This window comes from Harpegnathos saltator, unplaced genomic scaffold (genome assembly GCF_003227715.2).
Source record: "Harpegnathos saltator strain DR-91 unplaced genomic scaffold, Hsal_v8.6 scaffold209, whole genome shotgun sequence".
NCBI lineage: Eukaryota > Metazoa > Arthropoda > Insecta > Hymenoptera > Formicidae > Harpegnathos > Harpegnathos saltator.
In genome coordinates, this window is record NW_020229994.1 from 1 (window position 1) to 222,329 (window position 222,329).

Below are 222,329 nucleotides of genomic sequence, written 5' to 3' on the forward strand. Positions count from 1 at the left end.
CCTCTCTCCCTCTCTCCCTCTCTCCCCCTCTCTCCCTCTCTCCCTCTCTCCCTCTCTCCCTCTCTCCCCCTCTCTCCCTGCTCTCCTCTCTCTCCCTCTCTCCTCTCTCCTCTCTCTCTCTCCTCTCTCTCTCTCTCTCTCTCTCTCTCTCTCTCTCTCTCTCTCTTCTCTCTCTCTCTCTCTCTCTCTCTCTCTCTCTCTCTCTCTCTCTCTCTCTCTTCTCTCTCTCTCTCTCTCTCTCTCTCTCTCTCTCTCTCTCTCTCTCTCTCTCTCTCTCTCTCTCTCGCGCGCGCGCGCGCGCGAGACCCTCGAGAGCGGGACCGGCGCGTTTCACCGACCGAGTCCGTCACGTTCCATTACAGTATCAACAAGTTAGCGTCTCGGTCGAATCGCCGGTCTGTGGACAGACCTGCTTACGCCACCGCGTTGTTCGTCGCCACGTCACATCCACTCACCTCCGGACCATATTTCGTAACAATTATTTGCCTTTCGGCTAAAGCGATCCGTCGCGCGACCGGCGGGGATTCCGAGCTTGTAAACCGAGCATTCTCTAACCGTCCCTTAACAATCCGCATTCACATCACTCCCGCCCTTCCACCTGCGCGCCTCGTCTCGCCCGAGTCTCGCCAGAGACTGCGACTCTGTCTCCCCTTTCTCTCCCTCTCTCTTCCCCTTAGAGTTTCCCGCTCAAATTGGAATCGATTTAGCAGCCGCTGGGTAAGCGCGCACTCGGCCGATCCCGAGCTCCCAATTTCCCCGGCGAAAGTCTAATCGGAAGTCGCCGTTTATTCCTCCTCTTTGACCTTTAATAAACCAGCCGGTGTGTCTCCCCGACCTCACGGATGGAGACCAACCAGCCTCCGCAGCGAGGCGGGAAAGGAGAAGGAGAAGGTGGGAGTGTAACGAGAGAAGAAAAGGTAGGGAAAAGAAACGCGAGATTCCATCATTAATTCACATCTGAAACTTATCTCACCGTGTGACGCGAAACGTTGAGTAACTCCTGAAATATCGATGAAACGTCGTCGGCGAAACTACCGTCATTTCTCTTCGCCGAGTCTAGTCGTGTAGTCCGAGGCGCGCATCCTATATATATCTAGCCCTTAATACGCCATATTCCACACAGCTGTCATCGTTCGTGTCCGCAGCTAGTCGTAGACACACCCACCCACAACGAGAACATCTCCCCCTGCTTCTCATCCTCCCCCACACCCTCGTCCTCATCCTCCAACCCCTGCGTTGCCGCCAGCTCCCCTCGGCCTCCACCCGCGGAAGCAGTACAAACTTGGCAGGCGTTTAATCAACCGAGTAGTAAAGACAAATGTTTGATCAGACAGGTAGCTACCAGGAGTAGGCCGTGTTTGCTTAGGATTAGGTAAGTCCATCCAAAGCCCCTGCCACGTCGTTCCCTCGCCGCCGTCGTCGCGCCGTCGCGTCGTCGTCGTCCTCGCCGCGGTTCAGCAGCGCAGTTCTCTTCACTGCGGTGCTTCTTCGCGCTATGCATTCCGCGCGGGATAGTAGACGATAACGGTTACGGTAATCGCAGGCGGCGGTTAACGAGCTGGCTAAATATGTCGCCAGCGATTCCAATCTGCGCGCTCCTCTGGCGACGAGCACGTCGGGAACGTATGAACGACGCAAACGATCTCGCGTTTCGGACGTCCCGGACGACGCGAGGCGGCTCGTGCAAACAGCGAATCTTCGCTAATTCGCCGCTAACTCGCGAGCGCAGCGAGAGAACGGCGCGAGCCGTTAACTCGCGAGTTACGTTTCACGCGCGAAGGCAGGACCGTGCTGAAGCTTACAAGTAAACCTCGGGAAACGTCAGACGCCGATTTGTTTCCAATTTTTTATAGTTATTTTTTATGTCAAAATATGAAGAAATCTGCTGTCATTTTTAGCTTAAATTAATTTTTTCAAAATTCTTTTCGAAATTTTCGAACTTTTGCACGAGTACACTATTTTATACGTATTTAAAACAATATTTCTTAAAAATATATATATCTGATTTGTTGAAACTTGCACACACACGTCGCCGATTATGAACCAGAACCATTTTGTAAAATTCAGAATGGCGGATCTAATATGGCTGACGTTATTGTTAAAAAAGTGTTCAGTTTTATGCTATATATTGGACGTTGGGTAATATTTCGGTTCACTATCCAGCAAACAAGCTCATTTTAACATCAAGATCTGATAAAAAATGAATAAGAAATGAACAAGAAAAGGAGAAAAAAATTTGCAGAAGAGTAAACTGTCGTTACCCGTCGAATGTAGCGTATAACTGAACACTTTTTCAATAATAACGTCAGCCATATTAGATCCGCCATTTTGAATTTTACAAAATGGCTCTGATTCATAATCGGCGACATGTGTGTGCAAGTTTCAACAAATCAGATATATATATTTTTAAAAAATATTGTTTTAAATATGTTGTGTAAATATGTATGAAATAGTGTACTTGTACCAAATTTCAAAAATTTCGAGAAAATTAAAAAAATTAATTTAAGTTAAAAATGATAACAGATTTCTTTATATTTTGACATAAAAAATAACTATAAAGAATTGGAAACAGATCGGCGTTTGACGTTTCCCGAGGTTTATTTGTTAGCCGCTAGACGAGCTCGAAGCGTGATCTCCCGCTGGAAACGAATGAAAATCCAAAATTCGGAGGCGATGAAGAAAATGTCGGCGCTCAAACGTTTCAGTTGATCGGAGTGATTTCGTTCCCGTGACGGATAATCGGCCCTTAATTCCGAGGGAAAATATTCACAGGGCGAGAGTAAATGAATTCGCTCTGTATTAACAAAAAGTCACTCGAATTTGAGCAAAATGTTTGGCCACACTCTGTTTTACAAATGAATTTCACTGGAGGAAATTTTGAGAGCACCGTTCAAACTTGTCTCTAAATTTCTTGGAATGAAAGCTCACTCGAAACCAGTGAAGATTCACTCTTGAGCGATCGTAAGAATATCATCACTTGGAATCACGAGAGTGAATATTGGATGAGAATGGATTCTATTGATCGACACGAGTGAACGTTTCAGTGGGTTTGAGCAAACTTGTTCCGATGAGACAGCAGATCCGTTTTTCAATTTCGTGTAGGAGCATTCGCTCGATGATCCAGAGTGCAAAAAGTCACTACGGATTAGTAATCCGCACAAATCACGCGAATTTGAGCGATTATCCTTCATTTCGCTCGGGGAAATTTGGAGAACATTTCGCTCGGAAGATTCAGGATGAGCAAAGAGTTTTACTCAAGTTTGATCAACCCGGCCGTCACTTTGCCTCCCGAGTGAAGTTCCACTGGGAGAAATTTGGAGAATATAAATTACAGTAAATCTGAATCCAGCGTTCATTTGCAAAATGAACTCGATTCTTCGCGCGCGCGATCGATCGGTGTAATTCAAGATTGGCGACTTCCTTCCGAACGCATCCGAATAAAAAACAGGATCCGAAACAGGATTCGAAAACGACACACATTGAGTATTTCGGTTGATTTCGAGGGTTGACGATGAATGGATTGCTTCTACAGATACGTCCTTTGCCTGGTGGGAGAAGGTTGCAGCAGGCGGTGGAAAATATTTTGACTGAAATAATTGAAGTAATAAACAATAAATAATAAACAATTCATTCCTCTCGTCAACCTTCCAAATTAACCGAATAATTGCGCCGTAGACGTCACCGACGACCCCCGCCGACTATCACGCGGGCGGGGGTTGAAGCCACGATTTTCTCGCGTAAAACTCACGAATACGGCCGAGTTTTAGGAGAATCCACACCCGTAAAAAAGCCCCGTGATATCACGGCGGTAACGTTAAGGGATAACACAGCTGAAGCGTAGATATTTCATCCAAAGACACACACGCCGTAGCGACGACATCAGCACCCCAGCGGCGCGATGGCGGCGACAGCAACCCACCCAGCGTGACCCACCGCGAGCGTGTAAAGGCGATATTCGGAAATAATAATCCCGCCAGGTAAATCCGCGACGTCTTCGCCGCACGACTCGACACGATCTATCTTCTCGGGGCTTAATAACGGCCAACGATATACACGATGGCAAAGGGAAGTGTAATGGAGATGTAGAGGACGGTAGAGGGGGGCGGTGGCGCAGCGGCGAAGTCGAACGACGAAAGGACGGGCGGACGGTCGCCGGAAGTTTACAAAGACGAACGTCTTCCCTTTTCGTTCCACTGTTTCTACCGTCGTATTATATCAGGAACAATGAAACGCAATATCCGGTTGGGAATGATCGTAGAGAATAACGAGAGAGCACAGAGAACGCCGGACTGGCGGACGTCGACGGCAGCCGAGGGGTGCAGAGGGCTCTCCGCGGAGCTTCCCGGACGTCGGGATCGCGTCGGCCAGAGAATCCGGCACAACAATGGGCCCTTTTATCAATCGGCGCTAGTTGCGATCCTTTTAGACGCCGGAATCGATAATAAATTCTCGCGCAAAGTGCCGCGTCACTGGCATCGTCACGCGAATCATTTTTGCCCGGTTCTCGTCTTGTGAGAGAGAGAGAGAGAGAGAGAGAGGGGGGGAAGGACAAGGCAAAAAGGTAACTCGGGGCATGAATCTGAAGTGATAAATCAAATTAACTCGAAAGTTCAAGATTCCTCGGCCCCCCGTCCCTCTCTCTCTCTCTCTCTCTCTCTTCCTCTCTTTCTCTGTCCGCCAGGTCGACTGCTATTTTGCAATCGTGATTGGATGAAAATGAAACGGGGTGAAAGAGTAGCCGCCTACTCGCGCTTCGAGACCCGCGGGAAAATGAGAGCCCAGTTCCGGGGCACGCGGCTGTGCGAGGTCGTGGGCGGTATGTCGTTATCGAGCCCGTCGTAATTATCGATTTCTCGATAAATATACTCAGCACCGTAAGTTACCTTTATCTCAGCATCGTAAATACAATGGCGAAAAATATATAGCGTTAAGGAACGTTTATTTCTCGAAAATAACGACCGGCTACAAGAGGCAGGAGGGCAGGACGGGGAGCGATATTAATATTTCAGGAAGGAAGAAGTCGTGTCTGCGTGTCGGAGCGAGCGAGCGAGCGAGCGCGATAAACGAGCGACCCGTTCATTTTTATGTAAATGAGATTTAAATCGAGTTACTCTTAATCTCTGGCGCAGTTTGTGTCAATTGCTCGTTTATCACCGCCGCCGCCACTGCCGTCGCAGCCGCCGTCGCCGCCGCCGCCGCCGCCGGAAATTATCGACAAATTTCAATGCCACTCCGTGTGTTATACCAGCGTAGCTGCTAATGACAATTCATTGATCAAATTCCCGGCCCGGGAAATATTTTGCCAACTCATTTGTCGCGGCAGCCGCGAGTTCCCTCTCAAAGGAGAGAGAGAAACTGCTGGAGAGAGAGGGGGAGAGGGGGGAGGAGAGGGGGAGAGAGAGAGAGAGAGAGAGAGAGAGAGAGAGAGAGAGAGAGTTAACGGGAGAGCGAGGGCGGAAAAGACGCGCGTCCATCATTGCCATCGAGCTCGTTCGTTCGCTCGCTCGTTACGCTCATCCTCCGTTCCGTTTCTCCGCAAGTCGGCGGCCGTCACGCATCCCCAAAGCCCGGGAAGAAAAGGGAGGCCGTGAGCGCGCTATTTTCTTCACGCTCGAGCGTGCCGAAATAAGGGTCGAGCGGGGTAGAGCAAGGTAGAGGCGGCCATGAAGGAACGCCGGATCCCCGAGACGCGGCACCTCGGAAATGGATTCAACTAAATTCTCACACTCGCCTTAGCTGGGCTGAGCCGAACCGAGCCGAGCCGAGCGGAGGCGTTACGTCCTTATACACGGCTGGGAAGCCGAAAGAGGGACGATAAAAGTATGCACGCGCGCGCGTAATGGAGACAAAGCACGGCAAGCAAATGTGTTTATCCACGGAGCCTTTTGCAAACGGCGCTCGACGAGCTGGAAATTTCAGCGATGTCGGCTCGCCGAGACGATTTCCGCCTTCGCGGCGCGGGCGGGCCGGATGCGCGGCCCGCGACGACCACGAGAAAAAGGAAGAGCGAGACCGGCTCCTCTTCCCTCCCTCCTCACTGTCCGCAGCCGAAGAAGCTATTTCGCGCCGAAGACGCGGTAGTTGGCGAGAAACGAGCGGATATATGTGACGGTGCAATCGGTTATCGACGACCGTGCAAGTGTCGACAGCGAGATTGCGGCCGGTTTAGGGCGACAGGGACGAATGTTGTCCTCGTTAAAAAGTAGCGGAGACAAATACTTCGCCAGCGCTCGACAAAGTGTACACCTCTCTCCCTCTCTCTCTCTCTCTCTCTCTCTTTCTCTGTGTGTGTGTGTAAAGTGCTTCGGTCGGAACGGAAGAGGAAATGAGTATCGGTCTCATTATTCAGACGCATCAACGCGGTCCTGGTCGGCGCGCTTGACCGCACGGAAGTGTCAGCTCCATAAACTAGAACTATCAATCGTGCGATCGCATCGCCGGCTATGAGGTTGCGGGATCGCGGCACCAACGGCGGCCGGAAATTGCAATTGCGAGCGCAACCGTTGTCGCGTGCAAGGCCGTTAAGAATACAAAGGCTTGCAATTTCTGCCGCGGGGCGCTGAAGCGCCCGACAATCGCGCGTCGATCGCGACACCGCGGGCCGCTGATCGGAAAAAGGAGAGGCGAGCGCGGGAAATATCGAGGACCAATGGGGTCAGCCGGTTGACACGTGTCAAACGCCCAACGGTCAAGGACGGACACGCCATTTTAGGTCGCGGGGATTAGCGTTATCACGCTCGACAGCGTTGCCGGCGTCAGCACGTCGTCGTCGTCGTCGTCGTCGTCGTCCAGACCGTGTAAACGTAACAGCGCCTCGTAGAGGCGTCACAAGCCAGCCGCACTTTCCGCCTGACGCGCTCGTAAAAAACTTATCTTTACGCATCCAGGCGGCAATTTGTCCGGCTTGCTCGCCCGGTCGAACCGCGCCCGAAATTTTACGCCGTCCGCAACCCCGTAAATTGCGTCCCGCGCTCCCGGCATGACACTCGGCTGCTCTTACGCGTTTCATGTTTACGCGTCCCGGGGCCTAAGTGCCACGGGGAGAGAGAACGAGGACGAGAGAAAGAAGGGGCCAAGGGGGAGAGAGAGAGAGAGAGAGAGAGAGAGAGAGAGAGAGAGATACAGAGCGTGACAGACAGAGAGAAAGAGGAAGGCTCGCGAAGGGAGACTCACGAGAAGATTCGCGCGAGGCTTTCGGGCGCGAGAGCCCTTAGAGACGAAGGACGAACTCGCATCGAAGGAGAGGAGATGGGGGCGCGCGCGCAGGAGCATGCATCAAGCCGGAAGCATCGCGGAGGCGCTGTTAACATAAACCCCGTCATTGCTCCCTAGACATAATACCCTTACGCCGTGTGCGCCCGCCTAATGTCGCGCCGCGTCTCGTCTCGTCTCACCCTGCGCGCTTTCCAAGCGAGCGAGCCGCGTGGAAAGCAGAGAAGAGAGGAGAGGAGAGAAGAAGAGAAGAGTAGTGCGTCAGGACCGTTTCGCGGTATAAGTAAAGAGACAGGCGGCTTCTCTCGATGAGAGAGAGAGAGAGAGAAAGAGAGAGAGAGGCCTCGGTCTGCCACGACCTTATTAGACGAGTGTCGCTGCTCGCGCGGACGTGCCGTCGACTGAGCGTATCTCGTTCCGCAGGATCTCCATATCCCGCCGCAGCTACCTGGAAATATATATTTCTCCGCGAACGTCTACCTGCGAATGGCGCGAACGTCGCTGGAGACACGCGAATCTCGCGGGCTTCCGAGTGCCGCCTCGCGGTTATACAGACCTCAGAATCTCGGCGGTTGCGCTTCTCCGTCGGATGAACAATGAGACCCTTTCTTCGCGGAGGAGAGCTAAGTCCGGAGCGAGCGAATTTATCGGCCGGTTTATCGAGGATTTCAGCCGTTTCATTGTTCGTTTTATTGAGCGATGAAAGACGGACGATCTCGATCTGACTCGCGATCTGCGACTGGCAATTCTACAACGAAGACTTTCCGTGCCACGCGCAGTTCTGAGATGCTCGTCCTCGTAGAATGAGGCGGAAGTATGAGGGGGGGGAGGAATGGAGGGGGAGAGAGGCGACTAAAACAGTCGATATTCGCACTTACTGCGCCGGGAGTGAGTAACCTGCAGATCGCTCACTTCCCTGACGTGCACAAGTCAGCTGATTTTACGAGCGCGTGTCTGCATCCTGACCGAGGATCGTCCTCGGAAATCGCCCGGATCAACCTGGAAGGTCGTCAAGAATTCTCCAAATGAAAGGCCGAGAGTTCATAGAGAAATATAAGCAGCGAGGTTTAAGCTGTCAAAAAAATTGACCGACCCAGGTCGATCGGAGAGGAAGGATCGCAAGGAGAATAGTCGACTGTGCTTTTGGTCGATTCCTCTACCGCTCAAATTTTTCCCTATGTTTTTCTACGTGCTCCTAGACTGAGGAGTGTCCAAATTACTAACTCTCCTTCAGCGCAACTATAATACAACTTTGATCGCAGTGATCAATCTAATACCAAATGGATCAACTTCGACCAATTTAGACCAACGTGGTTAACCTAGTATCAACTCAACTGACCAACTTAGGGCGATATTCATGGCTGAATTTAAGCTCGTCTTAGGTTCACCGTCGCGGATACCGCGCGAGTTGTTTCATTGGCTGCGAAGCGTCTGCAGATATAAACTTGGGTCGATCATAAATATAAAATTCGGCCATTAATACCGGCTTCAGTATCGAGTTGATCAACGACCGACCGACTCTGTGCCAAGTTGGCCAATTTAAGAGGCAAGATGATTCCCCCCGAAGCTCCGCTCGGCGAGCGCTCGGCGAGCGCTCGGCGGCACCTTATCGGAATAACCATCGACGAACGAGGTCGGTATTCTCCGTTATTCGTATTCGCCCTCTGTTAAATGAAATGGTTATTCGCGAATAGTACGAGGAGTGTACCGACGCGACGGGCTCATCAGTCACTCACTCACGTCGCGATACATCGCATCGCGACGCCGTCTTTGCAACACGTTCCACGGGAGATTCCCGATCGAACGGCGGCCCGCCGTCCATACTGAAAAGGTCTTCCAGCGCGGCTTTCACGTCGTGCCCGACGATAATACAAAGAAATCCGCATCAGGGTAATGTCGCGTGAAGTTAACGCGCCGGCGTAGCCACCCCCGCGCGCTTCGTCGACGGGTCGGCGGGTCGAATCGTGGCCGGTATTTCGATGAAGGCTGCAAGGCGGGCGGCGAAAGAAGCGGGGTGAGAAATCCCATTAAGGGAGATCTTGAAAGGGCTCGATGGCATCGCTCTATCTCGCCCGGTGCAAACGGCGGTACAAGAATTCCTCCTCTCCTTTCCTTGCTCTCGCGCGATCGCGCGCTGAAAATTATCAAGCGGCCAAAAGCGACTGACTCAACGCGTCATCGATAAACGCAGAATGAAAAAACGAACGTCGCGAGAGAGCACGTATAAAGAATACGATTTTAATCGCCGCACGACCTATCGGAAACCTCCGGGAAAATCGGGACGGGCACTTCTCCGACAAGTGTGCCTCCTCGACAAAAAAATCTCCGTCGGCGAAGATGACGGCGCACGCGATGCGCCGACGCGCCCGTTAGCGTCTCTTTTCGAAATGCGACTGATCGAGAGGATAATTTACCTCTTGCCTCTCGCCATCGTGTTTTATCACCAATGCGCCCAGCAATTACTGTACCGTCGTGCGACCGAGCGGTGTGCGCGTGTCTCGATAATTACGCTTTAATGCCAGTCGCGAGAGAGAGAGAGAGAGAGAGAGAGAGAGAGAGAGAGAGAGAGAGACCCGCGTTTGCCGCAACCGCGAGATGACGACGTCTCCCGTTTCGTAACGGCCGACACGACGAGATACTTTTCAAGATCGATTAGCGTTAGGCTCAAACTAGCTACCGGCGTAAGGAGAGGAGGAGGAGGAGGAGGAGGAGGACCGCGGAAGGGGTCGGGTTGCGGAAGGCTCGAGTTTAGTCGCTCCACTGGACTGTAACTTGAGCTAACCCCGAGAAACACCACCGCTGGAAGAGAACTTGCCTCGTCAGCCGGCGGTATAAGGTCGAAACCTAGCTACCGCCTGCAGACAGGAAACGGAATCCAACTTCCTTCCTCGGTCGAGGGCGAAGATTAATCTCGGCGCAGCCGTGTAGCTGCATCCACCTGGGCTGGCCATCCTAGCATCGCCGCTCGCGCGCAACCCGTTTATATTTACGCAGATTTCTAAGAGGCACTTGTGGCGAAGCCACGCGAACTCGTTCCGTCGCGGCAAGCGGCGGGAGTATGTAGACCGCGGACGATGCCGAAGAGGGCAGGGGGGAGTCGTAAAAACGGTTATTCGAATTCGATCCCGGGAGGTTTGGCCGAGATCAAAAATATTTCCTTCAATGGCGAGGAAAAACGATCGAACGGAAAAAAAGAACAGCTATCCTTTTTTCTCTCATATTGTATTCAGGAAGTCGAAGAGGAGTTTTCTCCTCGCGGCAGACAGGATGTCCCGGTTCTCGCGACTTAAGCTCACCGAGGAATTCTCGGAGCAATTTGGAGTGAATTTTTTTCTCAGCGAAAATGCTGGAACATCAACAGTTCCTGAGATAGAAGCGATCGAGAGAGAGAAGAGTGAGAGAGAGAGAGAGAGAGAGAGAGAGAGAGAGAGAGAGAGAGAGAGAGAGAAAGAGAGGGGAAGGGGTTCCGCAAACTAATTTTGGAGCAATCAAATAGGACAATAAAACGATTCTCCTCGATAAATTTCGAGTGGACTTTACTTTAACGGAATTTTACTTCGGACATTAGTTACTAAGATACATGATGGTGAACAATCACCGTGATTAATGACCTTCCTCAACATTTTTGCTGAGAACAATTTAACTCTAAATTACTCGGGGAATCCGTCGGTAAGATTAAAGTCCGAGGACTGGAATATCCTGCACACTCAAACTTGATTTTATAATTATCAAAGCTCATCTGTGCGATATTCGTACTTTTATAGATCGGATTTAAGGGCTTTTGAATTATACATGTTACTCGCTGAAATTTGTCGCTGAAATTCAGTCGGGACTCGACTGAAAAACTCTCACCTAATTCTGAACTCAAATCTGAATATCTCACTTGGGACGATTCACAAATAACAATTGTTACCAGGCCCTAAGTCATATTTATCGAATTCACGTAACTCGGGCCTAACGTCGACTCGCGAATCGATTTTGCAGATCCTTGCAGCAGCGTGGAGTGCGTAGAGCCGGAGATCTGCCAGTTGGACGGTTCGCGGCAACCTGCTTGTCGCTGCGGGGAACAATGTGGCCTGGAATTCGCACCGGTTTGCAGCAGCGACGGCAAGACGTACTCGAACGAGTGCAGCCTCCGACAGGAAGCCTGTCGGTCGAGATTGCCCCTCAGAAAGGTCTACAATGGCGCCTGCAATTCCGGTAATGCGAAAACTATTCATGACGCATTGGGTTGATCGAAGGAAGGGCTCGGCTCGATTTTTCAGTCAAATTTCACCTTATCTCGTTAACGCGAGGAAAACGAATTATTCATCATCGGCCAACCGCCGTCGTTATCCATAATACTTCGGCTATTGTGTCTAGCGATAGATATGAATATATTGAACTTTGAACCCTAGATCTTGAACCTGTCGCTAGATACAATAGCATACAATTGTAGATTAGGTCATTCTGAATAAGAGTCCTTTATCATTTTGCAAATAAGTATGCAAATTTTCAATTTATCAATTTAAAGAAGCTTCTAGATGGTTATTTTCAATCATTAATAACTTAATAACTATTGCTATTTTTGCAAAATAATACGTGACTTTTCTTCTCAGTTTGGTCTGATTAATCTTCATAATTTTTCGTTTTCAAAAGATCCCAGATACCCTGCATATATCAGAAAGAAAATGAACGAAAATAATGTTACTTGCCTCAAAATAGAAATAAGAGCTTTCAGCTATCTGTCTCTATTCGAAGAACACATATCATCCGCAAGCAAAATGTTACTTGCCCAAAAATAGAAATAAGAGCTTTCAGCTATCTATCTCTATTCGAAGAACAAATATCATCCACAAGCTGAACGCAAAATATGCGAGGCAAAAATATTCATGATCTATTTTAAATTTTCTTTCTTCGCGCGAGAAACGTTCTTAGAATGTTGTTCTTAGAATGGAAATAAAAACGCCTATTATTTTGTATATCCGGAAGTCAAAGATTGTCCGAGCCAAAAGCGCAAAATGTGCACGATGAAAAAAGCGAAAAACCGCCCCGCGATGTCGCGCGATCGTTTTCGAATTTCCTTTCTTTCATTTCTATGAAAACATTCCTGATGAACCAACTTTAGATCGGAAATATACAGGGTGTTTAAAGATAAAATCAACCAATCAGGAGGTAAAAGAGGAGTTGGATAGAAATAGAATATATAATGTATATAAAATTTTATTCATATTTACTATGGTTTAACAAATACAGCGCTTTATACGGAAATTTCAGTTGAAACCTCTTAATATTAAAAAAGATACGCGTTTTCGAAAAAAATGCTCCATACAAAAGTTGCAGGATTTTAAGTGACACATTACACAATAAAATTAATATGAGCTTGAATAGCGTTGTCAAAGTTACGTAAGGATTACTTTGAAATTTAAATATTTGAAATTTTTACATAATCTTGAAAACGTTATTCCAGGTTATGCTGCTTTCATTGTTTAAAACGTTACTTCAAATCCTACGACTTTTGCATGGAACATTTCTGTCGAAAATATTTTCCAAGATGTTAATAGGTTTCAACATTTTCTACATCCATATAAAGCGTTGCGTTTATTAAACCATAAGGAATACAAAAAAGTTTATATATATTCTTGCGCTTCCTACTCCGACCTTACCTTTCGACACACCCTGTATAAAAGCAACCATCAACCCCCGTGTATCGCCTATCTCCCGGTAAATCGAAAATTATCCGACCCAAGCGCAGGGGACGCGAGACGACAAATCGCCCGGCGCGAGATCGCTCTCGAAAATCCTGTTCCTTCTTCCGCAGGAACGAACCCTTGCGACGAGGCCAAGTGCAGCTCCTACGAGCAGTGCGTCATCAACCGTTACGGCATCGCCAACTGTGAATGCGGCCCCGAGTGCGAACCGGTGATGCGGCCAGTGTGCGTCCGCGGTGGCACCACCTACACGTCCATGTGCGAGCTGAAGAGACAGGCGTGTCTGACGAGGAGCAACATCGAGGTCGCCTATGCCGGCACGTGCGGCTCCAGGGGGCCCTGCTCAGAGAAGGTCAGTCGTCAGCGCGGCCTCCCCGCGCGCGCGCGCGGGGAACGCGCGGAACGCCGTTCGTACGCTTCGTAACATGCTGCCGCGGTTAGCGAGCTTCCGCTCGCCGCGAGATTACGGCCAGGGGAGGAGGCGGCCTCGCGACGTCACGAATTATTGCTCTTCGGGGAATGTCTCGTTCTTGGGAACGTTAACCGCGTCTCGCGCGTCTTGCGCGGCATATTTCATTAAACCGTACGGATTGACGACCATCGGGTGCGAAGGGGTGCACCGGGAGGAGACGGGACGGCAGCGGTTATTGCTAGGACCGTAAATTACACGTGGAGCTCCGCTTCTTCGAAGCTTCGAATTTCCCACGCCTGGGGAGGGTTATTTTCGAATAATGAAAGTTTCCAAGGCGGTTCTTCGGATATATTCGAGGGTCTGATTATTCGGTGTCTTGGCAACTCGAAGAGAAGCGTGCGATTGAACGAGTACAGAATCTCTATTGAATTTCTACTGAGCGCCGTTAAGGGCTAGCGAGAGTTAACGAGACATTTGAAGTTTTCGAACAGCGTTCGGAGCTTCAACGTCTAATTACTCAAAGCTTCGACTTTTAATTTCAAGCGTCGAACTATAACGAAGCTTCGAAGCTTTGGATGTATCAGACATTACTGTATCCAGTTATTTTTTACGCGCCGCTATGACAAAGGGGAACTATGGAGGTCGAAATTTAATTTGATTTTGAAATAAAAAAGATTTGATTCGACGATAAACTAGTTATTGCGCGCAGTTGTTCTATTAAATAGCTGTACATTTATCACAACGACGATATGTATCTATTTTCTAGATTTTCTCTGTATTTTTACCCTTTCTCTTTTCACCTCTCTCTCTCTCTCTCTCTCTCTCTCTTCCTCTCTCTTTCTCTCTCTCCCTCCCTCTCCCTCTCGTTGATATCGTTTCTACCGTTGTTTTCACGAGAAACATTCGTCGCTATTCCGAACGGTGCGATTCAGTTAGATTTAAGTTAGGAATACTATCGGTCTACAAAACAAGGTTTGTAATCGACATCGAGCGAGCTCGCGAAATGGAAATTGCTAGATGTATTCACCGCAGAAATTGGAAGGGATCAGGAGTTCGACGGCACGGCACGGAATTCTCTTCTCCTCCCCCTCCCCCTCTCTCTTCCTTTCTCTATTTCTCCTTTCCGATACTTTCTCGATTTCCCGGCAAAATTCGAAAGCCCGAGGTGAGATCCTCGCTGTTTCGACGAGTTCCTTCGCCGAAAGCAATTGTCGCTAATTGGATGACACCGAGCCGCGGTATCTTCGTGGGAAAGCCAGTGGCGGTGGATACCGACAGAGAGGAAAAGGGAAAAGAATCGTGCCCAATGAATTTCACAAAGACACTCGCGGTATCGGGCTGTCTCGCGGCTCACACTCGCGCCCGCTTACCTGCGCATTTCTTTGCTCATGGACTTCCTGATGAACTTCGATATTCTCGATGTAGTCGAGAAAGTTTCCGCCAACTAATTAATTCCTTGTCTACATTTTTAATTCGGCCGTGCCGTGCCGTCTTTTACTCTCCCGCTCACGGAAAATCTACGGAAAAAAGTTTCTCCCGATACAGGAAGCAAGATCCTGTAATTATCAGCCGGCTCTAAATTACTATTACAACGTTGATTTTGTTGAAAGGGGCAAGAAGAGCATGCCACCCCTAAATTCAACCTTCGACGGTGAAAGTTCGCAGGTTTCACCGTTCCTTTTCTCTCTCCTCAACTATACCTTCCTCACGTGTTATATCACGAGGTATCGCACATTGCAACGTTTATTTCAAAATAGTTCACTCTAAAATTGTACGTATGAAGAGACAGACTGTAGAGTGCTTTAAAAAAAAAAAAAATTGTACATACGTTCCTAGAGGGCTTGCTTTATGAATCGCTTCATCGATCGAATCACAGAGAAAAGCGAGCAAAGTGCGACCGCGTTTCCCGCGCGTGTCGACACGGACACGCACACGCAGCGACGCTTTCGCCGTTTAATAACACCGCGTGTGCGGTTATTCGGTTCGCAGGTATGTCAATGGGGTGCAATCTGCGCGGAGAACGGCGGCAACGCCGTGTGCGAGTGCCCGACTTGTCCGGCGGAATTTCAGCCGGTCTGCGGCGATGACGGCATCAGCTACGGCAACGAGTGCAAGCTTCGCCTGGAGGCGTGTCAGCATCGACGGGAGATACGCGTTCTGTACGAAGGACTGTGCAGTGAGTACCGTGAACGGAATTATATTCTCCATCGAGGCCCCTCCGTTTCGAGCATTTTTTCGATAACGCGACCAGAGAGCCGAACGAACGGACGGATGGATGGAGCGGACTTCGATTGTGTGCGACGCCGCTCGTCGAGAAGCTCTAAAACCGATAATATGAACTCTCTCTCTCTCTCTCTCTCTCTCTTTCTCTCTCTCTCTCTCTCTCTCTCTCTCTCTCTCTCTCTCTCTCTCTTTCACCCTGCCGGCGGAACGATCATCTCTGCGTCCTTTCAGCTTCTAAGCGTATTTAAATTCGTATTATCATCTTCGAATTGCGCTCCCTCTCTCGCTCTCTCTCTCTCTCTCTCTCTCTTTCTCTCTCTCTCTCTCTCGCTTTTTATCTTTCGTGTATCGCTACGTACCTTCGTCGCGCGGAAATAATCGCTAGCGAGTTAATCTCTTAAACGGCTCACCTCCTCCCTTCCCTCCGCCGCGAGATCTTTGGAAAAAGGGAATATTCTCCGATTAATCACATAAAATTTTGAATTCCCAATCCAAACTAGCGGATCGCTTCGTACCGAGCGTATCCTTATCGGCATCCTGATATTAAGCGTGGAAAGTAATTTCCGACTCGCCGGCAGGGCCGGGGTGGCTAGGGAGATGGAGCGGCAGGGGAATGGGGGCGGGGGCGTTAAGAGAACAAATCTGCGATTTTAATATGCCGGAGTGGTCGGACAGCAGCGGCAGCGGCGGGTTAATATACGATCGCGTAACCGCCCCGCGTGGCGGTAGGTTAAAACTTGCTGCGACTAATTTGAATATCCGGCCGGGGTAAATTGAATTTATAACGGATTTCTGAACGATCTTAAGTAGCGTAGGCGGCATGAAACTTGATTAACGTCGATGGCTTCGCGTGTTTCCCTCGGAATTAAATGCCGATCGATCGGCCGGGCCGCGCTTCTGCCTTCTGCATTCGCATTCGACGCGATACACGACCGACTCCTCGCATTCTCGCGAGGCGAGGGAGAGAGAGAGAAAGAGAGAGAGAGAGAGAGAGAGAGAGAGAGAGAGAGAGGAAATGATTCGTCGATCGATCGCAGGATCCTCTCCTATCGCATCCTTATTTTGCAGGAATATTGGAATATCGTCCGTCGAGTAATCTAGAATTTTTTGCAAGTAAAAAATGGGTCGATCGTATTTTTTCATGTCGTTATAATCTCATGAAATATGTAATTCACGCGTCGTTTCGACCTGGAATCTCCCGCCATCCTTCTGCGCATATTTTTTCATAAGATCATAACGACACAAAAATATCACCAAGTGACAAGTCAGCATCTGAGCGTCCATCGCTGTTACTAAACACTTTATCGTGAAGCTTCACCTGAAAATGTTTCACAAAACGCTTCCGTTTATCCGCAGGCAGGAACAAATTAAAGAGTCATTGGAGTTAAGAATCAAATTCCATCGACAGCGTACTTTCCACACACACACACACACACACACACACATACGGCACGCTAATGTAAAATACAATCGCCTCGTTTCAGCCGGAAGGCCCGAAATTACTCCTCACACAAGCCGACACTTCCGCAACGTTCGACGCGAGTAAAAAGAAAAAAGTCCGCTCCGCTCTCCCTTAAACACACAATGAATACAAAAGCTAGCACTTTCGTTCTGTTAATTTTTCACGCAGAGCTCGGATACTTGCGCTTTATTAAAACGTCCCATTGTCTCCGCTCTATTGCTCCCGCATTGATGACAGTTTTTCCTTCTCCCCGGGGACATTGTACGGCGAGTTTTGTTCCGCACTCGATAAAGTCATGCACGTCCGCCGCCCGTCAGAGATGTGTTTCCAGCGATACCGTTCAACGGCGCGGCTGCGAGAGAGAAGAAGGGCCAGAGGGGGAGAGAAAGAGAGAGCATTTCTTTTCTTCCAGCGCCGGCAATAGGAATTCCGGCGATATCGTAAACAACTTCATGCACACTGTGTACACGACGATACATCATCGCGGCTGCACGCGAGGCCGCGCTATTAATCTTCATTTTATTATTTTCCACGATGCCTTTAATAACGACGCCGGTGCCTTCCCGATCCTGACCAGGGTGGATTTGTCGGCCAACGAGGGCGGCGGGGCAGGAGCGAGGGGAAAAGGAGAACCGGGGAGATTTCATCGACCGTGTACTTTACGACGTTGGCCCCTACCCCGCAATTTCATTCTTATTAATCTACCCCCTCCGCCCTTCTCCCCGCTGCTGCTTACATCTCGATATTCCGGAACGAGCCGTTATCAGGACTCGTGAAAAGGACTTGCGAATTCCTCGGTGATTTTCCCGTCCTGCGCGTCCTTTCTTAGCCACACGATGAATGTTGCGCTCTCTTCTCTTACCTCCCCTTCCCCCCTCTCTCTTTCTCACTCTCTCTCTCTCTCTCTCTCTCTCTCTCTCTCTCTCTCTCTCTCTCTCGATTGCCTTTCCGTCTGCGCTCTCGTTCGGCAAATTTTCCGACGTAGCGCGTAATCCCGCTGGTAATGTCGGTTGATACGAGAATAATGACGATGAGGGCAGGAGGAGGGAGCATGGTGCATGTACAGCAACGCATTTTCTCGACTCTGCGAAAGAATGGAAAAAGACGATTGCAGCTTTCTCTCTCTCTCTCTCTCTCTCTTTCTCTCTTGAGAAAAAGAGAGAAAGAACACCTATCACGCGGCAAAGTTTTCTAATCTCGTTTATTATTATGTAAATCTGTAATAAGTAGAACGAGTGCGGAGACGAGGCGAACAGAATCGTGTTTGCTCATAAGCGGGAAGTTAGAGTCGCGAGTACACACGAGAGTTTGAGAATAAATATAAAAATAAAGAGGCTCGGTTAATAGTCCCAATGTCGCTCGTGAGGTTACGATTCGTATAACCGCGTCTCCGCGACGCACGTTGCGAGTTCGCGATCTCAATTCGATTTTCAGAGAGTCGGCTTTTTAAATCGATTCCTTTCTGCTCGATTTTTGAATCGCTTCTTTTCAATAGAGAACGTTTCGTTTAATAAAGAATTCACGCTGGAATCAACAGCTGAGAGAATCGATTGAAAGATCGGTTTTTGGAAGAGAAAGATCGGTCTTTTGCAAAAAGTGGTAACGCGCTATTACGTAATCACGAGGCCCCTATTAATAAGCAGTCTTTGCTTCGAGCTTGCTCCACGTTAGAGGCACTCAGGTTAGAATTTAAAGTGATTTCGGAACTTTCCAGCCGAATCGCGCGACACGCGTGATATTACATCTGCAATCGCGATTCAATTGAAAGACTCGCGTCCTATTCTAAATTCTAACGTAAGTACTCACCTGAGACGAGAGGTGCGCCGATTTAAATTTCAAGTCGGATCTCAGCTTCTCAGTTGAATCGTATGATGTACGCGCAATGATATTTACAGTCGTGATACAAATACTGAAAAACTCACGCCCAATTTTCAATTCAAATGCGAGTTACTCGCTCGAGACGAGCCTCGAGTCGTGACTATTAATACGGCTGGGTAAAAAGGTACGCATTAGTCGAACGATGAATATATCGCGCACTAATAAATATTACCACGGCGCCCTCTTTTCGCTTTCGAGTCTCTCGGAGCTGGCGAGTTTTTCTCCGTCTCGCGGCGACGGGAGCGTATCGCGTGGATGAAACGAGGCAGAAAATCCTTCAGCCCACTTTCAGCCGCCCGCCCGCCGGCTTCATCTTTGCGCTCGTCTTTATGGAAATCACTGGCGAATGAGGCGCTTTTCAGCGCGAAACAAACGCACAACTCGACGTTAGCCTGGAGGAACGATTGCGGGCTGACACCTGGCGCTGTTCATTCCCAACGCAAATCCTCCCGCTCGCGGAAGCGTTGCGCAATGCTCGTGCGTGCTCTTCCCTCGGATGACCCTCGGATATGAGTAACCTGGGGGGGGTGGCTCGAAATCACCGGCGGACGCGAAGTTAAACGGATCTCGCGAAATTCACGAGTACGCAGACGGTAACAACGCGTCGGCTGCCATAGCGGCCGACCACACGGAGGAAAAGATTGGTCCAACTCTGATGATGACGAATGAGCCAAGCGCATTTTAGTCGAAAGAGACAGAATCCCCGGTTCTCAGAATAGCGGATTTCGCTTGTGAAGAATTTCTCTTCTCTTCGGCCAAAACGAGTTTGGCTCGTTCGCGTTGATTCGAGCAGTCTCTCTTTCATCTGCATCTTTCAATCTGCATTTCCAAATTTTTTTGGTTGTCCCGAGCGGTTTTTGTCGTTAACATAGAAATCACCACTCTTGAATCGTCTAAGCCAATATTCACATGTCTCAATTGATGAAACATCACCATAAGTTTCTATCAGAATTCTATAACCTTCAGCCGCCGTTTTCTTCTAAGTGAAAAACAAGAAGCAAAAGCAACGCATATCGAAAATGCTCTTTAGGAAGCTCCATTTTTAAGATGGTATTAATACGATCTTTACTGCGTTTGTTGTTAGTAAATCGATGAAATCATGAATTAATATTATCATGAATTAATATTAAGGCGTTAAGAAACAATAGCTGTGATATTGGGATGTCTTCGACAAAACTGACATTATTTCTCCTGCAATCTCTTACAAAATTCTCAAAACTAAATCACACTCTTAATACAATATTATATATATTTGAAACGTGAACAAAACTGCTTACAATTTCAATATATATAGCCGATAAGGAGCCAATAAGACGAGCTAATGAGATTCTTCATCGCGAATTGCGTTTATCTTCATCGCATTTTTGGCGATTCGAACGCTTGAATTGGGGGGAGTTGAAATAACCAGCGGAAATCAGCGTGGCAGTCAACGTGTCGACACGTGAAGTAACATACCAAGACGAAGTAACATCGATGAGAGAAGCGTTTCTACGCTTTCGCCTCGAGGAATGTTAGAAGACATCCAATAGGAAATTTTGTCTCTTAGGGATTACTAAGAAATTAGTTCTCTTGTCTCGGGAATGACGGATGTATTCCGAAGTTCATCGGGATGAAAGTGTTGCAATCTTTGTTCCGCTGACTGTGTGGGACAATATAACTTGCGGAATACATTATATCTTACGGAATAATGTAATATAAAGTTCTGAAGTAATATAACTTCATGTGTTAAGGATATGTCGATCTGCGTACATCCCTTCGGCGCGGAAATATGAGACGCGTCCTTGTCAATTTTTGAATAAAATTAAAACTGCCAGAGAACTGCCCTTTTGATGAATTTTCTAAGTTTCAAAGTTCCTCTTAAAAAGGTAAATAACGGAGAAAAGAGCGCCCTTTTGAGCGGCACGGGAACACTGAGATGCCTCCTTGAGATATCCTCCGTTGATTCTCAACGATGTATTTTTTATTCTGTAAGTCCCGAGCAGGACGAGAGGTAATAGTTGGAACGAGCCACACTCGGGATACTTTTTCCGCTCGAGTCGCACGTCAGGCTCGCACCGGTCGCTTCATGAACTTTTCCGACGCATCTCGTTCTCGTGTACTCCTGCGCCCGGCGGCGGCGGCGGCGCAGAAATAAATCGTAACATTTCCGATTTGCATCTTTATTAAAAAGTTCCACTTGTCAACACGGCGCGGACAAGCGAGTCCGCTCTCCGAAGGAGGATTTATCAAGCGGCCGCCGGCATGGGAATACGTTTAAACAGCGATTCCATCAAACTACCTTCCCCCTCCCGCCGTCATCACTACCATCAACCCTCTGCTGCCAGTCAACGTGCGACACTCTGAGGCACCGAATATAAAATCGCGTACTCGCCGAAGTTAGTCTAAACACAAACAGTAATTTCCATCACAAAAATCTGATGAAATGGGATGCGGCACGCTGAGGTGGGTGATCCGCCGCGCCGGAGTACCTACGAGACGCGTACCCGTGCCGAGGTTTACCGAACTTTCCTCATAACACACGTACCGGCGGGGCGCGCCGGAGAAAGATTGGATTGCTTTTAATATCGAGCGCGCGCGCACACACACACACACACACACACACACACACACACACACACGTGGCAAACGGCGAATCTAAAATCATAGTTTCGGCCAAGGGAGAAGGAGGAGGCGAGAAACAGGCCGAGGTATCGCGAGAGCGCAAATTCGCCCGCTTCCGCAAAGAAGAAGCGTTTTTCGCGTCGTCTCGACGCATCGCCGACGCATCGCTCGGGGAATACTCATGTTTCTCTGGTCGAACATTGTCGGCTGCTCCATGAGTTACTGTAGTCGAAACAAGATTGGAAACGAAGACTCGGCGGTGCTGCAAGCGCTGTTGCGCTCGCGCGTTTGTGCCGCACGCGTTGCGCTGAAACGCAACTCCGCAAGGGAGTTGAGGACCGAAACGCTCGAGGTTTGTTCCTCGCCGGGCTGTTTCTCCGCATTGCGACAAGGCAGGCTAACTCGCTGCGGAGATTCTGTGAATGTTACCGCGATATTACACTTTTACAGGAATCAAGGTAACTGTGTGCTTCTCAGCTCGCGCTCGAGAAGCCTCGCGCCTTAGAGAGCGCTGGATAAATGACGCTTCGGTAATAATAATCAGCGTAACAATAACAGCCACGCAATAATACTTCTCAATGCAGTGACTGGCGCCTTGCACCATTGTGCGGCTGTATTGTTACTCTGATTGTTACATTCTCTGATTATTAAATATTGTTGCTCGCTGATTATTATTACTATTATATGTGTGTGTGTACATGTACATATGCGTCTAGATTCTGCATTCTCGCAGGCCTCCGGCGAATCTCCATGGCGGATTATAAATCTGCGAGCCCTCGTTTCCACTGAATGTGATAAAAACAGCCGGTCAATGACGCGTTAAGATAACGGAACGAATGCTCCGTGCAATTACACGCTTATCGCGCAATCTTTCGCATTCATAGCCGGCGTCCGGGATACGACCACCTTCCACCGCCGCCGCCGCCGCCACCCCCACCCCTATGAAACGGTCCGTTCGAGACTTCACACCGGAGCGCGCAATATTTTCCCGTAATAAGCTCGCGGTAATAATAGAATTAACCGGCGCCGCCGCGATTCCGCGACGCACGCGATCCGCCGCTATCGCAATCGCCTATAAATCGCGCGGCGCGCGATGATTTTCATTACCCCTCGACCGGCCGGACCTCTTTTCCTCTTTCTCTCTCTCTCTCTCTCTCTCCCTCTCTCCCTCTTTCCTCCCAACTGAAAATTGAGCGGAACGCGCGCCGGTTAGAATTCAGTTCCGTGCGCCGTGCATCGTGTCGCTCCGCTCTGAAATCATATGAGTTGTTACCCCACGGCATGCACGCTGCATATGCATGCGCTTCCTTGTGCTCGTCGCTATCCTTCCCACCCTTCCTTTCCCCTCCCCTCTCTCTCTCTCTCTCTCCCGCTCTCACTCTGTCTTTCTCTATCCGCAGTCACGCTCCTCGCGCGACGATCTCGTGACCTCGTCGTTTTCAAGCCCGGAGGAGGAAGGGAAGTTAGCGCGCGCCACGAGCATCATCGACACGTCGACGACCGGATGAATCTGTACTCGCGTACCCTCCCTTCTCTCTCTCTCTCTCTCTCTCTCTCTCTCTCTCTCTCTGTCTCTCTCTCACTTCCTCTGGTCCTTCGTCCCCGTCCGAGCGCTCCTCGCACCTGCCGCGGATTTCAATGAATTCTAAAGATAACTTCTCGACTGGCAAGCCTGGTCTCCGCCTGCGCCGCCACCGCCGCCGTCGTCGTCGCCATCGCTCTTTCCACTCTTTCCAGCGGCCGCCCCTCGGCTTCTGTTACTCGCGCTTCGGTAGCACCCTTTGTCTCGAGCGTTTCCTACCCCTGCAGATAGCGCATTCGGCCGCTAGGGGGGAGAGAGAGAGAGAGAGAGAGAGAGAGAGAGAGAGAGAGAGAGAGAGAAAATTCCATTCGAAACGAACGCCGTTATGCAAATACCCGCGGGAATCTTTAATGTTATCCTGAGGCGGTGAGAGGGTGGCTCAGCTAGCCGCTCGGGCGGTCAAGGGGTGGCACGGCGCGCGAGCGTGATTAGTGAGGTCGAGCGATGTCACGGAACAAAAGGAACGTGTCGGCGGAATCTGCACGCCGCCGGCACGTAGGAGCAGCCCGGACGCAGCCGGCCGGCTGCGTCACGCGAGATGCGTTTCTAATCTCGTGTCATTGATCTGTTCGCAGATGGCTGCGAGAACAAGAAGTGCGAATTCTACGGCGAGTGCGAGAGCGACAGCGCCGGGGAAGCCAAGTGCGTCTGCCCCAGCAAGTGCGAGACCACCGTAAGTCTGTGAAAAATATTGTTTGCATTGTGCATTACTGTGCACCCGAGAAGGATGGAGAATCTGCGCTTTTAATTGCCGAGTCGCTGGTTGCTCTTTTCTATCACTTTCAATATTCAGCCGCAGGGTTTAACTTCAACGATGAACGAACGTTCATCACACGCGTCAATTCTTGTGTTTTCTCTTTTTTCTTCTTCTTCTTTATTCCAGCATGTTTATCGTTTCCTCGAGTTTGTCACGTGTCCATCACACGTCGAAAGCACAGAGAAAGACATCTGTAAAAAATATTATTCGCACGGAAAATTCATACCTTCAAGCGATGTCGCGCATAATGTAACGAAGTTACCGGCGACTTTTCTGTCGCTCGCGAATATTTAATCGTAATATTTAATTTCAGCTTGAATGCATATTCATTACACGCGCCAATTTTGGCTTCGCTTTGACATGTATTTTGTCTTCTCGTGTATTTACGGGTTCTCTCGGTTATTCCGGATCTATCGTGGTTTTGCGTCGCGCGGCCAAAGGCAAAAACGCCGGCGTCGCCAATTTTCCGTGTTTCCATTTTCGCGACATTTCGAGAAGATATTAACATCAACGAACGTTGCAAACGCACTCGTTCCGCATCTAATGAATAGCGCGACCATAAATATGTCGGGAGAGCACGTGACGCGCATTATGGAATATTAAATGGAATGTTCAGGGTTTGAGTTATTCAGAATTGTCATTTGCATTCGCGCCCCACTTCGATCATCTAAATTTTATAAATATCTCGCCTGTCTTGTTTGCATTTCGCGAAAATATAACGCCGATGAACAATCGCGCGTGCTTACACGAGAGAAAGAGAAAGAGAAAGAGTGATATGGCTCTCGTTCCAAGGTTGACAGTCGCGGCCGTGCAAAATTTTGAATTCAATAAATCGCGCGTGCCTGTTTTTACACAATTCTTTCGAATGAACGTTCAGATTAATTCCCGCCGTCAGCGGAGTCAGCGCGTCGAAGGAATCCCTCGGTGAATTAATTATTCTCGTCGTGTGTTTCATGCTGAAACGCGGATTCCGGCATTTTGATACATTTTTGTAAATGCTGTGCGCGTCACACAGAACGCACACACACGCGCGTACACGGGCGTACAATTCAATATTGTTTTATTTAGGCAAAATCTGAGCATCAGCTTTAAAAAAAACTGCCGTTACCGCCTTTCGCCGCGCCATTGATGCCATTTCCCGTGTATATGTCGCTAAATATTTTTTACCTTGCAGCAATATGGTAAATATTATTATTATTGTGTTATATATGATGATGATTATTATTATTATTGTCGTTGTTGTTGTTGTTGTTATTATTATTATTATTATTATTATTATTATTATTATTATTATTGTCGTTATTGTTATTATTATTATTATTATTATTATTATTATCGTTATTATTACACACACACGAGCGCGATTATACCTCGAGCGACACGGCGGAATTAACCTCGAAATTACGCGATTCTCCCCTCACGCTCAACGACCCGCGGAAAGAATAAAGGGGCCGCCGATAATACCGCGAGCGCACCCCTGCCGCACCTTCCAACCCTCCCCCCCCCCGGCCGTCTCGCGAATGCCCCGGGCGATTCGTCGCCCGCTTAAGGCCCGCTCGTTAGCGTAACCGCCGTGAAATATTCACACGATGATGAATGGTCCCGCTGGATGCACGCGCATACAGCCGCGCCGTGTGTATGCATCTCTCCGCGAGACCCGGCGATATTTCGCGTTTCCCCAAGACCGTTCGATGCTGCCGAGGCAGGAAGCCGCTTCGTTAGGAACGCGCCGAGGGGGGGTGTGAGGCAGCGCGGCTGCGGGCGAGGGCGCGGGGGCGGAAGGTTTGCGCGAAAGGGGATGCTGACGCATTTGCATGCGCTGTTTTCAGGACTTTCCATCAACGTGCCCGCCGCACGTTTCGGCCGCCTCTGGCGGCACTCTTTATTCTATCCTTCTTCCACGAATGAGTGGCCTTTTCATGTTTCATTAGACAGCCGACAATAATCAATGGCCTCCGCGTGTCTTGCGCGCGCGCGAAATGTCGAAAATTCCGAGAGGCCAAAGCGCGCGCGTGCGCGTCCGGCGCGACACTCGCCGCCCGTGTTTCGCGGAGAAGAGATACCTGTGCATCCGCATACCTGTGCGCTGCACTCGCGTGCGTGGGAAAAAGTTTTAATTAACATTTTGCTCTCTCGCGCGCCCGCGGTTTCGTCGGCCGCGGTTCAATGCGCTCTATCTGTCGGTGGTCGCTCGTTCTCTCCTGCGCTCCCTCCCCTTCTCCTTCCTTTCCCTCTTTTCCTCTCCCTCTCTCTCTCTAACCCTCTCTCTCTCTCTCTCTCTCTCCCCCTCTCTCTCGCGCTTTCTCGCACGCCACGAGCAAATGCGCGGAGCATAAATAGCCGCGGCATTCAGCAGCTCGGCTCCTCAGTTAATTAGTCCTAAGTTAATTAGTTAAATCAACGAGTCACCATGCGCCTTGCTGCCACGCCACGCACGGGACGCGGGCTGATTGTCATGGTGTAAAAATGAGAGAAAAAAGGAGGAGAAAAGAGGGCAAATAGAGAAAGAAACGAGGGCGAAGGGGAAAATCGCGCGCGGTCGCGATTCAAGCAAGCAAGGAAAGGAAGAAGAAAAATAATAAATCTCGAGGCCACACGCGGACCCGTCGGCGAATCGGCGTTGGTTCGATCTCCCGGCCGGCTCCTTATTCTCGCGTTACTCCCGCTAATAACTGTTTAATGGTAACGATTTTTGATACGCCCGCCAGTACACGCCGAAATACGACCGCGGGTGCCGCAATCTCCGTGGATTTATTTGCCTATTTCAGATCGATTTCCGATAGATGATTTTTAGTAACCACTCGAGCGAGAGGGAGAGAGAGAGAGAGAGAGAGAGAGAGAGAGAGAGCAAGCTCGAGCGCGAGTGCGCGTGCCGATATTACAATATCTCCCTTTCTCTGCCTTCCAGTTTCTCTCTCTCTCTCTTTCTCTCTCTCTCTCTCTCTCTCTCTCTCTCTCTCTCTCGTTTTTCCTCGGCCGATCGCGTCGGCCAGAATGCAATGCATGCTCGGTTCATCAAGATAGCGTTCCGCAGAAAATTCAGCCGTGATAGGAGCGAGGGGCGAGGAGGGGCGCGGGATGAGAAGAGGGCGGACAGATAGCGCGGCTCGGATTTCACGGATTCGCGGAACGTCCTGCTGACGGCGAACGGCGAACAATTCCGAATTTCCTCTACGCGTTCTACCCCTTCATGGTCGTCCGTGACGCGGCGATGGCGGCAGCGGCGGCGAAGCGAGAGGAATAAGGGATGCGCTCGGGAAGGAAGGGTTGAGAAAAGGACTAGGTTGGCAGGTTTCGCTACGACCGAGGAACCAGATCCATGCCGACGCCGACTCTTGTACTATTTTTCCGGAACAGAAAGGGGGAGAGAGAGAGAGAGAGAGAGAGAGAGAGAGAGAGAGAGAGAGAGAGAGAGAGAAAGAGAGAGAGAGAGAGAGAGAAAGAGGGAGGGAGAGAAGCACAAACGCTTATCGGCCGGTTGAACGAGCCGACGACATCGCGGGTCTCCTCGTCCATCCGACTCATCCGTCCATCAGTCCGCGTCCGGCCGTCCGTTCCCTGAAAACGACGCACCGTGTGGGAATTCCGGAACGTATTTCCGCCGGATAACGCAGGATCAATTACGCGGAACGAGCGGAAGCCGCCGAAATTAGTCGGACCGATCGCAGCCTCACTGACGGATTACTCGGTTTTCAGCGCGTCGGAAAATCACACCGGGCATAATTTCAAGTTCCGGCCTCATTCATTGCTCCCGTTACTCGCGCATGCTCTCGTCCGCCCCGTCGCGATGCTCGTAATCCGCCGGACTGGCGAACCCGGACTGGAACAGATTAAATCGATATGTCCGCGGCATCAACGCGGACGTACAAACGCGCGTCGCTACAAAAATCAGCCGCTTCGACGGCGGAGATCGCGCCCGGTGTGTGGATTAAGCGCGGGTGGCTTTCGCCGCTCGCGTCATGGCTCTAAGCCGGTGCTTTTATTCCTAATTCAGGACAGAAGGTCGCGCTCGCCACGCGCGGAAGCGCCGCCGCGGCAGGGGGGGTGGGCGCATTCGCATACGATAATCCTCTTAATGAAACACGAGCCACGGGCTCGCGCGTGCGCGCGGATTAACCTCGGGAAATGAGCTGACTGACGTCAATTAAACTTCACGCGGGAGATTGCGGCTAAATCGCGCGGGTCCCCGCGCGGAAACTTCACCGCAGAGCGCTGCCGGATGCGGCCTCTCGAACGGCCGTAATAATAATCGTTCTCCTGCTCTCCTCCTCCTCCTCCTCCTCCTCCTCCTCCTCTTCCGGCTCTTTGAAGCGATCCAAGTCGCATGTGCATGCGTTCGTGTCTATTCGCGTCGTCGGCGGCGGCGGACGAAAGTCGCGTGAATTATAAACGACACCGCTAATAATTAGCTCCGAATTATTTATCGCCGATTAATCGTACATTCGAAACGCATTTTGATATTGGCGCGGCTCGTTGTCGGCTAATTCGATCATCCACCGCCGATTATACTCTGCGCTTAGTAATTAAGCGGAACTGCTCGGCGGTTAATCGCCGCGCTGTGCTGCAGCCGGCGTGAGAGCAAGGGAAATAGAAAAATGAGAAAATTATGATGAAATTCGTCTCGGGGAACACGCCACCGTTGATGAGCGGTCCCCCTTCTCCCTTTCTCTCTCACGCTCTCTCTCTCTCTCTCTCTCTCTCTCTCTCTCTCTCTCTCTCTCTCTCCTTTTCCGCCGTGCCGGAACACCCGGTAAGCGCGCAACTGCGCGACGTAACCATGGCGGCCGACGAAGGGTGGCAAGAGAGCTCATGAAACGCGCTTGTAATAAGCAAACAAGAGCAGCCGCGAATATGACGGCCGGGCTAATTAAGTTTTGCTCTTTCCTGTGTTATTGCACCCGCGCCCCCGTCCCGCCCCCGCCCCGCCTCGCCTCGCGCAACCCCCGACCTTGCATCACTGTCCGTCAAATGCAACGTGCGTTCCCTGGCAGCCCCCCGTAACGCGCAACAAGTGAGACACGCAGGGTCCGTGTCTTTCTCTCTCTCTCTCTCTCTCTTTCTCTCTCTCTCTCTCTCTCTTTCTCTCTCTCTCTCTCTCTCTTTCTCTCTCTCTCTCTCTCTTTCTCTCTTTCTCCGTATATAAGTCCCACCTTTTTCTCCGCTTTTAACTTTTACTTTTAAACCTGCCTTGCTTTTTTTACTTTTCGCACCCCCTCGGCTGCAGCTGCGCGCGAACGCGCACGGTGGTCCCGTTTCATCCGTGCTTTCGCGGCGAAGCCCTCGTTACACGCGAAAAAATACGCAGGGACGAGAGGCGGTGCGAATAATGAATCTCCTGAGTGGAGGAAATGACGTATTTCTGTTTAACGCGCAGTCTTGCCGCCGAGCGAATATCTCAGCTAATCTTCCGTCGATTGTCTCGACGTGAAGCAACGCATGCAATCATTTGGAGAATTTTAATAAATCAAAGTATCGATCCGCTTGCGCCAGTGCATCCTTGTCTCTCTCACGCTTTTCCACTCCGCTATTATGTACAATTGTAATGTTTTAAAAGCACAAATGATCGTGCGAGAAATGATCACCGACCGGCGCGGCCGCGGCGACGCGACGGCGCCGAATGCGTTGAGAAATAGCGCGTTCGCGCGTTTGCGCGTTATTTGTGTCGCGGCCGACGGTGAGAATTGAGAACGAAATGAACACGAGAAACTAACTGGAGTGAGTAACGACGCGGCTGATTGAAGGCACGCGCACTATCTCAGGCGGACGGTCCTTGAATGAATTTGCGCTTGCGTGTGTACAGGTGAAAGAAGCCGGCGGATTAAACGAGCCAACCGAGAAGGTTTGCGGATCCGACGGAGTGACCTACGACAACGAGTGCGCCTTGAAAAAGGCGTCGTGCACGAGTCAGACCCTCATCACCATTACCTACGTGGGTGACTGCGGTAAGCAAGCGTGTACTTAATGCGCCTTGTAAGCGCGAGCTAACGCGATGAGATCGCACAGCCTGATACCGCCGCGCGGGCAAAAGCGGAGTTATCTCCTGCCGTTCTCTCTGCCCCGAGCAATTTCCCCGATGCTTCAGATCTTATATCTTTCGAGTCTACGATTAAACAAGCGGAACCCCCCAACCTAGAAACGAGTAAGAAAATAGCTCTTCTCAATTCTTGTCTTTTTCTCTTGTCTTTGTTATTATTTCTTTTCCGTTCTTTTTTTTTGCTGTTTCTTTTTTTGCGATACTTTGCACGTGTTGCTTTTGAAACTTCAATTGGACCAACTCGAGCCCACGACTAAGCGAGTGGAATTCTTCAGTTGGAAACGAGAAAGAAAATAACTCTTGAACTCGTTTCTTTTTTTTTTTACTATGTTTCTTCATTTTTCGCGATACTTTACATAGCGTTTTTGAAACTTCAATTTGGCAAACGACTCGAGTCTACGACTAAACGAATGGAGAGCTTTCCACTTAGGAAGGGAAAAGAAAATACCAACTCTTCGAACCGCTCCTTTTTGTTATTTTTCTGCATTTTTGCGACACTTTACGTACGGTTTTTCTTCTTTGAAGCTAGATAGTACAAATCGAACTCCCCACTTTCAAACAAATAATAAAATCTTTAAACTCGTCTTTTTAATCATTTTTCGTAATTTTCTTGCGATTCTTTGCATACTTCTTAGACTTCGAACGAACGAATTAAACCTTTCAATTGATACTGAGTGCCCAAAGTCAATTCCGCAGCTTGCTTTTTTCTTTACTGTTTTTCCCCATTTCCTCAAAATTACCGGAAATGATCGTCTTACTCCACTTGACTCCGAAAACGACTGACACTCGAGGGGAAGTCGCTCGTCAATATTTGGTAGCTCTTCGGAACTCGGTGAGGCTGATTTAACCCTTTAACGCCTACTGGTAACTATAGTTAGCAGAAACGCACTTAAGAATCCATAACTTAGTGAAAAAAGATATTTTCGTTTTCTTTGCACCACTGTAAAGGTGAATTCTTCTTTTAAAAAATGATACATAGATTGTATGTAGATTCGGTTTAGTCTGTTTTTTAGCTCAGTTTTAATGATAACATGTTTTGTCAAATTCCAAGTAGGCATAGTTAGCATTGTTACTGACATCTAGAAGTGCACTATAAATGAATAGATTGGTATCTGTTATAATTTTATACATTTCTCAGATACAAAATGTGAAATTAAAAGAATACAGAAATTCAAAATGGCGAATCCAACATGGTGGACACGAAAATCAAGAAATCAACTTATTTTCGTGAAACCTGGTGACCTACAGTTTTTTATGCAGCGAAAAATGAAGGGACGATTGACTATCTAAGTGGTGATCTACAAGATATTATTAAAACTAAGAAGAAAAATTTAACCGATCACGCGTATTTTTCGCTTCTGGGAGTAGTTTCTGCTCGAGAAGGTAGTTTTTCGTAGATATAAAATTTTGATATTTTTTTTGGTTACCACTACTTATAGTCTCGGTTAAAAAAAAAAAAACTCAAATTTTATTCTTAAAACACTTATAAAAAGATGTCGGGCGTTAATTAGGGTTAAAGACTCAAAGACGCCGCGCGCGTAAGCCGCGTAAGCAGAGGAGACCGAATATTTTGCAGAGCTATGCACGAGGGTGGAGTGCGAGCACGGGGCGCACTGCGTGGCGGGCGTGTGCGTGTGCCCGAAGGTCTGCCCGGAGAGCAGCGGGGAGCTGGTTTGCGGTAGCGATGCGAAAACTTACCAGTCCGAGTGCGAGCTGCAGCGCGCGGCCTGCGGTAGAGACCCCAAGTTGCCGGCGTTGCACGTCACGTTTTACGGGGACTGCGGCGACAGATTCGCCGTGGCGGCATTGAGTATGTTCCCGGAATTACGTACCTAGCTATACCTGTCTCTCTTTCTCCACCCCTGTCGCGCATCCCGCGTGACATTCTCGCCCCGCGAGGAACGCTCCGCGGTGAACGAACGCTCGACGCGCGGCGATAAAACACCCCCCCTTCGTTCGCGTGGCCGGAAGCCCGGCCATGGTAGTCTCGCGCTATCACGCGCGGTAGGGGAGGGGGGGCGAGGAACTCGCGATGAAGGGCCGTCGAATGCGAGCCGACGTACGCGCAGCGTCTGACGAGGCGAAACGACCCTTTGAGCGCGACGCTCGGAACTTCCAGACGCTGCTTAGACGTCTCGAACACACCCTTAGCGCGGCTATAGTCTTCGGAAGTTGATGAACCCGCGACAAGAACAAGGCGACGTTGTTGTCGCCGTCGCAAGGCGGTAACGGTGACGCGTAATTGAAAATAGTTGGCGTGAATGAGCGGCGGTGGCGCGGCGGTTCGTTAGAGCCCTCCCTTAACGCTAATCGCGCGCATTAACCGCACGTCATTAATGACCTGGCAGTCTAACGCTCTAACGACGACGGACCGCGCTGTCTCCCTCCTCCCTCCCTCCCTCGCTCTAACCGCCCTTAATCGCTTCTAACACGCAGCGACCAAGTCGACGCCCGCGGTGACTCGCGTGGCCACCACCGTGGCCGAGGTGACCAGCACGCAGGAGCGCGAGGCCTGCAAGGACATCCACTGCGACTTCGAGGCGACCTGCGAGCTCGGGCCGGATAAGTTCCCCAGGTGCAGCTGTAGGTTCGACTGCGCCTCCATCTCGCCGGAGAACATGCGACCAGTTTGCGGCAGCGACCTCAGGACCTACTCCTCCCTCTGCGCCATGAAGATGGAGGCCTGCCAGCGGCAGCAGGAGCTGCGGCTGAGACCTCTCGAACTCTGCCAAGGTTGGGAAGCGCCGGCGAAAGAGTCGCCGTGAGATCGGCCCGCGAGATCGACGCGCGACACACGCACTGCCTCGCTCTCCGAGCCAACTTCGGTCTAACCACCCTGCTTGTTGAAATTGCTTTTCCCACGGCTTCACCGCACCGCTGTCGCTTCGGTCTCACGAGGGGAATTTTTGTGGCAAAAATCACGATAGGCATTTTGCAGCCGGCGAACACAGCGATCGATTATCCTTCAGTTTCAAGTTTGATATTAGGTGTGATTCGGTTAATTTTCAAGCTTGACGAGGAATAAATTGCTTATAAGGATGTCTTCTTCTCTACCGTGGAGGCCACTTATTGCCAGAAGGATTGTAGCAAGCGGTGGGAAATATTCCGATTGAAATAACTGAAACAATAAACAATCCATTTTTCCGTCCTCGTCGGAACACTCGGAATGAAACGAAATACTTACTTACTTTGGAAGCTGTGGCGTCAAAGAACCCACGTTTGATTTGAATTCAATATTTTAGAAAGTGTGACATAAAAAATTGACCGCGTCCCTTAAAAAAAGAGAACTTATTACTAGTTTATATTTCAAGGACGTTAGGAAAATGTTCTACGCGTTCTTTAGCAAAAGCCTTACTGGGCGCCTCAGCGAAGCAAAGTCGACTGACAGTGCTACGCTGGAGGACGTGATAAGGTCGACGGGAATTTATACGGCAGAAAAGCACGATATTCTCTCCGTGTAGATCGAATCACTCGCACTCACAAATGGCCGCTTGCTTTCCCTACTGAGTCCCGGAGGAAATTTCATCCATTCGCGGCATAATACACGATTCCGTCGCGGTATATTCCGACGAGCGGTTCGCGCGTCGAGGCTGAAACGAACGAGCGAATCAGACCGCGATAAATAGCCGTCACATCGCGCGTCAATCAGCGAGCCGACGAAGAAACGTCGTCCTCGCGAGTGATACACGACTCGTCGCGATATATTCCGACGAGTGGCGATTCGCGCTCGAAGGCTGAAACGGGCGAATCAGCTCGCTATAATATCCGCGATTGCGCGTTGATCGTCGTCGCGCTTTACGACGAACGAGTCGATGAGTATCCTCCTCACACCACGGCATCTGTGCAGGCATGGAAGTGAAGCCTTGCAACGGCGACCCTCCGATAGTAGACGCCGAGGGCAAAGAATACGACTGCGGTAGTGGACCGGAACGCAAAGACTGCCCTAGCAATAGTTACTGCCATCAGACCACGCGATTCGCTCGTTGCTGTAAGAAAGGTTAGCGAGCTGACACTCTTATGCCCAATTTCTTCACCTCTAGATAAGTTGTCGATAACTTTATTCATGAGATATCTGCCAGAATCGGTTTCCTTCACCTCTGCGAAGTTTGTATCCGACGGACAAACTTATCCAGTACCTGAAGTAGCGGATATCTGGCAGATATTAATTCCAGTGCCCTGACATAATTAAAAAATTACAATAATACGTAATCTACCGTTGCTGTTGCTGTTTTTATGAAGACACACACAACATGGATTTGTTACTCATGAATATTAATATTTTTGAATCTGACGAATAATGATGATGATGATGATGAGGGATTTGTGATGAGAAAAGAAGACCCTATACAATAAGAAATGAACCGAACAGTTTTCAAGTGTGGAATGATACGGAATTTTTCGAACGATTTCATTTGAAAAAGAATATAGCGCTCGAATTGTTACATGCAATTGAAGACCGATGACGTTAATACTGTGGAAATTACCGTAATTAGTTAATACTAGCCCGGGAAAGAATATGTCGCTGGCAGAATATGGTGACTTATAGCAAGTTTCTAACACATTTTGTGTCAAAAGCTAGTAACATGAAGAATGGCTATCTGTTAGATACCAGTAACCAGAGGTTTTAGTGAAGAAAACGAATTTTTAGTTATCTGACGGATATCTTTACCTGAAAGATAGCTATTGGGAGGTGTGAAGAAACCGGGCATTAGTCGTAATGCCGGACCGGCTAGCAACGTCCACACGCGCGCTCGAATTGAGTCTAACAATTAAGCCTGGATTCCCGCTATCCGCTTATGCGGCGACAGAAACAATTCCGTCAGTCCGTCGTTCCTTCTCTTTTCCCTTCGAGCATTCCAATGGGAAAGTGTCGAGGAACATTTCGGCGGATAGTGAGAATCAGCCTTAACACGGGATCCTCCCCGCGAGGGAGATGTGCCGATTCTCCGCGAGAGAATCGATATCGAAAGCGCGTCTATTCGCGAGACGTCAGCCCCGCGTTTCGATCCCGAGGACCCTCGAGGATCAACGTATCGCCGTGTATTAAGTCGCACGAGCTTCCGCGACGCACGCGACGCGGCGCGAGATTCGCGCTGACAGTGACCGCTTGCTGCTTTTCCAGTCCAGGGGATCCAGGTGGTAAAGTGCGCGGATTCATGGCACGGCTGCTGCCCGGACGGCAAGACCGCCGCCCTCGGCCCGGACAACGCCGGCTGTCCGAGCTTGTGCAACTGCAATAGGCTTGGCAGCGTGTCCGACACCTGCAACCCGGAAACCGGTCAATGCGAATGTAGGCCGGGTGTGGGCGGTCTCAAGTGTGATAGGTGTATGCCGGGTTACTGGGGGCTGCCGAAGATTAGCGAGGGTCATCAGGGATGCATACGTAAGATTGAAATCAGAATTAGCGCTCTGCGACTTGTGTGGAGCACGTCTTAGCGAGAATATCCGTTATAACGTTGCGTGCTCTCGTGCACGCAACGTTGTTATACAAGCTGAGGCACCGCCTCTAAAACAGACCGTCTGAACAACTTTGAAGATATGCAATAGATAGAAAAAATGTTAATAAATACAGAAGTTGCAGGGTTTCTAATGACGCGTCACACAGCAACACTATGTATGATCTTGAATAGCGTCATCAGGGTTTGAAAGTTACAGAAGGACCACCTTAAATTTTTTAAATGGAAACCCTCATTTTTATTGTATTATTTTTCTTTTCTATCAATTAATTTGGACTTTTGTTCGAAACATTTTTTTATTTGCCTCAATTTATTCTTTTAGATATTTCAGGAAAACTTGATAACTTTTTCAATCTCAAGATTGACTTTTGAAATTTCCCAGGATAATGAAGTTAACAAAAGTTAGGGCGCTGTTGTAATAGCATTTCTTAAAACCGAATAGAGTATAGAGTCTAGTATTACTTTTTCTTTCGACAAATAATTATCAAGCTAAAAGTTACCAAGTTTTCCTTAAATATCTCAAAAAGTATTAGACAAATAAAAAAATATTCCGGACAAAAATTGTCCAAATTAATTGGTAGAAAAGGATGATATGATAAGAAAATGGAGATTTCTATTTAAAAAATTCAAAGTCACCTTCCTGTAATCTTGATGATGCTATTCAAAATTATTGCTATTGCTACGCGTCACTAACAACCGTATAATTTTAATACTTTTGCCGTCTTGCATATTCTCAAAGTTATTCAGATGACCTGTTTTAAATGCCTCACCCGGTATAACGCGGTCTTCGGCCGTAAAATATAATCTCAATAAGAATCTGATGAAAAGTAGTAGCCCCCTGTCCTAAAATGAATATATTTTTCCGATCGTGTGATCGACTTCTCCATCTTTTGTCGTGTACGAAGATATTACTCGTCAAGATAATCGTGTCCGCGATTTAACTTTGTTACACGAGAAACCACCCCAGTCGAAATTTTCACCCATTTTCGATCTAAATTGTCTGAAGGAACAATGGAGATTTAATTTATATGGAGACTCGATTTAGCAGAAAAAGCGCAATATCCCGTAAGAAGATCTCTCGGCAACGATTAGACACAAACAAAAGAGACTGATTATATAGTACTAAAAATTAGCGTTAAATGAAATACCGTGTGAAAGGTCGAAGGCAGGATTTCATCTCTTTCGACTCGGCATAGACTTGTACTAACAAACTTACGAGTGGATATAAATCGTCTTTTCTTCCTCTGATCCGTAGCATGCGGCTGCTCGCTATTTGGCTCAGTCAGGGAAGATTGCGAGCAGATGACGGGACGTTGCGTCTGCAAGCCCGACATTCAAGGGCAAAAGTGCACGATCTGCAACGACCACAACAAAATACTCACGCCTACCGGATGCTACTCAGGTATCATGCGTAAGAATAATCGACTGTCGATGTAATCGCGACTAGCCGAACGCAAAGAGGAGAGAAATAAAATAATCGCAACGTCTGATTACATACAACCGCAAGGACACGCGCGACTCGCTCGCGCGCACGTGACGAACGACAAAGTTCCTTCGTCGCGCGACTGGTCTTCGAATCGCATCCTGAATCTGAATTTTGCTTCGCGACAGCTCCCGTGTTTCTAGCATTCCCCGGGCATTGCGACGTTACGCTTTAAGACCACCCCCTACGACCTAGGTAAAATTACCTAGGTCGTCACCTGCTAGGCTAAATTATTCCACACTTTCATGCACATAAATATCTAGGGAGTAAAACAATATTTATTCGCGGTACTGAGCACCGACAGTATATTCGCTTGAAGCCCAATTTCTAAATTTTCTTTGAAATAAAACAATTTCTCTCTTATAAAAATGTATATTTTTCTCACTTGAACAGAAGTGTCTTTTCATTGTCAAAAATGTGTACGTTAACGTAAGAGAATACGTCACCAGTACCCGCAGAATGAATATTCGTTTTCCAGATATTTCTGTTCTCAACGTAGAATTACGTTCGATCGATGGTACAAAAAAGAACCATTCCTTCATCGCCATTCATAAACAATTCGTAATCGTATCTCTCGCGTAGCAACGCGTCCATCGGAATTTTTAATTTCCATAATCATCTTCTGCTTCACGTCGTCGTGTCTTTAATTCGATGAGCTCTAAGGGGGTGAGCGCGCCGGTCGAGCGTCAACATCCCGACGGGGGCTACATACCAATGACAGGCAATTTCGATTCGATTTTCAGAAAATCGATCTTTTGCTCCAAAGACCGGTTCTTCAATTCTCGATTCTTCTCTGCCCGACTTTTGTCGATTTGTCTCCCGAACATTCACCCCAGCTGAATCCTGCGTTAAACGAAACAACATTGACGAACGAATCGAAAGTCGGTTCCGCACTGAGAGAACAGATCCGTAGAGACATCGAGCAGGGGAGAATCGAAGAGTGAATTTTCCAGGAAAAGTTCCATTTTCCGAAAAGCGAATCGAGAGGTCATCCGCCCCACTGACACACGCTCGTCCGTGGATGGCTCCTCCCCTGCACGACGACGACGACGACGACGACGGTCGCAGTGAGCGAGCGTGATTTTATTAAAGCGACGCTAACCCGTTCTGCTCGCAGCCGATACGATACCGCCCATTCCGACGTCCTGCAACGAGCTGGAATGCTATTCGGGTGGCCACTGCTCCGAGATCGGCAACGCGCATTGCGTCTGCCCGTCCTCCTGCCCCGCGGACATACCGGCCGTGCCGGTCTGCGGCAGCGACGGGCAGACCTACGACAACGAATGCGAGCTACGACTGTACGCGTGTCGCCACCAGGCCGACGTGGTGACGCAGGCCTTCGGCCACTGCAGAGGTGGGTTCACTGAGCGTACGCCGAACAGGTCGCTTTTCGTGCTGCGCTACTGAGAGAGTCCTGCCGTCTCGTTGTGCGCCTATACAGCGTACCGTTCGCGCACCCTTGTGTGCCGGGAGTTAACGCGGCGAGTTAACGAATTAATCACGCGCGCGGCGCGACGAGAGCGCGCACGAGCCCTCGTAGAGTTCTCGTAGAGACGCAGGCCCGCGCCGGCCGTCGAGGACAAATCCCCGGGAGTAGACGCTGTCTGTTAACGAACCCCGCATCTCTCTACCTTAGAAGAGGTAACGAACGCTCGCATCGGCCGGAGCCAGCCCTGTAGTTAGATACGCGATAATCGCTGTTCGATACTCGTAGTACTGAAGAGTATGCGCCTTACCATAGAAAATAAGAACCGTGTCGACAGGAGTGATCGCGTCGGTTACGGCGAAGGTGGTAGCGCGCAGGGAGAGGGTCTCTATCTCGGCTCGATTCACGAAGGATCGCGCTCGTTGGGGCTGATCGACGTTGACGAAGTCACGTTTCTTTTCTCTTGCCCTTGCTTCCCATCTTCTTCCTTATTTCTCTTTATTTTTTGCTTTATTTTTTCCTTCATTCCCTTCCTTTCCCTTCTTTGTCCCTTCTTCTCTCTTCCGTCTCTCTTCCGTCTTCTTACCCTTTCCGAGACGAGTCCCCTGTCCCGACGAGGTCAACTTCGAAGTAGAAACGCGACACCGGGAGAAACCGTGGGATTGAACCACGGGAGGGAAGAACTGGAGAATGACACGACGATAAGTGGGGATGAATCGAGGACCGAGATCCTTCTCGGAGACGACTCGCGGAAGAACGACGGCCTAGGAAGCCGGGCAGCAGGATGACCGCGCGCGCGCACTCTCTGTGACACGTGATCGGTGCGTAGACTCTTTCGAGATAGGACGTTATTAATTAGAGCAGGATCCACGGGCGGACGTAGACGAGGCGAGAAGTAGTCAGTGTCAAGTGAGTTGTCTCTCTCTCTCTCTCTCTCTCTCTCTCTCTGTCTTTTCCCGCGCGCGACGAGCCTAATTACGAGGGAGTAACAAAACGCCCAGAGCCTGAGTCCTATAGAAGAACCGACTAACCAGTAGCCTACTTTGTATATCCAAACGTGATAATAAAAAGCTCATCAAGTTTCTACTGACATGTATATGTATATATGTTTGTAACCCCGCACCCGCAACAAACGGAGCACAGGCAACGCCCACACGCATTCACACACTCACTCACTCACCCCCTCACACACCCCTGCAGCCATACTTTGCTTGCTTTCTTAATCAAGGACAGCGCGCGTTGCCGTCGCGCCCGTCGTGAATAACAACTCTGTGATTAATAACAAACAAGTCCAGCGAGTCGCGAACGGAGGAAGGAAGGAAGGAAGGAAGGAAGGAAGGAGGGAAGGAAGAAAGAAAGGAAGCAAAGTGAGAGCGAACGGGACTCAGCTGCATCGAAGTCGACAGGGGAAGCCTCGCGATATAAGACGCGACCGCGAATCGGATTGAATGAGAGCGCCGTGTTCGGCCATGTTACGATCGCGAACGCCTTGGCTGTTTCTCGGTCCCCTCGTATTTATGGAGCTGTGAAGAACGCGCTAAGAGCGCGGGATGGACAGGACGACGTTAAACGCGTACGCATGAATACGCGCACGGTTGCCTCTCTCGTGAAAGCCATCCGGAGGCGGAATTGCGTCTAAATGTATTACGTACTCGACTCTCTCTCTCTCTCTCTCTCTCTCTCTCTCCTCTCTCAAGATTTGTCGCTCGCGCTGGCCTTTCGCCCCGCGGCGCACACTCGATGATTTACCGGTGCGTTTTATTTCCCGCGCGCAGGAGAAGAAATACGGCGAGAAGCCGCACGTTGCCGCATGGCTCTCTGGGTTCGCTTTGCGCTGCAGGCTCGTCCCCGGGGCGAGTCCCCGGGGGAGGAGAACGTGGTCGGCGGCATGAGGGAATGACGGCGAAGGGGATGAAGCGACGTGTCTCTCCCTCTCTCTCTCTCTCTCTCTCTCGCATGCACGTGCGCGCGCGCGTAAAGAAAGTTGGCGTAAAGAACGTTAACTCGCGAAACTGCGCTGGCCGCGCGAAGGCGGTTTTAACTGAATCACCGCGGACTTTCAACGGCGATCTCGACTTAAGTGGCGCCCGTGGGACGTGTCCGGAAGAACCGACATCGAGAGAGCGGTAATTGGCGAGAAGAGGTGTACCGGTCAAAGTGGCCGGCGACCATGTTAAACCCGCGTGTGACGTCTCCTGCGCGGCAGGGCGATGTACGTAGCGAGAGACTTTTGCGACACGCGAGTTCCCGAATTATCGGTCGCGACAGTTTTATACCGCGAGTCGCGGGCGAAGTTCCTCGACGCGACGGAGAGGCGACGTGTCCCGCCCCCCCCCCGCCCCCTCGCGGGGAGGGCTGGGGTGATGAGGTTGCTCGTTGGGAGATCCTGTTCCTGGGATATGCAGGAGTCTCGTTCGGTTATCGGAGAACACATCGGTGAGCCTGCGATATAATATTGTCGCGATGGACGTGAGTCGTCTCGGCAGAGAAGGAAATGTATTGAAATTTACCGAACGGGACAGTTACCCGGAAAGTCACCATGCCGAAACGCCGAATGGCTAGTTGACCTCTCAGAATGCAATTTTGCCGATCTGTCGGAGGTTTATTTTGTGTCGTGTACGGAGATGTGTCACTCGCGGAGGTAATCGTGTCTGATAGCGTGTGACCAGCGATCGTTACACGTTTAACTTCGTTGCACGAGAAGCGTTAGCCGAGTCGGAATTTTGGTCATATTTTCAGCCTGAAGTATGCCAACATTGTTCTAATTCTGGAGAAAGGAAGAGAGGGCCCCAATGTAGATTCAATTCATATAAAAATTGCAATTTTATTCTAAATATTATGAAATCTACAATTTGCCATTTACAAAAACTTCAAACGCGAGAAAACTCTGCAAATCGCGATGCTTGGAAAATGGTTGATACAAGCTTCAAAGTATGAAATTAGCGTTAGGTATTGAGATCGAAAGCTGGATCAGAATTTCGCCTCGGGTGCTTCAAGAGAATTGAGATATATCGTCTTGGAGTCCGTTCGGGTTCCGGCATTGCGATTTTTCCAGCCGATTTATCGCTTTCCGAAAGTCCAAGTTTTCGATTCCTCGGCAGAATGCACATGTCCGCCATGTTGTCGCTCAGGATTGTCGCGCCGGGGAAGTTCGTCATTACTACTGGGAGCTGTGACGAACGACGTCACATTCTACGACTTCTGCAGACGGAGAAAGAGAAGAAGAAGAAGAAGAGCGAGGAAGATACGAGACGCCACATCTTCGAGCACACTCTCGTCGAGCTTTTGCGCGCGGTCGTCGCGACGCCGATGACGAGAGGGCGTCAGTCTCTCAGCCGGGAGCAACCAGGCGCACGCATTTTCTTTCTCGTTAGCGCGAATCTTCTTAATTCAAACAACTCTCCGGGACTGCCTCGTCGCGATCTAATTTCGCGAGCCGTTGATTATCCCGGCGCGGAATTCGGCTCGACTCAATCAGACCGGCGAGTCTAGCGATGCGGTACGATAAACCGCTGCAGAAAGAAGACCGGGAGACCCTCCGCGCTCACCTTCCTCTTACCTTGCCAGCGACCCTCAGCCTCTCTCCCCCTTTCTCTCTCTCTCGCTCTCCAGTTCTCTCACCCCCTCATGCTCTTCAAGATATTCCGAACCTCTGACGAAGTTCGTGGAACGAAACGTCGGAATCTATTAAAGTCTCCTGCTCACCCCGCGAGCCCCAACCCCTTATTTTCGATTGCTCAGCCCTCCCGCTCGTCCCACCGCCGCCACCTCCTCCCCCTCTCCCCTCACTTTCAACCGGTCCCACGTCTGCTTCTCTCTCGTTGGAAGTCAATCTCTTAAAAAGTTCTTCGGAGCTCGTCCTCCAGAGTCAAACATAAATCAGATTACGCCGTCCTCGCGGACTCCTCCTCCCGCTTCGCCCCCTCTTTACGTTGTTGCCTCCCCCTTCCTCATCCCTCACCTATTCCTGCTGCTCTTCCTTCTTCCCCGTCGACTCTAGCAGTTCCACCGAGTGCACACCGACTTCGCTAGAGGATCAACAGCGCCCTTCTCTCTTTCTCCCCCTATTCACTCTTTCGATGTACTTTTTTATCCCTCTGGCCCAACGTCGACATACGATATCGACGTGAAGGCGACAACGGCGGAGCCGTTGAGGTGGAAGTGGAGACGGTGTCGGCGCGGCAACGAGAGGCAAAGGGGAGCCCAGGACGATATAGGTGCCGGCACTTTGGATCCTGTAAATAATGCATGCCGTAATTTCTCGCGACGGCCGCCGCACCGACTTCCTGCGCGGCCTCTCGTGCCGGAGGATGTAGACAGGCGGCGGGCGATTGGTCGCCGGCGATGGCTCGGATGTCCTGCGAGCGTGTGACGCCTTTGACGCAAGCGCGAGGTATAATGATTGGATTATCGGACGAGAGGCGAGAGGATATACGCACACACACACATACACACACCGACGCGCACGTACACACGTCAGCAGGGGGGAAGGGAGGATGCGTCGCATCGGGGCCACGAGGGCCGAAAGGATGAGAGCCGAGCTGATCATCGGATACGATCGACGTTTACTTTTTCATACGATCACGGCGAAAATGCGGCCGCGCCAGAGGGACGCGCGACCTCCTCGAATCAACTCGCAACGACGACGGCGATAAATCAATATCCTTGTAATGTACGCTTGACGTTAAATTCAGCAACGCGGACGGACGTCGCTGATCGACAAGATGAGGTGCAAGCCGCGTGCGCTGCGATCTCGAGCGATATATACTTAGTCTCAAAATAGTTGACGGTCAATAAAAACTTCATCAGGCAGAAAGCTCCACGAGATATCGATCGGCACGCGGCGACTTCGCCGAAATTCCGCTTGCGTGCAGAGGATTTTCGACCGCCTGATCGAACCGGCTGACTTGAGACTCTTGATATACACGCGATTGCCGAGGGCACGTATTTCGAATTTCCCGAGATTCTGAGATTTCATATTTTCATTTCTGTGTGAAAAACTAACTCGCTTCCTTCGGCGAGTAAAACGCAACGTTCGTTTTGCACAACGATGTCAGTTTGTCGATCCTTAAGGACTAGGATGGGTGAAAATTCACCGGATGATATCTTTTTCTAGATAAAAGTAAATTTAATTACATGAGTTAATGTATATTTTTCAAGAGAAGGTTTTATAATTTTCATAAATATCTCAGGCTATTTATGCTCAAGTAAAAAGTTCTCTTTTACAGTAAAAGGTTGTCGTTTTTCCTTCAAAAAATTGTACATGGTTTAAAACAGTTTTACACAAACTTTTACCAAATGTTTATATACAGTTCGTGCACATTCAAAAAAATAATAAAGAAATTATGAGTCAAAATTCACTCGTCCTGGTAAGGAAAAACATCCTGATATTCAAGGATTAATTTCCAATCTTTCGTAGAATTTCACTCGAATTACACGCCCTCGATTCGTTTCGCGGCTCGCTGAGACTCGAGTCCCTGGCGGATGCAAGTCGCCAGCGAGTCGAGAATGAAGAAATTTCGCGTCCGGAAATGTCGCGTTGCGTTACAAAGTGCCGCGTGTCACTCGCTTAATCGAGAAATGCATCAGTCGACGCGCAGTCTGCCGTCCGATCTCGACTTCTTGGCCGCGACGGCACCCAGCGGAGCCGTCGGAGCCGACACGTCGCCTCTCTGGCGAAACGACATCGATAAACCTGCTTCACGAGCCGTGTAAATGTACTCCGAGTTTGCTAAAAATAGCCATCAACAGGAAACAGGAAGCGGTAGAGATTCACCGGTCGTAAAACGTCGGCTCGTATCCTGCGCGTCGCGTCCGCTAGCCCTTGCGGCGACACCGTCGAGATCTTCATCCCTTAAATGGACCGGAGCTGTTACCCGGCAGCGAGAGAGCGTTGTATAATGTGAGAGAAAGAGCGAAAGAGAGAGAGAGAGAGAGAGAGAGAGAGAGAGAGAGAGAGAGTGAGGGAGGGAGGGGAGCAGGAAGCCGACGATATTTGCAGCAGCGACAACGGGAGCGGATGGGCTCGTCGACGCGTTCTCGCGACGGAAGTAAATAAACGAATCGATTATACGGAGACAAATAAGCGGGTGGTTGTCGGTAAACGCGGGAGGGTGGAGGACGACAATGCGGGGGTGTTGGTGGTGTTGCCGCCAGAGGCGGACAGAGACAGAGAGAGAGAAGCGGGCACGGGCTTGGCCCGGCCTGACCTGGCCTGGCTCCGGGGATGATTGTCGAGGGCAAAAAAAGTAGCGATAGTCCTCGACGGGCAATAATAGGAAGCAACGCGACAATTGGAAAGTAATTAAAATCCCATCAAGACCCGCTCCGACTCCTGTTAACAGTTCCGCGTTACTCCGAGCCGATAGAATTAGCTTTTCGATTTTCATTATTTAGAGAAACTCCGACACGCCACGCTCAGCTGAATCCTGTCGCGCCGCGCCGCGCCGCGCCCTCTTCCTCCTCCTCCTCCTCCTCCTCCTCCTCCTCCTCCTCCTCCTCCTCCTCCTTCCCTTCCGTCCTCTCCTGTTCTTCTCCGCTTCTTTCTCCTCCTCCTTCTTCTTCGGCCGTTCGAGCGAGACAAGGCGAGTCCGTTCCGCACGAATAGAAATGAAATAACGGATAGCCGGAACGAGAGGGAGATAATTTATTTAATGCACCCGCATATCGAATTCCCCGCGGACGTTGACGTAGTAACGCAGTTAACAATCCGCCGATATTAGATGAACGATCGGAGAGGCAGGAGGACGGGGAAAGGTTGATGAGAGAGAGAGAGAGAGAGAGAGTGAAGATGAAAGAGAAGCTCGTTGAAAACGCGAACGGTGTATCTTGCGTTTTTCCGCGAGTCAGGCGAGATATCAGTCTTATCAACATTACGCTGATTGATTTCAATCCTGAACGAAACTAGATTAAGGCTCTCGTGATATCCGATCGACTACAAATTAATACTGCAAGGCCCGTGAGACTTCAATCTCACGAGAAGATAGCTTCATCTATTCACGTCCTTCTCTCTCTCGAAGAGGAGCAAACATTTCTTCGGTTAAATTCCGAAGATAAAGGACTGCGCGTATGTGTCACGACACGAGGAACAACATCTTGCGAAGTAAATCATTCGCAGAAGTATAAGGAGAAAGGAGAGAAAGAGGAAAGGAGGGAGAGAGCGTGAGAGGGAAAAGAGGAAGGACACAGAGAGGCGGGGATATGGAGAGATTAGGGGAGAGCTGGCGGAATGGCTTTCAATAGTTCAAGTTTTTGTCGAAAACCTCGGATGTAGCTTTCAGGATCGCAACTTAAATCACTGCGATAGCTCGCCGGGCGATTCCAATGACTTTTACTCGTTCCACCGAAATTTTTCGGCAGACAGCGAGCAGGGGGGACGAAATCGTGAATCGAAACGATAATTCTTACCCTCTCCGCTGAAAGTTACTTTCCGACGATGTTCCGACCCTCCGAAGAATACCCACATGACTGTGTCGTGTGTCGGCTATACCCGCTATACGTCATATTCGAGGCCGCCTCGAATGTTGCAGCGAGCGTGATAACAACACAGCCGTAACGATGCGATATTTGACACGTAAAAGATACGGAAGCGCGCACACGCGTCGCGTGTGTAAATTAATTAATGTTCCCCAAGAGAGTAGCACGTTTGAGCGCGAGAATTGATAAATTAATTTCGAGCGAACTCCGCACTCGGCTTCCACTCGCTTTTTGTATTCGGATATTATTATATTAAAGACGTGTAATTTTATAACGCCAAAATGCCCGCCTCGGGCATACTTTCGTTAATCCCGGCAAGAGAGAGATGGATGAACCAATTATATCTCTACGAACCTCTCTCCCCCTACTTTCCCTCTCTCATTCTCTCTCTCTCTCTCTCTCTCTCTCTCTCTCTCTCTCTCTCTCTCTCTCCCTCCAGAAAACTTTATTTCGAAATTAATTAACAGAAATCCAAACAGAGAGAAAGTGTATGAGAGAGAAAATCAGAGAGAGAGATAGAGAGAGAGAGAGAGAGAGAGAGAGAGAGAGAGAGAGAGAAAGAGAGAGAGAGAATAAATGAGAGAAGGGGAGGAGGAGCTAGGAAGAAGAGACCTACCTTTGTCACAACGATCACGTGCATATGTGTCGCCATCGTTATAACTTTTAATGAGAAGAAATTAATAATATTATAATGAAACTTCAGTGACACAATCACGAGAAAATGCGAATCCTGTCCGGCTAATAACGTTACTTACCGTACGTGTATTACGTACGTGCATGATCGAAAGCGATTTCTGCGGCGACGTAGTAGCGTTAGTTACAGTAGCGGTGGTAGTAGTAGTAGTAGCTGATTAAAATCGGCTTCGGATAAAATTAAAATCGGGGGCTCGTGACCGACTTTTTCGACGGTTATACGCGCTGCACTCCACCTTGTTATTATCAATATAACAATGCCTCGTAATATCAATATGTGGCGACCCACTTCCGCAGCGTAGAAATTTCTTACTTTAATGTCCCGTTCGATGCAATTTTCCGCAGATGAAAATCGCGCCTGACGGCATATGATATTCCGTCCGCGTCGCCGGTCGCGCTGTTGACGGCGACGGGAGCGTTTTGTTTGTCAGCGGGAAATTACTTATTCACGGCGTTCACGCTCGCCGGGTATCGATCACGTGTACTTTCCCCTAACCGTGAAAAGTGAAAAGTTCCAAATATGACAAATATTGAGAATTCGTCAGTGAAACTTTCCACATTACGCGTTCAGACGAAAAGATACGTGATCGATATCCTGAGACGGATAACGGGTCCTACTTCGCTCTACTTCCGCGGTCGCGAGACACGCGCGAACGGTGCATAATCCGAAACTGGAATTCACGCACATTTTCAGACGACCCTATGGTCAACACGGACTTCCCCGTTAAGAGATACACGGCTGTACAGTACACGCAACCAGCGGCCGCCATCTCGCCGCTGTCCAAGTCCACGCGTCATCTCTTGGTGCCGGAGCCGGACCCACGTTATTATTACACCCACCGAGCTCATCAAGAGACCATCACCATCGACCGAGATAACTTGAAACACGGTAAAAAGAAAAATACGAGCCTCCCCTTTCCTGAATCCTTCGCCCAGCTTAGCGGCTGCTCCGTCCGCTGACGGAAAGAGACTCGAATGTTTTTGCTCGACTTTTGAGAAGAAAAGGCGCCACTCGGATTGCCTCGGATTGTTTCTTAACCCATTAACAGCCAGTGTAACATTTATGTGGCGCTTGTTTTTGTGTTAGATAACATCACACGATTAATATATCATTTCGATTTCACGTTTCGGCTGATAATCTAACCGTCGTACATCCATCCGGCTTCCGTTAAAAATTTAAGTTGATTTGGTTGTTTGAATCCCGACTATATGTAGTCTATGATTGGCCACATTCGAATTTAGTTGACAGTCGATAGAAATTTGGAAATTAATTCCGATGCCAGTCGGAACTTTCGGAAAACAAACAGACTGATTTGATATATAATCCAATATACAGAGTGTCCGGGATCTTTTGGAAACGAAAAATTGTGAAGATTAGTCAGATCAAACTGAAAAGAAGAGTCATGTGCCATTTTGCAAAAATCACAATAGTTATTAATTTATTAATGATTGAAAATGACTACATCTGGAAGCTTTTTAATTAAAAATTTACGTATTTATTTGCAAAATAGTAAAGGACCTTTCTGCTCATAATGAACTAATTTATAATTACATGGCGGCTATTGTATCTAGCGATAGACAGCGAAATACATCGAACTTTGAACCCTCAATCTTGAACCTATCACTGTAATACTGTCATAGATCAGGTCATTCTAAATAAAAAAGTTCTTTATCATCTTGCAAACAAATATGCAAATTTTCAAGTTATCAATTAAAAGAGGTCTTAGATGTGGTCATTTTCAATCATTAATAACTATTGCGATTTTTGCAAAATATAGTACTTGACTTTTCTTCTCACTTTGATCTGATTAATCTTCACAATTTTTCGTTTCCAGAAGATCCCGGACACTCTGTATAACTTCCATTTCACATTTTCGGCGTCTAACTGCCAGTTGTACGTCCAGCTTGGCTTTCGGTGCCGATTTAATTAATAGCCGATAAAGATTTAGGAAAAAATGATTCCGATGACAAAATCTAAATCTCTGTGGAAACGGATTTGGATCATTTAATTATAAAATTTCACAATCAATAATAAGAGTTCGCAATAGGCTAACTTCCGCAAGGAGCGGTAGAGGCCGCGAAACGCGCTTTGGTACACGCCGCCTGGGGCGAAATTTCAAAGCGCGCCCCCTCGACTCACGCCACGCTCGCTAATGTATCGCGGGACAATTGTTAATTAACTGTAAATTTGTAACGCAATTGACATGTACTCTGCATTAACGGTATTATCGACTCGCCGTTAATTCGGATTAACACGATCGGAACATTAATGCCTCGCGGAGTCGCTTGTAACGCTTGAAATGTGGCGTAATAATAACAATAACAATAACAACAGCAATAATCCGGCGAGGCACACACAAGCACGCGTGAGTAGCAGAAAATCTATTTTGTCCAGCTTTAAAGAGCAAATCGCCGCGAGAATACGCGAACGACTCCTCAATCGGTCGCGCGCAAACGTCCGGCACGCGCTCGGCGATTCCGTTTGACAACTCGCTAAATGTAAACGATAGTTTTTCCGACAGGTTCCCGTCAAAACAACGTCTGTTTTTTCAGGATACTCCGGCAAATGCGGCGGCCGCTTTCTCGTCGCGGCCGTCGCGCTCCTCCGCTTTGCAACGAAAACACCACGGCGGCGAGGCGGTGCTCACGATCTCAACTTTTTAAATATCTCAGAACTTGTAAATGAAATTTACGTCGAAATAGAATTCCGGGGAAACGGCAGGGTGTTTTATCGCTCGCTCGCGCTCTTAATATCTCGCGGGGGACTCTCCGATTGCTCTCGGCGTCGCGAGCAAATCGCGCGCAGCGACCGCGCGTTCCGTTGCATCGAATCGCGATCAATCTTTCACGACGTTGGCTCGCAGAAAACGTGAGTGATTCCCGGAACATGTTCTGTGTACCACACGTACACAACAGGCATAACAATCTTGACATGTCACACGTGCTCAGCTAGAGGCTGAAATTTTCTTAAGAATATATTTCCACACTTGAAGCGCCGTTTTGTAAGTGATTTTTTAGAAGTTTTCTCTCTTTTTTTTAAAGAAACTATGAAACATACAATACTGAAGGCGTGCACAAATATTTATCCATTACTTCAACTGTTACATACATTATTTTTTACACATTATTATCTCCAAGGTTGTTATCTTCACTAAGGTTATAAATAATTTTGTGCAACGCTGAACGCGTAACTTCAAAGAGAAAAATCAATGTCTGGCCAACTTTCTTCGGCTTCGAGAGTCCTTAAAATGTACCGCAATATTTAAGATACCGACTTCATCGTGGTAGGAACGATAGCCGCAAGTTTATAGTTTAATAATTTCTCTGCCGGTTTGGTTTCAGAAACTTACAGCCTCTGGGATCGTGACAAAACCAATAAAACTTTCGTGGCACATGCGAACAAAACTTTTCGCACGAAATTACTTATAACTTTGCTAATAAGCTTGAAGATAAAAATCTATAGAAATTACTGTACATAATTAAAATACAGATAAATATTTGTGCAAAATTTCAAAATTGTATGTCTCATTGCTGTTTTAAAAACAAATCTCCCGCAAAATGACTTTTCAAATAACGTCGGAGGCAACACGTGTACGATTAGAAAATATCATTATCAAGTAATTTAATTATGCTACACATTAAGGTTATTAATTCAGCCTCTAAACGTATCACGTCTCGTTTCCTTTTTTCTTTTTTTTTCATCGCCCATCGCGGCAGTCGTTGACGGACACATTGACTTTTCGCAGGAGTGGCCGCGGCGTATCGACCGACCCCGGCGACGATTCGAGTGGTCACCGCTCTGCTGGGTGACCTTTGCACCGACGACAAAGACTGCACGATACCTAACAGCGAGTGCGCCAACGGCGGCTGCATCTGTTCCGAGGGCTACGCGGAAACCAGCGATCGGCAGGAGTGCTTCGGTGAGATGAGACCCGAGCCGAAATTTTCGCTCTGCGTTAATCCTGTGAGTCCCGTCGAACTCGAAGAATCAATGGAGAGTCTCCAGATACAACGTTATACCCGGCTATTGTCTCACCTTGCGACGCTACAAGTGGTTACTTGTACCGCCGTGCTGAGGCTTGAAAAGAGCAGCACTTATCCAAAACTTACTTAATATATCGGTTGTCTTAATGTTCTAAATCCTGCACTTAACCTTCATTCAATTCAATTGGCGAATAACCTTCCGAAAACCACCCCTGTTGCTGTGACTTTTAGTGAAAATACTTCGAATGAATGCCCTTAAATGGATTTTCACATAGAAGTTTAATGCACAAAAAGCTTAAATGACATTACATATCGCTGATAATATTATATTGTTTTTTCAAATAAGTAAACTACAAGTATTGTGATCGTATATTTATTTACCTCAGTCATCTAATTTTTTTTACGTAAATATTTTGAATTACAAGATAAGGTAATTGCAGGTTGTGAGTTAGCTTATGTTAGAACAAATATTCATTTGCTATCATAAACATATAATCATAACAGTAAACATATAATCTCTCTTTTCATAATGTATAGATAAATCTGTGAAAGTAATGTAATACACTGATAGCGATACATAATATTATTTGAATACTTTTGGCATCAAATTCATAGCAATTGTTAGACACGAGTGGTTTTCCGAAGTTTACGCCAACAGGCAATGTATTAATTACGTGGCTCCAACCGCAAGTAGAACATGCGAGACAAGCGAATGTTACATAATTAAGCTTCCTTGACTCGTGTGATTTTCCAATACACAAAGACTGTTGCGTAGCTTGTGAGATCAATTTTTGAATAATAGAAACGGAATATACCGCAAGTTTGTTTCTGACGTCAACTGTAGTTCCTAGTTGAGGTGCTCGCACACGGGGGAGATGACGTTTGTGATTTCGGAAAAGCATCGATTTTGTGTCTCGTCGGTCAGAGAAGCTGATACGCAAGTCAAGGAAAGTCGATGTGATTAAATAATGGGTTTAATGGGTAGTAAAACAACACGCTTTCTTTATTCATAATTCTATCGTTATTATTTTCTTCATGGAGGTAGAAATTTTAATGGAATTTGGAGATTCGATGAAGGCAAGAAATAAGAACGTGAGGCCGACAGTGACAATTGAGTAACCACCGATAAGGATTTAAATCAGGATTCGAGACAATAACAAGTCTGAATATGCAAAAGGGGGGAAATAGCTGAAAGCGTTGTAAAAAAAAACAAGTCACGGCTCTTGTGAAATTTAGGTCGGTATTCATAGTTGTAAATTATAGTGAAACTGCCGTTTAGGGGAGGCATCCCTCCGATAAGTTTATCCTTCACATATATCATAGGGATCATCCTGAGTATCCTCCAACAGGTTTCAGCCATTGCTCATTGTTTATTAAAGAGTGACTAACAAGAGAAGTTTTACAAGCGAAACGTAATTTTTCGGCACAGCGTAATGCTAAATACGCTGTAAAATGTTACTGTTAAATATGTACCGTCAAACCGCGCGCGTACATGGGGGAAGAAACTGCGCCCTTTTCCCGCACCCTCACCCTGAAATAAACTAACTTAAACCAACCTATACATTTTTGTACATGGTGTTAGATTGGATTACCATGTATAAAAATGTATAGGTTGAGTACGACGTAACTTTGTATATGGTAACTCAATCTACCACCATGTACAAAAAGATTGAGTTAGAGTAGTTTATACTCTGGGGAAATGGGGATTGGCTTCGCCCTGCGCATACGCGCGTACTGTTCATCATATTAAATGTATACTGTGTCCAAAAATTACGTTCCACCTATAAAAATTCTCCTGTCAATCATATCTGTAATAAACGATGAACGACAGCTGGGATCTTTTGGTTGTTATTCAGGAGGTTGATCTCTGAATAATATATGTAAAGTCGAGGAGGTGCCTGAACGAGAATGTTACCTAAATTATTTACTATCTTCGATCGCGAGCATGATCAATAACATGATTTGTATTTATAGGCTATTATTCGGCTATTTGGATCGACATTGTATGGAATAAACATCGTAGGTCAACGAACAATCGGAAATTCATGAGGTTATAATTATTAATCAAGCAATGACGGCTGTGAACTCCGACCTTAGAGTAGACCCTAAATTTCGACTCGGGATTCTTCCCTTATTTTCAATGAGTTCGTCAAACGTTCGTCGAAATCGAAGCACCCTGTGCAACAAAAAATCACACGCACCTGGGAATATATCGCTGATGAGACGTCCTGGTATCCTGCGTCCTGACTTCCCTGTCAAATCATCACTAACGCTCGCACAAACATCCAAGAAGTACGAATTAACTTACGCCGACGACTCGCTCGATCGAATATCGAGGGAACCGGTCAGATATTTTAATCAGCCAACGAAAATAATTGTAAATAATGCGCCGATACTTAAAAAATAAGTCGGTCATACGATAAATTACTCGGTCACGGGCAAAATACATGACATTTAAGAAGAATATCAAAGCAATTGGTAGCTTGAAAAAAAGCAGGATAATCTTTCGCCATTTACTGAGCGCCATTTTCTCTCTTCAACCGAACAGTGACGCTCAATAAACAAAAAATCATGACACAATCAATACCGTTTAAATGTTCTATTAGGTGAGTGCAAAAGTTTCCATGGATTTTGCAATATAAAAATGCAAAGAGAGAGAGAGAGAGAGAGAGAGAGAAATAATTTTATTAAAAACGATTTATTATATTTTACCCGATGAAAGTTGACGGAAGATAATAGAGAACAATGGCTATTACCTGATAAAATGAATAAGTCATTTTTCATAAAAATACTTTGTCCATTTTTCCATCATGAAATCCATCAAAACTTTTGTATTTGTCCAAAAGATATTTCTTTCTTACTTGAAATAGTCAAATTATTAAATTATGAAATGTTTAAATGACGATTACACACGCGATACGTATCGAAAGTGTCGATTGTTAATTAACTACAGGTTTCTGATCGACTTGTGGTCTCATATTTTTATCTCTATTGAAAATTTGTCGCAATGACGATTAATAGCTGATTGTAATGCCCAACATCAATTAAACTTTAACCTTTAAACTCTTTGCACAGAAATTAAGTAATCAAGTTAGAATTTAATCTACTCTGGTGGAAACGTATATGAGACGAATTACAGAACTCAGGATGCAGCGATAACGAACGACAAGCACAACTCCTTTCCTTTCACCCCTGTTTTCAACCTCCAAATTCTATTGAAATTTCTAACTCCAATGAAAAGCAATAATGAGGAGATTATGAAAAAAAGAAGCGTGTTCCTTTATTAGCCCACATTTATTTCTATTAATCTTTATTAGATTATGCAGTATTTTCGGTCAGTCCTTTGAGTCGAGTGGAGAAATTTGCAATATTAACATAGAACCAAAATTTCAGCCAGAAAAGTTGCCGCAAGAATATACGCGGTAGAAAAATGCACGCAGGATCATTCTCTGTCACAAATTCTGAATGTTCCGCATGAATGCGCGCGATAACTCCCACATCGATGTTCCACCCTCATTGTTTGCGTACAACCGCCCAAGTCGACCGCGAAGTCTTCAAGTAATTAGACGCAAGTTCTTAATCATTGTCAAAGTATCTTATTCTCAATAACGACCGAGACAATTAGTCCGCTTTAATTGCAAGTTCTAACATCGCCATCTAAAACGGCTTCTCAGAACGACGAGCGGGCGAGCGAGCGTCCGTCTTGATGTCGCGTTTCGAAAGGGTTAAAGCGATCTACGCAAAACAGATCTACGCAAAATTGATTAGGCCGTTATTAACGAGTACAACGTTGTGGTATTAATAAGACACCGAACGAAGGACCGCTCAAAGAGACTTTGCACTCCCACGATTCGCCAACGTTCGTTGTGGCCGCCACAATTCGCCAACGTTCGCGTGGCCGCCGCGTGCAGCCCGCGTCGGGTCGGGTAATTGAAAGAAAATGAACTTTCTGTCGAAGCCAATTACGTGCCGGTGACGCCGACCGAGGAATTTCGCGCGTGCCTCTCGTACCCGTGTCACATGACCTCCACGTGCATCGACCTGCCCAGCGCGACTTTCGTCTGCGTGTGCCGGCCAAATTACACCGGGCTGCTGTGCGACGAGGAGATCAACAAAAGGGATTACGAGGTGCCCTCCTTTGACGGCAAAAGCTACGTACGGATGAACCGGCTGAAAGCGTATCACAAATTCAGCATCGAGGTCGAGTTCAAAACGTACGCGGACAACGGCATCATACTGTACAATCAGCAGAAGAACGACGGCACCGGCGACTTTGTTTCGCTGGCTATTGTCGACGGGTTAGTATCTCCTGTGAAAGCGCTAGCTAGCACGCTGATCTTTCGCCCTCGCGCGAAATGCGCCCTTTGAGCGAGAGGCCGAGAGAGAGAGAGAGAGAGAGAGAGAGAGAGAGAGACTGACAATCGCGCTGCGATTCAAGACGAGCGGTAACTCGATTCGCCTGATTATTTCCGTTGTTGACTACGCGATCTAATTTCTCCGTCGCTTTGTGTAAATTGCTCCGGTGCCGGCCTACTGGCTGATTAACGACGGACCAATCGACATTTCGCATTAGCACGGAGATTCTCTCAGCACGAGCATCTCGAGATCGTTCCTCGGTCGCTTGAGCGAGAGCCTCGTGGAGATCTCGAGTTAGCGGTCTGTGCCTTGATGATATAGAAATTCAGTAGCACTGTGCGTGACTACTCGCGCTAATGTCCTCTCGCTATTAATCGTTCGTTTCTTTAACTTATCGTTAATGTCGACTCTCGGACAAAAATTATTATTACGGTATATGATTATATCGTGGATTTTCTCTCTATATGGCCGTACTGTATGAAATTATTGTATAAGGTGTTCGAGATCTTTTGGAAATGAAAAATTGCGAAGATTAATCAGATCAAACTGAGAAGAACATTCATGTAACATTCTGCAAAAATCGCAATAGTTATTAAATTATTAATGACTGAAAATGACCACATCTATATTTTTTAATTGATAACTTGGAAATTTGCGTACTTATCTGCAGAATCTGGTATTTGACTTTTCTTCTCAGTTTGGTCTGATTAATCTTCGCAATTTTTGGTTTCCAAAAGATCCTCTGTATATACACAAGGAAAACTACTACAATTCAAATAATTGCTTGTTACGTGCATTCCGCAATATAGATATATAATCGAAGGAAACCAATTTTCTCTTTTGAAAGAAAAAAAGAAAAGAAAAATGTTTGGTTTAATGAAACAATTTTCTGGTGAAATGCGAGCGATAAAGAAATTCCGTTTGAAATTATCGGAATTCAGTGTAAATTATAAAAATTTCTGGTTAACTTGAAGATTTCTATTTTGTATTTGAAGTATTTTGAATTGAAAGTTCTAAATCGTCCACATTTCCCACCAGAAAATAAGTTCATCCGATCATATATTTTTTTCCTGTTTATTTAATAACGTTTCTTTAGATTTGTGGATATATATAATTTTATATAATTATATACCCGATTATATAAAATTCATATATGAGTCATATATAATTATATATAATTTATGTATATATTTAGTTATATACATAGGAACTTTTATATAATTATTATTATTAACAATCCTTTTTAATCGGATCGTTATTAAGCATTTTAATTAACCTTTTTATTATAGCGCAGCTCTTCTTAATATTTCTTAATATTTCTTTGTACAATAATTATTATTTCCTATTGTTTTATTTATTGCATCGGAAAGGTAACATCGCGTATGAATGAATAAATAAATACGTACCTAAATAATAAATAGAGAACGTAATTGTACTTCTCGTTACCGATCGAATTCGGCGAATAGATGTATTCGCGCGAGAAAACTGATCGTTGATCTCGTGCTTCAGATACGTTCAGTTCAGATACAACTTGGGAAACGGACCCGTAATACTCGCGTCGCCGGAGAAGGTAACCATGAAGACCTTCCATCGTGTGGCCGCCAAGAGATACCACAAAGACGGAGTGCTGATCTTCAACGACGGCGAGGACGTGGCCGGACAGAGTCAGGGGATGCTGAAATCACTGGATCTGAATCAAGACACCTTCGTCGGGAACATGCCGAGCAATTATACCAAGTAATATTTTCGCAAACGTTATATTATTCAAAGCTCATCATCGTTCTATTCGACGTTTAATTAAATCAAATAATTATAATTTAATCGTGATTAAATTAAACATATTGATTAACCTTTTATCCCCTATACTCGAGAAATGTAAAATTAATCTTCATCACTCGCTGAAAGTGTCATCACAATCGTTAATTAATTATTTAGACGGTTTCTAGATGTTGGGTGTTTCTCCGTAGTAACAATGAATTTTCTGAATTTTTTTTTAACCCTCTGTACATCCAACGTATTTTAAATACAATAAACGCCAACGCGAAGCGGAGAAAGTAAATTCCTCAAGCATCGAAAGTCAAAATTAACGACTCCAAGCTGGAGACACCAACGAGATGACGAATTTCTCAACAGAGTGTACGACAACATCGGCACCAACCACGGGCTGCTCGGCTGCATACGCAAGCTGAAGATCAACCGGATCCACGTGGACCTCCACATGGGTCGCGACAAGGACGTGCTCGAGAGTTACCGCGTGAAGGAATGCGGCGACAACGCGTGTGCCAACCTGCCCTGTCAGAACGGCGCGACGTGCCAGCCGATTTTCGAGGAGGACCTCTGCAACGGTCGAGAGTGCAGGAGGTTGCAGAAGAGGGGCAGGGGCAGGAATAAGGGCGGTAACGGTATCGGCGGCAAAGGCGGGGTGAACATCGTCAGGTGCAGGGGCAATCATTGCACCTCGGTCGACCCAGGGAAAGGACCCAAGAGGAGCGCGAGGAAGCGCTGCACCACTAACAAGTGCGACTACGATTACGAGTTCATGTACGAGAACAATTATGAGCACGGCAACTATGCGGTGGAGAAGTACGAGCCGCCGGATTACAGGTGCATTTGCCCGCCGCAGTTCACCGGCCGCAACTGCGAGGAGTCGCTGGACCCGTGCATCGACGAGCCCTGTCAGCACGGTGCCACCTGCGACATCTTGCCGCAGGGAGGCTACGTGTGCAAGTGCCCGCCCGGTAGGACCGGCGAGCACTGTGAGATCCGTAAGTACGAAGGACGGCGCCTTTGTCGTGGCACCCAAGTGCCACGTTTGAAACTCTCTCCACCGAGTAGCCTTCAGGCGGCTAATCTTGGAAACTGGATATCGCCGGCTTGAATGAATTGTTCTTGAGTTTGAGACATACACAGTCTGTCCCAGATCCAATGAGACTGGTCTAAAAAAAATACAAAGCGTTTATTATTTTGATTTTTTATTCTTGTTTATTCAAAATAGTCTCCTTCTGAGTCAATACAGCGCTGGAAACGTTCAACAAATTTTTCGAAACATTTTTTATACTCATCGGCTGGAATGGCGGTTTAGTATGGCGGTCGAAGTCTTTTGAATGACCGGGATGGAATCGAAACGATTTCCTTGACATCGGCAATTTCAGTTTGGGAAATAGCCAGAAGTCGCACGAAGCCAAATCAGGTGAATACGGTGGATGATCGATAACAATGATGCCTTTTTTGGTCAAGAATTCACGTACCATGATGGCTTTGTGCGATGGTGCATTATCGTGCAACCTTCCGTTTGCCCAAATCTTCGGTCAAAATTCGATAGACTGTGCTTTTCGGTATCCCAGTTTCCTCTTCGATAAGTCTCGCAGACATACAGCGGTCGCTTCGAAGAATTTCTTTGACTTTCTCGATGTTTTCTTCATTGCGAGTGGTTTTTGGCGGCGGTGCTCGGTCATCGTCTGCAAGGTCCTCACGACCGTCACGGAATCGGCCAAACCAACGGAAAACCTGCGCACGGGACATGCATTCATCCCCGTACACATTTTTTAGCGTTTCGTATGTTTCTGCACCACTTTTACCCAATTTAAAACATGTTCCATGTTGGTTTTTCGACCGACGTACACAAAGTGACTTTACATAAAATGTCAAACCACAGTGAAATATCAACCGAATTCGCTCAAATTTTGAGTTGTTAAGTAGATGAAGGGTAGAACATTCACCTACCATCATTCACTCATAGATATCGCTGCGCTAAGAACTTTGATGGAACCAGTCTCATCGTATCTGGGACAGGCTGTGTATATGTATATCGATCGTGAAACGGGGGTTTCTCTTTTTCCTATTCTTGTATCTTGAAAATTAGACGAAACTTATATTATTAAAGGTCGTCTCTGTGTGATTTTTAATTATAATTAAGTCAGGTAATTATTCGGAAGATCCAGATAAATTTTTCTTTATTGAAAAAAATGTTCCTCTCTTTTCTTTTCTTGTTCTATCTCTGTGTTCTTGCTCTTATATCTTAGAATTTAAACGCATTCGGAGGATTCCGTTAAATTGTTCCACCGCAAAAGTCGAACATAAAACGTTCCTTTTTTTTCTTATTTTTATTCCTATATCTTAAGCGGAGTCTGCAATAAAAGTCGTAAAATCCTAAGTCGTAAAAGAAAATTGTCCAATGACAATTATTCTCCGACAGCAAGGAGAATAATTGACTGGTCAATTTTCTTACGACTTCTATTGTAGACCCCGCTTTAGACGAACTAAATATTTTCGGTGTGCTTAAGTAAATTTCTCCATCCTAAAGAGTTGATATAAAAAGTCCTCGCTGGAAAATAGAAATTTTTGCGAAACAATCGAGTATTTGGCTTTGAAACTTGGTCAACTCGTTGAAGAATACCGAACGCGCACATCTTAAATAGCATTAAATCGTCATTTCTGCAGTGGACGCCGAGTTGACGGAGCTGCTGATCCCCGAGATGTCGGGCAACGGATTTCTGGAGCTGCCCTGCTTGGAAGGCGTCGCTAAAGCGTTCTCCATCGAACTCTGGTTCCTCACCCACGCGAGCGACGGGCTCTTGCTCTACAACGGCCAGCTGAACAACGCCAAGGGCGACTTCATCAGTCTGAACTTGGTCCACGGCAGGCTGGAGTTTAGATTCAATCTCGGCAGCGGCATCGCGAACATTACATCGCCCGACCCGGTCAGCCTGGACACCTGGCACTGCGTGAGAATCAGCAGACTTGGCAGAGAAGGTGTCCTCCAACTTGACGACGGCACCGTCGCCAGAGGACTGTCCGGAAGTCCTCTCACTGAACTGAATCTGGAAATGCCGCTTTATGTCGGTGGTGTCAAGTAAGTTGCTCCCGTTAAATTATCATGTATTTTTATTATTTGAATCATCTCGTTTCTTCCCTCGTGTCATCTTTCTCTTATTCATGTTTGACGTTTTTTTATCTATCATAAATATATATATATATATATATAAAATATAAAAAAAATATATAATATTATTATAAATATTATATAAATCAATACGTACATAATTACAGAAATATATCTTAATCGGATAAAACGTTGTTAATTAGACATCTTATATCATTCTTCTCTTATAAATATTTTTTTACTTATTGTAAATATATATAATATAAGAAAAAAATATATATATAATATTATTATAAATATTATATAAGTCAGTACACATATAATTACAGAAATATATATTAATCGACAAAACGTTATTAATTAGACATCAACAAAGGTTTTCTCACTCTTTTCTCAAAGATATATCATAATAAATATAACAATGTAATATAAAACATGAATCTGTTCAATAGCCTAAAAAGTAAACTCACACTAATCCAGCGTGCGAGGGCGGTAAATAATAATCACGATGGTTCGATTTCTTAGACACTGGCGAGAAGTACACCGGCTGGCCGGGGCGTGGACCGGATTGGTAGGCGCCGTGCAGAGACTAATGGTAAACGGCAAAACATATCAGAATCTCGCGGTGAATGTTACTCAACACAACACGGAGATTTACGACGGTCTACCGTGCCCCAGCAACGAGAACCCTTGCCACAACGGCGGGGTCTGCCTTCCACTTCTGAACAGTTACCTCTGCAAGTGCGCCAGCGGTTACAACGGCTTGCACTGTGAATTCTGTAAGTTTTCTTCTCGGTTTCGCGATCTTTCTTCACGATACGAACTTTATTCGCGCGTCTCCTTGCGCGCGCCATCGAGTCCACTTACGATAACGGCGAATTTGTTTGAAACACTCGCGCGCAGCAAGTAAGCAGCTAAATTTTCAAGAAAAGAAGACAAAAATTTGACGAAAAATTATAATTATTTGTCGAATATTTTACGGAAGAAAAGAAATACATTTCTGCGCTCGTTAATAATATAACCCGACATTATTGCGTACGACGTAATTGCGTAAAAAATTATCAAATAATGCACGTATGCCGACGAGAGAGCTAAATAATATACCGAGAGAGTTAAAAAATTGTCCAAATTTCCTCGAGCGTAATTCCACTCGAAAAGTAAAGTGACAGTCAGCTCGCTCGAAAATTCGAGTGATTTCTTCTATTCACGTGGAATAGATTTTCCACTTTGGAAACTGAATTTCAGGCTTTATTTCTGTATTCATATTTTGGTATTGTGAATTTTCGAGGGAAATTTTCCTAGTATTGAAATTGCGATCTTTTGGGACAATCTGTGTCCAGCGATTTAAAAAGCGACAAAAACAATAAGCCGACTGGAACCTAACTTTTCTTGCAGTCATGGGCTACGACGTTTCCGGCACCGAGATCTCCGAGCGACCGGTACGATTCGACGGCGACCACTTCCTGCAGTTCAAGCACCGCTACGGAAGAAGGTGAGTAAAGCGGGCGTAGGACGCACGTGCGCGGCATCGACGGTCTTTAGCAACTTTAGCAACGCAACGGCACATCCTCTAGGATGATGTTCGATTAGGTGCACTTGCAATTAGTACGTCGGCCGACGCCAGCGCGAGAAACCGAGAGTAGACTATTACTACTACTACTACTACTACTACTACTACTACTAATTAGCGCCCCTGACTAACGACTAATATCACTAACCTTCTGATTGTGTAACACCAACTAGTACTAACTCGACTAACACTACCATCACTACCACCACTACTACCCTCGGCGAGTACTTTGAGGAGTCCTACTCCGACTACGACTTGGAGGAGGACGTCGACTACGAGTACGACAGTTACGATTACATGGAGTAAGTTTCCCTTCACGGCGAATGCCTGTGGCTGTGTACTCGTTTGAGGGAACGTAGACTTTCCTTTCCTTCGCGTATCTGGTGTAACGTGTGTCGTCGAGCCCGATAATCGCGTCCCCGTGGCAACACCCACACCCGCCGACGAAGGAGGAGCCAGGGAGCTTTCGTTTGAGCGTAATAAGGAACGTAGATTGACGTAGATCGCGTAGCGTCGCGGGGCTAAAGACACAATTAGACGGGCGGATTCTTGTAACTCGACAGGGTGAGAACCGCTGGGAGGACTGCTGGAGTAATGGAGGGAAGCGGCAAGGAGGGAATAAAGGTGATACGTTGGCGAAAAGGACGCGTGAAAAAGTATCTCTCGCGCGTCGACAGCACTTTCTTCTATTGGGAGCCGCTCTTACCGCGATTTCACCGTTCTTTGCTTTCGCACGACTTGAAAGATTTGATTATTTAGAAGATTATCAATTAGAAGGAGCTATAAAAAAATTAATAATTAAAAAATATATATTTATATCGGCTCTCTCTCTCTCTCTCTCTCTCTATGTGTAACAACGGAGCTATGTAGCGAGCGATATAAATCGAGAGCGTGAGATTAAATTGCGCGCGAATGAACGTAAAAAGGTAAACTACAATGGAGCAATGAAACAATCGAACGGGAAAAAGAAATTACGAGGATTTATCTCAAAGCGCAACGTGTCTTTCTCATCCACTTGCCGTTTCGACTCGTATCAACGATATGGTAGCCGATTGTTGCTAGCAGCCGTTGGTTAATATTAATCATGACAATTAGATTAGTGCATGGGAATTGGAGACACTGCTTTGATAGCGTCACGATCGAATATGTTCTTCGCTCCGATGCACAAAGATTGCTGATTCAGATAGCCGACTATATGTAAATAAATAGAATAGCGAGTCCACCGAGAAGTTTGCCAGCTCATCAGAAATGCTTTTGTCACAACGAATTCGTCCGAGCCTCCTTCTTTCACCTCTTTCTTTGACCTTCTTTTATTTTTTTTACATAGTTTCAATTGTTAATTTCCCGCCGTCTAAGTGCAGCTCGACGTAGAGGACTGCTCGATCTGTAGTGCATATTGTTGGCATGAGTTTGGCGTTTGAGCCTTTCTGACGACCAACGTCGTTATTACGAACACGCTTTTCTTCAGACGCAGGGGACAACAGTCGAACAAGTTCGAGCTAAGACTGAGGACTATACATTCTGAGGGGCTGATCGCCTGGGTGGGCCGAGGGAAGATCGAGCACCTCATCTTGTCTCTGCACAGAGGCCACGTGGTGCTCACTTACAAGAGCAAGACTGAGGAGCAAATATTGGTGACGAGCAGGGTAAGTTGAGAGTTTCTATAGAACGGCAGAGACGGACGAAACGTGTCGTTTCTCATCAGCGCTCATATACAGGATGTATAAAAAGTATCGGAACGACCTCGAAATACCTCGAAAACTAAGCATCTTAGAAAGGAATGTTTCAGACCAAAGTTGTATGGTTTCAAGAGGGACATAAAACAACTGTATCATTATGTACTTTTCTTAAATGGAAAGCCCAATTTTTTATTGCATCATCTTTTTCTACCAATTAATTTGGACAACTTTTGCCCTGAAATATTTTTTTATTTGCCTAATATTTTCAGAGATATTTCGCTGTCCCGGTACTTTTTATATACCCTGTATAGTCGGCACGATATCTTCATATTTCGAATTCATCTTGTGCACCGAGAGAAAAGATATCTGAGAAATAAAAAATATCTCTTCTCGGGCGCTCATAACATATTTACTTGAACCTACATTCTTTTCTCGCTGTAAAACGAATGTTTCTATGAAAAGCAATCAAGGTTGCTGTTACGCTAATTAAGCTGTGAATGTTAAAAATGCACATTTTCCACGAACACAATTTCCCTCCCTGTAAAAAAATGTATATTATTATAGTGCAAGTACATACATTATTAGTACTCACTAAATAAACAATTTTTTTGCTTTTTTAATATCTTTTTCATCAATGTACACTTACGCAGCGATATATGGAGCTGCTGTTTCCTAAAATATGCAATAGTTTTTAAATGATGAAAGCTCATGGAGTTTGCAATCCGAAAACAAAACGATGAAATCTCTACGAGGTAACCGGCGATTCTTCTCACCACCGTGATGAACGTCTTTGCAGGAAAGAGTGGACGACGGGGTCTTCCACCACATTCGCGCGTCCCGACGACGGAAGGCGTTGACGGTGCAGATCGACGAGTACGCGCCGGTGAAGGTCGCGACGGAGACGACGTTGCTGACGACCAACGGCAAGCTGTTCGTCGGCGGCAAGCCGGGCCACCGTGGCATCAAAGGCTGCGTCACCGACTTCATCGTCGACAAGCGACGACTGCAGCTGGCCAGACGGAAGATCGAGTTCTGCCACGACAACGACGTATGATAACGAACCCCGAGCCCGACGATGGTCGCCAACGCGACGTCGACGTCAGAAGACCCCGTCGGCCTGACGACGACCAGTTCGTCGTCGGCGACGAGTTAACGCGCGAACTTCCACGCTCGCTCGCGTCGGACCAAGGTCGACGATCGTCGTCGAACGGTGCGCCGAGCGCAACAACGAAACGCACGAACCCGGTGACCGTCGTCGTCGCCATCGCCGCCGACCTGGTGAACGCCTCTACTGCGTGTCGAGACGGACTGTCAACGCGACGTGACGCGCACCGTCGAGACCAAGTGCCGAAGAATCGCGTGTTCGAAGAGTCGATCGAGCAACGCACTGACGATCCCTGGATCAAGGTGAGATGCGAGGAGAAGTGACCAATCCCGGTCGCTGCACTCCTGGGGAGGCGGGAACGCCTGATCGGAGATGGTTCAGGCAATGCTGAGCAGTCTCACACCTCGAAAGTCTCATATCGCGTCCGTCGTGAGCCGGACGAGACGAGAAGAGGACTTCCTGCGAATATCTTCGACTGAGGCACGCAGAACCAGGCCCGCAAATCCGGACGGAACTTCTCCATTCTCTCTTTCTCTCTTTCTCTATCTATCTATCTATCTATCTATCCCTCTCTCCCTCTCACTCGCTCTTCGCCAGGGCTCACCGAATGAACAGGACCAAGAGCAGGATTCTCCGCGGCCGAGATGCAGCGTTCCACGACGAAGCTCCGAGTACGACAGGCTCTGACACTACGAGGACACAAATGAACCCAGCCGCGCGAGCATAGCCGCGTTTACCGCGGCGGAAGTCCGCGAATGGGAACGGGGAGGGTAGGATGAGAGGTGGAAGGAATGTCCCACGTTTGGAATATCGCACATCTCGACGTTCACACACACCGGAATCCAGAATCGCAAAACCCGCGAAAACTCTCTGTCGCCGTCGTCGTCGTCGTCGTCATGCGGAAGACGCACAGACGCCGCAACCGGCACGCGCATTTACGTCGAGTGCGCCTCACGCGCACCAGCGTTCTCACAGGGCCATCCAATAATCCCAGGCAGGATAAGGAACAAGGAGTAGCAGTGCTCGATCGCGATGTCACGCCAGCTCGGCTCAAGATTCGAACGCGGGAGGAAGGATCGCACGATGATCGATCGAGGCTCGAGCTCGCTCGCTTCGCGTCATCGTCTGCGTGCAATCGACGAGAGGAGGCTGAAGGAGGGAGGGATGAAGAAGGAAACACCAAGAGAGATCGATCGTCCCGGAGCGAAGGGATGGCGATGGACGGAGAGGAGGAGCGGCGAGTCACAAGTGCTACACTATGTTTCATCGAAAGACAATAATATATTTTTAAGGCGGTGAGGTTTAAGGTATACATATGGATATGTATGTGTGAACTTATCTGTATACGTGTGCGTGCGTGCGTGCGTGCGTGTGTGTGTGTGCGCGCGCGTGTGGCGAACACGCGCGAACAGCGCGTACTTAGTACGAGGGAGATAAAGACACGTGTCACGGGGTCCTCTTCTCTCCCCTTCGCAGGAGAGCCCTCGTTATTAGAGAGTCTACTCTGTAAGTTGTAACCCGAAGCACCTAATAAGCGTTTACGATGCCAAGACTGACTTATAAGAGACGCGGACGGGCGGGCCGGCAGGCGGGCGGGCGGGCGGGCGGGCGGAATAAAAGCACCATACGGCGACGAGAGAGGCGAGAGCAGGAAAGGAGCAGAAAAGAGAGAAAAGAACAAAAAAAATGAACAAAAAAGATAAATCGGTGTTATGTTTGAGTGTTCGGTAGAGAGATTTAATGACCGTGGATTTTTCCAAAATAGAGGAATGTATTTTAAAGGACTTGTTGATTTATCGCCAGTATAGTAGAGACGAACTCACCCACGCGACGCGTTGTTTTTAGGTAGGGAGGCTTTTTACGAAGGAAAAAAATAATAAAGATAAAAACGAGCAAGAGAATAAGTAAATATAAATAAATAAATAAATAAATAAATGAATGAATAAATAAATGAATAAATAAATAAATATATATATATATATATATTATATATACACTTGTATTCACACGACACGCAAACATTCCATTCGATGGACGCGGCAACCGGGGTTTAAATTTCACGTATAGGTAGACGCATTATATAAGAACAGCCGGCGCGAGCGCGGTCCGTGAGCGTTCAAATCTCGCGAGTTATGGAGACCCATAGGAAAGTTACGTCATCACGGCCGTCGCGGTAAATCGTCTCGTTCTCCTCGAGCGAACTCGAGCGATCGTTCCTGGATCTGCCGGAGGACCGGACGTTCGTCCGTGTAATTCACCGAGCGATCAAGCATTTTCTACCCGATCGACATTTCACTCAACGCTTTCTCCGAGCTTGTAGGCGGGCAATGAAGCGCCGTGCGGTCGGTATTAATTTCGTCCGTTCACTGTCTCAGATCGACAGGTCGAAATTCAGCGATTATATAATTAATATGATTGAATCTGCGATGTAATTTATAGATAAGAAGCCTCAATTATACACGACTGTAATTAATTGGATACACGAGTCGGCCGACAGATCGTCTCCGACTTTGAGAATCCAACGGGTGTCTTTCAGCTGAGGAACCGCGGAGAGAGACGTCATTCGGAAACGGAATCCACTGATCTTTTTTACAGACCCCGACGGCCGGGTTTGAACGCGAGTGGGCTGCCTTCGAGAGTTAACGCCTGTGCACGCTTGTGTTACAGCAGGATCCACTATAACCGCAATGCCGAGGGGCTCGCACGGGAACCGACGTCTAAAAGCGCCGAGGTCGCGGAAGCGGCTGGAGTCAGCCGGGAGAGATCGTCATTTTCGAGCGTATCGTTAGCTGATGATGATGCGCGAGGAACTCTCCGTGGGCTTTCACAGTGGACTTTCCTAGTCGCGTAGACTCGAGTCGTTGTTGCTCTCTTAATATCGGACATTATTTCCGGATGATGAGCCCTCTCGTAGCCGAAGGATCTCGAGTACATAACCGAACACGAAGTCGAACGGTAATCGCGGATTAATTCGTCGTCCGAGCAGCCAGCCATGAACGTGCGTGCGAGTACCTTAGACTCGTCACCTTAGACTCGGTTCTCGCGTGACTCGGTTCTTCGGGAACAGTGCGACCGGGGTCGGTCGGTGCAACCGGCCGACCCCGAGAAGTTAGACGTACCGCTTGCATCCGCGTAATTGGACGCGCAACGACGAGACGTGTGCATGAGCGACGTGAGAAAGAGTGAGAGCAAATATGCATGTTCATGTGTGTGTATGTGTACGCGCGCGTGTGCATGTGTGTGTGTACGTATGTGTGCGGGAGATGTGCCGCGCGAATGATCTGTAAATAGTGTCACGGCACTGCTAAATGACGAATTAAATTGCCGTTTTAGAGTGTAACACCGGACCTAAGGATCATCGTAACGACCTAATTATCGTAAAACACTTCACGGATTAGCCTTCGAACGATGCTCGCGTGCGCATCGATTTATTTTTCGCGCGACTCGAGAGAGCGCATTATATGCACACGTATAAATATAAATATGAATATAAATATAAATATATATATATATATATAGACATATACACACACACACACACACATACACACACATACACACACATACACACACACACACACACGCACACGTACACACACATACCATACACACACTCGTCGAGAAAATATGAACGTGTTCTTCCCCTCGGACGGAGAAATAGTTAAACGCCTAAGTTACGTGAATTCATTGTTACCTTGTACGCAACTATTGTTGATCATTTCGAGAACGTCGAGCATTCCCATCCTCTCGCTCTGCGGACAGATATTATGAAAGTGCTCCCGGAAAGCTTTTCCCTCTTGCTTGGAATCATTCCGTTTCACGTAGAAAGCGCGATAGAAATCTAAGAAATGACGGAACGATTCCGACAGGAAAGCTTTTCCGTATAGTTCCGTAACACCTGCCGCGGCCCAGCGAAGGGAAGACACGGCAAGGCAAACGAGAGAGAGAGAGAGAGAGAGAGAGAGAGAGAGAGAGAGAGAGAGAGAGAGAGAGAGAAAGAAAAGGGAACACGCGCTTGCACTCGCGCCGAGAATTCACGGTAAAAACAATGCACGTTCGGGACTCCGACACACTCCCTTTTCTCCTCTCTCACTTCGTTTGTCGCCCGCGCAAACTCTCGAAGACGCGATTGCATTCCGCGGCGCGAGAAGCGATTTCCAAATGGCGGAGGTTGGAAGCGCTCTCGGCGCTCGCGGATGTTTACGTGATTACCGGCGGCGGAAACACGCTCCCTTCCGGTCACGTAAATATCGGAAATAAGATCGCACCGCGCGAGCCGCGCGCGCGAAGGGCCTCCATCGAGAGCGCGGAAGAGGGAGAGGAAGAGAGAAACACGCGTGACGGCAGCCGGCACGTCCGAGCGCGACGCGCATTTCCACCGCGCCCGGAAAATGCCCTCGACAACGCGTTACGTTGAGAGACGCCGTCGAATTTCGCTGTTTTCTACGTTTCACGAGATACACCGTAATCCACTTTGCTTGCCAGTTGCAGTCGCGTGACCGCTGCGAGCATCATGTAACGTTATTACTCGCGGTTGCCAACGTGCCGCGCCAGTCCGAGGAGAGGAGCGTGCCGTGAACGAGCAAGAACACGCGCGGCGAATTTCACGAGGGATGATTGGCGCGCGTTTGTCGCGAGAATCGATCGTTCGTCGGTTCGACGTTGAAGTCGCCTGAGAGAGAGAGAGAGAGAGAGAGAGAGAGAGAGAGAGAGAGAGAGAGAGAGAGAGAGAGAGAGAGAGAGAGAGATAACGGAAGCGGGAGGAAACGGAAGCGCGATGGAATCTCCAGCAGACGCGGAGCGAATCGGAGTCGGTCGTGCATGCGTTAAAATCGCGTTATTAGAAAGAGACGAAAGAATTGCATGATATTCTCCCTCTCTCTCTCTCTCTCTCTCTCTCTCTCTCTCTCTCTCTTTCTCTTTAGTCTCTCGCTCTTCCGCGACACCGGGAATCCTCAGGAACGACAAAGTCGCGTCGTTGGCAACCGGTCTTACCGCAAGTCGGTCTAAGACACGCATGTTAAGCCCACACCAATTTTTCCACGTGGCGATGCACCTCGCGATTATTGACAAATGTTTACAATAGTTACGCAGGATATAACGGAAACAACGACGAAGCTCGCTCCCGCAAGGAGGAGCATAAGACGGCGAACGAACGATCGACCGACCGATCGGATCGGTCGCCGTTTGTAAATTGTTCGTTAACAATATCTCCGGGGACAATGTATGGGAAAGGCTTGATTCAACTACGGGCTCATTGACGCTTCAGGAAATTTCAGGCAGCATGCGACGCATGCCTCGTTCCGATCTCTCCCGACTCGAGCCGTTCGCTGGAACGTCCGACTCGTCGGAACGACGACTCGTTTGGATCGCAAATTCATCAGTTGTCGGCTCCTTGTTTGTGTCACTTACTTCACACGTTTCGGACTTTCGGTTCCAATTGAGCTCCCGTACGCGTTGTTTGAATACCGCACGACAGTTTTGGATCACCCTGTACAGCTAGCTCACGACGGGACTCGTGCTAGCAACGACGTCTCGTGTGACAAACGAAAGAAGGGTATAAATTGTTCACTATGTTGCGTGCCGAGCAACACACACGCGCGAAGTAACTGGCCGATGCGTTGATGCTTGATCCGAAAGTAGAGAGTTAGTTATAATTGAAGGTAATAGATTAATAGCATAGGCAAGTAATAGCGTAGGATTATCAAATTGCAACGCGGCGGAGAGAGATAGGCGGAATTGACGCGACGATGAACGAACCGTACGCGTTTCGGTCGGAGGAGACAGGATTCGCCCGAGCCTCAACCGGGCCAAATTCGGAGAACCAAAATCTCCCGATGTGAATCAGAAGCAAAATTTCCAGCTTCGATTTCACGCTGCAGGAGCCGGAAGTTCCGTCTGCCTCAACGAATACGCCTCGAGCGCGGCGTCGCGTGAATTCGATCGACCCTCTTCGTCTTCTCCGCGAGTGAAATCGTTTTCTCTGTGTGATTACGTTGCGCACGAAAGCAGCCTGGCCAAAGTATCTCTCTCAACACCTCGATCCAATCTACTAATCCGTCCCTGATAGTGTGAATCAAGCCTCGTTGATTTGTGCACGTATCGACACCCCCCGCGACATTTACCGCCGGTTGCGGCTGAAGCCACCGCGCGACATATCGGATCGACCACGGTCGCAAGTCCAAGAAAGCCATATCCGCGAACAGACGCGAATGCCAATCGCGCGCAATCTTCGCATACATATCCTCCCCCTTTTTCGACACGCGACTTTTTGTCTTTTGGAAGGTCTTTTATCCTCCCCGTGTTTTATCTTGTGGTTGACATATCGACGAATGCACTTTGCGACAAGAATGCAATACGTAACGTTGCCCCCCCCCTCCCCGCGAGCGAGGGCAAGAGAGACCGACACAGAAAAATGAATGAAAGAGAGAGAGAGAGAGAGAGTGTATGAGAATGAGAGTGAGAGTGAGAATGAGAATGAAAGAGAGAAGGAAAGAAGAAGAAGCGGTTTTACGTAGAACGCACTTTTGTTCTATCGCGATTGTCGCTCATTAACCCGAAAATGGAAGTGACAGAAGTGAAGAGACGACGAGGAAGTATATTTGCGCTCCTCGAGACTCGATCGTGCGAATTGTTTCGCGAATTGAAAACATCCAAAATCGATTGATATTTGTAGATTATTATTACTTTTCAGTGTATTATTTTTATTTCTCTCTTATTTTATTTCTTTCGTTTTATCTTCGATATTTGGCAATATTTTCGAGACACTTGAAAGCATTTCTTGACTATTCTTAACTCCTTAAATTTCTCCGAGTGAAATTCCACTGTAAAAGTAGAGTCATTTAAATTGGTGTAGCTCTGCACTCGAATTCACTATAAAGTAAATTCTTCAGTCGTCGAATAAACATTTTCATTCGAAATTGAGGAACGAATTTTATCTTTGCAGAATGGAATTTACTCTCTAACCGTTTATTTAATTAATATATTACTTAACTTGTTGAAAGTATGAATTAAAAGTCCTAAGTTCAAGTTAAACCTTCATTCTCACGATTTCGGTAATTTCCGCCTCTGCTTCGAGTGGAATTTCTCCTCGAGAAATTCTGAGAATATTTTTATCTTCTATTAAGCTTCTATTGCACTTTTCTCAAAGCCTTTCGGTTTTCCTTTAGTTTAAGTATGTGCAGTCAGCTGATGAAAGCTTGCAACACTTCAAGCTCGATGAGTTTCGCAACGTATTCCAACAGGAGAACATATCTTCTGCAAGTCGACTGAAAAGCAAAAAAATTTTCCTGTTGGATACATCCTGTACCGAGGTGGAGAAATCGCAAGCTCCGATCATCTGACTGTGCAGCAGCACGATAAGTTTGCGCACAACAAGAAACATTCGCGACCACATCGGCGTTCGTTCCTATATATTGTGGCTCGTTAACCTTTTGACTGGCAAACTGAATTCCGTAAAACTGATTAAACTGGCAAAAAATGGATTTGTGAAAGTTAAGCAATATCATTAAAGATTTTTATTGGGGGTTTGTGAATACAAAATCAAAATTTCAAATGTGAGTCGCCCATTGTGGCGACTAAAGTTATAATTTTATTTCATCAAAATGTATCCGGACATCTGTCATGAAAAAAAAGTTAAATACTGAAAATACAAAAAAGTTCTTACCTAAAATCTATAAAGTAACAAAATACCGGAATAAAACAAATAAATATAATTTATAAAGATAAGTTATATATAATATATAGATAATATATTATGCTTTAATTATCTATATTAGTTTGTAGGCTCACCATTTTGAATTTATAGTTTTAAAATTCACCATTGAAAAGAACGACCTGAAAGCCAATTTGAAATAAAATTTTCTCCAATTTTAGATCGCGACATCCGTCAACTTGAACTTTAAATCAATTCGGAAGCTCATCACCGGACATCAATAAAGCGACCCAAAAAGCTTTAAATATCCAATTTTAGAAATATTCAATAATCTTACAGAAATATCAAATGCAATTTTGCCAGATTTAGCCGTTTTTTGTGAACGCAATATTACATTTCCGCCACTCAGAAGGTTAAACGAGCACGAAACTACTCCGAGCGAGTCGCAGGAGCCACGCGAATAAGGGTGGAAGGGAGACGTTGGCTTCCGTCGCAATATATGACTAACGCTACTGCCAATAATAGAGATCCTACGGTCGATGTTTCTTCTCGGAAAGAGCGCCTTGACGAGCGAGATACTCGCGCGTCATCGATTGCTGTATGGACCTTGCTGCCTTTTGAAACCGCGTTTCAAAGTTGCGGCCCGCCGCCGTCTTCTCGCCGCTTGTCACGCGTCGTTCAAAGCAGCAGCCGGGCTCGAATTTGCCCGGGCCCCCCCCCTCCCCCCAGTAATGTATACGTCACTGCGATTCCCGGCGTGTTACTTTCATAACATGTAAACGCATCCTGGTCGATCGAGATTTGGAATTTGCCGTCGTTGCGATCGTATCGAACGCGTAAAAAACGCGCGAATCTCTTCATCGTAACAAGAAGATGCACGTTGAAAATCCTTGCAAAATGCGACGAAGTAAGAAGATTCGTCCATCAAATGCGACACTTGCGACCGACCGAGCGGATTCAAGCTCTGTAACACAGAGTGAAACGTGTTAAACGCGTTCAAATCCTGGCGAGGACGAGGAAGGTACGGAAAGAGCCTCGGTCACAAAGTAATACGCTTGGACTCGCGGTGTACTTACCGATCGCACTTGATCGACTCGAACTCCCCGAGAGTATCTTATCGGGCACCGATGACACCCGACGCACTCGGGATGAAAAACTCGGGAGGAAATCGCGAAGCTCGCGAGTGCGGCCGAGCTCGTTTATCAAGCGAACGCGCGGCGACGAGAGACACGCGCGGCGGGCCTCGGTCTGTCTGTCTGTCCGTCTGTCTGTCTGTCTGTCTGTCCCGTAAGACGCTGCGAAGAGGCTTTTTGTCGAAGCTTCCGCTTGGTGGACGGACATTAAAATAATTCCCTTCAGCGTCGTCGTCGCCGTCGTTGTCGTCGTCGTCGTCGTCGTCGTCGTCGTCGCCCATCTTCTTCGCGCGAGAGATACACGCGGCACGCACAGGGCGCGCCCCCTCTTTGATTAGTCTTTTTTTTTTACTTTGATATCGTCTTTACCGAGATCACTTGGCGTTCGCTGACCTAAAGTAACCGAGCTACACTGTGTAACAAAGTGCGCGTTGTAAAGTGACTGTATATACAAATATAAATTATGCGATTACCCGCCGGTGTGCGAGTTTCTCCCGACTCCCCCACCTGCTCCCTCCTCCTGAGTCTTTGTTCGAAGTTCGGGCTCGCGCCCGAAAAGTTGTCTATTTGGCAATGAGACAAGCGGCATCGGAACGCGCAGAGCGAGACACGCGATTTTGCTCGGGATAGCAAATCGCCGCAATAGGTTTCGCCCTTTGAATTTATTGGGAATGTGATTTAGTTTTAGAAGGTTTTGCAAGAAATGACACTAATGTCAGTTTTGTCGAAGGTATTTCAATCATGGCTATTGTTTGTCAATTTAATATTAATCCATGATATTTAGTCATTTACTAACAATCGAAGCAGTAAAATTCATACTAATGCCATCTTAAAGATGGAGTTTCCTAAAGAACATTTTTTACATACTCGTATGTTGCTTTTGATTTTTAATCGGAAGAAAACGGCGATCGAAAGTCATAGAACTCTGATAGAAATTTACGATGATGTTGCTCCATCAATTGAGATGTGTGAATATTCATTTAGATTTATTATTATTTTATTCAATAGTGATGATTTCAATATTAACGAGAAAGACCGCTCGGGATAACCAAAAAGCTTAAAAATGCTTTGGATTTCCTATCAGGTTGTCTCTCTGAGAGACTGAAACAAGTAAAAGATCGACTACGGTGGATACATCAATCGTTTATTACGTGTTGGATATTTACAAAGTTGACAACGTTCCGACAAGATGCAGCGTAAAAATTGCATCGTTCCCTAAAGCTCTGACATTCATGTCACATCAACGGATCTCATTCGTGTCAACAGCGAACTATTTACATCGAAAACCGCGCTCATTCATTCAACATACAAAAGCCGACGCGAGTCGAGTACAAAGTACGCACTATACAATGGACATATTTATTACAAGATTTGCGCTCTTATAAAGTACAGACGAATAAATACAGACCGACCGGCAGCTCCCAGTGACAGCAATCGCGAATGTCGTCTCTTCGAACGTAGGCAAATTCGCGGAGGCAAACATCATCAGTCGCATTAGCTCTCCAGTCTCTCCGTCCTGATCTCTTCTAGCCGCTGATTATATTCCTTACGGATTTCTTCTATGGGTTTCACCAGGAATATCGGCACGTTGTCGTCTCTCCTCTGCAGCAGGAGAAAAGAGTTTATTTAAGCCTATCGATAATGTTGACTATCGACTGTTGCTCTTTACGGTGAATATTAGATACTAATAATTTTGTGTGTGTATTTTATGTGTACAATCGAATATTTAGAGCGGATTAAACAAGGAAGCAGCGTAAAAAGAAAGAGAGAGAGAGAGAGAGAGAGAGAGAGAGAGAGAAGTGAATTATCAGCGAGTGTAATATCAACGCAAGCTAACTCACCTGGAAGAGACACTCGCCCTCGAACTCCAAATACTTCATTTTCCTCGCCCTCAGAAGCAGCCCCACGCACTTGTTACTGATATTAGTGTAAATATTGAAGATGTCGCCGAATGTGATGCCGATTACGTCAGGTTGGTCCTGGCAAGCTGTGCCCTCCTGAATGATTATCTCGCAAAGCTCCAGAATCTCCTTCAGCACGTGAGCGTTCGCTTTGCGACCGCGGAGATCAGACTTGGAACCTGCTTCTGGCCTGAAGCGAGTCGCCAGAGGCACAAGTTCATTAACTTACACAAACTTTTTACCAATCCCGCGAACGAGTAATTTTCTCAAGTTTATCAACGTACACTCTTTCAACAACAGTAATTTTTCAACGTTTCAAGTTTCAAAATTTTATCTGCGAATTTATTTTCATTGACTCCAAGTTGTGTTTGCCGTTAAAGAGTACGAGTAGAGTTTGACGAGATTCTCCAAGTGAAAGCTCGCGTACCTGCCGTATTCCTCCTTGGAGAATTTCGGCTTCTCGATGTTCAAGCCGGACGTGAACGGATTCTTACTCTGCTTGTCCTTGTGCTTGCTGGCGTACTGATTGAACATGGCAACTTTGGCGCCCAAGGATTCCTGTGAGAGAGAGAGAGAGAGAGAGACACGATGGGAGATACGTAAATCTTCGTTATTCCGTTATTTGTAGACGCCAGATGTCATTGAATGTCATATCTAATTTACTACGTAAATCGTCCGTGCAAACTGAGCGTCTGGTTTAATCGAAAATCCGAGGAATCGGAGAAGGGCACGATATCCGATCGACGTCGAGGCGATTGGTACTTCGAATCGCAAGCGTGTAATTTCGCGACACTTCGCTTAAATAAAGCATAAATTTATGAAAATTTCATATTTGAGGAGCTTAAAGACGAAGCTCGCACATCCGACTACGCAGACATCACCGAGTTAAATTGTTTGACGTCTTTAATAAGCCAGGAATTTCTGGGATCCCGCCAAATTGAATCTATGGCCCGACCCTGGCCACAAGAAGACATCACGCCGTCATCCTCGTGGATTTTCACGGTAACACCCGTTAATTGCATTCATTCATCCGTTTTCGTTATGTTCGTACGTTCTCACTCGGACGGCGCGCCGAGTCTTGCGCGAAGTTTAAAAAGTTTCGATCGTCGCGACCTTTTTAAAGGAAAATTGCAAGTCTATTCTCTCCCTCTTTTTTTTTAGCGTATCAAGCATCAAAGTAATGAATTCCGCTTGGAAATCTGCCTGAGAGGAAAGAATCTATTCTCCGAATCGTTATGAAACGCCAACTTGACCTGAATGTTAATTATTTGATGATACGCAAATAGTTTCATTCAATTATGAAAAAATAACAAGTTCGGGTTGGAAATGGATTGAATAATAAATTTGACTTGTAAGATTTCTCCCGGGAAGAGGAATCTACCCTCCGAATCTCAGGCGCTGACCTGACCTCAACATTGGCTCTTTGACGATGAAGAAATATATGAAACTGAAGACTAAAAAGAAACATAGTTTCACTCAACTCCCTGAAGAAATAATGAATTCAATTTGGGGGGAGGAGTAGATTCAATAATTCAACATTCAGCGTGAAAGTTTTTCTCAGACAGACAGGAAAGAATCCACTTTCCGGATGATTTCAAGACGCTAAGTTCAGGACGCTATCTTCAACTATCTCACGGCTAAAGGAAATACAGCGGACCGAAACCCAAAGAAATATGTCGTCTCTCTTCTTTATTATGAAAAGAAGTATACTCACATACATAACCGACGACATGATGAGCGGCGCGATTAATCCACGCGACGTTGGAGACAAAAGCACGATGCTCGACGGCGCTTCGCGACTCTTACGACGGTAAAGGAGAGGAAGATTTGAGCGGAGAGAGTGGAATGAAAAAGCCGCGAGCCGACAGAGTACAAGATATACTTCCACTTCCGAATTATCGAGTGGCGTCGTACGCTCGCTTCCGCCGGCGCGAATAACGGCGTCGCGACGCCGCGCGTCCCTTTTTATAAGGAACCGTCGACGTCGAAGTCGTTCCTCCCCCACCGAGGTGTGTATTTCGGCGCGGGGTCGCGCGAGATATTCCACCGTATTATATCTTCGCCGCCGGCGATTCCCGGACTCTCTTGATCGGCCGCCAGACGGCCCCGTTAATATCCTCGCTAATAATCCAGCAAGGAATTCCCAGTCGGGAATGTCAAGTTCCGCACGCGCGCGCGCGCGCGCGTGGAACTTTGATACACACCAGAGAAAGAAAACATGACGTGCGCCCTCCTCGAGAAGCTCGGCTCCAGCCGCGCGCGTTCTTGCCTAATTTTAAGTGTAAGCACTCCAGTTCACGGAACAAGTGTTCGCGTCGGCGCGGCGAGGTTTGTTTACGATCGAAATTACGTTTCATTCGTGAGCGATTTTATCAGGTCTGGTAGGTAGTTAATTCGTTCTCCGATGAAATTTGCATAGTTCAGAGTAAAATTTGAAATTGGAATATTCTCCCTTTTGCTCTTTTGCTGTTTTAAACTGTTGACATTTAACTGTTCGATGGCTATCAACAAAGAGCGAACATTCGATACGCGCGATGCATCTCGCGTTTCATTTAAACAAAAACGTTTCTGAAGCAACTAAAATGCTTTGTGCTGCTCATGGTGAAAATGTTGTGACCGATCGCATGTGCCGAAACTGGTTTGACGTTTTCGAAGTGATGATCTTGATCTTTACGACCAATCACGCCTCACGGTCAGCTAAGAAATTTGAAAAGGAGGAGTTGTAAAATCTACTAAATGAAAATACGGCACAAACAAGAACTTTCGGAAAAACTGAGAGTAAGCTAGAAAGCTTGAGATCGTTTATATCGTATGGAAAAGATACCGAAAGAAGGGCAGTGGATTTCACACGAGCTACCATTGACAGTCAAACAAAAATCGCCGATTGACATTATTTTGCTCGTCAGACAACAAAAAAAGATCTTTTGCACAAAATCGTAACTGGTGACAAAAAATGGATTATGTGTGAAAATCCTAAACACGAAAAATCATGAGTAGACTTTGGTCAACCGACAACCCGTCGATAGCAAACCCAAACATTTTGGAGAAAAAGTTCTTCTCTGTATATAATGGGACCAGAAGGCTGTACTGTACTATGAGTTTTTGGTAAAACCGAGATTAAAACAGAGATTTATCAAGAGTAATTGGTTTTGTTTGAACGATGCAATTGAGAAAAAAGCCATTTACTGGACAAGACAGCCGTAAAGTCATCCTATTACATAACAATGCTGAACCGCATACAGCAGAAGACAAAGAAAGCCATCTTACATTTGGGCTGGGAAATTTTCCCACACACGACGTATTCTTCAGGCTTGGCTCCATCAGATTTCCGCTTGTTTCGATCGATGCAACGCGCACTGTCTGATATACATTTTTCGACAGTTGACGACGTACGAAATTTCATCGATGACTTAACAGCCTTGAAAGCCACCAAGTTTCTATCATGATGAGATTCGGCAACTGTCCAATAAATAGCGCAAGGTCATCGATCAACAACGGAGAATATTTCATTGAATAATCTTGTTCTATCGATTTTTAAATAAAGATTGGAGATTATCGAAAATAGAATAGAATTACTAAGCCTGATATCAACGGTTGATTGATTTCACTTAAGTGATTTTATTTCCGATTGGAATAATTCTACTCGTGACTTTATTGTGAAATTATTTTTTCACTCAGCTGACATTTTATTATAATTTTATTTATGACTGAATTTATTATTGATTGATTGAGACTTATTTATGACTTTATTCTCACGATTGATTTCATTATTGTGACTGATTGATTTTATTTCTAATTTGGAGATATTCGAGACCGTTCGAGATGGAAGAATTCATACTGCATGAATGAAAAGTCACTCGATTTCGACTAACTCGCCGGCTGCTATTCCATTCTGCGAACAAAATCTCAAAGAATTACATTTATAGCTGCGTGTCGTCAAAAATATCCTGCTCCAAGCATCCCTCACCCCCGTGGCTCGTTGTTGCAATCCCAAAAACAGCAGATATCTTGAGATTGTCCTACCAGAAATGGGGGACGTCAAGTATATATCCTCTCGCGAATATTGAAATAAACCGCAGGAAATTTCAAATTCACTCGGGACGCAATCCTCGGGTGCGTAAATAATCTAGCGGACGAGAACACGTCACGCTGACCGAAGGGCGATAAATCGATCGTCTCTCTTCCTTCCTCTCCCGCGGATATAACGCGATTATATCGAATCGCGTGCACGTGCCTCTCTCGAAAATGAGCGGCCTTCACGCGGCGATCGCGTGGCCATTCAGGAAATCTCGTGACTGGCGGAGTAACGCGCCAGGTAAGTGCGAAAAGTACGTCGACGCTACTCTGACGGGGAGCGCGCCGGCGGGAGGAAAAACTCTCGCTCGGATCTCATCCCAAAATTAACTTTCGGCCGGCGAAGATTTGTCAATGACAGACTGCGGCGATATACGAGCTGAAGCACGCTTGGGACCTCGCGTAAATCACAGCGCGAGACGAGAGACAGCTCGTGAGACAGTTCCGCTCGGTTCTCTCTCGAGATGCCTTGGAATGGAATCTCGCTGAGGACGAGCGAGAAATGCCGGTTTCGTTGGCGAAGCGACAGCAGGTCGCGAGATTGGGAAATAGCGGCAGCAAGTTCGAACTCCGTGAGCCGCCGATCGCGGGCGGGTTTTCCATTCTTCCCGATTTCGGGCCGACACGAATGGGCCCGAAAGACGAAAGAGCTCTCGGCTTTGCACCCGACTAGAAATTTATCCCATGCTCCTGATCAGGTTAACCTCATTTGGTATCAGGTCCCAATAAGGTAATACTATCGGGTCCTAGTAACACAAGTCATGTAACACAGCGTGGATATCAGGACCTTAGTAAGGATTCGTAGTCAGGTCCTTATTGAGTTACCTTATGGAATCCTTATTACGTTTTTTTTTTCAAATTATGACTCCTGATTACTCGCCACGGCTATATTGGATGATGAAATTAGGAATAAAACATGACACGCTGAAAATTCTTTCATGTCATTTTCAAATAAGAAGATATTTGCATGAAATAATATTTTAGATCGCTTGATCGCATACTTGTAAAAAGTTTCGAAAAAGAAACATAAAATGAATATAGAGATCATAAGATCATAAAGTATCACAAGGTGACAAGACATAAAGTAGTGTTAAAGAGAAAAGTTGCATGTCACGTTAATTTTGCAACTATTTATTGACTGCTAAAAAAAGGATAGTTTCTATAGCATTTTACAAATATATTCAAGTGATCTGAAGTGTTTTTTTTTTTCAATACAAACATCTTTATATTTGGAAATGACATCCAAAAATTGTTTTGTTAAAACTTGACGATGTAAATCATATTAAGTACAATGAATGAGATCCCGACAAGGACCTGATTAACTAAACCATATTATATCATACACTAGGGTTGGTACATTAAGATCCTAATGTGAACCCAATCACTATAACCTTATAAAGGTCTTTCTTACTCATTTGTCGTTAGGACATTATAAGGACTGACTTACTTAGGATTACCTTTCATTCACCCTATTAGATCCTTATCAATGTTAGGTAAACCTGAACAAAATTTCTAGTCGGGCAGTCGCCTGCCCAGTTTGGAATCTACGAGCCGCGAATTATAATTGGGGCGATGATGTACCGCGACGCACTCAACTGTGCGGCCGCACGCAACTGTCGCGGAAATATACTTCTAACTCGCGGATAAATCTTTCACGGAAGAGAGAGGAAGAGAGAGAGAGAGAGAGAGAGAGAGAGAGAGCACTCGGCGGGTTCGCAAGAAAATACACTCAATCGGAGCTTCCGCTCGCACACGCGGACAAACGTCGGCGGGTAAGCTGGCCGCGCCGTAAAAGGAGCTGCAACGCAGCTGCCGTTTGTGACGCCGCCGATTCTCGGCAATACGCAAGAGAGCCAGAAATGCGGAATTAGGTCTGCTTCTGCGCGTCGTAATGCACCGTCTGCTCCCTCGACAAACCCGAGGAACCGCGGAAGTGTGGAGACGCGACGCGCAGATCGATCCCTTCGAGATGAGCAAACCCGCAAACGGCTGCTCTCAGCGAATCTCTAAGCACGAAATTTGCGAAATGAAGTATATTATAGTCTGAGATTTCACACTGAGAGAAAAAGATTCAAGAAGGAGAACTAGTAACGTATTTTAATCTCAATTTTTTCATTCAGGTGGAACAAACAATTGCTTTCATGGAAAAGTGCGGGTCCAACGTAGAGGCCGATCGTCAATCCAAATGTCCGATTCAAATCACCCCGATACGCTACCCTTTTCGTAGCTTACTAAAGTTGAACCCTACAAGAAATGTAGGGTTCAACTTTAGTAAGAACTGGCTATAATATTCGCAACATTGTTATTTCGAATAGTGTATGCGCATAAATTATTGTAAATATCAATTATCTTTGAGAGTGATGCACTGTTTAATTATTGGAAAAATTACAACCTATGGCCATCTTGCCTGAGTTATCTTCAGATAGATTTCATATAAATGTGTGTAGCGGAGAACTCGTCACTACACGTGCATGGAAATCTTTCTACAAACTTTACGTGTATTCGTGTAGGCTCCTAAATACAGTTGTAAAGGTACAGCGACCTTCTTCGAAATGAGCGAAGCAAATACACATTCAGTACGTACAAACTGCAGAACTTTTGCAGCGGGCAAATATTTACTCCAACTGACAGCTCGAGATGTCGATTTTGAGATTTTTCATTCTTTTCGTCGTTCGTATATGAACAACGCTCCGATTCATTTTTGCGCGTACTCTCTTTCATTGTGCAAAATCACTTGCCAAGTGATCCTGCCAAGACCAAGACGATGTAAACTTTACAAAAAAAGAAAAAATCAGTTTCTTGTCAATTAAGCTTTCAAAAGTATGGCTGCTCCTTAAAAAAGAAAAAAATATGTTGCTAATACCCACCGAATAAATATTTTTTATTTCTTAGACTTTTTTTTCTCTCAGTGTAATTAAGGTCGTCTCAAGTTCTTTCCCGAATGTCATGAAGCCGTTTCAACGGCTGCATATCGTATCTCGAGATGAATTCAAAAGAATTTTTAACTACCTTTAGTTCTTTAACTACCTTCAGTCTCATCTTTGAGTTGACTATACTTTGAATACTCGCACAGAAGTTCCTCAGCATTTCCCCAGATACAGCATGAATTGATTAGAATTCCGACATTTGTCCCAAACTTGCTTATCTGTTTACAATATCAATCTCATGCTTATCTCAAACTCTCCGGGTTCTCTGTGTGAAATCAAAACAGGCAGGCTATCGAAATTTTGTTTTCTGCACTACGTTGATATACCTTTGCACGGGGAAAAGTGAAATGGTTAAATCGCCAAGTGGACCAAATTCAGCGCATATCTAAGCAGATTTGCTCACTTCGCCGTCACACTTCACACGATATCGCGATACAAGAGCGGGTGAATCTTTATTCTCTCATCGGCGAGAATCGTGATCGCGCGTCGCCGCGGATCGATACTCCAACTTGAGATATCTCCTTCTCCACGCGACAAAGTGCGCAACTTGGCCGCTTTTGGCACGTCACGCCGGATTCCGGAGTAATTAGGCGAATTCGCGTTTACGGACTTACGTAAGTGCGGTCGTGAAATCGCGCAGACGCGAGCGACATGTCCATATAGCCGCGCGTCTCCTGAATTACCCAGAGAGACGCGTCGCAGTAATCTCAGATTAACGGCGCAAACGTCGCGCCTGCGGAATAATAATTTGGCCGGAAGACGCGATTTCAGGTGTCGATCGCCGACACGGCCGGTTCATGGCGACAATTCGGCGCCACGCGACGAATCCGCAGGCCCGAGACCACGCGCGAAAGTCTCGCACGTGCGTCAACGTATAAATGCATGTACGCGCCATTGACCGGTGTCAACGACACGTGGGCGTTGGCTGTCCGTCGCTTCGAGGCTTTTCCCCGTCACAATTCCGAATCGCTTGGCACCTGCTCGGGAATATCTGGAAAACTTCCACGCGAGCATTCCGATCTCACATAGAACACATTTTCAGGGACTCCTTAATTGGGAGCCGCTTCAACCTTCTAAAAACTCAATGGAGAATTCTCTACTCAGAGAATGTCCAATGTAGCATATTTATAATATATAACCACACCCGAAAAAAAGGTATTCTATTTGTAAAGTGATTTTTCCCATAGTCTCATATTCTAAGCGAAGCCTTTTACAGGAAGCATTTGTTTTATGGACAACGTCTGGAGCGACGGAGAAAAGAAGAGAAATCGTTATTCGGTTTTGCGATTTTCAATTTGAAATCGCACAACCAATTTTGCTGCAAAGGAGGAGGGTCGATAAGGCCCTCCTCCTTTGGTTTTTGGGCCCACCTCCGATTGACCTCAAAGTACGTCATTTTACTCATCTAAGTGGGCCTCATTACATACTGTAAGGACTTTTCCTAATAATGATTTAATTCGGAGAAATAGGCATTTTTATATTCCCATTTTACATGGGTTTACGCGCAGTAGTTCGCGCGGCCGCCGTCGTGGCCGATTTGCTTCGCCGGCGGCCCTCACTGATGCAGACGCAGTCACACATGAACGATATTTTTTTGTCTCATTAACCATCAGTTTTGGTTGATCTTCATCTGTTTGGATGTTTTTTTGAAGGAATTCTCTTTGAGATCAAGGATTTGTTCTTCTTTTGCGGACGCAAGCGTAATAAAGTGTGCAAAAAAATTGTATTTTAAAGGTGAAGTACCTCGAGAAAAATGATGGCTCTGACATATGTTGTAGTGCATATATATACGCAATTTTTGGGAAAGTATGATCTTGCGTGAGCAATGTTAACAATATGAAACCCAGCATCATTTGATCGAAGGTACGAAAACCCATGTAAAATGGGAATATAAAAATGTCTATTTTTCTGAATTAAATCATTATTAGGAAAAATCCTTACAGTATGTAATGAGGCCCACTTAGATGAGTAAAATGACGTATTTTGAGACCAATCGGAGATGGGCCCAAAAACCGGCTTTATTGACCCTCCTCCTTTGGGAACGCTGATCCGGGGGAATCCTGAAAAATTTGCACGCGTCGCTTCGAGAGAAAAATACAAGCCGGGTCATCGAACACGCGAAAGAAAGATCATGTTTTCCTCGTTCGCGCGCGAGCGCGCGGCCTTGGTTGGCGCCAGATCATGACCTCTTTCGGCCGCGCACCGCCTTCCATTTTTACTCGACGCGACTCGAATTGCGACGTTTGACGTTTGTCGCGAGAGACACTCGGACAGCCAATTTCCCAAACAATTCCAATCAGTCTTGAAATACGAGACAGTTTCTTTAGGCCGGCGCGTTATATCGGGTGTGTGCAAAAGTTTTGATAGATTCCGCGATAAAAGAATGTGCGTTTGGTCCGAGTAATTTCATTAGGAACAATTTATCCATACTACGACTAATCACCACCGTTTTCTGTTATCTTTGGCGTGTAAGGCGCTGCCATAAAGTTAGATCAGTCGTGACATCTTCGGAGGAACTCATCGAGACCGAAATATATCTCATACAGTATTTCATTGTGTCGTAAATTCAAATTTGCGACGAAATCCTTTGTCGATGAAGGGAGAACGTGGAAGATACACGCGAGCACCATCGGTGCCCCACCACGAGGAGCGGAGAAAAATGGCTTGTTGCTTCGACGTAACGATCGACCTGAATGAAACGAGGCATCCGTTAATTAACGCGTGCCGTTAACGCGCGTTCGGCTGAAAGCGGAAAGCGGCAGCTCGCCGCGAGAGTTACTAGTCGCACTTGGCGAAATCCTGTTTACCATTCCCGCTGACGAAGATCGTTGGGACACGTATCTCTCCTCGTAAAGCCCGGCCGCGTTTTCGCCTGGAGCTTTCGATGTGTATTTTGTTTTCGACGTCGACCGAAATATCGACGATACGTCAAAGGCCCGAACATGTCGGAGTAACGAACGAGTCGTGACCCAATCACGGCATGCCGTACGCGGAAATCGCGACGACTGCCTCTGCGAGTGCCCCCCTCCGCTTCTCTCTCTCTCTCTCTCTCTCTCTTCCTCTTTTTCTCCGTTATTCCTGGCCGGCGATCGTTATTTTCGACCGTCCTCGTCACAACTTCGGATCTCGCGGCGACTAATCGCCGTTTTTAAATCCGTCTTACTCGCGCTACTCGACGCGCCTCGACGAGCCGTTGCGCCGAAAGGGAAATGAATCATCTGAGCGTGATGCCTCCCCCGGAAGTGAACACGCCCACGCGACATAACGAGAAAGGCAGAAGGGGTCTTTGCTTTCGTTAGCGGAGAATCGCGCTTCGTCGTAAGCGTGGGAGAATGATCCGCGTTTTGACGTTCAGCGTAGAATGCACCACGCGGAAATGTGCACCTTACGAAGACAAATAAATTCAGACGAAACTTATAGAAGAAATAAACTTGCTAATGATAGAGGAATAGGAAGGAAGGAGATTCAGCGGGGAGACTTCCCGCGCGCTGCGAGTGCAACGGTGGAGAGATATCGTCGCGATGTCGGAAGTGGAAGCGGCCGAACACGGCCAGCCAGTAGTCGCAAGCGCTCATTCTTCAACTGATCAGACGCGCGGGACGATCATCGATCTAACGGAGCGGCTCGAGCGAAAGCGCTTTGTCTCGATAATTCACGGTATATGCGCAATCGGGCGCATTAATGCACGTCCGATGCACCGTGCCGATTCAACGTACGCGTGTTAAGGGTAATTTGCTGCTTCCTCCATTCGCTTCTCGGATAAGCTTCTTAATTCGCTGGTAAGAGCTTCTTCTAGACGTTCGACTTTTATCCGCTGACGTTTGAAACTTACAAGGAAACATACATACCCTAGGAAAAAAAATTTAATATCTCTAACAAAATTGTTTAGCTGAGGCATTTTTTAATAGCAACCAAATATCTTGTTTTATATAATAAAATATTTAGTTGTCTCAACTAAATATATTTTTCTGCTTTGTTCCTTGGACCAAATGACTTTTTCTTCTTAGACTTCATATATAAAAATTAAGCATTTTAGTTATTTTATCCGTAAAAATTACACAATAACGAAATATTATTTTACATGAACTAAAATAATGCCCAATGGATACTATTTTGTCTTTCTGTGCACTAAAATTTATATTTTATATATTAAGAAAAAATTATAGTATTTATTAACAATTTATTAAGAAAATTCATATAGTTGAAGCTTTTCGGTTGCTATAACAAAAGTATTACGTTATACGAACAAATCGTAATCAAACAAGATATTTGTTTACAGAAACTAAACAGTTTTGTTGGGCATATTTTAACTAAATTATTTTGTTGTTGCAACAAAATTTTGATTCACGCGACAATACATTTTTCCTAATGTAGGGAACTCGGAAATTAAAAATTATGAAACTTTGTGTGGAAGTAAAGTGGTTTATCCGTAATGCAAAACTACTTTTTGTTCATGCGGAATTCCAGTCTAACGGGATAAAACTACCCTTCGACTGGACTTTGAAAAAATATCATTTTTATTTTCAGAATATATCTTTTAAAATACGAGGCATATGCAAAAATTGTTTATATAAAAGTTGTAATGTATTTCATATTCTTTGCAACTGTGTATTCAGATTTTGCAAAATTGAAAAATTTTTGAAACCCCCTCCGCCCTCCTCCAATTTTGCAAAATCTGAATAGTTGCACTAAAAACAGTTGCAAAGAGTATGAAATACACTACAACTTTCATATAAACCATTTTAGCATATACCTCGTATTTTAAAAGATATACGCTAAAAATAAAAATAGTTTTTTTTTCAAAGGGTGGTTTCACTTCGTCAGACTAGAATTCCGCACGATATAAAAAATAGTTTTGCATTATGGATGAACTACTTTACTTCCACACAAAGTTCCATAATTTTTTGAATTTCCAAGTTCCCTATGTTTTCTTGTTAGATGACGTAGCGTCTATCAGATCAGAGTTGAACATGCCTAACTTATCGCAACGACCACTAGACGTCGCGTCTTCTAAATTTTAGAATCGCTAGCGAATAAAAATCGAACGTTTAGAAGAAGCTTTTTTTTACCAGTGAGTTGAGAAGCTTCCTCAAAACGAGTAAAAACAGCCCCGTATAAATTACCCTTTACGTGCTCGCCCCATTCAATTTACCCTTTGCGCGACAATTTGCAGCACGTTTCCTGCTCGATGAAGTTACACGAAGAATGAAACGTCAGTTTTATGTTTCAGGAAGTCCACTCTCAATTCTTGGCAAAAATTACTCACTCACGGTACTCGTTGCGTATTGCTCGTTGATAAATTAGAAATATCAATTGATTGACACACTCACTAATTCTGCTTTCTTACGTTTATCTGGTTGCTTCGACTTGAAGTGCTCGTCAGTAGTGATTTGCAATCGCGACGGCGCCAACTTCGTCGGAAAAAACATAGTGCAAACGAATATACGTCAGATATTAATAATATTAATTGATCCAGCTGGTTGATGCCACGTTCATTCGCAGGTTAGTTTTTGACATCACAGATTCACTTCTTCAAGGAGAAAAACGACCTGACATTGATGACCGGAACCGTCGTTCCTTTCGCTGAAGAAGTGAACTATAATGTTGACGAAGCGTCGAAGACAAATTCACGGCATCAACCCGGAAGCCAGATCAATCACTTTTCTTTACCCAATAAAAATATCTGGATGATATTATTAACAAATCATCATTGAGAGAGGAATGTCAATGACGAAAACGAGAGATAAGCCAGGAGGATTAGGGAAGTGCTTTTATTCGACATGAGAGCTTGAATCACGAACGAAGCAACGCATGGTGGAAGTGCGCGTCAAGATGAAACGTTCCGCCACAGCGTCGATGCGGTTTCACTGACCTCTTCGGAATCACTGCAACTTTCCTCCATCTTCGAGACGTGAAGCGACGACGGTCGTGCGCCAAAATTCGATCGGCACTATCGACAGTTACATAATTCGATTAATTGCAAAATCTCCGGCGACCTCGCCGTGTGTCGAATTCAATTCCCCTCGCGATCCTCCAAGATAGCAACACTGACCTCTCTCACGATGACTTTGCGATGACTGCTCGCTTCTATTTACGACCGCAGCACTCACGTGACGCGTGGACGGCCGACATCTTCCTTGAGAATTTGAATCGCGTCTTCTGCGCGTTAGAACAGTAAAAGAACAGTAAATCCTTTTATTCCACTCTTACAAGAGCCTTGTAAATTTCTAATTTTTTTATTTATCTACTTCTATCTCTGTCTACTATTTCTCTCTGTTATCTATTGTCTTTTCCATGTATTCTACTTATTTTTGCAATTAGAGAAAAATTTAAAGCTTTGTGAAAATTTGCAATGTGCGTTTCGCGATCTTTCTTCATTGTTATTTCCTCTAATTAGTCGATATGATAACACATAAAATTATTCTAGACACAAAGTGATCTAATTTTATGTGTCAAGCCCATTATGCCGAATTGTGAATGCCGAATATAATTTTCAACGAGGAAATAATTTACTCGAGAAGAAGCTAAAAGGAAATTGTTGAAAAAATAATTTAACATGGGTTATAAATAACCTACGCTATAGTATTACCGCGTTTCATTAATTTATTTACTTACCTTAACCTAAGTAAATTCATTTACTTGCCATGAACTTATTTACCTACGCGACATCTCATTAATTTACATGCAAAATAATTTGAACATATTCAGACTTTATTTAAACATTAAATCGACTCAGCGTGGCATTCAACGCATTAACGAGAAATGCGCTCCACAAAAAAAGGCACACGCCAAAAGGGAAAAAATTGAAAAAGACGAGCGTAGCGCGTATGTTCGAATTGCCTGATGCTTTCGAATTTCCCGCCCCGTCGCAACGGCCGCAGCATCAACTTCTCTCATGACTGTGAATACGGTCCATTTGACGCTTCAGGCGATACGGAGTATGCGTAGCAGCACAACGGATGGTTCGCTTATCGTTACGAAACGCCACAGCCATTGCGACGCCACAGCTAATTACGTCATCATTTCCGCTCCCATCGCGCTCCAAACGTTGCGGGGTCGATGAGCAGCAGCTAATTCTGAGTTCTGTAACGTAAATACGCTCAGGATGCCGGAGATACAGCTCTTTGATGAAGAAGCAGATGTCGCGCGTACAGTAGATGTAACCGAAGAAGATTATGCCGTACTTCAATCAGCGCATATTCCATAATTATTGCGAGCATTTCTGAATGTAGGAGAGTTATGTTCAGAGGGTTGTTTTCACAATTTGTCCATACAAAAAGATCCGTTTCCTTTTTCTTCGGACTTAATGTGTCGCACCCCATTGTTGGCAAAGGTGAAGTTGCATTTGGAACAAACACTACAATCTGGCCCTCTTGCGACTGTCGCGCTCGTAGCGTTCACGTGAACCGCTCCCGCTTGGCCGTTTCGGAGCGTAGCGGAACATTGGTAGCGCAAAGTGAATCGCACCCTGTGAGAGAGCCATTTTTTTCCATTATCTTCTCATGTACAGTAGACCGACGCAATAGTCGGTTGAGCGGATGAGACAGAGCAGTAAAACGCGAGCAGTGAGCAAAGCAATCAATCGTTGATGAAACGTAAATGACGACTGCTTACGTTTTCAACCCTTAACGCACAAAGTTACACAATACCAAAGCTTCCCATACGAAACTTACGCTGCATCCTGTAATATAATTTCGTTTTGCCCGCGCTATCGAACCGATGAGTGTGCATGATACGCAATAAAAAATAATCCCCTTGAAAAACAAATAAAGACATTTAATAAGTGGATTTTATCACGCACTTTGGATGGGAGATTTTCTTCAAGCATGGAAAAAAGACACGAAGACAAAGGCAGATTGGGAAAAATAAACGGATGATGGAGAAACCGCTTTGATTGAGAAATATGCGAATTCACACGCTGACAGAATCAAACAGCTCGCTCAGGGATGCGCGCGCAGCGCTGTTTCGAATTTCCCGCCGCCCTCAAAAACACAACAGAAAGCTTGGAGCCGAACGCCGGGCGACTGGAGACGGAAAGGAAAAATACAAAAGCGAGATCAATAAAAACCGAGAGCAACACGCGAGATATATTCATCGCGCAGGCCGGTCAGGCCGACTTGCCGAAGTCGCGCGGTTTTTCCTCGCGGAAAACATGTTTTCAGAACCGGATGAGCCCTCGAAGCGCGGAGCTTGCGCGTCGGAGAGGAGTGCACCGAGTGATCTGCACGCGAAAGGGACAGAGAGGGAGAGGAAGAGCGACCATCGTAATCATCGTGGCCGCGTTCGTCGACAGCTAGAGAGTCGTTCTTTTGTCGTCACCGCGGAAGAAAATAGACGCGCGTCGCTCCGCGTCGGACCAATCGGGAGGGGTGGTTGCGATACGGGAAAAGCTCGCCGGCGCAAGCGCCGCGGCGCGGAAACTCTCAGATGGCGCGACGCTCGTCGCTTCACCCTCCATGCTTTCTCTCTTTCCCTTTACCCCCCTTTTTCTCTCTCTCTCTCTCTCTCACTCTCTCTCTCTCTCTCAGTTTCTCTCTCCCGCTCGTTCTCGCTTTGTCTCTCTCTATCTCGAGCCTTCGCCGTCGAGCTTTCGCCGTGTGCACGCGGCAAGAAAGGAGAAGCACGTCCGCGGAATTTCAGCGTGGAGAGCCGTCTCAACTTGAAGAAGCCTCGCCGGTGAGTAAGCTATTCAGCCCAAGAGCGACGACGCGCTTATCGTACCAGCGCAGCGCAACGTGAACCGTTCCGGACGGCATCGAAGGGCCGCGAAAGCTCGATCGCACGAACGTTCGGAAAAACGGACATAAGACGGACAGACGGACGGACAGATCGGAGGTTCTCGTGCAAGCTCGAGCCGGCTCGCTCTGTCTCTCTCTCTGTCTCTCTCTCTCTTTCTCTCTCTCTCTCTCTCTCTCTCTCTCTCTCTCTCTCTGTCTCTCCCTCGCAAGCGCGCCAGCCAGCCATCGTATCGATTCGAGCCGGCGCGCCGTTCGGGCGAATCCGCCCTCGACTCGTCGCTCCTCGTAAGCTCGTCGCGAGTTCGCGGTCGCAAGCGTCTACTACGGCTACGGCGCGTCTCGAGAGCCGGCCCAGAGAAAAGGGTTGCTGCCGCGGGTGAAGGGACTGTGCCGTCGGGACGAGAGCGACAGTGGGCTCTCTCACGTAAGGACAAAAGCCGATCGAGCGATCGGCCATTACGCGAGGTTCGCGAGTCGCCGAGCAGCGTTGCGCTTCGTTCAAGCCGACGCGGCTACTACGACGGGTGCTACATCGTCGACTCCCTTCGTCCTTGGCTCCGTACGAGACTCCTGTGCTGGCTCCAGGTAGGTCGCTCGCTTGCTGCAGCTCGGCCTGCGATCGCCGTCGCGCACGATCGCCAAGTGCTACCAACTACGCGTCGCCGATCGTCTCCTCCGCTCGTAACCTCGTTGCGCGATGTGTCGTAATCGCGCGTCGCCTCGCCTCACGCGCGCGATGCGGCAGGAGCTGCGAAAGGAGAGCGAGAGATCGCGATCTTCCGCGGAGAAGCATCGAAGCGGGGGGGGGGGTCGCGGGGGATCGGTCAAGGGTGCGGCGGGACGAAGGCGGGTGGCCTCCCGACGGGATTCCTCGCGAGTGACGCGCCGCGAAGATGCGCTACCTCCGGAGCGAGCAATCGCCGCTGAGAAATGGCCGCCACAGTGACGGCCGCTGTGACTATTATTAGAAGAGGCCGCTTTGCCTACGCGGGGAGAGAGAGAGAGAGAGAGAGCCTGCCTCGCGCGCACGGACGGGAAGCCGCGATCTTCACCCACGAGGCCAGCCCGATCCGTCGCAGCTCCGAGGACTCGGTCTCAGAGCATCCCGTCGACGCGAACGACCGTTCATCGCGGCCGATCCGGCCCGAGACTGCCAGCCACAAGGCAGATCTTCCGCGTAATGACGTCACACTCTCGTCGTCCCAGCGGCCGGGGAGGCGGGCTTGGCGAATCGATGGGAGCGTTTCGCGATGTTTGCCTGATCCGCGCTCCCTGCGCCGCGAAATGAACGTCGATCGATGGGCTTCGGTGCGGTACGCTCCGGCAGATTGCTCAACCCTCGGCTTTTCTCCATGACTTCACGACTCTCCTCGACGGAGTCTCCTGAAATGCGCTTGGACGGTTGGCCGCGTTGGCGGCTTTGCGTTGGGATTTCATTGGTCAGGACTGCGATGTAAATTATCGAGCACGCAATTCCCCGCCGGTGAGCCGCGAGTTGCCTGGACCGGCAGTCGTATATCGCAGAGTGGCTTATTAATTAACATGTTCGATCACGAGACCTTCGCCGAGAGGGACGAACAAATGGCCGATTATCGGGCCGCTCGCGCGACGACGACGCTGCGCTGCGCCGCGCCGCGCCGCGCCGCGCGCGCGACTTTTAAAACGCCCTGTACACCGCACCTTGCACATAGGGCGAGATTGCTAGGGCAGCATCGTACACCCTTTATTGATCTAAAAGGCGGTCTCGCGGGACGGATTACCTGGGCAGCGACACGGTTCGGGTTCATCGGGACGACGGGATGATCGGCCCTCCAATCGAAGCCGCGCGCGCGAATCGACCGACGTCCCCGTCATCGCCGTCATTATCGTCAGCTACGGTGGCGTTTTTATTCCCCTCTGCTTTCCCGCGCGCACGCTTGCATACAGGCGCAAGGGATCGCAATCGCCACAGCGGCGGGTAATAACCGCGCACACTCGATCCGATAGCACTCATATTTATATACGTCCGCCGAGAGTTCACGAGCCCTGCGTGGGTCTCCTTGAACGAATCAATAGCCTTTGTGACCGGCGAAAGGTCCTCCCGTGTGCCACGCGTCAATATTTATCGGCCTCTTAATATCCGATCAGCGCGAGCAGCGCGCGCGCGAAACCACTCGAGAGCGCTGCCATTTTTCACTCGCGGCGACGAGCGCAGAAATTGACGACGTCGCAGACACGATTGTATTATCCGTTACCAACACGGCGAGAGGGCTGCGGGGAGGGACAGGTTGAATTAATGAGAGGGCGGACGAAGCAAACGCGTTCTGCTCGAAGGAAATAGAACTTCTCTCTGGCTCGTGAAAATCTGCAATTTCCTCTTCTTCTCCGGCTGAGGCCGGACGGAACTTTTGACGATCGTTGAATCAAATTCGTTTCTAAAAATCGGAGATTTTATTCTCTTTAGTGAAAACGCAACGCTTAATCCTTTCGTTGCCGCATTATCGCCCCGTTGCACTAACATCATTTTCGTTTAAGCGGGGTTTAATATAGATGTCTGTCTTTATTTATTTATTTAAGAAAGCGAGATAGAGATAGACTTATATTTGAGCGCCGCTGAAAATTAAAATAATGTTGGTGCAACCGGGCCTAATTCAGCCAATCTCTTTTCTCCGTAAGAAGCTTAGCCAGCTCGCCGGCAGCCATATTATTTTTTGCGACTCGTCAAAATCAATCACAAAAAAAACAATCACAACTACCGACTGCAGATGCAATGATTGAATGATTTCTCGCTGGTTTATCCACCTCTCTCTCCCTCTCCCTCTCTCTCTCTCTCTCTCTCTCTCTCTCTCTCTCTCTCTCTCTCTCTCTCTCTCTCTCTCTCTCTCTCTCTCTCTCTCTAGTACAATAATAATTTACAGATGATCTAGAGAATATAAAATATCCAGCGGAGGGGGGGGGAGGTAATAACGCAAGAGTTGGCCAGCCTTGTTGCATGATTCAGCGCGTGTACGCACAACCGAAGAGAGCCGTGAACGCGTCGCGAAGCTTCCGACCGAATCATGTCGAGTCTTAAATGCATAATTACATGTGAGTTAAATATTTACGCGGGTACATCATAAACGGCCTGGCGCGCGCTGACGTTCAAGCGACGTTTAGCCGCGCAACTATCCGTTACAAATAGCGTACGTCGCACGAGTACATTTACGCGAGATATTATCAGCGTACACGCTGATAACTAAATGATGGGTCCGCACGCGACATTCAGACAGACAAGGGCGAGCCAGCCGCTACTATTTACCGTTTCCCCGTGTAAGTGGACGACACTTATAAAACAACAATTTTAGAATGGCCTATAGCCGAGGCACGCGTGGACGTGCTGGACTGGCTCGGGGCGGCTCCTTTGAGTTCGTGGCGCGCACCGATTTAGCAGCGAAGACGACCAGCTCTATAGACACTTATTGCCGCTATACAGCCTCGCTATAACGGCAAACATGTCGCGTGCGGTATTAGATCACGTCGTCGCTGTGGCCATCAAATCAACGGCGCGATCGATCGCTACACACAGGCGGACGTAAAGCCCGCGCGCTGGCCGGCCGGCCGGCCAGCTCCGCTGTCGTCGATCATTAGTTCCAAATACCCCGCGAAAAGTGTTTCAACATTTTCAGCCGCGTAATCGTGCAATGAGAGAGCGACGGTCAAGGAGCGACTTTTGCAGCAAGTGTTGGTGCTGTCGCTGATGTGTGCCGATGACGTCATAATTCAGTGATGTCATCAAGTCAACGATAGCCTACGATAGCCTGCGATAAAAGTTGACAGGAGTTGATAAGATCGCTAACTTTAGCGATAACACCAAGTCGCTGACGATATCAACTTAAAGTCGTGGCAACGTCGATTGGGCTTAGGTTTAATGACATCGCTAATTATAAAGCGTTGGTGGTAGTAATTTTACGTGTGTATTATTAACGCTATTTTTTTCTAAATAATAAAATAATAAAATAAAATCTAAATAATAAAATAAAAACTAGAGGAAGATATATATATATATATAGTTGGCGCTGAAAATAATGATAATTTCAGTAGCGCTTGAGCGTTGTTCTCTCTCAGCGTGAATAACCCTCCACGACTAATTCTGTCTCGACAGGTAGCTAGGGAGCGCGAGAGAGGGAAAGAGAGAGAGAGAGAGAGAGAGAGAAAGAGAGAGACAGAGAGAACCGCCTCGACAATGGGCAAGGAGAAGATCCACATAAACATCGTGGTGATCGGCCACGTGGACTCGGGTAAGTCCACGACGACCGGCCACTTGATCTACAAATGCGGCGGCATCGACAAGCGGACGATCGAGAAGTTCGAGAAGGAGGCGCAGGAGATGGGCAAGGGCTCGTTCAAGTACGCCTGGGTGTTGGACAAGCTTAAGGCGGAGCGCGAGCGCGGTATCACCATCGACATCGCCCTGTGGAAGTTCGAGACAGCCAAGTACTACGTGACCATCATCGACGCGCCTGGGCACCGCGACTTCATCAAGAACATGATCACCGGCACCAGCCAGGCGGACTGCGCGGTGCTGATCGTCGCGGCCGGCATCGGCGAGTTCGAGGCCGGCATCTCCAAGAACGGTCAGACCCGCGAGCACGCGCTGCTCGCCTTCACGTTGGGCGTGAAGCAGCTGATCGTCGGCGTCAACAAGATGGACATGACCGACTCGCCGTACTCGGAGACCCGCTTCGAGGAGATCAAGAAGGAGGTGTCCTCGTACATCAAGAAGATCGGCTACAACACCGCCTCGGTCGCCTTCGTGCCGATCTCCGGCTGGCACGGCGACAACATGCTCGAGCCGTCCCCGAAGACGCCCTGGTACAAGGGCTGGAAGGTGGAACGCAAGGACGGCAACGCCGACGGCAAGACGCTCATCGAGGCGCTCGACGCTATACTGCCGCCGTCCAGGCCCACCGACAAGGCCCTGCGACTGCCTCTTCAGGATGTCTACAAGATCGGCGGGATCGGGACTGTGCCCGTAGGTCGCGTGGAGACTGGTATCCTGAAACCAGGTGATTACATCGATACTCGCTTGTCTCGGTTGATCTCACTTCCGGATCCAGTCGATGCGCTGTTGACTCGCGAGCGAGTCTACTCGAAACAAAATTTTGGTAACGGGATATTAGTTAGCGTTTATCAGTTAAAAGTATCGTCTATTGATATTTTCAATCTGCTCTCTGGGCGGAAACAATGTTGAGAACGATGTTGAAAAAAAGCATATCATCGAGACATGTGATGTATGAATTTATATATTACAAATATATAAATTTGTAATAAATGTATAAATTTATATATTATATATAAATTTATAATATATAAATTTGCATGATGCACGCATAGGTGCATCATGCAAATTGCATCATGCATTTGACGTGTAACACGTAAATTAACTGTAATATATGAATCTTTTTACCGCATACATTTTGTAAATTTTGATATTAATATAAATACAGAATCTCGGTCGCGTAGTAACTCGACCGCATATCAACGGACATTACTCTAGAAAACACTCGAAAAAATTTCGCAGGCTCGCCGAGTAACTTCGTTTCTCTTCAGGAGAGGAACCAATAAACCAATAAACTCGAAAGCAAATCGTCATTCACGTTCACAATCGTAATCCGAAACCGCTTGGTTCAAGGTATGTTGGTGACGTTCGCGCCGGCCGCCCTGACAACCGAGGTGAAGTCGGTCGAGATGCATCACGAGGCCCTGACGGAGGCTCTGCCGGGCGACAACGTCGGCTTCAACGTGAAGAACATCTCCGTGAAGGAGCTGAGGCGCGGTTATGTGGCCGGCGACTCCAAGAATCAGCCGCCCCGCGGCGCCGCCGACTTCACCGCCCAGGTGATCGTGCTGAATCACCCGGGACAGATCAGCAACGGCTACACGCCAGTGCTCGACTGCCACACCGCCCACATCGCCTGCAAGTTCGCGGAGATCAAGGAGAAGTGCGACCGCCGTACCGGCAAGACTACCGAGGAGAACCCGAAGAGCATCAAGAGCGGCGACGCCGCCATCGTGATGCTGCAGCCGACCAAGCCGATGTGCGTTGAGGCCTTCCAGGAGTTTCCGCCGCTGGGTCGCTTCGCGGTCCGCGACATGCGTCAGACCGTCGCCGTGGGTGTTATCAAGGTAGACTCGAGAGTTATAACTTCACGCGAGAAGCTTAAGATAAGAGCGAGTGAGCTGGAAACTTTTTCACGATGCAGCCCCTCTCTCTCTCTCTTTCTCTCTCTCTCTCTCTCTCTCTCTCTCTCTCTCTCTCTCTCTCTCTCTCTCTTTCCAAGCGTCGACTTATATCTGACACGCAGTTCGCGAGTCGCGGACTTTGTTCGCTCTCGCAGACCTTCGCTCGGAGCAACCCTTTCGGAAACGGGATATTTTTAAGCCGGAGATATTTTCATGTAAGATGCGCTTATCGTCACACGTATCCCTGATACTTTGCGCGCGCGCGCGCGCACGATGATCGCTTGGCAATGGCGAAACGTCAACATATTTCGTCGACGTTCTATTTATTCCATACTTGCGATTGGTAAGCGTCCAAACGCGCGCGAGAACGTCTTACTTTGTGCGGATTATCGCAACAAACTTAGCTTCGCCATGTGAGCACCGGCTTTGACCGAAGAACTCTTTACTTTTCAGCGGTGGGTAGCTCCGCGAGCAAGTGAAGCAAGAGCTTCACCTTTTGAGTCTCTCGACGCATTCTTAAAGAGGAAGAATAGGAGTTGCACGATAACGTTGATTATCCAGTTACAGTTTATCTTCTTCTGAAAGCTTATCTCGATGATTCAGCTTACCTGGAGGAAACCTGAACTCCCGCTGAACTTCCTTCTCTTTTGAACGTTTCAGCTTCTTCCCGCTGAAATCGTCTCTCAAAGGAGACACTGTTTATCTGTGGTGGTTCTACATTAACCCTTAAACATTAGGATGGGTGAAAATTTACCCGATGATATTTGTTAATTGCTGCTACTAGATAGCAGCACGTGACACAGCAGTGTCCTGCTGAGACCTATAATGTTCATAAATATTTATAGTTCATATACATTCGAAAAAATAAAAAAATTAAAAAAATGGGTGAAAATTCACCCGCCCTAGTAATAAGAGGTAACAAAAACATCCCAGTGTTCAAGGGTTAAGATAACACTTTCAGAGTAGAAAGATGCAGCTCGTCAATGATTATTGTCTGTGCTGCATATTCTTCTAGATGCATTGAAGATCTAAAGGTATATTTTAATTACAGAGAGACGACAATCACACACACACACACACACACTAAGCGCCAACTCGCGCTGAACCTGGCGCGAATATTCGTCTCTTCCCGCACATCTTCTCCGCATTTGATTGTACAATTGTCGATTTCTCGTCCCGCAGAGCGTCACCTTCAAGGACACCCAGGGCAAGGTAACAAAGGCCGCGGAGAAAGCCCAGAAGAAAAAGTAACCATCAAGCTTCCTCGGAAGCTCGCAGTCCGCCGGCCGGTGCCCCGCAGGCGTCCCCGCGCATGGACCCTCCACCACCACCACCACCGCCACCACCGTCAGGACGCAGCACGCCGCGGCTGCTCCACTCGACTCATACTCGACTAATACCAAAAGTCATAAGATGTTGTGCTTACCCCCGTTACATTACCCGGTAGTGTTAAACCCGCGCATCTATCCGAACCTGCACATTCAGTTCACCCACGCCCCGCGCACGCCTCACATATGCTAGGAGGAAGCGTTGCCCGCGCGTTTTACTCGCAACTCATTAATTACTACAAGTATTGACGATATGTGTCCGATTGATTACCAAGAGGTCAGAAAAAAAAGTATATATGAAACAACAAACCAAAAGTCGATAACCAAAAAAAAGAACAAAAAAATGAAAAACGCAAACCAAACCGGAAAAAAAAAGAAATACAAGAAACAAGCAAGAAGTACTAAGTTCCCTTGGACTCTACGTGTGTAGTTAGGTTTTTCAATTGATACAACAAACAACAACAACCGAGCATCGACGACGACGAACGACGACGACAAACGGATCGCAGTGGTCGCGAAGACTGCCACGCATTTTGGGATCCTCTCGTCGCTCGCGAGGAAGCGAGGCGGCGGCGGCGGCTGCGGCGGCGGCGACAGCCCGACCGGCCGGTGAATGTCGTCGGAACGGAAGGAAAGCGCGGCGGAGCGAACGTTTCGGCGGCGACGCCGCGAAGCGACGTCGGGCGACCGCCACCGACTCGCGTCCCCTGATGACCTCTCGCGATCGATTCTTCTTTTCGAAGGGTTCATTAAGGCTGATTTGTTCCGAGACTTGGTTGCCTCGCCACGTGCGTGCACGCGCGCGATTAGTTTTATTACTTATAAGATACTTATATCCGTAGTTAGGAATCATTAGAGACTACCACGCTCCCCTCCGTCAGCGAGTCGCCGGCTATACCCTCCTCCCTACTCGCAGGGGCAGCAGCGCACGATGTCTGTCTCTACTTTTCGGGAGAGGGCTGTGTGAATCATCCAGCGTCGCGAGTCGCCCGCGTTGATCTCGCCGCTCTCCCTCCCTCGCCGCTCGCGATAGACGCGTTCTACGATTGTTTTCGACCCTTAGCCAGTATTATGTTGATGTAATAAAAGAAAATCTTTAATTGCACCCGCGCCAGTGTCTTTCTTTCTCCCCGACGTTGGCAGCATGCAGATTTCTCGTTCTTAGTTACGGCGAACTGAAATTTCCTTCTGTTTCTGTGGCCTGATGATGACCGCCGATCCAGACTCGATCGTGTACGACTTCCACAGAGCGAAAGTGTCCAGAAAGGAAAAAGTTCGTTGGAAACTTACGCGCGATACGGCCTCGTGGATGTACAAGTGAAATCGAAGTACTTGAAACGAGCAACATTCACTCAAACAAGGTGGACCCGTCCATGTGTGGTTGGCGCAAGGAAAGGCGCGGCTCTCTATGGTAAATATAATTTATTCCGCGATAAATTCTTCGTTAAAGTTACAACTATAGACATGGTATGTACAAATATATTTAATGCAGCGATCTTACAAGAATTTAGTGTAATGCAGGTCTTGGTCAGTCTTTAGTTGCTGAGGCCCGGTTCGGCGGGGCGTCGAGCAGACTCAATCCTCTCGTGATCGAACATGACACAGTTATTTCTATCATATATCCGCGGAAATAAAAGAAGGTGAGAGAAACAATCGAGGAGGGAGAAATAGGAGAACGAAAACGAAACACTTCCCTCATGCGTACGCGTACGCGGGATCACATAAGTGGAATATTCACGAATCGATCGTACTTGTAGGCACTTTTACGCTAACTAACTTACGATCTCGAAATACGGAAAAATCGTCGTCGTACGGCACCGGATCGACGACTCGCGGTCGGCGAATTCGTCGGAGAAGCATCGCGCGACCGCGGCGCGGCCCCGCTTACGACGGGATTTCGCGAGATGAGCGTATCTTACGTCTCACAGTTTTACGAAGCTGTGTTTAGTAAGCAAGGTGTTACATATATGACGAGCTCTTTATACAGATAGATAGATATACATGTATACATATGCACGTGCGTGTATATACTGCCTTTTTTCTTTTTCCACAGTATCGGGAAGCATACGCGTATAACGAATCTCTAAGCGTTGGTGTCAAGATCACGTCCCGCGACGAAAACGCGTCTCCGTGCGGCGAGACGGCACGATGCAGCCCTAAAATTCAGACAAGACGCGGGAATCCGCGTGTGGGAGCCGAAATGTTGCGCCCAAACACAAACGTATTGTGTCCCGTCGAGAAAAAGATTTCTCTCTTTGTTTGGCATGAAAAATTGAATTTCCTTCAGCTGATAACACGGCTATTGTCATGCGTTCGCTGGGTTATTCTGAACAAAGATGGATCTCTCTCTCTCTCTCTCTCTCTCTCTCTCTCTCTCTCTCTCTCTCTCTCTCTCTCTCTCTCTCTCTCTCTCTCTCTCTCTCTCTCTCGCTCTCTCACTCTTCACACATACGCGCGCACACACACACAGCATACGTAAAGAATTCCTTTTCTTTCCTGTTTCGTCTTCTCCCTCTCGCATCTGGACCTCTTTGTGTTTGGACGCAACGAGTGTTGGCTCCGCCGAGAAGCGAATACTCGGCCAGACGCAACCGATCGAACGCTCGATATCCGTCAAGCGAGTGCTCATACGTAAAATTCTTCATACTGATCTTCCGACTGAGAGCAGAGCCGTGTGCGCGCGAAAAGTTTGTCAAACTGACGGATCGGGAGATGGAAAAAAGAGAGAAAGAGGCAAAGCGAGGAAGAAGAACGAGACGAAATGCCCGTTGTTAAAGAAAAGAGGCCGGGAGAGCGGGAGAAAAGGAACGGGTGTGAATTATACAGTAACGACGAAGAAGACACACCGAAGCCAAAAACGACTTGGAGCTTCCTAACCTTAATACTCTACCTATGTACAACCCTTAACACGCTTTCTCTCGAACCTCGTAAATGCTAAAACGACCCACAGCCTCGGTAAATGTACAAACATCCTCGGATTCGACGTCCCCCATGTTACGCGCGTCGAAAGCGACCTGTACGCCACCGTGCGCGCGATCGAGCTTTTCCTCTTCCGTTTGCTTTCCCTTTTCTTATGCGAGCGCAACCGCCAAAGTACGTCGATGAGGCGAAAATCCGGCGCTTGTTCAACACGTTGAATGTCGCGACGATCGCCGGCAACACCAACGGCGCTATGACACTGTAGCGAAATTGTGTTTGATGAAGTCTAATCGATCACATTTGAAACATCGGTCGTATGACCAGCAGATGGTCAATGAAAAACAAAGTGGAAAACACAAGTGGACGTGAATTCGGAGAGACCGAGGCGGTCTCCCTGAGAGAGTTCAGATCTCGCTTTGCGACTTTCCAGGAGATCGTCCCACTTTTTCAATCCCGGCATCTTTGGTTAATGCGTTCAAGCTGCCGTGCGTTCAATCACCGCGGCAGTCAACGTGTTATTAGTCGTTTGACCGTTCGGCGGACGTCTCGAGATGGCGACGTGACCAACGAGCACTTTGGTCCACGATGTTCATGTCCAAGTAACCTTTGAGTACCCTCGGCGACAAGAACGGGACCTGAGTGCAGATGTGATGTTAATCAGTCTGTGTACCGCCGCTTCGTCACGTTCATCGCGCACCGCGCAACCAGCACAGAGTGAGAAGAGTCGTCACCACGACGCGCGAGCCGCTCGGTGATTCTCGCGGAGTGCCGACCTGCCGACCAGCGCTGCCGGCGAAAGACACGACGCTACACCGTCGTCGGGAGAAGCCGGACGACGAAAGCACAAAAGTCTGAGAACGTCAGGCTCTCAGCATCTCTCCTGCTGCTCCCTGCCACTCTCCCCATTATGTCTGATGCTGATGAGTCGGGCTGTGGTGTTGCGACCACGCCGGTGGCATCGACTGGTTGAAGTTGACCGATATCGTGACCGGGTGGAGGACCGTGTCGGGTCCGGTGTCCGGAATGAAGCTGAGGTGCGGCCTGATCAAGGCCGCCTCGACCGTCAACGGCACGTAGAAGGAGCCGGCGTCGTGCAGAGCGAAGATCGGGACTCCGTGCGACGACGAGGGCGACGACATCGGCTTGTCCAAGCCGCAGCCGCCGGCGAGACCGACGACGGGCGGCGAGCTCGACGACTTGACCCGTTCCGCCGAGAACCTCTGCTTGATGGAGCTCTTGAACTTGTAGTTGGCCGGCCGGCACGACGCGGCCATGAGCGGCGTGCTGTGCGAGTGGTTGCTGTGATTGCTGTCGTCGCTGACGATCGTCGGAGGCGGCACCAGCGCCGGTCGCAGCGGACGCTCAGGGTCGCCGAACGAGCTCACGCCGGACGAGCTGGAGCCGTGGTCCGAGTGGCCGTTCGGCTGGCATATTATCGTCGGAATGCTCGTGTGCACGTAGCCGCCGCCATTGATCGCCTTGCCGTTCGACACCGGCAGCTCGTGATGAGGGAAGCCTAGTCGGTCACCTGGCGGAACGCGAGAGCGATTAATGCAGGGGAGGAATCTGCGGCTGCACTCGGAAGCACGCAGCGGCGAACTTGACTCGCGAGCTTGTCATCCCAGGTAGACCCTCGTGGTCGACGGCACTTTGTAATCTTTTTATATTTCTCAAGCAAATATACACTTTATGGAATAGGAATCGGGAAATTTGCATCGTATATTATATTTATCGTCACATCATATCAATAATGCAGCTTTTTTGTTACAGTCGATGCGGTAAAAGAGAAATTCATTCAAAAGAATTTAGATTTTTATAGTTCACACTTCACACACATGCTGTTTTGGACAAGCTTTGGATCAGTCTTTCTTTTGTATTTCTTTTATATTTCTGGTTCGCCAGTTCGTGCGATAAATAAAAAGTACTACATGAATCGACTAATAATAAAGTTGCTGACGGAAATTTATGTGCACCTGTCTCTCTATCTGGGATGAAAGTGACTCGCGATTACGATTATGAGAAGAAAATCGACCCCGAGGAAGCTCGAGTTGCCTCGGAATTGTCGACCGCCTCGATTCTTTCAGCAAAATATTCGCGTTTTTTAGCCACTTATTTGTGTGAAGCCAGCATGAAATCCAATTCAATGAGACGATCTTTGATACTCCAAAATTTTGAAGACTAAAATTATTCATATTATGCTGCAGATACATAACTCAATTAGCCGATAACGAAATTAGTTAGATTCGAGATTCGGTTAAATCAATTAGGTATTTTGGCAGCTGAAAAATTATCTGTATCATCGCGCTCCAGTTAAGTTTCTTTGCTTTTTTACCGTTGGCTAGAGATCTTGCAGCTGAAATTTCTCAAACGTCAAATCGTTTCTGACTGGAGATTCCGACAGATAAAAGTGTATAACTCTGAGATTCAGTTATCTCTGTTTGACTTTTTCATCAACGCGCCCTGATTCCGCCGGCAAAACCGCCGAGTTCCTTCAATCTCTTATTTTTTGTGTGTGTGTGTGTGTGTGTGTGTGTTTGTATACGCGTGGAAAACAAACTTGGAATTTAGTTCAATAAAACGATCATACAAGGCTGACTCGACGAGGCGTTATCGCCTCGTGTTCATCGCTTGATTCACTTCGCCCTTCAACAAACAGAGTTACTCGCGTACCGCGCAGTTGGATCAATCTTCAGATAATTGAAGGAACATCTGTACCAAACACGACCATGGCTTCAGTTTCTCGTTCGCGCGCTCTTCACCGTACCGACTAAATTTCGCAGCTCAAATGCCCACGTGTGACTCTCTTCGCGGCTCGACTCGACTTTTCTTCGATCCGACCTCGCGCGAGAAAACCGACTGCGCGCGACCTCGAAGCCCGGTTCCGTTCTACTCTACTAGATCCTTATCCGGCGTAATAATAACGACACGTACTCGTGGCTAAGATCTTGTCGCAGTGCTGCTGCAAGTGGTTGATGAGCTGCACGCAGAGGGAGTCCCTCGCGAAGTAGCCCTCGACCTCCACGAGGAAATGCATGGTTTCGCTCAGGCACTCCTGAAAGCCCAGCCGGTAATGCTCCGCGGCCGAGGACGCCGCGGTCGAATGCGACATGCTGTCCACGCTGTCCTCGGGATGCGCGTGCACCGGTGTCACCGGCGAGTGCTTGGTGTCTGCGTGAAGAAAAACATTGCCGTGCTTGACAAGTATCGCAAAGCGTTGCGAAGGTGTTTCTCGTTTCTCGCGGAAGCGAAACTACAAAGATCTGTGTATTTCCTTCGAACGAATATCGAGAATATCGGCGAATATCAAGAGCGACCTTGGCTGCTGCTGCTGCTGCTCTCCACTCCCAACTCGCGTGATATTTGCGCTCAAATAGGATTCTATCAACTAGGTCTCTACGAACCATCAAATAGACTCTTCTAATTTCTTGAAATCACGAAGTGACAAATTTAAATAAAATTATATTTTACTTTCGGAAAATCAAGTCGCTTCTTAGCTTCTGAGAACCGCGGAGTAGCTTTTTAGTTTCTATAAAAAAAAAAGCTCCAAAAGTACTTATTCGTGGTTTCTAGAAACCACGAGATAGCGTTGCTTACATCTTCTAAAAGTCACGAAATCTTTTCCCTTTTTCGTTTCTGACAATAGCGTGAAATAGTCGGCCGGGTTCGCAAAAGTCACAGAGTGGAGTAACTGAAGGCGCGGAGAACCCACCTTGCCGAAGGCCCTGGAGATGCTTCATGTGGCGGATCGCCATCTCAATGATCTCCGTTTTCTCCACCCTGCCGCGGCCCTTCTTCAGATACTCCGCTGGTATGAGCCTGCTGAGATCAGCTAAGCAATTGTTCATCCGATCTCTCCTGCGCTTCTCGATGATTCTGTGTGACATCGGATCTTGCTGCAACAGAAACGAGCGCCAGCTACGGTGAGCCCGATCCCTTAACGAGCGCGTTAATCACTCTTCTTAATTGCTCTCCCGTTTGCGTGTTATTTCATATGACGCACCGATGATGATACTCGTCGAAAATAGCAGATTCGACGACAAAAATCGCTGATTTATGAAACCGTTATCCTTCCGACGGGAAGAGGGAGAAAAAAGATACAACGCCGTACAACGTCGCCGGCGATGCATCATTAATTCACAGAGTATCAAAAAAAAAGTGCAAAGTGACGTGACCAAGTATCGCGGATGAAATACCAGAAGCGGTGAGACAGTCGCCGGCGACTTTGGCGAGTGAAGATTCGCCAGAGCGTATGACGCGCCTGCTCTTTATCTACTTGACCTTTCGCTCAATCCCCGCAGTAGTACGAGTCAAGATAATGGTCAGACACGTAACTCGCTTTCCGATCGCCGTACGCATTTTATTTGCATCCTAATCTTCCCAATTAATTGAGCGGCATTGACAATATCGTCTCCCCCGAGCGAGACAGAGAGGGAGAGAGCAGGCGGACGCTCTCTCTCTCTCTCTCTCCCTCTCCCTCTCTCCCTCTCCCCCCCCCTCTCTCTCTCTCTTTCTTTCTGTCTCTCTCCCAAGCGAAGGACGGCAAGTGAGAAGAAGAGGAGGAGACGCAACGACACTTTTGCAACGGACGTTGCACAGGCTAATTACAATTCGCATTCGCGGCCTCGCGTCGCCGCGCGCACAAAAATAACGAACCGTCGCGCGAGGTTCCTCTCGCGCATTCGCCTCGCGTCCCGCGACCGCGAGCGATCGTGTTCCAAAGCCGCGGAGACGCAATAACAATATATAAATGAGGAGAGATTATTGCGTTACATAACAATATTCCGCACGCGCGGGAGAAATCTTTCGATGTAGACACGTGAGAGAAGAAAGCAGCGCAGAGGTGAGCACGTCGGGAGGGCGCAACAAATTATCGCGATAAAGAATAAATGTATCGCAACAAAGGATGCTGCAAATAAAGGATAAATAAGAAGCAAAGGTTCGGAATTTATAGATTTGCAAGCTTCCGCGCTCGAGAGGTCGATCGACCGCAGATTAAGGGGACTGGAGAAGAGTCAGATTGCTGAAAAATCATGCTTGTTTTTGATAATATTTTGTGACGAACTGAATAAATGTGCAAGAATGAAAATTTTAGATTTATTTATACAACATGTGAAGAGTAGAAAGATTTAGTTTATTAACAAATACTCATATAAATATACGTCCATTTGAATTTTAAACGCGTTTCTCTCGAAATTTTATTGTTCAATTGTTCGCAGCGATTTCTCCGAAACTGAGCTTCGTATCGATATGAAATTTTAAAGCAATAATATTTGTTCATCTGGCTCTCAGCTGAGCGATGGACAACTCCGTCAAAATATCTCATTTCGAGATATTACTTTTTTTTCATTGTAAAAGAACTGGAAAATCTAAATTTTTTTCTAATAACAGCTGCTATTTTGTTAATTTTGTTCGATTTCTTTTGTAGTGGTTCACCGGATGATGATGACAAGCCTCCTCAAGATTTCCAGCTAAAATTCGCTCTGATCGGACTGACCACCGAGAGCTGAGATATTACTGCAAAAACAACTTGAAAAAAAAAGGAGAGTATATTTCCACTATATATACGAATATTTGTTAATAAACCAAATTTCTCCGCTCTTCATATGTTGTATAAATATACCTAAAATTTTCATTCTTGCACATTTATTCAGTTCATCACAAAATATTATCAAAAACAAGCGATTTTTTTAGCAATCTGACTCTCTCAAGTCCCCTGAAGCCGCGATGCGCGGCGCCCGAAATTTCCCTCTACGTGCCGCGTGTCACGGCGCCGCGCGGCGCGTATACGTTAGGTAATCACTGAGTTTCGCTCGAGATGTTTGGCTATCGTGCGAATACACGCGGAAAGATAATCTCGAGCGCTCGGCTACGGTCAGCCATGATGTAACGGATAAGTCCTGGCGCCGGCGACGCGTTCGACTTTCGACTACCTGCGCTGTGACGACAATATCCGCGCTGAACGTTTTCCCTGCTGTTATCTTTATCGTCGGGATCGCGTCTGAATGCCTAATGAATTACAATAACACGAGGCACACCGCGAGGCGAGGCGCCCCTCGTGAGAATGAAAAGAAGTCGCGGCGGAAGAAAAGTCTCTCTCTCTCTCTCTCTCTCTCTCTCTCTCTCTCTCTCTCTCTCTTCGTATCTTCATTATTTGTCCACGTGCCTTTTTCGACGATACTGTTTATTTTCTCTTCTCTTAGAGAGAGAGAGAGAGAGAGAGAGAGAGAGAGAGAGAGAGAGAGAGAGAGAGAGAGAGAGAGAGAAAGAGAGAGAGAGAGAGAGAGAGAGAGAGAGAGAAAGAAAGAGAGAAAGTAACTCTCAGCGAGACGCGTCTTGCTTCTCGAAGCGAGAAGCTTGCCACTCCGTTTCGAGGTGCGATAAGTTGGATGCGCTTTTCCTTTTCCCGAGACGGCCGCCGTCAAGATCCGCGAAGTTTTGCGCGAGATAATGGCGAACACACGCGCGCTTGGAGCGTTTTTCCATGCTGCAGCGCGCGGCCGTTGTAGGCGCGTTGGAAACAGCGGACGGACAAAAGCGACGTCACAATAACCTCTTGCGCGAGTCTTGCGCTAATTTACGAGCGCGTAGCGTTTAAACAGCGGAAACGTGACGCTCGTGTTCCTGGCACGCGGCCAGCGCGAGACGAGTTTCCGCGAAGCTCATTCATGCGGAATTACGCAAGCGGACGACACGCGCGCGCGCGTCGCTCGGGCAGAAGAGCGGGAAAACGGCGAGAAAAATGGTGAATTGCGAATTGAGAGCAAAAGGCGATGTAAAAACACACTCCTGTCCGACGGGGAATTTCGTGCGAGAGACGACAGATTCTCGAGTGAGAGATCGCAAAGGATTCCCCCCGGTCGAGTGATACAAATTCGTGGAGGACGGTAACCGCCAGCCGGCGGGTTTCTCGTTTGCATGTTTATGCGATATTTATATTTATATCGATATTTACGCGACATCGATATATCGCCAGAACCGACTCGAGAAGCAAAGTTCCCGCCCGACTGAAACTTCAATCGCGCGACATCGTTTCTCTTAACGATATTGCGACCTACGTCGCCCTACTTAGAAATTACCGTTAGAAAATACGGTCAGTGACAAATTAAATAACGAACGAGCCGTCTCAGCCGTCGCTGAAACTACCACAACAGCAACGCGTGTGAGACTTCTCATTTACGAGAGAGAATTTTTTACGCCCCCGGCCTCTCTGGAATTTTTCACCTTTGTATTTCTCTCGCGACTCTCAAGGTAGCATCAGCGTCGGAAATTGACTCCGAGTTGAAAGAGGAATTTGCACAAATGCAGGGCGAACAAATGCGTGGGTATCTCGCGCTTCGGCATTCCGGAGCAACGCGACCGACCCGACGGAATCCTGCCGGAGGACCTGCGCGCACATTTTTCCGACGGGAAACGACCGTGATATCGATTTCGCTCGCAGCGTTGGCGAAAGTATATATTCACCTCTTTGTTCAAACAACGCCTCTTCCGCGGCGGCGGCGAGTGCACCGACGCATCGACGTGGCTGTTCGCCGGATAGTACTGCATGTTCAAGATATTGTCCATACTGTGCGTGACCATCCTGTCCCGAGTGGCAAAATGCACGACGGAAGACGCGAAAAAGAAAAAAAAGAGGATCGACCGAGAGAGCTTTCCTGCTCCACGAAGACACCGAGGATCTGGATCCGAGCTTCCTCTTGCACTCACTCTCAGCGATGCGCTTCTCCGGCGGAAATGAAATCCTCGTGCGCAGGTACCGCAGGACCACAGCGGCGCGATTGCCGTTCAAAAACGCCCCGAATGACCGCTCGTCGGCTAGGCGAAAGTATCAACTGCTCCTGAAGCGCGCGCGAAAGAAACTCGCAGCAGATCTCGCACGACCGGTCGACTCCCCTCACGATCTCCCGTGCTCTCGAGGCCGCGAAGATCGACTCAACGGCCCATAAGTGTTGAATAATTCCAATTGTCGTGGGAACCGCGCGAAACGACGCGGTCGTTGCGAAAGACCCGACTCGACTGCCGGCGTGAGTCGATTTCCACTTGGACGCTCGCGATATGAGGCCGATGTCTCTCGCCGTTATCGAACCGAGCTCTCTATCTCGCTCTCGCTCTCGCTCGCTCGCTCGCTCCCGGCCGCACTGTGCGTACTCGCGAGTGGCACGGCGACGACTACGGGCGACAAGCGGCGACGCTCGCATTTCTTCAGTCGGGAGGGAGGCGCCGCGCCGCGCCGCGCCGCGCCGAGCCGAGCCGACGGCGACGAGGCATCACGTGTCGGAAACGCAACGCATTACGCCCAACACGTGAGGCAACACGCGCCGCCGAGGTCTCCCCGCGCCTTTCTGCCGCGCGTGGTGCAACCGCCGTACTTCGCGCGCGACGAATAAAGCGTCGTCTACAATGGCAGTAAGCAGTAAGAAGTAAGCGTGAGCGATAAGAAATAATCCAATCACAGTCGATTATGGCAAGAATAATCGGTAAATATATAGAAAAGGCTACACCTCACCGACTTCTTTCATTTTGAAATGTGTTATAAAGGATGAAATTCCGAGTGACTTTTCCTAATACAATTAATACGGGGATCGCTTATAGTTTCTGAGATATTTGACTCAAAAGTTTTATAATTGTACGTTGAAGTATATTTGAAGTGAACAGGCAGTTTTCATTTCAAATATAGGAAACAGTACACATATAAGCGGGAGAGGGGCTCCGCTCCTCCTCAAACAAATCCTAACCTAACCTAACTTATTGCATCTTTATATATTTTTGGACATTGTTGAGAAAAGTTCTCTTAAGATTTATCGCCTGGCTTAACTTATTAATCTTAAATAAACACTTAAGATATTAAAAATAATATCTGCATATAATTAGGTGCTGTGGCTTTTAAGGAGATCTTTTCAACATCGTCCAACAATATATGAAGATGCAATAAGTTAGGTTAGGTTAGGATTTTTTTGGGGGAGGAGCGGAGCCCCTCTCCCGCTTATATGTACTGTTTCCTATATTTCTATGTATACACCATGTATTTGGATTAACTGTTTGGATTGTATTGTAAATAACGTCAGCTTATGATATTTGGAATTTAATTTCAGGATAATCAAAATTCCAAAACTTTAAAATCAAATATCTCGAAAACTATAAGCGACCCTCATATAGTTGTATCAGGAAGTCACTCAGAATTTCATCCTTTATAACATATCTCAAAGTGAAAAAAACCGATAAGGTGTACCCCTTTCTATATATTTACCTCTACTTCAAATATACTTCAACGTACAATTATAAAACTTTTGAGTCAAATATCTCAGAAACTATAAGCGACCCCCGTATAATTGTATCAGGGAAAGTCACTCAGAATTTCATCCTTTATAACATATTTAAAAATGAAAAAATCGGTGAGGTGTACCCTTTTCTATATATTTACCTAATAATTAACTGGTGGTTGGTCCATTTCTTACTGTTCACGCTTACTTCTTGCTGCTTACTGCCATTGTAGACGACGCTTAATACAACGATCGGATATGCAACGACGATGTATGCGCGTCTGTGTCCCCTTTGACCTGGCCGCTTGGCGCAAGTTCCGGTTTTTCTCTCTCTTTTTTTTTCGAGGGAGTCAAAGATCAATCGCGCGCCCCTCCGAAAAGCGGCCCTTCCGGCCGGAGGTGACACGCGCGTGACACCGAGCGTGCCACCGCTCGCGGAGATATGCTTCTCCCCATTGTGTCAGAGTTCTGCGTTTTTGTGCACGATGAGGACAATTTTCCTCGGTTTCGAGAATTTCGGGATGCATGCGGGATATTGCGAAGCTCTCTGATGCGCACCGTCGACATTTTCAACCTTCTGCACAATTCGCGTTTAAACCTAAACGTGGGAAATTACGAATATATATTTTTGTATATTTCTGTATCAATATTGAGCTTCTTTTCTGGGCAAATGCCTACATATTTGCCAATATTTCTATTTGTTTGATTTTTTACTAATTTCGTAATTGCGACTGACTGACCGAGGAAGGAGAAGGACCAACAGGGGGCAGCTTTTAAGCGCAAGATTTTAAGCGCACACATACATATTCGGAAGAATTTATATTTCCAATTATAACCGCGCGTATACGCGTGTCCTGCTTACATACCACGCTCGAGCAATACTCACCACGTGCAGGAACGTGCAATTTCGCTCGCTTTTATGATAATCGCGTATTACACACTTTATGCCGCCGCCCGGCGCGACACCCGCAACGCCGCAAAGCAACTTCGTATTTATCGGAGCGACGGATTAGCGGATTAATCATTCAAAGGCATTTTCGTGCGGCAATTGATGTAAATTACCCCGGGAATTATGCTCCGGCGCATACGCCTTGCTGCATAAATCGCGCGCCCATTAATTGAATTAATTAAATTTCATATCTGTTTATCTCCCAGCGGCGAATGAATATTTGATTATTAACGTCAGCAATTTTACCAGCTGCATCCCGCAACACGCCGCGCCATTACGGTCCATTTAACGAATAGGGCCGGCGTTTAATAATAACAAAACCGGCAGATGTCACGCGAGAGTAATTAAAGGTCGACTTGAAAGCGCGCAAACACATTCAATTACGCGTCTCCCGCTTTATCCGGAATAACACCTAGCGGTGCGATCGGTTCGCGCATTTCCAAGTAATTACGCGCGCTTCTCTCCGCGCTATTATCGATGGCCGGGGAAATAAATGCGCGGGACGGACGGCGAAAACAAGCGAAACGTTAGCGCCGCTACGAAGTGAGAGACGCACGTACGTACTACTGTGATCAAAAAATAAGGTGAATTTTTCATTCAAACTTCGCGGGTACTATAAAATCATGAAATTATTTTTTTGTGGGTTAATAGCACTGTCTTTGACATCTATGCAGAGTTTCATGTCAATATATTCAATTGCTGCAGAGCTATACGTGTTTTTGTAAACGTACAAAAGTGAGTTTTTCGATTTTTACTATGTTCTGATTTTGTTGAGCAAAGAATTTGCATTAAATTTTGTTTGCGGAATGAATATTCTGCCGCGGAAACGTTGAGGATGTTGCAGAAGGCCTTTGGTGATAAGGCTATGTCGCAAGAAAATGTTTACAGGTGGTACAAAGACTTCAAAGAAGGCCGAGAACGAGTTCAAGACGAACAGCGCCCCGGACGACCATCAACATCTACCGATGAAAGCCACGTCAAGGAAATCAAAGATTTGCTGTTCGAAAATCGTCGATTGACAATTAGAGACCTTGCTGATGCTACGGGCATTTCATTTGGATCAACCCAAACCATTTTAAAAGATGTTTCGTGCTTCAAACGCGTCAAATCTCGATTGGTTCCGAAAACACTCAATTTCTTCGAGAACATTTCGCCAAAAATTCGACCCATATCCACAACCACTGTTTTCGTCTGATTTAGCACCGTGCGACTTCTGGCTGTTCAACAAAGTCAAAAGACCGCTCCGGGGACACCGTTTCGACTCGATTGAGGAAATCAAAGCCGAATCGAAGAAAGTATTGAAGGCCATCCCGGAAAAAGACTTCTCTGACTGTTTCGAGGATTGGAAAAAACGTTGGCATAAGTGCATTGTGTCGGACGGGGAGTACTTTGAAGGCGATGAAATTGATTTGGAAGAATAAACAAAGATTTTTCATTTTATAAACAAATTCACCTTATTTTTTGATCACAGTAGTACATACGTGCAGATATATCAAATCGTCTAGTCAACAAATCTAGAGACTCGTGCGCCGTGACTGTGGACTATTGGAGAAATCGGCAAGGCCGCTCCAAAACAGCCGAGTCACCACGCGTCGTTTTGACAATGAACTTTGCATTACCTTCGTGTAGTGCCAAGTATAAAGAGCAAAGGGACGTTTCAAAATGGAATGGGCTAAAATGGGGGCAGAGGGGAGCAAGAGAAGGAGGCCGTGACGTCACAAGTGCCAAAATTAGAGCATTACATTCGATACACACACAGGCTATTGAAAAAGTATACCGGCGGACCTTGAGAGATAATGGAGGATATATAAATAAGCAATATGAGGTAGGGAACGCATTATGTACGAGATATGTGGAAAATACCGCGTTATTAAAGAAAACTACCGTTATTATACATAATTGCACTTTACCGGCACACATTTTTGCATACGTAATTTCACGACTTTTATAAATTAATAATCGCGTACAGCATCTCAGATTGCCTCTTTGTATCAAAATGAATCGCTTTACACGGCTTGAAATGGCTGATACGCATATGGTACACGGCAATTGCATAATAATGGTATTTTTCTTTTAACACTATATCTCATATTGCCTATTTATCCTCTATTATCTCTCAAGGTTGCCGGTATACTTTTTTAACACGCTGTATATTATTCCCGATAATTATATGTAGAGAGATGAATCGCTGATTCGATTTTTCTCCATTTTTCGAGATGGAACTGTATTAACCTTCTCCGTGTCCGTGAGATGACTAGAGTCATAGCTACATGTACTCCTCAAAAAGCCGTGCGATGCTTTAAGGCATCGCGAAGATATCTGATAAAGCAATATACATTTTTCTTTATCTTTTTATTCCAAGTATCCTTTAAGTCTTTATGTGTAATTTTGTTTGGTATAGAGAATATGCTCGACTTGCTGGGAATTGGAGTTAAGGAAAAATTCGTCCGCAAAGGGTTAATGGAGTACAACGAAGAGCACATGTTTTTTTACGCACACATTAAAACCCGTAACGATAGTTGTTACATGAAACTGGAAATTCCGATGCAAGAATTTTAATTCCAGGTCAGACATGAATTTTTCGGTCAAAGATCTTTTAATTTTTCTCCACGTCATTATTGAGAAAAAATGATTTTTATTAAATGTCTAATTTATATGACAAAGACTCGAATTGAACTCTGAATTCAAATCTGAGCGTTTCTCGTATGAGACAGTCTCAAGTGATAATTATCAATATAGACTTTGATGTATCGAAAAAAGCGGATGCGCCCTCGGTTTCATTCCGCATCGACGGTTGTTTTGCGCCGTTCCGCGTAAAATTTTGCAAAAAAGGAAAAATAAGTGAAAGTCGAAGCGAGTCAATCGATAATCAGAGCAAGTACGAGCTTATGTGCGATATGTTCAGATTTATCGAGTTCGACATACAACGCGTCGACGCGTTCCACGCGTCTTTTTATTAAACAACGCAGCTCGATAAAAACAACGCGACGAGACGCGAACAAGCCGTAATGACATTAAATATCACTTATCATAAGACCCTCAAGATATACAATGGAATACAATAATAAGAGGCAAGTTATGAGCGCACGTTAATACTAATAAAAAATGTATGCACGACAATAGATTTTACAATGCATACGTCTCTTGGGTGCAGTCGCAATATAAAATCAGTGAAGATCAAAACCGCCCGATACAAAAAGCACAAAAACGATATAAAATATCGGTTTATATAGTCTGAAGGACTCGTCGCTCTTTTGTCGCATCGACACACGCTCGTGCAACAGCGCGAGCTTGCCTCCTCTTTTATTCTATCCAAGTCTGTAAAGTAAGAGCGTGTACGGGTTAATGTGTAGAAAAATTTATTTTTCATGATTTTTAAGTACACGGATTTGTTGTACTCCATGAGGAGAAAAACGCTATACCATTAATAATGAGTCCAGTCACCACCGGCATTGATAATTGCCTGGCATCTCCGAGGCATACTTTCCACTAAGTTGACTGCGTATTCGTTCGGTAAAGACCTCCAAATGAGACGAATTTGTCGTGTCAGCTGCTTCAAAGTGCACACTCTTTTTCCTCGAAGCTTGTGCTTGAGATATGCCTCACAATACGGCTAAAAAAAAACTAGGACGATATTTGAAGCCAACTGCCATTTGTGCCGTACACGCTCTTACTTTACAGACTGCATATTGAACACCATGAAAATTCATGAAAAACTCGTAAACGCGACGAGATTCAAATGCATCGGTCCTCACCGCTCCCCGGCCGCCTGTTATCTCGCGTTCCTCGCGCGTCCGTCGATTCTTCCGGTCCGCTTTTCACGCCGAAACATCGCGGCGTCATCTCGCGTTTCCTCGCGCTCTTACCGCGTCACGAGTGGCCCAAATTCGAGCGGCAAACATCCCCCATGTTGCGCGGCGACTCCTCCTCGATAAATCCACCGGCTGCATTCCTCTCCTCGGCCGTGATTATCGCCGTGAATAAAAGGCATCGTTCACTCGCGCTCGAGTGGATAAACGCGCGTTATCTTTAACATTGAAAACCATGCCCGTTTAATTAAATCCCCGGCCGGGCATTGATAGAAATATCAGTCGTATTAAAGTTATGAATCGGTCCCTTGAAATCCCGTTTCGCGCTCGCGCTTTTCTGACTCGGCTACGCCGCGAAAGCTGTGCCCCTTTCGACATCCGACCGATGGCTGGCCGAGAAGAGTACGTCATCCAGCACGAAACACGCCACATCATTGTGATAGCCGGCCGGCTAAAAATGACCGTCGGCACTTATCGGAAGAAGTCGGCGCGATAAGCGAGTATAACCGGTTAATAACTGCGGCGATTTTTTGCGCGCCACAAAGTACAAGCAAAACATAATTTCACCGCGCGCGGCAGAGGCGTCCGTCTTCGTCTTCGAGCCTCCTTACGTAACTCTCCTTACTCCATCCTGCTATTATTTCGCTTTTATCTCAACTGCGCGCGAAGGTACGCGGCGCAAAGCGATGCGGCGAAAGCTCCGCCGGTTATCTACCCCGCTAATCTACCCACGCCCCCCTCCCGGCGGCGAATTATCAATATTCCGCTTATGTTCAGTTTATTTTAAGTAAGAGAATAAATCTCGACCAACTATGCGTCGTGCGCATTTGCAATTTTAAATAACAGTGACAGGAGACAAGGAGAAATTCAATCAATATTGATAATAGGTCTCCCTCCCTCCTGCCCCCCCCCCACTCCCGCCGCCGAACCGACAACCGGCGCGACATTTTCGACACCGACCTCATTGCCCGCGCATGCGCACGATGCGTGCACGCATCCTATCAAAGTCCCCGGCGCTATATCCGGAAAACGGTGGATCCAACGAATTCGATCTCGCGGGCTGGATTACGATCCGCGGAAATACTCACGAGAGACAGATAAACGCCGCGCGCACGCGGGACGTCCCGGCGGCGACGACGACAGCTCGGGGTCGGCGGAGGGCACGGGGAAGCGCGATTATTTCGATATACACATTGACCGACGGCAGTCGCGGCGGCGAACGAAGACGAGGAACGAGGCGAACGACGACGACGACGACGACGACGACGACGACGACGAGGCGCATGGAAAAAAAGGCGAAGAGGCGACGCGGCGCGAGAACCGCTTTAATGGGGTCGAGTTATCGCCGCACCGGACATAACCGGACCGCGGTGATCTCTGCGCACTCGGCATGAAAGCTCGCATTATGACCGGGGTTTATCGGCGAGCGGCTGGCCGCGGTATACCAGCCAGTGTTTTTCAAATGATAACCGGGCACCACCGGATCCCGCGGCATCTCTCTGTCGCTCTTTCTCTCCCCTCCCCCTCTTCTCTCTCTCTCTCTCTCTCTCTCTCTCTCTCTCGTTCTCGCTGTCTCGCAGCACGGTCGATGGCAACAAGCGGAAAGTCCGCGTCGAAAGCCGCATCGTCGCGGATTCCTCCGCGCTCCGGTCGCGCGAGCGTGCATTCCGAATCGCGGAATCTAAATTTCGCCGGGAAACGCGGGGAGTCCGCAGCGTGCGAGACTCGGCAAGAATGCGAAATTGCATCGCGCCGGGGCGACGCGTGTCTGACTCGAACGTAACAAGTTCAACGCGCTCGCGCTCCTTCGCGTTTTCGACTTTCGCCGATTCTCTCTCCCGGGTCTGGACTGGAATTAATTAACATTATGTATCTGACATCAACCGATCTCTGATCTGATTGACTTGCGTTGTCAACCGATTAACATCAACATTATTATTATTATTAGCTGTGTGTTTATACAGCGACGGAAAGACGCGACGGTAGGCGCAGGGTCGATATTTTCATTTGTTAAAATTATCGAAACACGCCTGGATCGTATAACGGAGAGTCAGCTGATATTACGCTTGGCGGTAAACTTGCTGTCAAGATTTCCCAGATCACTACATATAAATACATACTTTTTCTCTCTTTCTAAATTTGTTCGAGCGAAATTCCGCTCGAAAAGTAGAGAGACGACCCTCGAACTCGTCATTGACACTCGAGTGACTTTTCGTGCACACAGTGCGCGCGAGTTCTCCGCTCGAAATCGCGCGGTGAATCTAACACAGTCCAGCCGAGAAAATTCAAATCTAATCGGCCGAAACGCTCGCTCGTGCGTTCATTAGAAGAATCTCTATTCGACCGGCAACATTTTCGAGCTGCCGCTCCTCGTTCTGAGCGGGAGAGATTTCAGCGAGGAATTTAGAGAGCGTTTGATATAAATGCAACTTGCAGCGTGCGTGTGTCCCGCTTTATCTCCCGGCCAGAGCATCGGGACTGCGGGTATATATTTAAATTATCATACACAATTGTTGGCGTCTTACAGACAAATTAATGAGGCACCACAGTGTCGGTCACCGTGCGACGACTTCTCTCGTCGCGGTCCTGATGGTAAAAAAGCGTATCTCAGTGATGTTCTACGATAACCGAGTCGCCGAGTCTCGGCGACTTCACGAGAAGCAACACACGGATTATCGATGATCCGTCCAAGCTTTCGCTATTAAACAAAGCAACAATGGCGCACATGCGCTCGCACGCGCGCTCCTCCCGCGCTCTGCACGCGATGAGGAAAATCCAGCCCGCTTATGCAAATCAGCACATGCCGTTGCTACGGTGCGGCTATATTTAGATGCGAAAACAAATTAGCCGACGCATCTCGCGCCAAAGTCGCAGCTGCGACGGATCGACGACACGCGAGGAATGGCGAAAAATGCGCAGAAAGACGTTATCGAGCGAAACGCTCCACGCGATATGCCGATATGAATCCGACTGTTACACGGCGAACGCCATGATGGCGGGTGGCGGGCACGGGGCTCGATATTACTGTGTCTTCGTACGGTTTTGCATAAAGCACAATTAATCATCTAAATAATTAAGCATCTAAAAACGGTGGTCACGCGTATCGATACGAGCCCGTTGGAACGAAGTGAACGGCTGTATGTGCAATTACTTATCATATTTTTAGCAATTTAATTGTCAGCTGTATGTGCCATGCTTTTAGCAGTCGGATTTTGTCAGCGCACGATTGCAATTTGGCAATTGAATTGTCAGGCTTGTGCAATCAACGCATTAAACTTTCAGATAGTCAGTCCATAATAATCCTATTTTCTCGCAGGGATCCTTTGAAGTTTTAATAGCGTGTTAAAATGGACGCACGATCGATGATTGCGCACACGTGCTGTCTGAAAAAGACTGACGAATTAACGGAGGACGCTGTTACAGCCGATAATTAGTTGACGATCGCTGCGGGCAGGAAAGCCAGCTATAAAACAATAATACAAAAAGCGTAGCGGTGAGATCACCTCGTCGTCGGTCGAATATACGCGAGCGCGATTTGATGTTAATTTCGGCGAAATTAATGAATTGCTCCTACAAGCCGCGCGATTAGCACGCGAGATACGGGACAATAATGCCGCAATAATTAACGCGATATCTACAAAAGTGGCTTCGCGGGAGAGCAGTCTGCGACGACGATCCGCGGTATCTTCGCTGCACGAACGAAGTAACAGGCCTGCATATCTGGGGAAAAAAGTAACCCTGAGAAATTTCTACGCGCCGGTTTAAAGTACACGAGCGAGCGCTCGCGGATATCGCTGATTGTCACGGAATTCAAGCGTGTTGAATTACCGCCCGTCATTATTTTGCATGATCGGCGAGAAATCGGCGGGGAGGCAATAATGATCGAGCCGCCGCCGCCGCCGATCAGCCGGCTGCGAGGATTCGCGCGTCTCGTCCCACATCGCGAGGAGGAGCGTTCCCCTCCGCGTTCCTCCTCCGCTCCCGCGACGGGAATCTCGCCGTCCGTGCAATTCGCGCGACCTTGCGGCCGCAAAAAGCCCAAGCGCGCGCGCGTAGATGGTCTCTTTCTCTCTCGCTCTCTCTCTCTCTCTCTCTCTCTCTCTCTCTCTCTCTCTCTCTCTCTCTCTCTCTCTCTCTCTCTCTCTCTCTCTCTCTCTCTCTGCCTTTGTAAATTAAGATTCATTCGACGAACACGTGAGCCAATGTTGAAACCGAAAGCGATCGGGAACTCGGGAGCCTTGAACGCCCGCGAAATGTACCGCGCGCGCTCTCGCGCGAGCCTTCACTGCGTGACATATAGCCGTGGAATAACAATCTTTTTTCTTTTTTATTGTAAAAATCTTATCGTGGCGCATATATTGCAGGCGGATCGCAAAGAATGTGGACGCGATCGTGGCAGTAGGATAATGTTCGGTGCGTTTGGTCGTGTCGAGGACTCCAACGTCGCTCGACCAACGCGGTGTTGTGAGGAGAAGGGGGGAAGACGAGAGAGAGAGAGAGAGAGAAAATGATTGACGTCACTGGAATTATAGCAGTTCCTTTTTGGCAGCGCCAATCGCATCTTTTTGTGATTCTAGCAAGAAAACAGTAGTGGCAATATGCCCGTAGAATTGTTAATAATTAATCTTGTTGTCAATACGGAAAAGAATTGGTCTCAATAGTGTTGTAACTTAGGAACGAAAGAAAAAACATCCTTGATCCAATAGCGGGCCGAAAAGAGAGTATTATTTTCAAGTATAATCGTACAGTGACAAAGTTGTAGAACTATTTTTTTTGTAATAAATGATACTACAACTACTATTACTACTCAATAATAGTAATCTTATACGCGCTGCACTACATTCTTCTTCAAGATATAGTTGGCGTCAAAAATCATTGTAGTTTGAACGATATTAATATTATTTTTTTTTCTGTATGTAACATTGTGAAAATTAGTGTACCCGAGTCGTCAAAACAATGTATGATGCATCAGTTTCAATAATATCAAAGTTGAATTAATTTACCTCCCCCCTTCCTCCTCCTCTGACAGCATCCAATCCTATATTCCAATTCTATGGATACAACAGTCTTCTTTTTTATGATGCATAGCAACATTCACCGCGCACAAAAATAATCCTCCCCTTATTTTTTCACCGCGCGATTATAATTACGCATATCAAGCGCTGCCCGCAACGAGGAGATCACGACCGGAACTTCGAATATTATCCGCAGATTTCTCGCTGATCGCGCCGAATAATGGCGGGACGGTAATTTGACACGTCGAACGCCGTGACGATCGCCGGCACTGTGTGCGACACCGTCGCGTTTAATTAAATCACACACAAAGTATAATTAATCGCATCTGAAAAACCGCTCATGTGCTGTCAATAGAAAACCGAACAAACGCGACAGAGAGAGTGGGAGGGAGAGAGGGGGTGAGAGAGAGAGGGGGGAGAGAGAGAAAGAGAGAGAGAGAGAGAGAGAGGGGGGGAAAGAAATACATCCGCGTCTCCCGTTACATTTGTCCACCGCGTCTTTGGTAATTCGATGATCGGTTATGCGCAATCAAGGGAAACCGGCGCGCCAATCAACGTGCTCAACAACACGCGCTGCCGCGCGTGGGTGTTGATAACGCGATCGCCTAACATGATTCGATGACGCGACAGAAATAGCCGATTTTTATCGGCCGTTTGTTCGCGGCCGCGTCCACCTCTCTGTATCAGCCTCCTAACCGGCAGCTGTCCGGGGCCTGACGGAGAAAGCTCTATTCCCGTCATCGACAGCGCGCCAGGTATCGATTCCGTTCGCCGCACGAATATCGTACGGTATCGATAACAGGCGCGCAAATGGCTCGTCGGATTCAAACTCCCCCGCGTCCGTTCGCTTGACGTCTCTGTCTGTCTGTCTGTCTGTCTGTTTCACTCGCTCTCTCGCGCTCGCTGAGTAATACGCACGTGAAAGTGTCGCGAGTGATACATCAGCGGCGAGAGAGAGAGAGAGAGAGAGAGAGAGAGAGAGAGAGAGAGAGAGAGAAACACACACGGGCGAAGAAGCATGTGACCGCGTTAATCGCGGATGAAACACCCGCGACGGCGGATAAACACGTCCTGTTTTCACCGCATTCGCGGTGACGCATTCGGGAACACGCTATTTCCGTCGCGGCGTCGCGTGCTCGAGCGCGAGCGCGCGGCTAAATATAAAGCGGTCAAAAATTGATTGGCCCGTCTAATACCCGGGGGTATAATAATCCTCCCGGCCTAGTATCGCGCGGAGAGCCGCGTCCGGACAGGTAAGCGTTTCCCGCGAGCGCGACGCGACCCGACATGCGGCATATAACGTCCGTCTGCAGGTGCCTGGACGTCATGGCGACTTGGACGATTTCGATCGCGACTGCATGAAAATGATCGATTATTTCAACCAGCAATTATACACTCTCTCTCTCTCTCTCTCTCTCTCTCTTTCTTTCGGTTGTCCTTTCTTCTGATTTTACGTCAGCTGACAGAAAAATTCCATTCACTTTTTGCCTACTTTTCAATGGCGGTGAGTCGTCGGTCACCCCGCACTGCGGTAGAGGTGCGCAGCAGCTGCGGAAATACTGTCGAAGAATCGTAATCAATAACAATGTCGAGTAATTAATTCGCTCGTGTTATTCACAATGTACTTGAAAGCAATGCAATCGTAATCTGTACGACCTCGCTCGCGCCCGCGGTCGCGCGGGTGAACGTGAAACGCTCAGATGCTTTTGACGAATGATCGTTGATTTGACGATTATTGTTTCGACGATTGTTGTTCGACTTTTGTTTCTCTCCGAGTGTAAAGAATCAGCCGAAGAGTTCGGTTCGAATTCTCATGTTCTGCTCAGGACCCGAAAAGAAATTTAACTCTGCGTAACATTTTTACATTTAATTGTTAGTACTCTGTTTTTTCACGAAATTTTGTTTTCGTGTATGCGTAGGAAAAGTGAAATGCAAGACACTAATGATAAGATATAAAAAATATATAAGATATGTAGAGTTAAATTTCTTTCCGAGTCGTGCAGATTCGAGCAGGGCAACTCGAGCAAGGATTAATGCTCGGTTTTAACTCGATAAACCAGCCACCTTCTTAACAACGACAATTAATCGGACGGTGAATATTTATCTTCCATCGAATGCAACAAAGTCAGACTCGATTGAAACTTTTTCAGCGTTTCAGCCGATATGACCAAGAGAGCTCACGATTTATTCGTCCATAATCGATCATGATTATAATTCATCAGTCTATCTCAAGAATTCTTTTCTCTCACTCGCGGAGTCGCGGAAGATCCCGCGCTTTTAGCAAGACATAATTTTCCTCTCTCATTGCGTTGAGCCATTCTTTTTTATGGAGAATACTCGATTTGCATGAGAATACGGAGCAGCATTTACATCGAAATAAGAAATAGTGATATGCGGATAAAGAAAGCATGACGAAAAAGCGAAGTGTGGCTAAAATCGCCACACACTATGACGTCGAGAAAGCGCGACGACATAGTACACGAAATGAAAACTGATAAGCCACGTGCCGACCTCCGTTATCGTTTGTAAGTTTGACGACGGGGAAATACTTGTTTGCTCGCTCAGTTGTTTACGATTTTAACTTTGACATACGACCGGCGCTCTCGACATGCGCAATGTAAATCGCTCTAATGTGACGTTCGACCAGCGCCGTATGAATACACACGACTATTATTAAGGTCGCATGCGCGGAAGAAGATCACTTGAACCACACAGGAGAAGCAGCTTTTCACTTCGTTCCTGCGCGAGAGCTGTTACACATGAAGAAGACCAACCTAGAGAGACGGAAAGTTGGCAGTAAATTAGTCCGGACTAATTATAATCGATCCACGAGTCCCTGGCAGAGTTTATCCCGCCGACTTTGATGCACGGATCGACGTAAACCAAACGTAATCGGTCTCAATATAGATTAATTGATGAAACCGGAGACGAGTCTCTCGCCGCCTTCTTGAAAATCTTTCCTCGGGATACACATAGGGTGTTTTAAAATTATCAGACGCCTCTTCGAATCGTAAGCTGTGATTTGAAGTATACGGGACAGCGTAAACAGGTCTTAAAATTTTGTCAGATCTAGGATTTCCGATGTTTTTTTTTATCGTTTCTATGTCTTTGTGGATTGGGTTATTAATTGTTCAAGGAAAAATAGCAACGATACTTGGATACTGATGTAACTCTCCCAACGATATCTCAGACATCGCGTCTGCGTCTGCTGGAACGATCAACAGTTCCGATGCGCAAATATTTTTTACATTTTTTTCGAGTGAATCGCGCTCAAGATTCAAACGAAAATGCACTCGAAGCGATAGTGAAAATATCCGGCGTCATAAAAGAGAATATTCGCTGTATCGATTTAAAGCGGAAAATTCAACCTGCAGGCTGAAAAATCAGTCGAATTCGAGCGACTCGGTTTGGTTGAATAAAACAATTTTCTCATGAAATATAAACGTTGCAGAAAAGTTCCGGTTGATGTTACCAGAATCTAATTTAAGCGCTCAAGATTTCCAGTGAATTCGAGCAAAAGAAAGATTTTGTCACTTTCGACTGGAATTCCTGAGTCGCTCAAATCTCACCAGAAGATTCGTTCTCATCCAAGCACTTTTCCCCGGAAGAAATTTCAAGAGTAAACACAACGCGCATGCCGACAAGAAATTCCGATGAGTGAAAAGTCCTCGGATTCAGGTGACTTGGTTGTCATCCTACTTTCCGCGCGCAGGGTGAGGATCTCACCCTGAGGAATTTCAAGAGTAAACACAACGTCGAGAAACCACAGTGTCTCCGAGCGCATTAGATATCGACGAAACCATCGCACACGCCAATCCGTGCACGACTAATGGATCGGAGACAACGCAGCCGGCGCTGATTAATTGGAATTGACGCGACGACGCAACGGCTGTTTACGCCGCGCGCACTTTTCCAACGACGGCAAACGTCGGCTCGCAGACGCGATTAAGCTCCGATCGGCTATCGAGAGAGCTCCGTTATCGACGTCGTTAATGGCATCGCGCGAAGTCCAAACGCGATACCCAGGCGCGACTACGCAAGTGCGATTCGCGGAAAGCTCGGAATAATCGGCCACGACGGCCACGACGGCCTGCGTCAAAAACTCATGACGCCGTATCTCTTCTAATGACAAGCACACGTGGCGCGTGACGCGACGGCGACTTCTCGTGGATCTCGGCCGCGGTCGATTAGTCACCGGAGCAATTACATCCGTCTTCGCGAAAAGGTAATCGCGCGAAGAACGACATACGGGACGCGATAACTCGATAACGCATCCGGTATCACGTATAGCTGGACGGAGTCTCGAGACAACTCGAACACCTTTTTCTGGATGCAATCGCGAAACGCAGCAATCGATGGTCCGCCATGAGGGGGAACTTGGTTTGGAGAAACTCGCAGAAGTCAAGGGGATTGCCCCAAGTGGATGATAAAGTCCAAAGTACCGATAACGCAGAGATGATTGTCCAAACACTGCGTCGGACAAGCACTAACACACGATTATCCTTTTTGCATTTCGTGCGCATATCAATCTCATGTAATCGCGAATGTGTTGCTTTGTTTTATCAAATATTTTGGTTTTACCAAATTGAGCGAAAAACAACCGCACATACATAAAAATCTTTTTTCAAACTTTTCATATATATATTTTTTTTTATATAATAATTTAATATATATATATATATTTTTTTATTTTAAGCTTCTAAATTCAGTTGTAAAAGCGTAAAAATGGTCTGCGAAAATTCCCTAAGCAAAGCGAGCATACACCCGGTATATATATGCAAGCTGCAGAACTGTCGTATCACGTAAATCTTTTTACGCTAGCTGGAATATCGCCGCAGTATCCATCATTGTCGCGTCTCAATCATTCCAATTGAAAAGCATACATGACGGAGGATCGATGGATCGCTATCTGCCGCCGTCTGGACAAATAGCGACAATCGGCCTTTACTCGTCCACGTGTAAATCCACGCGCTTCTTTCCGAGCGAAGCAGCTCCGTGGCTACGTTAATTGTCTCGCCGATTCAAATAAATCAATTAATTTCTGCCCGTGAAATTGATACTGCTGACTGTCGGAGAGTTCAGTAGATCGCTTGCCAGATGGAGTTACCGACCAAGCGAAAGTAGAGATAGACCAGCCGAGGTACGGCCGATATGACGCGACACGCGTCGTTTTCATCTCCGCCTCGTTGTCCGCTCCGAAAAAGGTCATGCACGAGGTCGAATCTCGCGATTCCAAGCGGAAGAGAGAGAGAGAGAGAGAAAGAGCGAGAGGGAAGGAGAAAAGGAGGGAGGGAAGGAGAGAGAGAGAGAGAAAGAGAGAGAGAGAGAGAGAGAGAGAGAGAACAGGGCAAACTTTCATGTCGCTCTAAGTTTCGCAGGAACCGCGTGACGTAACGTAACTTTTTATTCCGGAAATTTCGTTCATAAATCAAATGCATCACCTAGTCTCTCTCTCTCTCTCTCTCTCTCTCTCTCTTCTTCTCTTCTCTCCTGCTCTTATTTTGGAAGGGGGAAACTTCAAGTTGGTTTCGCCGGCGGCGAGCGTGCATTAGTTCTGCACAGCCGAAAATGAGACGCGTGGCTAAAAACGGCCGATCAGTTAAACGCGGGAGTGCCTGCAGACGAAAGTCAAACGGCGCGTGACATGTGCGCGAGCGCGGTCAGAGAGAGAGAGAGAGAGAAAGAGAGAGAGAGAGAGAGAGAGAGAGAGAGAGAGAGAGAGAGAGAGAGAGAGAAACAGCGCGAGGTAAATGCGTATCGCGGCGCGCGCGTTGAGTCACGCAGTAATTCCGCCTGCTCGCCGATGTCACGTGAAACTCGGGCGACCTTTACGAGAAACCGAGCCTGTTGTTATTACGAGGGAAGAGCGATTACGCAAAATGAGGGATCGCGCAGCCGAGGAATCCGTTGCGCGAGCGCGCCGCGTCGCGAAGAAGCGCGCCAACGGGACGAGCGTTCTGCGACAGCTTCTGCAACTTTTTCTGTCCACGTGAACGGCCGCTTGGGCGACATTCGCCGCGACATTCCTCGCTTATTGTCGCGCGAAGTGGCTCTCCCGCGTAGAGCAACGCCACTTGTGCCAAACGCAGCCTCCACCGACGCGACGCGACTTCCTCTCCTGCCGGGCGACATTCCGTTCCGCGACTCGAGCTCTGCGTTATCTACATCCCACCGTGCCATCGAGCTCGTTATTATCTATGAGCAAGGTGAACGTCCCAATTAGCGACAGCGTCCCAACCTGCGATGATTTCGCCGTTTTCCTTCATAATTTAGTCGATAGACTTGCCCTTAAGGGGACCGGAGGGTCAGATTACTGAAAAATCGTGCTTATTTTTGATAATATTTTGTAACGAACTGAATAAATGTGCAAGAATGAAAATTTCAGATATATTTATATAACATATGAAGAGTAGAAAAATTTTGTTTATTAACAGATACTCATATAAATATACGTCCACTTAAATTTTAAACGCGTTTCTCTCGAGTTTTATTGTTCAACTGTTTGCAGCGATTTCTCCGAAACTGAGCTTCGTATCGATTTGAAATTTTAAAGCAATAATATTTGTTCATCTGGCTCTCAGGTGATCCATGGACAACTCCGTCAAAATATTTCAAGATATTAATTTTTTTATTGTAAAGAACTGAAAAATTTGGATTTTTTCCTAACAATAGCTGCCATTTTATTAATTTTGTTCGATTTTTTTTGTAGTGATTCACCGGATAATGATAAGCCTCCTCAAGATTTCTAGTCAAAATTCGCTCTGATCGGACCATCGATAACCAAGATATTATTGCAAAAACGACAACTTGAGAAAAAAAAGGAGAGTATATTTCAGCTAAATATATCGTATATTTATATGAATATTTGTTAATAAACTAAATTTTTCTACTCTTCACATGTTGTATAAATATAACTAAAATTTTCATTCTTGCACATTTATTCAGTTCGTCACAAAATATTATCAAAAACAAGCACGATTTTCCAGCGATCTGACTCTCCAGTCCCTTTAATCTGAATATTATGTATTATCGATTATACCAAGTTTCTCGAATGAAATTAAATAGTAAATAGTAGGATAACATAACGAACGGTTATTCATCGGTATCTTAGAAGCTGATGTTTAATATCAGTGACCTGTTCGTTAGGTCCGTGCGGTTATTCTGGAACTTCTTCGAAACTGAACTGAAAGCAGCGAAACTAAACTGTCGTATCACTAAATGGTACTTCAGTCACTTCCGAGAAAGAAGAAGCGTCATAAATAAACCAAAATCTTCCCATGAGCCAGCAAAATATTACAGATGAAGTCCCCTCCCCGATGTTCAAAAGCATTCCGACAAAATCAAGCTTAGCGTGCTTAGCTTAATACACAAATTATGAATTTATTTATTTATTTTCACGATGCGATAGCTTGATGAGATAACTCGCTAATTGAGGCATTCACCTTGTTACGGGCTTATCGCGAGCAATTGCGCGAGATCAGAAAGCGAATAGACGATCGCAAACAGCGTTTGCAGCACACGTTAAAAGGAATTTGTCGCGAAAACGACTCGGAAGACCTACACACGCACGCACGCACGCACGCACGCACGCACGCACGCACGCACGCACGCACGCAAGCACACGCACACTCGTGGCTTTTGTGCAGCGGAATTAACGAACAACGATGTTCGTTAATTCCGCCGTGCGGTCCGACTTTAATGTATGTATATTGAAATGTTGTCGCGCGCAAGAGCCGATCTCGCGCAAGGTTGTCCTGCCAACGGCTCTCCCTCCACCTCCCCCCCTCTCTGTCTCCCTCTGGATATAGCTCAAAATTAAACGCGGCACCGCGACAAATTTAACTTGGAACCCCTAACTGTTACGGCAAACGCGTACACGAGTACTCTAATTTTAGCGTGCTCGGCTGCCTTTTGGATCAACGACTTCGTCCTTTCGATGTTTGCGGAGTGACAATAGTCGCCGTCACTCGTGACCGCTTGTGAGAAAGAGAGAGAGAGAGAAAGAGAGAAAGAGAGAGAGAGAGAGAGAGAGAGAGAGAGAGAGAGAGAGAGAGAGAGAGAGAGAGAGAGAGAGAGAGAGAGAGAGAGAGAGAGAGGGAAAGAAATAATATTCGTAATCATTTGCTGCTTGCTTTGCAAACAAGCATGTCTCATGCGCGTAAACAAGCGTCTCGGAATATATCGAAGATAAACGTTAATACTGTAAGAGAAAAAGAGAGAATTTATTTTTTAAATCTAAGGCAGAGAGAGAGAGAGGGAGAGCCCCTTCATATTTCAGCTTGAACTGCCTGAGCTTGAAAGGCTTAAATTAATGAGTCCACAAGGACGAGAATTCCAGAGATAAGTTGCCTGCACAATAAAAGATTTCTTATATAATACGACTCGGGGCTGGGCGATATCACAAGCCTACGATTTGTTACGCGAGTGGTACAACCATAGACAATGGATAGAGGAAAAACGCGAAGAGATAGGAAGAAATTTATGTCCGCAAGATTGAAAATGACAAGCATTCTGTATAATTTAATCTTCAATACTGCACACAGTAAATCACTCTTTTTTTATTTAATAAGAAGCGATATGCTCGTCGCCCAGAGAAGATTGTGTATAAGCCGCACGCACATAAAAAGAATAATAAAGAAAGAGAGAGAGAGAGAGAGAGATTATTTCGTTTCCGAGAATTATATCCGGATCAACTGAGCAATCGCTTTGCCTTTTCAAGGCTTCGACGTCAAATCATTGCTAGATATTTGAAGATATCAAGAATACTTCTTATATAGCACCCATCATAATGCTTCATAAACTTTATAAATCTCAACTATCTGTTCTTATATTTGTTTCCTGATCTACCTGAATCTTTCGAGCTACTCAGAGCAAATCTTGTTTCATTTTTATTTGACTTTTGATTAATCGTTTATTAATTAGATGCATACAATGATAATGATGATAACAAAATATTATTCTTATCGGGAGCAAGACCAGCTGAGACAATGTTAACAAATGGACCAGGAAATAGCACGTCAAACTTAATGAAGCGAAATCAATGCGTGTAAATTACACTAATAAAAAAATCCACTGCTTACCTATTGCAGCCAACCAATAAACACTAATCACACGGAAATAGTGTAAGAAATCTAAATGCAAAACTAAGATGGAAAGAAAATGTCAAAGAGAGAGAGAGAGAGAGAGAGAGAGAATGTGTAAATCGAAATGTAGAAAAATGTATTGGTCACACTCGGGAGATGTTCAGATTTATTAATACACAATAAGCTCCCGAGCTAAAAGCAAGTCTAGATAAAACCGGTCTAGATTTATGGAGTGCAGCTTTGGGAATACACGAAGAGAAGTAACACTCCAACATTCAAATGATACAACGCTTTCAGAACAAAGTACCGCGAAATATTGTTGATGCACTATATTGCATTAGAAATAAGGACATCCCCTAAATAGCTCTGGTTTAGTCCGACTGAGATTGATCCGGTGATCCGGCGAGAGAGCACGAAAAAACGTTCCAGCAACACGGTAATGTTAAGTTACCACAACTTCTGGACAACAGTGAACTGGTTTGGCGGTTAAGCAGAGTGAAACCGTTCAAATTAGTTTGAGTAAATAGAGCAAAAAGCTGAGCAAACACGAGAGTTGTGTTTAAGTAATTCTTGAAATATTCCGCTGGGAACGGCACATCCATCACCAAGCGAAGCAAATTATCAGGGGCGAATTATTAGATGGATTTAGTCTAATTACAATTTTTAGCCTTCTAGGCTCTTAATAAAAAAAAATATTACTACTATCGTTCATCATCATCATCATCATTATCATTGTGCGTTATAACAATACTAATCATAATAATCATAATAACATCAGTAATATTAACCAAGAGTATAATAAATAATAAAGTGTACAAAAAATAATAGTAGTAACAATTACTGGTTATTCTTGTTGCAATTAATCATTTTTCATTGTCCGGCAGTGATTAAGATTACAGCACTGCGTTATCGTGGTTAATCATCATTAATTTCCCCGTCGCATTCCCTATGCGGTAACAATTCTTTTATATGTTTGAGCAAAACCGTCATACTATTGTGCGCACACACACTGAGAGAAAAATATATGATATTTGGAACTATAATGATATAGTAACTAAATTTTAGTCCGAAATATCATATTTATAGTAAGTACTACGATAATATCGGTAATAATTACGAAATAGGCATAGTATAACCTACCATATAATATTTTTACTAAGAATTATAGTAAGTTGAACTAAAATTATTGTATGGATGCAAATATAAAATGGTAGGTAAAAGTAACTCTTTTATATAGTCAATATAATACCAGAATATTTGCTAAATGATGACGAATGTAACTATATGAATATTAAATCTCACTATATTTGTGAATGAGAAATTACCATATATATGGTAAAAGTAACTAAACAATTATTTAAGATAATCATTGACTATATATTTGCGTTTATTCTACCATATTTTGCAGGTTCCTGACGAACTATAAAAATATGGTTGACGCCAAAATGAACTATAAAATATAGTGAGATTATAGTTAATTCAACTATATTTCTCTATCAGTCCATACACTGTCAAAAGATTTACTTCAAATTCGTCAAATCTCTGTCGTGCAAGTTGATCAAGTTCGTGGCAAGTTTGCAATCATTGTCGTCTTTATCTTCTTCCATCTTGACGTGGCTTTCATGTATAAAACTTGCTTTTATGCATAAAAGCGGTGGAAACTACAGCGCGGTGTGTCCGCGGGAGACGCTTGGTGTTACTGTCAGGGTTAATTCTCGCGACGTGCGAGCGACATCGTGTAACGTCATGTCCGTCCGTCGTCGTCGTGACTTTCGGAAAAAGGACTGAGGATATGGCTGGAGGAGCAGCTCCTCCCGTTCTCCCTCTCCCCCCCTCCCCGCGAACGCTCCTCACTTTAAAACAAGATACGCCCGAGGTGCCCCTTGTACGTGACGCCGCTGTGGAGCATTATTTGGGTCGCGCGCGACCGTCGTCACGGCTCGATCGTTTTCCACGAGTGGTTTTCTGGTCACGTCACTCGTTTCCACGAGTGTCGCTGCCGACTCGGCGATCTTTTATGGAAATAAACGAGGGCGGAAAGGACGTGTAAACGCCTCGGGCTCGAGTCGGGATCGAAGCGCGGAAGTGTGCACTTGAGCGCGAGGTCCCGTCGTTTTTACTCTTGAGGAGAAAACACGCCAAGTATGCGTATCGAACAGTTCGAAATATCTCGCCGTCAATCAATGCCTTTTTCTAAATTTTAAATCAACTTCTTCTCTCTCTCTCTCTCTCTCTCTCTCTCTCTCTCTCTCTCTCTCTCTCTCTTTGACGCGTTCTTTTGCCATCTTAATTTTGCATCGAATTTGCATCATCATTAGATACTTCGCATTACTTCCACATGGTAGCGTTTGTCGGTTGATCGCGATAGGTAAATAGTCGATTCGCTCGTTAGTGCAGTTTGAACACGCACTGATTCCGCTTCGTTAAGTCTGATGCGCCATTTCTTGGTCCATTTGTTAACCTTGTTTCTATTGTCCTCCGGGCCGTTTGACTCGCGCGGTTTGTCTTGAGAATCACGCGGAAAGTCAACTCGCCGACTCGTGCTGCGATTCGCGCGAGGGACTTACGAGCGGATTACAAACCAATTAAGTCCAGCGAGAGATTTACGATCGAGTAAATGATTTCAGATATCGAAACACACGCGGACGGGGACGTGAGACGTTCGGAAATAACGAACTATTCCGCCGCGCATTCCGCCGTCTTACGACGTTCGATTCACGAGGAACCTCGTTCGCGCACATCGCCCATCTCGGTTTCCTGCTTCTCCCCCCCCCCCCGGGGGAGACCTTGAACGAACACACACGTGCGTTTATCAGCCGCTGAAAAATACATCGGATACCCCGCAGACATATCGTAGTATCGGCGCTCCTATCGACGTCCCTGAAGACAGTGGGGCGCGCTGCTATCAGGCTACCTTTCGAAACTCATCGCGGTGCGACGCGGCGCGTTCACAACGACGACGATAACGACGACGGTTCCAGAAAGCGACGAGGAGGAGAGCGCGTGACTCGAATTATCTCGGCCGAGCCACGTGCGGGTCGGGCAAAGAGAGCAAGTGAGACGGCCGGGTATCTCGGGATTAGAGCAGCCTAGAGCTTACCTCGACGAAGTATCAAAGTGTCGACGCTGGGACGTCGTTCTTATGCAACGTATCAGATCGCCGCGTCTATTGCCGCGCGGTGCGCGCGGCCGACTGGCGTTTGCAATTAAACAATCGAGTGCGCGCGTACGCGAGTGCAGATCGGGTGTGTCCATTGGAAGTTACATTAGAAGTTAGCTAGTTATTAGCTAGTTATGGTTCGTCATTAATTGCTGCTTGCTTAATTGTAACCGAGTGCACGCACACGCTGCATGTGCCATGACGAGTGGATCGGGGAAGAAAAGAAAGCGCCTTTTTGGAGTCGACGAAACAGAGATGGAGAGAGAGCGGGCTCTTAGCCTAAAAGATTCTCTGCCAAAAAGGTTCGAACTTCTTTTACGAAAACGACGGAATTCGCACGTCGGCGAGAGAATGTAGTTTCGTGACACGGATCGAGAGAAAACGCGAGAGCGCTTTCTTGAAATCGATTTGAGTATGCGAGAGAGAGAGAGAGAGAGAGAGAGAGAGAGAGAGAGGGGAGGGAGGAGGGAGAAACTTTTCTCGATATAAAAGATCAGTTCTCATTTCTTTCTCACGAAGAAGGCTAAATATTGATGCTTGTCTAGAGAGTGCAGCTTCGCGAGACGGATCGAGAGGAAACGAGAGCGCTCCTTTGAATCCGTGAATTTGGATGAGAAACAAAGAAAAGGATCTTCTGTTTCAGGTCTCTTGTTTCGCGAGAAGGACCAAACTGTCACATCGCGCGGGTATAACCTCCCGGCGCACGAGCCCTGATTCACAAGCCATGGCCGCCAACGGATCAGCCGGGTATTCCCGCGGATGAATCGTCCCGGACGGCGAAGGGGAATCACTTTCGTGCCGTAGGACGCACGTTTCGTCTTGCTTATATGCGCTAACATGCGTGCACGCGTACGTGTCAGCTGGCACGTAAGCGCGTAAGTCCGCGTGAAAGCCGACGCGGCGCCTCTTCTTTAGCCCCGTGAAAGAGAGCAAGAGGGGGAAGAAAAAGGAGAGAGAGAGAGAGAGAGAGAAAAAAAGAGAATAGGAGAACACGCAAGACGAGCGCGAATAAATGAACGTAAGAGCGTACAATCGGATTCTCGCGCGATCGAGCGGACCTAACGAGAACGAGACCCGACAACGGCGGCCGAGAGCGCCCCTTTTACATAATTCGCCGACGCAACTCGGATTGGGCACGCTTAACTAGCAACTCGATTAACCTTTTACAATTTCGCCGACGCGTGCAATTTCACGTGCGATGAACGGCCCGGCGAGAGATCGACGTGGGCTTACGCAATTCGTCGGATTCGCCGACCGTGATTGCGCAAGGGTGGGTAAAAGCGCGCAAGGAGGAAGATTTCCCGTGCGTCTCTCTCTCTCTCTCTCTCTCTCTCTCCCTCTCATTCTCCTTTCGATGATGCAGTTTATTGGCGGTGACGTCGTTGTTTGCTGGCAATCGCGGAGGATTCTTTGCGACACATCGCAGCATGCAAGCTATAGGAAAAGAGAGAGAGAGAGAGGGGGGAGGGGTGCGAGCTTGGAAATCAATAGTGCCTCCAAAGTTGAGAGTCGAGCCCATCAGTTAAAAATTCTCTTAATTATCGCCAAATATATGCACGATCGCATATATTTGACGTCGACTCGCGGTGCCGCCGCTTTGAAAAGGACGTAACACAGCATGAAATATTAAACGATAGCTTCCGAGAGGCCTGAGTTATTCGTGAGAATTGAAAGTAAATTATAAGAATTTTAATTAATCTGAATTAAAAGAAGCTGATTTTGAAATTGAGGAAATGAAGATATTTAAGGAGATAATCTGCGAGAGCCTCTCGAGTTATTTGAAAAGCGTAAGAAGTGAGTCGAAAGGATTTAAATTACAGTGAATTATTACAACTTCGGTCAAATCGTCCGAAATAAAATAAAATTATTCGGCGAGTAGTCTACGTCGCAATCGCGTTTGCGAAAGTCGATAGACGGGATGGCGAATGTAAACCGGCTATTCGTTCGTGCTTCGTTGTCTTCGTTGCGGAATCGCGGTGGCTCCGAAGGACGAAAGGATCCTCGAGAATTCGTCGAGAATACGCGAAATAAAGATAGACAAGACGAGACGAAGCGAGCGTTCTCTTCTATTCGCGCGACGAATTCTGCTCATTCCTGGAACACGCTGCTTTCTCTTGGACGTCGTGAATTGTACGTCAAGCGTCACCGAGAAGGAAGGAAGGATAGACGGACAGTACCTTTCTAACTCGGACCCGTAATCATCGCAGCATCTCGAGGAGGACACGTAGTCACGCTTCCGAACTACTTCCTGGACAAGTGTCCCGACGGCTCGGTAAGAGCGGCCGATTGCGACACGAAGGAAAAAGGAGAAATCTCACGGGCCGATCGCCGGTCAGGATAAAGTCCCCGCTGAGTTTACACGGCCGGAACACAGCGTGTTCCTTTTTATTATATACAGATCGGTGGTCCACGTGAAGCTTAACATCCCGAGAACTACGCGGTCAATTTTATAATCATTCTGGTCTCGAATTTCGCAGATCCTAGCGGCCTTCGAATCTGTGTCAAGGCTTGTCCTCATTCATCCCCCTTCAAGGATAGAGTGGGGGTAACGTCAAAATTTCGAATGAATAAGATAAAAACAGAATATTAATAACGATTCATACCTCGTATAAAAACATTAATAAACTCATATATTAACATTAATAAACAATGTTTTTTTTTATTTTATTCAGTCGAGATGTACGTACCGTACGCTTGATGCGTCACGATACACAAAACGTCACAGTGCACGATGACGTCTCGTTATTGTGTGCGACGAATTCAAAACGTACTGTGTGTGCGTATAATACGCCGCTGGACGTTGTTATTACCCGGAATATCCAGGCGGAAGTGATATTCAGCGCGTACGGAGTCATCGTACATAGATATGTGTGCGTGTGTAATATACACACACACACACATATTATATACTAATATATACGTATATATATGTATCCGGGATCTTTCGGAAAAGAAAAATTGTGAGGATCAATCAGATCCAACTGAGAAGAAAAGTCAAATAACATTTTGCAAAAATCGCAATAGTTATTAGATTATTAATGATTAAAAATGATCACGAATAGAAGCTCTTTTAATTGATAACTCGAACATTTGCATACTTATTTGCAAAATGAATGATAAAGAATTTTTTTCTTCAGAATGACTAATCTACAATTATACGACGACTATTGCGCTTAGCGACAGATTCAAGGTTCAAAGTTCAATATACTCATATCTATCGCTAGACACAATAGCCGTCTGGTATAATTATAGATTAGGTCACTCTGAACATAAAAGTCCTTTACTATTTTGCAAATAGGCAAATTTTCAAGTTATCGATGAAAAGAGCCTGTAGATACAGTTATTTTCAATCATTAATAACTTCATAACTATTACGATTTTTGCAAAATGGTACATGACTTTTCTTCTCAGTTTCTGATCTGATTAATTCACTTCAGATCTGATTAATCTTCACAATTTTCCGTTTCCAAAAGATCCCGGATGTATGTAGATAGTAAATACAACATACGTAACTAGACGTACCATAAGTAACGGCGGAAACATCGCGTCAGCCATTATTATTCCATTATAGGCTACGCTTATCACTACTATAAAAAGCACGGACTATAAATACAATGACGTAGATAATGAAATATGACGTGCTCCTCTCGCAGCGCAGCGCCCTTGTACATCGAGATACGATATACGCACCGTGCGGAGACCGCGGATGTTTATTCGCAAATATATATACGCGCATTTCAATAGGGAGCCGCGCGAAAACTCGGCAAAGTCGAAACGCACGTTCATTTCACGTAAACATCTGCGCGCGCGGCTCCTTTATCGTCACGATAAAATCCAACTTCAGTCTTTAATCTGGCCTTTCCGTTTCCCTGTGCGATACGCACGTACCTTCACGCTTACAACATCCACGCAACTCGGTTGACTCGGCTTTATCGGTCACCTTATCGTAACCTCTATACGTAATTAACATGTTGACGACTACCCATGGAGGGGAGAGACGAGGAATCATCGATGATACCGGCGTTGCGATACCGCCGCGTTTCCTTAATTTAGATGTACATAGAGTGTGTGTGTGTGTGTGTGTGTGTGACGCGATGCGTACGTGTGTGCATGTGCAGGTAGAGGCTACATCCAACAATCGTTGGAACGAAAATCCAACCGAATGCGTTGATGTACACGCCTTTTTAATTTCAACTTTGATTTCACTTATACGAGCGTCATGTATAAATTCGTCCCAACTTCAGGATAAAAAATACATATTTAGCGTTCGCTTCATATACGAGGTATGGCCCTTGTATCATTTTAAAAACAATAATTATTTAACTGTTAATCCTTTATATCCTGACGGTATTCAAAAGTATACCGCTCTGTGTATAAACGCTCGTATGTTTTTAAACTTTCTTTTCTGTGTCTTACTCTATATTTCTGTCAGTATCTATAAATACCATCTTAAAATTTAATCGTCAAATTGTGACAAAAATTTATTTTCCTATTCCTTATGTTTGCCAATATGCCAAAAGCTATTTAATTACAACAAAAATTTAACAAGGCCTTAGGTAAATTAATTCAGGATACAAAGAGTTAAAGAATATCAGTGTGAATAAATGCACGTGATGCAGTAGAATGTGCTCTTTGGAAGAAGTTCCATTCAAGGAATGAATATATCGCCGAGAGATTGTCGATGGCTCGAGACACATTTCGCTAATAGATTCGCCGGTTTCCTCTATGTAACCAAAAGTCTCTCCAAATTTATCATGCTTGTTTGCAAAATAACACAAAACTTTCTCATTCAGTTTCATAAGCTCTACATGCATCTGCACAGCCGACTGATTATAAAGATTGCAACACTGTTGCTCGATGAAAAAGCGAAAAAGTGTTGCAATCTTTAGCCAACCGACTGTACGACGAACGTACGAGCTGGACGTCGAATACTCCAGATACGAGTCGTAAAAAAAATAATAAACTAAATACACGGCTAATTACACGAGCTGGCACACGACGTGTGCGTCGCGTATTGCATTTTATTCACCATATCACTGGTTAGTAAAAACTTCCGTCAAGCTGCGAAATAATCAGTGAAAATCAGTGCGCGACGGCCGAGCGTTGTCGAGCAAGCAGCACGGAAAGCAGCAGATAAGATAAAACACCGAGATGTTTTCTTTTTCTCGGCTTCTAACACGTGAAACGTACGATACGGAATTGAACGGGTTAACGCGGCCGAGACACGTCGCGCTGGTCGATGATAAGAATTTGGCACGCCTCGGCGTCTGCGACGTAGCCACGCGCGCGCGCGCGTGTGTGTGTATCCGATCGCGCTGTGTCACAATCGCCTCGTCGTTTTCGGGACGCGACGTGACTGCCGTCCTCGTCGCCGACACGTCGTTGCGTCACCCGCGCTGATTCGACAACACGGAAAACCTTTCTCCGCGACGGCAGCGCGGTGGCCTAAATATCACGCGCGGCCCGCGATTTCTCGTACTCCGATTTCGGAGAGCGCGCGCTCTTCCGGTCGCTTGACCGCCGCCGGCCGCGAGAAAGGGAGAATCACGGGGGTAAGGCGAATCAAGGGTTCGCGCGAAGATGGAAGACGAGACTCGGCTTTGCTTTCAAAGTCTGCTCGACTCCGTTTATTAACCCCTCAATAGACGCGCTTCTTTTGCGCGACATTATATATATATATATATACAGGATGTCCAGGATCTTTTGGAAACGACAAATTGTGAAGATTAATCAGATCAAACTGAAAAAAAAAAGAAAGTCAAGTACCATTTTGCAAAAATCGCAATAGTTATTATATTAAGTTATTAATGACCACATCTAGCGGTTCTTTTAATCGATAATTTGAAATTTTGCGTAGAGTTATTTGCAAAGAGGACACTTGTTCAGAATGACCTAATCTACGATTATATGACGACTATTGTGCCTAGCGACAGATTCAAGATTCAGGGTTTGAAGTACAATATACTTATATCTAGACACAATAACCGTCGTACAATTGTACGTAGATTAGGTCATTCTGAACAAAAAAGTCCCTTACCATTTTGCAAACAAATACGCAAATTTTCAAGTTATCAATTAAAAGAGCCTGTAGATATAGTTATTTTTAATTATTAATAACTTAACTTACGATTTTAATATTTACGATTTTTCCAAAATAGTACATGACTTTTCTTCTCAGTTTGATTTGATTAATCTTCACAAGTTTTCTCTTCCAAAAAATCCCGGACATCCTGTATACATATAACATTGTTATGTATGCAAAGAATTGACTTGACTCTTTCCATAAATATAATTGTAAATATAATTATATAATTTATATATAAATATATAGCAGTAACGTACCATAATATATAATATATAATAATAATTATATATATATATATATAAATATTTATAATTATTTTTACAAAAAAAATTGATCTTTTAAATATCTCTAAGTATGTGTATATGTGTGTGTGTGTTAATATATGCATAATATTTTAGATCTCGCTGCATACCCGTCGTATACCGCGAAAGATATAGAAATTTGAAATATGAAACTGCATCCCCTGTCAGATATTACGTCTGTCGGAGGGTTGATCGGATCCTCTTTTCGTTCGCGTCGCTCCGTCGTAGTTTTCTGATGAGAGAACGGGGACACGTTCGCTCGCGCGCACGTATACACGCGACATTGTGAAAGAACGCGACAAATCAAGGAGCCGGACAGACACAGGTACAGGTACAGATACAGCGGCCGGCACAAAGAAACAAAATACCAAGTATTCGCCTGTGTTACTCAATGTTTCGCCGCGATCGACACGAAAGTGCTTGTTATGGAGGCGATCGTGCATAAAACGAGCTTATGTGACTCACCCTGGAGACCTTCTTCTTCGTGTAAACTTCGTCATCCTCCGAGGCCGTAGCGAAGTTCAAATTGCCTTCGCTATACGTGCCTCCGATGCCCATCCTGTAGATTTCGTCCTTGCAGGATCTACCGTCCAAACTGAAAAGCAAACGAAATCAATTGCATTGAGCTGCGGTTAGTCAAAATTAGCAAAAGTTAACTTACTCCTGGTATGCACGCTCGCTCTGGGAGAAAGATTTAACAAATGTCTTACTCTTGGAAAGAACTCTGGATATTCTTTCTCAATCTCCTATATGCGTGACAAGCTCAAAATTCAGTTCAATAGGGCAGTCGTGAACGTTGACAGCGCATTATTATCGGACCCTCTAGAGGTCGCGAATAAACAATTTCTAGCTTTACGCTTATACGCACGAGAAAGAAGTTTGGTCTAGTTAACGCTTTGAGGCATAATGGTAAGTATACTCACCACCTATTTATTCTCACATTTTCATGAAATATTTCATATTTGAGGGATTCTTGTCGGATTTTTGCGTTTTTTAGCTTCTTAAGTACACGGGATATGGGAACATACATGAAAGGTTGAAAAGTGTTTTGCGCAAGTTGTCCATTTATTATAAATAAACAAAGTGTGAAAAATACACATTTTTACAGAAAATAATTTTCCACGAACTATGAGTGAATTTTTTGCTCAAAATCAAGATTTGAAGATTTTTCCGGTCGCTGATTACGAATCTGAGATCTAGACATTCTAAAATTCATTTTCCAAGATGGCGGATTCCACATTATCGCGATTTTCCATATTTGTGGCCGTCATTTTGAATTTTGAAAATCTGACAACGGATTCGTCATCAGCGACCCCAGAAACCCCCGTGTATAAATTTTCGTGTATAAATTGTGATTCGGATTTTCTGAAAAATACGTACCTCAAAGGGTTAACAAAGGCTTGACGATGAACGAGCCAAACCGCTTTTACTTCCCACGAAGCAAAATCGGTTTTACGAAGGAGAGGAAAATCTCTCTCCACAAAACGGTCTGATTCACTATCACGTGAATCGCACCTCGCAGTCTTTTGCCTCCGTGCGTATAAAAGATCGCGAATCGTATATTTAGGTCGAAAATCATAAGACCGCTTATAAGGTGTCGCTTACAAATTAAAAATCGCAAGCTTGCGCATACAATCGTCAATACACTCTCGGGACGGTAAGGGACGCGGCCCCAGGCTTTGATAACTCCCTGTACATATACACATACACTTTGACTTGCGGAGACGAGAGAGGGGAAACGTTAGTCTCGCCGCGAGTATACCCATCACTCGCGAGGCGCCCCGCGTCGCGCGGGGTTAAACGCACCCCGTGCGGGCCCCGGCCGCTTACGTAACGCGCGTCGGCACGAATGTTTCAGTCAATAACCCCGCGCGTGTCCCCTGCCCCGTTATAGATTTTCCGCTGTAAATAGAGTGAACGGAAAAAGCACGAGGCGCCGCGCATTATTGATAAGCCCGGCAATGTCGTTGCTTATGAAAATTGCACGGCGACACCGTTTCCCTCGCCTCGTGCGGGGCAGCGACGGCTCGCGTTGAGGGCTCGCCGTCGCTGCTCCACGTGAATTTTTCAACGAGCCGCGGCCGAGGGTGCAGGACGAGGGCGGGCGGGGGGGGTTAAAGGGTTCCGCGCCGGTCTTTCCCTCCGCTCCGTGGCACAGATACGTCGTAATTTCTGCAAGACAAGTCGGAAGGTCGCTGGCTAATCCGCTTAATAAGCTATCAGCGATCGAGCCTCATTCGCCCGCTAATAATTGATGTGTGCCGTTCGCAATGGTAGAGCCGTGCGATCGCGGTCTCGAATGCCGCTGTGCGCGTTCGCCACGCGCGAGTCGAAGTTTCCTCTCAGTGCTACGAATATTTAACTAGCCCGCTGTTGTGTGTGCAAGTTGAAATGACGTCGCGGTTTCGGATATTCGTCCACGACTGACCTTCGAATTGTAATAACGTAAATCGAATGTGGGTTCACGCGTCGGATCGACTTCTCGGAATAATTAAGTATGATGTTGTGGTACCTTCAAAGTAATTCAAGTTGAAATGGTACGAGGCGGATGCAAAAAGTTGCTCGTGTCTATCTCTCGAGTTAAGCAGAGAACGAGATTTTCAAGGACTCGTGATTTTCGCGAATAAAGTGAACAACACCGAACGCTTACCCTCCACGACGATCGGAATCGGAAACACGTGCCTCGAGTTCGAAGACGGACCGAGTCCGGTGAAATTATTGAATATTAATCGAACGAGCAACCCACGCGATTCTGTTTTACCGTGGACTTCACTATTTTGGTTTACCAATATTTCCCGGCCATTTATTCACGACCGATCGTCCCCCGGCGTCTCTGCGACAAAATGAGATCGCTATTGTGTTACCGACGAACGCATTCGCTCGTGCGGGAGTTCAAGGACGAGCTCGTCGATATCGCACGCTCGTGAACCGAACGCGTGCCGCGACGCGAGATTGATCTCCGTCGTCAAAGAATAGCACGGGGCTTCCTCGCGCGACGGAGAAGAGAGGCGGGAGGAGAAAACCGCCGAGAGCGACGGGGCGGGAGAGAAGAGCAGAGCAGAGCAGAGCAGAGCAGAGAGAGAGAGAGAGAGAGAGAGAGAGTCACTATAAATAAGACAATGTCGAAGAAAAATATCCAGATGTGAATCTCACGCTAGATGTGAATCGCCGCGTCGAAAGCTTCTAGTAGACACCATCAAAATTCTGATTCGCAAGAACGAAGCTCGCGGAGAAAGAGCCTGGAAAGCCCAGTATCTTTTTAATTCCATTTATGCAATAAATATACACCGTACTGAAGTAATCATTGCATTTGTATCAGATCAATCACGTTTTTCGCTGTATTGTTTTTTGTTACCGTATTTACCGTTTACCGCGGTCAAGATGTCTGGTAAAAATCACGTTTCGCATTTCGTTATTCCGCGTGGCAAATATAAGCGTCGTGTGAAGCGGTAATGAAAAATACAAGTTTTGCATCAATGAATTATACGGGATGTATCTGACCTTCATCGATAAACTCGCAATATAAATTCTGTAAACATAAAAAGATATAAGTAAAAAAGTCTCGGTAAATGCATGTCCTCGAACATTCACTTTTTGACATCCAGTTGCCGCATAACCTTAGTTTTTCAAAAATATATTTATTTATTTATTAAATGTGTCTTACACGAACGAGTGATGATACGTCACATACATATAGAAATTGTTCAAAAGTTTTGCCACATCCATCGAGACGTCAAGAGGAGATAATATTTTTTTAATTTTTCGCAAATATTATCTTTCAATTATTCGCAACAAACGGCACACCAACGATACATACCGAGTGACTCCTCAGTTAATATTCAGAAATTATCAAAATTGATAGGTATTATCTTCCGAGTAACAAATAAAAAAAGCATCTTATCACGACATATTTTCTTGCGCTGTTATCACATCCTCCGGAGACTATGCTTGAAAAATCAACATTTCGCGGTTTCATACGTTCGCCAGGACTTTTTCCACATATTTTTCAACACAGGATCTCAGCAAATCCCCAAAGTAAATTTCTTCGGCAGAGTTCGAGTACGCCCTGTATAAAATCGCTGCCGAATCCCGCACACCTCCACTGTCCAAGACGAGGAGGAACTCGAGGTAACGTGCGAATTGCATAACCACCGCCGCGGCCGCGGCCGCGGCGACGGCAGCGTTCTTTTATCGCTTCGTGTCTCTTACAGCAACGACGACGGCCGGCGCGGCGGAGTCACGTTAAGACGGATTATACGGCGAGCACCTCGTGCACATGCACGTGGTTGACATTTTCCGGCATGTGACTACGGCTCCGTTCCATCCCGTCCCGCCCCGCCGCCCCGCGAGAGAGCTCTCCGCTCTCTTTTACGCGCGTCGGCGACGCACAGACACCTGTGCGTCGTGTGCACCTGCAGCTGCGCGTACTACGCGGCTTCCCCCTTGTAACATCGCGCGAGAAAGGATGTTTGCACGGCGCGCCAGCGCGCAGCGCAGCGCGTCGTCGCAAACGAACGCGAGCCGCATGATTGATACTACAACTACAACGGGGGGAAAAAGCAGTTTGTCTAACGACTGAATTTTGCCGCCGTCTGGGAGACGAACGAGTCTGGGGAGTCAAGGGGAAAACTCGCTTGCGCAGGAGCAGAAAGATCCCCCTGGAAGCCTCCATCTCATTTGTCTCGGCGGAATTTTCATACAGTTGAACGCTCGGACGAATCTCTTCCTCTCGATTCTTCCTCTCATCTTTGCTCAGCTGCGCGCACTGGAGGTCTCTCCTTTTCTGTGCACCAAAGGATCGCCCAAGCGAGCCTTTTGGGCCGATTTATCCGAAAAATTGCCCAAACTCGTAACGACGTACTCGTTATTTATACTCTCAAAAGCGACGCTCTGTCGCGAGTAGAAATAATGAAAAAACACAGAAATACGTTTCCCTGCTATCGCGCATTCTTTCAAATACCTGTCACCTCGACCGCTCCGGTAGAAATAGGTCGTTCACTGTCACGGTTCTAGTGTCAACACAGGTCAGACGCCGATCTTCGAAGGAAAATCCCGATAAGGCGATATCGCGCGAGACAGAGGTCCGATTAACAGGAACGATAACGCGAGAAAGTTCGGAGCAAATGCGTCGCTTATTAGAGGTACCCCCCCATAAGTGATCAAGTGATTTGAGACTCTTATCAGATTCTTCGCCAGTTTTTCCACAAGCGCTGTTCAAATATTATCTTCTTCGTGTTTTGCGCATGGTTAAAGTCATTTCCAACTGATTATTATCAATTATTACATATCGTTGCTGAAATAAAGATGAGATACAAAAACATATAAATGAGTAGAAAAAAATATAAATGAGGGAGAGGGGAAAGGGGGCAGATCGAACGATAAAAGGTCCCCACGGATTTTCAAGTGTGTCTCGTTTTGGGAGACTCGATTACTTTTAACCCACGACACGTGTTTAAATACCTACGGCTATTTAAACGCGATACACTCGGACGGTGTCGTTAACCATCGTCGTCTCCCGTCGAGCGCGACTACGCGCCCACGCGTCCACATGCTTTCACGCACGCACGCACGCACGCACGCACGCACGCACGCACGCACGCACGCACGCACGCACGCGTCCCACACGGCGGCAGGATGGAACGTCGACAAGATTTCGTAACGAGAGAGACGCCGGGTTATTCGCATTAACGAGCGGCGGCATTAATTACACGGAGAGCCGCCCATCGTCCGGAGGAGCATCCGGAATCCTGTCTCGGCCTGCGACGCACGGCCGAGTCGGTGTCGCGCGTGACGCAATCGCGCGAGACTCGATTTCGATCTGGCGGATTATATCCTCCGGCCCGGAGCGTCCAGCCTCGAAATTTCGGCCTTACCTTCGGCTTCGGCCAACATGATCTACAGATTACGCAAGACCAATGGAGTATCTACCAATGGAGGTGCTAGTGTGCATTAGGTGTTTCGGTTAATTTGCCGGGAAGAATTGATATTGTTCACTACTTATTATCTACATTATTTCAATATCAAAGTATTTTCCACCACTGGCTGGACAACCTTCTTCTAGCCTATCCTCCTGGCGAGAAGTCTTCTGGATACCAGGATATTGAGGTAGAAAAAAGACTTATCTTTAGAAGCAACCCCATTCATCGTCACTTCTCCAAATTAATCGAAACATTTAATAAGGTTCTACTGAGCGCCTGCAAACGGCAGGAGACGCACAATTTGCCACTTGTAGATCCTCAAAAGGACTTCTCGGCGAAACTGGATTAATCCTTAAAAAATCCACCATGGGTGAAATTTCGGCCCATGCGAATTTTGTTTCGTTCTTATGAAATGTATTAAATTATCCGCTGCAGACAATAACTTCTCTACTTCTCATCTAATATTCATAATCGACAATAATAAATACATTTAATCGCATTTGTGTTTGACTTTCTCTATCTCTGAGATAAAAATATATATATGTCGCGGGATGAAATTTCACCCATGACAGCCATAACGTGATTTTCTTGGATGGCAATCTTTTCAAGATTAAATACAATCGAGGGGGCCGAATCGAAATTTCGATCCTACGAATACGAATTTCATATTTTGACGTCTCACGAGTGAATCTCGTTGCTGGTTGCAGGTAATGACCGAAGCGATCGGTCACTTTCATCTGATTGGTCGTACCCTGACTACCGATCAAATTTCACCGGTCTACCAAATTACTCGTAATCACGCGACTGATCAATTTTGCCTATAGACCCGCGGATAATTTTAGTCAACTGAGGTTTTCATCTCGATTAATGCTCGACTCGGCAGGGCCGCGCTGTCGCGCGGGATTTACCTTGGCGCAGTGTGACATGCATTAATTACGCCCGGTGCGCCAGCGTGATTGCGTGCGTAAGCTGGATAGAAAAAGAGAGGGCCGGGGAGAGGGGGTTGGCGAGCCGTCAGTCGCCGGTGCTCGATCATCTTAACGAGATCGCGAACATAAACCGCGAGGCGTTCGCTCCCGACGTCGACACGACGTCGGCCGTTGGATTTCCTCCTCTTCCCCGATAATGATTATCTTAATAACAATCTGATATGGAAGGAATGCCGCGGGAATTTCTTTCACATCTACTCCCGCTGATAAGTATCTCTCGCTTTCTCTCTCCCTCCCTCTCTCCCTCTCTCTCTCTCTCTCTCTCTCTCTCTCTCTCTCTCTCTCTCTTGCTTCAAACGGTGCAGCGGAGGAAATGCGTTCGCATAGAATGAATGGTCGCTTTGGGTACGCATTAGCATTAGCATTACGAGCGGATCGGCATTCGCGAATGCGCGAATTCGTGATTCACTTGCAAACGCGGATTTTCAAACGCATGAAAACGCGCAGATCAGCGCGCGTCTTGTACAGCGAGCTGTTTCAAGACATGGTTGCTCGCAGATTCGTTGTTTAAATAAAAAGATAAAGTTTAGTAAACATAGAGTTTCTCCAACGTTTCCCAATTTCAGGTTGGCGCAAGCGATTCATGCGCTTCCATCGCATCGCGAGCGCGCGATGGTGAATAAACGAACGAGTATCTTACCGTGTTATTATTTTATTATTACCGCTTTGTTTACGATAAGCGTTCTACGTGTACACCTTTCGTAAACATCCAAGTAATGATGCACGGCAGGATAGCTGTTCGTTTATTCAGCGCGCGTGCGATCAGTGCGAGCACACAGACGAGACTTGCGTTTAACAAAGTCGAAAAACGCTCGTAACTCTGGGAGGACTCTCGCGATTTTTCGACCGTCATCTTTTTTATGTTTACTAAGCGCTTTTTACTCGATATAATGAAGTACTATCTACCCGGTAAGAGTCTGGAATCCTTCTTTTTCTTTTATATCTTGTGTACACGCACGGATTTTCTCCACTTTACAAATTTTTTAGTCCTTTTTCCTTTGCGCACAAATATACACACACGCTCGAGATCGCGCATCGCGTCGATCTCTCGACGCCGATCTCGATATAGGTTCTCTTGTCGCGTCGCATCGAAAATATTTTCGACCGATACGCCCGTATCGTCCTGTGTGTGGCTCTCGACGACAATGTCGTTATCGTTACGTCAGCGTTGCGCGGATTCTGCGCGATACGCGATCGTTACACGCTGCGTAACGACGTAACGATATCGATGCTCTCTCTCTCTCGCTCGAAATTACGCGAGACAGACCCCGGCAGATCCGTGATCCTTGGATCCAGGCCTAGATCCGGCCTGGAGAGGTCCGCTGGCGCGCACAGCGCAGTCGTGCCCGAGATCCACGCGAGGCGTCCTTCATCGACCTTACTGCCCACCACCTGGCGCGCGCGCTCGCGCGTTCACTTTCACGTTCGACCGCGTGAATGCGCACGTGCACGCGTGCGTGCGAGCGAGCGAGGCGCAATTCATTCGCCGCGCGACGTCGGACGCGGTTCTCTGCCGGCCGATCCTATTCCCGCGATCGCGACCTCTGCGATTAATCCCGGCGGCGCTCTCGCAGTCTCGCCGTGACAACGATTTCTCCAACGCGAGCGTCGCTTTGCGAAATGCACGAGTCGCGTGAGCGCGCCTCGAGATTCGCGGAGCGCGTTCGCGTAGCGGCGAACGATCGAACTTTAGGCGCTTGGCATCCAGCGCAATCTTTATTGTATTCTTATCTGTCAGATAAGGGCGTAATAAGGAGAGGCGATATGTTTGCGCCGTGTACACTTCGGCGCACTTATCTATCGTGACCAATTAGCACGCGTAAGATTCAGGGGACTCGTCGAGCACTGTCGTTGGTACACTGGAAAAAAATTGTTGAATAAAATTAAACAAATATTTGTTCGGATAGGACTGTAAATACGTTTATTCAAATTAAACGACTAATTTCTAAAATGAAATACAGAGATTCTCTGAATGTAAACTTTTTTTCTTGAATTTTAAAAAATAATTGCTTAATTGAAGTAAATGTATTCATAGTCGTATTCGAACAAATATTTGTTCAATTTTGATACAATTTTATCGTATTTTTAATAGAATTTTTTCTCAGTGTAGAAATCGTACATCTTGCCGGTCGATTAGACCGCTGCACAAAGACTCAGAGCTGTTGAAGGAGAGGAAGAAGGAAGATATAAATAATAAACGGACAAAGAAGAGCGGGAGATGGAGAGCAGGAAGTCTCAAGGGGCCACGCGCGTTAGGAAGATCCTTGTGAAGAATGCTAATAAGTTTCGTACGAGTTGTGCAGTTTCTTCAATTAAACACAAGTCGTGTTTTATCTGTTAATGAGGTAGAAAATCCCTTTTGTTTGAGATACTATACATATATATGTTCGATTGAACTTCTTGAAGAGTGTCTTAAAGGAAAGGAAGCATCCATCAGGCCAAGATGACGGGAAATTTAATGGAGAAGAAGTGCTGCTCTTCAATCATAAAAGGTAAATCAAGCAGAGATTTAGAAAATTAATCAAAGTAATCTTTTTCACAATCGCAATCACTCGATGACACTTTTCACTTCATCGGTTCACGGAACCGGGGCGTTGAAACCGCCTCACAAACGAGCGTACACACTGCTGTTCGCGCGTTTCCATCCCGGCGTTTTCGTAACATCGCATCCGTCGCGACTTTGTTCTGCGTAGCGCGAAAGCACTACGCTTTCTCTTTCTTCCTGCGAGCACCCGCGATACCGCCTGGAGATCTTTTCACTTCCATTGCAATTAATGCGCGCAATTTCAAGTTAAATTTCCTTCGCGTGACATACCTCGAGGGACGTGGCATCGCGCGCAGCTTGACACGCTGACCATTCGCAGCTATCCGCTCCGCACAAAGACTCCAATATTGATAGAAAAATGTACCGTGACCTCGATTGAAATTGATTCCCCACCTCTGGCCGCCTTTCTTCGCAACCTCCACACATTTGTAGCTCAGCACGTCCCCAAGTAGCAGTTACAGCGCGGCGAGGGTTGAGGAAGGTTAATAATCGTCTCGTGTCGCCCTACGCGAGTTCGTGGTCTCGGGCGAAATCGAACGGGGACCGTCTCGGACAAAGGAGAGAGAGACCGACGAGAGTTGCCGTCGCGCGTCCTTCGACGACCTTTTTGCGCTCGCCCGTAGCTGTACGCATCGGCGTGCCGCCGAGACGACGGTGGTACCACTCACTTTCACATGCTCGCGACGCGCGTCGCACTCACGCACTCACGCATGCAGCCGACCGGTCGCGGCCGCGCCGTGCGCACTCGCGCGAGTGCGTAGGTATGCAGCTATGCCATCCGTCGCGCATACCTACGCGTAAACAAACGCTACACGGCAATAAGATGCAGGTATGCGCACGCCGAGCCGAGCCGAGCCGAGCCGAGCCGCGCCGCGCGTTATTGTCGCGCGCGTTTATCATCTTAATAACGCATTCTCTTTCCCGTGCTCCCGCGTGTAGCGATTTATCATCTCCGGCTCGTTACCTCTGTCGTCGTCGTCGTCGTCGTCGTCGTCGTCGTCGTCGTCGTCGTCGTCGTTACGCCGGCCGCGAAATGACGATCCGCGATGGATTTGCGAAATTTCGCGTGCGTCAATTCTCAAATGCGGATCTTCGCCTCTCCAAGAGAAGAGAAATATTTCCGACGCCGCGTAATCAAGAAAAGAAAGAGAGAGAGGGGGGGGGGAGAGAGAGAGAGAGAAAGAGAGAGGCAAGATAACGTTATCGCGACGAATTTACATAATGGGAGTGGCGAAATCCAAAAATATCCTTGCACTTTCGTAACGTCGTTCGTTCGTCGATTCTGTTCTGTAGCACGTAGGCACGTCTCTCTTTTTTTTCCGTAGACACCCCCGTCGGAGATCTCTTCGCTTTCGATTAATGTTTGCAACACACCTTTTAAATTTCAAATTGATTGCGGTGGAGTTACAAGTGAACGACTGTAATTTTCACTTTCAAGAACTCCCGTGAACACTCTCTGAGCGTCTTCGAGTAAAATTCCGCTCGAAAAGCGGACCGACAGCCGAGTCGAGGAAGATTTTGTCACTCGCATAGAGTGAGTTCTTCCATTCTGCATCGCTGAATGGATAATCTCATTCGAAGTCGAGGAGTGTGTCTGATGCGCGCTCCGCTGTTGCAGAAACAATGTCACTCTAATCGATGAGAACACTCACTCGTACAGATTAAGAGTCCACTCACAAGGGACACTTTATGACATTACCGGGTCTTCTTAGATTATATACATAAATTGTAATTAATGACATCTACACGGTGGAAAATAAGATACCAGTTTAGTCCCTTGAGAAAAAAAAATCCGAGTCTAAATTTCAAAGAAAAATAACGCATTCGCGTCCTGTTGATAACCTGAAAATATTAATTAATTGATTCATACTCATTTGTCCATTTACCTTTGTCGTTTACATTTGTTATTTTTGATTTTTACGGCGAAAGAATAACACAAAAAGTAATGAAAAAACCGCAAAAAGGTAGATAAAACAAACCGTAAGAAATATTGACAGGACATTTTCGTTCATACGATGTAAACGCGAAACTTCGAAACTATATTTCAGTTATGTAACACATTCACACGCTTGAAATATTAATGATCCGATAAAAAAAAAGCAACTCGGCGATATACTCAAAGTCAGGGACCACAAATACATAGACGTCGAAAGAAAATGATTGAATATAAATTAATTGAAATTTCTAGCTTATTAACAGGAGCAACGGAGAACGGGCAGGGTTATTTTTAGCCGAAATATATAGCGCACTTCCTGCGACGTAAATCTGACATTTACATTTTTTGCCGCGTATAACGTTACGAGCGATCACGCACGACCATGAAGAGCCGACGAAAGAAACCAGATAAGAGAGACTCGTGTACCCGCCATTGCATCCCCCGTATCTTCCGTAATTCGATTATCGCCCTGCAAAATCGATGGAGATCAGCGCGGCGATGAACGCGTCCTCGTCCAGCGCTCTCGTTTCGTTTCTTGTCACTCCGCCGGATATTTTCACCGCATCGCCTCGAGTGAATTCCCTCCCTCCGTCGGCCGGCTCGCGAACGCGAGATTTTATCCGGAGAAATTCGCAGAGTATAAAGCATCGAAGCGTACGCTCGTTCTCGCACGGCGGCTGTGGAATGTGTCTACGAGACTAGACTAGACGCGTGCATATTCAACGAGCGCGTCAAACCGCCGCCGCTCGATACAAGGCGGTTGATGGCCTGCTTTAATGGGTGGCGATGCTTTAGTCCCGCGATGATGCAACTACAACACGGGATGATTTATACCTCGCGTCTCGGTGACGGAGCCCCGTCCGCAGGGCCCCGTTGACCCCCGCGACTTTCCGCGCTGTGCGAGGGAAGTGAACCGACTAGCGTCGTCGCCGTCGCCGTCGCCGTCGTCGTCGTCGTCGTCGTCGTCGTCGTCGCCGTCCTCGTCCTCGTCGTCGTCGTCGTCGTCGACGATTCTCGCTCTATCGCACATACGCATTTTGCAATCGCCCGACGACACGACACGTCTACTACACGCCCGTCCTCGATGCTTAATTGACGGTTGACAGCTGCGGAACAGATGCGTCGCCGATGCTCGGTTAACCTTCTTCTTCTTCTTCTTCTTCTTCTTCTTCTGTCCTTCTCTGTCGTCATGCTCCCGTGAGCCTAAGTTTCCCGCGAGTTAAAATCGAGCGCGATCGGCCGTCCCTAAGTTATTTTCGGCCGACCAAGGTCGCTGCCTTGAATGGTCACTACCGAATTAGCATAATTCTCGAAATCGTGGCCGCAGGCGTCGGCGATCCACTTGGAGACTTCGTCGATTCCCCGACGAGCGACGCGATGGCGATGAGGATTGTCGCGCCGCGGCAAGAAGATGAAGAAGAAGAAACCGAGATACATGTCATTTATAAATAATGCACCAAGACGACACAGGTGAGGTGGGGAACGCTCGGAACGTCGGTCGTTCGTTGAATTGAATATTCGGATGTGACGTCCCGATGACGGATATTCGTCAAAACAGAGAAAGGAAGAAAAAAGATATGCGCGCAAACATTTAATCAGGAAGAGAGTCGACGATATTTTCGGTGGATTTCGAGAAAAAAATCTGCCTTACATTATAAATATTTATTCGCGCGTCTGCGCGAAAATGTGAAGGTGAGATATCTTATTTTAATATTATTAACCCCCCTCCTTTCTTCAGAATACGGAATCTATTTTACGTAACGTAAGCGTCAGAGTGAGGCCCACTAAAAATGCAATCCTCACTGTCAGTCATAGCATCCAGATCTTTTCTACTCAAGAAACTTGAAAAAGGAATATTATGAAAAAATTATTTATACGAGGTTATTAGAAAAAAAAAATAAATTTTAGAAGACCCCCCTTCTCTCGCTGGTTACTCTAAAGATAAAATATTTATTCGCACTCTTGGATTTCCGAGGCGACCGTAGCCGTCGAAAAAATGCATCGGGCAAAACTTGCAAGATTGTCTAGGACTGTTCTGCTTTCTTCGTTCTTTTCTCACCAGCTCACTGTGCTTGGTCTCAGACGCCTCTCGGCCCTCGCGAGATATCGACGCGATCGCCTCGATTTCGACGTACCCTCTGATTCGGCAGTCCTTTCCAGGCCAAGTTCTCGATTTAAGTGTTCTGCGAATCGGCTGCTTCTAACTACGCAATCTGATTCATTCGTAGATCGGAGCGGCACGATAATCTCTCGCAACCTGTTGCTGATCGATAACAATAATACGCCGCATTGCCGGGGAGAACGAGGCTGTATTTTATACAATCGAGATCCTTCGTTCCCCTCCGCCTCGCGCTTAATTATGACCGCGGCGAGTCTATTTGGTCGGAATCAATTTAATCGGACGGTTCATCGCGTTTATCATCGATGGAAACTATGTACCTCCCGCCGGAGTCGAAAAACAAGAAACGAAGAGATCCTCCCGAAGCAATCGATTGTCATTACATAATGAAACGGCATCGAGCTCTGTCCTCTCTCGACTGCCTACTATCTGCAGGATTGACTCGCGAAAGGATCTTCACGACGACAACTTTCATTCGTCGAGTGTCGAAAATCACGTTTCGCTGCTCGGAGCGTTCTTTTTTACGGAAGAGAAAAAATCAGCTTTCTAAAGTGTGATCAGCATATCCTCCATCAAAATGCTATACTTAAAACTGTGTTTCAAGATCTCTCTCAGTTGTTGCTCACATTACTGCTGATTTGAGATCAGCAACATTCAACTGATTCCCTTTCCTATATTGAGGAAAAAGTGTTTATAATTTTTTTTTCTGATCGTATAGTCACACAATGAAAGAATTATAATAATTATAACATAGAAAGAGATGTTGAGAAGAGAAAGACACTGATTGAATTAACGAGACAACGAGAATTCGGCAGAATCAGAAAGAAATTCTGTCTTCTTCGACCAAAACGCGTTTATTCGTCGCCACGATAATTCGCCCAATTCTTCCTCTCCGAAGGAGCGAGAGAAGTTTCTGTAAATAAGTTTCCGTTAATAACTTTGCACGTGTATACTGTTATACTTTTTTGTCAGAACAATATAGTCTCGAAACTGGAGATGCAAACAATTTTTAATAAGACTATTATCTCTCTCTCTCTCTCTCTCTCTCTCTCTCTCTCTCTCTCTCTCTCTCTCTCTTTCTCTCTCTCTCTCTCTCCCTCCTTCTCTCGGTTTAAGAAAAATATTCACTGTGCTGCCGCGGTTATCGCGAAATTGCCATTCCGTGACGCGCGTTTCGCGCGTATTTTCATTGCAAAGCACCGATCCGTTACCGTCTGTCCATGCTTACATGCGTGCGTGCGTGCGTACGTGCGTGCGTCGGGGAAGGAGCGAACGAGCGAGCGAGCGAGCAGCGGAGGCAGGCAGGTATTTCGAGAGAGCCAAGAGAAGGCAGTTATTCGCGCTACATCGATTAACGCGCCGCGTGTTTTTTCGCATGCGCCCGGCATAATTCTTTCGTTACGCAAGCTTCGCGCCGAAAGTTCTCGCGTGAAATCGCATGCACCTTCTTACTATTCGATGACGTTCGCGAACGCGCCCGTGCCCGTCCGCCGAGCCGCAAAAGGTCAAGGATACGCGGCGGGCATGGTAGTGTCTCGCTTATAAACAAAACCATGTACCGAAAACCGTCGCCGCTCTCTCCCCTGGAAGCGGTGGAGAGAGGAAGAAAAGAAAGAAAGGGGCCTCTCATCATCCCTCGGCGATATGAATATAGATATCAATGCAAATGGATACGCGCATTTATGCGCGAAGGAAGTGCAACTATATAAATATTAACACATGGCGGCGGATGGGAATAAATATAAATATGTTAGTATATATTATATGCATAAAGCGGTGGAGGGATGCAATTTCTGCCAACCGTGGCGTCAGATAAGAATAATAATAATTGCTTAACCGGCAATTCATAGCGGATCACTAAGCAATGCGCCTGTCAATAACTGTTTATTATATTGTTTATTACTTGTCTTACTACTATATTGCCGATTAGATGGTTTAAAAATAAAGAAAAAAAGTCTACATACGGGGAAAAGAATTTAGAAAGTTAAAGAATATATATCAAAGATAAAATTAGGACATGGTAGAGAGAAGAGTGAATATTGCGACCAAAGTACGACCGGGAAGCTAAGAAATCAAGTTTAAATGTAAAAATTCGGTAGACGCTACGATAAATCAAAGTATAAGGCAACGATCAAGTTTTATATGTATTGGAAATAAAAATTGCAAAACGAAAGCCAGCCTCGGTCGCGCGAGCCAGGGATTACGAATTATAATAAAGTAAAAATATACGATAGGGAATAAAAACTGGAATAATAATAAGACAGAGATAAGACATGAGATAACGAGTAAGAAATAAATTACTCATTGTTGCTAATGTTACATAATACACACCTCCACGTGCGTGGTGACGAATCGGGCGGCGCGGAGAGCGGAAGAAAGGAGCGGACGGTTCTCTCTCCTCGGCGTATTGTTTCGCTCGGCGTGCGACTGCACTCCAAGTGCGCCGCGCACACTCGCATATACCGGGTCGCTCGCGTAAAAATACTAACCTACATCGCGGCGGCGAGCGCGTGTCGGGCAACGTGACTTCTGGCTCGCCGCTTCGAGTACCGCGGCGAGCGTACGCTCGCTCCCCGGACGCGCACGCGCACGCGCACACGCCCGCGCCCGCGAGATAGTCGTTTGATCAGCGGATCGTCGAAAACGGCGGGCGCGATGTTACGTTCGGTATGTACCGCTCGATAGAAACCGTCGTGGTGCCGTTTTTAACGGTACGCTCGCTCACGGACTGATTGCGTCCGACGCCTGCGATAATTGCTACACTCATCTGTGTGGGAAGCTTTATACGGATAACATGTGGATAATATGTCGTTCAAGCAGAATTATATGAATGATATATATATATATATGTTATTTACATGGGTTTATATAAATAATATATTATTTTTGTCGGACACAGCGGGAAATCTCTCGGTGATTATTCCGAGGCTTTCAGATTTCCAATCACGCGAGTCGTTGAGATCCCGACGAGGGTCAACACGCAGGTTGATCATTGCAAATACAATTATCTTTAATCAAGGTCCAATCGAGGAAAAGCTTCGGTATCATTTGTTGTTTTTCGAGAATGTTATCGTGTTACCTGATTTCTTGGACCATTTGTAACAACGATCTCGTAGCTAAGACGGCGGTTTGCATAATACTATTTAAAAAGAAGAGGGAAAAAAAAATACAGTAATGATAATATCAATGTTCAACAAAAAACACGGGATATCGTTTGTATATAAAAAAAGATATGGAACATGATACAGTCACTGAAAATAATTATGTTCGCAGCAATCAATCCATGCTAAGGATAAGCACACAATCATCAATCGGGAGACATTGTCGTGTATCGTACGCAAATCTTGATTTTTATATGTCGGCTGTCAGTTGTTTTTCAATTATTGGTATGTATGACATACGCGCGAGATACAATATCTCCCGACTGATTGTGTGTTCACCCTAAGCCTCGTTGGTCTGTGAACGTTTTCTCGCGCTCCAATATGAAGTACCCGCACGATTCAAGTCAAGCAGATTTATGCCGCCCCTTGCCCCCCCTTCGCTAACGACATAATACGATACGACAGGCAAAACGCTTTAAACTTAACCCGACGATCATTCGACGCCTTCCGCGCTTTCCCACGGGAGAGGCCGGGCCAGGAAGTATTGGTAAATCGGAAAGTTCCGTCCATCTTTTTTTTTTTAAAGTTCCATCCATCTAGCGGCAAGTGGCTATAGCTAGGACTGTCGTTAACCTCTAATGTCTAAACGAAGCTTAATGGTTTGTCTTGACATCTGTCAATAATATTCAGTAAAGGTACACGTTTGCATCAATAACATCGTCTTTTACTGCATCGGAAATGTCGAAATTTGAGCCAAATAAGCGTCATTTGCGCCAAGTGTTAATCTTTTGCTTCAATTGGAAGAAAACTGCAGCTGAAGCTCATCGAATGCTTGTAGGAGTTTATGGTAATAACGCTCCTTCCGATAAAACATGCAGAGAAAGCGTTTCGACGCTTTAAAAGTGGTGGATTTTGATGTAGAGGACAAAGAGCGTTCTGAACGGCCAAGAATATTCGAAGACGAAGAATTGCAGGCACGGTGGACGAAGACCCATGTCAAACGCAAAAGCAATGTGCAGAAGCATTAAATTGTGCTCAATCTATCATTTTCGATCGTTTGAAAGCCTTAGGAAAGGTTTACAAGGAAGGAAAATGGGTCCCGTATGAATTGAAGCCAAGAGACATTGAAAGGCGAAAAACCACCTGCGAAATTCTGCTTGTTAGGCAACAAAGAAAGGGCTTTTTACATCGTATCATCAGTGGGGATGAAAAATAAATTTATTTTGACAACTCCAAACGTCGAAAAACTATTTGCGATCCCGGCCAACCTTCAACATCGACGCCAAAGCGGAATATCCATGGAAAGAAGGCAATGCTCTGTATTTAGTGGGATCAGAAAGGTGTGCGCTGTACCATGAGCAGTTGAAAAGTGGTCAAACAGTCACAGGAGGGGGGGGGAGGCGGGGATCTCTATAGAGAACAAATGATCCGTTTGAGCTGAGCATTGCACGAAAAACGACTAGAATATGAAACGAGACAGCATAAAGTGATTTTGCTTCATGACAACGCTCGGCCTCACGTCACAGAATCTGTCAAGGAAACGTTAGAAGCACTTCGCTGAGAAGTGTTATCCCATGCGGCTTATTCACCAGACTGTACCCCTTCCGACTACCACTTGTTTCGGTCGATGGCACATGCACTTGCTGACGAATGCTTCAATTCTTATGAAGACGTCGGAAAATGGCTCTCTGACTGGATAGCCTCCAAAGATGAGTCATTCTTTCGCCGCGGAATTCGCTTGCTGATCGAAAGATGGAAAAGGGTCATCGCTAATGATGGACAATATTTTGATTTATGTTCTTTTTTTGTTGATTGATGTTGTTGATACTTTTTCATTTTGTTTCTTAAATAAAGCCATACGTTTTGCAAAGAAAACAGACGGAACTTTCCGATTGACCTGATACACGTTTTGCAGTTCTAGAAATACCGCGGCCGCGACGCGCGGTTAAATCCGGCGGAGAAGTCGGCCCCGATTTCGCGTTTTCGCCGAAGCGAACCTTGACTCCGCCGCCCCGCCGAAAAATCGAAAGTCAAGCGGCGCAGCAGTCTCGATCGGAGCACTATGGCCGTCGCAGGCCATAGCGGCGCATTCCTGCGCCGTCGATTTCACTCGGAAAAGAGTTGCGATTTCTTATCGAGTCGCGATCTGCTTCCGGAGACACACACCCCGAGCGACCGATGAGCGCGCGATAAACCGCGTTCGTCGTGAAATCAATTTCTTCCTGCCTTCCTCGCTTTTACATTTGTCGATCCTTCCTCGACGAGAGGAACCCCCCGACCGGTGCTCGATTACGCGAGTCTGAATGACGGGACGTGCGGTCGCCGCGAGCGGTGAGAACAATCTCGCGAATGAAAGGCGACGGGTGCGGAGTTTTTCGCAGTGAATCATCTGCCTGCGGTAATAAGATCGCTGTACTATTTTCCACGAGCGCACGTGCACTCATCGTCGTCGCTGTGGCGCGGCGGCGCACACGCACAGAACCGCAACGAGGACGGCCAAGCGCCAAGGTGACTCTCACTTTTTCCCGAACGACACTAAACCCCCCCTCCCCCCCCGCACCGATAGGATTATCGACCTCGACGTCGACGCGATGGATTACCGATAAAGAAAGAAAGAAAGAGAGAGAGAGGAGCGCCGGTGAAAAAAGATTTCACGAGAGAGGAAGCTCCGTCGACACTTGTTACGACTAACCGAGTAAATTGACTCAATTCTATAAAATGATTCGCTCGCCAATCGCCGGCGATTACCATCGGTTCGTGAACGAAAGCGGATGAGGCAAATCGAGGCGCTCTGACGAACTTCGGGAAAAACGGGCGCGAGTAAGAGCGCGATGAATACCTGTCGGGCTGACGAAACATTTCAAAGAAAAACACGCTCGACCGACGAAGAGGTCAGAGTCACTGCCTCTCGTTCTTCGTCGGACCTTACTCCCACGAACGATCTTTCTCCCCTCTCCCGCGTTCGTTTGAATTCAGCTCGTCGAAAAGGCGTGGAAAAAGCGCGGCGAGACGGTGTACTTCAACTGCGCCGCTGTTCTTCCGCCTTATCGCGACACGCGTAAGGTTTTATCGTCGAAATTTTCCATCGCGCTCGCTCTCGCGGAGGCGACAGGGACGCCTCCGACGAGGCATTATCTCACGACGGGCGCACGAGGCGAACGTCGCGTGTCGCGTTGCAGGAAGCGCGTCTACCCGGTGCGCGCACCGGGGCGTCGAGTCCCGAGGTCGACGGAAGAGGAACACGTCCACCGGGGCCGTCGGCTCGCCGATTGACCTCGCCGCTCCGCGTTGCGTCGAAACTCTATTCGAGCGAGCGCGGACGCGACGCGCACGCTCGACGGCGATAATAAATAGCCGGGTGTGACAAGCGACGCGGCGGCCCGGAGGAGAGTACGACGTATAAATATCGCGCCTGCCACGCTGTCACGGAGTTATTGCTGCTCATATCGAATTCCATTGATGTCATCGCCGGGCTTTTCTATTTCGGAAAGCCGTGCTGCTGTTTGGGTCGGTCGGCTGCTCCTTCTCTTTTCCTCGCTCTTCTAGGCCCGTCGCGTGTTACAATATTATGGCGATTGCGACCGTCAGTCGTCTATCTACTTTAAAGTTCCTCGTGTGCTTCGCGAGGGTAAAGGGGGAGGGGGGGTTCACTCGGGCTGACTCGCGCGCGACGCATCGCCAATGAGCGGAGGAGCGCGCGAGTCGGAGGAAACAAATATCAGGTGAGAGAGGATCCGTCGGCTGTTCGGAGCTTATCATCGCCGAGACGAGAAACTGCCTCGATCCGGGAAATTGGAGAAACTTTGTCACAGTATAAGAAAGAACATATCATAGGTTCACTCGGTGGCGGTGCTTTTGATCTCAGGTGCTACAAGACCGCCATATTACTAGGTTGTGCGCGGGTGATAATTTGAACGACAATGAATAGTAACTAGAACAGATTTATTGCTGTTTTTCAATATTTACTGTCAAATCTATAATATACATTATAAAATAATATAAAAACATGAACCATTATTAATATAATATGTTAATAATATTATAATTAATAATATATTACTAATTAGCATATTACTAATTATAATATAGAAATATGTATATATATACAGGGTGCTAAATTTCAAACGTAACAGGTAAAATATCTCGAAAACTAAATGATTGATTGAGGTCCGTCTTTTTTTTATATTGTATCGTTTCGAAGGGGACACATTTTGATTGGAACGAAATTTAACACTTTGCAAATTTAAATTTGCACCTTTGCAGTTTATTATATAACATTTATACCCACCTCTTTCATTCATTTTACTGATTTTAATAAAACAACAATATTATATTAAAAATTCGGTCATATGGTTAATCGTTGCTTACACTTACATATTTTGACAGCTACTGGCCGCCATATTGTTGGTTGTGCGTGACAAACGACCGTTCGCACTATTTTGTGCCGAGTGAACCTACTGTTCTTTCTTATACTGTGACTTTGTTTCGCATAAAGATTGACCAATTAGAAAGCCCCTACGAAGATCCTCCCTTCCCCATAACCGAGTGTTCCCATCAGTCTCCGCTCTTCCCAGGCAGCAGGCAATGGGAGATTCAATTTCACCACCACGGAATTGTATCACCGCGCGACAGAGAGGAAACGGTCGACGAGGACCTATGCGCGGATGATGTGGCGCAATATGATAACAAGCACATCGTATTTGCTATGGAAAAAGAGGAAACAGTGAAATTCCGGACATTTCGCAAGCCGCGATCCGACAATAATTACTCAGCGATCGCCGGCGATGTTATCAGCCCGTGAATAATCATAGATTGCGCGGCGCATCAGCGAGCGAGGCTTCGGGGAAACGGACGAACAAGGAGGCGAATCAATTTTGTCACGAAATATTTCAAGCCAAACAATTAGCGAGCAACGTCAAAGACATCAAAGTCGTCTCGTTCGTCATCGTGTCCCAGCACGGTTCGGCGCGCGCGCCGACGACAGCGGCGGCTGGTATTGTTTGTACGAAACCGCAACCGACCCCCGCAGCCACGTTAACCCAACATGAGCCAGCGATAGCGCGCGTCTCTACCTCCGGCGCATAGATAATAATCCGCCGTTTTCGCGCGCCAAGTATGTGCGCCTTCAGCGTGCACGAGAACACCGCTCCGCGTGTATCGTGGATAATCAGGACAACGTATCCTGATGGCTGCCCGGCACCGGAGCGCAGGCAGATAGCACGCCAAGCACCGGCGGACCTAATTTTATCAGGACACGTGCGCGAGGCACGAGGAGGAACGGAAGTTTTTCGATCGTACCGCTCATCAATCAGTCGCGTTGCGCTTATCTCGCTGCGCGACATGTGAGTGCTTTTCGTTAAACCGGCCGCGCGCGCGTCGACGACGCACCGCCGCGAGACGTAAGTAGCGCGACACAGCGGAAAATTTCGCCGGGTCCCCTCCAAAGAAGTTGGCGGCGGCTGATACCCCGGCGATGATGACAAATCCGAAATGGCGGAGGAAAAATACAGAGGGTATATTGCCGATACTACCTCTCTCTCCCTCTCTCCCTCTCTCTCTCTCTCTCTCTCTCTCTCTTTCCCTCTCTCCCTCTCTCTCTGTGTGTGTTGTGAACTTGCGTTTGATGCGTTCACCGTTTACGCACATGCATGCACGAATGTGCGCGTGTTCCTCCAAGGACGAAGAGTGAGAACGAAAACGAGAGAGAGAGAGAGAGAGAGAGAGAGAGAGAGAGAGAGAGAGAGAGAGAGAGAGAGAGAGAGAGAGAGAGAGAGAAACAGCGGCTAATGGAGGTCAGATTTCAGGGGCCAGCTCTCTTAATTCATATCGCGCAATTTAAAAACTCTCGGCGATACGGAGCAGCCGTATGATTTATGCGAGACAGATACGAATCGTGGGGCCGCCCGTTCTCGACATCGTTACCTGCCTTTGACGCCGTGATCGCGAAATAATGAGCGTGCGTATCGGCGTAAATATCCATAGAGCGCCCGACGGAGGAGGAGGAGGGAGGGTGCGATGGTAGTTGGACGAGTGAGAAGAAAAGGGAGGAATCGGAATCGGATCGGCGACCGAGGGCGACGACGTGAAAGATGAATGCCCGTTGATTTTACGAAGGCTGCCGGGCGCGAGCGCATCCCCCTCCCCGGTCGCCGAGGATTTATTAATCGGCCGATAATCGGCGTTAGTTCGCCGCTTATCGATTTATCGCTGCGTTTTATGACTCCCCCGGCTTTTATCGCCTCGTTGTTAATTTCAGCGCCCGCGCCGCGCCGGTGCGAGGCACCGCGCTTGCTTGCCGGGTCGCCTGACTCCCGTGTCGCGATTGTTCTCGCGATGGTGACCCTGAAGCCGTAAGCGTGAATGCTTTTATGAGTGAGTTCGACATTTCGATTTTATATCGTACGACAGCTACAACGACGACGACGACGACGACGACGACGACACAACGTCGAGCCACGAGCGAAAGCACCTTCGTCCGCGAACGAGAAGTCCTCCGGCGCGCGTTCTTACGCGTAGAATGATTATCGCAGCTTTTTCTGCGCTGGGGCGGGAGACAAGTTCGAAGTAGGCTTCCGTAGGAACGAAGGAGTAAAGGAAGCGGAGAAAAAGAAAATTAGAGACAGTTCTCAAGCACGTGGAGACGCACGCGCCAGCGCGCGCGCGCGCGTGTCGTAATTTATGCGTTCCTTAACACGCACAATTGAAACGCCCGCAGCGTCGCGCACGCGCACGCGCGCGAGCGCACGTGTGACGTTTCACTCGTGCGCTATTATATCCTCTCGAGTGCCGACAAGTGCTGTTAATTTGCGCGATTTAATTCTTCCGATGCTAGGAGCTTCCTAGTGCCGGTCAATCGGGCTCCGCGATTGGTAACGCGCAATGAGAGGCAACCATGCGGAACGACGAGGTGCGACTTATCGCCAGCCTTTGCTTTGCCTCTTCGATAATAAATAATCGGTAATCACTCGGTGGCACGTCCCACGTCGTTACCGCGTGAACCATTCTGAATCAGCCATCAACTACCGTTCCGCTAGTTTGACGATACTTCCGTCTCTAAAGCGAAGCGCACAATCGTCGAGTACCTTTTGTATTCATATTTGCTCTTTGTTATTTTTATGTTATAACGACTTCTGTCGTTCTGTCGGTTTTAACCATTTCGTTATGTTTATAATTTTTGTAACTTGATGTTGTGAGACGCATGTGCGTTATTCGGCAAGGAAATTTCGGAAGGGCTCTTGATACCAGCGGTAGCCCACGCGACGTGGACGACGTGTCGCGCAAGATCAGTCCGGCACGGAACATGTTAGCCGGAAGTGAACGACAAACGATTCAATTACAGGGAAAAAAAAAAGTGAAAAGAGAAGACGGACAGACTCGAGAATAGATGAGAAATACATATACAAATGCACACAAACAGATCAGTGAATAATTCTCAGTTTCTCCACGAATACTTATTCCACATTCCCAAGGAGGAACATCGACGATGTAGGCCGGCTTGCCGGAGATATTGAAATCACTGTCAATCAGATCTGTTTCAAGTACCACCGACGTGCCAGCGGAACTTGTAATTTATTTACGCGAGACACGCGCGCGCGCGAGTATTCGGGCCGTGCCGAAAGAATGTAACCGACTATTATTGACGGAGCGCAGATAACGCCACCGAAATACTCGGAGCACACGGCTGCGGCCGGCCGGCATTTAATCTCGTTCGCGAGATCCCGTCCAAGTCGCGGTTGGTTTCCATGACGCAGGCACTCATCCCGCTTACGTCAGTCGCCATAGTCTTCGACGGCACGTATCGCGCGACAACGTAGGTGTCGTTGGCACCACCGATATCGGCCAGATGACACGACGTTCCGAAGAAATACGGCTTATCTACCCCCTCCCCGAGCGCGTAATTTCGAGCTTACACGATAAGGTGACGGTGCGTAGGACAGCCAACGTCGGAGCGAGCTATGGTTAAGCATCGGGTGTCGTTCAATAACGGGTCATTATCAACAACCATCGTCCGACCGGGACCATTATCTCGACGAACAATTCAATGCCCGTCCGCGCTGTGTGTGATTCGTGATTCTTGCGAGCTTCTTTTTACTTTTTACTACGGCGATATTATTCGATATTCGCGCGAGAGAGACAAACGTCAGTCTCGCCTCTCTCGCCTCATCGCGTGGAAAGCGGAAAACGAGGAACTCTGAATGTCGAGCTGAATTTCGAGGAGCGCGCGATATCTCCGCCAGTCGTCAGAAGTTTTAAGCTCGCGTTTTCCTTCAGCAGGAATTTCAGTTCTCGTTCTTGTTTGGATTCTTACGCGAGAACGTTGACTGAAGGTTGGTCCTCAGGTCTCTCGCATCTTGAAGTTACAACAACGACATCGAGGGTACTTGCAACATTAGAAGCTATTTATGAGTTGTCAGAGGAGGAGGTGTGTGTCACCCGCACAGAAACGTAAACACGCGCGCACAGTCACAGCCGAGAAATTTTTCGTCCTGAAATATGAAATCATACGACAAGTCTCTGCATATTCATGCGGTTGAAGCAATGTAATGAGTGTCAATCGAGACAACTTGTGAAAATTAAATTACAATTCAACCTTGTGCCACACACAGCAGGTGGACAGACTATATCTTACGATGCGACTTTCCGCGTCACCTCTCTGTGCGCACGAATCGAAAATCGGAATCGCGCTTTCATAAATCGCGGACTTATTTCTCCAGGAAGGACCTCCAGGAAGAAGCTCGATCGACTCTTTTCGAAATATCGTAAAACCGAAACCGCAATCATGAAGGCACGTGCGCCCGCTCGCCGGAAGCGCGGGACGTTGTGTCGGCTTTCGGACGCAAAATTTTCCGCGCGTTCCCCGCGCGGCTTTCCAACGTGGAAATATCGACGAGCGGCAAATCTCTTCAACGGGGACCGCGGCCCGCCGGCAATGTTACGCGGCGCTCCCTTTTACTCGAGGATCGCGCGCCGCGATCCTCGAATGGAGAGGAGGTGTCAAGTGCGCGCGGCGTGAACGTACCTGCAATGTTGCTACGCGCGCGCGCCGCCTGTCGGCGTCGAAGTACCGCACGCGCCATTCGTGAAAACTCGCAAATTTGCACGTCCGTATCTCGGCGCAAAATCGACGTAGACATGTGAAACAAATGCCACTCTCCCGTATCGCGCGCGCGTCCTCGCGCATCTCGCGCGTTCGAGCCGCGTCTTGCTGCGACGCAGCTTTTCACGCGCTACGTCCCGCGTGTGTCGGCGTAAAAAAAATACCACGGTATTTTTTTCGAACAAGGAAGCCAAGCGCACGACACGATCCTTGTCACGCGAAACAGCCAGTTTCAAGCGCGTATTTTGCCGGAACGAGAGAGTTCAACGGATCGTCAGATCTCGATGGCGGGAAAAGCTCGGTACGTCGTGTAAAAATGGAAGAATAACAGTGAAAAATAATAACGGTTCCCGTGGAAAATAACATTCTATAAAAGTGGAGATCGCGGTTGAACGGTTTTTTCTCGGGCGACTCCTTCTCCTCCTCCTCCTCATCCTCCTCCTCCCTCTCTCCAGTCCGTGAAATTTCGAACGCTTGACGTGGCGGTCGCCTCGGGCCGGGCGAATTAAAATTCCGTCGAATCGAAGAGTTTAATCGCACGTGCTTGGGATTAAACGAAGATCAACGGGTCACAGCACCTACGTGTGTTCGCTCGCACGCATGTACGGACGCGACACGTAGCTTCTTAGGGATACTTAACATCGCCGTTGCTTATAATGCAACGAGTATATTAATGCCTCGGCATTCTTTTCAGCTTGTGAACCCTGACACCTGCGTACGATGTGCTTCCCGGCACAGCACGCTGTATTTTCACAAGAGCGCGACGCGCGCTGACCGACGCAGGTGGCTCGGACGTGGAAACGAGTGTAACGCAGACGAGTGTCTGCACGCGTCTACCTACACACGTGGCCACACGTGGATGACGCGCGAACAAATCCGTACAGATCGATTGGCGGTGTCAATGGCCGGTGCGCGATGGCTCGTATCGTCGAGATGCGAAATCGCGTTTCGTCGAGACACTCGAGGAAGGAACGGCCGGCCCGAGGAGGAATTTCCGCAGAATATCGTTTCACCAGAAACTTGGGCAAACTCCAAATCTGTTCCGGATAAAAAATTACGTCGATAAGGGGTGGGCGTATTTTTGCAGGGATTGTTTCTACAATCACTCCTGGCACAATGACATAAAATAAAAAATAATATATACGTAACGTAGATAATAGTGTATAAAAATATGAATGAAATGATACAATGTGGGATATGAGTACATGTCTGATGCTGTGTGTAATATGAAAAGAGGGGAATAAGATAACGTAAACGATATAGAGAACAAAGAGTAAACTAAACGGCGATAAGCGTTATTTCATCGTCAAATTTCCTAAAACGAAACTCGCGCCGACACCAAATGTTCAATGATGAGACTTCTTCGATCACAAGTGCACACCACCGATCGGTCGCAACGCGTACGCGTGTATGTGTTTTAATTGACGCCTGCCGATAGAGAGAGACAGGCCGTCAGTTTCTATCTTATCTCCGGCGCGACCATGAATCTTTCGGTGGTAGTTTCAAGGGGATACAAATAAAGCGTATCTATGTAAGTCTAATTATCAGGGAAACGCGAATGCGGCGGGAGCGAGGGAAGAATACGCACGTATTCGGCGGCGGCGAGACACCTGTGTACTCACGATAACGAACATCGTGACTCCACGTGTAGTTACGCGAGATCTGCAGATCGCGTGACATGCTTCGCCACCTGCGAATCTCGAAACTTCGAGGGGGGACCATGAATGAAGCACGTGCGCATCGTTACGTCGTCCGAAATTCGAGACGTATTTTATTCCTCTTTTTATATTACTTATGTAAAATCAGATGTACTCGTGTAGCCAGCCCCCCCCCCCCTCCCACTTTATATCATTTTATATTCGAATTTTTCGTATTTTATTTATGTCTTACATATATATTACTTTCTATTTTTATGTTACTGTATCAGAAGTGACAACGTGAATGACAGAGGTTCGTAGAGATAATCACTGCACAGTGGCGAGAATACATTCATCTCTTCCTGACGTAATCTTCTATCCGGAATAAATTTGAAATTTGTGCACTTTCGGTGAAACGATACTTCAAAAATTCCTCCCGAACGAATCGACGGACGTAATCACGACGTCCGTTGAAATCGGATATTATTTTCTGGAATAATATCACGAGTCATCTCTCCGGAATATCCCCATTCATTACAAATAAGAAAGAACGAGAAAAAAAGAGGAAAACAGAGAGAAGAGTTAAACAAAGAAGTTGATTGCTCATCGCAACGCTCACGGATGTCGAGGTTTCAATCGATAATTCCGAGTTCGTCATCGGGAGGAGCAAGTTTAAATTCCCGGCGCGTTTATCGCTTCTGCGCTTTTCTGTTTTTTTTTTTCCTTCGATTTACCATCGTCGCACTCTCCATTGTTCGTACGACGCGCATAAGCGTTCGCCCGTTCGCGGGGCAAGAGTGTTCACCTTGCGCGCGACGGACTCGCCGAGATCGTCATTTATCATCTCTCGTAGTCGCGCGTGAATTACGAAGCGAGTAACGACGATGTTGTCGTTCGCGCGTCGTCTCGCGGTGCAGCAGGCCGGCCGACATGGCAAGCCGCCTCTTTGCACACGTGCACGTGACATTGTAAATGGCATAATGACTTGTACTTCACTCTATACTGATTTCTACACGCGTGACGCGAATGACGCCGCGGTCGCGACTACCAAGCGAATACGTTCCGACGCATCATGACTCCGCCGTTTGCGCCAACGGAGAACACACGTGCGGCGGCGGCGGCGGCGCTCATGAAAAAAAAAAAATACATCGCTTTGCCGTTTCTCCCGCTCTTTTATTCATCCCCGCGTGTATATCGCGTGATCAGCTGCAAAACGAGCGCGAATCGCCGGAACGAGAGCGCCGCGCCGCCGCCGCCGCCGTGTCGCGCGTAATGCTGCGAGAAAAACCAAATATTTATCGTCGTTTTCGTCGTTTTTCGTTGTTGTAATATTTATCACGGCCATACGTAGTATTTGCGACCAACTGCGCGTGTTTCAGCTCCGTTTTATATTTGTCAAACACACCAAGGGAAAGAAACACGCGGCGCATCGACGGCAAGGACGACCCGCAGCAAAACTTTCCCCTCGCCCGGAAAGCTCCCGGTAAGCAAACTTTTAGCTCGTGTCATTGATAATACTAGCCACTAGGAGGTGAGCTAACGATTACGACCGATTACAGCACTATCAGGCCGAAGGAACTTTCTCGTCAAGCAAATCTCTCCTTCCCCGTGGCCTGTCTTTCGTAAGCACGAGCACGTTCTTTCTCAGAAAGAGACAATAAATCGCCAAGACGCAACTCTCGCTCAATCAAGAACGAGACATAATCGGCTTTCGCCTGTTCAAGCTCCTTCACATCTCACACACACGCGCACGCAGCACACGCAGGTACAACACACAGGTATGCGTATACGCGCGTACATAAGCATACACGCACTTACCTCTCGTATTTCACCTGCATCGAGTTGTCCTCCCAGTAAGTCTGCTTGACGAGCGATTGACAATCCATCATCTTGCCGCATAGAACGGCGGTGGTACCGCTGCCGGAGTCCCGCTCGACGATCACTTCCGCGCCCGCTCCCCCTCGGCGGCTCCTTATCTCCTCTAACGTTCTTCTCGTCGCAGCGCGCTGCACGCTACTTCACGACTCGCTGTGGCGCGCGTCGCGGTCGCGAACGTGAGAAGACGTGTGCCGCAAAAATCGCTCCGGTGCCGCGCGGCGCTCTGCACGCGCGAGTCGTGCGACCGACGTAGAAGAGAACGTGAGCACGAGCACGCGTCACGTGACAGCTCACGGGGGGACGAGACCGAGAGGAGAGAGAGACTCGTCTTTTCTCCCGAGCTCTTGCCTCGCGACAGCGGACGCCGCCGATCACTCCCGTTGCGAGAGCGAGCGAGCAAGCGCGCGCGCGCGCGCGAAAGAGAGAAAGAGAGAGAGAGAGAGAGAGAGAGAGTGCGAGAAGGACAGAGCGACTCTCGAGTCCAGCCGACCGAACGCAGCCTGCGTATCCGGCGATCGTCGTTGAATCCTCCCGTGCGTAACGACGCTCGCTCGATCGATCGCGCCGGCGAAATGCGCGTAGGAAGAACCGGCCGAATGAACGAACGGACGAACGATAATGCGACGAATGTACGTATGTCCGTGTACAACGATACGTCACCACACGACACGCGGCCAGAAGACGCGAAGGCGAGACAACGACGGCGCGCATGCGCGCGAGAAAGAGAAAGAATGAAAGAGAGAAAGAGAGAGATCAGGTTAGACGCGCGTTCACGGGCTCACTGACACACTCACGAGGAGACGACGGCCAACGCTCAGGAATTCGTCCACGACACTTCGCCCGACTCCGCTCGAGTGCAATCCCACGGCGCGCGATGTCCGTACTGGCGCCCTCTTTCTCCTACCTCCCACCTTCCCGCGCGCGCTCCCTCGCTCTCTTACTCTCGCGCCGTCTCCCTCGCTCGCTCTCTCGCACTCTCTCCCTCTTTCTCTCTCCCTTTCGCCGCGCACTGCCGTGCGAACGCGAGGTGCACGAGCGAGTCGCACCGCTCACTGATTCACGCCTGCCGGCCGTCTCGTTTCGCGAACGATCCACGCGAACGATACGATCGAAGATTCGCAAGAATGTGCAGTCCGTCTCTCTCGATCGACGGCGACAGTCCGTCCGATTTATCTTATCCCCGTCACTCATTCGCCCTCTTTCCTTCTCTCTTCATCTCACTCCCTCTCCCCCCCTCTCTCTCTCTCTCTCTCTTTCTCTCTCTAGTTTCGTCGAGATATACTTCTTAGGTTATCTCCCTCGACTCTCTTTCGGCGGTTAAACTCGTTTGCTTTCCGCCTCGCCGTGTGCCGCTTCCGTCGTCCGCGTTCCCTCTCTCTCTCTCTCTTTTTCTCTATCTTTATCTTTCTCCACCGACGATCGCGTTCCGATTCTTACGATAAATGGGCCGTTCCGAGCGTTTCCCAGGCGCCCAAGTCGCATGTACACTTGCTCACCTGCTGCGAGTTTTCTCGCGTCACGATTCCGCCAGTTGCTGGGGAGTTCTCACGCTTTCGGCGCGCCAACGGCAGCGTGCGAGAACGCAACGTTATCGCGGAGGTCCTTCGTCGAGAACGCGCGCGCGACGTCTTCGGCCTCGGCCGAGCGTCTCCGAGCGGGAAGAGAGAATCCGGCGCGCAAAGGACCGCGATCGGGGCGCGACTCGGAGAATTCGGCGCGAGTGCGAGCCGAAGGGCAGCCGGATGCCCGGCGACGCGACGAGCCGAGCGACGCTGATAAGGCCGTTGACTCGCGTTTGGCCACGAAATTCCGCGATACCATCAGGGCCGTAAAAGAAGACACCGGTCTCCGGACAACTCTCGCGCGCGCGCTTCGAGTCCGCCATGTCCGTTCGTTCGACTGCTCTCTCGTCCGTCGTACCGCTCTCGAACCCGAAGATCCTCTCGAGAGAATATCGCGAGAATCTCGCAATCGATAGTTTTAGACGCGGCGATAACTTCACGGGGCACTGTTGAACTCTGCTCACGGCTCCTTGAGAGCGGTCAGTACTTGAGATTTTCGCGTTTTCTCCGATTCGTTGGATATTACTGATTCAACGAATATATACGATACGCATAACGATAAGAATAACGCAGGAAACGCCTAATTTGATGTCCAGCAGCCGCTTATTACGAAGAAGAAGAAGAAGAAGAAGAAAAAGCCTAACTTCAATCGGCGCTCGACGCAACGGTCGCACATAACCTGCTTTCTAGGAGAGTTTCGATGTCGTAGCCCGGGATAAAATTGCTCGGACAATGCGGATGCAACATGGCTGCGGAGAACGCGGGTCGTCGCCTCGGCGAGTTACGTCTGACGAAGCGCACATCGCGAGATCTTCGCTGGCGAGAGAAAATCCGACTGCGACGATCTGAAAATTCGGTATGCATGTGAGTAGAATTTTGACTGAAACACGCGTTGACCGCTGTAACGACGGACATGGTAACAAGCGTGGGAAATTCAACAAAATCTTCGACCAACTGACGCACGTGTTACGTCACAATTACGTACGGAAACATATTATGCGCTCGTTTTGTTTCATCCTTTCTTTTTATCGCGTCTGTTCTTTATTGCTAGACAACTTGCGCTTTCTGTCTTTGCAGCGGGACACGTGTATGACCTATAGCATTTTTTATCGCGCATGAATATATCATAAGCATTCAGTTTGATCCAGACATATTTTAAATCCTGGTTTAGTAAGTTTAATATGTCAATGAAAAATGTTAAATTAAAACGAAAAGTCGCTTCGCTAGCTACACAGAGAGCGTAAGCTTTATAATAACTCTGAAAAAAAAGAATTCTTTTTTTAATTAATTTAGAAAGAACAGGCCTATTGTATACACACTCTTGGTGTGTACGGAATAAAAAAAGACACAGTTCTTCGTCAAATCTATTTGTAACTTTCAAAACGAGAGAAAGAGAGAGAGAGAGAGAGAGAGAGAGAGCGAGAGAGAGAGAGAGAGAGAGACCAGTTATTCCTTCACGTGTTATCAAGACTTTAAAAACAATCTCATTGAGTTTTATTATCTCGATTTATGTTTCCTCGTACCTGACTGAACCGTCCATTTGCATGCGTACGCACACTCATTCACACATTTTTGTCCGATATAAATCAAAACAAATATTGATATAAAACTTAGAAATAGAGCGTCGTGTGCTACAAGAATAAGCAGTATTTTTCGCAAGCATTAAATAACGATAACGGATAAGAAAGCCGATCGAAATTCGGCTGTAGAAGAGGTGCAAGCAGCACTGACGAGGCCGCCTGTTAGGCGGAATTCAGCATGAATGTGCCGTTTATGAATCACAGGCCTGGATCACAAGTTTCGAACGTGCATCGACACGAATGCGCGATGGCGGTGAGCTCGGCCACTCGCTCGCTCGTTCACGACGGCGGCCAGTTCGCGCCGGAGCGCGATAATGCCGAGCGCTCTTGACACGTGTCGATAATAGTACGCGAAACGATAGCGCATCTGAAAATAGTTTTGCGGCGGGATGCGTGCACGTGCACAACGTGCGCGCACCGCCGAAACAAAAACAAACCCCCCTCCCCGCGGAGGAGGCGCTCGCGCAACGCGATAGCGCTGTCGCGTGATATCTCGCTATCCGTCACGTCGCCGGTCTCGAAATTCGAAAAATTCGCACCGCTCGCGCAAAACGTGACGAGGCTGTATCGAACAACGATCCTCATCGGCTGATCGCTCCCCTCACCGCCGCTGTTGAGCCTCAATACCGGAGCACCTATGTATCGTTACTCATCGTTCTCCGTATCGTCGGCAAGGTGAAATTCGCGGCTGAACTTATCTCTCAAGTACATCTCGCACGGCGAACGCAATAGGCAGACGCTCGATGACGCGAGCTCGCGACGATCGCTCGCGCGAAATCGCAACGTCGTTGTCGGCTGGGATCTCCTCGGGAGAGAATCCTTCCAATGGTGGGACAGACATTGCGCACGTGCCCGATGCACGTCCCGCCGAGGAGAGACAACCGAAGGACTCGTCAGTCGAGGAGTTTATATGGTAATGTGAAATCGTTGTGCGTATCTCGTCCAAATAATCAGATTTCTCACGAGATACCGAGATGGGGGAAACTCACATAACACACAGGGAGAAGTATGATTCATCGAAAATCGACTGAACTTTGGGAGCAGACGGCTTCGGCAGGGAAAACCCATCGACGATGGACCGAAGTGAGCGCAACGAGCGTAAAGCCCGTGTCACCCTACGGGTTGAAGATCAAGGATTGCGGATTGAAGATTGAAATTTGACCAATCGGAAGAAAGCGAATCAAAACCGAAGTTCCGTTGATTTGTCGAAATCTAATCTTCAATCCGCAATCCTTGATCTTCAATCTGTAGTGTGACACGGGCTTAAGGGATACACGCGAACACGCGAGCAAAGTAACGTCGCGCCATCGAGGGTCAAGTGTTAACCGCGATCGTCATCGTCACGCAGCGTACCAGCGTTGAGGTGCAAGGTGCCTTGCGTCAGGAGAAAGAGAAAGAGATACAGCGAGAGAAGGAGAGCGGGGAGGAAGAGAGAAAAAAGCAGAAGGTGAGAAAAAGAAGAAAGAGGAGAAGAAGAAGAAGAAGAAGAAAAATATCCCGGTGCTTTCCAGGTGAAAGTCAGCGTCGAGGCGACGAGGGGGCGAAATGGGGACTTGAGACGCTACTGATCCAGGCACGAACAGAATTTGCACAATGGTGTGCGCTGGTGGCGGCGACGGCCGTGGTGGTGGTGGTGGCGGCGGCGGCGGCGTGGTGGTGATAGTCACGGCGAGGAAGGTGAGTTGTGATCACTCGGCCGCGCGCGGTGGGGAGCGTGCGGCGGTTACCACGCTATGCGACACGTGCGCGTGACGTCACGGGGCCGGTCACGCGAGCACCGTGTGCTCCCGGTCACGTGTCCTGTCACGCGCTCTCCGTTCCATTCCTCCCTTCCTCTCGCTCTGCCGGCCGCGTTGCCGGCCGGCACAGCGACGGCGGCTCACAGCTCTCCTTTCTCGTCGCAACTACTCCTTTCGAACGTGCACGTACATACATGTCGCCGCCTCTTTCATGCGAGCCGATTACGCTCCAAGTGCATGTTCTTCTTCTCCTCGCCCCCTTGCCGCCTCGTCTCTCCTCGTCCGTTCCTCGTCCGCTCCTCCGCCGCCGTCGCCGCCGCCGCTGCCGCCGCCGCCTCCCGCTCCGCTCGTCCCACCCGCTTCCTCTCTCGTAACGCGCTTTAAGGTCGCGCTCTTTTTTTATCCTTCTCAACTTTGGCGTTAACGCTCCTCACGCACTTTGCGATTATCTGCCGCTCCTCAGCAGTCTCCATCGCGTGAGCCGCGATTTTGCGAGCGGAGCTTGCCGCGTATATTTGTATGTTTTTCTACATTTGTATGTTCTACTTGAGACTTTATAAATAAAGATAACCTTTTCTCCCCTTTGTGGGACGTGCGTGCGCGCATACGCGCGTGTTGCGCGCCGTGTTTTGTGTTTCAAGCGGCTAATTAAAATTCCGCATTAATAAAACAAGAAAAAGCGATAACGGCGCGACAGCGGTATTGTTTATATTGATTCGCTCGGGATACGACGTATCTGAACGTTTCTTGAAAGTCGAAAAATCAGACGCCGTGAATAATAATATACAATATATAAATAACAGATACACGCAAGATATATAAATATATAAGTAGGTAATTTAAATATTTAAAGAATAATAGTACCTCTCGAGAATGACACCTCTCGAGACGCGTGACTTGTTTGGCTCATATGCAAATCTTGGTTAATATCCCGCGACCTAACTTGTTTGCGGGCAACGTTGCTCCCTCTCTCTCTCTTTCGCTCTCTCTCTTGTCGTAGACTCACAGCCTCTTCTCCCACTTTGCATACAATGCTGAAGACCACGTGCGTTGCGCAACGTTCTCCGGCGCGTTGCGCGCGTTCTTCTCGTCGTTAATTGCCCGAGATGTTCCTCCCGATCGTTACTGCCGCTCGGTCTGGCCGAGATCTTCGGAGACTGAACGCCGCCGCAGAACGGTCGCGAGGGCAAAGGGAAACGGGTCGAGAAAGAGGAAAAAGGAAAAGAGACCGATTTTTCCCTCAACAGGACATTTTCCGCTGATCACGGGGGCAGCATGACGTCGAGCTCCGCTCGGACTTATAACGTAACGCGCGCTCTTTGTGAAAGAGCGATTGATCGCGCGGATATAAATACGACGATGCTCTCTAAGTTTGCGCGCAGCACGTGCGTCCCGCCCACGCGTGCGTTATTTCCACAACGTGAGAAGTTCAGTTAGAATGAAAAAAGGGGGCGAGCGCTTACGTCGCGAGAGAGCGGCCGGCGCTCTCCGATCAGTCGGCTGAGGGATGAAGCGAGGGGGAAGAGCAGGAGCGCTCGTGGGATTTTCAGGTTCAAGTACGGAGGCGAGAGTGCATCTTGGGAACGCGAGGACCTATCGGACGTTCCTTCGCGCGGGAATAGGAACGGCAGGACGAGAAGGGCACGTCGTCGTGACGCGCTATAATTATACACGCCGCGCGAGGGAATATTCTAATTCGCCAAGGACAAACGAACGAGCGGCTTGACGGGAGCTTTTCAAGCGGTAAATCGCGACGCAGGCCGGGCACATCGCCGATATAGAATGCCGAAGAATTCGTATCGTATCGAATTCCGCGGTTTCTCGGGGGTCGGGGAACGACCAGCGCATGAGAGCGGGAGCGAGAGGAGGACAAGAAGGAGCGCGAGTAAGACACCAAGTTCAGCTCTCACCGTGATCAGCAAGGTGCATTTTAGGTGGTGTCAAGACGTATGAAACCGGACACATTTGACCTTGAGCAGCGTTTTAGAGCTGAACGACCGCTGAGGACGAAATACCTTGGAACGTCGCAAGTCGAGATCGGTGGGAGAGATAATTTCTCGAAGAATTTAGAGCAATGGACGACGACGAACGAGAGATTTCTTCATTTCCGTCGTTAGGATACGCAAAAAAGCGAGCATAAATCGCAACAGTTAATAACTGTGGCTCGTGTCGAGGAATGATACGCGATCCATTTTGTTGTGATTCATTTCGCACTTTTTTGAAATGGACAGAATTTTACTATCATTATATTGAACTCTTATAATGAGAGAGAGAGAGAGAGAGAGAGAGAGAGAGAGAGAGAGAGAGAGAGAGAGAGAACGCCCTTCTCTCGACGATTCTAGAATCCGCTGGTCTCGATTAAGGTGCAGTTTGACGTTAGCAATTCAGGTGTCGTCTTAACGAGTGAAACGTCGATAGTCGAAAAAATCGCCGAGGGAATGTCGTCACTATTTAAAGGCACTCTGATATTTATTGCCGCGCATTCCTGTCCGTCTGCCTTCTGTTTTAAAACGCCACGCAGCTCAGCACGACGCACGATCGGTCGCCGTTTAAGTGCAACGCATAATTTCGCTCTGGTGCATCTCTCTCTCTCTCTCTCTCTCTCTCTCTCTCTCTCTCTCTTTCTCTCTCTCCCTCCCTCTCGACGATCCCGCTGTGCGCCGACGAAGGAATTTAAATTGGCCCGTCTTGCAGTAGGATCCGGAACTGCGACTTGAAGCATCTGGCTTGGCGAGCGCGAACGCGAGCGTCGAGGAAAACGCGTCGAGAGGATGTGCCTCCAACGTGGGAATAATTTCGTTAACACGTGAATGGTCGCGCAATGAGCGTTGCGCTTGGATGAAAAAAAAACGTCTCATCTTGACGCACGAGATATCGCGCCGTCACAGAAACCGTCGACATCTACGAATTTCGCGGAGTGTCTGCGACGAATGTCACATCGTTTCGTCGCCGACGCAAAGATAATATCGAGTTCGTCATATATGTCAAGTAAAATTGCAAAGACAAAGTTATTGAATCCCAGGATATTAATAATTTTTAGGATAAACCAAACAATACCGCCGACTCGATACCTTTTCATGCGTCTAACGAGGTCTTCCTGTCTTTTTCTTTCTCATTATCCAAATCAGAAATTTTCTACATTGAGAGAAAAAATATTGCAAAGATAGAATGATATTTTTATTCTGTGAACACCAATAACACATTAATTTGAGGTCTATGGATTATTTTATTTAAGTAGAATATGCTTAAGTAGATTGCTTCCATGGAAAACTGCGGCCTTAAAAAAACGTATATTTCCTCGTTTGAAAGAAATTTTTTCCTCAACGTAAGAATATATCTACAAGCGGACATGTTATTAATAACCACCAAATAAATAATTTTTTATTATCTAGTTATTTTTCCTCTCAGTATACGACTCGAAATTCTCGCTGAAGAAGCGAGTACTTCACGGACCGCGACCTGATGATACTTTTAATCGACAACTTTTCAATCCCCGGCCCGCGCGTGCGCGAAATATTGCTTTTATCTCACGCATGTAGTGCGATACTCTTTCCCTCAAAGGACATCCACGTAGCTCTCGATCGGCGGAGTTTATTCGCCAGCACATGAATCAAAGGTAGGCATGCGCGCGCGCGCGAGTGTCGCACGTAATAGCGTGCCAGATCAAGAATAACCCGGAGTTGCCACAGATCGCGTTTATTCCGTCCCGTGTCGTGCACAAGATAAGTCCGGCTATTCTCGTGCCGGTCGCTCTTTACGTTCGTATACGCGCTTGCATACGTCAAGTTCCGTATTACACCACCAGTCTGCCACCTCGAGCGACCTCCGCTCGCGGTCCGACTAAGATCGCACATTTCCACTTACATCGAAAGCCGGCACGAGCGCGCTCGCGTGCGCTAATTTCGCCGTTCCCTCGCGCGTAGGATGCGGCTTAACGTCGTCGCGATGCAACATAACGTAACACAACAGCGTAACACAGTGCAGCGAGGCTGCGCCGAGAGAATAAAAAATAGCGCCGACATCTCGATGAGATTATTAATAGAAATCACCTTTTTCGATATTACCGCCGGCCATTCAGTGGTCGTTGCAACCAGAAAACAGCATATAGCAGATATAGTTTTTTGCCAGCATTACACTAATAGTATACTACAAAAATAATAAAAATAATTTCCTCGACTATAATTATTTCCACTGTGCAATTACAAGCGACATGTGCCAAACCGTTTTTTCTCAGTTTATCCTTGAACCTTTTCGCTTTCAGTTTATCGTCGATCTGTCAAAGTAACTGAGGCCAAGGCAATAACCATGTTGAATACCTTCGAAATATGAGAGTGCAGAACAAATTGATCCAACAGAAATTACACGAAGCGATTGTCTTATAGCGGTGACGTTTTTCGGTCAAAATAGAATATCTTCGAGAATTTGAAGGTCTTTGGTTTTTTTTTTTTTTTTAATAAATACAAGGTGATAGCAGTTATTATCTCACCCTGATGTAACGTAATCATATGATCGACAACGGACGATGTAAATACACAATGCTTTCCGGAACAAGACCGGAACGAGTCTCTCCTCTTTCTTCCTCTTTCGTTAATGTTTGGAAATATAATATTCAAATGTTGATGTTACTGACGTGTACTCTGCCTGAAATTAATTCTTCGACGTATCGACAAATGACGTGGTTGCAAATCGCGTGCGGGACCTTGTCGAGGCTTCGGGGCACCAATCGGGACGATCGAAGAAAGCGAAGCGACGGAACGTAACCGTCATCGGACGAGGCTATTTATGCGAGATGAGTGTGTGACATAACCGTAGTCCACGGTGGCTCTTCCGCGGCGATTATTCACCGCGTCACCTTTAAATGACCATCCTCGCTGACGAGAGCGACGGTTTACATAATCCGAGTAAAATGCCGCGGCTGACTCGTGCGAACGCGCTTTCTAGTTCAGCGCGTTATATTCCGCGGTTCTTACGCGGCGCTTTCGTAATGCAGCCGAAAAAGCAGCCCCGGGCGCGTGTCATTAGCCAGTCGCGACCGCCGTTTTTTTTCTTTTTTCCGTCAACTCACTCGCTCACTCGCTCGTTCGCTCGCTCGCTCGCTCGCTTTTAATTTCCGTCGAATCTCAGCCTAGCCACGCGCTGCTCAATCGCGCGGAACTCCCGGCGCGCACCTGCGGAAATTCTAATGGCAGATCCGTCGCGCTCTCCGTCACAGGCTTCCGAAAGTGTCTCTCTTTCGAAGTGCGTCGTTCCCTCGCTTCGAACGTCACGTCGATAGCTGTCGCAAATAAGGAGAATGACCGACTGAAGAACAGAATAAATGAATATGAAATAAAGAAGCAACGTACGAGAAGCTGTCGTATACACTGAAGAAGTTGTCGTACACACTGAGAGAAAATGTTTCGAAAATAAAGGAATATTTGTTCGGTGGTTAGTAATAACATTTTTTTACCTAAATCTGAATTCTTTTATTCAAATAAACAATTTGTCGAATAAACAATTGCTCTCGTTAAAAAAGAAACTACGATTTTAAGGAAGTATGTATTTTCTCATTCGAAAAAAATGTTCTCAGTGTGGAAAATGTGTGTATTAGTTTGAGTAAATATGTTTTTGATGCCTACCTGACAAATATCTTTTTAGAAATTTTTTCCCTCAGTGCACGATAATGGCGACACAGAAAATATTATCTTACCGCTAAGAAAAGCGATTACTCGGCTTGCTTTCTTTCTCTTAAGTACCAAGTTATCTTCAACAACAAACGCCTTTTCGATAATGGTCTTAAGATATACTCATCGCAAATTTTAGAAGAGAAATTTTATCATGTGCCCGAAGAAAGAATTTGTTTTCTTCTCTCTCAAGAGTAATATAAAACTTATATTCTATATAGAAAGCAAAACGAATTCTGGTTAGAATTTAATATTCTTCATCGAAGTGCTAAATTTACTAGTGTATATTTCGAGTGTGTGTATTGACTAAATTCCACGCTTATGATGAGCATATGATAGACTTGCGGTAATACGATAATAAATTTATGAAGTACTTGAGACGAGTGACACTGAATCGAATGTAATACTTCCCTGTATGCGGAACAATAGCGACATCAGCGGAACAAAGTGCACGCTTTGCAATTCCAAACAGCTGTGCTCGCTCGCTCGCTCGCTCACTCGCTCGCTCACTCGTGCGTGCGTGCGTGCGTGCGTGCGTGCGTGCATACGTGCGTACACGCGTGCCCGACGCGACAGGTACAAACACTGTCATTTCGCTCGTTGCGAATCGCGCCCGAGACACCTGAATACCTCGTTAAGTGCCCGCGCCGCACGTCCCGATGCAGGCGGGAGGCGACGTAAAAGCGGAAAAAGCGCAGGATGCGAAAGAAATATTTATTACACGCGATCTAGGACAATTTCACGTTTGACCGCTTGAAAAGAGTCTCCTTTGGACGCTAGCGAGCGACGATGTCGACGGCGATGAGAATATCGCGCGCAACGTGCTTCGAGAATAATCGCTAGCGCTCCCGCACGATTACTTGATAGAAGAAACATGATTTTTTCGTGGACATGCCTCGTATCTCATCAGGATGCAAAATAGTTCGCGTCCAGTCGCGAGCCACGGAATGAACGGTGAACTCGTTAAATATGAGTGTGTACACTCGTCTCTGAGAGCGACTTTTTTAACACGTTATGTCATCGGCACGGATGACTTGTCAAAATACGCGATCTAAGACGCATTCACGTTTGACCGCTTAAAAAGAGGTCTCGTTGAGACACAGAGACGGTAATATAAACTACCTTGGGACGCCGAGCCCAAGTACTTGTGTTAAACTCTCGCCGGGTAAGATGGCCGTACGAAAAAGATGGCCATAGATTGTAATTTCTCCAATAATTGTTGCACAGTGCGTTTTTTCTAGTCATTTCCAAAGATAATTGGTATTTACAGTAGTTTATGCGCATATACTATTCGAGATAACATTCGAATAACAATTCGAACAATTCGAAATATTATGAATATTATATCACGGCCATTTTGCTCGAGTTTACCTTACTAATTTAATCCTTAAACACCCTTAGGATGAATGAAATTCACCCGATGATATTTTTTAACTGTTGCCACTAGATAGCAGCACATTACACAGCGGTGTCCTGCTAGGATTTGTAATATTATAAATATCTCAGACCATTTATGCTCAAGCAATAGAAGTTTTTCTTTACAGTGAAAAAAGTTCTTATTTTTCTTTTAAAAAATTATATATGATTTAAAACTGTCTTACAAAAACAAAATCGCTATAAATTTTTACCAGATATTTATAGTTCGTATATAATAAAAAGATAATAAAAAAAAAGTTATGGCTAAGAATTCACCCGTGCTAATAGTAGAAGGTGACAAAAGCATCCTAGTGTCTAAGGGTTAATCTGTTCCTGACCCGGCAGAGGCGAGTTGCACTGTCACGTCGGACAAATTCAGACCGATAAGTCATGACAGCGATGTCTCCGGAGTGCCGGACATTTTCACGCCAGCCGGTCGAGAAGGAAACGACGCCGTTTCCTTCTCGACCGGCTGGCGCAGCCCGAGCGTCTCGTCGACGTCCTCGACGTCCCGCGGCCGCGAGACGCACACTTTTCGCCTCGCGAAAACGATGAAAACGAACGAGCGCCCGGACTATTTTCCACCTACTTTCCCGTATTATGCAAGCCGCGAGCGAGCGAACGAGCGCAACGCGCGGCAATGGGCGGCCTCAGCGCGCCGCAATTTGCGCAACAAGCCGCACCGTCACCAGCGACGCCGACGATGTCATCGAGCACCGTCGCTGCATCGGTGCTGTGCACCGTCGTCGTCGTCGTCGTTATCATCATCGTCGCCGTCGCCTTCCGCGCGCACAGCCGTGCACATTGCGTGCACGTGCCGGGAAGGGTAAACGCGTGGTCGCGCGCGTGACCGCGCGGGCCGAGGCGTGCCCTTCTCCCGATCACGTGGAATGTAACGCGGTCCGTTGTCCCCCACCTCGTCGCCGGCCTTTCCCTCTTGGTCCTCCCTCCTATCCTCTCGCGCCGTTCGCACCTAGCGCGCCTCCGTCACGACTCCGCGCTCCCGCCTCGTCGTCGCGATGTGAGACCTGCATCGCCTGCGAGCCTGGACCAGCGACGAGAGCCCGCGACAATGCACAAAGGAGGACACGAGGGACCAGGTGGACCGGTACCGGCGGGGAAAACAATGAGAGAAGAATGCGCCGAGTATGACCTTCGTTGTAACAGCAACCTTCGTCCAGCGGCACTCAGGAGTAAGAATAGGCCTAATCTCGATAAGGTGCGGGAGAATACGGGCCGGATTGCCCGGAAAGAGCTTCAGCGAACGACGCTGAGAACGGAGATGAAAACTTTGCAAAAACGGCAACGAGAAAATAATACCTCTAGAAAGAGCAGCGAAATCTCACGGAGGAAGCTGAGTGTACTGATTCGACTCCCGCCATTTTGGCTTCTCTAGGCTTCTAATTGTTTCGAATGTTTCTCTCGACGGCACTCGTACGTGGAACTCGTTCATAGAGCTTCAAGAGGAGCGAGAGAGAGAGAGAGAGAGAGAGAGAGAGAGAGAGAGAGAGAGAGAGAGAGAGAGAGAGAGAGAGAGAGAGAGAGAGAGAGAGGGAGAGACATCGGAAGGCGACAAGAGCGGCTTCGAAGCGGTTTCTTCCTTCGTTTTCGCGAACTCGCGGATTCTTGTTTCAACGGAGATCGCGAACGAGTTCTCCCCGGAATTCGTTCGAGTCGAGAATCATCCTCGTTCGTGAGGTAATCGCGATGCTCGCGTTTTAGCGAGCGTAAATACGTAGCAGCAACCTGCACGCAACCGGGACCGACTCGAGTCCTCGCAATCGCGAAACACGCATACCGCTCGATTCCGTGTTCGCTCCACGTGCTAATAATTATTGACTTTATGCTAATGATCGTGTCGCAACATGTCTGCGATGAGCCTCGTCCGACGTGTCCGTCGTCCGTCGTCGTCTTCGGCGAAGAATTAGAACGCGTGTGCCGATTGCACAACTTTTCTCGCCCGGCCTTTCTTTTGCCCCCTTCCGAGCTTAATGACGCTCCGAGGTCTCGTGGACGGATAATTTCCTTCGCGAAGGTCCTCGCGAATGATCCTGGCGAGGTCTCCGGCCGACGAGCACGCCAGTCGCCTACGATGGAGAACTACAATTATGAAGATTAACGGCGACGATAGTCGCGGTGCAACTCCGACACGATTAGATACGGGGACGAGATACGGGGACGAATAGTGTGAAACGAAGCGGAACGGTTATTTGTGAAACAACAAGACACGTACCCTCTGAATTTCTTGGAGTGAAATTTCACTCTCGAAAAGCGAAGCAACAGCTGAGTCACTCGAATTCGAGTGACTTTTCGATGACATCGAGCGAATCCTCCACTCTGAATCGTCCAGTGAATATTTTCGCTCGAGCGTACGCCAAGATTAATTAGAATTCGTGAATTAGATTCACGAATTTTACAATAGTTTTTCTGCAAAGTAGGTTTTTCTGCTGAATGCAGTTTTTTGCGGCTCCGAGAGGCAGGATTTTCACTGTCGTTTCAAGTGAATAATTATCCTTGTGTAAAATTCGGTATTTTATTTCACACGCGTTCCAAGAAATTTGGAAAATACGAGGGCAGTCTGAAAAGTTCTCGGCCTAACAATGAAAGAAATTTCTTTTTGCCGTGAAAAATGTTTTATTTTTCAATATAATCTCCTGAAACTTCGATACATTTATTCCAACGTTTTTCCAATAATTCAATACCATCATTAAAGTGTGATTCCGGAAGGTTCTTTTCGCTCTGATGTATAATGGTGGATTCAAGTTTCATCAACAGTTATGAAACGACGCTTGAAATCCATTTTATTTTGCTTAAAATGATCTAAACACGCTTGAGAAATACGCATTCGAATGCGTTTTTCGTCAATTGTTAGCAAATGCGGCACCCATCTTGCACAAAGCTTTCTCAACTGATTGCTGCTACTCGAATGACTTGACAGATCGAATAAAATTTTACATGGGTTTATATTAGGGATGCCACTTTCCAATACAATTATAGTTTGACAGTTTCTAATGCTATGTATGTGTCAGGTCGAGAACTTTTCAGACTGCCTACTCTGGGTCAGGTACTTCTGGGACTACGAGGGTAGTCCCAGAAGTACCTAACCTGACGTATAGATAGCGGTTGTTGTTTTAAAAGAATGACTATGGTAGAAAGTACCAACTTATAAAGCTTATAAAGCTTAAGTTTGAAGTTTGACGACGCTACGTTGTTTAGTATTTGTTTGGCAGCCATCAATAGTGAAGGCTCTCAGTGAATTTGTAAACATGGAAAAAATTGGTCATCGTTATGTGATACAATACTTTCATTTCAAAGGCCTCGGTCCAACCAATATCAAAGCGGAGCTAGATTCTACTCCGGGAGAGTCTGCTCCTTCGTTTACAACAGTAAAATATTGGGTGGCAGAGTTTAAACGAGGCCGAACGAGCTGCCAAGCAGCGAACATCGCAGTGGTCGACCAAATGAGGTGACCACACCCGAAATGATGAAGAAAATCCACAAAATGGTATTGGATGACCGTCGACTGAAAGTCCGCGAGTTAGCAGACATGGTAGGCATTTCAAAAAGTGCTGTACATCGCATACTGACTGAAAATTTGGACATGAGAAAGCTGGGTGCGCAAGATAGGTGCCGCGATTGGCACAAAAACAGCGTCGTGAGGATGTTTCAATCGAGTGTTTGGCGAAGTTTCGCAGCAATAAAGCCGCTTCATAACCATGGATGAAACATGGGTCCATCACTTCACACCTGAGACGAAGGAACAGTCCAAACAATGGACCAAGGTGGCTCGATGGCTATTTTGAGGAGCTCGACGATTCCCACTATAAACAGCTGCTATCGAAGCTATTGAACATCGCTGGGAAAAGTGTATTGAGCTATGAGGAGACTATGTAGAGAAATAAAGATATTTTTTCCCAAATTTTTTGTGTTTTCTTTGTTAGGCCAGGTACTTCTGGGACTACCCTCGTACATAAATGAGCGAAGCTCGTTCGACTGACGCGTAGTCGAAAATCCACGACTGTGCCATGCATCGTTTTCCTCCTCGTTCGCTTTGTAGCACGCGAGAAAGATTTTGCAACGACGTGCGTCGTTTCGCTTTAGAGAGAAACTCGCGTTCTTCCCAAGGCGAGCGACATTCAATGCTCCGTCGAATCTCGAAAGAATCTGCGGATATGCGAAGATAAGCGAAGTGGAGCGTTCGCCTATCATCGATCGATAATCGCGCGCTCTCGATCTCGCGTGGTCGATTCGCCTGCAAGAGGTATATTACAAACCGTTGGAGCCACGATCACTTGAAACTGTCGCCAGGCGGACAGACTCGCATTTCCGGCCTGAATACGCGTCTCGAGTACGAGATCCGGTTTCTTACGTGACAACCGTAAGGTCACACTTGTGGCAGAATGCGATTTAGTTTTCGAAAGTAGACGCAACTGCCGCCAAGCAGGTGACACTTATTGCTACACGCGCACATGTGTCTGTGTGTGTGTATGTATTCGGTTAACAGACAGACGACGAAAGCTAGCATTCGTCGCTACATTGAGAAACATTCTTCTTAACTTTCTTAACAAACGGTAAACGGTGTCGTCCGAGAGGAAACACCGAGATGAAAAAGATGCAATATATCTTTTTCACATGGAAGAGCTACCGCACTTTTTCACAAGTCATCGATTTTTCATATTTTTTTATCTTCCTTCTTGTGCGAAATACCGCGCGATGTTGCGGTAAGAAAAAATCCAATTTATAACGAAACTCCGGTCACGCAGCAGCCTTGCAGCAGCCCCAACGACCGAATGACGCAGAATTGAAATTCGAGGTCGCGCGACCTCTCATAACAGGCGCAGCTTCTGCCCGCAGAAATCTGCCGTCTATTCGATGGCTAAAAAAAAAAGAGAAAAAAAAAAGAGAAAAATAATGGTCCGCGAACTGATATAGTTGTTGTTTATATGACGACGTTATAGGTTACATTCGCCTTGGAGGTCACAAAGATTAGCTCACCGTGAGAAACTTTGTTCCGCGGGATACCGTAAATAGCAAGCGATAACGGCCGCATTGGTCGCGTTATATCGTAACGCTCGCCGTAAAATTAGATATTTGCTTCATTAATGATCCGCGACGAAAGGTCAAAGGGGAGGTAGTTTGAACCCCCTTTCAGAAATGTCAATTCGCGCTTGTACAGGACGTTCCAGCTCTATACGCGTAACTGTGCAATCGGCTTTTCCCCATCGCGAGAGCTTAAAGGGGAACCGTTACTCGCCCGGTGAGCATTCTACCGCTTTGTGTCAATTATCTCGAAAGCCGCGAACGCGTAAAATTAATTTAGCCGTAACGAGCGCGACTTCTCGGCGAGAGGATCTCGCTCGTTCGGGAGGAATTTGCCGCGCTGACGGCAAGAGAGACGGAAAAGGAATCGTTGTAGAAAGAGAGAGAGAGAGAGAGAGAGAGAGAGAGAGAGAGAAAGAAAGAGATTAAAAGAGAGAGAGAAAGAGAGAGAGAAAGAAAGAGATTAAAAGAGAGAGAGAGAGAGAGAGAGAGAGAGAGAGAGAGAGAGAGAGAGGGAGAGGGAGGAGAAGAGAGCTTCTTTTTCCCTCTTTCGCGGCGCGGCGTTTCTCGGTACGGCGGCGCTTTTTCAATGACGCTGCGATTTTATCCCGCGCTTCTATGAACGACAGCTTAAACGCGCGCCCGATCGAGCGCCAGCGGCGCGTTCCGAGAATAAAACGCGTTCGACGTCCGAGCCGCGACGCATCCGCGATTCGCTCGCTCGCTCGCTCGCCGCAAACCGTCGACGTAAACGGCTTCTTATCTCCGCGCGCTTCTTTTCGCGCCGACCGTCACGTTTGCGCCGAACGTGCCGCGCTCGGCTCGGCTCTCACGCACATACGCACATACGCACGCACGCACGCACGCACGCAAGTTTCTTATGAATGCGAGCCCGCGTGAGCCGAGCGTGATAACGGCACGCTCCCGCTCGCGCAGCGACGGAAACGTGAGTTTCCGATACACATAAAACGCAATCGCTCACGTTTCGCTCGAGTTTCACGGCGATCGTTTCGCGGCGGTTTCGGCCGCGAATCTCGGTCGGCTCAGTCGGGCTCGGGCGAGCCTGCGAGAACCCGAGCCCGCGAACGTGACCACCGCACGTTTCACCTCCCTGCCCTCTCCGGCCCGCCGCATCGCCGAGAGGATCGGTCAATTATATATGAATCAGTGTTGGGAGGCAGCGTCGGGCAGCGTTCGCGCTCGCACCGCCTGTCGGGAGTGCATTGACACGTACGTGCGATGCATTGATGTGACCCGGACGGCGCGGGCGGTCGGGTCGCGCGATTCGAAACCTCCTGCTCGTCCTCTCGGCGGATCTTCGGAGTGCAGCCGGATGATTAAAGGTTGCAACACGCACACACCTCTGCCCCGGCGAGTTTCGCAACGCGTGCCGCGCGGGCGATGGCGTGTCGCTTTTTGTCTCGTTGATTATCCCCTCCCCTCCCCTCCCCCTCCCCCCGGGGGATACATCTTCCTAATGGACACATGGATGTGTCGTTGCGCGAAACTCGTCGAGATAAAAGTGTCGCAACTGGTTTAATCATCGGCCTGTACACACAAGTCGGCATAATAGTCCCGGCAGCCGGCGAGCTAGCCAGATGGACTCGCATGATTATCACGACGTGGGGCAATCGGTGATGGAGGCTTTTGTAATTCGCGCTTATCGGGCGAATATGCCGTAATGAGTTGATCCCTGTTGATCGGTGCAGCGGCCAGTTTATTAAAAGTTACACTCCGACTCCTTTCATGTTTTACTCTTCGCACGACATATTGTTTGGCGCAGAGTTTCATGCTTCTTTTCGTGTTTCTATTTCGTCGTTCCATGCGGTAGACACGAGTGTCATGTGAATGTCTTACAAGGGATGCAACCCCGTTACAGGAATCGTCTGATGAAGCTTGCTGCCGGTTTTACGCGCGCTGATCTGCTCGGGTACCTCCATCTAGAGCGCGAAATGTGTATTTCTTAGCTCTAAAGCGGTCTGGCTTCGTGCATTGAAGCTATTACGTTGATTTGTGCGCGATTGATTTCCGCGTTATCTCGAAGCGACGAAGGAGAAAAAAGAGAGAGAGAGAGAGAGAGAGAGAGAGAGAGAGAGAGAGAGAGAGAGAGAGGGAGAAACGTCGTTGAGATATCACGAACGATTAGGAGAACTGAGTCGCTCGATTGACCGGAGACTTCTATTCGCGGCGTAGATGCGCATGCGCGCGCCCGCAATCTACTCAGTCAAGAACGCATAAACAGATAAAAACGATACTTTTTCATTCAACTGCGAACATAATTACGCTCCGAGCGCGCGTACAATTGCAGAACGACGGGACGACAACTAATTGTAAGTTTTGCCGAAGCGGCCGTGTTTCAACAGCCGTTGCTTGAAATTTGTCTCAGGCGGCACGTTCGGCAGCTTGAATTTGACATCTTGAGTTTTACAGTCGATTATATGCAGACCGGCGTAATGTAGCTGCAACATTTAGTACGAGGTTACTGATAGATGATCCTAATCATAAAATACCTTTCTAGACATTAACATACATTAATAACATAAAGCCACACTAGGAAAAATGTATTGTTGCGCGAAACAAAATTTTGTTGTAACAACAAAATAATTTGGTTAAAATATGCCCAACAACACTGCTTAGTTCCTGTAAACAAATATCTTGTTTGATTACGGTTTGTTCGTATAACGTAACACTTTTGTTATAGCAATCGAAAAGCTTTAGCTATATGAATTTTGTTAGAAATACTATAATTTTTTCTTAACATATAAAATCTAAATTTTAGTTTAGAGAGACAAAATAGTATTCATTGGGCATTATTTTAGTTTATGTAAAATAATATTTTGTTATTATGTAATTTTTATGGATAAAATAACTAAAATGCTTAATTTCTATATATGAAGTCTAAGAACAAAATCATTTGGTCCAGAGAACAAAGCAGAAAGATATATTTAGTTGAGACAATTAAATATTTTGTTATATAAAACAAGATATTTGGTTGCTATTAAAAAATACCTCAACTAAACAGTTTTGTTAGAGATATTAAATTCTTTTTCCTAGTGCACCACTGTGCACCAACGTACTGCTCTGACAGGATCGTTCCCTCTACTTTGAATAATCAGTGAACAATAAATCAATATTACAGTTTAAAAGTCCCAATTGCCTAGTTCCGCAAAATGTTAAGGCCATTATGCCGGTCACTGCACACGCGACATTACATCGCGATGCCGCTGAGAGACTCGCACACTCGCAGACTCTAAATTCAAGTTTGAGTATCTCACATGAGACAAGTCTCAAGTGGCATCCTCGGGCCTGAATTTAGAGAGTTGAATTTGATTTTTCAGTTCAATCCCATGTGACGCATACGGCTATGATGCAGCGATTCAACCGGAAAACCGACACTCGACTGTAAACTAAAGCTTGAGTGTCTCACGTGAGAGATAAAGTTCCGGCTATTAATATCAGCCTTAGACGCGCTACGAAGTCGTTTCGCGTCACGAGTCCAACGGGTTAACATTCTGCGCAACTTTCGCGTTCTCGAAGGAATCGCGCAAGCGATACGAGCGCGCGGCCGCAATCAGCGACGAAAGAATCGCGGAGTTGTGACAGCGAAGCATGACCGATCATCCGGGCTTTGTTTACGTCTCCAAGTTGGAGCCGCAGTCGTCACAGGAGAAACCGGTTCGCCGTCGGATTCAGTCGGTTCCGATATCAGCTGCCGCTGGGGGAGTTCAAGAAGGCGACTCCAGATTAACTTCTACACGACCGGCCGTTCGCGCGGCCGGTTAAACAAGTAACACTCTTTTTTCTTCTCAATCCGTACGCACGTGATGCGCGATAAGGCCGTCGAGGCGGCCGAGGAACGCTCTATTACCGCGTGGTATCTTCGCTTCAATTAGAACAGCTTTGTCTCGAGTCGTCTTATCGGCTTTTCTCCATTACTCCCCCCGTAGCTTTCTCGTTTCTCCCTTGCGTCAACGAGCTGTATCTTTGTTTTGTAATAAATTATCCCCGGGGAAAAATAATCGCGTTTGAATTTTGTTTATATGGCCAGGATCATATACGTGTTTGTTTGTGGCCGCCACATTGAAAAGATACTGTACAAACGTGACCAAAAGAAGTGCTTGTATCTGCTTGCGTGTAATGTTGACGTTTAATTGAGTGAAACGTCGTGTTTCCTTCTTTCTACTCAACAGCGCTTCCTTCGTGAGAAACAAAATTATGTAATATACATATAATTATGTATAATTATATGATTACATATGTGGCCGTGCAGTGACAAAATTCACATACACACACACATACATACAAATTATATAAAAATATATATAATCATTTCCCTCCGAATTGCTTTCACAGGTGAGATCAAAGTGATGCTTCGGTGGGGATTGGTGCGCGTCGTATTCAGGAGAGATTAAGTTTGATTGGAAAGCTTTTTCTTCGTTCAATCGTGAGAAAAAAGGAGAATGCATCGGCAACGGCGAGGGGATTATTCATGTGTAATCATCGATTTCGAGAATCACCGTCTATTTCGTAATAAATGTACAGTTTTTATTTTCCTTTGAGCTATCATTGTGTATCCAATATAGTCATTTCTTAACTTACTAAATACGTACAAGTATCTGTATTTCTTTCTTTTTTCTAGACTTTTTTCTTTTACGCTCACGCAGCGACGACGGTACAGAAGAAGATTGTACGCTTGTGCAGTGTGCAGCGTTCTGCTGGACATGTGGTGCCCGGCAATGGAACGGGAGTTAGTCATTTACGCATGGAACACATTTAAAATGTAACGGGAATCAAGGTTCCCTACGCCCGACGGACGTTGAGCCGTGTGTGGCCGTTGTAATCTTGTTCGATGCAAAATTATGCAAATTAGTCAATCTCCTTTTATAAGACTTTCGTAAAGGTTCTCAGGATTCGTTTCATGTATGATCATTAAGTATCAATCATCATGCGTATCAAAAGACACGTATCCTCTTTTTCTTAATAGAATATGTACACGAAATAACGAATAGGTATAATTTCAACTTTTGCACTATGTCACGTGACACTCCGTATACTCATAAAAGAATTATATCTGCGCGCGAGCGTTCAAGCGCCGAGATGTAATTCAGATGCAAACGGTCGAAAATGTCAGGTTTCGGAATACGTGTACTTATACAAAAAATGTAAAATTTTTTGCGACAAAATTCACGCTGATTGTTGTCATCAAGAGCGAGCTATCATGACACAACAATCGGCACTCGAAAATCGAGAAGATACGAGTAATAAGGGGAATTCGGTTAACACGTTGACTGCCACGCTGATTTCCCCCGTGATTATCTTAATAATAATTCAGACATTATCATTAAGATGAGCTTATTATTGAGAATAATGAATTAACAATAATTATAGTAGCGTTCACACATAACTAAAATCTGACTAACTAGAAATACAACAAATAAATGCAATTGTATGCGAATGAACTTGAGAACTCATTTTATTGGCTCCTTATTGGCCATGCAATTAATTTGCTACATGTAATCGATTACGTTTTACTCATAAGTTAATATAACGCAGTGATGTACCGTCGATTATCGATGACCCCCATGGCGGGCAACGTGTTAATAAAATACAACTGTTCTCGACAGTCAAGGAAGTATATTGATCTTTAAAGTTAGCTCTCATAGAGGCGGGTACGATGGTGGATAAACGCTTTAGAATTGCGTCTATCGTGAAACAATTCTTTTTTTTTCCTGTTCTTCTTCTTTTTCTTTTTTTTTCTTCTTCCTCAAAGTACACCAGATTTTACGATTCATTCTAGTCACAAAAATCTTATAGATAGTCGAACGACTTTGTATCCCATCGCCGACGCTCTCAGTCACGTTCCCCTCTTTCCTCGGCTCGCTCCTCCGCCCTCGCTTTCATTCTGGTGATGAACGCTTGACCCTTGCTTTTCCTGAAGTTCTCATATGGATCGTTCAGGTTAATACCGACTCCTTTGTATTGATCGTTCTTATCGCGAATCTCGCCGCCGGAAATGGGCGCCTCGATGCCTTGCTCGTTAGCACCGAGACCCGCGCCACTCCAACCCATCTTCTTTAGCAATTGATGCCCTTTATTGTTCTCATCGATACTAATCTCTTGCGGAACTTTACTGTATGTAGAGCCGCTGAAAGAAACGTAAAATGAAAAGCCCAAGTGTCGTTAAGAATTTGAACTGGGCTCGCGTAACTCTAACATACTCTGGTAGACGCTATTTCTCATCGTGAAGATTTCATCGCATGAGAAAGAAAAGAAAACAAGACAGCCAAGGTACAAAATGAAGACTAACCAGAAGACGTAAACAGCTGGAAGACTGACAAGATTTACTACAAATGTTAACACTTACAGGAAACTCGGGGGTGTTGGACTTCTGTCTTGCCTATCCATCCTTCTATCGGGGCTACGATCCTTGTTACTGTTCCTCCTCCTCCTACTTCTGCTATTGTGATTACTATTGCGACTGTTGCGTCTGTGATTAGTCGCGGGCGATCTCGATCTACTTCTGCCTCGAGAACGCGAGCGCGACCTACTGCGTGACTTGCTTCTGTAGCGTTTCTTTGGCGGACTAGGGCTCTTGGATCTTGGTCGTAGGATCGGCGACGGAGATCTCGATCTCTGTCTGAGGCCTGCGGCTATATCTTCCTCTTTGCGTTTGCGAGCAGAGTTCTTTGCCTTGTAATATTCGTACAATCCTAATTTCTCCCAACCATCACTGTAAGTACAATTGAGAACGCGTATAATGGAACAAAGTGATTCTTATGAGTCTGTTATTTCCTAGATGTTTACATAGATGCGCGACGGTACCGACCTGTCTCTAGGCGAATCATGGTTTGGCGGCGCGTAAAATGCTTCTACGGCTGCGACCAAACGATCACTAGGAGGAGCAGGTGGTGGAAGTCTTATTGCATCAGGATCAAGCGGTTTATATTCTCCATCTTCCAGCTTGATCAATGGTACCATAAGACCGGCTGGAAGCTCGAAGTAAGGCATACTAGGCATCAAATCCTCGACGGAAGGTTCATGAATAACAGGTGCAGGTCCGAAACCTGGCGGTGGTTTCGAAAAGTCCGGCAAAGGAACATTACTGAATGGCGGTGGCTCATTAGAAGGAGGTACGCCCCATCCTGGTGGCGGTTGGCTGAAGTTCACGTCTGTGCCTATTGTATTCGGGGGTCCGGGATGACTAGGTGGTATAGACATGTTTTGTTGATTCTGCGGAGAAAGAAGAATTTGCGTTAAATAAACGAATAGGTAGATAGATGAACAGATTTAACCTCAGGGTAGAAATCCTTCAGATATACAGGGTGATCCGAAATTCTCGCATTCAGAGTACAGGGCATGATATTTTATGCTAAAACAAATAACTTTTTCCTTCAGCAAAATTGCGTCCGACAAGTAGTTTTTGCAGAAGAACGTGATAAAGTTAACGAATAAATGTTCTTATCTATGTAGCGCTTAGAGCCGGCTCACGCGCCTCTCTCGCGTGTATCTAATCAGTGAGTATTCTAGTATTCATAAGTAATATCTTTTAAGACGCTTATACGGCTCTGTTGTGATTAGTTGACGATATCTTAAGATTGTACTTAAGACAATTTTAAATAATAAGAATCAACTATAAACAATACTGGGATTTCACAATTCGCAAAGCATGTTACTTACATTTACATTTTTTTTTATTTTCAGATGATATTGTACACTGACATTGTATGATATTGTACTCAGACAATATTTTATTCATTTATTACGTAAGAAATAAAGGCAGTACTTATTTTATTAACTTTTCATTACTTAAGCAATACAATATGGAAGAAGGTCAAAAATCCTGCTATTGTTCATGGTTGATTCTTATTATTTAAGATTGTCTTAAGTACAGTTTGAAGATGTCGTAAACTAATCACAACAGAGCCGTATGAGCGTCTTAAAAGGCATTACTTATGAATATTAGTAACTGTTTAGGTACATGCGAGTGAGGCGCGCGCGCGCCGGCCCTGAGCGCCATATAGGCAAGAGCACTTATTCGTTAACTTTAATACGTTCTTCTGCAAAAACTACTTGTCGGACGCAATTTTGCTGAAGGAAAAAGTTGTTTATTTTAGCATAAAATATCATGTCCTGTACTCCGAATACGGGAATTTCGGATCACTCTGTATAATAATGAAAAATATATAACAAAGTTTCTGGATTTTGCTTTAATTTTATTTCATTAGATACTTTCTTGACTGTATACTTGAAGAGGTTCCACCCCTCAGGGTTAAATCTATCTATCAATCTATCAGAGAAGTGTTGCTAAAAATATAGTAAATATAATAGTTGCTAAAAATATAATAAATATAATAGCATAAAATAAAGAAAAAAACACAAGAATTATGAAAATTTCATGTTACAAAACGAAAAATATAATAATAAGATTAACACGCCAAAATTGAAATGTATTTAGTGTTAACGCATGAAGCGAGGAGAAAAAGCGACAGAAAATCTAGTTCAAAATAAAAATGAGACACAAAGGGAAGGAAAAGAAAAGGGGTTTTACCATTTGAGGAGGCGGCGGTGGCGGCGGCGGTGCTTTCAATTGCTGATCTATCGCCATCTTTTGCTGCTCGATATTCTGGATTTGTCTGAGCGCGTGAGTAACAAACGCTTGATGTTGCGCCTGGTAGTTATCGAACGTTTGCTTCGTCGACGCTGTAATGGGAGTGATTGCGTTGGCATACTGCGCTACCAAATTAGCCTGATACTCCGACCAAGAGCCGCTCGGTTGCTTCAGCTTATCTATGATTCCTTCGTCGAAATAATTGTTCTTCGACTCCCACAAACTTAACAGTTTATTTAGCTTATTAAGTTGCTCTTCGGAGGCGGCTAGTGAAGTGTTACAGAACATGGGGACAACAACACTTTCCATTGCCTTGCGAAGATCCATAGATTTTTTTCTTGCACTGAAGAAGTTTCCAATTAAATATCACGCACATTGTGCTTACATAGAGAAATCTAATATGTTAACTTATGACACATCGCGGTTTAATGTGATAAAAGTGGATATAGATAGGTGCAAGTGGTCTCTCGGAGTAATTGGGAAACTTTAGAAACAAGAATCAGAGTGGTTCGAGGAAAGATGAAAGGAAACTGTGATGATTGGTTCATTGAATATGCAAGATTATCCGGAAAGTGGGTATGACAGGAATGAAAAAAGAAACCGTTTCTGAATGTTATTATTATGATTAAGTTGTCATCGCAACCAACTCATATCTTTGCGATACGTTATACTAACCAGTGATGCAAGACATCATTCACCAGGTAAATAATGTGTAGTTTATGGCTAAAAGTCGTCCCCTGAATTACTCTGAAAGAAATAATCCAAAATATAAAATGTGTACGTATACACACGCGCGTTCTCTCTCCCTTTCTCTTTCTTTCCTTTTCTTTCTCTACCTTTTAATCGAGGTGAAACTCGCTCGTTTCATACGTACTTCTTCAGCAAATGATCGGCGACTACTTGATTACTCTGCGGCGTAAGTGAGTTCTGTAGTATCCAAGCCTTGCCCGCGCTTATGCTGTCCTTCGTGCAGCTATCGATGATCGGTTGCAGCACCGTGTCAAACGCAGCCAGATCTGTGTTCGTGCTTTGCGCATTGTTTTGCAGCGCCGTTTCCTGTGCCTGCCTCACAGCATCCTCTACTCTTCCCTGCTGTTGCGCCATCAGCGCAGCATGCTGTGCAGCCAGGTTCTGTTCTGATTGTCTGACTTGGTCCTGCAACGTTGTCTGCTGCGACTGTAGATTCGCCAATTCATTCTGGAGCCACGCGGGTGGGCCGCTGATGTTAACCGCTTGCGCGACCCCGGCGATCGGCGGGTTCACACCTCCCATGCCGCCGGGAACTGGTCCGATTCCGGGCGGCCCTGCATTTCCTGGCCCCCCGATCTGTCCAGGCACGCCAGGCAAAACGGGACCGCCTTGGCTCCCGACCGGTCCGATTCCGACCACCGGATTTATGCCATTGTTTTGTTGTGTACTTAGACCGGACGCAAGATTGACGTTATTCAGTGGCTGCGAGACGGTAGTGGCTGTTTGCTGCTGCTGCGAAACGTTTAAACGTGGGTCTGCATTTTGCATTGGATTTATTCCTTTTTGCTTTAAAACTGTAAACGAATGACGGTGGATTATTGTGAGATGCTTAAGTCCTTTCAATCGATATTGAGAAAAATTTCTATACAAATAATCCGATTTTGTTCTTTTTTTTTTCTATTTTTCGTTCTGCCGAGTCTTATCTTGGTACCAGTGCGTAAGAAAATTCTTGGCATTTTATAAGAGAGAAGTATGTATATACATGTACAAGCTCTTTCGGGAGCGCTATCTATGCTCTTTTTATCCCTGTCTTTTCTTTCGAGTTTTCTTTACATTTTTACAGTACTAATTTTTTGGGGGTTTTTTTTTTTTAAGGGAGACGCTACTTCAGACGGTGGCTCGCGTACTCCCCCGCACAGAATTGAAGCAATACATGGAGAATGTATTGAACTCCGTATTTAGATAAGCTCCAGCAAAAATCTTAAAACTATATCTTCTTTAAATCACCATTATCAAGGAATCATAAAGGTCTCTTTAGTGCAAAAGCTTTCCGCTTAACAAATAGCAATCCCAAAATCTTGAAAGGAAGAGTTTCCTATTCGACGAACAATATTGTATGCTTGCAATGATGAAATCAGACACTGTTTCACTGGTATCGCTTTTCAAAGTCATTCCTTCGCTTGTCGTATAAAGCATGTCGCCTTTTCTTATGCCTCTCGATTGCTGTAGCTGTTAAGGGGATATGTCCCACTTACTGGCTTGCTCTGTAGTCACTTTGTACTGATAGTAGTTGAAGTGTTCTCCGCCGAACAGGAAACCAAACTTTGGGTTGTCCTTCTGCTTGTTCTTAGTCATCTGCTCAAATTCTGGTCCGTTGCGAGCGACAAACTGCGCCAATTTGTCTATGATGTTCCGTAATTCTGTATCTGTGTTACACAAAATCGAAAATTAGATTCAACAGTGATAAATCAAATACTAGTAAATCAAAAATTGTAATCTGATTTTAGCTACTCCCTCACTACGATCCACTCCTGGAAAATAGAGAATGATGAAAATTATGAAAATTATCCCTACTTATAAATGCATCATTTTTTTTATATATTGCAATCCAACAGATTATCGAATGTGTGTGTGTGTGTGTGTGTGTGTGTATACACGCCATCTCCGCATCCGTTCGTTCAAAACTCAATGGCAGTTGGATTAAACGCCCAGATAACAGTTAAAACGCACAGATAACCTAGCACATAGATCTAGGCTTTAAACATGCTTAATACTCGTTGAGCGAGACGCGAACGGTCGGGCGCGGGCCTGCGAAAACAGCGGAACCACGGCGACCTGTTTGATTGTCGTACATTCGCGGTTAACTTGTGAAAATGCGAGATTGGTATGTTCGGCGCGAATACTTCGGACGAAACCGAGAAGGAATGTGCTGCGGAAACGCGCTGCGGCAGGATCAGCAACGTATTTGAAGACGGCTTGCTCACCTGCAGGGGCCTGATCCATCGTAGCGAATCCTCGGCCCACTGATCGCGTCAAAACTGCTCGGTGCGTGTTCGCTGCTTCGTGCGGCCGTTATTCCGTGCGTAAACGGAATACGGCACCGTAGATCATTATTTTCTCACGGTGGACTCGACAACGCGCTTAACGTCGCCATTACGATCTCCGTGGCGGTCCGTGGTGTTGCCAACTTACACTTTCCACGATATCGGAAAGGGAGCGAGCGTGATACTCGCTGTGGCGTTGGAGTGGAAAAAAAGTGGACGTTGGGACACAAAGAATACAGCCGGAGTCCGCGCTTTCTGCACTTCCGTGGCTGTAGCGGTCGAGAGGGAGCTCGTATGCTTAGAGTCCGCCATTTTCGCGTCCCGCCTAATCTATTTCGCGTGGGTTACGTGGACTTCGCGATAAAAGATAGAAGGACGAATCTTGTAGCTCGAATCTTTGTACTATAGATATAGTAAAAATAGACCGAGTATATTTTTTTATAGAGACTGAAAATCAGGTAAAGAAAGAAAAAACAGGAAGCAGAGATGTCGAGTAGCTTTCTCTCTCTGTTCGCACATGCGCAGTAAGATACAGATAACAGCTATGTTCTGATACTGATCACTGCTAGTACTGAAAATCTATATTTCGTGTCACGTATATTATAGAGTTTTGGACCGATAGTGAATATCGGAACATACCCACTATAGGGTACCTATTATGGCTGTGTTCCGATATTCACTGCCAGTACACTGAAAATACATAGTTTGCGTCACGTATGCTATAGGTTTTCAGTGCTGACAGTGAATATCGGAATGCAGCTTATGGAACTCGTCGGAATCGATTCCGATCGAATTTATTCCATTATTTCCTAGATTTCTATTATCTTTTCTAGGGGAAACGGAATTATTCCGATCGGAATCGATTCCGACGAGTTCCATAATAGGTACCCAGTGATGCGATTCTGTAACTCGTTATTGGAGTTAACGATACTTTCGTTATCGTTGCGCAGTTTTTGTATACCGTAGAAAAGCTGCACAACAATAACGAAACTGTCGTTAACTCCAATAACGAGTTACAGAATCGCGGCACAGGTCTGTTTTTTATCGCTGAACTAGTGGGGGAACACTCAGGGAACATAAAAAGGAATAGATATACATCTAGGAGTTAGTGAAAAGGAGAGAAGAAGAGAATAAGTGCAAGTTAGTGCAGCCAGTTCAGCAATAGAAAACAAATCTAAGCCTAATATTATGGGTCCATTCCGTTTCACGCATCGAGCGCGTTAATTGCATCCAGAACCGTTCCGTTTCAGCTAATGCGTGCATTGGTGGCGTATAGAATTCCCTAGAATCCCCCCACCTCTATCGCATTAAGCGCGCATCAGCTACTACAGCTCGGACTAGAAGCAGTTGATGCGGGCATGCGCAGATTAGTATTTATAATTTTTTATATAACCCTATTTAAATACTGACAACGTGACGTGACGACTGATATATTTAACGTACCGATATTCTTTTATTTTAAACATACAGATAATCACAGATACAATGGACGAAATCGACAAAGTTGAATTCCCCGTATTAGGCCCAGTTCCACAACTTGCTTTAAACGGAGTTTAAAGCAAGTTGTGGAACTGGGCCTTGGTGGATAACGAAATGATCACTATGTTTCTCGAAAAAGAGATCGCGTTAAGAGCATCGAAAGGTAAAATTGAAATTTTAAAGTTTTAGAAACAATTCAATTGTATTTTTAAATTAATGCATGTGTGTGAATATTTTTCTACAGATCAAGATTTCTTGATAAAATATAGACTCACTACTACTACTGCTACTACTGTTGCTAATTCTGTTGTCATCATTCACTAATGAAAATAAGGCTATTGTTGTCAATGTTTCGATGTCCATTGTGACCATAGTAGCATCCATTTTTCCTTTCACATCAAACGCATCAAAAGTCGTTCCGTTTCCAAAAGCGCATAGTCGCATTAACGAAAACAGAACGATACCAATGCTTTAAGCGTGGTCTACAATGGCCGTAAGCAGTAAGAAGTAAGCGTGAACAGTAAGAAATGGACCAACTACAGTTGATTATTTTTGTCATTATCAACTGTGATTGGTTTATTTCTTACCGCTTACGCTACTTCTTACTACTTAAGGCCAGAGCACAGACTTCTGCATAACGCATAATACACAACGCATAAGAGAATCAACCAATCAGAGTTCTTTATTTTTGTCCTGAGGGAAATGAAGAAAACTAATTGGTTTATTCTCTTATGTGTTAGGTATTATGTGTTATGCAAAAGTCTGTGCTCTTGCCCTTACTGTCAATGGATGCATTCAGTACTACGACTCTTCAGTACTACAATTCTTTTAGATTTAAAAATATACACCAATCAGATGCAAGAGCTCATTTAGCGCCCAGTGAGCGGTTGTAGTACTGAATGCACCGATTGTAGACCACGATTAAAGCGTCGTTTATGTAATAGCGTGTAAATAATTAATAATTATTAATATAAAATAATTATTAATATAAAACAGCAGACAAAGGATTCGGCCTGTATTCACGTTCTAAAACCAACGCTAAATTTAGGCATTTAAATTTTCAGTTGGCATCTAGACGTAATATTCATATTAACTGGACAATTGAAAATTTAATTTAGATTTTTTTAGAACGTTAAATATGGACTGTTATTGTTTTTCTTAATTTGTTTCTGATATCGCAGGAATATGCAATATCTTCCTGTAGATATTTTGTCTCAATACGGTTTGGACACATTTTTCTCGGTATATGCAATGAAAGAACTGAAAATTACTAAAGAACTAAAATGATGCTGTATTTATCGGTTGCGTTCCCATCGAGAGTCCAAACCACATCGAAAACAAATGGACATTTGCCGTCTTTATTTTCTTCGAAATTTCTTTCCATAATTTAACTAATTCCATTTACGCTTCTCCTCCTACGTCCATGATCGGCGATTTTTCATTTTTCTTTTTTTTTTAGAAGGATAAGTTCATACTGCTCACAAGATGCGTACAATCTTAAAAATATAATGATATCAAAACCGTTTTGACAAAATGAATTTTATACTTTTTATGTTCGATGTTAGAAATCAGAAGATTTATTAGAACAAACAATTCCGTCATTAAAATTTTGAACTAAAATGAAACTAAAGTGAAAGAAGAGGGAAAAAAATTGAATTCTTGAATAGCTGTGTGAAATAAATTTAATTATAACAAATAACAATAAATAAATGGATTTCCCCCTCCCTTTACGCAATCTCAATTATTTTGAACTTGCGGTTTTGACCATTCTACGTTCAAAATAAGATAGTCATATCCATAGCCGTCTAGAGTAGTAATCGCTCTCGCAGCATCAGCTCTATGTTTAAAATGGACGTAAGCAAAGCCTTTGCAGAGGTTGGAAAGCTTTTCTTTTGCTAAGAATTGCTTCACCACAGATCCGAAGGGCTTGACGAGTTCGTCTAAATCCGCATCAGTGGTGCTCTGCGAGAGGTTGGAGATGCGGATGGCTGTCGTGTCGTCTCGTCGCTGCATCTGCATAGAGTCACCTCGTTTGTTGCCGCCGTCGCGCATACCGGGCGGCACGTACTTGCCACCTTGCGGTTTAAGTTCAGCCATCGCACCCGGTACGGCCGTGTTAACGAGCGGCTTCTTGTCGTCGGGTACTTTCCCTGGAACAGAGAGCAGAGCGCGAATTTAGAGATTTACCGACATGACTAGTAACAAATGTATCAACACAAGCATTCCGGTAACAATATTGGGATCGACGTTACATGTTTATATTCTACGTCGTCGCTTACCTCCAGCGAGAACGGTGTCCTTGTACGGACACTTGGATGTCCAATGATCGCCGTTGCAATTACGACACTTGACGACGCCTTTGTCGCCCATGCTCTTCAATTTGTCCAAGGAGTCCTCCTCCACCTTGTTCTCCTCCTCTTTGCTGGAGATAAACTGCATAAATACATCTTCGCCGATAACGGTCGTTGCTGGATTAGGTCCCGGCCTGTCGTCGGCGGGATCGCCGAACTTGGCCCAATTCTTACGCGCTGCGATCGTCTTTGATACTACGCGACGTTCCACCTTGAAAGTACGTATTACTTTCACCTTCTTGTTGTCCTGATTATATTTGTATTCTGTGAGTATTTTGTGGCCATTCTCGTAGATCTCTGACGGTGCGGGCAGCGCTCCTCCCTCCTCTTCGACCTCATCGGCCCAGCTTGACTTTACGTCGGACGCAACTGGCATTTCTGGAAAAGTTTAAGCACATATGACCACTGTTCTTAATATGTTGGAGCATGTGTATAATGTGTGTAAATATTAAATCTCAAAATGTTAAGGCAATCAGAGATATTTTCCTTTATGAATATATATTAAATATATTATATATTTTTAATGATATACATCAACCAATGTTATTGAAAAGCTTATTTATCTGTATGACACTATCTGGTAATTGGATGTTGTACAAGTTATATCGTATGATGGAATAAAATATCTTGTGGGAGGACATGGAAAACTCTGATACTGATATAAATATCTTGGGTAAATATCTATTTATACTTAATCTATTACAGACATCTCAGTCATCTTATTTTGATAATAAATGAAACATTATTAGAGAGAGAGAGAGAGAGAGAGAGAGAGAGCCAGAAAGTATACACAAATGCTGAAACAAATTAGATATGAAATTATACAATATTTTATTTGTAGAATATTTAATAATATCATTACACAGATGTATATTATTTAAAATATATTTCTTTGTGAGTAGTACAAAATATGCTATCCATCTGTCTATTGTAATTTCATTTTATCAGAATTATATTTGATAATTTTTAGTAAGTGTGTTTCGTGTGTAAAAAACTAAATGGTCACTCTTTGTTATTAGAACTGTATAAAATCTCAGTATTAAAACAGATTCTGTTTATTAGAAACTTTCCAGAAATTAGAAAGTTGCCAGTTCCTTGTTGCATTATTGTTCATAAACATATTCCTTGCTTTTCTGGTTACATATTTCTAAATCTTGTACATATACTTTATACATACTATGATATTCAAGTAATGAATACATAATTATATTGGTATTTCCAAGTGTTTTTAAAAATTTATGAATTTTCTTCAATGTCAGTCTGGAGCAAATTAGAATTTCTCGTATGAAAAATAATGATGAAATCTATCCAAATTTAAACTAGCCAATTTCTAATTTCAAGAATATATCAGATCCAGACAACAAAGAATGACAGAACATGTACAAGATCCCATATAAGGAATACTACCTTGTTATAGTAAATGAATAATCCCTGCAAGTAGCAAGGATGACACTAAAATACTTCAATTTAGCATCTCTTCATAGTACTTATCAAATGAGATATTAATCTCGTAATTCAAAACTAAGAATATATAAATATACAAAGTTTCATAAAATCAGACCACAAGCTTTGTAGAGATATAAAGCACATTAATACAAATATATACTAGGTGCGCAACCAAGTTTCCGGGTTTTTTTGATCAATGAAAAATGGAAAATTTCAAGAGAAATATAAAAAATAGTTTATTCAAAATAATGCCCCTCGCTAGCTATACATTTTTGCCATCTCTCTGGCAATACATGAATACCGCGACGATAAAACGACGCGTCTTTGGACCGAAACCATTCATCCAACCAATTTTGCACTTCTTCGAAATTGGTCAAGTATTGCTCAGCCAAGCCATGCGCCATCGACCGGAACAAGTGATAATTGGAAGGGGACAGGTCTTGCGAATATGTCGGGTGCGGTAACAGATCCCATTTCAGCATTTTGATGGTATCCTGGACGATGGAAGTGCGATGGTACGTAGCGTTGTGGTGCTGCAATATCACTCGGTCGTGTCTCCTGTTCCATTCTGGCCGTTTTTTGAGCAATGCATGGTTCAAATTAATCAGTTGTTGTCGGTAGCGATGCCCATTGATAGTTTCGTCCGGTTTCAGCAGCTCATAATACAAGATTCCTTTCTGGTCCCACCAAACGCAGAGCTTTATCTTCTCTTCGAAGTAATTTGGTTGTGATGTCGATGTTGATGCTTCGCCAGGTGAAAGCTGCGATTTTTTGCGTTTGGGACTCTTGAAATATATCCATTTCTCATCGCCAGTAACAATTCGATGCAGGAAACTCTTTTTATCATGCCGCATAAGCAAAATTTCGGAAGCGGCTCTTCGATCTCTCCTTTGTATCGCAGTCAATATTGCAACATATTGCATTTTCCTTTTTTTTGGAATCCATTTTTCTTTCTTTTGAAAGTTCCCAACCCATTTTCCCTTCTTTTGAATTTTTCCCATGGCATGTAAACGTTTGGAAATACCTTGGCGAGTCATGTTTAATGCCTTCGCAAGTTGAACTTGTGTTTGCGTATCATCTTCATCCAATAACGCTTGCAGATCGGCGTCCTCAATTGTTTTTGGTCTCCCGGAGCGTTCCTTGTCCTCAATGTCGAAATTGCCACTTCTGAAGCGTTTAAACCAATCTTCACAGGTAGTTTTCGATGGTGCATGTTCGCCGTAGGTCTCCTCAAGCAAACGACTTGCTTCAGCTGCACTTTTTTTAAAGTTAAAACAGAAAAGCAAAGCTTCCCGCAAATGCCGTTTATTTGGCACAAAATTCGACATCTTCGTCGTTAGTAAAAATATTTTTGCGTTGCGATGTGTGTTGGTATTACGACTGATTATTGTTAACAGATGTCCAAGCTATAAAAAAAATACAACTTCAGACATGTATGTCGACTACATGTGTCGTTAGCGCCATCCATGTGTGAAATCCGGAAGCTTGGTTGCGCACCTAGTACTGTTGATATATATTATACTTTTCAACATCTTGCTTTGACAAACTGGAAATTTTATAAATGCAAGAATAAACAAATGCTGCAAAACTTGGTCCATATTTTATATTCAAAGTAAGAATAAATTGAAATAAATTACAAAAGCAACTTTTTGCGATAAATGTTCAGAAATTTCTATATTAATAATTGAATGTTACAACAATTTCACATTTGTAGATCAACAAATTATATAATTTATGTAGCATATAAAGCCGAACACACAATATTTAGAAATAATGCATTCCATTTCTTAAATGTTTAAGCCGAAAATGAAAAACATTTAATACTGTTTGGATTGTGCTAGACGACACGTGCTATGTGTATATAACTTACAATAATGTCGGCAATCAACTTCCGAAAATCACAATTTATCGTAATGTATTTATGTAATTTATGTAATAATGTATCTATCATAATTTATGTAATTTTAACTAAGCAAATGCATGTAATATTTTGATATACGAATAAACTGAATTGATAATAATGAATTGATAACAACATGTTGTTTAACGACCAAACAAGGCTACAAATATCACTTTAAAAAGAAAAAAGAAGGAAAATGTAATATATTATATATCGAAATATTACCTCTAATAAACTTGAAATCACATTAACAGCAGGCAGACGATCAGAATTGACAAGTCACGACGAAACGAACGAAATGCACATCAAACTTAGCAAACCTTGTTCCATGGCGACAGTGTAATAGAAAATGGAAGGACTGGTTATTACTAACAGATGTCCAAGCTATAAAAAAAAACACAACTTCAGACATGTATGTCGACTACATGTGTCGTTAACACCATCCATGTGTGAAACCCGGAAACTTAGTTGCGCACCTAGTATTGTTGATATACATTATACTTTTATTATACAACATTATACAACATCTTGCTTTGACAAACTGGAAATTTTATAAATGCAAAAATAAACAAATGTTGCAGAACTTGGTCCATATTTTATGTTCAAAGTAAGAATAAATCGAAATAAATTAAAGCAACTTTTTGCGATAAATGTTCAGAAATTTCTATATTAATAATTGAATGTTACAACAATTCCACACTTGTAGATCAACAAATTATATAATTTATGTAGCATATAAAGCCCAACACACAATATTTAGAAATAATGCATTCCATTTTTTAAGTGTTTAAGCCGAAAATGAAAAACATTTAATATTGTTTGGAGATGACACATGCTATGTGTATATAACTTACAATAATGTCGGCAATCAATTTCCGAAAATCACGATTTATCGTAATGTATTTATGTAATTTATGTAATAATGTATCTATCGTAATTTATGTAATTTTAACTAAGCAAATGCATGTAATATTTTGATATACGAATAAACTGAATTGATAATAATGAATTGATAACAACATGTTGTTTAACGACCAAACGAGGCTACAAACATCGCTTTAAAAAGAAAAAAGAAGGAAAATGTAATATGTTATATATCGAAATATTACCTCTAATAAACTTGAAATCACATTAATAGCAGGCAGACGATCAGAATCGACAAATCATGATGAAACGAACGAAATACACATCAAACTTAGCGAACCTTGTTCCACGGCGACAGTGTAATAGAAAATGGAAGGATTTAAGGGTCTGCAGGACAGTGCTGAGAAATCCAAAGAATTTCCCACGCTTCAGCGCATGCCTGAAGCAGAGAGAAACCTGAGCGGCCATCAGCGAAGGTTCAGAAATTTTTATGAATTCGACGCGCCCCCTGAGAAAATAGACGTCAACTACGTCGCTGTCGTTCGGTAACGAGGTTTGTCTGTAATAGTTTGGTTCATATCTGAGCTACTACACAGAATATAGTAAAAATTATATATATCATCAGGAGGAATCATCCCAGCAAACACAATATTATATATAATGTGCGTGTTAGTTGTAATTTCCTATTCAACAATATAACTGTTATATAACACAAATGTTATATAATAGTTATGAACTAAGATCTTTATCAGTTTTCTTTCAGTATGTATAACAGTCAAGATATGATGAGCAAAATAATTATTCGATAGAATTGTAAATAAGATTATCGAATTTGAAATACCGTATACAAAAAAGTCATTTTCACAATCGTAAATAATACTTTTAAGGAAATGTCATAAATAACAATATATAAGAAAAATAATATAAAAAACTAATCCACGTTACATGTAATATTGTGTTTGCTGGAATATTTCACCCACTGCGTTTCACGTAATTAGGAAAGGAAATTATTTAGGATAAGAAATAAATATAAGAAATATATTATATTTTCAATTTTTTATTTTCTTTTATGTATGTATGTGTGTGTGTGTGTGTGTGTGCGCGTGCGTGCGTGTGTATATATTTGTTATTGCGTCATATAAATATTTATATAGGACATTCCTCTGCCTCTTCTTTTCCATTCTCCTCTTCCTCTTCCTCTTCCTCTCCATTCTCCTCTTCTTCTTCCTGCATCTTCGCTTCCACCTCTTCCTCTTCCTCTCCCTGTCCCTCTTCCTCTTCCTCTTCCTCTTCCTAGTGCCGTTGCTTCAATAATATTTTGTAATGCTGCAGTCTGTAACAATAAGACAATATTAAAATATAAAGTAAAGAGTTAAGTAAAGAGTATAAGAAGTTACAATTTAATATAATGTACTCAGTAAACATACATGTCTAAAAGACATCTAAAAGCTTATTCTTTAAAACAATTTTTAGACTTGTATGTGTAAAAAACGTCTTAAAGAAATCTTTTAGACGTCTTTTAGACATGTATGTTTACTGGATATTGATTAGCGTCTAGGCCTAGTTCCACAACTTCTAGTTAACTTCTAGTTAGTAGTTAGTTAGTTTTCTTAACTTCTAGTTAAGAAAAAGCTTCGTGCGAGATGGGCACCACATTTGCTAACAATTGACTAAAAATGCATTCGAATGCGTATTTCTCAAGCGTGTTTGGCACATTTTAAACAAAATAAAATGGACTTCAAGCGTCGTTTCATAACTGTTGATGAAATTCGAATTCATCACTATACACCAGAGCGAAATGAACCTTCCGGAATCACATTTTAATGATGGTATTAAATTATTGGAAAAACGTTGGAATAAATGTATTGAAGTTTTAGGAGATTATATTGAAAAACCTATTTTACGGCAAAAAAAATTTTCTTTCATTGTTACGCCAAGAACTTTTCAGACTGCCCTCGTAGATTTTTATACTTACTGTTAACGTTATTGGCTCGGTCGCCGTCGTGGCCATCGCTGCCGTCGTCGATGTCGCCCCGGTAATTTTTTCAGACACCGCCATCGTAGCCGTCGTGGCTGTCGCGGGCGTCGTGACCGTTGTGGCGGACGTCGTCGTCATCGTATTAAGCCCGTTCTGAAATAATTCATGAAACATATTTGTTATAGAAAAGCATTTATAATATATATATATATAATTAATATTTAACGGTTAAATATATATTTACCTCATTCGCCGACATCCTCGCATATGCACTGTCTAACACCTACTAAGCAACTGATATCTACTGACACCAACTAACTGGAAAACATATGTAGCACGCTAGACACATAGCTGCGGATTGTTTATGATTCCCTCTCTTGTTCACTCGGGCATTTCGCCGGCCGATACACGGCGAGAAAATGCTTTCCAGGCTTTTGGGCGAGTGAGCCAAGTGTCGCAGCGACTTACGTGCAATACCATTTTACAAATTGACCTATTTTGTCTAGCTGACGTTATACATCACCGCCAAATTATTATAGCATGTTCCTTATATTATTCCCGAAATCCCCACAAAGCCAGATTTTGCAATCCGGCCGTCCAAAATTAATGAAAAATAAATGAAGCGTCCGCCGTACTAAGCATCACAGCGAATCACTCCAAAAATTATTTTACGAGATGCAAAATTTCGCCTCGTTGACAATACGTATAATTGCTAAACTGTTACAGTATCTTCCTTGAACTATCCCTGAGGACCTTACACAGCCAGATTTTACAATCCGGCTGTTAAAAATTTATAATATATAAATAAAGCATCAGCCGTACCAGGAGTTGCAGCGAGTCAGGTGGAATACCATTTTACAAAAAGCAATATTTTGTCTTGTTGACGTAATATATGACCATGAACTTGTTATAGCATCTTCCTATAACTATTTCTGAGATCTCTACAGAGTTAGATTTTACAAACAGGCCGTCAACAATTTATTATATACAAATAAAGCGTCAGCTGTACTAAATATCGCAGCGAGTCAGGCGGAATACAATTTTACAAATAAAACGGCAGTAAAACCTGTATGTAGTGGCAGTCCGTGCTACATCCATTTTTAGGCGGTTTATGTCCGTGCTACAAACATAATAGCGTACTTGACAAGCACGGTCTCGCACATTGTTACGTGTTTATAACATGAATTAACATACTAACATGTGCAAAAGAAAAAGAATTGACATTGTGTATGATTAATATCATGAAGATCATACGAAGTGTCCGGTAATTAGCTGCCAACCCGAAATGTGAGGGTAGATTGGGTTGAGACAAATATAAAAGTCCCATACCATTTTGCGAGATTTACAATAATTATCGAGTTATTAATGACAGAAATCTGAGGAGTAAAAGCGCGCCGACATAGATGATACGAAAAGCGTTGCAGCTGCTCGGGGCAGCGATCATGAATCTTTTCCCTAACGTGAACTAATAAAAAGTGAAAGACTTCTGTGAATCAGTGAAAAATAAAAAATTTTATATGAATTTGTGAAAATCGAAACATTTCACACGACAATTGAATCGTTCAACATGGCAGTTGCGCGTTCTGGATAATTCAATGAATACCAAAGAAATCAAAATGATCAAAATAATAATGTCCGTGTAGTCCGAAGGATATTACGTGACACGCAAAATCCGTTTGATATAATATCCAAAGAAAATGTTTCAAAATATGTATGTACAGGTAATATAAACCTTATGCACCAACGAGATATACTACAAAGACTGATGGCCTTACAGGATTTAGCGTACTAGAGAAAATTCCCTGGTAAGGCACCCGGGCGAAAGAGTCTCGCATTTAGCGCAGTAAAATTTAATGGGAACTAATAATTTTCAATCCTTTTCTTCGGATCAAAAAGATTCAGAATTCAGACATATTCAAAATGTCAATACTTTTTAATAGGTTTCAATTCGACATTTTATACAGGGAAGCAGGACGAAGGGAATGGGATGCGGGCAACGATACATCATGCGTCTCCAGACGCGTCAAATCGTTTATTATAGAGGAGACTTTGATACGGCAACATGTATGTAGAGGATTTAATATTTAATATGTACTTTTATTTTTCCTGCTCCCCCCCCCCGTTCTTTTTAGACCTTCGGACATAAGGCCTGTTCGTTTTGTCTGCACTGCTGAATTAGTGCATTAAGTTAAAGTGAAACAAACGTAGATTTTCTCACTTCAACTTGTTGCACCAGTTCAGCAGTGCAGACAAAACGAACAGACCTATTCTGGCATAGCCCCAATTCCACAACTTGCTTGAAACGGAGTTTAAAGCTAAACCAATGGTTAAAAGCAATAGTAAGGCCCAGTTCCACAACTTGCTTCAAACGGAGTTTAAAGCAAATTGTGGAACTGGGCCTAAATGCGCATATACTATTGCTTTTAACCATTGGTTTAGCTTTAAACTCCGTTTAAAGCAAGTTGTGGAACTGGGCCATAGAGATGGTAACTATGGTTGCAGCACGGACATAAACCGCCTGAAAGTGGATGTAGCACGGACTTCCACCACATGCAGATTTTATCACCAAGACCTAAAAGTGGATGTAGCATCGTAGTTCTCCTCTCAAAATGGATGCAGATGGCGCCCATTTCCAGTGCGAAAAATCGGCGTCGCCGAAAACGCCGTGCTGGCCGCTCTCAGCTTCCTCTCTGGTTGGTATCAACGAAAACTTCTAGACGACATAGGCCACGTTCAGTAGACTCAACAGTTGGCCAACATTATTAGATTTTCCACTTAATCTCGTTCCTGATTGATAAATACTTCTGGGTCTATGAAGAATCTAAAAGAATGCTCCAATCACAGACAATAATCACTAAGCGCTCACTGATCATTTTGTTCCTAAGTTTTAGTTTTAGTTCCTAACCTTTAGGAACTAAAACTATGTCGTCTAGAAGTTTTCGTTGATACCAACCTTATCTCCGCTATTTTTCGGGAAACTGTCGTGTTACCCATTGGTTGCGTTCAGAAAATACAACGGTTACACAACGGTTGAGTAATTCGTCAACGTTACTGGTCTGAATGTAAGGATCTAACAGTAAGAACCAATAGTTACTAAGCGCTCAATGAGCACTTTGTTTTCTGAACGCAACCATTTTGTTCTACTGAACGCAGCTAAGGTTTGCTGAGTTTGATATGCATTTCGCTCGTTTCGTCGTGAATTGTCGATTTTGATCGTCTGCCTGCTGTTAATGTGATTTCAAGTTTATTAGAGGTAATATTTCGATATATAATATATTACATTTTCCTTCGTTTTTCTTTTTAAAGCGATGTTTAGCCTCGTTTGGTCGTTAACCCTTTGCGGACGAATTTTTCCTTAACTCCAATTCCCAGCAAGCCGAGCATATTTTCTATACAAAACAAAATTATACATAAAGACTTAAATATTGGAATAAAAAGATAAAGAAAAATATATATTACTTTATGAAAATCTTTGCGAATAACTTCGCGATGCCTTAAAGCATCGCACGGCTTTCTGAAGAGTACATGTAGCGATGACTATAGTCATGTCACGGCCTTAGAAGGTTAAACACGTGTTATTATCAATTCAGTTTATTCGTATATCAAAATAATACATGCATTTGCTTGGTTAAAATTACATAAATTACGATAGATACATTATTACATAAATTATATAAATACATTACGATAAATCGTGATTTTCGGAAGTTGATTGCCGACATTATTGTAAGTTATATACACATAGCACGTGTCGTCTAGCACAATCCAAACAATATTAAATGTTTTTCATTTTCGGCTTAAACACTTAAAAAATAGAATGCATTATTTACAAATATTGTGTGTTGTGCTTTATATGCTACATAAATTATATAATTTGTTGATCTACAAGTGAAATTGTTGTAACATTCAGTTATTAATATAGAAATTTCTGAACATTTATCGTAAAAGTTGCTTTTTTAATTTATTTCAATTTATTCTTACTTTGAACATAAAATATGGACCAAGTTTTGCAGCATTTGTTTATTTTTGCATTTATAAAATTTCTAGTTTGTCAAAGCAAGATGTTGAAAAGTACAATATATATCAACAATATATATTTGTTTTAATGTGCTTTATATCTCTACAAAGCTTGTGGTCTGATTTTATAAAACTTTGTATATTTATATATTCTTAGTTTTGTATTACAAGATCAATATCTCATTTGATAAGTACCATGAAGAGATACTAAATTAAAGTATTTTAGTGTCATCCTTACTACTTGTAGGAATTATTCAATTCATTTACTATAACAAGGTAGTATTCCTTGTATGGGATCTTGTATATTCTCTGTCATTCTTTGTTGTCTGGATCTGATATATTCTTGAAATTAGATTGGATAGTTTAAATTCAGATAGATTTCATCATTATTTTTCATACGAGAAACTCTAATTTGCTCCAGACTGACATTGGAGAAAATTCATAAATTTTTAAAAACACTTGGAAATACCAATATAATTATGTATTCATTACTTGAATATGATAGTATGTATAAAGTATATGTACAAGATTTAGAAATATGTAACCAGAAAAGCAAGGAATATGTTTATGAACAATAATGTAATAAGAAACTGGCAACATTCTAATTTGTGGAAAGTTTCTAATAAACAGAATCTGTTTTAATACTGAGATTTTATACAGTTCTAATAACAAAGAGTGACCATTTAGTTTTTTACATACGTAACACTTACACTTATTAAAAATTATCAAATAATACTCTGATAAAATGAAATTACAATAGACAGATGAGTAGCATATTTTGTACTACTCACAAAGAAATATATTTTAAATAAGATACATCTGTGTAATGATATTATTAAATATTCTACAAATAAAATATTGTATAATTTCATGTCTAATTTGTTTCAGCGTTTGTGTACACTTTCTGGCTCTCTCTCTCTCTCTAATAACGTTTCATTTATTATAAAAATAAGATGACTGAGATGTCTGTAATAGGTTAAGTATACATAATAGATATTTATCCAAGATATTTATATCAATATCAGAGTCTTCCATGTCTTCCCACAAGATATTTTATTCCACCATACGATATAACTTGTGCGACATCCAATTACCAGATAGTGTCATACAGATAAATAAGCTTTTCAATAACATTGATTGATGTATATCATTAAAAATATATAATATATTTAATATATATTCATAAAGGAAAATATCTCTGATTGCCTTAACATTTTGAGATTTGATATTTACACACATTATACACATGCTCCAACACATTAAGAACAGTGGTCATATGTGCCTAAACTTTTCCAGAAATGCCAGTTGCGTCCGAGGTAAAGTCAAGCTGGGCCGACGAGGTCGAAGAAGAGGGAGGAGCGCTGCCCGCACCGTCAGAGATCTACGAGAATGGCCACAAAATACTCACAGAATACAAATATAATCAGGACAACAAGAAGGTGAAAGTAATACGTACTTTCAAGGTGGAACGTCGCGTAGTATCAAAGACGATCGCAGCGCGTAAGAATTGGGCCAAGTTCGGCGATCCCGCCGACGACAGGCCGGGACCTAATCCAGCAACGACCGTTATCGGCGAAGATGTATTTATGCAGTTTATCTCCAGCAAAGAGGAGGAGAACAAGGTGGAGGAGGACTCCTTGGACAAATTGAAGAGCATGGGCGACAAAGGCGTCGTCAAGTGTCGTAATTGCAACGGCGATCATTGGACATCCAAGTGTCCGTACAAGGACACCGTTCTCGCTGGAGGTAAGCGACGACGTAGAATATAAACATGTAACGTCGATCCCAATATTGTTACCGGAATGCTTGTGTTGATACATTTGTTACTAGTCATGTCGGTAAATCTCTAAATTCGCGCTCTGCTCTCTGTTCCAGGGAAAGTACCCGACGACAAGAAGCCGCTCGTTAACACGGCCGTACCGGGTGCGATGGCTGAACTTAAACCGCAAGGTGGCAAGTACGTGCCGCCCGGTATGCGCGACGGCGGCAACAAACGAGGTGACTCTATGCAGATGCAGCGACGAGACGACACGACAGCCATCCGCATCTCCAACCTCTCGCAGAGCACCACTGATGCGGATTTAGACGAACTCGTCAAGCCCTTCGGATCTGTGGTGAAGCAATTCTTAGCAAAAGAAAAGCTTTCCAACCTCTGCAAAGGCTTTGCTTACGTCCATTTTAAACATAGAGCTGATGCTGCGAGAGCGATTACTACTCTAGACGGCTATGGATATGACCATCTTATTTTGAACGTAGAATGGTCAAAACCGCAAGTTCCAAACAATTAAGATTGCGTAAAGTCACGAGGGGGAAATCCATTTATTTATTGTTATTTGTAAATTAAATAATTAAATTTATTTCACACAGCTATTCAAGAATTCAATTTTTTCCCCCCTTTCACTTTAGTTTCATTTTAGTTCAACATTTTAATGACGGAATTGTTTGTTCTAATAAATCTTCTGATTTCTAACATCGAACATAAAAAGTATAAAATTCATTTTGTCAAAACGGTTTTGATATCATTATATTTTTAAGATTGTACGCATCTTGTGAGCAGTATGAACTTATCCCTCTAAAAAAAAAAGAAAAATGAAAAATCGCCGATCATGGACGTAGGAGGAGAAGCGTAAATGGAATTAGTTAAATTGTGGAAAGAAATTTCGAAGAAAATAAAGACGGCAAATGTCCATTTGTTTTCGATGTGGTTTGGACTCTCGATGGGAACGCAACCGATAAATACAGCATCATTTTAGTTCTTTAGTAATTTCAGTTCTTTCATTGCATATACCGAGAAAAATGTGTCCAAACCGTATTGAGACAAAATATCTACAGGAAGATATTGCATATTCCTGCGATATCAGAAACAAATTAAGAAAAACAATAACAGTCCATATTTAACGTTCTAAAAAAATCTAAATTAAATTTTCAATTGTCCAGTTAATATGAATATTACGTCTAGATGCCAACTGAAAATTTAAATGCCTAAATTTAGCGTTGGTTTTAGAACGTGAATACAGGCCGAATCCTTTGTCTGCTGTTTTATATTAATAATTATTTTATATTAATAATTATTAATTATTTACACGCTATTACATAAACGACGCTTTAAACGTGGTCTACAATGGGTGCATTCAGTACTACAATCGCTCACTGGGCGCTAAATGAGCTCTTGCATCTGATTGGTGTATATTTTTAAATTTAAAAGAATTGTAGTACTGAAGAGTTGTAGTACTGAATGCATCCATTGACAGTAAGGGCAAGAGCACAGGCTTTTGCATAACACATAATACCTAACACATAAGAGAATAAACCAATTAGTTTTCTTCATTTCCCTCAGGACAAAAATAAAGAACTCTGATTGGTTGATTCTCTTATGCGTTGTGTATTATGCGTTATGCAGAAGTCTGTGCTCTGGCCTTAAGTAGTAAGAAGTAAACCAATCACAGTCGACTACGACAAAAATAATCAACTGTAGTTGGTCCATTTCTTAAGTGTCGTCTACAATGGCAGTAAATAGTAAGAAGTAAGCGTAAGCGGTAAGAAATAAACCAATCACAGTCGATTATGACAAAAATAATCAACTGTGGTTGGTCCATTTCTTAAGCTAGCGGCACACGGTGCTTGTTTTCGTGCTGGATTGCTTGCTGGATGAAAATACTGCATTCTGATTGGTGCATTTCCGAAGATGAATAGAAATGCACCAATCAGAACGCAGTATTTTCATCCAGCAAGCAATCCAGCACGAAAACAAGCACCCTGTGCCGCTAGTTTTACTGTTCACGCTTTCTTCTTACTGCTTACGGCCATTGTAGACCACGCTTTACTGTTCATGCTTACTTCTTTCTGCTTACGGCCATTGTAGACCACACTTTACAATATGTATTATAAGCTGTAAGGTGTAAAAACTGACCAATTATAGCCGATTATTTTTTTAATAATCGACTGTGATTTGCCAATTCTTACGGCTTACAACTTACGACACGTATTATAGATCAGGCCTAAGGCCGGTTGCACACAAAACAAGTTAGAGAATATCAGTAGCCAATCATTGTTCCAAATGCAGCGTGTTCGTAAATACTGGCTGCGTTCCGATATTCACTGCTAGTACTGAAAATATATAGTTTATATCACGTATACTATAGATTTTCAGTGCTGGCAGTGAATATCGAAACGCAATAAGTAAAGAATCGTGGACATTGGCATCGTAGTTCATATGCACGGTTGTACAGAGAGCGTTTCGTACTTGGTTCGGCTAAAAACGGCCCATGACCCATCTCTTTCTTCTCTCTAGTCTAGCTCAGATTAGCTTGTACACTCGTGATCTAAAAGGTATGTGCATCGATTTTTTGTTGATTTCGGAACGCGTTCCAACTTGAGGAGAAAGACAACTACTGCTTCATACGTCAGTGCTGTCACTTATTATGAGAGCAGAATGATGGTATATACGTAGTGTCAAATAAGTAGTGATAGTGGCGTAAACATAAATGTCTTGGAGACTTTGAGTTATAATTGAAGAAATAATGAACACAAATAGTGATTGTGAAGAAAAGTGGCAAAAGGTTTTATAAAATTTGTAAAACAGTATATTAAAGGAGAGTATTAATTGTTTAATAATATTTTAAGTGAAAACTATTTTTAAATTTGTGTATAAGTTAAAAAAGTTATAAACCATAATTTCTTTAATGTTAATAATTTTATAGCTATAAATTTGCCATCGACGTTAAATGAATATATATCAGGTGTAGTAAAAAGAAATCCATTATTTTTGCATGAAATTGAAGGCTTTAATTACCATAGTTAGAATAATCCGATTTAGGTCAAATATGCGCCGTTTTGTTCGACAACTTGTTGCCATTTTGAAGGTAATTTCATTATGCCTCTCTCATAGAAGCCCTCGTCCCTATTGGCAAAAAATTGAGACAGTCGATTTTCACAAGCCTCTCTTGAAGCGAATTTTTCACCAGAAAAATTGTTCGCCATGGACAAGAACAGATGGTAATCACTTGGTGCCAGGTCCGGACTATAAGGTGGATGCATAAGAACCTCCCAACCAAGCTCCCGGAGCTTCTGGCGAGTCACTATCGATGTGTGTGGCCTGGCGTTGTCCTGATGGAACACAATTCCTCTCCTATTGGCCAAAGCTGGCCGCTTCTGGGCGATTGCTTCCTTCAGACGGTCCAATTGTTGACAGTACAGTTCCGAGTTAAGAGTTTTGCCGTAGGGGAGCAGCTCATAGTAGATAATTCCCTGCCAATCCCTCCAAACACACAGCAAAACCTTCCTGGCCGTCAATCCTGGCTTGGCCACCGTTTCCGCTGGCTCACCGCGATTCGACCACGACCGTTTTCGCTTGACGTTGTCGTAAGTGATCCACTTTTCATCACCAGTGACCAACCGCTTCAGAAATGGGTCGATTTTGTTGCGATTCAGCAGCGATTCGCAGATGGAAATTCGGTCCATGAGATTTTTTGCGTTAACTCATGTGGTACCCATACATCGAGCTTCTTTTTGTATTCAGCCTTATTCAAATGGTTCCAAACGGTTTTTTGTGCAATCTTTAGCTCTTGGGCAATCGAAACAGTGCTTACATGATGGTCGGACTCGACAATGTCCATGATTTTATCGATATTTTCGACAATTGGCCTTCCAGTGCGTGGTGCATCTTTGACATCGAAATTACCGGAACGGAATCGACGAAACCAAAATTGCGCGTGATTGGCTGTTACAGTATCAGGACCATAAACACTATTCACATTTTCAGCCGCCTGGCTTGCGTTTTCGTCTTTATCGAAGAAAAACTGTAAAATATAGCGTATTTTCTCTTTGCTAGTGTCCATCTTTGACGCGCGCTCAAACAAAACTGAGTCAACTAATCACAAAACTGTCAGAAAAGTTTTTTTAGTACGAAATCTCATCTTTCTAACGCCATCTAGTGAAACCCGATCGGACTTATACAACGCGAGATACAAATAACTGAAGCCATCTATTGGAAAAATAATGGATTTCTTTTTACTACACCTGATATGTAATGCTCATCATCATTTCATAGGTGGATCATTTATATAGGTGGAAAATTATGTTATTGCGCTTGTAAAAAATAAGCTGCAGACCAAGTCGAGTGATATTTTTTTAACAAGATACTCATATCACTCAACTTGGTCTGCTGCTTACTTCTGCTGAGCACAATAATATAATTCCTCACTTATGCAAATAATAGCATTATATATATTCATTCAACGTCGATGACAAATTTATAGCCTTAATTAACATTAAATATGAATTATTAAAATTATGGTTTATAGTTTTTTAACTTACACTTATAACTTTTTTAACTTACATAAATTTAAAAATATTTTTCACTTAACATATTATTAGTAATTAATATTAAAATAATTAATACTCTCCTTTAATATACTGTTTTACAAACTTTATGAAACCTTTTGCCACTTTTCTTCACAATCACCATTTATATCATTTTTTCTTCAATTATAACTCAAAGTTTCCAAGACATTTGTGTTTACGCCACAATCACTACTTATTTGACACTACGTATATAACATCATTCTGCTCTCGTAATAAGGGCCAATTGTTCCAACTTCGTGGTAAGTTAACTGATAGTTAAATTATATCTCTGTTTTTGTCTAAGTTGAAGGAAAACAAGCATAACGAAGACAATATGATTTAACTATCAGTTAACTTTTACCAAGAAGTTGGAACAACAGGACAGAACCAGGCCTGTATCTCTAACCGTTTAGGAGATAACGAAGATTAAAGTTTTCCAACATTTCTCCGTTGATATCTCCGCTTCTACTGGGAGTAGAGAGTCGTCCATGTAGTCGAAAATGTAGGGTTTTGACAGGACTTTATTTTGGTGCCAGAACCAGGCCTGTATCTCTAACCGTTTAGGAGATATCGAAGATTAAAGTTTTCCAACATTTCTCCGTTGATATCTCCGTTTCTACTGGGAGTAGAGAGTCGTCCATGTAGTCGAAAATGTAGGGTTTTGAGAGGACTTTATTTTGGTGCCAGAACCAGGCCTGTATCTCTAACCGTTTAGGAGATATCGCAGATTAAAGTTTTCGACTACATTTTCGACTACAATGACGACTCTCTACTCCCAGTAGAAGCGGAGATATCGACGGATGAAGGATGGATATCGACGGAGAAAGGTTGGAAAACTTTAACCTTCGATATCTCCTAAACGGTTAGAGATACAGGCTTCGGACAGGTACCAAATTAAAGCCCTTTCAAAACCCTACATTTTGGACTACATGGACGACTCTCTACTCCCAGTAGAAGCGGAGATATCGACGGATGAAGACTGGATATCGACGGAGAAAGGTTGGAAAACTTTAACCTTCGATATCTCCTAAACGGTTAGAGATACAGGCTTCGGACAGGTACCAAATTAAAGCCCTTTCAAAACCCTACATTTTGCACTACATGGACGACTCTCTACTCCAGTAGAAGCGGAGATATCGACGGAGAAAGGTTGGAAAACTTTAACCTTCGATATCTCCTAAACGGTTAGAGATACAGGCTTCGGACAGGTACCAAATTAAAGCCCTTTCAAAACCCTACATTTTGGACTACATGGACGACCCTCTACTCCCAATAGAAGCGGAGATATCGACGAATGAAGGCTGGATATCGACGGAGAAAGGTTAGAAAACTTTAACCTTCGATATCTCCTAAACGGTTAGAGATACAGGCTTCGGACAGGTACCAAATTAAAGCCCTTTCAAAACCCTACATTTTGGACTACAATGACGACCCTCTACTCCCAATAGAAGCGGAGATATCGACGGATGAAGGCTGGATATCGACGGAAAAGTTAGAAAACTTTAACCTTCGATATCTCCTAAACGGTTAGAGATACAGGCTTCGGACAGGTACCAAATTAAAGCCCTTTCAAAACCCTACATTTTGGACTACATGGACGACCCTCTACTCCCAATAGAAGCGGAGATATCGACGGATGAAGGCTGGATATCGACGGAAAAAGTTTAGAAAACTTTAACCTTCGATATCTCCTAAACGGTTAGAGATAAGGCTTCGGACAGGTACCAAATTAAAGCCCTTTCAAAACCCTACATTTTGGACTACATGGACGACTCTCTACTCCCAGTAGAAGCGGAGATATCGACGGAGAAAGGTTGGAAAACTTTAACCTTCGATATCTCCTAAACGGTTAAAGATACAGGCTTCGGACAGGTACCAAATTAAAGCCCTTTCAAAACCCTACATTTTGGACTACATGTACGACCCTCTACTCCCAATAGAAGCGGAGATATCGACGATGAAGGCTGGATATCGACGGAGAAAGGTTAGAAAACTTTAACCTTCGATATCTCCTAAACGTTAGAGATACAGGCTTCGGACAGGTACCAAATTAAAGCCCTTTCAAAACCCTACATTTTGGACTACATGACGACCCTCTACTCCCAATAGAAGCGGAGATATCGACGAATGAAGGCTGGATATCGACGGAGAAAGGTTAGAAAACTTTAACCTTCGATATCTCCTAAACGGTTAGAGATACAGGCTTCGGACAGGTACCAAATTAAAGCCCTTTCAAAACCCTACATTTTGGACTACAATGACGACCATCTACTCCCAATAGAAGCGGAGATATCGAAGGATGAAGGCTGGATATCGACGGAGAAATGTTAGAAAACTTTAACCTTCGATATCTCCTAAACGGTTAGAGATACAGGCTTCGGACAGGTACCAAATTAAAGCCCTTTCAAAACCCTACATTTTGGACTACATGGACGACCCTCTACTCCCAATAGAAGCTGAGATATCGACGAATGAAGGCTGGATATCGACGGAAAAAGTTTAGAAAACTTTAACCTTCGATATCTCCTAAACGGTTAGAGATACAGGCTTCGGACAGGTACCAAATTAAAGCCCTTTCAAAACCCTACATTTTGGACTACATGGACGACTCTCTACTCCCAGTAGAAGCGGAGATATCGACGGAGAAAGGTTGGAAAACTTTAACCTTCGATATCTCCTAAACGGTTAGAGATACAGGCTTCGGACAGGTACCAAATTAAAGCCCTTTCAAAACCCTACATTTTGGACTACATGTACGACCCTCTACTCCCAATAGAAGCGGAGATATCGACGAATGAAGGCTGGATATCGACGGAGAAAGGTTAGAAAACTTTAACCTTCGATATCTCCTAAACGGTTAGAGATACAGGCTTCGGACAGGTACCAAATTAAAGCCCTTTCAAAACCCTACATTTTGGACTACAATGACGACCCTCTACTCCCAATAGAAGCGGAGATATCGACGGATGAAGGCTGGATATCGACGGAGAAAGGTTAGAAAACTTTAACCTTCGATATCTCCTAAACGGTTAGAGATACAGGCTTCGGACAGGTACCAAATTAAAGCCCTTTCAAAACCCTACATTTTTGACTACATGGACGACCCTCTACTCCCAATAGAAGCGGAGATATCGACGAATGAAGGCTGGATATCGACGGAGAAAGGTTAGAAAACTTTAACCTTCGATATCTCGTAAACGGTTAGAGATACAGGCTTCGGACAGGTACCAGATTAAAGCCCTTTCAAAACCCTACATTTTGGACTACATGGACGACTCTCTACTCCCAGTAGAAGCGGAGATTTCGACGGAGAAAGGTAGGAAAACTTTAACCTTCGATATCTCCTAAACGGTTAGAGATACAGGCTTCGGACAGGTACCAAATTAAAGCCCTTTCAAACCCTACATTTTGGACTACATGTACGACCCTCTACTCCCTATAGAAGCGGAGATATCGACGAATGAAGGCTGGATATCGACGGGAGAAAGGTTAGAAAACTTTAACCTTCGATATCTCCTAAACGGTTAGAGATGCAGGCTTCGGACAGGTACCAAATTAAAGCCCTTTCAAACCCTACATTTTGGACTACATGGACGACCCTCTACTCCCAATAGAAGCGGAGATATCGACGAATGAAGGCTGGTATCGACGGAGAAATGTTAGAAAACTTTAACCTTCGATATCTCCTAAACGGTTAGAGATACAGGCTTCGGACAGGTACCAAATTAAAGCCCTTTCAAAACCTACATTTTGGACTACAATGACGACCCTCTACTCCCAATAGAAGCGGAGATATCGACGGATGAAGGCTGGATATCGACGGAGAAAGGTTAGAAAACTTTAACCTTCGATATCTCCTAAACGGTTAGAGATACAGGCTTCGGACAGGTACCAAATTAAAGCCCTTTCAAAACCCTACATTTTGGACTACATGACGACCCTCTACTCCCAATAGAAGCGGAGATATCGACGGATGAAGGCTGGATATCGACGGAGAAAGGTTAGAAAACTTTAACCTTCGATATCTCCTAAACGGTTAGAGATACAGGCTTCGGACAGGTACCAAATTAAAGCCCTTTCAAAACCCTACATTTTGGACTACAATGACGACCTCTACTCCCAATAGAAGCGGAGATATCGACGGATGAGGCTGGATATCGACGGAGAAAGGTTAGAAAACTTTAACCTTCGATATCTCCTAAACGGTTAGAGATACAGGCTTCGGACAGGTACCAAATTAAAGCCCTTTCAAAACCCTACATTTTGGACTACAATGACGACCTCTACTCCCAATAGAAGCGGAGATATCGACGGATGAAGGCTGGATATCGACGGAGAAAGGTTAGAAAACTTTAACCTTCGATATCTCCTAAACGGTTAGAGATACAGGCTTCGGACAGGTACCAAATTAAAGCCCTTTCAAAACCCTACATTTTGGACTACAATGACGACCCTCTACTCCCAATAGAAGCGGAGATATCGACGGATGAAGGCTGGATATCGACGGAGAAAGGTTAGAAAACTTTAACCTTCGATATCTCCTAAACGGTTAGAGATACAGGCTTCGGACAGGTACCAAATTAAAGCCCTTTCAAACCCTACATTTTGGACTACAATGACGACCCTCTACTCCCAATAGAAGCGGAGATATCGACGGATGAAGGCTGGATATCGACGGAGAAAGGTTAGAAAACTTTAACCTTCGATATCTCCTAAACGGTTAGAGATACAGGCTTCGGACAGGTACCAAATTAAAGCCCTTTCAAAACCCTACATTTTGGACTACAATGGATGACGACCCTCTACTCCCAATAGAAGCGGAGATATCGACGATGAAGGCTGGATATCGACGGAGAAAGGTTAGAAAACTTTAACCTTCGATATCTCCTAAACGGTTAGAGATACAGGCTTCGGACAGGTACCAAATTAAAGCCCTTTCAAAACCCTACATTTTGGACTACATGGACGACCCTCTACTCCCAATAGAAGCGGAGATATCGACGGATGAAGGCTGGATATCGACGGAGAAAGGTTAGAAAACTTTAACCTTCGATATCTCCTAAACGGTTAGAGATACAGGCTTCGGACAGGTACCAAATTAAAGCCCTTTCAAAACCCTACATTTTGGACTACAATGACGACCCTCTACTCCCAATAGAAGCGGAGATATCGACGGATGAAGGCTGGATATCGACGGAGAAAGGTTAGAAAACTTTAACCTTCGATATCTCCTAAACGGTTAGAGATACAGGCTTCGGACAGGTACCAAATTAAAGCCCTTTCAAAACCCTACATTTTGGACTACAATGACGACCCTCTACTCCCAATAGAAGCGGAGATATCGACGGATGAAGGCTGGATATCGACGGAGAAAGGTTAGAAAACTTTAACCTTCGATATCTCCTAAACGGTTAGAGATACAGGCTTCGGACAGGTACCAAATTAAAGCCCTTTCAAAACCCTACATTTTGGACTACAATGACGACCCTCTACTCCCAATAGAAGCGGAGATATCGACGGATGAAGGCTGGATATCGACGGAGAAAGGTTAGAAAACTTTAACCTTCGATATCTCCTAAACGGTTAGAGATACAGGCTTCGGACGGTACAAATA

At 45.9% G+C, this 222,329-nt stretch overlaps 7 protein-coding genes and 1 long non-coding RNA gene across 18 annotated transcripts; 4 read left to right on the plus strand and 4 right to left on the minus strand.

Moving 5' to 3' along the window:
- Positions 1–11,196: 11,196 nt before the first annotated feature.
- Positions 11,197–65,549, plus strand: LOC105187292 (agrin; the record flags this gene model as incomplete). Its single annotated transcript, XM_025298183.1, has 22 exons — positions 11,197–11,412; positions 13,013–13,254; positions 15,304–15,490; positions 23,636–23,733; positions 29,618–29,759; positions 31,428–31,661; positions 32,288–32,584; positions 33,699–33,848; positions 34,974–35,234; positions 36,563–36,709; positions 37,908–38,144; positions 47,080–47,274; positions 50,132–50,305; positions 54,328–54,667; positions 56,235–56,462; positions 56,859–57,490; positions 59,166–59,577; positions 60,133–60,386; positions 61,003–61,099; positions 61,351–61,479; positions 62,646–62,823; positions 63,653–65,549. Coding segments are annotated over 22 exons (5,108 nt in total), but the record flags the coding sequence as incomplete, so codon positions are not given.
- An 8,322-nt stretch (positions 65,550–73,871) lies between these two features.
- Positions 73,872–89,269, minus strand: LOC105187160 (actin-binding Rho-activating protein). Of its 4 annotated transcripts, none has more exons than XM_025298175.1 (6): positions 88,803–89,269; positions 88,666–88,733; positions 87,523–87,809; positions 75,077–75,207; positions 74,590–74,839; positions 73,872–74,350 (listed from the first exon to the last, which is right to left on the minus strand). In XM_025298175.1, exons 3-6 carry the CDS (start codon positions 87,550–87,552, stop codon positions 74,243–74,245), a joined length of 519 nt encoding a protein of 172 aa, XP_025153960.1. In that variant the 5' UTR covers positions 87,553–87,809; positions 88,666–88,733; positions 88,803–89,269; the 3' UTR covers positions 73,872–74,242. The 4 variants fall into 4 exon arrangements, with proteins under 4 accessions (XP_025153960.1, XP_025153961.1, XP_011146099.1 ...); XM_025298176.1 differs by having other exon boundaries at positions 87,523–87,600; positions 87,703–87,809; positions 88,666–89,269; XM_011147797.3 differs by having other exon boundaries at positions 88,666–89,269.
- Positions 89,270–90,179: 910 nt separating this feature from the next.
- Positions 90,180–99,024, plus strand: Ef-1a-f1 (translation elongation factor eEF-1 alpha chain). Of its 2 annotated transcripts, none has more exons than XM_011147783.2 (4): positions 90,180–90,326; positions 94,509–95,412; positions 96,039–96,532; positions 97,772–99,024. In XM_011147783.2, exons 2-4 carry the CDS (start codon positions 94,590–94,592, stop codon positions 97,838–97,840), a joined length of 1,386 nt encoding a protein of 461 aa, XP_011146085.1. In that variant the 5' UTR covers positions 90,180–90,326; positions 94,509–94,589; the 3' UTR covers positions 97,841–99,024. The 2 variants fall into 2 exon arrangements, with proteins under 2 accessions (XP_011146085.1, XP_011146076.1); XM_011147774.3 differs by lacking the exon at positions 90,180–90,326 and adding an exon at positions 90,614–90,973.
- Positions 99,025–100,453: 1,429 nt separating this feature from the next.
- On the minus strand, positions 100,454–168,398 carry cwo (transcription factor cwo). 2 transcript variants are annotated; one of them, XM_011147753.3, is made up of 5 exons: positions 167,657–168,398; positions 138,962–139,091; positions 104,546–104,729; positions 103,768–104,004; positions 100,454–102,364 (listed from the first exon to the last, which is right to left on the minus strand). In XM_011147753.3, exons 1-5 carry the CDS (start codon positions 167,725–167,727, stop codon positions 101,742–101,744), a joined length of 1,245 nt encoding a protein of 414 aa, XP_011146055.1. In that variant the 5' UTR covers positions 167,728–168,398; the 3' UTR covers positions 100,454–101,741. The 2 variants fall into 2 exon arrangements, with proteins under 2 accessions (XP_011146055.1, XP_011146063.1); XM_011147761.3 differs by lacking the exons at positions 138,962–139,091; positions 167,657–168,398 and adding an exon at positions 108,298–109,019.
- Positions 168,399–168,795: 397 nt separating this feature from the next.
- LOC105187124 (uncharacterized) lies at positions 168,796–189,676 on the plus strand. 2 transcript variants are annotated; one of them, XR_003112830.1, is made up of 5 exons: positions 168,796–169,757; positions 169,878–170,142; positions 188,055–188,503; positions 189,070–189,252; positions 189,356–189,676. It is a non-coding gene; the product is annotated as an uncharacterized LOC105187124 (long non-coding RNA). The 2 variants fall into 2 exon arrangements; XR_850083.3 differs by lacking the exons at positions 168,796–169,757; positions 169,878–170,142 and adding an exon at positions 186,815–187,046.
- A 600-nt stretch (positions 189,677–190,276) lies between these two features.
- scaf6 (SR-related CTD associated factor 6) lies at positions 190,277–196,678 on the minus strand. The gene is made up of 8 exons (XM_011147747.3): positions 196,279–196,678; positions 195,550–195,720; positions 194,199–194,868; positions 194,000–194,071; positions 193,265–193,667; positions 191,543–191,946; positions 191,081–191,446; positions 190,277–190,861 (listed from the first exon to the last, which is right to left on the minus strand). The coding sequence occupies exons 1-8, from the start codon at positions 196,295–196,297 to the stop codon at positions 190,567–190,569; spliced, it is 2,400 nt and encodes a 799-aa protein (XP_011146049.1). The 5' UTR covers positions 196,298–196,678; the 3' UTR covers positions 190,277–190,566.
- A 2,803-nt stretch (positions 196,679–199,481) lies between these two features.
- LOC112588400 (eukaryotic translation initiation factor 3 subunit G-like) lies at positions 199,482–204,838 on the minus strand. Of its 4 annotated transcripts, none has more exons than XM_025298177.1 (4): positions 204,624–204,816; positions 203,835–203,898; positions 200,097–200,546; positions 199,482–199,967 (listed from the first exon to the last, which is right to left on the minus strand). In XM_025298177.1, exons 2-4 carry the CDS (start codon positions 203,842–203,844, stop codon positions 199,555–199,557), a joined length of 873 nt encoding a protein of 290 aa, XP_025153962.1. In that variant the 5' UTR covers positions 203,845–203,898; positions 204,624–204,816; the 3' UTR covers positions 199,482–199,554. The 4 variants fall into 4 exon arrangements, with proteins under 4 accessions (XP_025153962.1, XP_025153963.1, XP_025153965.1 ...); XM_025298178.1 differs by having other exon boundaries at positions 203,740–203,898; XM_025298180.1 differs by lacking the exon at positions 203,835–203,898 and having other exon boundaries at positions 204,719–204,838.
- A 4,621-nt stretch (positions 204,839–209,459) lies between these two features.
- Positions 209,460–212,740, plus strand: LOC105189972 (eukaryotic translation initiation factor 3 subunit G). Of its 2 annotated transcripts, XM_025298181.1 has the most exons (4): positions 209,493–209,609; positions 211,262–211,348; positions 211,670–212,119; positions 212,249–212,740. In XM_025298181.1, exons 2-4 carry the CDS (start codon positions 211,327–211,329, stop codon positions 212,659–212,661), a joined length of 885 nt encoding a protein of 294 aa, XP_025153966.1. In that variant the 5' UTR covers positions 209,493–209,609; positions 211,262–211,326; the 3' UTR covers positions 212,662–212,740. The 2 variants fall into 2 exon arrangements, with proteins under 2 accessions (XP_025153967.1, XP_025153966.1); XM_025298182.1 differs by lacking the exon at positions 211,262–211,348 and having other exon boundaries at positions 209,460–209,609.
- Positions 212,741–222,329: the final 9,589 nt, after the last annotated feature.

Coding starts and splice junctions, on each gene's coding strand:
- LOC112588400 (XM_025298177.1), bottom strand. Junction 199,968..200,096: donor GGACACCGTTCTCGCTGGAG/GTAAGCGACGAC, acceptor TCTCTGTTCCAG/GGAAAGTACCCGACGACAAG.
- Ef-1a-f1 (XM_011147783.2), top strand. CDS start 94,590: ATGGGCAAGGAGAAGATCCACATAAACATCGTGGTGATCGGCCACGTG. Junction 95,413..96,038: donor GACTGGTATCCTGAAACCAG/GTGATTACATCG, acceptor GCTTGGTTCAAG/GTATGTTGGTGACGTTCGCG. Junction 96,533..97,771: donor TCGCCGTGGGTGTTATCAAG/GTAGACTCGAGA, acceptor CTCGTCCCGCAG/AGCGTCACCTTCAAGGACAC.
- LOC105189972 (XM_025298181.1), top strand. CDS start 211,327: ATGACTGAGATGTCTGTAATAG. Junction 211,349..211,669: donor GACTGAGATGTCTGTAATAG/GTTAAGTATACA, acceptor AAACTTTTCCAG/AAATGCCAGTTGCGTCCGAG. Junction 212,120..212,248: donor GGACACCGTTCTCGCTGGAG/GTAAGCGACGAC, acceptor TCTCTGTTCCAG/GGAAAGTACCCGACGACAAG.
- cwo (XM_011147753.3), bottom strand. CDS start 167,727: ATGATGGATTGTCAATCGCTCGTCAAGCAGACTTACTGGGAGGACAAC. Junction 104,005..104,545: donor TCTCCAGGGCCTTCGGCAAG/GTGGGTTCTCCG, acceptor TTCTTCACGCAG/ACACCAAGCACTCGCCGGTG. Junction 102,365..103,767: donor CGACAAGATCTTAGCCACGA/GTACGTGTCGTT, acceptor GCGTTCCGCCAG/GTGACCGACTAGGCTTCCCT.
- scaf6 (XM_011147747.3), bottom strand. Junction 194,072..194,198: donor GCCGATCATTTGCTGAAGAA/GTACGTATGAAA, acceptor TATTTCTTTCAG/AGTAATTCAGGGGACGACTT. Junction 190,862..191,080: donor CCAACACCCCCGAGTTTCCT/GTAAGTGTTAAC, acceptor CGTTTCTTTCAG/CGGCTCTACATACAGTAAAG.
- LOC105187160 (XM_025298175.1), bottom strand. CDS start 87,552: ATGGAGGAAAGTTGCAGTGATTCCGAAGAG. Junction 75,208..87,522: donor GTTGCAGTGATTCCGAAGAG/GTCAGTGAAACC, acceptor TCTCTCTCACAG/GAATCCTTGGGCGCCAAAGT. Junction 74,840..75,076: donor TCCAAGGAGGAATACGGCAG/GTACGCGAGCTT, acceptor GACTCGCTTCAG/GCCAGAAGCAGGTTCCAAGT.